This window comes from Ranitomeya imitator, chromosome 2 (assembly GCF_032444005.1).
Source record: "Ranitomeya imitator isolate aRanImi1 chromosome 2, aRanImi1.pri, whole genome shotgun sequence".
Classification (NCBI taxonomy): Eukaryota; Metazoa; Chordata; class Amphibia; order Anura; family Dendrobatidae; genus Ranitomeya; species Ranitomeya imitator.
In genome coordinates, this window is record NC_091283.1 from 76380828 (window position 1) to 76669185 (window position 288358).

The window sequence follows — 288358 nt, forward strand, 5'->3', positions numbered from 1 at the left end:
GCCGATATAGACAGTATGAGCCGCCAAGATCGGTGATTGGCTGCAGTGTTGATGTGAGCCAGCAACGGGTTATTTATACAAGTATTTTGGGTCCACTTTTCTTAAGTGGAAAATACCCCTATTGAAGGGTAAAACCTTTAGGGTACACCCATCCTCATTTTCTGCTGCTTATACACAGTCCCAGAGTTGGGAATTAATATTTACGAGGTTTCATCCATGGGCTGTGGGGAAAATTGGCAACGTTTCTCCGTAGGATACAAAATAACAATTAAAGATACATAAATGGATACAAAGTCTGGTATTTGGTGATGCAACACGGCCAAGAAAAATATTATTTGTACTAAGATATTTGTTGTTTAGTGTCAAGAATGTGTTATTCTACTTGTTAAATTGTTACAATGCCTGTGTCACAATCTGGAGCGCTCGGGTAATTCCAGGCCTTGTCCCCAATATGGGGGCCAGTATGGATCTGATCCATAGCGGAGAATGTACATACACTAACTAGCCACTAAAATGAAAGCCGTCAGTTGGTAATGAATGTCTGTGCTGAAAAAACTAAGAACACTTGTACTTCACAGGATAATCTCGATTCAGTTAAGTTGTTGGGATCTCAGTCTGTCCAGTTAGGAAGCAGAAGTGATTGTGAATCAATGTCACCTACTTTGGGGTAAATGAAAGCGACAACAGATGCACTGGAGAGGAACAGCAAGATGACGCCAAGAGGGAATGGTTTTGTAGGTGGTGGCAGGCGCCCATTAGCCTGGTCTCATCTTTTCTGACGGATTCTTCTCCAGTTTTTCTAGGGTCCTTACAGACAGCATGGGGTGCTACCTATTCAGGTTGTCCAGCTGCTCCAAGATGGCACATCCAAGCGTACCGTTACATGAAAGTTTACCTTGTCTCCCAGCACACTCTCGAGAGCATGGAGCTGATACTAGGACACGGGCTGCTACCCAACGAGATCCAAACCGTGCCAAAGAATGGCATCATCCCATTAGCAGGACTAGTATCTGCACCATTTTGCAAGGAAGAACATTAGGAGCATTCCAGAGCCCTACAAAATAACCTCCAATGAACTTCAAATGTGCAAGTTTTTGACCAAACTGTCAGAACCCTGTTCCATGAGACTGGCATGAGGTCCCGACCTCCAGTAGTGGGACCTGTGGTCACAGACCAGCAACATTCAGTTTAATCGGCATTGCCAAAGAACATCAGAATTGGCAGGTCCTCAGTTGGTGTCTTCATATATGAGAGCAAGTTCACGCGGAGCACATGATAAATGTGAATACGTCTTGATATACTGTGGTGAACACGGCAGCATCATCCAACATGATCAGTTTGGTGCTGGGTCCATGATGGCCTTCGGAAATATATTATCAGAGTTTTGCACAAACCTCCTCGCAATACCCAACTACAACCCCTGGCAAAAATTATGTAATCACCGGCCTTGGAGGATGTTCATTCAGTTGTGTTTTTTTTAATTCAAAAAAAGCAGATCAGAGTCATGGCACAAAACTACAGTCCTTTCAAATGGCAACTTTCTGGCTTTAATAAACACTAAAAGAAATCAAGAACAACAAATGTGGTAGTCGGTAATGGTTACTTTTTTAGAACAAGCAGAGGGAATAAATTATGGAATCACTCAATTGTGTGGGGAAAAATTCTGGAATCATGGAAAACAAAAAAACACTCCAACACATCACTAGTATAATGTTGCACCACCTCTGGCTTTTATAACAGCTTGCAGTCTCTGAGGCTTGGACTTAAAGGGAACCTGTCACCTGAATTTGGCGGGCTCTGTTAACGTTCCGATGGGCGGTGTAAGCAAGTTTTTCTCCAAGGTGTGATCACTCCTTTTTAGATGCAGACTAACGAGCAGATCTAATTTGCAGGTGTTAGTTTTGGGAATTATAAACTGTGCAGGAGGTGTGGGTTAAATCCGCGCTGCCTTAATGATGAAGTTCCAAGGATAATAAATTTAAAAGGTGGTTTATTCAACGCGTTTCAAGGTCAGTGCGACCTCTTCTTCAGGAAATTCCACATACAGATGTTGTATGTGGAATTTCCTGAAGAAGAGGTCGCACTGACCTTGAAACTCGTTGAATAAACCACTGTTTAAATTTATTATCCTTGGAACTTCATCATTAAGGCAGCGCGGATTTAACCCACACCTTCTGCACAGTTTATATTGTCATACGGCCGTTGATCGGCTTGTGGATCTGCAGCAGCCGAAATCGCTACATGCTCTTCATTCAACAAAATCAGGTGAGCAATTCTAACAAAGCTCTCTTGGTTATCTAGAGGATAAGACCCTATTTTGCGCTTTGTGTCTCCATTTTTTTTCCTATAGCAGTTTTGGGAATTGAAATTTAGGCCGGTTTCACACGTCCAGATAATTCCGGTACCGGAAAAAATCGGTACCGGAATTATCCGTGCCCTTGTGCCCCTACGTTTCTGTGGCACATCAGTGTGGCACACGTGTGCCACCCGTGTGCCCACTGGGTACCACACGCACCGTGCTGGGTACCACACGTACCAGCATCTGGTGCTGAAGCCGCGATTCATATCTTCCCTGCAGCAGCGTTTGCTGTAGAGAAGATATGAATAATAGTGTTTAAAATAAAGATCTAACCCCTCCCACCCCCTGTGCGCCTCCCCCCCGCTGTTCTGAAAATACTCACCCGCCTCCCTCGTTGGCTGTCGCTGCTTCCTGTTCTGGCCGCATCTTCTCCTGTATGCAGTCACGTGGGGCCGCCGATTACAGTAATGAATATGCGGCTCCACCGCTATGGGAGGTGGAGCCGCATATTCATTACTGTAAATGAGCACATAGATCTTTATTTTAAACACACTTATTCATATCTTCTCTGCTGCTGCAGGGAAGATATGAATCGCGGCTTCAGCACCAGTGGGGGGGGGGGAAGCGCTTAATGTAGCGCTGTCTCCTGCACGGCACACGGACTGCACACGGACAATGTCCGTGTGCGGTACGTGTTTTACACGGACCCATTGACTTTAATGGGTCCGTGTAATACGTGCGCTCCCACGAACACTGACATGTCTCCGTGTTTGGCACACGGAGATACGGTCCGCAAAAAATCAATGACATCTGCACAGATGCATTGATTTTTATGTGTCTACGTGTGTCAGTGGCTCCGGTACATGAGGAAACTGTCACCTCACGTACCGGAGCCACTGACGTGTGAAACCGGCCTTAGAGGGTGATGCCATATTTTTTTCCCACATAATTGAGTGAGTCCATAATTTTTCCTCTATGCTTGTTCTAAAAAAGTTACAAATCCTGACTACAACATTTTTTGTTCTTGATTTCTTTTAGTGTTTCTTAAAGCCAGAAAGTTGCCATTTGAAATGACTGTAGTTTTGTGCCATGTTTGTGATCTGCTTTTTTAAATAAAAAATAAACAACTGAATGAACATCCTCCAAGGATGGTGATTACATAATTTTTGCCAGGGGTTGTATCCACTAACTTTATTAGGTAAAGGGATGAAATCCTCAGAGCCATTGTTACACCTTGCGGCTGGTGCACTTGGACATGGGTTCCTACTGGAACATGACAATACCAGTTCTCTTGTGACTGAGCAGTTCATAGATGACGACATTGATGGCTTTGTCTGGCCCTCACCTTACCAATGGTGGGTAAAAACTGAGAACCTCTGGGACATTATACATCAGCACATCTGAAGCCACAAGTCACAGGAGTGCACTGATGCCAGGTCTGGGAGAGGATCTACCAGGACGCAATACGGCATCTTATCAGGAGCGTGACAGATGTTGTCGGGAATGCATACAGGCCATTCATATGGCTGAGTCACATCATGGACGGCCATAATAAAATTCAAGCAAATTTGATTTTTTCAATTTCAGTCCAGCCCTTTGTGTGTTGATGAATTTGGTTTTCATTGACCATTAATACATCATTTTGTTCTTAACGAATTGCGCAATGTATATCCGTAAAGATTTTCATCTTGAACGATTCATTCATCCAGATCTGATGTGTGATTTAAACCTTGCCTTACAGAGCAGATCATATAGGACACGGTTAGAGGAATAGAGGTGGAACCACCCAGTGATCTCGGGATTCTGCCAACTGGTGCCAGTAGATGTAAGACTGTAGAGTTCTTCTTAGCGTTCTACTAATTTTGACAATTAACTGTTAAAATTAGCCCTTGAGATATAATTATAACAGGAGGTATGCGTCATCTTGAGTCACGCAGCAGAACTAGATCTTATATGAAAAGATAAATCCATGCAATTTTCAGTCTTTGGGTTGAGGCAAAGTAAAACACAACTGTACATCATACAGCTTGTAATCCCATACAAGGCTTCCTTTGTGATACAGCAATGAGCATTTTATGATTCCAGGTAATGATTCAGAGCGCTCATGAGTCCACGTATTCAGTCTCCACTCATTCAGCCTGACAGCTTGTACTGAGCAGTGCAAGATCGCAGCAGGGAGGAGGGACCCTGAGGAGCTGTCGGGCGAGGTGGGTGCAGATTGAGTTTACAATTTCAAAAAGGATTGTATTTGTTTTCACAGTAAGTACAGTGGCCTCCTCAGGTGTAAGAGATCTATATAATAATACAGTCTGAAATAGCTTAATTTTTCTATTGTTTGTGTACACGTGTGCGGTCAACATATTGTTTGCAATTGGAGTCCTGTAGAAAAGTGTAAGATCTGCCACATACCTGAGAAAACTAATACTGTCCCAGCTGAACTTTTCGTCTCTGCCTCCTCCACTTTTTACAATACCTCAGGAGCAGACTTTTTTTTTTCCATTTTATCACATTGAAATGTTGGATCCCAGTTCTGGACTGTTACTTCTCTCCTGGCAAGACCACAGATGCATTTTTTTGGCCAGAGCTGTCTGTAAAATATTTTGTCCATTTTTATTCAAATGAGGTAACGGGAAACCAGTGGGAATGCAAATAAGAACGGTCTGCGAGTAATGGTATTATGTCTATTGTGCTGTTAGGTACTCGTAGTTAAAGTTTTTGGATCCTACGCCCACTCCATATACCTCAGCATATCACTCTGTAGTATTTGAGTAGCAAAAAATATAGAAAAAAGCCATATGTGTGTATATATATACAGTGGGGCAAAAAAGTATTTAGTCAGTCAGCAATAGTGCAAGTTCCACCACTTAAAAAGATGAGAGGCGTCTGTAATTTACATCATAGGTAGACCTCAACTATGTGAGACAAACTGAGAAAAAAAAATCCAGAAAATCACATTGTCTGTTTTTTTAACATTTTATTTGCATATTATGGTGGAAAATAAGTATTTGGTCAGAAACAAACAATCAAGATTTCTGGCTCTCACAGACCTGTAACTTCTTCTTTAAGAGTCTCCTCTTTCCTCCACTCATTACCTGTAGTAATGGCACCTGTTTAAACTTGTTATCAGTATAAAAAGACACCTGTGCACACCCTCAAACAGTCTGACTCCAAACTCCACTATGGTGAAGACCAAAGAGCTGTCAAAGGACACCAGAAACAAAATTGTAGCCCTGCACCAGGCTGGGAAGAATGAATCTGCATTAGCCAACCAGCTTGGAGTGAAGAAATCAACAGTGGGAACAATAATTAGAAAATGGAAGACATACAAGACCACTGATAATCTCCCTCGATCTGGAGCTCCACGCAAAATCCCACCCCGTGGGGTCAGAATGATCACAAGAACGGTGAGCAAAAATCCCAGAACCACGCGGGGGGACCTAGTGAATGAACTGCAGAGAGCTGGGACCAATGTAACAAGGCCTACCATAAGTAACACACTACGCCACCATGGACTCAGATCCTGCAGTGCCAGACGTGTCCCACTGCTTAAGCCAGTACATGTCCGGGCCCGTCTGAAGTTTGCTAGAGAGCATTTGGATGATCCAGAGGAGTTTTGGGAGAATGTCCTATGGTCTGATGAAACCAAACGAACTGTTTGGTAGAAACACAACTTGTCGTGTTTGGAGGAAAAAGAATACTGAGTTGCATCCATCAAACACCATACCTACTGTAAAGCATGGTGGTGGAAACCTCATGCTTTGGGGCTGTTTCTCTGCAAAGGGGCCAGGACGACTGATCCGGGTACATGAAAGAATGAATGGGGCCATGTATCGTGAGATTTTGAGTGCAAACCTCCTTCCATCAGAAAGGGCATTGAAGATGAAACGTGGCTGGGTCTTTCAACATGACAATGATCCAAAGCACACCGCCAGGGCAATGAAGGAGTGGCTTCGTAAGAAGCATTTCAAGGTCCTGGAGTGGCCTAGCCAGTCTCCAGATCTCAACCCTATAGAAAACCTTTGGAGGAAGTTGAAAGTCCGTGTTGCCAAGCGAAAAGCCAAAAACATCACTGCTCTAGAGGAGATCTGCATGGAGGAATGGGCCAACATACCAACAACAGTGTGTGGCAACCTTGTGAAGACTTACAAAAATCGTTTGACCTCTGTCATTGCCAACAAAGGATATATTACAAAGTATTGAGATGAAATTTTGTTTCTGACCAAATACTTATTTTCCACCATAATATGCAAATAAATTGTTAAAAAAACAGACAATGTGATTTTCTGGATTTTTTTTCTCAGTTTGTCTCCCATAGTTGAGGTCTAAGTATGATGTAAATTACAGACGCCTCTCATCTTTTTAAGTGGTGGAACTTGCACTATAGCTGACTGACTAAATACTTTTTTGCCCCACTGTATATATATAATCATGATCGGTATACAGAGTAATGGTCGGAGGATGCAGCAAGCCCCAGTGATAAACTGGTGAGGCAGCGTAGGTGCAGAATGCTGAAGAACAAGCACTCGCACATGATGACCAGACAAAATGCCCACAGGAAAATTGCCCACACGGAAAATTGCCAATTGCAGCATCACAAAGTTTCAGATCCAAGATATTTGAGGTGCAAGGTGAAGAATGCCCACAGAAAATTGCCCGTAGGCTGAATTATAGGTTAAATGCTCTGTAGGACAGGGGGATAGTATATGCATGTATACATGAGATGCTCTGCAGGGCAGAAGAATAATAAATAATGATAGGTGAGATATTCTGCAGGACAGAGAATAGCAAAGAGATATAGGTTAAATGCTCTGCAGGATGTGGATAGTATGCAGGTATACGTGAGATGCTCTGCAGGGTAGAAGAATAATATAGAATTATAGGAGAGATGCTCTGCAGAATAGCAAAGAGATATAGGTTAAATGCTCTGCAGGACGGGGATAGTATGCAGGTATATGTGAGATGCTCTGCAGAACAGAGAATAGTATAGAATATAGGTGAGAAGCTCTGCAGCACGGAAGAATGTCTGCAAAAATTGCCCACATAAAAAACTACCGACAAGTTTATTAAGAACAGTTTATTAAGGAGGTCTAACAACAATAACAAGTTTATTAAACAATCATTGCACACCTGCAAATAATTAGCTGCCGGGTGATTGTCCTTGACTTCCATGGGCTCCATTGAAATACAATCCAGCACAACACAGGCAGCAAAGAAAATGCAGAATGGATTTCTACAAAGGTCTCTGGGCCCAGTTTACTTCTCCAGGTTCTACAGGTTCGGTTCACTCATCCCTAGTCCCAGAGTACGGATTCTGTTCTTGTCATTCCAGGGATTCAAGCTTGAGGAGGATAATTTGCATATTCCAGGTGTCTTCTGGGAAAAGCGAAAAGTCTCCCTCAGCAAGAAGATCGTTGGGTACAGCCGGGACCAGCTGCTTGGAAAGCATCACCAAACCAGGGATTCAAGCTTGAGGAGGATAATTTGCATATTCCAGGTGCCTTCTGGGAAAAGCAAAAAGTCTCCCTCAGCAAGAAGATCGTTGGGTACAGCCGGGACCAGCTGCTTGGAAAGCATCACCAAACCAGGGATTCAAGCTTGAGGAGGATAATTTGCATATTCCAGGTGCCTTCTGGGAAAAGCGAAAAGTCTCCCTCAGCAAGAAGATCGTTGGGTACAGCTGGGACCAGCTGCTTGGAAAGCATCACCAAACCAGGGATTCAAGCTTGAGGAGGATAATTTGCATATTCCAGGTGCCTTCTGGGAAAAGCGAAAAGTCTCCCTCAGCAAGAAGATCGTTGGGTACAGCCGGGACCAGATGCTTGGAAAGCATCACCAAACCAGGGATTCAAGCTTGAGGAGGATAATTTGCATATTCCAGGTGCCTTCTGGGAAAAGCAAAAAGTCTCCCTCAGCAAGAAGATCGTTGGGTACAGCCGGGACCAGCTGCTTGGAAAGCATCACCAAACCAGGGATTCAAGCTTGAGGAGGATAATTTGCATATTCCAGGTGCCTTCTGGGAAAAGCGAAAAGTCTCCCTCAGCAAGAAGATCGTTGGGTACAGCCGGGACCAGCTGCTTGGAAAGCATCACCAAACCAGGGATTCAAGCTTGAATTTTTGCCTGTAGGACATTATTGCAAGAAAGCTTGGCTAAGTAGATTACACAAGAAGGAAAACACACAGCAAGTCAGCAGGATCTAGGAGCAACATGGCAGATGTGACAACCTACATGGTCAGCTGCAGCATGTGCTACATGTTCGCGGATCGACCAGAAGAAGAATCCAATTTCACCTGTCAGAAGTGTAGACTAGTGGCCCTTTTAGAAGAAAAGGTGCGGGGTCTGGAAGAAAGAATAGCAACTTTGAAACTCATCAAAGAGAATGAAGACTTCCTAGACAGAACAGAAGCTTCTCTACTGGTCACAGAAGGTGAAAAAAGTGTCAGAGAACCTCCAAAAGCAGATGAGTGGAAGCATGTGACCAAAAGAAGCAAGAAGACGATGGAGAAATCACTAACCACACAACTGAAGAACCGATATCAAATCTTTGTAGAAGATGAAGATGGCACACCTAAGGATGAAGCAATACCAGCAAGCAAAAAAGAAAAGAGCACACAGCAACAAGTGACAGCAAAAAGTACAGCCAAGAAGCAACGAAGAGTGGTGATGGTGGGAGACTCACTACTGAGAGGCACAGAAGCAGCCATCTGCAGACCGGACATAACTGCAAGAGAAGTATGCTGCCTTCCAGGTGCGATGATCAAGAATGTGACCGATAGGATACCAAAGCTCTTCAGCTTCAAGGACGTCCACCCATTTCTTCTGATACATGTTGGCACCAATGACACGGCAAGGAAGGACCTACCGACAATCTGCAAGGACTTTGAAGAGTTGGGGAAGAAAGTAAAGGAACTGGATGCACAGGTAGTTTTTTCTTCTATCCTTCCAGTAGACGGGTATGGCACCAGGAGATGGAACAGGATCCTTGATGCGAACAACTGGCTAAGACAATGGTGCAGACAACAAGGATTCGGATTCCTGGACCACGGTGTGAATTACTTGTACGATGGACTCCTCGCCAGAGACGGACTACACCTCAACAAACCTGGGAAACACACATTCGCCAGAAGTCTCGCTACACTCATCAGGAGGGCGTTAAACTAGAAGAAGAGGGGACGGGAAGAAAAACGTTAGACTCGAACAAAGAAGAACCAGGAAAACATACTCAGAAGGGAGGTAAGAACATTTCTAAAACAATCCACAGCAAGGAGATTGGAACAAAACAAAATCCTCTAAACTGCATGCTCGCAAACGCCAGAAGCCTGACAAACAAGATGGAAGAACTAGAAGCAGAAATATCTACAGGTAACTTTGACATAGTGGGAATAACCGAGACATGGTTAGATGAAAGCTATGACTGGGCAGTTAACTTACAGGGTTACAGTCTGTTTAGAAAGGATCGTAAAAATCGGAGAGGAGGAGGGGTTTGTCTCTATGTAAAGTCTTGTCTAAAGTCCACTTTAAGGGAGGATATTAGCGAAGGGAATGAGGATGTCGAGTCCATATGGGTCGAAATTCATGGAGGGAAAAATGGTAACAAAATTCTCATTGGGGTCTGTTACAAACCCCCAAATATAACAGAAATCATGGAAAGTCTACTTCTAAAGCAGATAGATGAAGCTGCAACCCATAATGAGGTCCTGGTTATGGGGGACTTTAACTACCCGGATATTAACTGGGAAACAGAAACCTGTGAAACCCATAAAGGCAACAGGTTTCTGCTAATAACCAGGAAAAATTGTCTTTCACAATTGGTGCAGAATCCAACCAGAGGAGCAGCACTTTTAGACCTAATACTATCTAATAGACCTGACAGAATAACAAATCTGCAGGTGGTCGGGCATCTAGGAAATAGCGACCACAATATTGTACAGTTTCACCTGTCTTTCACTAGGGGGACTTGTCAGGGAGTCACAAAAACACAACTTTAGGAAGGCAAAGTTTGACCAGCTTAGAGATGCCCTTAATGTGGTAGACTGGGACAATATCCTCAGAAATAAGAATACAGATAATAAATGGAAAATGTTTAAGAACATCCTAAATAGGCACTGTAAGCGGTTTATACCTTGTGGGAATAAAAGGACTAGAAATAGGAAAAACCCAATGTGGCTAAACAAAGAAGTAAGACAGGCAATTAACAGTAAAAAGAAAGCATTTGCTCTACTAAAGCAGGATGGCACCATTGAAGCTCTAAAAAACTATAGGGAGAAAAATACTTTATCTAAAAAACTAATTAAAGCTGCCAAAAAGGAAACAGAGAAGCACATTGCTAAGGAGAGTAAAACTAATCCCAAACTGTTCTTCAACTATATCAATAGTAAAAGAATAAAAACTGAAAATATAGGCCCCTTAAAAAATAGTGAGGAAAGAATGGTTGTAGATGACGAGGAAAAAGCTAACATATTAAACACCTTCTCCACGGTATTCACGGTGGAAAATGAAATGCTAGGTGAAATCCCAAGAAACAATGAAAACCCTATATTAAGGGTCACCAATCTAACCCAAGAAGAGGTGCGAAACCGGCTAAATAAGATTAAAATAGATAAATCTCCGGGTCCGGATGGCATACACCCACGAGTACTAAGAGAACTAAGTAATGTAATAGATAAACCATTATTTCTTATTTTTAGGGACTCTATAGCGACGGGGTCTGTTCCGCAGGACTGGCGCATAGCAAATGTGGTGCCAATATTCAAAAAGGGCTCTAAAAGTGAACCTGGAAATTATAGGCCAGTAAGTCTAACCTCTATTGTTGGTAAAATATTTGAAGGGTTTCTGAGGGATGTTATTCTGGATTATCTCAATGAGAATAACTGTTTAACTCCATATCAGCATGGGTTTATGAGAAATCGCTCCTGTCAAACCAATCTAATCAGTTTTTATGAAGAGGTGAGCTATAGGCTGGACCACGGTGAGTCATTGGACGTGGTATATCTCGATTTTTCCAAAGCGATTGATACCGTGCCGCACAAGAGGTTGGTACACAAAATGAGAATGCTTGGTCTGGGGGTAAATGTGTGTAAATGGGTTAATAACTGGCTTAGTTATAGAAAGCAGAGGGTGGTTATGAATGGTATAGTCTCTAACTGGTACGCTGTGACCAGTGGGGTACCGCAGGGGTCGGTATTGGGACCTGTTCTCTTGAACATATTCATTAATGATCTGGTAGAAGGTTTACACAGTAAAATATCGATATTTGCAGATGATATAAAACTATGTAAAGCAGTTAATACAAGAGAAGATAGTATTCTGCTACAGATGGATCTGGATAAGTTGGAAACTTGGGCTGAAAGGTGGCAGATGAGGTTTAACAATGATAAATGTAAGGTTATACACATGGGAAGAAGGAATCAATATCACCATTACACACTGAACGGGAAACCACTGGGTAAATCTGATAGGGAGAAGGACTTGGGGATCCTAGTTAATGATAAACTTACCTGGAGCAGCCAGTGCCAGGCAGCAGCTGCCATGGCAAACAGGATCATGGGGTGCATTAAGAGAGGTCTGGATAAACATGATGAGAGCATTATACTGCCTCTGTACAAATCCCTAGTTAGACCGCACATGGAGTACTGTGTCCAGTTTTGGGCACCGGTGCTCAGGAAGGATATAATGGAACTAGAGAGAGTACAAAGGAGGGCAACAAAATTAATAAAGGGGATGGGAGAACTACAATACCCAGATAGATTAGCGAAATTAGGATTATTTAGTCTAGAAAAAAGACGACTGAGGGGCGATCTAATAACCATGTATAAGTATATAAGGGGACAATACAAATATCTCGCTGAGGATCTGTTTATACCAAGGAAGGTGACGGGCACAAGAGGGCATTCTTTGCGTCTGGAGGAGAGAAGGTTTTTCCACCAACATAGAAGAGGATTCTTTACTGTTAGGGCGGTAAGAATCTGGAATTGCTTGCCTGAGGAGGTGGTGATGGCGAACTCAGTCGAGGGGTTCAAGAGAGGCCTGGATGTCTTCCTGGAGCAGAATAATATTGTATCATACAGTTATTAGGTTCTGTAGAAGTACGTAGATCTGGGGATTTATTATGATGGAATATAGGCTGAACTGGATAGACAAATGTCTTTTTTCGGCCTTACTAACTATGTTACTATTCCACTGTGCTAACAATAATTCCACTCTCATAGTGATGTGTCTGGGCCTAGAGACACTTATTCCACTCTCAGTGCGGTGTGTCTGGGCCTAGAGACCCTTATTCCACTCTCAGTGCGGTGTGTCTGGGCCTAGGGACCCTTATTCCACTCTCATTGTGGTGTGTGTGGGCCTAGAGACCCTTATTGCACTCTGTGTGGTGTGTCTGGGCCTAGCGACCCTTATTCCACTCTCATTGTGGTGTGTCTGGGCCTAGAGACCCTTATTCAAATCCACTCTGCATTTCCTTCCATCCTATGCCTGCCTGCACCTGCAGTATATGTGTATGATACATAACTAGCTAGGGTCTGTTCACTCTTGGTAGTCATAAGTGGACAGGGAAGGAAGTGCAGGCCCCAGATTCACTGCCACTGAAGTCAATGGGAGAGCGGAGCTGCTATGACACTTCCGCTCCTATGACAGATTCTGACAGAATCTCACCTTTCTGCGGTGCCTTCTGGGCTTCCAGGACCATCTATCTCAGCCAGCAGCACCCTGCTTTTTGTGGGCACCCACTGAGATGATAATGTATTAGATATGACCTGCAGTCCCATGTAACTCCACAGATAATACAGCGATTCTTTTGTTGTGAGTACTGATAGCAGTGATGGCTCCTCTGGATCGCCCTACTGCTGTTTCTGCATTGTGCTGCTGTTCTGGGCTGGTGGGAGGAGTAAAGGTACCTTCACACTCAGCGATGCTGCAGCGATACCGACAACGATGCTGATCGCTGCAGCGTCGCTGGAGAGCTGTCACACAGACAGCTCTCCAGCAACCAACGATCCCGAGGTCCCCGGTAACCAGGGTAAACATCGGGTTGCTAAGCGCAGGCCCACGCTTAGTAACCCGATGTTTACCATGGTTACCAGCGTAAACGTTAAAAAAACAAACACTACATACTTACCTTCCTCTGTCTGTCCTCCGGCGCTCTGCTTTCCTCTGCACTGTCAGCGCTGGTCAGCCGGAAAGCAGAGCGGTGACGTCACCGCTGTGCTTTCCAGCTGGCCGGCGCTGACACAGGATGCAGGAGGAATGCAGAGAAGCACAGCGCCGGGGACAGACAGCGGAAGGTAAGTATGTAGTGTTTGTTTTTTTAACGTTTACGCTGGTAACCATGGTAAACATCGGGTTACTAAGCGCGGCCCTGCGCTTAGTAACCCGATGTTTACCCTGGTTACCAGTGAAGACATCGCTGGATCGGCGTCACACACGCCGATCCAGCGATGTCAGCAGGTGATCCAGCGACGAAATAAAGTTCTGGACTTTCCTCAGCGACCAACGATCTCCCAGCAGGGGCCTGATCGTTGGTCGCTGTCACACATAACGATTTCCTTAACGATATCGTTGCTACGTCACAAAAAGCAACGATATCGTTAACGATATCGTTATGTGTGATGGTACCTTTAGGCAAAATCAGTGAGAGATGAGAGCAGACTAGATCTATCTATTGCTGAGAATGACAGACTGCTACAAACCACAGATCTTCAGCATGTTTGCAGTTTTGCACTAGGTCAGCTGTAAATCACAAGTTGATCACACATCATGTGAACATCCTCACCTTTCACCTCAAATATCATAGATCTGAAACTTTGTGATGCTGCAATTGGCAATTTTCCATGTGGGCAATTTTCCGTGTGGTCAAATTTCCGTGTGGGCAATTTTCCGTGTGGGCAATTTTCCGTGTGAGCAGTTTTCCGTGTGGGCAATTTTCCGTGTGGGCATTTTTCCTGTGGGCATTTTTCCTGTGGGCAATTTTCAGGGAACCCTCACACATGTATCATCCATGGAGGGGGTGGTTGCCTGGTGTGATAAATGCATCGGGCTCATATAGGGTGCCAGTCACACCAGTGTGTGTAATGTACTGGCTTACAGCCCATTAGTGATGCCCATACTATTATCTTTGTAGGGTGTACTTACATTGTGCTGGTTTTTTTTCAGTGATTTTCTTTTTTGGGGAGGATTTCTGTTCTTTTTTCAGTGATTTGCGTCTAGCAATCTAACGTTTATTTGGACTTTTAGCCTCCTCAAGACCACCCATTGATCAACTAAAACTAAGTCTGGTTTCACACATCTGCAAAACATGGACTGAACTTGGATCATGAGCTCCTAACTGGAGCTCTATAGACATCTATATGAGGCGTGTAGCTCTGGTCAGTATACCTGCCATCAGGCTGGGATTTCTAATTATATCACGGTGCATTTTTGACAGATTTATGAAATGTGTCCAATGCTGGAAATGTCTGCCTATTCCCCTGCTGGGTGGTTCTGTCAGAGCAGGATCTCCTCTTAATTAGGGGTACACTTAGGATGAGTGTTGCTGTATACATGTGTGTCCACTGCTGACAGAAGAGGAAGGTGGTGGACACTGATTCTGGGGGCAATAGAAATGATAAGGGGGCACTGACACTGATGCCAATGAGGGGTATCTTTGCACATAGTATAATCAGAAAAAGACCTATTGTTAAAATCAGGTTTTTTTTGTAACATGTATTTTTTAAAAACATTTTGACAATGGGTTCTTGTTTAATACAACCCCTGGCAAAAATTATGGCCTTGGAGGATGCTCATTCAGTTGTTTAATTTTTGTAGAGAAAAAGCAGATCACAGACATGGCACAAAACTAAAGTAATTTCAAATGGCAACTTTATGGCTTTAAAATACACTAAAAGAAATCACAAACAAAAAATGTGGTAGTTAGTAATGGTTACTTTTTTTAACCAAGCATAGGGGAAAAAATATGGAGTCACTCAATTGTGGGAAAAAAATATGGCATCACCCTCTAAATTTCAATTTCCAAAAATAACACCTGCATCAAATTAGTTCTGCTTGCTAGTCTGCATCTAAAAAGGAGTGATCACACCTTGGAGAGCTGTTGCACCAAGTGGACTGACATGAATCATGGCTCCAACACGAGAGATGTCAACTGAAACAAAGGAGAGGATTATCAAACTCTTAAAAGAGGGTAAATCATCACGCAATGTTGCAAAAGATGTTGGTTGTTCACAGTCAGCTGTGTCTAAAATCTGGACCAAATACAAACAACATGGGAAGGTTGTTAAAGGCAAACATACTGGTAGACCAAGGAAGACATCAAAGCGTCAAGACCGGAAACTTAAAGCAATATGTCTCCAAAACAGGAAATGCACAACAAAACAAATGAGGAACGAATGGGTGGAAACGAGTCAACGTCTGTGACCGAACTGTAAGAAACCGCCTAAAGGAAATGGGATTTACATACATAAAAGCTAAACGAAAGCCATCATTACACCTCAGCAGAAAAAAACAAGGTTACAATGTGCTAAGGAAAAGCAATCGTGGACTATGGATGACTGGATGAAAGTCATATTCAGTGATGAATCGCGAATCTGCATTGGGAACTTTTGTTTGGTGCCGTTCCAATGAGATTTATAAAGATGACTGCCTGAAGAGAACATGCAAATTTCCACCGTCATTGATGATATGGGGCTGCATGTCAGGTAAAGGCACTGGGGAGATGGCTGTCAATACATCTTCAATAAATGCATAAGTTGATATTTTGGACACTTTTCTTATCCCATCAATTGAAAGGATGTTTGGGGATAATGAAATAATTTTTCAAGATGATAATGCATCCTGCCATAGAGCAAAAACTGCAAACATTCCTTGAAAAAAAGACACATATGGTCAATGTCATGTCCTGCAAATAGTCCGGATCTCAATCCAATTGAAAATCTTCGGTGGAAGTTGACGAAAATGGTCCATGACAAGGCTCCAACCTGCAAAGCTGATCTGGCAACAGCAATCAGAGAAAGTTGGAGGCAGATTGATGAAGAGTACTGATGGACGCTCATTAAAGGTACCTTCACACTAAACGACGCTGCAGCGATCCAGACAACGATCCGGATCGCTGCAGCGTCGCTGTTTGGTCGCTGGAGAGCTGTCACACAGACAGCTCTCCAGCGACCAACGATGCCGGTAACCAGGGTAAACATCGGGTTACTAAGCGCAGGGCCGCGCTTAGTAACCCGATGTTTACCCTGGATACCATCCTAAAAGTAAAAAAAACAAACGCTTCATACTTACCTTCCGCTGTCTGTCCCCGGCGCTGTGCTTCTCTGTACTGGCTGTGAGCACAGCGGCCGGAAAGCAGAGCGGTGACGTCACCGCTCTGCTTTCCGGCTGCTGTGCTCACAGTGAGTGCAGGAAACCCGATGTTTACCCTGGTTACCAGCGAAGACATCGCTGAATCTGTGTCACACACGCCGATCCAGCGATGTCAGCGGGAGAGCCAGCGACCAAAGAAAGTGCTGGCCTTCTAGCCCCGACCAACGACATCACAGCAGGATCCTGATCGCTGCTGTGTGTCACACTGAACGATATCGCTAGCCAGGACGCTGCAACGTCACGGATCGCTAGCGATATCGTTTAGTGTGAAGGTACCTTAAGTCCATGCCTCAGAGACTGCAAGCTGTAATGGTGGCGCCAGAGGTGGCGCAACAAATTACTAGTGGTGTTAGTGTTTTTTTGTTTCTCATGATTCCATAATTTTTTTTCCTCAGAATTGAGTGATTCCATAATTTTTCCCCTATGCTTGTTCTAAAAAAGTAACCATTACTGACGACCACATTTTTTATTCCTAATTTCTTTGTGTTTCTTAAAGCCAGAAAGTTGTCATTTGAAATGACTTTAGTTTTGTACCATGTCTGTGATCTGCTTTTTTTTTTTCTACAAAATTAAACCACTGAATGAACATCCTCCTAGGCCGGTGATTCCATAATTTTTGCCAGGGGTTATATTAGTGATGAGTGAGTGTGCTGGCATAAGGTGCTATCTGAGCATGCTCGAGTGCTAAGAGTGTCTTTGGAGTGCTCAAATACCATTTTCGAGTCCTCGTGGTTGCATGTCTCGTGGATGTTCGACAGCCGCAACACATGCAGGGACTGTCTGACAAACAGCTAATCTCTGAATGTGTTACAGTTGTCGAACATCCATGAGACATGCAACCACGGGGACTCGAACATGGTATTTGAGCATGCTGATGACACTCTTAGCACTCGAGCATGCTCGCTCATCACTATTTAATATCACAATCTTTATTTTAAAAAAAGCTAAATTAGTAATCTTGCAATTCTCACACTGACCACTGGGGCTAGATTAGACTTTTTCTTCCTGCCCTTTCAGGAATAGTTTTCAGCAGGCTCCTTATCAGCAGAGGCAGGATTACAGTGACAGGTAACACCTCTGTACACAGCCGATAACACAGGATCCATCAATCACAACAATCATAGCTGACCATGCTACTGCCCTTCACAATTACCTTTGCAGACGCTCATTAGATGCTCTAATAAGGGTATGTGCACACGTTGCGGATTTGGCTGCGGATCCGCAGCGTATTTGGCCCTGCAATCTGCAGCAGTTTTCCATGCGGTGCACAGTACCATGTAAACCTATGGAAAACCAAATCCACTTTGCACGTGCTGCAGAAAATTCCGCACAGAATCGCGATTATTTTCTGCAGCATGTCAATTCTTTGTGCGGAATCTGCAGCGTTTTACACCTATTCATTCTAGAAATCCGCAGGTGTAAAAACGCAGGTGAAATCCGCACAAAATCCGCAGGTAAAACGTAGGTCATTTTATGTGCGGATTCTACAGAATCCGAGCGAAAAAATCCGCAATGGAATCCGCACCGTGTGCACATACCCTCACACTTGTGAAACACCCAGAAGTTAAAGGGAATCTGTCAGCTGATACATCCTGCCAAACCAGGGTCACCATGTATCAGGCACTTTCTTTTATTTACAAACATATATAACATGAAACCTGATTTATATAATTGGTCATTTTCTGGTAATAGGGTCCATGTGAATCGTCATACTTAGTGTACCCCATGTATAGGTGGTAGTCCAGATGCTCGGGGTAGGGATAACAATTGTGAGTATACGTCTATAACATGAATGTTTTTATGGGTTAACCCCTTTAATTATGGCAGAGACATTATCCCCGTCCAGTTGTGTTGCAATCTATTAACAGCAGAAGTTTCAGATCATCTGCTCAGACTCTGAAATATGTTAATCCCATCTGTCCTCGGAGAACGGCTCACAAACTCTATCCACAAGTGTTTAGAGAATCTGACCTCATGGATTTACGTTTTCGTTCCACTGGATCCTCCCAAATTCTGCATATTTTGCATTGAAGATGATTCATGTGAGGACACGTTCCTATAGGGAGACACTGCTGGGACCAGCTTACAGGGGCTCGGCCAGGTGGCATCTGTGCAGGACCCCACCTTTGTCTGACACGTGCTGGTGAATCGGCCGTGGAGGCTGTTTTGCGGGGCTTTATTACTGCTTTAGTACAATTTTATACAATTTGGCCGGAAAACAATAAAATGAATAAATAATTACCATGTTGGAAGGCCAGAAGCAGTTTGGTTGTACGCCACGGCAGCTCTTATTTCTGTGCTCTGATTGTAGTCAGAACGCTGTCAGTCTAATCCAAATTTACTGCTGGATTGTTTAGCGCAGACAGGAAATCGCAATGTCAGACAGGTCAGAATGCCGAAGACATGGTTAGCCACATTCCACCAAGTGAGATCCTCCCAGCTATGACTCTGATGGTTAACCGGTGAGATACCTCCCAGCTATGGCTCTGATGGTTGACCGGTGAGATGCCTCCCAGCTATGGCTCTGATGGTTGACCGGTTAGATGCCTCCAAGCCATGGCTCTGATGGTTGACCGGTAAGATGTCTCCCAGCTATGGCTCTGATGGTTGACCGTGAGATGCCTCCCAGCTATGGCTCTGATGGTTGACCGGTGAGATTCCTCCCAGCTGTGGTTCTGATGGATGACCGGTGAGATGCCTCCCAGCTATGGCTCTGATGGATGACCGGTAAGATGCCTCCCAGTTATGGCTCTGATAGTTGACCGTGAGATGCCTCCCAGCTATGGCTCTGATGGTTGACCCATGAGATTCCTCCCAGCTGTGGCTCTGATGGTTGACCGGTGAGATGCCTCCCAGCTATGGCTCTTATGGATGACCGGTGAGATGCCTCCCAGCTGTGGCTCTGATGCATGACCGGTGAGATTCCTCCCAGCTGTGGCTCTGATGGTTGACCGGTGAGATGCTTCCCAGCTGTGGCTCTGATGGTTGACCCATGAGATTCCTCCCAGCTATGGCTCTGATGGTTGACCCGTGAGATTCCTCCCAGCTATGGCTCTGATGGTTGGCCCGTGAGATTCCTCCCAACTATGGCTCTGATTGTTGACCCGTGAGTTTCCTCCCAGCTGTGGCTCTGATGGTTGACCGTGAGATGCCTCCCAGCTATGGCTCTGATGGATGACCGGTGAGATGCCTCCCAGCTGTGGCTCTGATGGATGACCGGTGAGATTCCTCCCAGCTATGGCTCTGATGGATGACCGGTGAGATGCCTCCCAGCTGTGGCTCTGATGGATGACCGGTGAGATGCCTCCCAGCTATGGCTCTTATGGATGACCGGTGAGATGCCTCCCAGCTGTGGCTCTGATGCATGACCGGTGAGATTCCTCCCAGCTGTGGCTCTGATGGTTGACCGGTGAGATGCTTCCCAGCTGTGGCTCTGATGGTTGACCAGTGAGAAGCTTCCCAGCTGTGGCTCTTATGGATGACCGGTGAGATGCCTCCCAGCTATGGCTCTTATGGATGACCGGTGAGATTCCTCCCAGCTATGGCTCTGATTGTTGGCCCGTGAGATTCCTCCGAGCTATGGCTCTGGTGGTTGACTGGCGAGATTCCTCCCAGCTATGGCTCTGATGGTTGGCCCGTGAGATTCCTCTGGGCTATGGCTCTGGTGGTTGGCCGGTGAGATTCCTCCCAGCTATGGCTCTGATGGTTGGCTGGTGAGATTCCTCCCAGCTATGGCTATGATGGTTGACCGGTGAGATGCCTCCCAGCTATAGCTCTGATGGTTGACCGTAAGATGCCTCCCAGCTATGGCTCTGATGGTTGGCCCATGAGATTCCTCCGAGCTATGGCTCTGATGGTTGAATGGTGAGATTCCTCCCAGCTATTGCTCTGATGGTTGGCCCGTGAGATTCCTCTGAGCTATGGCTCTGGTGGTTGACCGGTGAGATGCCTCCCAGCTATGGCTCTTATGGATGACCGGTGAGATGCCTCCCAGCTGTGGCTCTGATGCATGACCGGTGAGATTCCTCCCAGCTGTGGCTCTGATGGTTGACCGGTGAGATGCTTCCCAGCTGTGGCTCTGATGGTTGACCCATGAGATTCCTCCCAGCTATGGCTCTGATGGTTGACCCGTGAGATGCCTCCCAGCTATGGCTCTGATGGATGACCGGTGAGATGCCTCCCAGCTATGACTCTGATGGTTGACCGGTGAGATGCCTCCCAGCTGTGGCTCTGATGGTTGACCGTGAGATGCCTCCCAGCTATGGCTCTGATGGTTGACCGGTGAGATTCCTCCCAGCTGTGGCTCTGATGGTTGACCGGTGAGATGCCTCCCAGCTATGGCTCTAATGGTTGACCCGTGAGATTCCTCCCAGCTGTGGCTCTGATGGTTGACCGGTGAGATGCCTCCCAGCTATGGCTCTGATGGATGATCGTGAGATGCCTCCCAGCTATGGCTCTGATGGATGACGGTGAGATGCCTCCCAGCTATGGCTCTGATGGTTGACCGGTGAGATTCCTCCCAGCTGTGGCTCTGATGGTTGAATGGTGAGATTCCTCCCAGCTGTGGCTCTGATGGATGACCGGTGAGATTCCTCCCAGCTATGGCTCTGATGGATGACCGGTGAGATGCCTCCCAGCTGTGGCTCTGATGGTTGAATGGTGAGATTCCTCCCAGCTGTGGCTTTGATGGTTGACTGGTGAGATGCCTCCCAGCTATGGCTCTGATGGATGACCATGAGATGCCTCCCAGCTATGGCTTTGATGCTTTACCGGTGAGATTCCGCCCAGCTATGGCTTTGATGCTTGACCGGTGAGATGCCTCCTAGCTACGGCTCTGATGGTTGGCTGATTTAACGTTTGTTCTATGGGCTGCAAGTCTGGTAGTGATGGTGCTGCCATTATCTGCTGCTGTGACATTGATGCCAGTTGTAAAATTCAGTGTAAACTTTGCAGAACATTTTGTTATTGTAAAGTGTAAACTGAAAATAATTTTTTCTGTAATGTTGACCCCACTGGAGACCCCCCGACTGATCACAAACTCGGTGGCAGAAGCATACACAAAGTATTGTATGGGCTTAAAAGGAAATCTACCCTGCAGGCTTAAAGGAGCTCTGTCAACACAGAATGATGGTTCAAACCAAGTACAGGCGCTTGGTGCACCATGGCACAACCAAAAATGTAAATACCCCTTCACCACCGTCTTGTTTTCCATGTATCTCCACCCTTCTCTGGTTCTATGAAGCCAGAGCTCTCAATTACAGATGAGAGGGAAAGGAAGATAGAAGGAAAACAAGTATGTGGGAAGGTGTATATAAATGATATGCTACGTCATGATGCACCGAGTTGTTGCAATATATATATATATATATATATATATATATATATATATATATATATATATATATATATATATATATATATATATATATATATATATATAAAATGAGCATTATTCCAACATTTCCTTCCCCCAGAAAATGCAAAAAGGAAATATTGCAGGAACATGGGAACATGGCTTAAGACGGAAACAAACAATGTGAGATAATGTGTGCAAAACTGTAAAGCGCTGCGGAATATGTTAGCGCTATATAAAAATAAAGATGATTATTATTATACAGTCCGATTTTCTGCAGCAAATTATTAGAATTCTATTCTTAGTAATCTCTGACTGTAGCACCACGCAGTAGAATCTGCAGACGCTTTTTCTCTTCTCTCTATGGCATGTGGATCCAAAGATGGGGGAGTGGGAGGAAAGAACGAGGTACAGTATATATTTACATTGCGAATGAATATTTCTATACAGCTGTCTGCACACAGTCCTACATCTAACACTTGGGGCATAAAGCATTTCACTTCCTTTTGTCCTGTGCATCCCTAGACTTTCCAGCTATGGTGAAACTACAACTCCCAGCATGCCCTGACAGCCGCAGGTTGCCCATCAGTGGTCTACGCTGTCCATGTATTATCTCTTCTGGCTTCACCCATATGGCTGAGCATGCCCAGGCTCCAACCATGGAGAGAGGAGCAAGCCGCTGCCCCCACCCCATATTCCTGGTTATTCCAATCTCGGCAACACCCCAGAGAAGCAAATGGAGGGACTTTGTCTCTGTTTCCGAGTTGCTCCATACCACAAAATGACAGAGAAAATAAAACGTCAAAATCTTGGCTACGAGAACCCATAAACATTTCTGTGACAGTAGAGCACATCTGTTTTGTGTTTGCTGCAGTCGTTTTCCAATGTGTAGAGCAGATGCATGCTCACAGTATGGCGGTGTATTATCTCTGCATGAAAATCAGACCAGGATCATGTCTTTCCTTAAGAGCATGGAGTCTCTTCTTGCGGCCTTGCAGTCGTCTGATCCTGTTAACGCCACTCAGCTGGCCGCTCTCCAGCAGGAGCTCGGTCAACAGCGGGATACTCAATCCCATATTCTGAATTTCATGGCATCTGTGGATGATCGGCTTCGCTCTCTCCAAAATGTCGCCTCTGCCCCTGTCCAGGCCTCCGCTCCCCAACCATCGCCTCGTTTAGCCAGGCCTCCGCGGTATGGTGGGGAACCTAAACTTTGCCGCGGATTTCTTAATCAGTGTCAACTGCACTTCGAATTGTCTCCGCTACTCTACCCCACAGACCAGGCTAAAATTGCTTTTATAGTTTCTCATTTGGAGGGTGAGGCGCTGGCATGGGTTAACCCCCTTTGGGAACGAGTAGATCCGTTAGTCACCCAACTCGCACCATTCCTTGACACCTTTCGTAAAGTTTTTGACGAACCTGGTCGCCTGGTCTCTACTACTGACTCTCTTTTCAACCTTCTTCAGGGGACCCTTTCTGTAGCCCAGTACACCATCCGTTTTCGTACGCTGTCCTCTGATTTAGGTTGGAACAACGAGGCATTGGTAGGTGCTTTCTGGCGTGGTTTGTCCTCTCGGATTAAGGATAAGTTGGCAGGACGAGATACTCCCACCTCTCTGGATGATTTAATCTCTTTGGCTATACGCATAGATAGACATACGCATAGATTCAGGAGCGCTCTCGTGAGCTTGTCAGAGAGAGGAAACCTCTCCGTCAGTCAACACCCTCTTGTGGATCTTCTTTTCCTCTAGTTAGCTCTGCTGTGTCCACTACCTCTCCTGAACCCATGCAAGTAGATCGCCTCAAGCCTGCTGAGCAACGCCGCAAGGAGAGACTCGCTCAGGGTCTTTGTTTTTATTGTGGCAGTGCCTCTCACCTCCTACGTTTCTGTCCTCTGAAGCCGGGAAATGCCTCCGCCTAGGGCAGGTAAGGGAGGTCTCCCTAGGTAGCTTTGATTCCTCTCCCCCTCTGATTTTGTCCGTTATTTTACACTTGGGTTCTCGTCGTTTTTCTCTAGACGCCTATGTTGATTCCGCTGCTGCGGGTAACTTTGTTCAACTTGAGGTAGTAAATAAACTTGGGATACCCGTAAGACCTCTGGAGACTCCTAGACATATAGCTTCTGTTGATGGTCAGCTTTTGCGGGAGACCGTCAATTTGGTCACGGACGAGGTTGAACTTCAGATTGGAGCCCTCCATCGTGAGAAATTGTTTTTTTTGGGTTTTACCGTCTTTGTCTCATTCTTTTCTTTTAGGCCTCCCCTGGTTAAGAGATCATGAGCCCACTCTGGATTGGCGTTCGGGGGATATTTTACGTTGGGGACAGTCTTGTCAGAACAGATGCCTACTCTCCGTCTCGCCACCCGGCTCCCCTCGAGCCTCTCCAGAACCTGTGAATATTCCTTCTGCCTATCACTCTTTTTCGGATGTGTTTAACAAGAAAGAGGCGGAGATCCTACCACCGCATCGCCCTTATGACTGTCCAATTGATCTGGTTCCTAGTTCTACTCCTCCTAGAGGCCGCATCTATCCTCTATCGCTTGCTGAGACCCAAGCCATGTCAGATTACGTCCAAGAAAATCTGGCCAGAGGCTTCATTCGGAAGTCTTCTTCCCCTGCTGGAGCAGTGCTCTCCCAAAGGTCTTCTTCTGGTCATCTTCTGCCCTGTGGTTTCTTTTCCAAGACCTTCTCCTCTTCTGAAAAGAATTACTCCATCGGAGATAAAGAACTATTGGCCATCAGATTGGCACTGGATGAATGGCGGTATCTGCTAGAGGGAGCCTTACATCGCTTTGTGATCTACACGGATCACAAAAATCTAGCTTACATTCGTTCTGCACATAGACTGAATCCGCGACAGGCCAGATGGGCTTTGTTCTTCCTTAGGTTCGATTTTGAGCTTCGTTTCCTGCCTGGAAGTAAAAACTCCAAAGCCGATGCTCTGTCTAGGTCTTTTCAGTCGGTGGATATGGAGGAGGGGCCTGCACACATCATTGATCCTGCCAGAATCATCACGGTTGCTCCGGTCTCTTTCTCATCTTTGCCTCCGGGTAAAACCTTCGTTGCAGTGGAGAACAGAAGACGTGTCTTACTGTGGGGCCATGCCTCCAAACTGGCTGGACATGACGGTTTCAAGAAGACCCTCCGTTTGATCTCCCGCTACTACTGGTGGTCTACTTTGCCTAAAGATGTCCGAAGTTTTGTTGCCTCCTGTCCTTCCTGTGCCAGGAATAAAATCCCCAGACGATTACCTTATGGTCTTCTCCATCCTCTACCGGTACCTTCTTCTCCGTGGCAACATTTGTCTATGGATTTCATTACAGATTTGCCTCATTCCTCTGGCTGCTCTGTTATTTTTGTGGTAATGGATCGTTTTTCTAAAATGGCTCATTTTATCGCCCTTCCTGGATTACCTTCTGCACCTGAGTTGGCGAAAATTTTCGTTCATCATGTCTTTTGTGTTCATGGACTTCCCCATCTCTCTGTAGATCTATGAACATCTCGCTTGATTTCTCTTCAGCTTACCACCCTCAAACCAACGGCCAAGTGGAACGCACTAATCAGACGTTAGTAACTTATCTTCGTCATTTCATTAATGCCCATCAAAACAACTGGTTTGATTTGCTACCATGGGCCGAATTTTCCTTCAACAACCATCTCAGCGAAGCGTCCAGCAAGTCTCCATTTTTCATCGTTTATGGTCAACATCCTGGTCTTCCCCTACCGGTTCCTCCTGTCTCATCTGTACCAGCGGTAGATATTCTGTCTAGAGAGTTCTCCAAGGTCTGGCAGGAGACCAAGTCTTCCCTCGAGTCGGCCCAACTTAGGATGAGGAGACATGCCAATAAAAGGCGTCTTGATTCCCCTGTTTTTCATCCCGGGTATAAGGTCTGGGTATCCTCTAAGGGTACCGTCACACAGTGGCACTTTTGTCGCTACGACGGTACGATTCGTGACGTTCCAGCGATATCCATACGATATCGCTGTGTCTGACACGCAGCAGCGATCAGGGATCCTGCTGAGAATCGTACGTCGTAGCAGATCGTTTGGAACTTTCTTTCGTCGCTGGATCTCCCGCTGTCATCGCTAGATCGGTGTGTGTGACACCGATCTAGCGATGCGTTCGCTTGTAACAAGGGTAAACATCGGGTTACTAAGCGCAGGACCGCGCTTAGTAACCCGATGTTTACCCTGTTACCAGCGTAAATGTAAAAAAAAAAAAAAAACAGTACATACTTACATTCCGGTGTCCGTCAGGTCCCTTGCCGTCTGCTTCCCGCACTCACTGACTGCCGGCCGTAAAGTGAAAGCAGAGCACAGCGGTGACGTCACCGCTGTGCTGTGCTTTCACTTTACGGCCGGCAGTCAGTGAGTGCGGGAAGCAGACGGCAAGGGACAGACACCGGAATGTAAATATGTACTGTTTGTTTGTTTTTACGCTGGTAACCAGGGTAAACATCGGGTTACTAAGCGCGGTCCTGCGCTTAGTAACCCGATGTTTACCCTGATTACCCGGGGACCTCGGCATTGTTGGTCGCTGGAGAGCGGTCTGTGTGACAGCTCTCCAGCGACCACACTACGACTTACCAACGATCACGGCCAGGTCATATCGCTGGTCGTGATCGTAGGTAAATCGTATAGTGTGACGGTACCCTAAGTTTATTCGTCTTAAAGTTCCCTCTCATAAGCTGGGGCCTCGTTATATCGGTCCGTTTGAAGTTTTGACTCGCATTAATGATGTTGCTTATAAGCTTAAATTACCCGCCTCTCTTTCCTATTTCTAATTCTTTTCATGTTTCTCTCCTTAAGCCAGTAGTGTTTAATCACTTTCATGCCTCTTCCCTTTGTCCTCCTTCACCTGTTTCGGCTGATGATGTCTTTGAGGTCAGGGATATCCTTGCCATGAAAAAATTTAAGGGAAAAACTCTATTCTTGGTTAACTGGAAAGGTTTTGGACCTGAGGAAAGATCCTGGGAACCACGAGAGAACATTCTGGCTCCTCAAATTTTGTCTAGGTTTCTTTCTAATCTTAGAAAGAGGGGGTGTAAAGACGGGGGTACTGTTACGCCACCGCCGTCACCCGCTTCTCCCTGCTATACTTACCTGTCCTCGGCGTCCCGGCGCGGCTCTGCTGCTGCAGCGTCCTTCCTCCAGCGCTCGCTCCCGGCGTCAGCTGATCGTCGGGTGCGCACGCACACCAGCTTCCGTTCTGCGCATGCGCACCTCTAGTCTTCTCTATTCTGCCTGCCCGGTCCTCTCCGTGATCCTGGAGGACCCTCGCCACCCGGAAGTAAGCTTTTGCTCTGCTATTTCTTCCTGTCTCCTTCCTGCCTCTGTGCCTGCTGATCACTTGTGCTTTGCAAGTGCTCCTGGTCACACATTATCTCTGTGCATCTTTTGTGCTCTGATCTTGTGTATTGTTGTCTTTCCGCAGTCCAGCGTCTGAGGCTTTCGTTCCTGCACTTCCAGTCCCGTCTCCATTCCTGCGTTTCCAGCCCTCCCTCTGTTTCCAGTGTTCCTGCGTCAGTCCTTGGTTTCCTGTAGTTCCTGTCTCGTCGCTGTTCCTGCGTTTCCAGCTCTCCTTCTGTTTCTTGCGGTATTTTGTTCCTTCTTGTCCTTGTCTCCCTGCGGTTCTCTTGGTCTTCCCCTCCTCTTTGGTCCTCCAGCTTCCGTGGCGATAGTCCCTTGTGTTCCTGCCCCTAACACTCCCTGTATAGGGGGTGGTCCACCTGGTCAGCTCGTCTGTAAGGGGTTCGTCGTCACGGTCTCAGTAGGTCCACCTCTCTCCCCGAGATTCCTCACACGCACGTGACTGATTTCGGACTGCCGACACCATTGTTCTCCCAGCGATAAGTCACAACCCCATATCGTAGGTTTTTCTAATCTCGACAAGGATCAATGCCCCATAAAATCAAATGGAGAGTCGTGTATTGTGAATTCTGTTGTTGAGCTCCCTCCTGTGGTCAGGAATGGTACTTCGGCTGGTTCTGTCCATGGACTTTCTCTGGTGGCTGTGGGTGTTTGAGTTTCCTTCCACAGGTGACGAGCTTAATTCGTTAGCTGGCTACTCTATTTAACTCCTCTTGGATCATTGCTAGATGCCAGCTGTCAATGTTGTACTATGGCTCTAGTTAGCTTCTGCTGGAGTAAAAGGTAACCAGTACGATCCAGGAGCAAAGTTCCTCTTTGCTATTTTGCTTGTTTGCTATTTTTTCTGTCCAGCTTGCTATTGTTAAATATTGCCTTGCTTGCTGGAAGCTCTGGGACGCAGAGGGGCGCCCCCCGCACCGTGAGTCGGTGCGGAAGGTTTTTTTTTTCCCTGCACTCTCTGCGTGGCTTTTGTAGGTTTTTGTGCTGACCGCAAAGTGTCCTTTCCTATCCTCTGTCTGTTCAGTAAGTCGGGCCTCTCTTTGCTAAATCTATTTCATCTCTGTGTTTGTGATTTCATCTTGCTCACAGTCAATATATGTGGGGGCTGCCTTTTCCTTTGGGGAATTTCTCTGAGGCAAGGTAGGCTTATTTTTCCTCTTAAGGGCTAGCTAGTTTCTGAGGCTGTGTCGAGTTGCATAGGGAGCGTTAGGAGCAATCCACGGCTATTTTTAGTGTGTGTGATAGGCTTAGGGATTGCGGTCAGCAGAGATCCCACTTCCCAGAGCTTGTTCTGTGTTTTGTGGCTATCAGGTCTTTCCGGGTGCTCTTAACCATCAGGTCCATTGTTGTCCTTACCACCAGGTCATAGCAGTCGTGCATGTCTTCATTCCTAGCAGTGCGACGAGCCCCGTTTTGAGATGGGTGCGAGTCCCAGAGGTGGGGTCATACCTATCACACATTTATAGCATCCTGTCTACATACATACCTGTCCAAGATAGTCACACAATAATCGCTTTCTTTACCATATTTTGTGTCATATTACAATTAAAACTTAGAAGATTTAAAGAAATCTTCTCTATACGACCCAGCCATTTCCACCTTCTCCCTGTCTTGTACCCAAGGGATGGTCATATTATCTCTCCTGACTCCTCCCATATGGCTGAGTATGCACAAGTTCCAACCAGGGAGAGAGGAGTAGGCCGCTGCCCCAGGCACTACATCTGGCAGGAGCAGGACCGTCCCTCCGAGGTGTAGTATGTAAAAGGACAAAAAAAGTACAAAAAAATCCCCACCTCTTTTGGTTAAGCCATATCCTCCCAGTCAGCCACCAACTGACGATGGAACTGATCAGCAGAACCGCTGAGCTCAGTGATTGGCTGCAGTGGTGATGTAAGCAGTGACTGGGAAACTGCAGCCAAAGCACAGAGACTGGAGCAGAGGTGGCATGCCAGTGCCGGACCAAATGATAACGAGATATATATATATGAGGCATTGTGATTACTCGCTAATCCTGCCCCCTGCATAGTAGCTCCGCCCCCCACCACCACACATAATCTCGCCCCCACCCCATTACCACACAATCCCACCCCCCCACCACATTACCACACACAATCCCGCCCCCACCACATTTCCACACATAATCCCGCCCCCACCACATTACCACATGAGGCTCCGTCCCCACACATTACCACACGAGGCTCCGTTCCCCACTGTAATAGTTATAAGGGTACTACGGAATCTGATAGCATGGGATAAAGCCAGTCTGAGAGCAAAGTTGCAACAAAAGATGTATTTACTCAAAAACAGAAATGTAAACAGAACTAACAGATATTTCTGCAATAGTAACGAGATCCTCAGCTCTATATAGAAAATCACAGCAAACTGAGTAGTGGGGCGCAACCGCTAATGTGAACCAGTCCAGCAAGGAAATAATGTGGAAGCAAACAAGACACTTAAGCCCCCGTCACACACAGCGAGATCGCTAGCGAGATCGCTGCTGAGTCACAAGTTTTGTGACGCAACAGCGATCTCAGTAGCGATCTCGCTATGTGTGACACGTAGCAGCGACCAGGCCCCTGCTGTGAGATCGCTGGTCGTGTCGGAATGGCCTGGGCCATTTTTTGATCGTTGAGGTCCCGCTGGGTAGCACACATCGCTGTGTTTGACACCTTACCAACGACCTCGCTGACAGGACGTCCCATTGAATCATCATGAAATAGCATCGTTCTACAGGTCGCTACAGTTCGCCGCATCGCTGCTGCTGCACTGTGTGACATCTCACCAGCGACCACATAGCGACGCTTGAGCGATCCCTGACAGGTTGTATCGTTGTCGGAATCGCTCAAGCGTCGCTATGTGTGACGGGGCCTTTAAACGAGGAAGTCCAGTAAGGTTATAGTGCAAATGCACACAGTACTTAAATGATGAAGTCCAGCAAAACTTGCTCACACGTGTGCACAGTACTTTTTAGTAGGAGTCCAATTGTTCACAGATGATGCGTCATGTGAATGACATCCTGGAAAAGGGAGGACGAGGGGAGAAAGAGGGAGAGCGCTATCTAAGCGTAGTAGATGAGTACATCTTTCTTGGAGAGAAAAGCACAGCTTAAATCTTGCTCACCTGGTGTGGTTGTGCAAAGAGGCATAACACTGGGAAAAGTTTGGTACACAAAGGAAATCCTTCCACTGGTGTACTGCACGTCGCAGCAGTTCCAGAGGCGAGAGGTAGATGAATGGGGTGAAGCAGACCACTGAGTAGTAAGCAGCAGAAGCAGGGAGTTAGCCAGCAAGCAGGCAGATGCTCAGGAGCCAGCAGCACAAAATACTCAAGCACAGGTGAACACAAGACCCGGACTTAAATAGTCAGGACAGACAGGAAGTTCCATGACAGGGCGAGATTCAAGACTCCATCTTGGATCAGGGCGAACAGACACCAGGAAAGTCCAGAATCCTTACATTACTCCCACCTCAGAAGCGGCCTCAGGACGATCCAGGACCAGGCTTGTCAGGATATTTCTGATGGAACAGAGTAATTTTTTGAGGAGCACAGATATTGCCCACCGGCTCCCAAGAGTTCTCAGACTGATATCCTTGCCATTTGATGAGGTACTGCATTTGATTCCTGCGGATCCTGGAGTCCACAATCTTTTCTACCACAAACTGTTCTTGTCCGTCCACTAACACAGGCTGAGGAGGAGGTGTAATCCGACCCTGAAATGTATTTGGAGACACCGGTTTTAGTAGGGAGACATGAAACACAGGGTGTACCTTCAAGGTTCTTGGCAACTCCAGGCGACAGGCAACGGAACTCACAATCCCAGAGATCTTGAACGGGCCGATGAACTTTTGTCTGAGTTTCTGTGATGGAATGTTCAATCTCAAATTTTTAGTAGATAACGATACAGAGTCCCCTACCTTGAACATAGGTGCAGGCTTCCGAAACCTGTCAGCATTTCTCTTATATCTCTCTTGTGCAGTAGACAGTGATTCCTTCAGGGTTTCCAGATTCTGTCTCATTGCCGCCAACCTTTCATGAACTGCAGGCACCGGTGCGTTGATTGGAGATCTGGGAAGAATACTGGGATGATACCCTAGGTTGGCAAAGAAAGGTGTTACCTTTGTAGAAGAACTCTGAGAGTTGTTATAACAGAATTCTGCGAGCGGGAGCAACTCCAACCAGTCATCCTGAGAATGGTTGATATAACATCGAAGATACTGTTCCAGAGTCTGATTCGTCCGTTCTGTTTGCCCATTAGTCTGAGGATGGTATGCAGAGGACAGACAAACATTAACACCAAGCGAATCACAGAATCCTTTCCAGAACTTGGACGTAAACTGCACTCCCCGATCTGAGATGACTTCGTCTGGAACTCCATGCAGCCGAAACACATTCTGGATGACCAGATCTGCCGTCTCCGTGGCTGATGGAAGATCATTGCAGGGAATGAAGTGGGCAGCCTTAGTAAGGCGATCTACAACCACCAGAATAGAATTTTTTCCCCCAGAGGTGGGCAATTCAACTATAAAGTCCATTGAAATAGACCCCCAAGGACGAGAGGGGACAGGTAGTGGTTGAAGCAGTCCAGTAGGTGATACACGAGGAGTCTTGAAACGTGCACATACCTCACAAGAGAGAACATAACTTTTCACGTCCTTCAGACAGGTAGGCCACCAAAAAAAAGGCTCAGAAACTCCTGTGTCTTCTGTACCCCCCGATGACCCGCCAACTTGGAATCATGGACAAACTTGAGGACCTGCAGCTTTACGGCCTCTGGAATGTATAAACGTTGATCCCAAACCCACATACCGTTTCTGATAACCAAGTTCACATCAGCAGTCGGGTTGGCGAGAAATGAGTCTGCGTCGTAGGCTTCCTTAATGGTCTTCCATAAGTCCTTATTCTGAATGACTCCGATAAAGTTGGCATCAGACAGGACGGTCTTAGACGGGGTCCCAGGTACGGAATCCGTGGCATGGATTCGAGACAAAGCATCCGCTTTCCCATTACGTGAACCTGGGCGGTACGAAATGACAAAATTAAATTGATTCAAAAATAGACTCCAACCAGCCTGCCGTGGAGAAAGACATCTTGCAGATCTAAGGAACTCCAGGTTGCGATGATCCGTGAGCACAATAACTTGTTGTGATGCCACCTGCAGATGATGTCTCCATTCCTTAAATGCAGCGATAATGACAAGAAGCTCCTTATCTCCCACATCGTAGTTCCTTTCTGCAGCGGAGAGTCTGCGAGAAAAGAAAGCACACGGATGTAACAAGCTTTTCTCTCCCGTTCTCTGTGAGAGGATGGCCCCCAGAGCACAATCCGAAGCATCCACTTCTACGATAAAAGGAAGTGCTGGGTCTGGGTGAATTAGTACAGGTGCAGATGTAAACCGGGATTTAAGACAATCAAAAGCTTCCTGAGCCTGTGCGGACCACAAGAAAGTCTTTTCCTTCTTAGTTAGCTGTGTAATGGGTCGCACAATTTCAGAGAAATTACGAATAAATTGTCTATAAAAGTTTGCGAATCCGATGAAACGCTGTACCTCCTTGACATTTTTAGGTGCGGGCCAATCAAGAATAGCCTGGATCTTACTTGCCTCCATGTTAAGCCCCTGTGGCGAGATGACATATCCCAGGAACTGAATCTCTGTGCGATGGAATTCACATTTCTCAGGCTTAATGTAGAGGTGATTCTCCTTTAGACGCCTCAGGACAGTCTTCACATGCTCCTGATGTTCCTGCAAAGAGTCAGAAAAAATTAAGATGTCATCCAGGGAGATCACGACAAAATGGTCCAATAGATCTCTGAAAATATCATTAGGCAGATGTTGGAAGGTTGCTGGAGCATTGCAGAGACCAAAAGGCATCACCAGATATTCGAAATGCCCATAACAACATCTAAATGCAGTCTTCCATTCATCTCCAGAGCGGATCCTAATTAAATTATATGCTCCCCGAAGATCTAACTTGGAGAAGATCTTGGCCTGTCACACTCTTTCCAGCAGTTCAGGGATCAACGGCAAAGGGTAGCGATTCCGAATGGTCACCTTATTGAGCTCCCGGTAGTCCATAAATCGTCTAAGAGTGCCATCCTTCTTCTTAACAAAAAAGATGGGTGCTCCTGCCGGTGATGAGGAGGGGCGAATAAAACCCTTAGCCAAATTCTCATTGATGTATTCCTTTAAAGCCTTCAGCTCCTGAGCTGCAAGTGGGTAGACATTCTTAAAAGGAATAGCGGCCCCCGGAAGCAGCTCAATGGGACAATCATATGGACTGCGAGGAGGAAGCTGGTCTGCCATCTTCTTCTCACAAATGTCCGAAAATTCACTATACACAGATGGTAAAGTAGATACCTCAGTGGCACATTTCGTATCTCGAAGACTCACTAGGCCTGTTACCGGTGTCTCCTTTGATGGGAAAGTGATTTCCTTGGTCTCCCAGTTGATAATAGGATTTTGAGACTGCCGCCATGGAATCCCTAAAATTAAAGGGAAATGTGGTGAAGAGATCAACATAAATGACAGCATTTCCTGATGATCAGGGTCTATGAAGATTTCCAGAAGTACAGTCTCTTGATCTTCTGGTCCAGAGACCAGAGTGGAGCCATCCACCATTTCCATAGTTACCGGGGTGGCTCTCTGCTGGATCCCTATGCCATGTTCCCGGGCAAATGTTAAGTCCATAAAATTTCCTCCTGCCCCTGAATCCACCATAGCTACACAGGGAATCCATTGACCCGATGACCGGATCTTAATAGGAAGGGAGCAATGGGTGTCCTTACGCTCCAGCGTCTTGGGAGAGGCAGTCATAGACAGAGTGAAAAATGGCATTCACAGAAAAACTAGACTCAGATGTAATGGACTCAGCATCCTGATTATCAAATTCCCCAACCGTGGCCAGTATCTTGCGGGGCCGCTTGGGACAATTGATGAGAAAGTGATCTGACTGACCGCAGTAAAAGCACAGACTTTCCCGGAAACGATGCTCCTTGCGCTCGTTACTCTCGCGCCGCTGTAGTGCATCCACCTGCATGGGAACTGGTACAGCCTCCCATGAGGATTTGCCTGACGGTTCTTTAGAAGGAAGAGAAGAGTTAGTGACACGATTAGAGGCTGCAAATCTTTCCTGTCTACGCTCAGTAACATGTATATCTATGCGTACACAATGCTGTATAAAAGCGTCCAACTCTTCCGGCGCATCTGCATGAGCTAGTTCATCCTTTAACACATTAGACAATCCCCTCTTAAAAATGGGTAATTGAGCATAACTGTCCCAAATCGTATCCACCGCCAGCCGTCTAAACTAAGTAGCGTATTCAATGACAGGACGCTTACCCTGACGTAGTGATAACAAGGCGGTTTCAGCTGTAGTGCGACGATTAGGGTCATCAAACACCATAGGCATTGCAGCAAGAAAATCATCTAGGTTATTCAGTCGAGGGTCACGAGTCTCCATAAGCGGATTTGCCCATGCAAGAGCTCGGGAAGTGAGCAACATAATTATACATAAAACCTTAGATCGATCAGTAAGAAAATGGGCGGCATGCACATCAAAATACAAAAGGCATTGGTTTACAAACCCACGAAACTTGTAACGGTCCCCACTAAACCTAAATGGTGGTAACTGTGGAGGAGTAATTGGCTGTGGCTGTACTGGGGGTGGAGGTGCTAGTGTAGTCATCTGCCCAGCCACCTGATTACCTAAGTCCTGAAGAGCCTGTCCAAAATGAGCCTCCCAGTTAGCAACCTTGTTTTGCAGTGCCTCAATATCCCCCTGTAAAGAGTGGATCATAGAGAACAACTGATCCATCTTTGTCTCAGTAGACATTATCCCAGCAGATTCCTTTAAAGGGAACCTGTCACCCCGAAATTCGCGGGTGAGGTAAGCCCACCGGCATCAGGGGCTTATCTACAGCATTCTGTAATGCTGTAGATAAGCCCCCGATGTTACCTGAAAGAGGAGAAAAAGACGTTATATTATACTCACCCAGGGGCGGTCCCGCTGCTGGTCAGGTCAAACGGGCGTCTCCGGTCCGCTGCGGCGCCTCCCATCTTCATTACAAGACGTCCTCTTCTGATCTTCAGCCACGGCTCCGGCGCAGGCGTACTTTGCTCTGCCCTGTTGAGGGCAGACAAAGTACTGCAGTGCGCAGACGCCGGGCCTCTGACCTTTCCGGCGCCTGCGCACTGCAGTACTATCCTCTGCCCTCAACAGGGCAGATGGGAGGCGCCGCAGCAGACCAGAGACACCCATCCGACCGGACCAGCAGCGGGACCGCCCCTGGGTGAGTATAATCTAACGTCTTTTTCTCCTCTTTCAGGTAACATCGGGGGCTTACCTCACCCGCGAATTTCGGGGTGACAGGTTCCCTTTAATGGCTTGAATATCCTGTAATAATTATAAGGGTACTACGGAATCTGATAGCATGGGATAAAGCCAGTCTGAGAGCAAAGTTGCAACAAAAGATGTATTTACTCAAAAACAGAAATGTAAACAGAACTAACAGATATTTCTGCAATTGTAATGAGGTCCTCAGCTCTATATAGAAAGTCACAGCAAACAGAATAGTGAACAAAACATGGTACAGATATTCCTGCAATAGTAGCGAGGTCCTCAGCTCAAAATAGAAAATCACAGCAAACTGAGTAGCTGGGCGCGACCGCTAATGTGAACCAGTCCAGCAAGGAAATAATGTGGAAGCAAACAAGACACTTAAACGAGGAAGTCCAATAAGGTTATAGTGCAAATGCACACAGTACTTAAATGATGAAGTCCAGCAAAACTTGCTCACACGTGTGCACAGTACTTTTTAGTAGGAGTCCAATTGTTCACAGATGATGCGTTATGTGAATGACATCCTGGAAAAGGGAGGACGAGGGGAGAAAGAGGGAGAGCGCTATCTAAGCGTAGTAGATGAGTACATCTTTCTTGGAGAGAAAAGCACAGTTTAAATCTTGCTCACCTGGTGTGGTTGTGCAAAGAGGCATAACACTGGGAAAAGTTTGGTACACAAAGGAAATCCTTCCACTGGTGTACTGCACGTCGCAGCAGTTCCAGAGGCGAGAGGTAGCTGAATGGGGCGAGGCAGACCACTGAGTAGTAAGCAGCAGAAGCAGGGAGTTAGCCAGCAAGCAGGCAGATGCTCAGGAGCCAGCAGCACAAAATACTCAAGCACAGGTGAACACAAGACCCGGACTTAAATAGTCAGGACAGACAGGAAGTTCCATGACAGGGCGAGATTCAAGACTCCATCTTGGATCAGGGCGAACAGACACCAGGAAAGTCCAGAATCCTTACACCCACATTACCACACGAGGCTCCGTTCCTCCACATTACCACACGAGGCTCCGTCCTCACACATTACCACACGAGGCTCCGTCCCCCCACATTACCACACGAGGCTCCGTCCTCACACATTACCACATGAGGCTCCGTCCTCACACATTACCACATGAGGCTCCGTCCTCACACATTACCACACGAGGCTCCGTCCCCACACATTACCATACGAGGCTCCGTCCCCGTGCATTACCACACAAGGCTCCGTCCTCACACATTACCACATGAGGCTCTGTCCTCACACATTACCATACGAGGCTCCGTCCACACACATTACCACACAAGGCTCCGTCCTCACACATTACCACATGAGGCTCTGTCCTCACACATTACCACACGAGGCTTCGTCCCCACACATTACCACACGAGGCTCTGTCCCCACACATTACCACACGAGGCTCCGTCCACACACATTACCACACGAGGCTCCATCCACACACATTACCACACAAGGCTCCGTCCCCACACATTACCACACGAGGCTCCATCCACACACATTACTACACAAGGCTCCGTCCCCACACATTACCACACGAGGCTCCATCCACACACATTACCACACGAGGCTCCGTCCCCACACATTACCACACGTTAATTTACCACCTGTGTATGCACTATTGAATGTTGTCATTATTTACTTTAGTTTAATCACCAGCAGCGTTAATTAGATAGCAATGAGCGTGCCAAGCGTTAGCTGGCTGGAAACACCTAGTTCTATATAGAGGTGTTTGGGGTCCACTTTTCTTAAAGCAGAAAATCCCTTTAAACGCTTTGTTCTCTGCAGGATTTCAACATCACTGACTGTTTGAAGATCATGCAGGAAATGCTGCAGATTAATGAATCCTCATTAATCATTTCTAGGCTAAGTGTTCCTTTAATGGGAATCTATTCATTCGTGCTGGTCAAACCATGGGCAGCAGAAATCGCAGCCTTCTGGACCACTGCAGCCAGATACGATTTGATCTAAAACACTCAGGGGAAAATGTATTTTAAAGATCTGGCTGGGACCCTGACTAGTCCAGCTTCGCCCATGGCCAGCTTTGATCAGTTCTGCTCTAGATGATTGGTAGGTCCATGGCTATGGAAGAGACCTGTCAATCACTCGTAGCATCGCTGCCAGGGGCGGCACCACACTAGTCTAGTTTCTCCCTATAGTCCATGGCCTGATCTCCTAACTATGCTTTCTCGGAAATGCTAGAGCGTTTCAGATCATAATATAACTGGCTGCGACCATTCATCCAGGCTGCCATTCATCCAGGCTGTGACCATTCATCCAGGCTGCCAATCATCCAGGCTGCCAATCATCCTGCCTACAGTGTGGGCAGCAGGAAGCATATGACCATTTCCACTTAAGGATCAAGTTGTGTTTTTTCTCCCTTTTTTTCTATATACATTGCCATACATGTTTCTATAAAACAGGAGGATCTCTTTATTTATCTGCACTCTTTCCTATAAGTAATAAATTTGCAGTTACGTTTCCGGTGTATATTAGTATTATTTATACACCGCAGTAATTCATAGGCACAGTTTCTCCTCCCGAGGAATTTTTCGAAAGCGACAATCTCTGCAGTTCTGGAAATATTTTCTGTGAAATATTTCTATCATCCTCGATTTCTAACGAAAGGCAGCTAGAAATAATGAATCCTTTGATGGCGACACATATGCCGCATCACTCCGAGTGCCTATAAAAAGTGCCGTAAGTTCCGATGATCTCAGGAGGGATCCATGAGGAGACATGTTCTTACTAGGTAAAAACTGTTTCCTCAATGCTTTTACACTGATGTAATGTGAAATACAGGATGCGATTTGCGGAAGTTGTGAGGTGGTGCGTGTAAGTAACCATCATGCAGAGGGTTTTATAAAAATACAGGAAGGTAACATTGTTTCTGCCTACAGTATCCAATAAACATTCAGTTGTCATTTTCCTTGTGAGATAGCGAAAAGGGGTTTACTGGGATTAGGAAAATTACTTTTGAAAAAAAAAAAACAGCGCCACCTCTGTCCGCAGGTTGTGCCTGGTATTTGCAGCTCGGCTCAGACTGATCGATGCCAAAGGATTGAGGAGCTATGGAAATATTGGAGATGTGAAGGCTGCTCGTGTGTAGAGACGGGTGTTGTTGGGTATAATGGGGGGGAATTTATTAAAATTGACATACAGCCGGCTTAAGTAAAGCTTGCCTAATTTAGGATCACACCTCTTAATGCGTTAGGTGCATGTCTTGCTATGTGTGCGCCGGATCTGGAGCAAATTCTAGTCAATTTAACAAATTGTGGCCCGGCCCTTCAGCCGCCTTTTAGAAAAGTGGAGCAAAAAAAGCTACAAAATTCTGGTTTAAATAATAAGTGCTCCAGAAGTTACAACTTTTTCACCCCCAGAAAATTGGAAAGTGTTTTTGCAATGTCTGTCCTGAGTGATGAAGATATGAAGAATTGTTTGTGTTCATGTGTCAAGAGATGGTTTGTCGATGGATGTGTGAGTTTTCGAGACGGTCCTAGAGTGCTATTAAAGGGGTTGTCCACTGCACCAATGTTATCGACCTATCCTTAGTATATGTCATTAATTCCAAATTGGTGGGGGCCGATACCTGACACCCCCACAATCACCTGCTACCACTTCCGGTAAGGGGTTTTAAGATGACTTGTCACCTATCCAATGGATAGGTTATAATTTATAGATAGGTGGGGGTACAACCATTCACCAATCAGCACTTTCATCCCAGTTAGAATGAGGTGCAGTGCACATTGTCGACCGCTGCTCCATTCATTCTCTACAAGGTTGATGAAAAAACGAGTGCAGCGCTCGCTACCTCAATAAGAAATGGATGGAATGGCGGCCGAGCGCGCCCACTGCTCCTCCATTCTAACAAAGATATGTGTCCTGTTCTGTGATGCTGTTTAGAAGGTAAAGGAGGAAGAGGTTTACAAGTAGCCGGCAGTGACATCACTCCTGCCGTTAATGTGCCCACATGGGTGTGATAACATAATTAGTTGGAAGATTAGTCTGAGGATAACAATGCCAGCACGACTAGGCATCGACTAATTATCATACCGCCATGCAGTTATAAATTTATTTTTTTTTGCCATATGCAGAAGTCAACTAGAGATTAAAATTAGCTTCTTAGAGTAAAAGAGGTATTAATAGAGCAATAAATACATGGTGGGTGTTTTGGGTAAACTGGGCAAGTTATCATGTTCCCTTTAAAAACAGATCTTTTGTCTGTCCGTAGCTTACAATTATTATTTATGCTAATATTTATGCATAAGTGAAATGATCACTGTCGTTTCCACTAACATTGCGCAAATCTATAGTATAAGCAACTATAAGAAACTTTGTAACACATTTCATTAGGTACAATTGCTTCTTTCTCCACTTATGAGCCACTTCTCCCCCTCAATCCTTCCTCCTGAACTCACTATCCATTCTGAAAAATAGCATAAACTTGTCTTGGTTGTCAAAGCAACGCCAGCTCACTGCAGTATCAGGTTGTAGCTCCTATTAAAGTTTATGGAGATGGAAGGGGACAGGAGGAGTTTGGCGCACACAGCTCAGTGAGAGACCAGGCAGATGCTTCTGCAACTTCTGGCAATTGTATTTCACTTCAATGCAGGATTCACAGCCACACAGCTTAGTACTGCTGTATCATGTCTTCCATTCTGATGCTGCTTCTGACTGTGTACTATAGTAGAAGAATAGGAATCCCCTTTGTGCGCTGTCTTTGGGAGACATCAGAGAATGTTAATCTTCACCCACCAGCTCAGAGACAACTGAAAATTACAGATGGAGCTTGCAAAGGGGAAAACTGGGGAAAAATGCAGAAAACCAGTCAAAGAATTAATAAATTATGTTATTTCTCATCTAGATACACAACTTATGCCTGAAATGACAGGTACACTTTAAGGTATATCTGATGGGTGTTGTTGGCCAAGGAAACTTGTGCAAATTTTGAAAATGGTGCAACATTTTTATTTTCTCAAAAAATGTGCTACTTTTTTTTTTTTTTTACTAAAGAAAACTGTCATACAACAAATGATAAATTTCCTCCTGCTGGGTAAGAACAGACTCTGCCTGATCTCAATAATCAATCATTACAATTTATGGCTGGAAAAAAAGTAATGATCAGACGCTTTAAATCTCTAAGAGTGGTCTGTGCATGATTCAAGATGATTTCTGGTATCCAGCACCGCACACGGATGGCATCTGCGTTCTGTCCGATTGTTTTCTCGGAGCCATAGACTTGCATTGGCGAGATTAATCCGTGACTCGGATCAAAATGGGACATGTTCCAAAATACACGGACGTGTGAACAGCTCCAGAGACTGTAATAGGTACCAGTCCAGTCCAGTCAGTGAAAAACACGTATAGAACTCGCACGTGAAAAACTGATGTCTGAATGAGCCCTAAATGGAAAAAGGCTGGCGCTATTGACAATTAATGAAAGAGTGCTACATTTAGGAGTTGTACCTATACAAAGACGCTTTTAGTAAAGTTAACACTGCTACAATTCTAAAGATTACAAGATGTAATAATGCACTTTATTATTCTTCATATCCATCATAACACAAGTCTATTTTCAGGTGGTGACACACTGTCTGTGTTTGGTAACGATGCAGAACTATGGACACAGAAGGCGGCAGCAGATCAGTAGATTCCTTATCTCTACTCCCTGATGATTTTGTTGCCAGGTTCAGACATCACTGCTCCCTATAAATATCTTTACAAGCGTTAGTTACTGTATTCATTCACACGGCATCAGACGGAGGTTTCTAGAAGCCGCCTCCCTCCTCTCCGGGAGAACGTATCAACTTGTCATCGTGACTTCACGTATGGAACAAATGATCAATGAGATCTAAACCAGGATCCTACAGCATTCTGTAATGCTGTAGATAAGCCCCCCGATGAATCCTGAAAGATAAGAAAAACAGGTTACATTATACTCACCCAGGGGCGGTCCTGGTGTGGTCCGATGGGCGTCACAATCCGGGTCCGGCGCCTCCCATCTTCATACGCTGACGTCCCCTTTGCTTCCTGCTGCGGCTCCGGCGCAGGTGTACTTTGCCCTGTTGAGGGCAGAGCAAATTACTGCAGTGCGCCTGCTCTGGGCCTCTCTGACCTTTCCCGGTGCTTGCGCACAGCAGTACTTTGCTCTGCCCTCAACAAGGCAGGTAAAGTACGCCTGGCTGGGCCGGAGCTGCAGCAGGAAGACAAGTAGAGGACGTCATCGTATGAAGGTGGGAGGCGCTGGACCGGACCGCAACGCCCATCGGACTGGACCACAGCGGGACCGCCCCTGGGTGAGTATAATCTAACCTCTTTTTCTCATCTTTCAGGATACATCGGGGGCTTATCTACAGCATTACGGAATGCTGTAGATAAGCCCCTGATGGCGGTGGCCTTAGTTTATAGGCCAATTTTGGGGTCACAGATTCCCTTTAACTATTGCCTTGTAGGAAGCCTTCTCGCCCGGCAATATATATTTTAACTAGAGGTGTGTCCTTGGACACGCGTTCAGTTACTGAACCTGCAGAATCCTGCCACTGGGACCTGGTGAGGAGTAAGGGCAGTAATGCCCTGATGGCGGCCCTACCGTAAAGTACAATTCCCATTGTTCTCACTCAATACGGCCTCATCAGTGCTACAACAAGTACGATGTCCCTCAGTACCCCCACATAGTACAATGCCCCCAGAGTTCCCACACACACAGTATGCCTCATTAGTGCTCCTACACCCTATGAAGCTTCCTCTGTGTCTTCTATACAGTATAATGACCCCTTAGTGCTCTCCACACAGTTTCACACCCTGTTATAATGCCACCTTTGTGACCCATAAAGGCACAGATGATTGGCCTCGGGGAGACCAAAACATCCAACACCGCGGAGACACCATCACGTGTTTCTCAACGCAGTGATTCCAGAACACTGCCCCCATCCCTTATGGGAAATATGCAGATGCATGTAAAGAAGCTGCGGAGACACCATCACGTGTTTCTCGACGCAAGCAGTGAATAGCCAGGCCTTTCCCCGGGAAGGAACAACCACGGGAAGGGCAGCATCCTATGAAGGAAAGCCACCTATGCCAAGCATGGTATCCATCCACAGACAGCTGTTTCGGGGTGTTTGCCCCTCATCAGTGTGGAGTAGGAATCTGGCTATTAGGAGCAGTGCCTAGTAAAAAGGCTATAAAGGCACAGATGATTGGCCTCGGGGAGACCAAAACATCCAACACCGCGGAGACACCATCACGTGTTTCTCAACGCAGTGATTCCAGAACACTGCCCCCATCCCTTATGGGAAATATGCAGATGCATGTAAAGAAGCTGCGGAGACACCATCACGTGTTTCTCGACGCAAGCAGTGAATAGCCAGGCCTTTCCCCGGGAAGGAACAACCACGGGAAGGGCAGCATCCTATGAGGGAAAGCCACCTATGCCAAGCATGGTATCCATCCACAGACAGCTGTTTCGGGGTGTTTGCCCCTCATCAGTGTGGAGTAGGAATCTGGCTATTAGGAGCAGTGCCTAGTAAAAAGGCTATAAAGGCACAGATGATTGGCCTCGGGGAGACCAAAACATCCAACACCGCGGAGACACCATCACGTGTTTCTCAACGCAGTGATTCCAGAACACTGCCCCCATCCCTTATGGGAAATATGCAGATGCATGTAAAGAAGCTGCGGAGACACCATCACGTGTTTCTCGACGCAAGCAGTGAATAGCCAGGCCTTTCCCCGGGAAGGAACAACCACGGGAAGGGCAGCATCCTATGAAGGAAAGCCACCTATGCCAAGCATGGTATCCATCCACAGACAGCTGTTTCGGGGTGTTTGCCCCTCATCAGTGTGGAGTAGGAATCTGGCTATTAGGAGCAGTGCCTAGTAAAAAGGCTATAAAGGCACAGATGATTGGCCTCGGGGAGACCAAAACATCCAACACCGCGGAGACACCATCACGTGTTTCTCAACGCAGTGATTCCAGAACACTTATTTCCCATAAGGGATGGGGGCAGTGTTCTGGAATCACTGCGTTGAGAAACACGTGATGGTGTCTCCGCGGTGTTGGATGTTTTGGTCTCCCCGAGGCCAATCATCTGTGCCTTTATAGCCTTTTTACTAGGCACTGCTCCTAATAGCCAGATTCCTACTCCACACTGATGAGGGGCAAACACCCCGAAACAGCTGTCTGTGGATGGATACCATGCTTGGCATAGGTGGCTTTCCTTCATAGGATGCTGCCCTTCCCGTGGTTGTTCCTTCCCGGGGAAAGGCCTGGCTATTCACTGCTTGCGTCGAGAAACACGTGATGGTGTCTCCGCAGCTTCTTTACATGCATCTGCATATTTCCCATAAGGGATGGGGGCAGTGTTCTGGAATCACTGCGTTGAGAAACACGTGATGGTGTCTCCGCGGTGTTGGATGTTTTGGTCTCCCCGAGGCAAATCATCTGTGCCTTTATAGCCTTTTTACTAGGCACTGCTCCTAATAGCCAGATTCCTACTCCACACTGATGAGGGGCAAACACCCCGAAACAGCTGTCTGTGGATGGATACCATGCTTGGCATAGGTGGCTTTCCTTCATAGGATGCTGCCCTTCCCGTGGTTGTTCCTTCCCGGGGAAAGGCCTGGCTATTCACTGCTTGCGTCGAGAAACACGTGATGGTGTCTCCGCAGCTTCTTTACATGCATCTGCATATTTCCCATAAGGGATGGGGGCAGTGTTCTGGAATCACTGCGTTGAGAAACACGTGATGGTGTCTCCGCGGTGTTGGATGTTTTGGTCTCCCCGAGGCCAATCATCTGTGCCTTTATAGCCTTTTTACTAGGCACTGCTCCTAATAGCCAGATTCCTACTCCACACTGATGAGGGGCAAACACCCCGAAACAGCTGTCTGTGGATGGATACCATGCTTGGCATAGGTGGCTTTCCTTCATAGGATGCTGCCCTTCCCGTGGTTGTTCCTTCCCGGGGAAAGGCCTGGCTATTCACTGCTTGCGTCGAGAAACACGTGATGGTGTCTCCGCAGCTTCTTTACATGCATCTGCATATTTCCCATAAGGGATGGGGGCAGTGTTCTGGAATCACTGCGTTGAGAAACACGTGATGGTGTCTCCGCGGTGTTGGATGTTTTGGTCTCCCCGAGGCCAATCATCTGTGCCTTTATAGCCTTTTTACTAGGCACTGCTCCTAATAGCCAGATTCCTACTCCACACTGATGAGGGGCAAACACCCCGAAACAGCTGTCTGTGGATGGATACCATGCTTGGCATAGGTGGCTTTCCTTCATAGGATGCTGCCCTTCCCGTGGTTGTTCCTTCCCGGGGAAAGGCCTGGCTATTCACTGCTTGCGTCGAGAAACACGTGATGGTGTCTCCGCAGCTTCTTTACATGCATCTGCATATTTCCCATAAGGGATGGGGGCAGTGTTCTGGAATCACTGCGTTGAGAAACACGTGATGGTGTCTCCGCGGTGTTGGATGTTTTGGTCTCCCCGAGGCCAATCATCTGTGCCTTTATAGCCTTTTTACTAGGCACTGCTCCTAATAGCCAGATTCCTACTCCACACTGATGAGGGGCAAACACCCCGAAACAGCTGTCTGTGGATGGATACCATGCTTGGCATAGGTGGCTTTCCTTCATAGGATGCTGCCCTTCCCGTGGTTGTTCCTTCCCGGGGAAAGGCCTGGCTATTCACTGCTTGCGTCGAGAAACACGTGATGGTGTCTCCGCAGCTTCTTTACATGCATCTGCATATTTCCCATAAGGGATGGGGGCAGTGTTCTGGAATCACTGCGTTGAGAAACACGTGATGGTGTCTCCGCGGTGTTGGATGTTTTGGTCTCCCCGAGGCCAATCATCTGTGCCTTTATAGCCTTTTTACTAGGCACTGCTCCTAATAGCCAGATTCCTACTCCACACTGATGAGGGGCAAACACCCCGAAACAGCTGTCTGTGGATGGATACCATGCTTGGCATAGGTGGCTTTCCTTCATAGGATGCTGCCCTTCCCGTGGTTGTTCCTTCCCGGGGAAAGGCCTGGCTATTCACTGCTTGCGTCGAGAAACACGTGATGGTGTCTCCGCAGCTTCTTTACATGCACCTTTGTGACCCACACATAGCATATTGCCCTTTTATGGCCCTGCACAATATAATGCGCACCTAGTGTCCCCACATAGTATAATGCCCCCTTACTGTCACTACACAGTGTAATGCTCCTCATAGTATTCCACACAGTATAATGCCCCCATAGTGTCCCCACATAGTATAATGACCCCATTACACTTCCAAGCAGTTTAATGCCTCATAAGTGCCCCACATAGAAATTGCGCTCTTCAAAATATCTAACCGGTACTGGAGAGACACATAAGCGGTCACAGAGTGAATGGTGACGTAGGGAGCTGACGGCTCCCTGCTCCTCCATTGTATTAATTGCTTCTAGAAGGTGTGGGCTCCTTATTGAAAACATTATTTAGCACTATGCACTATTAATGTTATTTATGGTCTTTGGATATAGAGATAGCAGTCGAAGCTATGTGCACACATAGGAAATGTGGTGCAGAATTTTCTGCACTAAATCTGCATCTGCAGATTTGATGCAGTTTCTGTGCAGATTCTATGCAGTTTCTGTGCAGTTTCTGTGCAGTTTCTGTGCAGTTTCTATGCAGTTTCTGTGCAGTTTCTGTGCAGTACAATGTAAATCAATGTGAAAAAAAAAAGCTGCACATGGTGCAGAAAAATCTGCGCAGAAACGCTGCAGAACTGCACAAAAGAAGCTACGTGCACTTCTTTGAAATCTGCAGCGTTTCTGCGCAGATTTTTCTGCACCATGTGCACAGCTCTTTTTTTTTTCACATTGACTTACATTGTACTGTAAGGCTATGTGCACACGTTGCAGATTATTTGCGGTTTTTAAGCGTTTTTGCGCTATAAAAACGCTATAAAACCGCAAATAATCTGCATACATTAAGCATCCCATCATTTATAATGGAATCCGCAATTTCTGTGCACATGATGTGCGTTTTTCCGCATGAAAAACGCATTGCGGAAAAATAATGAACCTGTTCATTAATTTTGCGGTTTTTTTGCGGATTTCCCACTGTCTAATGCATTGGGAAATGTCCGGGAAAAACTGCGCAAATAACGTGCAAAAAAACGCATGCGGATTTCATGCAGAAATCTGGCAGAAATGTCCGGATTTTCACAGGAATTTTCTGCATGAATTCCTGAACGTGCGCACATAGCCTTAATCACAGTGCAGTTCTGCACCAATTCTGCACTAAATCTGCATCGTATATGTAGACCATTTTGCTGTGAGGAGCCACAAAGGTTTTTACATAGAGCCATAAGCTTTATGGGCATCTAAATACAGCTGTATGGGAACCTCTTTTCCTTCTTTATGTGTCTATGCTTTATGAATGTTGTATTGAATACCAAATTTGGCTGACACATGAGTCCAAAAGCACTGACTGCAAAGTGAAATATATTGAATTATATAACCTTGATTAACATTCAAGATAGCTTTGTTCCATATATAAGGTAGCCCTTTCTGAGGAACCCTAGAAAAAAAATTTTTTTTTTTGCTCTGGATATTTATCCATTTGTTGAATATGTTTATGGCTTGGGTATAGTAATTCCTGTGTTCTCGGGTCTATATGTGTGTATTCATCCACTGAATCTTTTTAAATAGTTGTGCGTCAATATTTGTTAAATAACATTTTTTTTTTAATTTTTACTTGACATACGCTTCAGTTTATTTGTAGGTCGTGCGTTATTTTGGAAGCGCCATTTGTGATTAGGTCATTTCTTTTTGGTTACACGTATAAAACAGCTGACGTTATATACAGTACATGGCGCGATTGGGGTCTTCAGGGGTATGAACATGACAGCAATATTCATGCTGCGAATGTCGATGGGTATGTCACCCTTAGCAAGGCAGTGGGATGAATGGACACATTTATGGCTGCAGGTTTGGCCGCATTATCCCCTTTCATTCAGATGATGGCAACGTGCGAGCACTTAGTGACTGGAATGTAAATTTCACTAAGGAATTTAGTAGCACTTGTATCTTAGGTGTAGCCACAGCCAAGTGCTTCAGACTCCGTTTCCACTGGGCCGCGGGTCACCTCCTGTGTGTACGCAGTCTTATTCTTCTGGTGGAATGTGCTTTTGTCAGACAGGGGCTCATTTATCAAATATTGTTCAATACGTGATGCAGTTCGCTTCCTCTTTGTATAAACAAGAGCAGGAAATCAATGGAAATTCTAGTTTTGTTGGGTATGTTAATCCGAAACAGCAGCCACAGAATCTCATTAAATCCAGAGGAGCCGGACGTTATTCTGCAAGTTCTCGTAGAAAGGAGACCGAGTGCAGAGCTGGTGCTAACGTTGTGTCCTCCAAGCAGCCCGTGCCTCTATACACTTATACGCTGGGCACGTTAGTAGATAAACGACGAGGAGCTGATCGCTGCTTCTGTATGTAGTGCACCTAGCTAGGGTAATGTGCCAAGCATTGCACTGACGAGGGGCAACATCCCGAAACACGTGTCTGCAAATTAAGATTCTGGTCTGACTTTTACCCTAAGGGTATGTGCACACGTTGCGGATTCTCTGCGGATCCGCAGCATTTTTTGCAGTGCAGAAACGCTGCAGATCCGCAATTGATTTACAGTACAATGTAAATCAATGAAAAAAAAAAATGCTGTGCACACCTTGTGGAAAATCCGCTGCGGAACCGCACAAAAAACGTGACAATTCCGCAGGTGCGTTTTCTGCCAGGAGAGGCAGAATCAGCACCAGAAATTCCTAAGGCTAATCCGCAACGTGTGCACATAGCCTAAGTCGTGTCGCCAGGTTCCTGAAAGGGTCGTTATCTCCTAGGATCGCTGCTTCCTGTAGGGGGCGCTAGAGTTCTAGTCCTCTTCCTCTCTGAAGAGACAATTTGCAAAAGCCCTGCTCCTGCACAGGGGCCCACCTGGGATTTCACCTGCTCCCCATGGGTCAGTCCCAGGCTGATAGTGGTCCCGACACTTTAACAATAGGAACAGTGAATGTTTTTGGAATAGGACCCTTCAATCCATGAAAAATACAGGGGCCAGCTCTATATTATATAATAAAGAGAACTTCTATTTGAGGCATACATATGACACTATCGGTACATTTACTAGATACATGCCCCTTTTCTCCAGATATAACAGGTCTTATCCACTCCGCAATGTCTCTCCATATTAACTACTACTGCTCCTTCCCATTGGGGCAGGGGAAGAATGCAGATGTTGTAGTACCCAACGTTCCCCAGCAGGGGGCGGCGGTGTAGTTCCCTCTGTCACACAGGCAGCTCGCCTGTCACTCACTCTCTCTCTGTGGAGCGGACAGCACACAGTAAGTTTGTCTCCTTACCCCATTAGACATTTTGCAAATAGTTTTAACCCTTTAAGTGCTCAGTGATTGCCCTGCACTCCGGCACAACCTCTGCATCATTATCTTTGTTGCTGTCTTTTTAGGAATTTTTCTTTTCTTGAAGTTTCATACTAATTCTAAGCTGTAAACTTTGTGTGCAGTTATAGGAAACATCAGACTGTTGTGATAATCTTCAGTAGGTGCAATGACTGCTGATGGGTGAAATGTTTGGTGAATTGATGAATTTTGGCGTAAGATGTATTCACCTCTAAGGCCACGTGCACACGACGTCTTTACGATTCCGGCCGTCATTTTCCTGAAGTGTCTTCTTTTTAGTTGTTTTTTGTGGCAGCTCCGCCGCCGCCGTCATCTTTGCTTTATACTTTCAGGTTTATAGAGTCGGCAACATCCAAATGAAGCCGCCCGAAGAATGCAGATGTGACATTACTGCGCATGTTTTGTGGCGGAATCCACCAGAATAATAAGACGTTGTGTGACATAACCTAATATTCTGTCTTGGTGTGGCTTTGTTTGGATGCCGCCTGCTTTATATACTTTATTATACAGACACTGGTGGTGGAGCCGCTGAAAATACGACTGAAAAGTGCTGGCGAAAACACTTCAGAAAAATGACCACCTCCGGTTTCCTGAAGCATTTTCACATTGGCGTCTTAAAGATGCCGTGTACATTCCCTTAGGGACTCGGGCAAACAACCGTATTTTCGGTCCAAGTGCGATCCGACCAATGATGCTCTATGGGGCTGTGCACATGTCTGATTTTTTTTTTCCTTTGGACGGGGCCGGTCTGGGGAAAAAAGGTCAGCATGCACGAATTGCACTCGGCTATGCGAGTCATGGAGTCTGTGGAAACGTCAGACTGCACTCGGATGACATCTGAGAATGGACAAGATGAAGAATTTTTTTCTCCAAACATGAGAAAATCAGATTAAAGTATGATGAAACTCTGATCAGCCCAATTGCTCTCAGGTGAGAGAAAACATTTCTTTGTGGCCCTGGTGTAACCAGCCAGAAACCTCGGTCCTGACACAGGTGGTGCTGCCAAAGATCAAACTGTGCAGCTGCGACATTACTGCCTAATGCAGGTGAGCGGGGTCAGCTTGTGGTCCCCCGAGGCTGCGACATTACTGCCTAATGCAGGTGAGTGGGGTCAGCTTGTGGTCCCCGGGGGCTGCGACATTACTGCCTAATAAAGGTGAGCGGGTCAGCTTGTGGTCCACGGGGGCTGCGACATTACTGCCTAATGCTGGTGAGCGGGGTCAGCTTGTGGTCCCCGGGGGCTGCGACATTACTGCCTAATGCAGGTGAGTGGGGTCAGCTTGTGGTCCACGGGGGCTGCGACATTACTGCCTAATGCAGGTGAGTGGGGTCAGCTTGTGGTCCCCCGAGGCTGCGACATTACTGCCTAATGCAGGTGAGCGGGTCAGCTTGTGGTCCCCGGGGGCTGCTACATTACTGCCTAATGCAGGTGAGTGGGGTCAGCTTGTGGTCCCCGGGGGCTGCGACATTACTGCCTAATGCAGGTCAGCGGGGTCAGCTTGTGGTCCCCAGGGCTGCAACATTACTGCCTAATGCAGGTGAGCGGGGTCAGCTTGTGGTCACCGGGGGCTGCGATATTACTGCCTAATGCAGGTGAGTGGGGTCAGCTTGTGGTCCCCGGAGGCTGCGACATTACTGCCTAATGCAGGTGAGCGGGGTCAGCTTGTGGTCCCCGGGGGCTGCGACATTACTGCCTAATGCAGGTCAGCGGGGTCAGCTTGTGGTCCCCAGGGCTGCAACATTACTGCCTAATGCAGGTGAGCGGGGTCAGCTTGTGGTCACCGGGGGCTGCGATATTACTGCCTAATGCAGGTGAGTGGGGTCAGCTTGTGGTCCCCGGAGGCTGCGACATTACTGCCTAATGCAGGTGAGCGGGGTCAGCTTGTGGTCCCCGGGGGCTGTGACATTACTGCCTAATGCAGGTGAGCGGGGTCAGCTTGTGGTCCCCGGGGGCTGTGACATTACTGCCTAATGCAGGTGAGCGGGGTCAGCTTGTGGTCCCCGGGGGCTGCGACATTACTGCTTAATGCAGGTGAGCGGGGTCAGCTTGTGGTCTCCGGGGGCTGCGACATTACTGCTTAATGCAGGTGAGCGGGGTCAGCTTGTGGTCTCCGGGGGCTGCGACATTACTGCTTAATGCAGGTGAGCGGGGTCAGCTTGTGGTCTCCGGGGGCTGCAACATTACTGCCTAATGCAGGTGAGCGGGGTCAGCTTGTGGTTCCCGGGGGCTGCGACATTACTGGCTAATGCAGGTGAGCGGGGTCAGCTTGTGGTCCCCGGGGGCTGCGACATTACTGCCTAATGCAGGTGAGTGGGGTCAGCTTATGGTCCCCGGGGGCTGCTACAAACTAGTAACAAAACTTTGGAAGCAGTTGGACTTTTTGCGACTTTCCTGATTGTCGTGGCGCCCCAGGGGGTCGTATTCTGATCTCATGCACCTGTATCATGCTGCAATTAAGCCGCTGCACAAAGCAATCAGTGATTGGGCATCCTGACGCCATCTAACCCCAGCCTTAGGCCGGGGTCACACTAGAGAGTTTTACAGACATATGAGAGGTGCAAAAACTACACATTTCACATGGACCAATGATTCTCTATGGGGCAGCTCCTATCTGCCATATATTTCGCAGCTGTATTTTACAGGCATAAAAAATTGCAGCATTTGTCAGCGTATTGCGCAAAAAATCTGCCAATGAAAGTCTATGGGGGCGAGAAAAATATGGATTACACACGGACCATGCATGTGACTTGCGAGAAATACGCAGCGGTGTTCTAGAGAAAAGCCGGCAATTCAGTGCGGTGTACAGTAAAATCACACTGACAGAATAGAATAGATCAAATAAATGTCTACACATAGTATAGGTAGAAATATATTTATATTTCATACAGAGCTAGATAGCAGAAAAGCCAGTAATTCAATTGCCGGCTTTTGCTATCTTCTTCTCAAACCTGACAGGATATGAAACATGGTTTACATACAGTAAATCATTTCACATCCCTTATTTTTTTACATATTCCACACTAATAATGTTAGAAGTGCATGTGTGTAAAATTTGGGAGCTCTAGGTGTTAAAATAAAGGGTTAAATCACGGAAAAAACTGGCGTGAGCTCCAGCGCGATTTGCTTCGCCAGAGTAGTAAAGCCAGTGACTGAGGGCAGATATTAGTAGCCTACAGAGGGACCACGGTTATTGCAACCCCCCCCCCCCCCAGCTAAAAACATCTGCCCCAGCCACCCCAGAAAAGGCACATCTGTAAGATGCGCCTATTCTGGCACTTAGCCTCTCTCTTCCCACTCCCGAGTAGCGGTGTGATATGGGGTAATAAAGGGTTAATGTCACCTTGCTAATGTAAGGTGACATTAAGCCTGGTTAATAATGGAGAGATGTCAATAAGACACCTATCCATTATTAATCCAATAGTAGTAAACGGTTAATAATACACACAAACATTATGAATAAAGTATTTAAATGAAATAAATACACATGGGGTTGTAAAATCTTTATTGTACGCTTAATGCACTGAAGACCATCGTTCTGTAAAAAATGTAAAAAATAAAAAAGCAACAATATCCCATACCTCTCTGGCGTTAGTCATGTTCCACGCTGTAAATCCATCTGAAGGGGTTAAATAAATTTACAACCAGAAGCTCTGCTAATGCAGCTGTTGCTCCTGGTTGTAAAAACTGAGGAATGAATGGAATGCAGGAGAACATAGCTTCGTGGACTTACGGTGCTGCGCCCCCTGCTGGCATAAACTCAAATGAACTCTAGCATGAGAAAATTTTCAGAGAAATTCCCACGCTAGAGTTCCCCTGCATTCCATTCATTCCTCAGTGTTTTTTTTTTTATTTGTTTTTTTTTACAGAACGAGGGTCTTCAGGTGTATTGAGCGCACAATAAAGATTTTAAAACCCCATGTGTATTTATTTCATTAAAATACTTTTCCTAATGTGTGTGGTTTTTTTTAACCCTTTATTAATATTGGATTAATAATGATAGGTGTCTTATTGACACCTCTCCATTATTAACGAGGCTTAATGTCAACTTATATTAGCAAGGTGACATTGACCCCTTATTACCCCATATCCCACCACTACTCGGGAGTGGGAAGAGAGAGGCTAAGTGCCCGAATAGACGCATCTTACACATGTGCCTTTTCTGGGGTGGCTGGGGGCAGATGTTTTTAGCCAGGGGGGCCAATAACCATGGTCTCTCTAGGTTATTAATATCTGCCCTCAGTCACTGGCTTTCCCACTCTGGCAGAGAAAATTGCGCGGGAGCCCACGCCAGTTTTTTCCGTGATTTAACTCTTTATTTTAAAAGCTAGAGCCGCTAAATTTTGCACATACACACTACTAACATTATTAGTAGTAGTATGTAAAAAAAATAAGGGATATGAAATGGTTTACTGTATGAAAACCATGTCTCATATCCTGTCGGGTTTGATAAGGAGATAGTAAAAGCCGGCAATTGAATTACCGGCTTTTAAGCTATCTAGCGCTGTATGAAAAAAAAATATATATATATATATACTATATAATTGTCTAAGGGTTACTTGCGTCTTTCTGTCTGTCTTTCTTTCTGTCACGGATATTCATTGGTGGCGGCCTCTGTCTGTCATGGAATCCAAGTCACTGATTGGTCATGGCAAAACGGCCAGGACCATTGCCACGACCAATCAGCGACGGGCGCAGTCCGGCGGCAACATGGCCGCTCCTTCCTCCCCACAGTCAGTGCCTGCTCTGTACTCCCCTCCAGTCAGCGCTCACACAGGGTTAATGGCAGCGCTAATGGACCGCGTTATGCCACGGTGTAGCGTGCTCCATTAACGCTGCTATTAACCCTGTGTGACCAACTTTTTTAGTAATAGTGAAAAGATCTAATGTTAAAAATAATAAAAAAAAAATAAAATCATCATATACTCACATTCCGGCGCCTTTCCCGCTCCTCGCGACGCTCCGGTAACCGCTCCATGCAAGCGGCAGGTTCCGGTGGCAAGGATGGTATGCGACAAGGACCTGCCATGACGCATCGAGTATTCTAGAATATGCATGTCCACGTAGTATATTGCCCAGCGCCACGTAGTATACAGCCCAGCGCCACGTAGTATACAGCCCAGCGCCACGTAGTATACAGCCCAGCGCCTCGTAGTATACAGCCCAGCGCCACGTAGTATACAGCCCAGCGCCACGTAGTATACAGCCCAGCGCCACGTAGTATACAGCCCAGCGCCACGTAGTATACAGCCCAGCGCCACGTAGTATACAGCCCAGCGCCACGTAGTATGCCCAGTCATAGTATACAGCACGTAGTATATTGCCCAGTCACGTAGTATATAACACTACCCACGCAGTATATAACAGTGGCCACGTAATATGTAGCACAGCCCACGGAGTATATCACACAGCCCACATAGTATATAACACTGCCTATGTAGTATACAGCACAGAGCCACGCGGTATGTAACGCAGCCCACGTAGTATACAGCAGTGTGGGCACCATATCCCTGTTAAAAAAAAATATAAGTAAAATAAACAAAAGTTATAAACCCACCTCGTGGGGTCCAGCGGAGCTCCGGCGATAGGCGCACAGCTGCCGCCATCTTCCGCTCCCAGGATGCATTGCGAAATTACCCAGATGACTTAGCGGTCTCGCGAGGCCGCTAAGTCTTCTGGGTAATTTTGCAATGCATCGTAAGGAACGGAAGATGGCGGCAGGCTCTGCGGACAAAGGAGGGTGAGTATAGCAGGTTTTTTTTTTTTTTTTCTTTATTATTTTTAACATTACATTTTTTACTATTGATGCCGCATAGGCAGCATCAATAGTAAAAAGTTGGGGACACACAGGGTTAATAACGGCAGTAACGGAGTGCGTTACCCGCGGCATAACGTGGTCCGTTACCGCCGGCATTAACCCTGTGTGAGCGGTGACTGGAGGGGAGTATGCGGGCGCCGGGCACTGACTGCGGGGAGTAAGGAGCAGCCATTTTCTTCCGGACTGTGCCCGTCACTGATGGGTCATGGCTGTTTTGCGGCGACCAATCAGCGACTTGGATTTCCATGATAGACAGAGGCCGTGACCAATGAATATCCGGGACAGACAGAAGGACAGACGGAAGTGACCCTTAGACAATTATATACAGTTAGGGCCAGAAATATTTGGACAGTGACACAAGTTTTGTTATTTTAGCTGTTTACAAAAACATGTTCAGAAATACAATTATATATATAATATGGGCTCAAAGTGCACACTCCCAGCTGCAATATGATAGTTTCCACATCCAAATCGGAGAAAGGGTTTAGGAATCATAGCTCTGTAATGCATAGCGTCCTCTTTTTCAAGGGACCAAAAGTAATTGGACAATGGACTCTAAGGGCTGCAATTAACTCTGAAGGCGTCTCCCTCGTTAACCTGTAATCAATGAAGTAGTTAAAAGGTCAGGGGTGGATTCCAGGTGTGTGGTTTTGCATTTGGAAGCTGTTGCTGTGAGCAGACAACATGCGGTCAAAGGAACTCTCAATTGAGGTGAAGCAGCACATCCTGAGGCTGAAAAAAAAGAAAAAATCCATCAGAGAGATAGCAGACATGCTTGGAGTAGCAAAATCAACAGTTGGGTACATTCTGAGAAAAAAGGAATTGACTGGTGAGCTTGGGAACTCAAAAAGGCCTGGGCGTCCACGGATGACAACAGTGGTGGATGATCGCCGCATACTTAATTTGGTGAAGAAGAACCCGTTCACAACATCAACTGAAGTCCAGAACACTCTCAGTGAAGTAGGTGTATCTGTCTCTAAGTCAACAGTAAAGAGAAGACTCCATGACAGTAAATACAAAGGGTTCACATCTAGATGCAAACCATTCATCAATACCAAAAATAGACAGGCCAGAGTTAAATTTGCAGAAAAACACCTCAAGAAGCCAGCTCAGTTCTGGAAAAGTATTCTATGGACAGATGAGACAAAGATCAACCTGTACCAGAATGATGGGAAGAAAAAAGTTTGGAGAAGAAAGGGAACGGCACATGATCCAAGGCACACCACATCCTCTGTAAAACATGGTGGAGGCAACGTGATGGCATGGGCATGCATGGCTTTCAATGGCACTGGGTCACTTGTGTTTATTGATGACATAAGAGCAGACAAGAGTAGCCGGATGAATTCTGAAGTGTACCGGGATATACTTTCAGCCCAGATTCAGCCAAATGCTGCAAAGTTGATTGGACGGCGCTTCATAGTACAGATGGACAATGACCCCAAGCATACAGCCAAAGCTACCCAGGAGTTCATGAGTGCCAAAAAGTGGAACATTCTGCTATGGCCAAGTCAATCTCCAGATCTAAACCCAATTGAGCATGCATTTCACTTGCTCAAATCCAGACTTAAGACGGAAAGACCCACAAACAAGCAAGACCTGAAGGCTGCGGCTGTAATGGCCTGGCAAAGCATTAAGAAGGAGGAAACCCAGTGTTTGGTGATGTCCATGGGTTCCAGACTTAAGGCAGTGATTGCCTCCAAAGGATTTGCAACAAAATATTGAAAATAAAAATATTTTGTTTGGGTTATGTTTATTTGTCCAATTACTTTTGACCTCCTAAAATGTGGAGTGTTTGTAAAGAAATGTGTACAATTCCTACATTTTCTATCAGATATTTTTGTTCAACCCTTCAAATTAAACGTTACAATCTGCACTTGAATTCTGTTGTAGAGGTTTCATTTCAAATCCAATGTGGTGGCATGCAGAGCCCAACTCGCGAAAATTGTGTCACTGTCCAAATATTTCTGGCCCTAACTGTATATAGATTCTATTCTAACCTGTCAGGCTATGTGCACACGTTGGGGATTTTGCTGCCGATCCGCAGCGGTTTTGACACTGCGGATTTGCAGCTGTTTTCCCTGAGTTTACAGTACCATGTAAACTAATGGAAAACAAAATCCGCAGTGCACATGCTGCGGAAAAAAACGTGCGGAAACATAGTGTTTATTCCGCAGCATGTCAATTCTTTGTGCGCACAAAAATCGCATAAAATCCTCGATAAATCCGTAGGTAAAGCGCAGTGCTTTTTACCTGCGGATTTCTCAAAACAGGTGCGGAAAAATCAATCAAGCTGGCTTGTAATCAAGCTGGCTACAGATGTAAATCATTCAGCTCCTGCAAGAAAAACTAAATCTCCCAGCACTAAAAAAATACTCGGAGGACACCCAAGAAATCTCGAGTGACGAGTATATTCGTTCGTCACTATTAATAAACAATTTACCACATGTCTACTTTACATCAGCATAATTTTAGAAACATCATTTTTCTGGAGCGTTAGGAAGTTACAAGAGTTAGGCCAGGATCACACAGGCGAGAAATACGTCCGAGTCTCGCATGGTAATACCCGGCATTGCCGCCGTCACTCAGGAGTGGAGCGTGAGGCTGCATAGCAATACATGCAGCCTCACGCTCCGCTCCAGAGAGACGGCGGCAGTGCCGGGTATTACCATGCGAGACTCGGACGTATTTCTCGCATGCGTGATCCCGGCCTTAAAAGTTGATCAGCAATTTCTCATTTTTCCAACAAAATTTACAAACCCATTTTTTATGGACCACCTCACATTTGAAGTGACTATGGGAGGCCAAATTAACATCATTCTAAAAACTGCACCCTTCAAAGTCCTCAAAACCACATTCAAGAAGTTTATTAACCAGTTGACCCCTGGAGCTATTTTCGGTTTTCACGTTTTCATTTTTTGCTCCCATTCTTCCCAGAGCCATAAATTTTATTTTTCCGTCAATATGGCCATATGAGGGCTTGTTTTTTTGCGGGACGAGTTGAACTTTTGAACGACACCATTGGTTTTACCATGTCGTGTACTAGAAAACAGGAAAAAAATTCCAAGTGCGGTGAAATTGCAAAAAAAGAGTGCAATCCCACACTTGTTTTTTGTTTGCCTTTTATACTAGGTTCACTAAATGCTAAAACTGATCTGCCATTATGATTGTCCAGATGATTACGAGTTCATGGACACCAACAATGTATAGGTTAGTTTTTTATCTAAGTGGTAAAAAAAAATTCCAAACTTTATTAAAAAAAAAAAATTGCGCCATTTTTCAATACCCGTAGCATCTCCATTTTTTGTGATCTCAGGTCGGATGAGGGCACCATTTTGGTGCAGATATGATCTTTTGATCGCCCGTTATTGCATTTTTACTTTTTTTTCTCGCTACGCCGTTTAGCGATCAGGTTAATCCTTTTTTTAATTGATAGATCAGGCGATTCTGAAAGCGGCGAAACCAAATATGTGTGTGTTTGATTTTGTTTTATTTTGAATAGGGCGTAAGGAGGGGTGATTTGAACCTTTATATTTTTTTATTTTTTATTTTTTTTTGGATTTTTAAACACTTTTTTTTTTTTTAAATTTTGGCATGGTTCATTAGTCTCCATAGGAGACTAGAAGCTGCCACAACCCGATTAGCTCTGCTACATACAGGCAATGATCAGATCGCCTCTGTTTAGCCGGGTGCGGTGGCATGCACCTGTAATCCCAGCAACTAGGGAGGCTTAGTCTGGTGGATCGCTTGAGTCCAGGATTTCGAGGCTGGCTTCACTGGGCTATGTCAATTGGGTGTCTGCACTAAGTTAAGCTCTATTTAGCAGAATTGCTCACTTGCTATGAGCGCTGGCCACTGGGTGGCGCTCACAGCAAGCCAGCACTGACAACCATAGAGGTCTCCAGGAGACCTCAGGTTGTCATGCCAACACATCGGTGACCCATGATCACGTGACAGGGGTCACCGCTGTACGTATTTCCGGCTTGATGGCCAGAAGCGCGATTTAAATGCCGCTGTCAGAATTTGACTGGTTAATAGCCGCAGTTGGATCACGCTTCCACACGCGGCTATTGCGGGCACATTTCAGCTGTACAAAACAGCTGACATGTCCCCAAAAAGATGTGGGCTCACCGCCGGAGCCTACATCAAAGTGGCGGACCCCGACATCGGCATAATATTACACCCGATGTCGGTAAGGGGTTAATGCTTCACAGGAACTAAAGCAATGTGGAACGAAAAAATGATCACTTTACTTATTTTTCACTAAATATTCCTATATTTTTTATTTTCACAATAATGGGAGAAAATTGACCCAAAAATTTGTGTTACAATTTCTCCTGAGCACGCCAAAACCTCATATGTGGGGGAAATCTACTGTTTGGGCACACGGCAGGGCTCGGAAGGGAAGCAGCATCGTTTGACTTTTTGAACACAAATATGATTGGAATCAAGAGCGGACGTATTTGGAGAGTCCCTGATGTGCCTAAACAGTAGAAACCCCAACAAGTGACTCATTTTGGAAACTAGACCCCTCAAGGAATGTTTCTAGATGTGTGGTTAGCACCTTGAATCCCAAGGTGTTTCACTGAAGTTTATCACATAGAACCGTGAAAATAAAAAAAAAAATCAAATTTTTCCCACAAAAATGCACTTTTAGCCCCAATTTTTTATTTTCACAAGCATAACAGGATAAAATGGACCTCAAAATTTTTTGTACAATTTCTCCTAAATATGCCAATGCCCTATATGTGGATGAAAACTACTGTTTGGGCGCACGGCATTGCTTGGAAAGGAAGGAGTGATGTTGATGGAATGGTCTGTGGGCGTCAGGCTGTGATTGGAGCAATCCTGATGTGCCTAAACAGAGAAAATCCCCACAAATTACCCTATTTTAGAAACTGCACCCCCCCAAGAATTTTATCCAGGGATATAGAGAGCATTTTAAACCTACAGGTACTACACAGATTTTATTATTATTAAGTCGTCGTATTGAAAATTTTCATTTTTTTTCACAAAAATGTTTTTACCCCCAAATTTGTAATTTTCATAATGGATAATAATAGAAAATGGACCCCATAATTTGTTACACAATTTCTCCCGAACGCAATGATTCCTCATATGTGGTAAAAAAAAATGTATGATTGGGCACATGGCAGGGCTAGGAAAGGAAAGGGCGCTATTTGTCTGGAATACAGTCCCGCTCATCTTTATTGGCACCCATGAAGTGTAAGTACATAATGTGGAATATCTCCGGAAAAAATGAATCAAAATAAACCGTTTTTGTATAGAGCACTCATGTTAAATGCAAAAGAGCAAATGATAAACAATAATGTAATAAAAAAATGGGAGGGAAAAATAAAAAACCTACAGCTTGCTGTGTCACTGATATTGGCACCCTTTGATTCGCCTGTCGTAAATCACAAATGAGAATCACCTGTGATTGTCGGTGTCCATGTGACATGAATTAGCCAATGAATGATGACTTCAGTATTTTAAAAAGCCAAATGGTAGGCCCCGTTCCTTTGTCACAATGGTGAAGAGAAAGGAGCTGTCTGAAGACATCAGAACTGCTATTATTCGCAAACACAAGACTTCCAAAGGGTCCCAGTTTCAACAGTTCAAAGTGTTAAGAAGTTTGCCAAGCATGGAATCATCAAGAACCTCCCTGGGTGTGGGGGAAAGAGGAAAATTGATGTCTTCGAAGGGTGGTGGAAAAACCACCACGTCAAACATCCAAAGACCTGAAGGCCAACCTGGAACAGTCTGGGGTCATGGTTTCAGTTCCTGGGAGCTAAAATGCGTAGGTCTGTCACATTGAAACCACCATGCACTTTTAGTTTACTTTTCTATAATAAACGTGTTTTTTATCATACTCACTGGATCTTCAGTTTTATAGAGCAGGTCGTTCCGGACGCGTTAATACCAATTATATGTACTTTTTTGTTTTAGCACAAAGCCTGTGCTTTGTGTGGCGAAACAACTTATAGTGGTTTTTTTTTTGTTTGTTTTTTTAACTTAGTTCCACTGTGGGACATGTATAATTTTATTTTTGGTCTCATGCACTGCAGTACTTGTGTACTGCAGTGCATGAGACCTGGACCTGGATGTCACAGGCCACCGCACCCTGGGGTCATCACGTCACCTCAGGGTACCATAGTAACCATCGGACCTCAGTTCTCATTGCGAGGGTCTGATGGTTACAAAGGGGGTCTTGTAACCCCCTTGTATCCAGTTAAATACAGCTGTTGCGATTGACAGCAGTATTTATGGGGTTAATCAGCCCCAATTGGCTTCAAAATCGTCTGTGGCCGATACCACAGGGTGTCAGCTGTCATGTAGAGCGAAGACTCACGAGAATTTCAGCCGTGTGGCGGCACTATACAATTATTCCTCAGCGCTGTTAAAAAGTGGAGCTGAGGAATAAGTCCCCTTAACGACCACTGTTAAAAGGCATATTGTCGGTCGTTAAGGGGTTAATCCTCCATACAGTTCCAAAGATATAGATAATTTTATTTTGTGTTCATGTCTGTGTTCTCTAACCCACCCTTGGTAATGACTATAAAGATTAGCACTAAATAAGAAGGTACATCTCTGGAACTGTATGGAGCATTAAAGAAAAAACTTGTATACTCAGGTCAATAAAATAAGGGCAAAATCTGGCCACTTTTAACCTGCTGACAGGTCCTCTTTAAGTCTACGTCTGTCTGGACTAAAGCATTCAGCTAGTGTTTCATCTTATCTTTCTGTGCTCATCCGTCCGCCTTTCTCCATAGACTATCATAAGCAGCAACTATCATCTCATTCCTCAGAAATATGAAAATGTGCTCATTCCATGAATACAGATTTTTACCCATGTACTGATGAGCGATCAGTCCAGGAGGAGAGATAAGCTGCTTTCTGTGAACACATACTGTATATTCCAGAATTCACATGTTCACTTGAACTATTGATTCATGAAAAAAAAGTGAAAACGAGGGATACTTTATAGCAAATTCTGCTAAATTGTGGTATCACATCGTAAAACCATTTCTACTGAACAGTAAAAATAACAGGTAGAGGTAATGGCTTTTTTTATGACGGGGCATTACGTTACGTTTGACTGTGGAGGTATTGTATTTTCGCCAACTTTTCTAATGGCCGTGGGGAATAGCGCTTAAAAGTCCTATAAATAAAGCCACTTTTGCACAATTTTCTCTGGCCGTTATGTGCTGGGGAGCAGAAATTCCTCCTAAGTATCAGCATAGCAATATAGGCTTAATATGTCAGCAATAATTGGGCATTTACGGTATGTGTGTAAAACTTGTGAAGACACATCCGTAGACATATTGACCTCAATGAATAACCTGCTTTTCTGTGCCAGGTTTCGTTGTTTTTTTTGTTTTTTTTTTACACCTACCTGTCTCATCCTTTCCTACCTATAATAAACTGTGATAGACGCACACATGCCGCGTGTATTATAAGGGGTGATAAATTAAGTGACTGCTGCAGAAGCACATGAACAGTGGGAGGCGCAAATCTCTGCCGTTCACCTCTGAAAGGGTTATTCCCCCAAAAATAAGCTATCCCCTCTATAGAGTATGGGATAACTTGCTGATCTGGAACATCAAGAATGGGGCTCTGCTCTGCAGCCTTGCCTGGAGTGGACATGCACATCCTCGGCACCTGCTCCATTTATTGAATATGGGACTGCTGGAGAAAGCCGAGCACGTGCAACTCTGCTTTATTTGATTCAGGAAAACTTGGTGTTTTTTTTTTTAATCACCCCTTAAAGATATGTTATAGTAGTTGAGGCAGTGTACTACTTTATATGCATGTTAGTTTTTTGGGTGGGAACAGTTGCTTCACTTGTAAAATTTAAGAATTGTTAATTGGAAATCCTAGAGACACGAGATTATTGTCCATGACACAAACACCATGTCTGGTTGTACCCTTAAAGGGGTCCTGTCCCTTGGTTACACAAATTAAATACCGTAGAAGGCCCAAGTTCCTCTGATTTGGCCACTTTTTTCTGTTTTCTACTGCGTCATTCCAGTGTAGAAATATTCACATTGTTCCTTTTTCAAGTGCGGTATGTGAAATCTCTGCTTGCAGTCCATTTGGCAGTTTCCTCAGTCTTCTCTGGGAGTTTACAATTTCGGCCCACCCTTAAACCCAGATGCTTCCAATCACAGCTCGGTAGCTCATCTTGTAGTCTCAGATGTGGCTGAACTGTGATTGGCAGCATCTGGAAAGAGAGATGAAAAGATAGATGGTTTCAAGCAGAGATGTCACATGCTGTGCTCCAAAAGCAACAAATGTGAATATCTCTACACTGGAGTGATGCATGCCAAAACGGAAAAGAACTGCATAATTCGGGGAACCCAGGGATTTTTTTCAAGGTATGTAGCTCAGGAGTAGTCGCTCTGTTTTTTGTTTTGTTTTGTTTTTTAAACAAGGGTAGGATATATGTATCATGACTATATTTCATGACTATGAAAATTGTACATTCACACTGAAGGCATCAAAACCATGAATTAACACATGTGGAATTATATACTTAACAAAAAAGTGTGAAACAACTGGAATTATATCTTATATTCTAGGTTCTTCAAAGTAGCCATCTTTTGCTTTGATGACTGCTTTGCACACTCTTGGCATTCTCTTGATGAGCTTCAAGAGGTAGTCACCGGGAATGGTTTTCACTTCACAGGTGTGCCCTGTCAGGTTTAATTAGTGTGATTTCTTGCCTTATAAATAGGGTTGGGACCATCAGTTGTGTTGAGCAGAAGTCTGGTGGATACACAGCTGATCGTCATACTGAATAGACTGTTATAATTTGTATTATGGCAAGAAAAAAGTAGCTAAGTAAAGAAAAACGAGTGGTCATCATTACTTTAAGAAATGAAGGTCAGTCAGTCCGAAAAATTGGGAAAACTTTGAAAGTGTCCCCAAGTGCAGTTGCAAAAACCATCAAGCGCTACAAAGAAACTGGCTTACATGAGGACCGCCCCAGGAAAGAAAGACCAAGAGTCACTTCTGCTTCTGAGGATAAGTTTATTTGAGTCACCACCCTCAGAAATCGCAGGTTATCAGTAGCACAGATTAGAGACCAGGTCAATGCCACACAGAGTTCTAGCAGCAGACACATCTCTACATCAACTGTTAAGAGGAGACTTTGTGCAGCAGGCCTTCATGGTAAAATAGCTGCTAGGAAATCACTGCTAAGGACAGGCAACAAGCAGAAGAGACTTGTTTGGGCTAACGAACACAAGGAATGGACATTAGACCAGTGGAAATCTGTGCTTTGGTCTAATGAGTCCAAATTTGAGATCTTTGGTTCCAACCACCGTGTCTTTGTGCGACGCAGAAAAGGTGAACGGATGGACTCTACATGCCTGGTTCCCACCGTGAAGCATGGAGGAGGAGGTGTGATGGTGGGGGGGTGCATTGCTGGTGATTTATTCACTGTTGGGGATTTATTCAAAATTGAAGGCATACTGAACCAGCATGGCTACTACAGCATCTTGCATCGGCATGCTATTCCATCCGGTTTGTGCTTAGTTGGACCATCATTTATTTTTCAACAGAACAATGACCCCAAACACACCTCCAGGCAGGCTGTGTAAGGGCTATTTGACCAAGAAGGAGAGTGATGGGGTGCTAGCCAGATGACCTGGCCTCCACAGTCACCAGACTTGAACCCAATCGAGATGGTTTGGGGGGAGCTGGACCGCAGAGTGAAGGCAAAAGGGCCAACAAGTGCTAAGCATCTCTGGGAACTCATTCAAGATTGTTGGAAGACCATTCCCGGGAACTACCTCTTGAAGCTCATCAAGAGAATGCCAAGAGTGTGCAAAGCAGTCATCAAAGCAAAAGGTGGCTACTTTGAAGAACCTAGAATATAAGACATAATGTCAGCTGTTTCACACTTTCTTGTTAAGTATATAATTCCAGATGTGTTAATTCATAGTTTTGATGTCTTCAGCGTGAATGTACAATTTTCATAGTCCTGAAAATACAGAAAAATCTTTAAATGAGAAGGTGTGTCCAAACTTTTGGACTGTACTGTATGTACGTATGTATATATATATATATATATATATATATATATATATATATATATATTATACAGGTACTGTCCTAGGAATCCTGTGCTGACAAGATAGGAACATTAGACTTGAGAAGTGTTGTGTCATGTTGTTGCCTTACAGGAATTAGGAGACCACAATACATGACTACGGAGTCCTCTCTCTAGTTCTTAGACTGTTTATTACACAGGAACTGATATGGTCACATTACTAAGATTGTTGCTGGAACAATGATACCAGTGCCTTTCCTGGGAATAGATGAGGGTGGAATAAAGAAGTTCCTTTAGTTTATTTAGCACTTCTATATCAGCAACATCTCCTTACCTACCGAGGATCTCACATCACATCTGCATTGTATGTAAATGAAGAATAAAACTCGCTTGTTAGTAGAGGACACTTTCCAAAAGTTTTTGCTATAGAGCTATGGGGGTGTTCACAGCTGCACAATGAGCTAAAAGTTTAATGTAGGCGGACACCTTTTATAGAAATCCCATTATTTGGAATCCGTTTGGGAAATGGTTAATAAATATTCCACTGGAGGTGGGGATTATGGGCTGCAGTAATGACTAAACTGTCTGGCATTGGTAAATGTAACCCCTTTTTAGATATTTCTAGTAAAGTACCTGCTGTCCATAGTTTCATCGGATTGTTATACAGTTACTTTTTGCAAAGATTTAAGTACTAAGGGTGGATTGATCATCTCCTATAAGCAATATTCTGGCGTCAAAAAGTCACAAAATTTGTCACCAAGTGGTATTTGCCAAGTTTTTGTGATTTTTTTTTTTTTTTTGTCCTTGCATCGGTTCTGGCACTTTTCTTAAAACTAGACAGGGTTCAGCAAAGGGAAAGTGACGTATCGCTGAGTTACAAATTTGCTATACATGTACACCAGATTGCTAAAGATAAAATAAATTTGTTAGACATGCACCTCTTAATAAATTTGCTGCTTCTGCTTTAGCTGACTGTAGCTTCAACACAGACAAATGGAACGCCAGTCTTCCTACTGTCCATTTCTGTACCTATTAAGTAAAATGGGTTACTTGCATTTTTTTGGAAAATACACAGAGTTAAAAACACACTAAAAACTCATAATGGGAACGTAGCCTTAGTGTCCATTCAAATAACTGGAACACCACTTATTTCAGTGGGCTCCCTGTAATGCCTTGCTTTCTCACTGGTGATTAACAATTAGATTTTATTACTGTTTTTCACATTTTGATGTCTCAAAACTCAATAGGTCACAGTCTGAATAGTGTAAGGAAGCTGTACGACATCTCGTGGATGGGAGATAAACCTGGAGTAATGCTTTAGTACATATAGGACTGGAAGGGGTTATTTGGCCATGACAGGTTGATTGTGAGCAGCTGAAGAGTTGGTAGAGATGGCTGCTCACTATATCTCCACCCCTGGGTGTGGTTCTCTTTGTAAAATGAGACCTGTTCATCTCACCCTTGTCTGTGTTTATGGGGATGTATAGATCTCCTGGATTGAGTGCCTTTTTGCTTAAGGATTAAGAATGTGGACTCTAAGCCAGGCGGGCTAACCAGCACCACTGTATGGACTTTGTTTCACTTTGTGCCAGACAAAGGCTGTATTTAAGTTTTCCTGTCCTGTAGTTTATGAGGACTGAAAAGCACGTAGCCAAAATGTCCTTGGTGGCACATTCAGTATTCACGGGGGAAAGAGGTCCACTGTCCGCCCCTGGATGATGGTGCTTCCATAGTAAGGGCTTAACTATTGTTACAAGTTTGTGGTCTTTTTATCTGAATATATTTCAGTCAGATCTCAACCTTGGAAACCATGAAATCCCTTTTTATCTTGCAAATGGTGAGATGTGCATGGCAGCTGAGGAGCTGGGAAGGAGACGACTTATGGCCTAGAGTTGGCACCTGGACAAGACCTTCAACGGCTCCCTTCACCCCATAAAAAGCTCATACTTCAGGTTGAACTATAACCAAATATGGATTCTAAGATTTTCAACTAATTCAGGCGAAAAAATTCCTTGCGATTTGTGAAAACATCCAGGCTGTTCTGACTCCTGTAGCTCCAGAGCCGGCATTCCTGAGTGACATCATCTGTGTATTTGTGTATTTAGCGGAATGATCAGACAAGCTACACAGAAGAACATTTATCCTGGGCTTGTGCATCATTAACTGGTTCACAGCTTTAAGACTAAAATTCATCAGGATTCCTAGTAGCACATGATAACGGTGAACAAGTTCTGCTTTAAATAAATGCTAGAATATTATAGTGAAGTCCTGAAAAACTTATTTTTTTTTTACTGTAATGGAATGGTCACAGCAGGTCTGAAATGACCATAAGTTACACAAAACATCTGGTGTCCTGTAGTATCTGGCAAGGAGACATTCAATCAATCAATATAGCCGGTAAATTGGGAGCTGGACCCTCCTTAGATCAGATTTCTTTTCCATTCATTCTTGATCAGATTGAGATCAGGAGAATAAAAACACCAAGTCAATACCTTAGATGCTTTGTCCTGTTAGGTCAAACCATTTCGGACCAGTTGCACACTCTGCTGCTGAAAGAGGCCACTGCCATTAGGCAAGAACGTGTCCATGACGAGGTGTACTTGGTCCTCATCTAACAATATTTCGGTAGGTGGTTAAGTGTCACATTCCCATGTACGCCAGAACCCAAACAGAACATTGCTCAGAGAATCCCACTGCCTCCTCCAGCCTGCCTACCCCTAGTGCATCCGGAGCCATATCTTCCCCAGGTAAATGTTGCACATCACCAGAGGTCCACATGATGTGAAGGAAGACATTCATCAGCCTGAGCCACCACCTTCCATTGTTCCATTCTCTAGTTCTGATGCTCACATGCCTGTAGTATTCTCTTTCATTAGTGGGCATGGGGCACTCTACATGGTCTTTCTTAATGCTTTTCAGCCCCATACACACTGATCTGTAATGCCAGGTGGGTTCAGACATTTTTATATCCTAGCCATCATTAAAAACCCTGCTGTTCTGTTCGGTCTGGGGAGACCTATTTTGAACTTTGGTATTTTTTGGGGTGTTCAAGATGCGGTTCTGAAACTTGTGGTTGATTGACTTAAATGAGGATGGGTCGGTCGGCCACGGGTTTCAGAGCCGCATCTTGAATATTTTAAAGAATATTGAAGTTCAAAGTCGGTCATTTTTGACCAACAGAACAGCAGGGTTAATTAAAGGAGTTTTCCATTTTTAGAAAACCTCTGTCCTCCGACTGCCGTTTGTTTTAAAAAGACAAACTGCGTTTTACTCACCCTTCCTGGATTTAGCGTGGAGTCTATGCCACTGATCCAGGTGTATCTGCAGTGCTAACATCAAGTCATCAGCACTGCAGCCAATCAGTGAACTCAGCAACTCTGAGTGGCTTCTGCTGTCAACGCGAACTGATTGGCTGCAGCGGTATCTTTGTGACATTAGCACTGCAGGCAATAAAAGACACCTGTAGCAGCAGCGGAGACTCGGCACTGGAGGGTGAGCATGAGTGTCATGATAGAGGGGTCCACACTTGCCAATGGTCCTGCTTTTGGCAAGACGATTCCCTAAACTGAAACAAAATGGTTAGGGTTTAGGTAAACTCTGCCTATAATTGGAGGGCCCTTCTGTTTTGGAGGCATCCTGGATGTGGAGTTTAAACGCCTCGATTTTGCTTGTTAAAAAGTTGGGGTGCCTCTTACAACCTTGAGCTAATTTGCTTGATTGACAGTCCATGCACGAAATAGATGGCCAATCTTTTGTATTGCCATGTAATAATACATACAAAGACAAGTTTTTTTGTTTTTTTTCCTCCGGTGATAACAGCTGATTGCCTCAATGAGAAAAGCCAGACCAGTGGTGAGGGACCGCCATGGGTCCTGTTATCTCCCTGCTGGAGGATTTAATAATCGTTTCAGATAAATACAATAGAAGGAGACCAGGAAAAATCTGTTTGTTCCTTGCAACATTTTTTTTTTACCAAATTAGGTAAATTTGCTTGTGTGATGTTTGCTTGTGTGACATTTAGTCAAGGTTTAACTACTTGTAAAAATTCTGACTTGGTGAAGGAGAGCAAAAACTGCTGAAAGCTGACAATTTTTTTGGCACGGACTCTGTGGCAGGAAAAGGCACCTCGTGTTCCATTTAGATTACATTCACTCGGGAAGGAATTTTAACCAGATGGCTGCACGAGCGTTCCTGAGGTTTCTCTGCTGTTCAGACAAAATGCGTGTTTTCATTTACATGCCCCGATAGATCTGCATGATATCAGCTGCTGGACATGAGCCACTTGTGATGTAATGTGTTTTCCAAAAACTCTCCATGGTGCAGTAATATACGGTGCATATAAGCGTCTCTCCATGCCTAACCTGACGTTGGGCATAGAGCAAAGCATCTGCACGCTGTTTGGGCTTTCTTTGTAATAAATCTGCATGCTTTACATTGATATGTGGTGGACATTTGCAGAAAGAATTAACAGATCAACCTGTCAATTTACATATGGATATTTTTTTAGCAGCTTATCAATAAAATGTGTTAAATTCTCATCCATGTCCACAAGGAGAGACATTACCACTTACTCCCCTGTGATGGAAATATATAAAATATATAGATTCACTTGCCTATCTAATATATAATTGCCTAGAATACTACTTCCTGCAATTTGTGCCAACTTCCTGTCCATAGCTAATGTCCGGAGCTAATGTCCGGAGATAAGTGACGTCAACAGTGTCCAGTGTCTGATTGGTTGCCGCCTGCTGCGAGCGACCAATCAGAAACGTGCCGTACTGTGACACACTCCGCCCGCCATTTTGGTGTGATTTTTGAATTTTTACCTCACAGCAAGTTTCTACTGCGTGGAGGCGGGCCCAGTGACGTTGCTCTTCAAGCTCCTGCCGAATTTCGTCAAAAAAATGATAATACCATTTACCAAAACTATATATATTTAGTTGTGAAGTGGTTCAGTGACATTTTCACACCAATTTTGAACTTTTGTTTGGTGTTTTCTCCATATACTGCCTATTATTTTTGTTCTTTCATACTATTATTTATTAATTGTATTATTCTTACATTTGAATAAATAAAGTATATATGGATTCTAGACTCCCGATTCTTTAGAATCGGGCTGCCATCTAGTACATTACAATCAATTGCTTAAAATGGCCTCCGCAGACAACACCTTGGGACTTTCCAGAGATGAAGAGGAACTCAAGATATCTCAACTTTGGCCTGATTACAGAAAAAGTGACAGTTATACATTAATTGCTTAATCAGCCTGTTGCTATGCCTTAATCACGATATTTCATATATCTAGATAACCAATAACAGAGAAGCTTGACCATATGATCATTAACTAACCTCCCCTTCTCTATGCAACTATAAAGCAGAAGTATTGAGAGAATGTTACTCTGTCACTTTGTTGTGCAGTGTCATTCTTGCGAGCTCGTATACTTAGCCTCATTGGGAACGGACGCAGCACACACGGGAACAGATTTATCCAAACAAATTTCCTTTACACCCACAGTCAGAGGCCTTTCACCTAGTAAAATTAGATCTCTTGTTTTGCACTGATGAAAGGCAAACAGCCTAAAACACGTGTCTGCAAATGGAGATTCTAGTTTGTCTTTTATCCTAAAGGTACCGTTACACTTAACGATTTACCAACGATCACGAACAGCGATACGACCTGACCGTGATGGTTGGTAAGTCGTTGTGTGGTTGCTGGAGAGCTGTCACACAGACATCTCTCCAGCGACCAACGATGCCGAAGTCCCCGCGTAACAAGGGTAAACATCGGGTTACTAAGTGCAGGGCCGCGCTTAGTAACCCGATGTTTACCCTGGTTACCATTGTAAAAGTAAAAAAAAAACACTACATACTTACATTCCTGTCGCGTCCCCCAGCGTCAGCTTCCCTGCACTGTGTCAGTGCCGGCCGGAAAGCAGAGCGGTGACGTCACCGATGTGTTCTGCTTTACGGCCGGCCGGCGCTGACACACACAGTGAAGCTGACGCTGAGGGACGTGACAGGAATGTAAGTATGTACTGTTTTTTTTTTGTTTGTTTGTTTTTTTTTACTTTTACAATGGTAACCAGGGTAAACATCGGGTTACTAAGCGCGGCCCTGCGATGTTTACCCTGGTTACCAGTGAAGACATCGCTGAATCGTCACACACGCCGATTCAGCGATGTCAGCGGGTGATCCAGCGACGAAATAAAGTCCTGATCATTCCCCAGCGACCAACGATCTCCCAGCAGGGGCCTGATCATTGGTCGCTGTCACGCATGACGATTTTGTTAACGATATCGTTGATACGTCACAAAAAGAGCAACGATATCGTTAACGATATCGTTATGTGTGACGGTACCTTAAGTCATATGGCAAGACTTTATAAAGAGTTAATATTGACTTTTAGGATTGCTACTTCCAATAGGTGGCGCTAGAGGCAATTTACATGATTGAAGTTAATGAGTTGGTACATTAATAATCACTGGTCAACTCAATTTTTCTGGCAAAAGGTTTTAAAACATATAAGACAATTTTGGCTGCTGATTACAAATATGAACTCTGTTTTTGGCTATTACATCAGGATTTTGTGATAGGAGTAATTTTCATAAAAAATTGAAAATATCTAATGTTTTATAATAAAAATTTTCGGTACTACATTTTGTATATTTTTAATCAAGGAATAATAAAGATTAGAAAGTCTATGTACAGCAAATCAAATATACTTACAGAATTAAACTACAAAATATAAAAACCCATATACCGTATATACTCGAGTATAAGCCGACCCCCCTAATTTTGCCACAAAAAACTGGGAAAACTTATTGACTCGAGTATAAGCCTAGGGCGGAAAATGCAGCAGCTACTGGTGAATTTCAAAAATAAAAATAGATGTTCCATACCGTTCATTATTGCCCCATAGCTGTGCCATATAGTGCTCTGCACCGTTCATTATTGCCCCATAGCTGTGCCATATAGTGCTCTGCACAGTTCATTCTTGCCCCATAGCTGTGCCATATAGTGCTCTGCACAGTTCATTATTGCCCCATAGCTGTGCCATATAGTGCTCTGCACCGTTCATTCTTGCCCCATAACTGTGCCATATAGTGCTCTGCACCATTCATTCTTGCCCCATAGCTGTGCCATATAGTGCTCTGCACCGTTCATTATTGCCCCATAGCTGTGCCATATAGTGCTCTGCACCGTTCATTATTGCCCCATAGCTGTGCCATATAGTGCTCTGCACAGTTCATTATTGCCCCATAGATGTGCCATATAGTGCTCTGCACCGTTCATTCTTGCCCCATAGCTGTACCATATAGTGCTCTGCACCGTTCATTCTTGCCCCATAGCTGTGCCATATAGTGCTCTGCACCGTTCATTATTGCCCCATAGCTGTGCCATATAGTGCTCTGCACCGTTCATTATTGCCCCATAGCTGTGCCATATAGTGCTCTGCACCGTTCATTATTGCCCCATAGCTGTGCCATATAGTGCTCTGCACAGTTCATTATTGCCCCATAGCTGTGCCATATAGTGCTCTGCACCGTTCATTTTTGCCCCATAGCTGTGCCATATAGTGCTCTGCACCGTTCATTATTGCCCCATAGCTGTGCCATATAGTGCTCTGCACCGTTCATTATTGCCCCATAGCTGTGCCATATAGTGCTCTGCACAGTTCATTATTGCCCCATAGCTGTGCCATATAGTGCTCTGCACCGTTCATTTTTGCCCCATAGATGTGCCATATAGTGCTCTGCACCGTTCATTCTTGCCCCATAGCTGTGCCATATAGTGCTCTGCACCGTTCATTTTTGCCCCATAGATGCTCCATATAAAGCTGTGCCATTGCTGCTGCTGCAATAATAAAAAAAAAACAACAACAAAAACGCCATACTCACCTCTCTTGCTTGAACAGTCAGTGCAAGAGGATGCGAAGACAGAGCGGCGCCCGGCGGGTGGAACGCGGACAGGTGAATATAAAATACTCACCTAGTCCCGCTCCTGACGCTCCCCCTGCCTGTCACACTGTCTTCGGGTGTCGCAGCTCTTCCTGTCAGCGGTCACTGGCACCGCTCAGAGGAATGAATATGCGGCTCCACCCCTATGGGAGTGGAGTCCATATTCATTTCTCTAGCGGTCCCACGTGACCGCTGAACAGGGGAAGAGCTGCGGCACCTGGAGACAGTGTGATGGGCAGGGGGAGCGTCAGGAGCACCGGGACTAGGTGAGTATGCCTCAGAGCCCTCTCCTCCTCACCCGCCGACCCTGCCGCCCACCGTGACTCGAGTATAAGCCGAGAGGGGCACTTTCAGCCCAAAAATTTGGGCTGAAAATCTCGGCTTATACTCGAGTATATACGGTATATGGCACACAGATGAATGACAAATGGCAGTTATTTGAAGTTTCTTTTCTTGGCTGATCTGTGATGTACAGCTTCTGGGTTGTCTCTCATCAAGCTCCAGCAATAGTCAGCCATCATATGTGAGTCCCACCGGTCTTGATACCGTTCTTCCATTGTTATGTCCTGATGAAAACGCTCCCTTTGTTTTTCGCTCACATCCCCAAGGTTTTCTGGAAAAAAAGTCCAAATGGCTGTGTAAATAGTGAATCTTGATACTCATTCTACATCCAAGATTTTGCAGACTCATTAGTAGCTCTTCCACAATCTCTTCATAGTTGTCTGCTTTCTTATTCCCTAGAAACTTCTGCACCACATTACAAAATGCATTCCAAGCTCTTTCTTCTGTCTCATTCATTGATGTGATAAAATTTGGGTCTCTCATAAGTGTTCTTATTTGAGGTCCATCAAATATTCCAGCCTTTTTCTTCTCTCCACTAAGACCAGGAAAAGTTGAACATATATAGTTAAAGCATTCTCCACTGTGATTGAGAGCTTTGACGAACTGCTTCATCAATCCAAGTTTTATGTATAAGGGAGGAAAGAAAATGTCCTTCCTATTCACTAGAGGATCAAGGATGACACTCTTATCGCCAGATGCCAAACTCTGTCGCTGAGGCCATTCAGTTTTCACCCAATGCTCTGCTGTAGCTCTACTGTCCCAGTAGCACAGAAAACAAGGGTGTTTTGTGTACCCTCCTTGCAGACCCAAAAGAAAATTAACCATTTTCAAATCAACACAAATTAACCACCCATGAACATTATATTGTAACCTCTCTAGAACATTCTTGATGTTTTTATATTCTTCTTTAAGCTTTACAGAATTACCTATTGGTACAGAGCCATACTTATTTCCATTGTGTAACAGAACACATTTTAAACTTCTTTTGGAACTATCAATAAAAAGCCTCCAATCCCTTGAATCATAGGCCGGAAGGCCCATAAAGAGAAGTAGCCCATCAACATCAGTACAATAGACAAGCTGGCCATCTGAATGGAAGTACTTACGAAGTTCTGCTTCCCTGTTACGCTAAAATGAGACACTTGTACAGGGTTTCAACATTCGATTCTCTTGTAGTCTTGAAGCCAATAGTTCAGCAGACTCTTTTGGTAGATAAAGATCTCTAACCAGATCATTCAAAGACTGAGTAAACAGAATTGGTTTGTCACAATCTTCATCACATGGCTGAAAAATATCCGGACTGTCTTCTTCATCAGTATAACAATGTGAGGAGAGTTCTGTGTCAGCGTTTTCTGGAAGCGCAGTACATTTTGGAACAGGTATGTCTTCACTATGGGCAACTAGCTGATGGGATACTCGGGTATTGCAAATATTGCTTGTTTATCTTATTGAAACCTTTTACATTGACAAGGCAGAAATAGCAGTCTTCTAAATGATTGCTTGGTTCTCTCCAAACCATAGGAACTCCAAGCTGAAGTTCAGCATTCTTTCCTTGAGACCACGATCTCAAGCTCTCAATACAGGTTTTGCACACTTTGTGAGGAGCCCAATGCTTGTCTTAGTCTCCAACTTTTACTTTGAAGTACACAAAATAAACCCTCTTAAGAATGCCAGTAATGTTGCGCCTCTGAGTCTTCACAGTAAAGTTTCCACAGATGTAACAAAAAATATTTGGATCATTTGAGCACTGTCTTCTGCGAGATGTAGAGGCCATTGTTAGATCAGCGAAACATCATGCAGAGAAATACAAGATAAAAGTTGTTAGCTACCTGAGTTGTTCATTGAATTTCTGTCCCCCCCACACCTTAAATATTGATTCACAAACAAAAAACAGAAAAACAGGATAAAAACAATAAATATCAAAATTCATTGAAAATTTCAATAAATAAAACCGTACCTGCACACGACTGTTGTGTACGTTGAAAACTGTTTGTTTACTTTCTTATCATAACAAATGGGAATTATGCCTGTTCAAAGAAAACAAAGATATTCTCACATTTATTGGGAGACTAAATGAAAACTAAATTTACCTTAATGAACTGTATAAACCGGCACTTGTCATACACTACTTATATTTATAATGGAATTCATGAAAATGGGTTATATACCTATAGTGCAAAAACGTGATGTGATAGAGAAATTATAAGATCAGATTTGAATTCAGCACCCTCAAATTAGTCTAAAACTGTTCTTAAAGTCCATGCCAGAAATTCTGCTGAATTCACCGATCGAGTCCAGACCATGACTTTAGAACCTTATGATGAATCTCCTGACCTATATTCCTATAAGCTGAGAATTAGTGTCCTTCATGAGCGACCACATTGGTATCATGCATACCTCTCTCATAGAGGGTAACAGAAGTTGAATCCAGGTGATCTCACAATGTGATAGTCATGTTGTTACATCTTCATCACTATGACCCCAGCCATTGTATATCCTCGGGTATCACAGTATGTCTTGTCGCTTGTAAAACCAACACTAATTTTCATATCACTTGCAAATTTCCCTTTATATCCAGCAGGGGGCGATGGTGAATAGTGTTTCGGCAGCTGCGTTATCGCCTCTATAGGAGAACCTGTTCTCACTTTTACTCCTGCCACCTCTGTGTCCCGCCATTCTCATTGCAGACCGTATAAAGGGTTTTCTGCAAAATTTTAGAAAATTGTCTATGGTGATATTATTAGTCTTGATTTTGACAAACATTCAAGGCTTCTGCAAATACAGTGGCTTGCTAATGTATTCACCCCCTTGACTTTTCACCTATTTTATTACATTACAACCTGTGTAAATAGTTTTGTAATCTGATTTGTGTTTGATGCATCAGTACTAAATAGTGAAGTGAGAAAAATATAGGCTTAAATTAAATGTATGGGATCAAATAACTAAAAATTGTCATGTGCATATGTATTCACCTCTTTTGCAATGAAACCCCTAAAAATTTCTGTAGCTAGCAATTCCCTTCATAAGTCCTATGCTTAGAGGAAGTCCACCTGTGTGTAATCTAAGTGTCACATGGTCTGTCAGTATATACACTTTACATTTTCTGAAAGGTCACAGAGGCTGCAACACCATCAACAAGAGGCATCACTAACCAAACACCAAGGAGATCTCCAAACAAGTCAGGGACAAAGTTGTTGAGAAGAACAAGTCGGGGTTGGGTTATAAAAATATCCCTGATGATCCCCCAGAGCACCATCAAATCCATCATCATCAAATGGAAAGAACATGGTACCACAACAAACCCGCCCACCAAAACTTTCAGCCCGGGCAAGGAGGGCATTAATCATAGAGGTAGCACAGAGACCAAAGGTAACCATAAAGGAGATGCAGCGTTCCCAAGCAGAGCCTAGAGTATCTATCCATATGAGCACAATAAGCTGTACAAGCCATAGAGGTGGCCCTCATGGAAAAGTGGCCAGAAAAAGCCTTTACTTAAACACAAACACAAGGTGTTCTGATTTGCCTCTCTAGCAATCCTACAAGCACCTCTTACTGAAATTTTGCTTGGTCTTCCAGATCTTATCTTGACCTCCAATGTAATTACCGTATATACTCGTGTATAAGCCGAGATTTTCAGTACATTTTTTGGTGCTGAAAATGCCCCCCTTGGCTTATATATGAGTCATGGTCCAGAAAGCTGGAGGGGGAGCGGGGAACCGGCGGCTATAGCACAGTGACCGCTGCAGCCGCCGGCTTCCAGAAGACATCAATACTCACCCTCCGTCGCTGCATCTTCGTCACTACATCTCTGACCTGGCGCCGGCAGCTCTTTCCTGTTCCTGTGCTCAGCGGTCAGGTGGTACCGCTCATTAAGGTCATGAATATGGACGCGACTCCACTCCCATTGGCGTGGAGCACATATTCATGATCTTATTGAGCGGTACCACGTGACTCCTCAGCACAGGAAGAAATGCCGCACCGGGACAATGGAGATGCACGGACATTCAGCAATGGAGCGAGGAGGGTGAGTATGACGGGGGAGAATGAGGGAGCCACGCATACAAGGATGGGACCGGGGGAGCCGAGCATACAGGATGGGACCAGGGGAGCCAAGCCATGCATACAAGGATGTGACCGGGAGAGCCAAGCATACAACGATGGGACCGGGGGAGCTGAGCCATGCATACAAGGATGGGACCGGGGGAGCCAAGCCATGCTTACAAGGATGGGACCAGGGGAGCCAAGCCATGCTTACAAGGATGGGACCAGGGGAGCCAAGCCATGCTTACAAGGATGGGACCGGGGGAGCCAAGCCATGCTTACAAGGATGGGACCGGGGGAGCTGAGCCATGCATACAAGGATGGGCCCGGGGGAGCTGAGCCATGCTAACAAGGATGGTACCGGGGGAGCCGAGCCATGCTTACAAGGATGGGACAGGCAGCCATGCATACAACAGGGGGAGCCACACAGAGCAGGACAGGACGGGGGGGAACCATGCATACCGAGATAGGGATGAGGGGACAATACATACCCGGCTTATACTCGAGTCAATAAGCTTACCCAGTTTTCCGTGGCAAAATTAAGTGCTTCGGCATATACTCGAATCGGCTTATACTCTAGTATATACGGTACTTTTCAAACTGAGGAAAGGACAGCTTGATAACGCTTTGCAATCTTCTTATAGCTTCTACCGCTTTCTGGGCCTCCACCATTTTCAGAGTGCTAGGCAGCTGCTTAGAAGAACCCATGACTGCTGTTTTTCTGGCACAAGGTTAGAAGAGGGAAATTTGCATCACCTGGCCTTTCCTAATGATGATAGTGAACAAGTCATAATTCTAACAGGCTCATTAAGATCTGAAACCTTGGTCAATGTTATCTGAGCACACAAGGTTTAAGTGAGAAAAAAATCGTCCCACTTTTCTGGATGAAACTGAATGATTTTTTTATACGTTCATGTATAAAATGTGCCTTGGAGAGTGAGGCCGAGAAATAATAGATGCCTGTGATGTGGGTCAGTATATTGCTGGGATCGCTCCAACAATAAAGGTTTCTGCTCTCTTCTGACCCGCTCTTCATTACTGCTTGGCCCTACCAACAGCTTTTGCCACTCTCACTATAAATAATTGCAGTATTACTATTATTTCTTGCTGATGACTCTTTATCGGGTCGGTGGTGGAAGCCCTTTATGATTGCTAACAGTTGTAAAGGATATTGAGGATATTGAGATTTATGTGCCCCTGCTCCTAATTCCATGCTTCATTTTATTTATTGTCTATGTGTATTTATGCAGATTTTACCAAAGGTGGACACTCAATTTTTTTTTAATCTATAAGATACATATTTGGCCACTGTGTTTTTTAGTGTTTTGCACACATTCAGCCTCATTTAGTTCCATCATTATATTTATTTTAGCAATTCTTTTATTATTTCCTTCCTTTGAGTATTTTATTTCATTGTGTCGCCCATAGTTTTGTTTAGTAACTTTATTATATTTACACAATGTGATTTTTTTTTTTTTTTTTTTAATGCAATTTTTAAAAAACTTTTTTGGACTTTTTAGTCCAACCACGAAACAGGACAGTGCCCTATAAAAGGAGTGTTGCTTGCTTCCTTTCTGGCTACAGTAATCCATTATAACACGCTGTTCACTTGCCACAAAGAACAGACTGTTCTTCTAGATTGGAGCTAATGGAGCTTTGGACTGTAGAATGACCGCAGATCTGTCTTCCGATGGTTAGTCGGTGTTATTTGCAGTAAAGACACATAATAATACTTGTACATAAGGGACGTGACTGGACTTTTTACGTTGGTAGTGAGGGAGAAAAAGGAAAAATATCCTAAAAATATCTGATGCATTCCACACTTCTGGATATCAGACCCGCCGCCTCCCCCTCGTCTGGCAGCCCTTATACATGTCACATTTTCAGCTTTTGCTTTATCATTGAGCTTAAAGGGATTGTCCAGGACTTTAACATTGATGGCCTGTCTTTAGAATAGATCATCGATGTCGGATCAGTGGGTGTGCGACACCTGGCACCGCACCGATCAGATCAGATGTTTCCAGGGCCAGAGATGGCCGCTCCTGCCCAGTTGCGGAGTTGAATAGCACATCTTTGTCAACTGTACCCTGACCGCCACCGGATACTGCACATCCGACCCCTATTGATTCAGCCATCAATGTTAAAGTCCCGGACAACCCCTTTAAATCAACCCTAGAAGGAAAAAACAAAACACCCAGAATGTCTCCAGTGTATTATTGTGGGCATGCATAGATGAATAATAATAATGTTATTTCTATATCACCAACAATATTCCGAAGCACTTCACATTACAGAGGGGAGATATACAGGCAATAAAGATATAATAGAGTAACACATCATTCAGATACCAATAGGGGTGAGGGTACTGATCACAAGCTACAATATATGAGGAAATAGGGGGGACACGAAAGGTAAATGGTAAAAACTGCTTGTTAATGATAAACTTACCTGGAGCAGCCAGTGCCAGGCAGCAGCTGCCAAGGCAAACAGGATCATGGGGTGCATTAAAAGAGGTCTGGATACACATGATGAGAGCATTATACTGCCTCTGTACAAATCCCTAGTTAGACCGCACATGGAGTACTGTGTCCAGTTTTGGGCACCGGTGCTCATGAAGGATATAATGGAACTAGAGAGAGTACAAAGGAGGGCAACAAAATTAATAAAGGGGATGGGAGAACTACAATACCCAGATAGATTAGCGAAATTAGGATTATTTAGTCTAGAAAAAAGACGACTGAGGGGCGATCTAATAACCATGTATAAGTATATAAGGGGACAATACAAATATCTCGCTGAGGATCTGTTTATACCAAGGAAGGTGACGGGCACAAGGGGCATTCTTTGCGTCTGGAGGAGAGAAGGTTTTTCCACCAACATAGAAGAGGATTCTTTACTGTTAGGGCAGTGAGAATCTGGAATTGCTTGCCTGAGGAGGTGGTGATGGCGAACTCAGTCGAGGGGTTCAAGAGAGGCCTGGATGTCTTCCTGGAGCAGAACAATATTGTATCATACAATTATTAGGTTCTGTAGAAGGACGTAGATCTGGGGATTTATTATGATGGAATATAGGCTGAACTGGATGGACAAATGTCTTTTTTCGGCCTTACTAACTATGTTACTATGTTACTATGTTACTATGTTACTATGTTAATGTACGGTCAGCCATAATATACTAAATAGGGTATTCATATAACGCTGCATGACCCGGTCACCAACCTGTATCTGCACAGTATAGAGGGCTATTAAGTGCACGAAGGGTGTGTAAACCGATGCTACGAGGGTCATGATTTTGAGGAAAATGTTGTTAGGGCAAAGCTGGGATAGTTAGATAAGTGAGGTGGGGTGATAGGCCAGTATGAACAGGGGTGTTTTCCACACTTAAAACGGTGAGTATTGGAAATTAACCGAATTGTTCTGGGTAGTGCATTCCAAAGAATTGGCGCAGCACGAAAGAAGTCTTGGAGACGGGAATAGGAAATTTGGATTTTTGAGGATTTTAGTATTAAGTCATTAGTAGAACAGAGGCACAAGTAAGGTGCCAGTCCCTGAAACACATCACCTCAGGTCTTCCACAATAGCTACTTTCATCAGCACCTGCCACACTTTTTGTGTCATTAAAGGGGATATCCGGAACTTTATTTAAAAAAAAAAAAAAAAAGTGCCTCAGCACTAACAGGCTGTTGGTTACCACCTACCTGCCTGTTGTGCCCGGGACCGATCTCCACTGGCAAAGAGTGTTCACTGACCGCTCCTGTCAGCGATTCAGCAGCTTCTGCTGATGTCAAGTCTACAGAGCGTCTGTTTCTTTTCCGCTTTGCTCTGTTGACTGAGCTGAATCGCCGGCAGGAGCGATCTGTGACCACACTGTGACAGGAAAGAATAGTGCCGGGCACAACAAGCAGGTAGGTCACATGTACCTGCCTGTTAAGGCTTAGGTAATTTTTTTTTAACAAAGTTCTGGATATGCCTTCTAAATGTTGCCAACGGTATGTAGGAAATGGTCCTAATTGGCCTCTTTGGGTCAAGTCTCTGTAGACCAGCGGTAGGCGAAATCCAGTGGATGTTTACAGACAGTTGAGCCACTTTAGAAATATTTTTGCAAACTTTTTTATGACTGGGAAAATATTTCAGGCCGTAGCAAGAAATGTAACGGTGACTCCTGCAGCTCGTTCTTAGCTCATCCAGGCTTATTGCTGTACATCGTGCAGCCGTGCCTAGTGCTGCATGGACTTGAATGGCTGCACGGCAGCACCAACGTCAGCTACACCCATATTGGTGGGGGATCATCAACCACTCCTTAAGGCTAATGTTCCACAGGATCATCCAAAAGTCACTGTAAAATCACAACATTAACACAACCTGTGCACATCTCAGTGTTTTCCTAAGAGGAAACGTGGCCAATAGTTGTGAGAATTGTGAAATGGTTGAAACGACTATTGCAAGTCACCAATTACGTCTCGCCTTATAGGAAAACAGTGAGGTCGGCTACAGATCACAGTGAGCATGAAGCTGTTGTGTCACTGTGATTTGTGAGGATTCCTTATCGCTGAGGAGCCTTCGCCTGAAACAACAATACTCAATAAAAGTATCACACAGTATGGATGATCGGGTATTAAAGGGAATCTGTAAGCAGGTTTTTGTTATTTATTCTGAGAGTAGGATGATGTAGGTGCAGAGAGTCTGATTCTAGTGATGTCACTTACTGGGGTACTCAATGCTCAATCTAGTTTTAAAAAAATCAGAGTTTTATCAGCAGGAGATAATCACTAGAGGACTAGTCGTTAGGGTTGAGCGAAACGGGTCGAACATTTTCAAAAGTCGCCGACTTTTGGCTAAGTCGGGGTTTCATGAAACCCGATCCGACCCCTGTGCGCGGTCGGCCATGCGGTACGCGACTTTCGCGCCAAAGTCGCGTTTCAATGACGCGAAAAGCGCCATTTCTCAGCCAATGAAGGTAAACGCAGAGTGTGGGCAGCGTGATGACATAGGTCCTGGTCCCCACCATCTTAGAGAAGGGCATTGCAGTGATTGGCTTGCTGTCTGCGACGTCACAGGGGCTATAAAGAGGCGTTCCCGCCGACCGCCATCTTACTGCTGCTGATCTGAGCTTAGGGAGAGGTTGCTGCCGCTTTGTCAGAAGCAGGGATAGCGTTAGGCAGGGTCCATTAACCACAAAACCGCTTGTGCTGCAGCGATTTGCACTGTCCAACACCACCCTCGGTGTGCAGGGACAGTGGAAGTTTTTTTTTTTTTTTTTTTCCCCTCAGCGCTGTAGCTCATTGGGCTGCCCTAGAAGGCTCCCTGATAGCTGCATTGCTGTGTGTACGCCGCTGTGCAAACCAACTGCTTTTTTCAAAGCACAAATCCTCTTGTTCCTTCCTTTCTGCACAGCTATCTTTTTTGTTTGTCCACACTTTTTATTTCATTTGTGCATCAGTCCACTCCTTATTGCTGCCTGCCATACCTGGCTGAGATTACTGCAGGCAGGGAGATAGTAGCTGCCTGCCATACCTGGCTGAGATTACTGCAGGCAGGGAGATAGTAATTGTAGGACATTCCCTGTTTTTTTTTTTTTTTTTTTTTTGGTGGGAGATTAAGATTGGCAATTTGGCATTTCTGCTAGAGTGCCATCCCTGTGTGTGCCATCTCTCTCACATAGTGGGCCATAGAAAGCCTTTTCATTTTTCTGTATTTTTTTTTGTGGGGTGTATAAATTCTCCCTGATAAAAATACAGTGGGAGATTAATATTGGCCTTTGGGCTTGTGTGCCAGTCCTGAGTGTGCCATCTCTCTCACAAATAGTGGGCCATAGAAAGCCTATTTTTTTTTTTTTGGGGTTTTATAAATTCTCCCTGAAAAAAAGGGAGATTAATATTGGCCTCTGGGCTTGTGTGCCAGTCCTGAGCGTGCCATCTGTGCCAGCCCTGAGCGTGCCATCTCTCTCACAAATAGTGGGCCATAGAAAGCCTATTTATTTTTTTTTTTGGTTTTATAAATTCTCCCTGAAAAAAAGGGAGATTAATATTGGCCTCTGGGCTTGTGTGCCAGTCCTGAGCGTGCCATCTGTGCCAGCCCTGAGCGTGCCATCTCTCTCACAAATAGTGGGCCATAGAAAGCCTATTTAATTTTTTTTTTTGTTTTATAAATTTTCCCTGAAAAAAGGGAGATTAATATTGGCCTCTGGGCTTGTGTGCCAGTTGTGAGCGTGCCATCTGTGCCAGTCCTGAGCGTGCCATCTCTCTCACAAATAGTGGGCCATAGAAAGCCTATTTAAATTTTTTTTTGGTTTTATAAATTCTCCCAGAAAAAAAGGGAGATTAATATTGGCCTCTGGGCTTCTGTGCCAGTCCTGAGCGTGCCATCTGTGCCAGTCCTGAGCGTCCCATCTCTCTCACAAATAGTGGGCCATAGAAAGCCTATTTTATTTTTTTGGGGGGTTTTATAATTTCTCCCTGAAAAAAAGGGAGATTAATATTGGCCTCTGGGCTTGTGTGCCAGTCCTGAGCGTGCCATCTGTGCCAGCCCTGAGCGTGCCATCTCTCTCACAAATAGTGGGCCATAGAAAGCCTATTTATTTTTTTTTTTTGTTTTATAAATTTTCCCTGAAAAAAGGGAGATTAATATTGGCCTCTGGGCTTGTGTGCCAGTTGTGAGCGTGCCATCTGTGCCAGTCCTGAGCGTGCCATCTCTCTCACAAATAGTGGGCCATAGAAAGCCTATTTAAATATTTTTTTGGTTTTATAAATTCTCCCAGAAAAAAAGGGAGATTAATATTGGCCTCTGGGCTTCTGTGCCAGTCCTGAGCGTGCCATCTGTGCCAGTCCTGAGCGTCCCATCTCTCTCACAAATAGTGGGCCATAGAAAGCCTATTTTATTTTTTTTTGGGGTTTTAGAAATTCTCCCTGGAAAAAAAAAGGGAGATTAATATTGCCCTTTGGGCTTGTGTGCCAGTACTAAGCGTTCCATCTCTCTCTCTCTCTCTCTCTCTCAGTCAGTGGGCCATAGAACGCCTATTTTTGGTTTTATTTGTTTTATAAATTCTCCCTGAAAAAATCATTTTATTTTATTTGGTTTCTAAATTCTTCCTGATAAAATCTTTTTTTTTTTATTATTTTTTTTTCTAAAGTCTCCCTGAAAAAAAAAAAAAAAAACAGTGGGAGATTAATATTGGCCTTTCTGCTTGTGTGCCAGTCTTGACTCCTGGGTGTGCCATGTCTCTCTCTCTCTCTCTCTCTCTCTCTCTCTCTCCAATTGTGGTCCATAGAAAGCCTATATTTTTTTTCCTTGATTTGGGTTCTAAAATCTACCAGAGAAAATAACTACATCAATCATTGGTAGAAAAATATTGGCCTCTGGGTTTGTGTGCCACTCCTGACTCCTGTGTGCGTCATCTCTCAGTCAGTGGGCCATAGAACGCCTATTTTTGTTTTTATTTGTTTTATAAATTCTCCCTGAAAAAATCATTTTATTTTATTTGGTTTCTAAATTCTTCCTGATAAAATCATATTTTTTTTATTATTTTTTTTTCTAAAGTCTCCCTGAAAAAAAAAAAAAAAAACAGTGGGAGATTAATATTGGCCTTTCTGCTTGTGTGCCAGTCTTGACTCCTGGGTGCGTCATCTCTCAGTCAGTGGGCCATAGAACGCCTATTTTTGGTTTTATTTGTTTTCTAAATTCTCCCTGAAAAAATCATTTTATTTTATTTGGTTTCTAAATTCTTCCTGATAAAATCACATTTTTTTTATTATTTTTTTTTCTAAAGTCTCCCTGAAAAAAAAAAAAAAAAACAGTGGGAGATTAATATTGGCCTTTCTGCTTGTGTGCCAGTCTTGACTCCTGGGTGCGTCATCTCTCAGTCAGTGGGCCATAGAACGCCTATTTTTGGTTTTATTTGTTTTATAAATTCTCCCTGAAAAAATCATTTTATTTTATTTGGTTTCTAAATTCTTCCTGATAAAATCATATTTTTTTTATTATTTTTTTTTCTAAAGTCTCCCTGAAAAAAAAAAAAAAAAAACAACCAAAAAAAACAGTGGGAGATTAATATTGGCCTTTCTGCTTGTGTGCCAGTCTTGATTCCTGGGTGTGCCATCTCTCTCTCTCTCTCTCTCTCTCTCTCTCCAATTGTGGTCCATAGAAAGCCTATATTTTTTTTCCTTGATTTGGGTTCTAAAATCTACCAGAGAAAATAACTACATCAATCATTGGTAGAAAAATATTGGCCTCTGGGTTTGTGTGCCACTCCTGACTCCTGTGTGCGTCATCTCTCAGTCAGTGGGCCATAGAACGCCTATTTTTGTTTTTATTTGTTTTATAAATTCTCCCTGAAAAAATCATTTTATTTTATTTGGTTTCTAAATTCTTCCTGATAAAATCACATTTTTTTTATTATTTTTTTTTCTAAAGTCTCCCTGAAAAAAAAAAAAAAAAACAGTGGGAGATTAATATTGGCCTTTCTGCTTGTGTGCCAGTCTTGACTCCTGGGTGCGTCATCTCTCAGTCAGTGGGCCATAGAACGCCTATTTTTGGTTTTATTTGTTTTATAAATTCTCCCTGAAAAAATCATTTTATTTTATTTGGTTTCTAAATTCTTCCTGATAAAATCATATTTTTTTTATTATTTTTTTTTCTAAAGTCTCCCTGAAAAAAAAAAAAAAAAAACAACCAAAAAAAACAGTGGGAGATTAATATTGGCCTTTCTGCTTGTGTGCCAGTCTTGACTCCTGGGTGTGCCATCTCTCTCTCTCTCTCTCTCTCTCTCTCTCTCTCTCTCTCCAATTGTGGTCCATAGAAAGCCTATATTTTTTTTCCTTGATTTGGGTTCTAAAATCTACCAGAGAAAATAACTACATCAATCATTGGTAGAAAAATATTGGCCTCTGGGTTTGTGTGCCACTCCTGACTCCTGTGTGCGTCATCTCTCAGTCAGTGGGCCATAGAACGCCTATTTTTGTTTTTATTTGTTTTATAAATTCTCCCTGAAAAAATCATTTTATTTTATTTGGTTTCTAAATTCTTCCTGATAAAATCATATTTTTTTTATTATTTTTTTTTCTAAAGTCTCCCTGAAAAAAAAAAAAAAAAAAAACAGTGGGAGATTAATATTGGCCTTTCTGCTTGTGTGCCAGTCTTGACTCCTGGGTGTGCCATCTCTCTCTCTCTCTCTCTCTCTCTCCAATTGTGGTCCATAGAAAGCCTACATTTTTTTTCCTTGATTTGGGTTCCAAAATCTACCAGAGAAAATAACTCCATCAATCATTGGTAGAAAAATATTGGCCTCTGGGCTTGTGTGCCACTCCTGATTCCTGTGTGCGTCATCTCTCACTCAGTGGCCCATAGAAAGCATATAGTTTGTTACATTTGTTTTCTAAATTCTCCCTGCAAAAATCTTTTTTTTTTTTTTGGGGGGGTTTCTAAAGTGTTCCTGAAAAAAATAAAAATAAAAAAAAAATAATAGTGTGACATTAATATTAACATTTGTGCTTCAGTGACAGTCCTGCGTGTGGGGCATCTCTCTAATTTGCAGCCACCAAAAAAAGAGTGTGTAACATTGGGCCTGATTTTCGCTGTGGTCTCACCAACCTGTAAAGGGGTAGCTAAATCATACTGAAGTTATAGCTCACCGTGTAAGTTGTGTGACTACAACAAATAACGTTAGTTTGGTTACGTTTTTAAAACAATGAGGAAGTCTAGTGGAAGAGGTCGTGGCCGGGGGCGTTCATTGTCAGCTGGTAATGAGGGTAGTGGTAGTGGTGGAGCATCAGGTGGTCGTGGGGGAAAAAATATTGCACCTAAGTCTGGAGCTGTGGAGCCAGGTTCGTCGTCCGGCTACACAAGGCCTCGAACGCTCCCTTTTCTGGGATTAGGAAAACCGCTTTTAAAGCCGGAGCAGCAAGAGCAAGTTTTGGCTTATCTTGCTGACTCAGCCTCTAGCTCTTTTGCCTCATCTCGTGAAACTGGTAAAAGTAAAAGCAGCGCGTCGTTAGTGGATGTTCACGGTCAGGGACAAGTCACTTCCTTGTCCTCTTCAGCAAAAACAACAACAGAGAAGAATGCAGCAGGCGACACAACGGGTTACTCCATGGAGCTCTTTACACATACCGTCCCTGGCTTAGAAAGTGAAGCAGTTAACAGTCCATGCCCATTACAAATTGAATCTGACATGGAGTGCACTGACGCACAGCCACAGCCAGACTACTATGCTGGTCCTTTGACTCAGACCACAACATTGCCCTCGCAGGGTGCTGATCAAGAATCAGACCCTGATGAGACTATGTTGCCCCATCACGAACGCTATACCACCGAACGACACGGTGACACAGACGAAGTTGCGCAGGAGGTACAAGAAGAGTTATTAGATGACCCAGTTCTTGACCCCGATTGGCAGCCATTGGGGGAACAGGGTGCAGGCGGCAGCAGTTCTGAAGCAGAGGAGGAGGAGGGGCCGCAGCAGGCATCAACATCGCCACAGGTTCCATCTGCCGGGCCCGTATCTTGCCCAAAACGCGTGGCAAAGCCAAAACCTGGTGGAGGACAGCGTGGCCATCCGGTTAAAGCTCAGTCTGCAATGCCTGAAAAGGTATCCGATGCTAGAAAGAGTGCAGTCTGGCATTTTTTTAAACAACATCCAATTGATCAGCGCAAAGTCATCTGTCAAAAATGTTCTACTTCCTTAAGCAGAGGTCAGAATCTGAAAAGTCTCAATACTAGTTGCATGCATAGACATTTAACCACCATGCATTTGAAAGCTTGGACTAACTACCAAACGTCCCTTAAGGTTGTTGCACCCTCGGCCAATGAAGCTAGTCATCAACGCAACATCCCTTCCGGCAGTGTAGGACCACCATTTAGCGCACCACCTGCTGTATCTGTGCAGGTATCTTTGCCAGGCCAAAGCAGTCAGGGTCAGGGAATCACCAGTTTCGTAGTAGGAAACACTGCATCTAGGGCACCGGCGGCAACAATACCATCTCCCACCGTCTCTCAGTCTGCCATGTCCACCGGCACCCCCGCTAGTTCCACGATCTCCAGCTCTCCAGTCCAGCTCACCCTACATGAGACTATGGTTAGAAAAAGGAAATACTTAGCCTCGCATCCGCGTACACAGGGTTTGAACGCCCACATAGCTAGACTAATCTCGTTAGAGATGATGCCCTACCGGTTAGTTGAAAGCGAAGCTTTCAAAGACCTGATGGACTACGCTGTACCACGCTACGAGCTACCCAGTCGACACTTTTTTTCCAGAAAAGCCATCCCAGCCCTCCACCAGCATGTTAAAGAGCGCATCGTCCATGCACTCAGGCAATCTGTGAGCACAAAGGTGCACCTGACAACAGATGCATGGACCAGTAGGCATGGCCAGGGACGTTACGTGTCCATCACGGCACACTGGGTAAATGTGGTGGATTCAGGGTCCACAGGGGACAGCAAGTTTGGGACAGTTCTGCCTAGCCCACGGTCTAGTAAACAGTTGTCTGTAGCCGTTCGCACCCCCTCCTCCTCCTCCTCCTCCTCGTCCTCCTGCAGAAGCAAGAGCTCGTCCACAGACCGCAGTCGCACAAACACTCCATCCGCACCTGCCACTGTTGCACACCAGGTCTCCCATTATGGGGCAGCTACTGGCATACGTCAGCAGGCTGTATTGGCTATGAAGTGTTTGGGCGACAATAGACACACCGCGGAAGTTCTGTCCGAGTTCTTGCAGCAAGAAACGCAGTCGTGGCTGGGCACTGTAGATCTTGAGGCAGGCAAGGTAGTGAGTGATAACGGAAGGAATTTCATGGCTGCCATCTCCCTTTCCCAACTGAAACACATTCCTTGCCTGGCTCACACCTTAAACCTGGTGGTGCAGTGCTTCCTGAAAAGTTATCCGGGGTTATCCGACCTGCTCCTCAAAGTGCGTGGACTTTGCGCACATATCCGCCGTTCGCCTGTACACTCCAGCCGTATGCAGACCTATCAGCGTTCTTTGAACCTTCCCCAGCATCGCCTAATCATAGACGTTGCAACAAGGTGGAACTCAACACTGCACATGCTTCAGAGACTGTGCGAACAGAGGCGGGCTGTTATGTTTTTGTGGGAGGATACACATACACGGGCAGGCAGTAGGATGGCAGACATGGAGTTGTCAGGTGTGCAGTGGTCGAAGATTCAAGACATGTGTCAAGTCCTTCAGTGTTTTGAGGAATGCACACGGCTGGTTAGTGCAGACAACGCCATAATAAGCATGAGCATCCCCCTAATGCGTCTGCTGATGCAAAGTTTGACGCACATAAAGGATCAGGCGTCTGCACCAGAGGAAGAGGAAAGCCTTGATGACAGTCAGCGATTGTCTGGTCAGGGCAGTGTACATGACGAGGTACCGGGCGAAGAGGAGGTGGAGGATGAGGAGGATGATGGGGATGAGTATATTTTTAATGAGGAAGCTTTCCCGGGGGCACGGGAAATTGGTGGCGTGGCAAGGCCGGGTTCTGGTTTTTTGAGGGACACAAGTGACGTAGATTTGCCTGCAACTGCCCCTCAACTAAGCACAACCGCAGATTTGACAACGGGAACTTTGGCCCACATGGCGGATTATGCCTTGCGTATCCTCAAAAGGGACACACGCATTACAAAAATGATGAACGATGACGATTACTGGTTGGCCTGCCTCCTTGATCCTCGCTATAAAGGCAAATTGCAAAATATTATGCCACATGAGAACTTGGAACTAATATTAGCAACAAAACAATCAACTCTTGTTGACCGTTTGCTTCTGGCATTCCCTGCACACAGCGCCCGTGATCGTTCTCACACGAGCTCCAGGGGCCAGCAGACCAGAGGTGTTAGAGGGGCAGAAATCAGAAGTGGCGTTGGCCAGAGGGGTTTTCTGACCAGGTTGTGGAGTGATTTTTCTATGACCGCAGACAGGACAGGTACTGCAGCATCAATTCAAAGTGACAGGAGACAACATTTGTCCAGTATGGTTACAAACTATTTTTCATCCCTTATCGACGTTCTCCCTCAACCGTCATTCCCATTTGATTACTGGGCATCCAAATTAGACACCTGGCCAGAATTGGCAGAATATGCATTGCAGGAGCTTGCTTGCCCGGCAGCTAGTGTCCTATCAGAAAGAGTATTCAGTGCTGCAGGTTCAATACTAACAGAAAAAAGGACTCGTCTGGCTACCCAAAATGTAGATGATCTAACCTTCATTAAAATGAACCACAACTGGATTTCAAAATCTTTTGCCCCACCCTGCCCGGCTGACACCTAGCTTTCCTATGAAAAGGTCTTGCCTGTGGACTATTCTGAATGACTTTTCCAATCTCGTAATTTTCTTCACCTGATTGTCCAGCATACGACATGTTTCCACCTCACGAAATGGCCAAACTCCCCACACGGGCCCGTGCTATCGCCACTTTGCGCTTGGACCCTTGAGAGTGCTGTTTGTCTGAAGAGGTGGGTGTGGCCGCTTTTGGTCGACGGCACTGCCACTGGGTCCCTCATAGTACAATAAAGTGTCTCTGGCGGTGGTGGTGCGCACCCAACGTCAGACACACCGTTGTAATATGAGGGGCCCTGTGCCTGTAACGCCTGCCACAAGACAGTTCCCCCCCCCAGCTCAAACAGTGCTCTACCACTAGCAAAATTATCTCTCACAGCTTCACCAATGTGTAGTCTAGGCGCTGACATCCTTCAATGCCTGGCACTGACAATACCATTGTTTTGACATTTTTGTTATGTTAGGCCTTCGAAGCCTGTCTGCGGTCCCTTCTTTCTACAACTACTACACTGACCAGGCCACTGCTGGCCGTGTTACCCTGGAACCAATTTAAAAGTGCCTACAGTCAGCCCAATTTTGTTATGTTAGGCCTTCGAAGACTGTCTGCCGTCACTCCTTCCACTAGACTTCCACTGACCATACACTGCTGCCCATGTACCCCTGGAACCAATTTAAAGTGCCTACAGCCAGCCCAATTTTGTTATGTTAGGCCTTCGAAGCCTGTCTGCGGTCACTCCTTCCACTAGACTTCCACTGACCAGACCACTGCTGCCCGTGTACCCCTGGAACCAATTTAAAAGTGCCTACAGCCAGCCCAAGTTTGTTATGTTAGGCCTTGGAAGCCTGTCTGCGGTCACTCCTTCCACTAGACTTCCACTGACCAGACCACTGCTGCCCGTGTACCCCTGGAACCAATTTAAAAGTGCCTACAGCCAGCCCAAGTTTGTTATGTTAGGCCTTGGAAGCCTGTCTGCGGTCACTCCTTCCACTAGACTTCCACTGACCAGACCACTGCTGCCCGTGTACCCCTGGAACCAATTTAAAAGTGCCTACAGCCAGCCCAAGTTTGTTATGTTAGGCCTTCGAAGCCTGTCTGCGGTCCATTCTTTCAACTACTACTACACTGACCAGGTCACTGCTGCCCGTGTACCCCTGGAACCAATTTAAAAGTGCCTACAGCCAGCCCAAGTTTGTTATGTTAGGCCTTGGAAGCCTGTCTGCGGTCACTCCTTCCACTAGACTTCCACTGACCAGACCACTGCTGCCCGTGTACCCCTGGAACCAATTTAAAAGTGCCTACAGCCAGCCCAAGTTTGTTATGTTAGGCCTTGGAAGCCTGTCTGCGGTCACTCCTTCCACTAGGCCTCCACTGACCACACCACTGCTGTCCGTGTACCCCTGGAACCAATTTAAAATTGCCTACAGCCATGTGTTATTATTTTAGGCCTTGGAAGCCTGTCTGCGGTCACTCCTTCCACTAGACTTCCACTGACCAGACCACTGCTGCCCGTGTACCCCTGGAACCAATTTAAAATTGCCTACAGCCAGCCCAATTTTTTTATTTTAGGCCTTCGATGCCTGTCTGCGGTCCATTCTTTCAACTACTACTACACTGACCAGGTCACTGCTGCCCGTGTACCCCTGGAACCAATTTAAAATTGCCTACAGCCAGCCCAATTTTTTTATTTTAGGCCTTCGATGCCTGTCTGCGGTCCATTCTTTCAACTACTACTACACTGACCAGGTCACTGCTGCCCGTCTACCCCTGGAACCAATTTAAAATTGCCTACAGCCATGTGTTATTATTTTAGGCCTTCGATGCCTGTCTGCGGTCACTCCTTCCACTAGGCCTCCACTGACCACACCACTGCTGTCCGTGTACCCCTGGAACCAATTTAAAATTGCCTACAGCCATGTGTTATTATTTTAGGCCTTCGATGCCTGTCTGCGGTCACTCCTTCCACTAGGCCTCCACTGACCACACCACTGCTGTCCGTGTACCCCTGGAACCAATTTAAAATTGCCTACAGCCAGCCCAATTTTTTTATTTTAGGCCTTCGATGCCTGTCTGCGGTCCATTCTTTCAACTACTACTACACTGACCAGGTCACTGCTGCCCGTGTACCCCTGGAACCAATTTAAAATTGCCTACAGCCATGTGTTATTATTTTAGGCCTTCGATGCCTGTCTGCGGTCACTCCTTCCACTAGGCCTCCACTGACCACACCACTGCTGTCCGTGTACCCCTGGAACCAATTTAAAATTGCCTACAGCCAGCCCAATTTTTTTATTTTAGGCCTTCGATGCCTGTCTGCGGTCCATTCTTTCAACTACTACTACACTGACCAGGTCACTGCTGCCCGTGTACCCCTGGAACCAATTTAAAATTGCCTACAGCCATGTGTTATTATTTTAGGCCTTCGATGCCTGTCTGCGGTCACTCCTTCCACTAGGCCTCCACTGACCACACCACTGCTGTCCGTGTACCCCTGGAACCAATTTAAAAGTGCCTACAGCCAGCCCAAGTTTGTTATGTTAGGCCTTGGAAGCCTGTCTGCGGTCACTCCTTCCACTAGACTTCCACTGACCAGGTCACTGCTGCCCGTGTACCCCTGGAACCAATTTAAAATTGCCTACAGCCATGTGTTATTATTTTAGGCCTTCGATGCCTGTCTGCGGTCACTCCTTCCACTAGGCCTCCACTGACCACACCACTGCTGCCCGTGTACCCCTGGAACCAATTTAAAATTGCCTACAGCCAGCCCAATTTTTTTATTTTAGGCCTTCGATGCCTGTCTGCGGTCCATTCTTTCAACTACTACTACACTGACCAGGTCACTGCTGCCCGTGTACCCCTGGAACCAATTTAAAATTGCCTACAGCCAGCCCAATTTTTTTATTTTAGGCCTTCGATGCCTGTCTGCGGTCCATTCTTTCAACTACTACTACACTGACCAGGTCACTGCTGCCCGTCTACCCCTGGAACCAATTTAAAATTGCCTACAGCCATGTGTTATTATTTTAGGCCTTCGATGCCTGTCTGCGGTCACTCCTTCCACTAGGCCTCCACTGACCACACCACTGCTGTCCGTGTACCCCTGGAACCAATTTAAAATTGCCTACAGCCATGTGTTATTATTTTAGGCCTTCGATGCCTGTCTGCGGTCACTCCTTCCACTAGGCCTCCACTGACCACACCACTGCTGTCCGTGTACCCCTGGAACCAATTTAAAATTGCCTACAGCCAGCCCAATTTTTTTATTTTAGGCCTTCGATGCCTGTCTGCGGTCCATTCTTTCAACTACTACTACACTGACCAGGTCACTGCTGCCCGTGTACCCCTGGAACCAATTTAAAATTGCCTACAGCCATGTGTTATTATTTTAGGCCTTCGATGCCTGTCTGCGGTCACTCCTTCCACTAGGCCTCCACTGACCACACCACTGCTGTCCGTGTACCCCTGGAACCAATTTAAAATTGCCTACAGCCATGTGTTTTTATTTTAGGCCTTCGATGCCTGTCTGCGGTCCATTCTTTCAACTACTACTACACTGACCAGGGCACTGCTGGCCGTGTACCCCTGGAACCAACATCAGAAAATATAAAAATAAGTATTTTGCTTATAAAAAAGAAAATACTGGTGAGATATCAAATGCAGACATTTTAACATTAAAAACAAACACACAACTAAAATCTGGTACAGTACTAAAAATGGCCACCAGCTACAATTACTTTCTCCTGCAAGTAGTTAACTGAAAGTTTTTTTAAATTGAAAACACACATATGGCATCCACCGAGTGTTGTCCTGTCGCGTCTTCTTTATATTATTGCCGAGAAGATGCAAAATAATGAAAATAATAAAATCATTAATTACCAAAATAATAGAGAAAGTCAACACCACATTGCAAATAAACATTCATTCCAAATAAAGAAGCAGGGCGCGTCCGAGGGTGAGTATATACCTAATAAGAATCTAATCACCCTCGGACGCGCAATGCTTATTTCCAACAGCCTTCCTTCCTAAGAATCATCCCTTCCGTGGTGTAGAGAGACGTTGTGTTACACTCCAAGGTGTTCCCCAGGTTGCCTTTCCTGAGCTTCGATCTACCGGCTCTCGTTTAGTAGTTGTTGGAAACTACGCTGCATTAGGCCTTCAAATTGGGTATGGGGTGTAGAGAGATGGTGTGTTCCACTCCAAGGTGTTCCCCAGGTTGCCTTTCCTGAGCTTCGATCTTCCGGCTCTCGTTTAGTAGTTCTTGGAAACTACACTGCATTAGGCCTTCAAATTGGGTATGGGGTGTAGAGAGAGGGTGTGTTACACTCCAAGGTGTTCCCCAGGTTGCCTTTCCTGAGCTTCGATATTCCGGCTCTCGTTTAGTAGTTGTCGGAAACTACGCTGCATTAGGCCTACAAATTGGGTATGGGGTGTAGAGAGAGGGTGTGTTACACTCCAAGGTGTTCCCCAGGTTGCCTTTCCTGAGCTTCGATCTTCATGCTCTCGTTTAGTAGTTGTCGGAAACTACGCTGCATTAGGCCTACAAATTGGGTATGGGGTGTAGAGAGAGGGTTTGTTACACTCCAAGGTGTTCCCCAGGTTGCCTTTCCTGAGCTTCGATCTTCCGGCTCTCGTTTAGTAGTTGTTGGAAACTACGCTGCATTAGGCCTTCAAATTGGGTATGGGGTGTAGCGAGAGGGTGTGTTACACTCCAAGGTGTTCCCCAGGTTGCCTTTCCTGAGCTTCGATCTTCCGGCTCTCGTTTAGTAGTTCTTGGAAACTACACTGCATTAGACCTTCAAATTGGGTATGGGGTGTAGAGAGAGGGTGTGTTACACTCTAAGGTGTTCCCCAGGTTTCCTTGCCATTGCTTCGGTCTTCCGACTCTCGTTTAGTAGTTGTAGAAAAGTACACTGCATTAGGCCATACAAAATGGGTATGGGGTGGAGAGAGATGGTGTGTTACACTCCAAGGTGTTCCCCAGGTTGCCTTTCCTGAGCTTCTATCTTCAGGTGTTATGACCCCAATGGCGAGGGTCTCAGAGGAACGTGGAAGTCTGCAAGATACAAAAATCCAGCTCATAGGGCAGTGGTAACTGTGTTGACCATATATCTACTCCTAACGCCAACACTAGAAGTAGCCGGGGGTCATACCTACGTTGATCCTAGATGACTCGCGCCAGCCGGAGAATCTAAATACCCCTAGTAGAGGAAAACAAAGACCTCTCTTGCCTCCAGAGAAAGGGACCCCAAAGCAGGATAGAAGCCCCCCACAAATAATAACGGTGAGGTAAGAGGAAATGACAAACACAGAAATGAACCAGGTTTAGCACAGAGAGGCCCGCTAACTAATAGCAGAATATAGAAGGTAACTTATATGGTCAACAAAAAACCCTATCAAAAATCCACACTGGAAATTCAAGAACCCCCGAACCGTCTAACGGTCCGGGGGGAGAACACCAGCGCCCTAGAGCTTCCAGCAAAAGTCAGGATACAGATTAGGAACAAGCTGGACAAAAATACAAAACCAAAAACAAATAGCAAAAAGCAAAGTAAATGACTTAGCTGAATAACCGGACCAGGATCAGTAGACAAGAGCACAGCAGATTAGCTCTGATAACTACGTTGCCAGGCATAGAACTGAGTGTCCAGGGAGCTTATAAAGCAACGCCCCTAACTAACGACCCAGGTGCGGATAAAAGGAAAGACAGAAAAACCAGAGTCAAAAAACTAGTAACCACTAGAGGGAGCCAAAAAGCAAATTCACAACAGTACCCCCCCCTTAGTGAGGGGTCACCGAACCCTCACCACGACCACCAGGGCGATCAGGATGAGCGGCATGAAAGGCACGAACTAAATCGGCCGCATGAACATCAGAGGCGACCACCCAGGAATTATCCTCCTGACCATAGCCCTTCCACTTGACCAGGTACTGAAGTCTTCGCCTGGAGAGGCGAGAATCCAAGATCTTCTCCACCACGTACTCCAACTCGCCCTCAACCAACACCGGAGCAGGAGGCTCAGCAGAAGGAACTACAGGCACAACGTACCGCCGCAACAAGGACCTATGAAATACATTGTGAATAGCAAACGACACAGGAAGATCCAGACGAAAAGATACAGGATTAAGGATTTCCAATATCTTGTAAGGACCAATAAAACGAGGTTTAAATTTGGGAGAGGAGACCTTCATAGGAACAAAGCGGGAAGAAAGCCATACCAAATCCCCAACGCGTAGTCGGGGACCCACACCGCGGCGGCGGTTGGCAAAGCGCTGAGCCCTCTCCTGTGACAACTTCAAGTTGTCCACCACATGATTCCAGATCCGCTGCAACCTATCCACCACAGAATCCACCCCAGGACAGTCAGAAGACTCCACATGACCTGAAGAAAAGCGAGGATGGAAACCAGTGTTGCAGAAAAAAGGCGAAACCAAGGTGGCGGAACTAGCCCGATTATTAAGGGCAAACTCAGCCAACGGCAAGAATGTCACCCAATCGTCCTGATCAGCAGAGACAAAACACCTCAAATAAGCCTCCAAAGTCTGATTGGTTCGCTCCGTCTGTCCATTAGTCTGAGGATGGAAAGCAGAGGAAAACGACAAATCAATGCCCATCCTACTACAAAAGGATCGCCAGAACCTGGAAACGAACTGGGATCCTCTATCTGACACAATATTCTCAGGGATGCCGTGCAAACGAACCACGTTCTGGAAAAACACAGGAACCAGATCGGAAGAGGAAGGCAGCTTAGGCAAAGGAACCAAATGGACCATCTTGGAGAAGCGATCACATATCACCCAGATAACAGACATGCCCTGAGATAGCGGAAGATCAGAAATGAAATCCATGGAGATATGTGTCCAAGGTCTCTTCGGGACAGGCAAGGGCAAGAGCAACCCGCTGGCACGAGAACAGCAAGGCTTAGCTCTAGCACAAGTCCCACAGGACTGCACAAATGACCGCACATCCCTTGACAAAGAAGGCCACCAAAAGGACCTGGCCACCAGATCTCTGGTGCCAAAAATTCCCGGGTGACCTGCCAACACCGAGGAATGAACCTCGGAAATGACTCTGCTGGTCCACTTATCCGGAACAAACAGTCTGTCAGGTGGACAAGACTCAGGCCTATCAGCTTGAAATCTCTGCAACACACGTCGCAGATCCGGAGAAATAGCTGATAAGATAACTCCATCCTTAAGAATACCAACAGGATCAGCGACTCCAGGAGCATCAGGCACAAAGCTCCTAGAAAGAGCATCGGCCTTCACATTCTTTGAACCTGGTAAATACGAGACAACAAAATCAAAGCGGGAGAAAAACAATGACCAGCGGGCCTGTCTCGGATTAAGGCGTTTAGCAGACTCGAGATACATCAGATTTTTGTGATCAGTCAAGACCACCACACGATGCTTAGCACCCTCGAGCCAATGACGCCACTCCTCAAATGCCCACTTCATGGCCAACAACTCCCGATTGCCCACATCATAATTTCGCTCGGCAGGCGAAAACTTCCTAGAGAAAAAGGCACAAGGTTTCATAACAGAGCAACCAGGGCCTCTCTGCGACAAAACGGCCCCTGCTCCAATCTCCGAAGCATCCACCTCAACCTGAAAGGGAAGTGAGACATCGGGCTGGCACAAAACAGGCGCCGAAGTAAACCGGCGTTTCAACTCCTGGAAAGCCTCCACGGCAGCAGGAGCCCAGTTAGCTACATCGGAGCCCTTCTTGGTCATATCCGTCAAAGGTTTCACAACGCTAGAAAAATTAGCGATAAAACGACGGTAGAAGTTAGCGAAACCCAAGAACTTCTGAAGACTCTTAACTGACGAGGGCTGAGTCCAATCAAGAATAGCTCGGACCTTGACCGGGTCCATCTCCACAGCAGAAGGGGAAAAAATAAACCCCAAAAAGGGAACCTTCTGTACACCAAAGAGACACTTTGAGCCTTTGACAAACAAAGAATTTTCACGCAAAATTTTAAAGACCAACCTGACCTGCTCCACATGCGAGTCCCAATCATCAGAAAAAACCAAAATATCATCCAGATAAACGATCAAAAATTTATCCAGATACTTCCGGAAAATGTCATGCATAAAGGACTGAAAAACTGAAGGCGCATTGGAGAGCCCAAAAGGCATCACCAAGTACTCAAAATGACCTTCGGGCGTATTGAATGCGGTTTTCCATTCATCACCTTGCTTAATGCGCACAAGGTTGTACGCACCACGAAGGTCTATCTTGGTGAACCACTTGGCACCTTTAATTCGGGCAAACAAGTCAGACAACAGCGGCAGAGGATACTGAAATTTGACAGTGATCTTATTTAAAAGCCGATAATCAATACAAGGCCTCAAAGATCCGTCCTTTTTAGCCACAAAAAAGAATCCTGCACCAAGAGGGGAAGAAGACGGACGAATATGTCCTTTCTCCAAAGACTCCTTGATATACGAACGCATAGCGGTATGTTCAGGTACCGACAGATTAAAGAGTCTTCCCTTAGGAAATTTACTGCCTGGAATCAAATCTATAGCACAGTCACAGTCCCTATGAGGAGGCAATGCACTGGACCTGGACTCGCTAAAGACATCCTGATAATCAGACAAATACTCCGGAACTTCCGAAGGCGTAGAAGAAGCAATAGACACAGGCAGGATATCCCCATGAATACCACGACAGCCCCAACTAGAAACTGACATAGCCTTCCAGTCCAGGACGGGATTATGGGTCTGTAACCATGGCAGCCCTAAAACAACCAAATCATGCATTTTATGTAAAACAAGAAAACGTATCACCTCGCGGTGTTCAGGAGTCATGCACATGGTAACCTGTGTCCAATACTGCGGTTTATTTGCTGCCAATGGCGTAGCATCAATACCCCTAAGAGGAATAGGATTTTCTAATGGTTCAAGAGTAAAACCACAGCGCTTAGCAAATGACAGATCCATAAGACTCAGGGCAGCACCTGAATCTACAAACGCCATGACAGGATAAGACGACAGTGAGCAAATCAAAGTTACAGACAGAATAAATTTAGGTTGCAAATTTCCAGCGGTGACCGGACCAACAACCTTAGCTATACGTTTAGAGCATGCTGAGATAACATGTGTAGAATCACCACAGTAGTAGCACAAGCCATTCCGGCGTCTATGAATTTTCCGCTCATTTCTGGTCAGGATTCTATCACATTGCATTAAATCAGGTGTCTGTTCAGACAACACCATGAGGGAATTTGCGGTTTTTCTATCACATTGCACCGAATTAGGTGTCTGTTCAGACAACACCATGAGGGAATTTGCGGTCTTGCGCTCCCGCAATCGCCGGTCAATTTGAATAGCCAGTGCCATAGCATCATTCAGACCTGTGGGAATGGGAAAACCCACCATAACATCTTTAATGGCATCAGAAAGACCATTTCTAAAATTAGCGGCCAGTGCACAGTCGTTCCAATGTGTCAGCACGGACCATTTCCGAAATTTTTGGCAATACACTTCAGCCTCGTCCTGCCCCTGAGACATAGCCAGCAGGGCCTTTTCTGCCTGAATCTCAAGATTGGGTTCCTCATAAAGTAAACCGAGCGCCAGAAAAAACGCATCAATATCAGCCAATGCCGGATCTCCTGGCGCCAGCGAAAAAGCCCAATCTTGAGGGTCACCCCGTAAGAACGAAATAACAATTTTTACTTGCTGAGCGGAGTCTCCAGATGAACAGGGTCTCAGGGACAAAAACAATTTACAATTATTCTTGAAATTCCTAAACTTAAACCTGTCTCCGGAAAACAGTTCAGGAATCGGTATCTTAGGTTCTGACCCAGGACTTCTGATAACATAATCTTGTATGCCCTGCACACGAGTAGCCAGCTGGTCCACACTTGTAATCAAGGTCTGGACATTCATGTCTGCAGCAAGCATAAGCCACTCTGAGGTAAAGGGGATGAAGAAAAAAAAAAAAAAAAATTAGAGAGGAGAAAAAAAAAACTCAGAATCTTCTTTCTTATAATCCCTCTTTTGCAATGCATTAAACATTTAATATGGGCCTGGCAAACTGTTATGACCCCAATGGCGAGGGTCTCAGAGGAACGTGGAAGTCTGCAAGATACAAAAATCCAGCTCATAGGGCAGTGGTAACTGTGTTGACCATATATCTACTCCTAACGCCAACACTAGAAGTAGCCGGGGGTCATACCTACGTTGATCCTAGATGACTCGCGCCAGCCGGAGAATCTAAATACCCCTAGTAGAGGAAAACAAAGACCTCTCTTGCCTCCAGAGAAAGGGACCCCAAAGCAGGATAGAAGCCCCCCACAAATAATAACGGTGAGGTAAGAGGAAATGACAAACACAGAAATGAACCAGGTTTAGCACAGAGAGGCCCGCTAACTAATAGCAGAATATAGAAGGTAACTTATATGGTCAACAAAAAACCCTATCAAAAATCCACACTGGAAATTCAAGAACCCCCGAACCGTCTAACGGTCCGGGGGGAGAACACCAGCGCCCTAGAGCTTCCAGCAAAAGTCAGGATACAGATTAGGAACAAGCTGGACAAAAATACAAAACCAAAAACAAATAGCAAAAAGCAAAGTAAATGACTTAGCTGAATAACCGGACCAGGATCAGTAGACAAGAGCACAGCAGATTAGCTCTGATAACTACGTTGCCAGGCATAGAACTGAGTGTCCAGGGAGCTTATAAAGCAACGCCCCTAACTAACGACCCAGGTGCGGATAAAAGGAAAGACAGAAAAACCAGAGTCAAAAAACTAGTAACCACTAGAGGGAGCCAAAAAGCAAATTCACAACATCAGGCTCTCATTAAATTGTGGTTAAATGGAACAACTGCATTTGGCGTACTAGTTGGTTTGGGGCCTACTATCGGTGTCTGCCACTCCTTGCTGTTCTCCTCCACTGAACAAAGCTGTGCCGCCTGTTTACTACGGTTGCCAATTTTGAACTGCATTTCGACTACTTACTGATTTGGCCCTACTCTCTGTGTCAGCCTCTCATTCCAGTTGTCCTCCACTGCAATGCCCCCTGGTTATTCCTGTGTTACCAATTTTGAACTGCATTTAGCCCACTTTCTTCTTTGGGCCTATATCTGTGTTTCCACTTCATCGTGCCCATTGCCCAGCCAGTGATAGATGAGTCTGCTGGTACATTGACCCATAACGCAACATTCCCCGTGCACGCTACACAACAACATTGTGACCCTGCTGAAAGTCAGGTTGCTCTTCCCGCATACCATACCACCTTACACGGGGACAAAGAGGAAGGTGCAGATGAAAGTGCAGGTTCCTTCATCAGGTGGGGGGAGGAATACTAGTTGGCGACGTCACTGGCACAGGGCCTCTCATAGTACGCAAAAGTGTTGCTGCCGGTGGGAGGCGCCCCCGCCGTGCAAACACACCGCTGTACTTTGAGGGGCCCTGTGCCAGTGCCAATGCCAACGAGTGGGCCCCCCCTGCTTGCTCAGGTTCACAGCACTTGCAAAGTTGAAATACTTACCTCTCCCTGCTCCACTGCCGTGACGTGGTCCAGATTTCCTGGGCCCACTAATTACTTGAACCAGCCCTACCCCCCACAACTTTAGCCAAATGACCCCCAATTTCAAATGCCTTCCAATTATTATAAGGTAAATTACGCTTGACAAGCTTCATTAAGAAGAATGGATGGTTTTGACATTAAAATGGGCACTCTAGGTGTTTTCCTGGCCCCCACTCACTGCCGACTATGCTGCCCCATTGACTTGCATTGGGTTTCGTGTTTCGGTCGATCCCGACTTTACGTCATAATCGGCCGATTTCACTCGACCCGACTTTGGACATAGTCGGGTTTCGCAAAACCCGGCTCGACTCTAAAAAGGTCAAGGTCGCTCAACTCTACTAGTCGTACCATATAGTCCTGCTTCTTTGTATAACCCCGCACCCACCACTGATTGGCACATGAGACACAGCTCCGCATTCAGAGACCTGGTAGATCTTCAGCAGATAAAACAGGGAGTTTATCAAAACTACAGAAAGCAGCCCAGTAAGTGATACATCACTGGAATCGGGGTCTCCACCCCTACATCACACTGTGTGCAGAATTATTAGGCAAGTTGTAATTTGATCACATGATACTTTTTATACATGTAGTCCTACTCCAAGCTGTTCAGGCTTGAGAGCCAACTACCAATTAAGTAAATCAGGTGATGTGCATCTCTGTAATGAGGAGGGGTGTTGTCTAATGACATTAAAACCCTATATAAGGTGTGCAGAATTATTAGGCAACTTCCTTTCCTTTGGCAAAATGGGTCAGAAGAGAGATTTGACGGGCTCTGAAAAGTTGAAAATTGTGAGATGTCTTGCAGAGGGATGCAGCAGGGTTGAAACTGCCAAACTTTTGAAGCGTGATCACCAAACAATCAAGCGTTTCATGGCAAATACCAACAGGGTCGCAAGAAGCGTGTTGGGCAAAAAAGACGCAAAATAACTGCCCACGAATTGAGGAAAATCAAGCGTGAAGCTGCCAAGATGCCATGTGCCACCAGTTTTGCCATATTTCAGAGCTGGAACGTTACTGGAGGAACAAAAAGCACAAGGTGTGCGATACTCAGGGACATGGCCAAGGTAAGGAAGGCTGAAAAACGACCACCTTTGTACAAGAAACATAAGATAAAATGTCAAGACTGGGCCATGAAATATCTTAAGACTGACTTTTCAAAGGTTTTACGGACTGATGAAATGAGAGTGACTCTTGATGGGCCAGATGGATGGGCCAGAGGCTGGAACAGTAAAGGGCAGAGAGCTCCACTCCGACTCAGATGCCAGCAAGGTGGAGGTGGGGTACTGGTATGGGTTGGTATCATCAAAGATGAACTTGTGGGACCTTTTCAGGTTGAGGATGGAGTGAAGCTCAACTCCCAGACCTACTGCCAGTTTCTGGAAGACAACTTCTTCAAGCAGTGGTACAGGAATAAGTCGGTATCGCTCAAGAAAAACATGATTTTCATGCAGGACAATGCTCCATCACATGCCTCCAACTGCTCCACAGCATGGCTGGCCAGTAAAGGTCTCAAAGAAGAAAAAACAATAATGACATGGCCCCCTTGGAGGCTGTGGTGGCTGCTGCACGCAATGTTCATCTTAAACAGATCAAGCACCTGACAGAATCTATGGATGGAGGCTGCTGAGTGTCATCATAAAGAAAGGTGGCTATATTGGTCACTAATTTTGGGGGGGTTGTTTTTGCATGTCAGAAATGTTTATTTGTAAATTTTGTGCAGTTATATTGGTTTACCTGGTGAAAATAAACAAGTGAGATGGGAATATATTTGGTTTTTATTAAGTTGCCTAATAATTCTGCACAGTAATGGTTACCTGCACAAACAGATATCCTCCTAAGATAGCCAAATCTAAAAAAACCCACTCCAACTTCCAAAAATATTAAGCCTTGATATTTAGGAGTCTTTTGGGTTGATTTAGAACATAGCTGTTGATCAATAATAAAAATAATCCTCTAAAATACAACGTGCCTAATAATTCTGCACACGGTGTATTCTGCTCGCAGATAACATATCAAAAACCTTCTGACAGATTTCTTTTAATGAGCAAATTGGGAATGTGAATTCTATATTGACCCCGTACATTGCGTATTGCTCCATACAGTCCTCGTACACTTAGAGCAGGACTGAGGCACAGACGCAAAGAAGTTTAAAGTAATTTTAACACCTTTCTGCCATTAGACGTACTATTCCGTCCATGTGGGGTGGGCTTTACTTCCCAAGGACGGAATAGTACAGCATAGGCGATCGGCCGCGCTCACCGGGGGAGCGCGGCCGGGTGTCAGCTGCTTATCACAGCTGACATCCGGCACTATGTGCCAGGAGCGGTCACGGACCGCCCCCGGCACATTAACCCCCGGCACACCGCGATCAAACATGATCGTGATGTGCCGGCGGTGCAGGGAAGCATCGCGCAGGGAGGGGGCTCCCTGCGGGCTTCCCTGAGACCCCCGCAGCAACGCGATGTGATCGCGTTGGTCCAGGGGTCTCCTACCTTCCCCCCTGCAGCAAGTCCCGGATCCAAGATGGCCGTGGATCCGGGTCCTGCAGGGAGGGAGGTGGCTTACCAAGTGCCTGCTCAGAGCAGGCACTTGATAACGCTGCAGCACTCTGAGACAGATCAGTGATCTGTCAGAGTGCTGTGCAAACTGGCAGATCACCAATCTGTATTGTCCCCCCCTGGGACAAAGTAAAAAAGTTCAAAAATTTTTTTACAAGTGTGTAAAAAAAAAAAAAATCCTAAATAATGAAAAAAAATATATATATTATTCCCATAAATACATTTCTTAATCTAAATTTAAAAAAAAACAATAAAAGTACACATATTTAGTATCGCCACGTCCGTAACGACCCGACCTATAAAACTGTCCCACTAGTTAACCCCTTCAGTAAACACCGTAAGAAAAAAAAAAAAACGAGACAAAAAACAAGGCTTTATTATCATACCATGAACACCACGCACCAACCCATTTCCTCAGGTAGTGAATGGGCCACACTCCACAATTAATATAAACATAATGACCATAGAGTAATTAAACTACATTCAGTCATGAAGTGTTTAAATACTAATCCAACCTTTATTAACACATAAACAGTACAAAACATTAAAACAGTGCCTCAAAGTCAGATAAAACTTTAAATTTCAAGATAAGCGAACAGAGCAGCAGGTATATCCCACCTAAATAATTAAAATTCATCCTTTATGGAATGCACATTGCACATATCCATATACTGCTTCAGTGGAGCCTGGGACGAGAAATCCCGCCTAACAACCAATGTCACCCAGGCACATGCTACAAAATATTCTGTCACATTACAAAAAGGCATTGCACAAGGATAAATAAGCGATCTGTTCAATACATATTACCTTGGTTGAAACCGCTGCTCTCCTGCCTCGTGGCACGCTATATCTTGACTGCCCGGGGCTTATTTATCCTTGTGCAATGCCTTTTTGTAATGTGACAGGGAAGTTATCCTACGGTGGACAGAATATTTTGTAGCATGTGCCTGGGTGACATTGGTTGTTAGGCGGGATTTCTCGTCCCAGGCTCCACTGAAGCAGTATATGGATATGTGCAATGTGCATTCCATAAAGGATGAATTTTAATTATTTAGGTGGGATATACCTGCTGCTCTGTTCGCTTATCTTGAAATTTAAAGTTTTATCTGACTTTGAGGCACTGTTTTAATGTTTTGTACTGTTTATGTGTTAATAAAGGTTGGATTAGTATTTAAACACTTCATGACTGAATGTAGTTTAATTACTCTATGGTCATTATGTTTTTATTATCATACCGCCATACAAAAAGTGGAATAACACGCGATCAAAAAGACAGATATAAATAACCATGGTACCGCTGAAAGCGTCATCTTGTCCCGCAAAAAACGAGCCACCATACAGCAACATCAGCAAAAAAATAAAAAAGTTATAGTCCTCAGAATAAAGCGATGCAAAAATAATTATTTTTTCTATAAAATAGTTTTTATCGTATAAAAGCGCCAAAACATAAAAAAATGATATAAATGAGGTGTCGCTGTAATCGTACTGACCCGAAGAATAAAACTGGTTTATACATTTTACCAAACACGGAACGGTATAAACGCCTCCCCCAAAAGAAATTAATGAATAGCTGGTTTTTGGTCATTCTGCCTCACAAAAATCGGAGTAAAAAGCGATCAAAAAATGTCACGTGCCCGAAAATGTTACCAATAAAAACGTCAACTCGTCCCGCAAAAAAACAAGACCTCACATGACTCTGTGGACTCAAATGTGGTAACGCAAAAAATATTTTTTGCAATAAAAAGCGTCTTTCAGTGTGTGACGGCTGCCAATCATAAAAATCCGCTAAAAAAAGCTATAAATAGTAAATAAAACCCCCCTTCATCACCCCCTTAGTTAGGGAAAAATCAAAAAATTAAAAAAATGTATTTATTTCCATTTTCCCGTTAGGGTTAGGGCTAGGGCTAGGGTTGGGGCTAGGGTTAGGGTTAGGGCTAGGGTTGGGGCTAGGGTTAGGGCTAGGGTTAGGGCTAGGGTTAGGGTTAGGGCTAGGGTTAAGGCTACAGTTAGGGTTAAGGCTACAGTTAGGGTTGGGGCTACAGTTAGGGTTAGGGTTTGGATTACATTTGCGGTTGGGAATAGGGTTGGGATTAGGGTTAGGGGTGTGTCTGGGTTAGAGGTGTGGTTAGGGTTACCGTTGGAATTAGGGTTAGGGGTGTGTTTGGATTAGCGTTTCAGTTATAATTGGGGGGTTTCCACTGTTTAGGCACATCAGGGGCTCTCCAAATGCGACATGGCATCCGATCTCAATTCCAGCCAATTCTGCGTTGAAAAAGTAAAACAGTGCTCCTTCCCTTCCGAGCTCTCCCGTGTGCCCAAACAGGAGTTTACCCCAACATATGGGCGTACTCGGGACAAATTGGACAACAACTTTTGGGGTCCAATTTCTCCTGTTACCCTTGGGAAAATACAAAACTGGGGGCTAAAAAAAATTTTGGTGGGAAAAAAAAAGATTTTTTATTTTCACGGCTCTGCGTTATAAACTGTAGTGGAACACTTGGGGGCTCAAAGTTCTCACCACACATCTAGATGAGTTCCCTTGGGGGTCTAGTTTCCAATATGGGGTCACTTGTGGGGGGTTTCTACTGTTTAGGTACATTAGGGGCTCTGCAAACGCAATGTGACGCCTGCAGACCATTCCATCTAAGTCTGTATTCCAAATGGCGCTCCTTCCCTTCCGAGCCCTCCCATGCACCCAAACGGTGGTTCCCCCCCCCCACATATGGGGTATCAGCGCACTCAAGACAAATTGCACAACAACTTTTGGGGTCCAATTTCTCCTGTTACCGTCGGGAAAATACAAAACTGGGGGTTAAAAAATAATTTTTGTGGGAAAAAATGTTTGTTTTATTTTTACGGCTCTGCATTATAAACTCCTGTGAAGCTCTTGGTGGGTCAAAGTGCTCACCACACATCTAGATAAGTTCCTTAGGGGGTGTACTTTCCAAAATGGTGTCACCAGGGGTGGATTAAGGGTAGCCAGGGCCCCAGGCTGTTCAGACACTGTGGCCCCCCCCCCCGGTCATGTGACGGGGGTCATGTGATGGGGGTCATGTGACGGGGGTCATGATATACCCGAACCAGATTATTCCAGAAAAATGGCCGGGCCCTACTCTACTGTAACCTATTAAATATTTGGTAGAATCTGCAATACAATTTAGGTATATTTTGACCAATAATATCACATACAAGGAACAAATACCACCGCAACATGACCAGACCACAAATTACAACCACAGTGATCGAATAATATCACATACAAGGGACAAATACCACACCATTTCCAGACCACATATTACCACCACATAGTGACTGAATACTACAATACTGTAAAAAACAACAACACAATACTATCACCATAAGTGCCAGTATTCACAGGAGATCTGTACTTAGTATGCAGTGTCTGTGTAGAGGTAATACAGAGATCACTGGTGACATTATACACAGGACCTCTATATAGTATACAGTGTATAGTGTCAGTGTATAGGTAACACTGACTCACCAGTGACGTCTCTACGTGAAGTCCTTCATCTTTCATCCAGCACAGACCGCCATCATTTCTTCGAGCCAGGACTCGTTTCTGCAGGAAATAACACAGTTATCTCGAGCTCCGCTTGTAGAACACATTACTTAATTTTTCACAACTTCTACATTACACCACATGAAGAAAAAAAGGCGATAGTGTCACTCTGCACAGTAACAGGACCGACCCCCATTTAAAACAGTATACTCAAAAAATAAAATAAATACATCACTGCAGTAATAATTGTCATGATCCAGTTCTCAGATTATGTTCAGCTCTCTTGTCTCTGGACTGGTCATGTGGGAGTTAATCCTCTCTGCCTCACCCTGGAGCTGGCTGTGCTATTTAAGTCCTCTGCAGCCTGGGGGCCAGTGTCAGCTATAAGTTCATCCTGCACTGTTTGAGCTCCTGACCTGGATCCCTGTTCTAAGTGTTCCTCTTTGCCTCTGACTGACTGCACCCGTTTGTTACTTGTTCTGACCTTTGGCCTGTACCCCGACTCTGTCTTACGCCTCACGTTTTGGTTACCACGTTCCCGGTAGGTTCTGACATCTTGCTTGCCCCCGACGATTCTCTGCTCGCCCCTTCTGTACCGCGCTGCTATCTCCGTGTATGACCTTGGCTTGTTTCATGTCCCTTTCATTACCTGTGACACCTGTGTTGTTGCTCAGTTTTGCTGCGCTGTGTGTGCAGCCTCCTTTCCTTAGCCAGCACCCCCTGGTGGAGGTTGCTCTATATTGCACTGCAGCAGCACATTACAATAATATCCCTTAATTAGCCCCTATGGTAATAATATTCCACATCCTGGCCCCGTGTGTCTCATTCCTGGCTCCAGCCATATGTTCTCGCATCCTGCCCTCATGAGTATCCATTCTACCCCATATGATCTCCACATCCTGCTCCATATGTCTCCATCGTATCCATCCTGCCCCATGATCCAATCCTGCCCCATGTCTTTCATTCTGCCCCGTGTCTCCAGCTATCTGCCCCAGTGTCTCCAGCAATCTGCCCCAGTGTCCTCCAGCCATCTGCCCCAGTGTCCTCCAGCCATCTGCCCCAGTGTCCTCCAGCCATCTGCCCCAGTGTCCTCCAGCCTTGCCCCAGTGTCCTCCAGCCATCTGCCCCAGTGTCCTCCAGCCATCTGCCCCAGTGTCCTCCAGCCATCTGCCCCAGTGTCCTCCAGCCATCTGCCCCAGTGTCCTCCAGCCATTTGCCCCAGTGTCCTCCAGCATTGCCCCAGTGTCCTCCAGCATTGCCCCAGTGTCCTCCAGCATTGCCCTCAGTGTGTCCACCGATATAAAAAAAAAAAAAAAAAAACAAGCAGTCTCCTCACCTGTCCGCGCTCCAGGCGGCGAGCTCCCTGCAGCAGAGCACACTCGCCGGCGACTGACAATGACGCCCCTGGGTGTCACTTGTGGGGGGTTTCAATGTTTAGGCACATCAGTGGCTTTCCAAACGCAACATGGCGTCCCATCTCAATTCCAGTCAATTTTGCATTAAAAAGTCAAATGGCGCTCTTTCGCTTCCAAGCTCTGTCATGTGCCCAAACAGTGGTTTCCCTCCACTTATGGGGTATTGGCGTACTCAGGACAAATTGTACAACAAGGTTTGGGGTCCATTTTCTCCTGTTACCATTGGTAAAATAAAACAAATTGGAGCTGAAGTAAATTTTTTGTGAAAAAAAGTTAAATGTTAATTTTTATTTAAACATTCCAAAAATTCCTGTGAAACACCTGAAGGGTTAATAAACTTCTTGAATGTGGTTTTGAGCACCTTGAGGGGTGCAGTTTTTAGAATGGTGTCACACTTGGGTATTTTCTATCATATAGACCTCTCAAAATGACTTCAAATGAGATGTGGTCCCTAAAATAAAATGGTGTTGTAAAAATGAGAAATTGCTGGTCAACTTTTAACCCTTATAACTCCCTAACAAAATAAAATTTTGGTTCTAAAATTGTGCTGATGTAAAGTAGACATGTGGGAAATGTTACTTATTAAGTATTTTGTGTGACATATCTCTCTGATTTAATTGCATAAAAATTCAAAGTTGGAAAATTGCGAAATTTTCAAAATTTTCGCCATATTTCTGTTTTTTTCACAAATAAACGCAGGTAATATCAAAGAAATTTTACCACTATCGTGAAGTACAATATGTCACGAGAAAACAATGTCAGAATCACCGGGATCCGTTGAAGCGTTCCAGAGTTATAACCTCATAAAGGGACAGTGGTCAGAATTGTAAAAATTGGCCCGGTCACTAACATGCAAACCACCCTTGGGGGTAAAGGGGTTAAGTAGAGAGATTTGACCTTGTACTTTCCTAAAAAGGCTTCAAAAGATGTATGTGTGGTGTCCGCGTCGCCTGCTGCTCCACGGTGAATCCTCAATATCAGCACTCAGGACTTATTTCCAGAGTGTGCTGTGGAAGGAGAGTTTAGATAATGATTCAGGGCATGTGTGGATGGAGATCACTCACTGGTATTAATGCAGCAGTAGAAATAAGCAATGATCTCACTTGTTCAACAATGTCGTGTTCTCCAGCTAATCCTCCCAGATAATGAAAAGGTCACTGTGACATCCACCATCCCGCACCGCCGTGTACACTCAGGAGACATGCTGGTCAGACTGATCGAGCGCTAAACCAGTCAGATCGACTTTCTATGCTCATTTTTGGCAGAATATGCCCCATATAAGAGGAGCCTATAGCTCTCCATAAACATGCAGACTGTCCTTGATGCCATGTTACTGGGGATCACTCATGGAGTGTACGGCTTCTGCATGCATATAATATAGATTTGCCTTTGCTTCTGTAGTTGGGAATGTGCCATGACGGACTAGGCCGGAGGTCCCAGCGAGCCTCTGTGAGTGGACTAGTACGTGGGATAGTAATAGGATGAGCGAGTCCCAAGCAAGTGACCCCTTATGTATATACCTTGGTGGGTCAAGAATGGAGCCTCCTTTGGCCACCACGCATTGTGACTTGCTGCTCAGCAGTCTCTGTTCACCTGTGGCAGCCTGATAGCTGCATGAGTGTGAAGCAGAATTGTGCAGTATTCTTAGGTTTGGCAGCTATCCCCCTATCCATAGATAAAGGGTAACTTCTAGTGATGAGCGAATGTGCTGGGATAAGGTGTTATATGAGCATGCTCGGGTGCTAACCGAGGGTCTTCAGCGTGCTGGGAAAATATGTTTGAGTGGTAATGCCTGTATGTGTTGTTGCTGTCGGGCGCGAGACATGCAGTTGCGGGGACTCAAACATATTAGTCGAGCACGCCGAAGACGCTCAGTTAGCACCCGAGCATGCACAGATAGTGCAGCGCCCCAGAGACCTGGTCGTTGCAGTATGGCACTCTGCCACTAAGGGGAGTGGCGGTACGTCTGATGGCACTAAGGAGTTCTCCTGACCAGGTATCACCAGAACACATTACACTTCACACTCCGGCCACTAGGGGGAGAAAAAGGCTTTATTTATTGGGCCACTCCTCACACTGGTAAAACTAGGGGCTGGGGAGGAAGTTAGTCAGAAGCTGACTGGGTTGGATTCAGGCAACATCCCGTGGCAGGGGGTGTTGCAGGGAGAAGGCACAGGGGAGCCCCTGTCGGGCGTGGGAACCTGGCAGGTGCCTAGCGAACAGAACAGAACATTACGGAACCGCGCCTGCACACCCTGCGGCGGTATCCTAAGAAAGAGACACGAAGGGAAGGATATTGTGGAACCGTGTAAACGAGATCAAGCACAAAGGAGAGCCAGTAAGAGTCGTGCCGAGAGAGAAAGAGGCAACATCCTACTGAGGCACGTAGTCGGTGGCCGGAACACCGTAGGAGTAACTGACTTCAGGCCTTACTTCAAACTCCGCCGGACAGTTAATCATAGGTTGGCTGTCTACCTTCTACACCTACGAAGACATAGGGGGCAACATTGGGAGAGGGGCGTCTCTAGGTTCCCGGAAGACCTCCAAGCCTTCCCGTCATACGGGTGGCATCCTAGCCATAACATACCTGGGGGACGTTAGAAACTAGTAACATCTGGAACCAACGAACGAGAGAGAGCTGTAGAGAACAAATGAACGAGAACAGCAGTTGTGAGGACTATTCCGAATGCTCAGCGGGATAGGACTACAACACACAGGCGCTATTGGTAGGCAACGATTTCCATCTGTGAAGGAAACTCTGGATGTGCCCATCGGACCGGCCGGTCTCTGAGAGCTCTGTTAAACGTACTCTGGATAGAGGATCCTGAAGCCTTCAGTAAAGAGGTAAAGAGACTGCAACCTTGTGTCCTCGTTATTACCTGCACCTCACACCATCACCATCCACCTTGCTGGGAAGCCCTGGGGACATACTTCACCTGTGGGAAGGTACACCATCCAGCTGCCATTCCATCACCCCAGTGGACCCCATAGCAGCGTCGGTCACCCTGACCGAACACCACAGGTGGCGTCACGAACCCCTGACAGACTGCTTTACTACTTTCATTGGATGCCCCTTGGCACGGTCGCGGACCGGGTCTAGCCACCGTGACAGCCTCAGAACCGAACCAGAGAGGCCCGGTATCGAAACGCGTGGCCCTGTGTCTGGGGGCGATCCAACAACACCTTATCCCAGCACATTCGCTCATCACTAATGACTTCATGATTGATGGGAATTCGACTGCTAGGACCCCCACCAATCCTATGAAGTGCGGGTATGAAGAGCCCCATGTGAATGAACAGTGGTCGATCATGTGCACTGCCGCTCTATTCATTCTTAATGGGACTGCCGGAGATTGCCAAACACCGCATTCAGCACTCCCGTAAGAATGAACGGAGTGGCAGTAGCATGATTGACAACCGCTTCATTTGCACGGGGGACTTGGGATTGGTGGGGTCCCAGCAGTCAGCCCCTCGGCAATGGGGAATGCAGTTGCTTATATTACAATACATTCAGTTGTCGGTCACTGATTCGGACGGTCACTGAACTCATAATCCAGGAATAAGCAGGGTCCAAAGCACAAGTTATACTGATTCTGTTTCTCAAAGCTCTATATTATTCTCCTGCTCCCCTCGGGTCTCTTTATGTCCTTTACTCCTTTTGTGCAAAGAATGTTTCAGCTTTGTGAACTATTGTCATCTGCAGATTAATTCCCTGTAAATCTGAAATAATTACTAATACACAGATTGATTGATTGGAATTCGCACAAAAAAGTAAGCGCATCTGACAGATTGTGGAAATATTTTGTGAGATTGAGTTGCAGCGCACTGTGGGCGACATGTTACTTGGAAATAAACAAATATGGCTGAATGGCTCTCTACGTCCGCTGGGCTCTGTGGGATTAGACCTTCTAATGGTAAAAGTGATATAAATTAGATTTGAAGACCCGCTCAATGTATCGAGATATTGAATTTGGTTCTGTACATCCTCTAGATTTTAGCTCTTTAGTGAGGAGCGCTAAGGCTGGTCACACAAAAGAGACAGACAGCCAGGGACAGACATGTTATTGGTGCAGTCAGGGGCCCAAGAGGTAATGGGGCCACAATCCCCTCCAAAGCAGGTGGAATTGTGCATTATGTTGATCTATTGGGCTGGAAAGAGCCCATATATTGTTCTTGCACAGGGGCATCCTCTGTCGGTCTCTACCAGTACCTCACACAAGCTCAGCTAAGAGTGCTTGTGTAAAGTGACCGGGGCGGGAGCCATGGCTGAGCTGCTCACTTGGCACTTTACAGGAAGAGATGGGTCCTGGCTGGATGTTGATGTTGGTAATGTGAGGGCCTTTAGCCGATGGTGTTGGCTGGCCAGGATCACAAATTCCACAGATTAATAAAGACTTCTGTTCAAACATGGGGACTTGATAAAGATTATGTACAAGGGAGAGCGGGTACACAGTCTAAAGCGCGTCTCCTTCACAATTAACAGCATTTTCACACACAGTTTCCTTCCACTGCAGTCTACTCCAGGGCCGGCGAAGCACGGTTTCACCCTTCTTCGCCATAACCCAGCTTCTAGGCCACGGTCCTGATCAGTGAGTTTATCTGCACTCGCTCAGTGGTTCCGCATCCTATTACAATGGATGTCCTGGATCTACCGCTCAGGACCCTCCCTAGTCCCTCGCTTTCAGTGCTCTTTTTGTCCGTTACCTTCAGCCCGAGCAAGCTCTCAGGTTTCTCATAGCACACCATGCTATCCAAGGATCCCTTTAAGGTGGAAGGGCACTTTGTCTCATCAGTAATTCACTTTAAGATGTCACTATCTTTGTCGTATGTCTCTTGCTTCTCTTTTGCCTGTGGATCACCAATTGGCAGCACTGCTATGACCTGGTGGTTAAGAGGCCACACTGAAATGACCTGGTGGCTAAAACGCAACATGGAACGAGCTCTGAGAAGGTGGTATCTCTACTGACCGCAGTCCCTAATCCTAACAACACAACTAGAAATAGCCGTGGGATGTTCCTGACACTCCCTAGACACCTCGTCACAGCCTCAGATATAACTACCCCTAAAGAAGGAAATAGAAAGCTATCTTGCCTCAGAGAAACCCCTAAAAGGAAAGACAGCCCCCCACAAATATTGACTGTGAAAGGAGAGGGAAATGACGAACACAGAAATGAAATTAGATTTCAGCAAAGGGGAGGCCAAAACTAAACTAGATAGACAGAGAGCAAAGGATACTGTGCGGTCAGTATTAAAAACTACAAAATCCACGCAGAGTTTACAAAAATGAACTCCACACCGACTCACGGTGTGGAGGGGCAAATCTGCTTTCCCAGAGCTTCCAGCTAGCCTGAATAAGACATAGTGACAAGCTGGACAAAAGAGACAAAATGCAAGCAATAGAGTCCAAGCAAATGGACAAACAAAACTAGCAAAACTTATCTTTTGCAGACAAGGACTGGCCATATGAGAAATCAAAGGGAAGAATCAAATCCAACCAAGAACATTGACAGCAGGCATGGACTAGAGCCCAGAGCAGGTTTAAATAACAAACCCAGGCAAGGCGATTAGTGAAGGCAGCTGCCACAGCTACCCAACGGAGCAGCAGTTCCGCTTGAAACCACCAGAGGGAGCCCAAGGGCAGAACTCGCAAAAATACCATTAGCAACCACAGGAGAGAGCTCCAGAACGGAACTCACAACACAGCACTGCATTGTTACTTCATCAGACTCTAACTCCTATCTGATGTAGTCTGCTTTCCCTAGCACTAGCCCCTCCCACTGTGGGCTAGTCCCAACTCTTAATTCTCACTTGATCTGCTGTCTGTTGCTGGGCAGACTTCCCAATCAAAACACTTTACAAACAGTACCTGTATTATACCTTACTCTAGCACATCCTAAATGACTATACACTATGCATATTACACTTTTAATGCTTATAACATTTTATACATTACCATATGACAATATATATAAAAGACGCATAGCATTGTTCACACTCCATTATAACACGATTATTGGCTTCAGGGGTAGAAAAGTGACCTACAGTCCACCATTCTTACACTTGTTTATTTCAATAGGAAGCCAAGCTGCTACCAAGGGGAACAAATGATTGAGTATGTTGATATTCTGATGTCAGGGACTGATGGGCATCCTACCGTCATTTTACCTAAATACAGTTAGGTTCATATATATTTGGACAGAGGCAACATTTTTCTAATTTTTGTTATAGACATTACCACAATGAATTTTAAGCAAAACAATTCAGATGCAGTTGAAGTTCAGACTTTGAGCTTTCATTTGAGGGTATCCACATTAAAATTGGATGAAGGGTTTAGGAGTTTCAGCTCCTTAACATGTGCCACCCTGTTTTTAAAGAGACCAAAAGAAATTGGACAGATTAAATAATTTTAAATAAAATGTTCATTTCTAGTACTTGGTTGAAAACCCTTTGCTGGCAATGACTGCCTGAAGTCTTGATCTCATGGACATCACCAGACACAGTGTTTCCTCCTTTTTGATGCTCTGCCAGGCCTCCACTGCAGTGGTTTTCAGTTGCTGTTTGTTTGTGGGCCTTTCTGTCTGAAGTGCAGTCTTTAACAAGTGAAATGCTGCTCAATTGGGTTGAGATCAGGTGACTGATTTGGCCATTCAAGAATATTCCACTTCTTTGCTTTAATAAACTCCTGGGTTGCTTTTGGCTTTATGTTTTGGGTCATTGTCCATCTGTAGTATGAAACGACGACCAATCAGTTTTGCTGCATTTGGCTGGATCTGAGCACAGTATGGCTCTGAATACCTCAGAATTCATTTGGCTGCTTCTGTCCTGTGTCACATCATCAATAAACACTAGTGACCCAGTGCCACTGGCAGCCATGCATGCCCAAGCCATCACACTGCCTCCGCCGTGTTTTACAGATGATGTGGTATGCTTTGGATCATGAGCCGTACCACGCCTTCTCCATACTTTTCTCTTTCCATCATTCTGGTAGAGGTTAATCTTGGTTTTATTTGTCCAAAGAATGTTCTTCCAGAACTGTGCTGGCTTTTTTAGATGTTTTTTAGCAAAGTCCAGTTTAGCCTTCTTATTCTTGATGCTTATGAGTGGCTTGCACCGTGCAGTGAACCCTCTGTATTTACTTTCATGCAGTCTTCTCTTTATGGCAGATCTGGATATTGATACGCCGACCTCCTGGAGAGTGTTGGTCACTTGGTTGGCTGTTGTGAAGGGGTTTCTCTTCACCATGGAGATTATTCTGCGATCATCCACCACTGTTGTCTCCCGTGGGCGCCCAGGTCTTTTTGCATTGATGAGTTCACCAGTGCTTTCTTTCTTTCTCAGGATGTACCAAACTGTAGATTTTGCCACTTCTAATATTGTAGCAATTTCTCGGATGGGTTTTTTCTGTTTTCGCAGCTTAAGGATGGCTTGTTTCACCTGCATGGAGAGCTCCTTTAACCGCATGTTTACTTCACAGCAAAACCTTCCAAATGCAAGCACCACACCTCAAATCAACTCCAGGCCATTTATCTGCTTAATTGAGAATGACATAACGAAGGGATTGCCCACACCTGTCCATGAAATAGCCCTGGAGTTAATTGTCCAATTACTTTTGGTCCCTCTAAAAACAGGGTGGCACATGTTAAGGAGCTGAAACTCCTAAACCCTTCATCCAATTTTAATGTGGATACCCGCAAATGAAAGCTGAAAGTCTGAACTTCAACTGCATCTGAATTGTTTTGTTTAAAATTCATTGTGGTAATGTCTGTAACCAAAATTAGAAAAATGTTGCCTCTGTCCAAATATATATGGACCTAACTGTATATAAAGCCAGATTAAGTGTTTTGTCATACACTGCTCCAGTTCCTTTCTGAGAATGTAATGCGAGCAGGCAGACAGAAGATTTTGACTTTCCCAAATGACCTTTCAGGACTGTATCTTCTTCACTGTGACTAGTCATTGACCTCTACTACTGTGGTCCTGCCCTTGTCTGTCAGTCATTGCATATTTCCATAACTGTATAGAGCCTTCTTACAGTCTAATCTAAAATGGGTCCTGAGCATATCCATAGCTCTGCTCTTGGCGTAACTCCCAAATTGGGGAACTGTATCGATCACTTTAGCTATGCTGCATCCATAACATAACTCCCATTCATTTCTTGGGGTGCTACACAAACACTGTAGTGCAGCTGCCCTCGGCTGTTATAGCACCATTTCAGATGGCCGCGACCTGGAAACAGTTATTCCCCATCTCATCCGTCAAAAACCAAAATGGGAATAACATCAATTACTCGAGAATTGTCTAGACTGGATATAAAGCCATATCTGTCATGTATCAGAACAGTACATATATACGAATACTGCTCACTTTCACTGACGGTAAAATCTGATCATGTCACGGATCCTGCTATGTCATATACAAAAAAAGCCAGTTGATTATTAAAATATTATTTAAAAGGGTTTTCCAAGGTTCAAAAATTACTATTTTTACAGGGGCAGCTTATAATAAAAGTAGTAATAGTTCCCTCACTGATTTGACAGAGCCCCAGTTCTAACTCTTATCTTGTCCTTGCTGGTCCAATCGCAATACACCAGAAATGGCTGGCAATGCCCCATTCACTAGCCACAATTGGGACCCGCCCAATCACTAGCCACAATTGGGACTCGCCCAGTGTTGGATTAAAGGTAGCCAGGGCCCCGGGCTGTTCAGACACTGTGGGCCCCCCTGTCATGTGACGGGGTCATGTGATGGCGTCATCATTTACCTGAACCAGATTATTCCAGAAAAATAGTTCCTGTGTGAAACTATAACCTGTCAAACATCCATTGATCTAGTCAATTTACCCTTCAGATAGGTAGAAAAAAAAATACTTTCACCATAAGTGCCAGTATTCACAGGAGATCTGTACTTAGTATGCAGTGTCTGTGTATAGGTAATACAGTGATCACCGGTGACATTGTACACAGGACCTCTTTATATAGTATACAGTGTATAGTGTCAGTGTATAGGTAACACTGACTCACCAGTGACGTCTCTAGGTGAAGTCCTTCATCTTTCATCCAGCACAGACCGCCATCACTTCATCCAGCCAGGACTCGTCTCTGCAGGAAATAACACAGTTATCTCGAGCTCCGCTTGCAGAACACATTACTTAATTTTTCCCAACTTCTACATTACACCATATGAAGAAAAAGAGGCGACATAGTGTCACTCTACACAGTAACAGGACCGCCCCCCATTTAAAACAGTGTCCTCAAAAAATAAATACATCACGGCAGTAATAATATCCCTTAATTAGCCCCTATGGTAATAATAATATCCCCCATCCTGGCCCAGTGAATCTCATTCCTGGCTCCAGTCATATGTTCTCGCATCCTGCTTTCATGAGCATCCATTCTGCCCCATATGATCTCCCCGTCCTGCCCCATCAGTCTCCATACTATCCATACTGCCCATGATCCTGCATGATCTTGTCTCTAATCCTGCCCCATGTCTTTCATTCTGACCTGTGTCTCCAATCCTGCCCCATCTGTCTCCAATCATGCCCCCAGTGTGTCCAGCATCTCAGCCCCCAGTGTCCAGCATCTCTGCCCCCAATGTCCAGCATCTCTGCCCCCAGTGTCCAGCATCTCTGCCCCCAGTGTCCAGCATCTCTGCCCCCAGTGTCCAGCATCTCTGCCCCCAGTGTCCAGCATCTCTGCCCCCCAGTGTCCAGCATCTCTGCCCCCCAGTGTCCAGCATCTCTGCCCCCAGTGTCCAGCATCTCTGCCCCCAGTGTCCAGCATCTCTGCCCCCAGTGTCCAGCATCTCTGCCCCCAGTGTCCAGCATCTCTGCCCCCAGTGTCCAGCATCTCTGCCCCCAGTGTCCAGCATCTCTGCCCCCAGTGTCCAGCATCTCTGCCCCCAGTGTCCAGCATCTCTGCCCCCAGTGTCCAGCATCTCTGCCCCCAGTGTCCAGCATCTCTGCCCCCAGTGTCTAGCATCTCTGCCCCCAGTGTGTCCAGCATCTCTGCCCCAGTGTCCAGCATCTCTGCCCCCAGTGTGTCCAGCATCTCTGCCCCCAATGTCCAGCATCTCTGCCCCCAGTGTGTCCAGCATATTGCCCCCAGTGTGTCCAGCATATTGCCCCCAGTGTGTCCAGCAATCTGCCCAAGTGTGTCCAGCATCCTGCCCCCCAGTGTCCAGCATATTGCCCCCAGTGTGTCCAGCATCTCTGCCCCCAGTGTCCAGCATACTGGCCCAGGCCCCCCGGATTGCCGCCTGTTCGAAATAAAAAAAGAGTTCTCCTCACCTGTTCGCGCTCCAGCGGCGAAGCTCTCTCCTCACAGCTGAGGCGCGCACTCGCCGACAACTGGCAATGACGTCAGATGCCGGTGACGTGCGCGCTGCAGCTGATGATGGTGTGCGCCCGCACATCAATAGCATTTAAATGCCGCAGCGCCGGTAGGGGCCTGGTGAGCAGAAGAGACGGGGCCCGATGCGGGCCCCCTCTGCCCACCGGGACCATACTATGCCAGTCAGGGCATTACTGCCCTGATGGCGGCGGGCAATCTGAGTGGTAGCCCAGGGCCCCCCCACACCACTGGGCCCTGGGCTACCACCCAGATTGACCCTATTATAATCCGCCCCTGGACTCACCCAATCACTAGCCACAATTGGGACTCGCCCAATCACTAGCCACAATTGGGACTCGCCCAATCACTAGCCACAATTGGGACTCTCCCAATCACTAGCCACAATTGGCAATCGCCCAATCACTAGCCACAATTGGGACTCGCCCAATCACTAGCCACAATTGGCAATCGCCCAATCACTAGCCACATTTGGGATTCGCCCAATCACTAGCCACAATTGGGACTCGCCCAACCACTAGCCACAATTGGGACTCGCCCAATCACTAGCCACAATTGAGATTCGCCTTAATTGGTGATTGGCTGTGCAAGCATTTCCAGTATGTTCAGATGAGACCAGCGGAGAATGGGTAAAACAGGAGCTGCAAATGATTAGAGCGTGTGAGTATGACTTCTTCAATTTTTTTATCCAGTTGGAGCCTTCTTAAAAATAAATTTATATTCATCCATCTGGAAAATCCCTTTAAAGGAAACCTGTCCGTTGATTCATGCTGCCCAAACCCAAAGGCAGCATGAATCAGAGCCACTGTGCATGACCTGGAGACTATAGCCAGGTACAAGACTAGTCGGGCAGCGCCATGAGTCGGCTTCTCCCCAGTTGGCTGCTGCAGGTGATTGACTGGTATCTTGCTATGTATACACATGGTAGAGACATATCAATCACTTGCAGCAGGGCTATGAAGAGCCAGCCAAGAGCAGTGCCGGGTTAGTCTGGTCTCTGGCTATGGTCCCCGGCCAGATCTTCAAACTATATTTTCTCTGGAACATCGGGGCGTTTCAGAAACAAATATACCATATACCTGGCTGCAATTTTGTGTCCGATCTCTCATTCATTGACTGACAGGTTCCCTTGAAGGCAGATGACCGTTCCTTCTGTAAATATCTGCAGTGAAAGGCTCTAGAAGCAGGAGACACTTTTCTTGGGAAACTTGGCAACAGAAGGACAAATTTAAAGGAAGCAAATAAAAGTAAACAAAGTTGATTCCTTGTTGGACGGTGGTGCCGGCAATCTGTACAAACTCCCATATTTGGTTATAAATAGTGAGCTTTTAATGTGTCTTACAAGTGAAGTAAGAGAAAACTTTCCTAAATTGATCATAAATTCTTTTATTGGGGCACCAAATAAACCCGACCGACCGGACTAATGTAATGTCACATTGCTCCAGATTGCTATGACAGATGCATTGCCGATACAATGTTTCCACGTGCAGAATCTCTGGGCTTTTTTTCTGCATGTTTTCCACATCAAAATGTCAATCTGATGTTTATTGCGTTTTGTTGCTTTTTTATGTTTTTCTTTTTTATGGCTTTTTGGTGCAGACCATGGTAGCACATTTAGGACATTATTGCAAGAGAGCTTGGCTGAGTAGATTACACAAGAAGGAAAACACACAGCAAGTCAGCAGGATCTAGGAGCAACATGGCAGATGTGACAACCTACATGGTGAGCTGCAGCATGTGCTACATGTTCACAGATCGACCAGAAGAAGAATCCAATTTCACCTGTCTGAAGTGTAGACTAGTGGCCCTTTTAGAAGAAAAGGTGCGGGGTCTGGAAGAAAGAATAGCAACTTTGAAACTCATCAAAGAGAATGAAGACTTTCTAGACAGAACAGAAGCATCTCTACTGGTCACAGAAGGTGCAAAAAGTGTCAGAGAACCTCCAAAAGCAGATGAGTGGAAGCATGTGACCAAAAGAAGCAAGAAGACCATGGAGAAATCACCAACCACACAACTGAAGAACCGATATCAAATCTTTGTAGAGGATGAAGATGGCACACCTAAGAATGAAGCAATACCAGCAAGCAAAAAAGAAAAGGGCACACAGCAACAAGTGACAGCAAAAAGTACAGCCAAGAAGCAACGAAGAGTGGTGGTGGTGGGAGACTCACTACTGAGAGGCACCGAAGCAGCCATCTGCAGACCAGACATAACTGCAAGAGAAGTATGCTGCCTTCCAGGTGCGATGATCAAGGATGTGACCGATAGGATACCAAAGCTCTTCAGCTCCAAGGACGTCCACCCATTTCTTCTGATACATGTTGGCACCAATGACACGGCAAGGAAGGACCTACCGACAATCTGCAAGGACTTTGAAGAGTTGGGGAAGAAAGTAAAGGAACTGGATGCACAGGTAGTTTTTTCTTCTATCCTTCCAGTAGACGGGCATGGCACCAGGAGATGGAACAGGATCCTTGATGCAAACAACTGGCTAAGACGATGGTGCAGACAACAAGGATTTGGATTCCTGGACCACGGTGTGAATTACTGGTATGATGGACTCCTCGCCAGAGACGGACTACACCTCAACAAACCTGGGAAACACACATTCGCCAGAAGACTCGCTACACTCATCAGGAGGGCGTTAAACTAGAAGAAGAGGGGACGGGAAGAAAAACATTAGACTCGAACAAAGACGACCCAGGAAAACATACTCAGAAGGGAGGTAAGAACATTTCTAAAACAATCCACAGTGAGGAGATTGGAACAAAACAAAATCCTCTAAACTGCATGCTCGCAAACGCCAGAAGCCTGACAAACAAGATGGAAGAACTAGAAGCAGAAATATCTACAGGTAACTTTGACATAGTGGGAATAACCGAGACATGGTTAGATGAAAGCTATGACTGGGCAGTTAACTTACAGGGTTACAGTCTGTTTAGAAAGGATCGTAAAAATCGGAGAGGAGGAGGGGTTTGTCTCTATGTAAAGTCTTGTCTAAAGTCCACTTTAAGGGAGGATATTAGCGAAGGAAATGAGGATGTCGAGTCCATATGGGTCGAAATTCATGGAGGGAAAAATGGTAACAAAATTCTCATTGGGGTCTGTTACAAACCCCCAAATATAACAGAAACCATGGAAAGTCTACTTCTAAAGCAGATAGATGAAGCTGCAACCCATAATGAGGTCCTGGTTATGGGGGACTTTAACTACCCGGATATTAACTGGGAAACAGAAACCTGTGAAACCCATAAAGGCAACAGGTTTCTGCTAATAACCAAGAAAAATTATCTTTCACAATTGGTGCAGAATCCAACCAGAGGAGCAGCACTTTTAGACCTAATACTATCTAATAGACCTGACAGAATAACAAATCTGCAGGTTGTCGGGCATCTAGGAAACAGCGACCACAATATTGTACAGTTTCACCTGTCTTTCACTAGGGGGACTTGTCAGGGAGTCACAAAAACATTGAACTTTAGGAAGGCAAAGTTTGAACAGCTTAGAGATGCCCTTAATCTGGTAGACTGGGACAATATCCTCAGAAATGAGAATACAGATAATAAATGGGAAATGTTTAACCCCTTCCCGACCCATGACGCCACGTAGGCGTCATGAAAGTCGGTGCCATTCCGACCCATGACGCCTATGCGGCGTCATGGAAAGATCGCGTCCCTGCAGACCGGGTGAAAGGGTTAACTCCCATTTCACCCGATCTGCAGGGACAGGGGGAGTGGTAGTTTAGCCCAGGGGGGGTGGCTTCACCCCCTCGTGGCTACGATCGCTCTGATTGGCTGTTGAAAGTGAAACTGCCAATCAGAGCGATTTGTAATATTTCACCCATTATAACGGGTGAAATATTACAATCCAGCCATGGCCGATGCTGCAATATCATCGGCCATGGCTGGAAATACTAGTGTGCCCCCACCCCACCCCTCCGATCGCCCCCCCACCCCCCCGATCTGGCCGGTACACTGCTCCGGCTCCCCTCCGTCCAGTGCTCCGCTCCCCCCCGTGCTCGTGCCCGCTCCCCCCGTGCTCCAATCACCCCCCCGTGCTCCAATCACCCCCCCTGCACTCCGATCCACCCCCCCCCCGTGCTCCGTTCCACCCCCCCGTGCTCCATTCCAGCCCCCCCGTGCTCCGTTCCACGCCCCCCGCGCTCCGTTCCACCCCTCCCGCGCTCCGATTCCCCCCCCCCGTGCTCCGATCCCCCCCCCCGTGGTCCTCCCCCACCCTATCATACTTACCGATCCAGCCGTGGTCCCGTCCGTCTTCTCCCGGGCGCCGCCATCTTCCAAAATGGCGGGCGCATGCGCAGTGCGCCCGCCGAATCTGCCGGCCGGCAGATTCGTTCCAAAGTGCATTTTGATCACTGAGATATAATCTATCTCAGTGATCAAAATAAAAAAAATAATAAATGACCCCCCCCCCCCCTTTGTCACCCCCATAGGTAGGGACAATAAAAAAATAAAGAATTTTTTTTTTTCCACTGTTAGAATAGGGTTAGGGTTAGGGGTAGGGTTAGGGTTAGGGGTAGGGTTAGGGTTAGGGGTAGGGTTAGGGGTAGGGTTAGGGGTAGGGGTAGGGTTAGGGGTAGGGTTAGGGGTAGGGCTAGGGGTAGGGTTAGGGTTAGGGCTAGGGTTAGGGCTAGGGTTAGGGTTAGGAATGTGCACACGTATTCTGGTCCTCTGCGGATTTTTCCGCTGCGGATTTGATAAATCCGCAGTGCTAAACCGCTGCGGATTTATGGCGGATTTACCGCGTTTTTTTCTGCGCATTTCACTGCGGTTTTACAATTGCGATTTTCTATTGGAGCAGTTGTAAAACCGCTGCGGAATCCGCACAAAGAAGTGACATGCTGCGGAATGTAAACCGCTGCGTTTCCGTGCAGTTTTTCCGCAGCATGTGTACAGCGATTTTTGTTTCCCATAGGTTTACATTGAACTGTACACTCATGGGAAACTGCTGCGGATCCGCAGCGTTTTCCGCAGCGTGTGCACATACCTTTAGAATTAGGCTATGTGCACACGGTGCGGATTTGGCTGCGGATTCGCAGCAGTGTTCCATCAGGTTTACAGTACCATGTAAACATATGAAAAACCAAATCCGCTGTGCCCATGGTGCAGAAAATACCACGCGGAAACGCTGCGTTGTATTTTCCGCAGCATGTCAATTCTTTGTGCGGATTCCGCAGCGTTTTACACCTGTTCCTCAATAGGAATCCGCAGGTGAAATCCGCACAAAAAACACTGGAAATCCGCGGAAAATCCGCAGGTAAAAAACAGTGCCTTTTACCCGCAGATTTTTCAAAAATGGTGCGGAAATATCTCACACGAATCCGCAACGTGGGCACATAGCCTTAGGGTTAGGGTTGGAATTAGGGTTGTGGTTAGGGTTAGGGGTGTGTTGGGGTTAGTGTTGTGGTTAGGGGTGTGTTGGGGTTAGGGTTGTGATTAGGATTATGGCTACAGTTGGGATTAGGGTTAGGGGTGTGTTGGGGTTAGTGTTGGAGGTAGAATTGAGGGGTTACCACTGTTTAGGCACATCAGGGGTCTCCAAACGCAACATGGCGCCACCATTGATTCCAGCCAATCTCGTATTCAAAAAGTCAAATGGTGCTCCCTCACTTCCGAGCCCTGACGTGTGCCCAAACAGTGGTTTACCCCCACATATGGGGTACCAGCATACTCAGGACAAACTGCGCAACAATTACTGGGGTCCAATTTCTCCTGTTACCCTTGTGAATCTAAAAAAATGCTTGCTAAAACATAATTTTTGAGGAAAGAAAAATGATTTTTTATTTTCACGGCTCTGCGTTGTAAACGTCTGTGAAGCACTTGGGGGTTCAAAGTGCTCACCACATATCTAGATAAGTTCCTTGGGGGGTCTAGTTTCTAAAATGGGGTCACTTGTGGGGGGTTTCTACTGTTTAGGCACACCAGGGGCTCTGCAAACGCAACGTGACACCCGCAGACCATTCCATCAAAGTCTGCATTTCAAAAGTCACTACTTCCCTTCTGAGCCCCGACGTGTGCCCAAACAGTGGTTTACCCCCACATATGGGGTATCAGCGTACTCAGGAGAAACTGGACAACAACTTTTGGGGTCCAATTTCTCCTGTAACCCTTGGGAAAATAAAAAATTCTGGGCTAAATAATTATTTTTGAGGAAAGAAAACGTATTTATTATTTTCACGGCTCTGCATTATAAACTTCTATGAAGCACTTGGGGGTTCAAAGTGCTCACCACACATCTAGATAAGTTCCTTTCAGGGTCTAGTTTCCAAAATGGGGTCACTTGTGGGGGGTTTCTACTGTTTAGGCACATCAGGGGCTCTGCAAACGCAACGTGACGCCCGCAGAGCATTCCATCAAAGTCTGCATTTCAAAACGTCACTACTTCAATTCCAAGCCCCGGCATGTGCCCAAACAGTAGTTTACCCCCACATATGGGGTATCACCGTACTCAGGAGAAACTGGACAACAAATATTGGGGTCAAATTTCTCCTGTTACCCTTGGGAAAATTAAAAAATTCTGGGCTAAATAATTATTTTTGAGGAAAGAAAACGTATTTATTATTTTCACGGCTCTGCATTATAAACTTCTATGAAGCACTTGGGGGTTCAAAGTGCTCACCACACATCTAGATAAGTTCCTTTGGGGGTCTAGTTTCCAAAATGGGGTCACTTGTGGGGGGTTTCTACTGTTAAGCCACATCAGGGGCTCTGCAAACGCAACGTGACGCCCACAGAGCATTCCATCAAAGTCTGCATTTCAAAACGTCACTACTTCACTTCCGAGCCCCGGCATGTGCCCAAACAGTGATTTACCCCCACATATGGGGTATCAGCGTACTCAGGAGAAACTGGACAACAACTTTTGGGGTCAAATTTCTCCTGTTACCCTTGGGAAAATAAAAAATTGCAGGCTAAAAGATCATTTTTGAGAAAATAATTTTTTTTTTTTTTTTTTCATGGCTCTGCGTTATAAACTTCTGTGAAGCACTTGGGGGTTCAAAGTCCTCACCACACATCTAGATTAGTTCCTTTGGGGGTCTAGTTTCTAAAATGGTGTCATTTCTGGGGGATCTCCAATGTTTAGGCACACAGGGGCTCTCCAAACGTGACATGGTGTCCGCTAATGATTGGAGCTAATTTTCCATTTAAAAAGCCAAATGGCGTGCCATCCCTTCCGAGCCCTGCCGTGCGCCCAAACAGTGGTTTACCCCCACATATGGGGTATCAGCGTACTCAGGACAAACTGGACAACAATATTTGGGGTCCAATTTCTCCTATTATCCTTGGCAAAATAGGAAATTCCAGGCTAAAAAATCATTTTTGAGGAAAGAAAAATTATTTTTTATTTTCATGGCTCTGCGTTATAAACTTCTGTGAAGCACCTGGGGGTTTAAAGTGCTCAATATGCATCTAGATAAGTTCCTTGGGGGGTCTAGTTTCCAAAATGGGGTCACTTGTGGGGGAGCTCCAATGTTTAGGCACACAGGGGCTCTCCAAACGCGACATGGTGTCCGCTAACAATTGGAGCTAATTTTCCATTCAAAAAGTCAAATGGCACGCCTTCTCTTCCGAGCCCTGCCGAGTGCCCAAACAGTGGTTTACCCCCACATATGAGGTATCGGCGTACTCGGGAGAAATTGCCCAACAAATTTTATGATCCATTTTATCCTACTGCCCATGTGAAAATGAGAAAATTGAGGCGAAAAGAATTTTTTTGTGAAAAAAAATTACTTTTTCATTTTTACAGATCAATTTGTGAAGCACCTGAGGGTTTAAAGTGCTCACTAGGCATCTAAATTAGTTCCTTGGGGGGTCTAGTTTCCAAAATGGGGTCACTTGTGGGGGAGCGCCAATGTTTAGGCACACAGGAGCTATCCAAACGCGACATGGTGTCCGCTAACGATGGAAATAATTTTTCATTCAAAAAGTCAAATGGCGCTCCTTCCCTTCCGAGCCTTACCATGTGCCCAAACAGTGGTTTACCTCCACATGTGAGGTATTGGTGTACTCAGGAGAAATTGCCCAACACATTTTAGGATCCATTTTATCCTATTGCCCATGTGAAAATTAAAAAATTGAGGCTAAAAGAATTTATTTGTGAAAAAAAAGTACTTTTTCATTTTTACGGATCAATTTGTGAAGCACCTGGGGGTTCAAAGTGCTCACTATGCATCTAGATAAGTTCCTTGGGGCGTCTAGTTTCCAAAATGGGGTCACTTGTGGGGGAGCTCCAATTTTTAGGCACACGGGGGCTCTCCAAACGTGACATGGTGTCCGCTAAAGAGTGGAGCCAATTTTTGATTCAAAAAGTCAAATGGCGCTCCTTCCCTTCCAAGCCCTGCCGTGCGCCAAAACAGTGGTTTACCCCCACATATGAGGTATCAGCGTACTCAGGACAAATTGGACAACAACGTTCGTGGTTCAGTTTCTCCTTTTACCATTGGGAAAATAAAAAAATTGTTGCTAAAAGATAATTTTTGTGACTAAAAAGTTAAATGTTCATTTTTTCCTTCCATGTTGCTTCTGCTGCTGTGAAGCACCTGAAGGGTTAATAAACTTCTTGAATGTGGTTTTGAGTACCTTGAGGGGTGCAGTTTTTAGAATGGTGTCACTTTTGGGTATTTTCAGCCATATAGACCCCTCAAACTGACTTCAAATGTGAGGTGGTCCCTAAAAAAAATGGTTTTGTAAATTTCGTTGTAAAAATGACAAATCGCTGGTCGAATTTTAACCCTTATAACTTCCTAACAAAAAAAAATTTTGTTTCCAAAATTGTGCTGATGTAAAGTAAACATGTGGGAAATGTTATTTATTAACTATTTTGTGTCACATATCTCTCTGGTTTAACAGAATAAAAATTCAAAATGTGAAAATTGCGAAATTTTCAAAATTTTCGCCAAATTTCCGTGTTTATCACAAATAAATGCAGAATTTATTGACCTAAATTTACCACTAACATGAAGCCCAATATGTCACGAAAAAACAATCTCAGAACCGCTAGGATCCGTTGAAGCGTTCCTGAGTTATTACCTCATAAAGGGACACTGGTCAGAATTGCAAAAAACGGCAAGGTCTTTAAGGTCAAAATAGGCTGGGTCTTGAAGGGGTTAAGAACATCCTAAATAGGCAGTGTAAGCGGTTTATACCTTGTGGGAATAAAAGGACTAGAAATAGGAAAAACCCAATGTGGCTAAACAAAGAAGTAAGACAGGCAATTAACAGTAAAAAGAAAGCATTTGCACTACTAAAGCAGGATGGCACCATTGAAGCTCTAAAAAACTATAGGGAGAAAAATACTTTATCTAAAAAACTAATTAAAGCTGCCAAAAAGGAAACAGAGAAGCACATTGCTAAGGAGAGTAAAACTAATCCCAAACTGTTCTTCAACTATATCAATAGTAAAAGAATAAAAACAGAAAATGTAGGCCCCTTAAAAAATAGTGAGGAAAGAATGGTTGTAGATGACGAGGAAAAAGCTAACATATTAAACACCTTCTTCTCCACGGTATTCACGGTGGAAAATGAAATGCTAGGTGAAATCCCAAGAAACAATGAAAACCCTATATTAAGGGTCACCAATCTAACCCAAGAAGAGGTGCGAAACCGGCTAAATAAGATTAAAATAGATAAATCTCCGGGTCCGGATGGCATACACCCACGAGTACTAAGAGAACTAAGTAATGTAATAGATAAACCATTATTTCTTATTTTTAGTGACTCTATAGCGACAGGGTCTGTTCCGCAGGACTGGCGCATAGCAAATGTGGTGCCAATATTCAAAAAGGGCTCTAAAAGTGAACCTGGAAATTATAGGCCAGTAAGTCTAACCTCTATTGTTGGTAAAATATTTGAAGGGTTTCTGAGGGATGTTATTCTGGATTATCTCAATGAGAATAACTGTTTAACTCCATATCAGCATGGGTTTATGAGAAATCGCTCCTGTCAAACCAATCTAATCAGTTTTTATGAAGAGGTAAGCTATAGACTGGACCACGGTGAGTCATTGGACGTGGTATATCTCGATTTTTCCAAAGCGTTTGATACCGTGCCGCACAAGAGGTTGGTACACAAAATGAGAATGCTTGGTCTGGGGGAAAATGTGTGTAAATGGGTTAGTAACTGGCTTAGTGATAGAAAGCAGAGGGTGGTTATAAATGGTATAGTCTCTAACTGGGTCGCTGTGACCAGTGGGGTACCGCAGGGGTCAGTATTGGGACCGGTTCTCTTCAACATATTCATTAATGATCTGGTAGAAGGTTTACACAGTAAAATATCGATATTTGCAGATGATACAAAACTATGTAAAGCAGTTAATACAAGAGAAGATAGTATTCTGCTACAGATGGATCTCGATAAGTTGGAAACTTGGGCTGAAAGGTGGCAGATGAGGTTTAACAATGATAAATGTAAGGTTATACACATGGGAAGAGGGAATCAATATCACCATTACACACTGAACGGGAAACCACTGGGTAAATCTGACAGGGAGAAGGACTTGGGGATCCTAGTTAATGATAAACTTACCTGGAGCAGCCAGTGCCAGGCAGCAGCTGCCAAGGCAAACAGGATCATGGGGTGCATTAAAAGAGGTCTGGATACACATGATGAGAGCATTATACTGCCTCTGTACAAATCCCTAGTTAGACCGCACATGGAGTACTGTGTCCAGTTTTGGGCACCGGTGCTCAGGAAGGATATAATGGAACTAGAGAGAGTACAAAGGAGGGCAACAAAATTAATAAAGGGGATGGGAGAACTACAATACCCAGATAGATTAGCGAAATTAGGATTATTTAGTCTAGAAAAAAGACGACTGAGGGGCGATCTAATAACCATGTATAAGTATATAAGGGGACAATACAAATATCTCGCTGAGGATCTGTTTATACCAAGGAAGGTGACGGGCACAAGGGGGCATTCTTTGCGTCTGGAGGAGAGAAGGTTTTTCCACCAACATAGAAGAGGATTCTTTACTGTTAGGGCAGTGAGAATCTGGAATTGCTTGCCTGAGGAGGTGGTGATGGCGAACTCAGTCGAGGGGTTCAAGAGAGGCCTGGATGTCTTCCTGGAGCAGAACAATATTGTATCATACAATTATTAGGTTCTGTAGAAGGACGTAGATCTGGGTATTTATTATGATGGAATATAGGCTGAACTGGATGGACAAATGTCTTTTTTCGGCCTTACTAACTATGTTACTATGTTACTATGTTAGGCCCTTCAGACTGCTCACAGTAGTACGAGCAACATGCAGCCGCTTGGTGACGTGTAGGAAACTGCTACCAGGTAAGTAAGACTTTCCAACCAGCCGCTACTAAGGACTTCTTAATAGATAATGTCGATGTTTTTAGGGCCATTTGAATTTTGTTGCAGAAAGTTCTCCAACTGTTTGAATCCTTTGAAACAACACCATAAAGATGAATGAAATGGCTGAAATTTCTGCCCAAGAAATCTGCAGTGTGGGAATTCAGCCACCAAATTTACCTTCATGGGGATGACAGATTGTCATGTCTTTTAGATTGTGAGCCCCATTGGGGACAGTGATATTAATGTATGTAAACCGCTGCCGAATATGTTAACGCTATATAAAAATAAAGATTATTATTATAATGTCTTGTAATTTGATGAGCAGCATTCAGAATCAGTAATGAAGATGCAAAGATGTGCCGTAACATGACTTCTAACCATTCTTTCCAATCGGATGCGTCACAATATAATTTGACCCTGTCGGTACTGATTGCGCAGAGTATATATAGCAACACTTAGATGACAATTTAGTTGTCAGTTTCCAGGCGGAATAGCAGAAAAATAGATGCTTTAATAAAATATACCTCAAATAGTTCATATTTACTAGAATGTATGCACAATTAGCAGTTATTTAGAAAATTTGCATTTTATCCTAATTGCACAACCTGGATGGAATCTTTAGGAATTTTTCATTGGAAGGATTTGTTCACTTTTATTGTAATTTTTCAATCTTCAGACTCCACATTGAATATTTTCTCGGGGAGATGTTCTTGCTAGACAACAGCTGTGTAATTGAAGGTGGCTGTCACTTACATAAAGAATTAGTGCTGCTGAATTACGCATAGTTGCTCCCTATGTTATTCACAGGGTGATAAAGCTGCTGATTATTGGACCCAAAGTGTTCATTAATTATTGGTAGTATTATTTTTTTTATGCTATAGTTTTGCAAAACGGTGATTTGGAGCTTGGAAAATAGGACTATTAGTCCATTTTAAATTGCAAAAATTCCCTGATCCTTAATGTTCTACTCCCCCGTAGATGTGGGTTTAGTTACCATCAACTTTCCAAAGCTGCTGCTTACTTGACCCCTTATTCCCCTAAGTTATGGGGTCCACGTCTACAAAACAAACATTGTTCTTTGTGCATTGGCTGTTTGACAGTTCACGTCAGATCCCTGCCAAATGTAGCCTGTCATGTCACAATCCCCTCTAATATGTTTATGTTGTAAGCAGACCTTACAGGATCCAAATATTATTTATGGATTTGGGGTTTTTGAAATGAGCGCTGAGTGGTAGTAATGCCGACGTATTTCTGAACTGGTAAATTGAATCATTCTAATAATTTTCAGTAAAATGCTGCCAACGTGTGGATATAGTTACAGCAGCTGGTCTCAGGTTCCTCTGATGGGGCGCCAGCTTCTGAATAAAGAGTAGAAGAGTTAGCGGACTGCTCCAGAAAGGGGAGCAAAGATTCTATACTGAATTTACTTGTAAAATTCAGCGCAAAAGACATTTGAAATTGCTCCCAGCCGGAAGATTTATACTGAAGATCATCACTGACCTTACTTTACTGTAAAAGAAAACCTCATTCGTTAGCCGATTGAACGTCTATACATCTATTCCCATATATTTTCTCTGGCGAGTGACATCGGTCACTGTGCTAATGTCTCGTTTCCAGTGTCGGCACAGACGACATCTATTCACACATTCATAGCATCATGGCTACTACTAAAACTGTGCTTGTGACTGTATGTTTCAAGCATGGTCCTACAGGAGATGGAAGCCAGGGGAAATACAGCTATTTAGACCTAACATCCTCACCTCTCAACTTAGAAAGACAGAAAAGTGGGACACGTATATCACACTTATGGCCCCCATAGTATGATGCCCCCACAATGTCCTCCATACAGTATGATGTCCCTCACAATGTCCTCCACACAGTATGATGTCCCTCACAATGTCCTCCATACAGTATGATGTCCCTCACAATGTCCTCCACACAGTATGATGTCCCTCACAATGTCCTCCATACAGTATGATGTCCCTCACAATGTCCTTCACACAGTATGATGTCCCTAAAAGTGCCTTCTTACACATTAAAATGCTGCCCCATACATATAGTATAATACCCCCCCATTGTCCACATCCTCCCAGCATGGTGCCCCTCCACTGTACCCCAGTAATTAAAAAAAAAAACCATATCCCATGATGAGAAGATGTCTGCTCCGCCCTGTGTGTGGCTGGGTGCATCAGGGGTAATGTAATGACATTATCGCACTTCATTCGGTGAACGGTGGAGTGGGGAGCTGACGGCTCTCTACTCCACCATTATATTTAACTGTATCTGTGTCTTAAAGATGCAGCTACAGTTGTGTGGCGCCCCAGGGTCCTGGTTGTCACAGTGGCATTGCTTTCCTCCCGGGGAGAGTGATGCTACATTCAGAGGCAAGAAAGGATAACTGTAACCAGGTACCACAAACATGCAACACATTCACACTCCAGACCACCATGGGGAGCTTTTGATCCTATTTACTAGGTGACTCCCTATATATATACAGTGGGGCAAAAAAGTATTTAGTCAGTCAGCAGTAGTGCAAGTTCCACCACTTAAAAAGATGAGAGGCGTCTGTAATTTACATCATAGGTAGACCTCAACTATGGGAGACAAACTGAGAAAAAAAAATCCAGAAAATCACATTGTCTGTTTTTTTTATCATTTTTTTTGCATATTATGGTGGAAAATAAGTATTTGGTCAGAAACAAACAATCAAGATTTCTGGCTCTCACAGACCTGTAACTTCTTCTTTAAGAGTCTCCTCTTTCCTCCACTCATTACCTGTAGTAATGGCACCTGTTTAAACTTGTTATCAGTATAAAAAGACACCTGTGCACACCCTCAAACAGTCTGACTCCAAACTCCACTATGGTGAAGACCAAAGAGCTGTCAAAGGACACCAGAAACAAAATTGTAGCCCTGCACCAGGCTGGGAAGACTGAATCTGCAATAGCCAACCAGCTTGGAGTGAAGAAATCAACAGTGGGAGCAATAATTAGAAAATGGAAGACATACAAGACCACTGATAATCTCCCTCGATCTGGGGCTCCACGCAAAATCCCACCCCGTGGGGTCAGAATGATCACAAGAACGGTGAGCAAAAATCCCAGAACCACGCGGGGGGACCTAGTGAATGAACTGCAGAGAGCTGGGACCAATGTAACAAGGCCTACCATAAGTAACACACTACGCCACCATGGACTCAGATCCTGCAGTGCCAGACGTGTCCCACTGCTTAAGCCAGTGCATGTCCAGGCCCGTCTGAAGTTTGCTAGAGAGCATTTGGACGATCCAGAGGAGTTTTGGGAGAATGTCCTATGGTCTGATGAAACCAAACTGGAACTGTTTGGTAGAAACACAACTTGTCGTGTTTGGAGGAAAAAGAATACTGAGTTGCATCCATCAAACACCATACCTACTGTAAAGCATGGTGGTGGAAACATCATGCTTTGGGGCTGTTTCTCTGCAAAGGGGCCAGGACGACTGATCCGGGCACATGAAAGAATGAATGGGGCCATGTATCGTGAGATTTTGAGTGCAAACCTCCTTCCATCAGCAAGGGCATTGAAGATGAAACGTGGCTGGGTCTTTCAACATGACAATGATCCAAAGCACACCGCCAGGGCAACGAAGGAGTGGCTTCGTAAGAAGCATTTCAAGGTCCTGGAGTGGCCTAGCCAGTCTCCAGATCTCAACCCTATAGAAAACCTTTGGAGGGAGTTGAAAGTCTGTGTTGCCAAGAGAAAAGCCAAACACATCACTGCTCTAGAGGAGATCTGCATGGAGGAATGGGCCAACATACCAACAACAGTGTGTGGCAACCTTGTGAAGACTTACAGAAAACGTTTGACCTCTGTCATTGCCAACAAAGGATATATTACAAAGTATTGAGATGAAATTTTGTTTCTGACCAAATACTTATTTTCCACCATAATATGCAAATAAAATGTTAAAAAAACAGACAATGTGATTTTCTGGATTTTTTTCTCTCAGTTTGTCTCCCATAGTTGAGGTCTACCTATGATGTAAATTACAGACGCCTCTCATCTTTTTAAGTGGTGGAACTTGCACTATTGCTGACTGACTAAATACTTTTTTGCCCCACTGTATATATATATATATATAGGGTATTTATTATGATGGAATATAGGCTGAACTGGATGGACAAATGTCTTTTTTCGGCCTTACTATGTTACTATGTTATATATATAACTGGTAGTCTGTAGGGACAGTTAGTTAGTTTCAGACATCAGTCTGAGGAAGACAGAGGGTCAACGGAGCTGTGCATGCCCCCAGAGCTGCAGCTCCCAGAAAGAGACATTTTGAAAGCAGAATTGATTGCAGTGAGCGTGCAGGAGAGAAAGCACAGGAGAGGATACCAGAAGGGGACCAGCCCCAAGCAGGCTGCCTCCTTCTGAGGCGCAGAAACACCGGTAGCTGGAACACAAAGGTTGTGAGGACCTCCACGCCTTTCATCAGAGACCGGCAGGACAGCTAATTGCACGTTACCTGTCCGCACCCACACCCAGGAGGTACGGTGACACCCCACAGAGCCAGGTCATCTAAGAGTTCCTATAAACAGGCTCAAGTCACTACAAGTCAGTCATACGGGTTTTGTCCTATCCGGGGGGACAGAGAGAGAGATAACATCTGTGAGGACCTTATGTGAAGCTTAGCAGTAAGGGACTACACCACTACAGCGCAAAGGAAGGCTTCTATTCTTCACCTGGATAAGGGGACTCTGGACTTGCCTCCGAACAGACCGGACTCTGCCTGCCCTGTGGTCTGGTGCCCTGGACTGTGGCTGCTGAAACCAACAATAAACAAGGTAAAGAGACTGCAATCCTGTGCCTTCGTTCTTTTCTGCACCTCTCACCATACCATCATCTACTCACCTGGATCCTTGGGGATATACTTCACCTGTGGGAAGATATACCATCTAGCTGCCATAACATCACCCCAGCGGACCACTTAAAGCAGCGTCGGTCACCCCGACCGAATACCACAGGTAGTGTCACGAACATAAACTTTATCCTTTCAAAGACCTTTCCCTTTTACATGGGCGCCCAGATCCACGGACCAGGTTGCAGCCACTGTGACATCCCCCTGTGAACAGCAGGACCTGGTACAGAGTACCCTTTAGCCCATGGGGCGACTCAGTTGAAGGTAGAACAGTTCTCAAATCCCTGGATTGGCTCCCTGGACTGGCTCAGGAGTGTTGGGAAACATTCTGATATTTTAGCACAAGGGACTTTCTAACCAGTGAATAGGTATTAACTATTATATTGTTCATCGGCTCCTCGTTCCAGCGCTAACGCTGAAGATGCAGTCAGATACTGTCCGCCCACTAGAAGCCAAAGATTTCCAGGTGATCTTAAAAAATGGAGATGTCCTCCTGACCTTTGTACTGTGTATGTAGGAGCTGTGTTATTACAGCCAGGTATATTTTACTCTGCGACGCCGAGGTATTTCATAAAGCATATAGTTTGAAAATCCGGCCAGTGACTATCTCAGATGACTAGTCTGGGGCAGGCCTCAGGTGTCTTCTTTCTGCCCTGCTCTCCTAGACTGACGGGTCTCATTTTACACACATAGGGAGAGACCTGTCAGTCTAGGGGAGCAGGGTGGGGAGAAGCCACCAGGGACCTGCCTCAGACCAGTCACCGGAGATACATTAGTCTGTCAGCTGCCCCTACCGATATCAATGGGTTCTGCACTAATGGGTATTGGGGAGCCAGTTAACTGATCGGGAGAGATGTTGGTCTGACATGTCTGATTTTGGACTGCCAATCACTTTGTTCTGCTGCAGATAGGCCGATGGCAGAGATGTCTATCTGAGTCTTTCTCATAGTGAACACAGGAGCACTCCTGTCTATGGGAGAGGAAGCCAAGATGGACGTCAACCGAATTATCATGTGAATCATTGTTCGGCTGACGGCCATTTAATGTGGATGCGCAGCCTCGACTTCTGGTGTCTTTGGAGCAATATGTTTTAATGTCAGATGCTGACTCACTTCTCTGCAGTAGGACTGACATTTGTTCCTGACAGACCCGACCTGAATGTCTGTCTTTCCACACGTTGCATGCATATCATACTGTACGTCGGCTGTGGATTACACAGCGCTATTTATACTGCTGTGCATCCTGCCAAGCGAGGACCAGACCCAGGTGGTCAGAAACAAATGGGTTATAACAATTAGTTACATGTAACAAGCACCATCTGAAGTCCAGAGTATAAAGATGGTGATATATTGTGGCTTATGTATCTTCCATCTCCATCTCTACTTGTGCTAGCCTCTAGGCATTAGACTAGCCTCCAGTCCAAACCTGAGAGCCCGTGTTGGCAGACACCAGGATGTCCGACGTGTACCCCACAGACTCTCCTGCATCCATGTTTTAATGTGAAACAATAAAGAAGTTTTTATGGGACGTGAGTGCCACCATTTTCTTCTTTTTCATAGACCCCAAGATGAGCTTTGCACTTTGCTTTGCTTTGAGATCTACATTATAGGTCCTGGGATTCTTATTCGGAAAAATATTTAACAATCCAGGATCTTTCACTGTATGGAAATATGCCAGTGAGAGCTAATCCTGATATTACAGGACAAGGTTTCTTTTGTAGTTTACCCAGGGCTTGACCTAATCTTATTCTCCATATCTTGACTCATTAAATTAAATAATACTTCCACCCTAAAAAAAAAAAATTATGACCCTAGACAAATTTAAATTGAATGTGACAAAATGATTTTTCTGGCCGTTGAAGGGTTATCTGGGACCAGAGGACATATCTACCTTACGATAGCTTGTCAATATCAGATTGATGATTGTTGTGGTGTTGGGGGGTGACAACTACCCTGTTTCCCCGAAAGTAGGACCCCCCCCGAAAGTAAGACAGGGTGGGGGTTTCGGGGGGGTCCTCCAATGTAAGGCCTCCCCCGAATGTAAGGCAGGGTTGGGGGGGCCGCTGTGAAATGTAAGGCCCTTACCTTTGGGCTACCGCTGTCCCCCATTGGGTCCCCAGGCTCCAGAGGTGTCCTCAGGTGCAGCTGGGCGGGTCCAGCGCTCATGGGGTTAACTCGCCGTGTTAACCCCGCAATCTGTCCAGCTCAACAGCTCATTGGCCGCCCCTGCTCCCCACGTCACCGCCGGCCCCCGGCTCGAGTGCTGATTGGCCCAGCAGCTCGGGCTGTAATTGGCCGCCCCAGCCCCACGTCACCGCTGTTTCCCTGCTGATTGGCACAGCGTTCCCTGCAGCACAGGCCTTCCGCACCCACAGCCGCACCGCAGAGGAAAACGTCCAGCATTTAAAAACCAAGTAGGGAAACATGTACTGTATTGGGTATGGGGCTGTGTGCAGTGGGATACGGCACTGTTATGGGGTATGGGGCTGTGTGCAGTGGGATACGGCACTGTTATGGTATGCAGGCAGAGGGTATACGGCAATTACCGTACAGTACCGTACCATAGTGTGTTACTGTTACCGTACTTTGATTTGTTGTCTGCTTTCCAGTTGAACGGTGTAACGTTAAGTACTGTACTGAATTTGAAAATTGTCTTTTTTTTCCGGCTAATGTAAGACCTCCCCCGAAAGTAAGACAGGGTGGGACTTTTTGGGGTAAAATTAATGTAAGACAAGGTCTTACTTTCGGGGAAACACGGTAGCACCTCACCCATCACTTTCCTTTTTTACCAGGCACAGCGCCATATTATTAGTAGTGGTTGTGCCTTGTATTACACCTCACTCGCAATCACTTAAAGAAGCACACCTCCTCCTCCTCCCATCAAAGTTTTATCCTAATATATCGCAGTCATCTTTCTATATAGCACTGTGTGCTTACAATTGCTCATTTTGCCTTTCTACACAGATGATTCTTCTCTTTTCCATTAGTTCTATGAAATCACGTGATTAATAACTGACTAACTGAATCCTTACATATATGCTAGCCACCTTAGGGAGAGACCCAAGTTGGGCTAAATGTAGCGGGACGAAAGAATTATGCTGCTTGCAAGTACTTTCCGTTTCAGGAAAGCATCCACTATATAACTGAATCCTTCTAAGCTCTATGTAGAAACAGAAGTCTCATATCCCCGTATGCCTCATGAGTCACTGCAAAAGTCCCTGGCAGGGGGAAGGAGGAGCAGCTGGATCAGGAGTTGAAGAGGAGAATTATAAATGCAGGGACCAGAGACTTCCTGTTTCTACATAGAGCAGATAAAATAATTAACTGGGTAGAAAGGCAAAATCAGCAATTGATCAGCAAAAGGGAACACTAAAATCCCACATCCTAGATATCACTGAATGAAATATTCCAGTTGTAAATCTTTATTCATTGCATAGTGGAATGTGTTGAGAACAATAAAACCTAAAAATTGTCAACGTAAATCACAACTAATATCCCACGAAGGTCTGGAGTTGGAATGATGCTCAAAATCAAAGTGTAAAATTAAGTTACAGGCTGGTCCAACTTCAGTGGAAATGCCTCAAGACAAGGAAATGATGCTCAGTAGTGTGTGTGGCCTCCACGTGCCTGTATGATCTCCCTACAATGCCTGGGCATGCTCCTGATGAGGCGGCAGAGGGTCTCCTGAGGGATCTCTCCCAGACCTGGACTAAAGCATCCGCCAACTCCTGGATAGTCTGTGGTGCAACGTAACGTTGGTGGATGGTGCGAGACATGATGTCCCAGATGTGTTCAATCGGATTCAGGTCTGGGGAACGGGCGGGCCAGTCCATAGCTTCAATGCCTTTTTCTTGCAGGAACTGCTGACACACTGCAGCCACATGAGGTCTGGCATTGTCCTGCATTAGGAGGAACCCAGGGCCAACCGCACCAGCATATGGTCTCACAAGGGGTCTGAGGATCTCATCTCGGTACCTAATGGCAGTCAGGCTACCTCTGGTGAGCACATGGAAGGCTGTGCGGCCCTCTAAAGAAATGCCACCCCACAATATTACTGACCCACTGCCAAATCAGTCATGCTGAAGGATGTTGCAGGTAGCAGATCGTTCTCCACGGCGTCTCCAGACTCTGCCACGTCTGTCACATGTGCTCAGTGTGAACCTGCTTTCATCTGTGAAGAGCACAGGGCGCCAGTGGCGAATTTGCCAATCCTGGTGTTCTTTGGAAAATGCCAAGCGGTTTGCATGGTGTTGGGCTGTAAGCCCAACCCCCATCTGTGGATGTCGGGCACTCAGACAATCCTCATGGAGTCGGTTTCTAAGGCTAGGTTCAGATTGCGTTAGTGCAATCCGTTTAGCGCCTAGCGCTAGCGGATTGCGCTAACGCAATGTGTTGTAAAGGGGTTGCGTTAAACGTCCCTGCTCTCGCAGATCTCCGATCTGCGAGAGCGGGGAACGGACCGCGGGCGCGCCTCGGACGCTGCAAGCAGCGTCCGCGGCGCGCCACAAAACAACGGCACATCGCTAGCGCGTGCCGAAAATGGCATGCGCTAGTGATGCGCGTCCCCATTGCTGTTAATGGGCGCGCTAGCGGACGCGTTGAACGGCGTTAATTTCGCCGTGCAACGCTGTCCGTTAGCGCGGTCCCATTAACGCAATGGGAACCTAGCCTAACCGTTTGTGCAGACACATGTACATTTGTGGCCTGCTGGAGGTCATTTTGCAGGACTCTGGCAGTGCTCCTCCTGTTCCTCCTTGCACAAAGGCTGAGGTAGCGGTCCTCCTGCTGGGTTGTTGCCCTCCTATGGCCTCCTCCACGTCTCTTGGTTGTCCAATCTTAGAAAAAAGTACCTCTTGTGTCAACAGGTGGCACACTCAGCCTTAGGGCAGAGATAGACTGCCGTATAACTCATGTGATGATCCCAACGCACTACATGGTCTGGCCCGGCACCTCTGCTGACCTGAACATGACAGCGTAATGTATTGCTAGGCAGCTGTGAAGTTCAGGTCAGGAGAGCATCATCACACGAGTTATACGGCAGTCTGTCTCTGCCCTTATTCATATAAGCGGCAATACCAGATCAAGCTTATGGGCAAAAGTGTCACTATTTTTTTTTTTTTTTTTAGAAAAAAAGGCAAACATTTTTATAATTTCCGATATCAAACATGCATGTTTCACAGACAGCTGATATACTTTCATCCTTCTCCATAAAGGTTAATATCTGCATGCTCATTTAAAGGGAACCGTATAAACTAAAACCACCATCTTTAATCGCCCTATTACCACAGTCCATCAACCTGTATGTAAGCCACTAATTCTCTCTCTATATCCTAAAAAGTACCTTTTATAAGTGAAATAAACACAATCATCGCTGGTCAGTGCCTTCTTGGCAGAATCGCCATTCGCCTGCTTTGATTAATGTGGATCCACAAATCACCGAGAAGAACACTGCCCTTCATCGATCTGTGGATGACGTAGAAGGTGTCATCATCATTAATCATGGCAGGAAGGTGGCGAATCTGCTGATAGAGGAGGCGCAGACCAGTGATGTTCCCAAGACCAGACCGTGCTGGTTAGCAGGCAGTGGGAGAGACTTATAAAAGCTCATTTTGGGATTCACAGGGGGGAGGGGGGGTTGTGGACTGTACAGGTGGTTGCTTTTTCATATTGATAAAAAGTGGTGGTAGGTCCTTTTGAAGTATAATGAATAATGTCTGCTTGCCGGAAGCTTCATGGCTTTCCATGGCCGAGTAGCTGCATGCTAGCCTTACATCACCAAGCACAATGCCACGTGTGGGATGGAGAGGTGTAAAGCTGCCGTCTCTGGACTCTGGAGCAGCGGGAACGCGCTCTGCGGAGTGACGGATCACACTGGCAGCCTGCTGGACTTGGGTGTCCCAGGTCTTTAGTCCATATAGTGTATACGTCTTACCCACAGCACAAACCTCATATAAACGAATGTCAGTCATACTTAATGGTGTAGGGAAATTCATTATTAATATATGGTGGCTCGTGGTGTGGGCTTTATGGTGGCATAAGGGGGAAGTAATAATACATAGTAGCACTTGGGGGCTGTATATGGTGGCATATAGTGTTTGGGGACGGGTGGGACATTGTGAAAAATAGCTGTCAGTGGAATAAAAGGTGTAGGGCACTTTAAGATCTCCTAGTGCGAGTGACCTGTGTACAGCGCTATGGAATATGTTGGTGCTATTTAAGAAATAAGTAAATCCCATTTTCACGGTGCTGGCATATGATAACTATAGGGGAGGGAGGCTCTAGGAGTCGTCTGACTTATACTTTCCATTGATGACCCATGCGGCACATCTTTTCTTTGATCCCTGAGTGGGATATTGGGTTTCATTAAGGGGAGGGTTTGTATGCAACTGCATAGTCTTGTATGCTAATTTAGAAATTGGAGTAGTTGTGTGGGCATCTTATATGTACACTTTTTTTTTTTTGGACCCTATTCTTCTCCCAAAAGATAACCAAAAATGGTCTTGCTTTTCAGGCAGGATTAAACACGAAATCCCTTGAGGGGGGTGTGAACATTTGCCTCCGGCTCCTTATTAATAGCTGCTGTAAATGTATGTTATCAAACAGTAGGGCTGTATCTGCTCAGGACGGACAGACGTCTGTCGCCACTTGTTACAATGGCTTTTGAAAGACACTCAGGTAAATGAATGGTAATTGGGGCCATAGAAGAATAAGCGAAAGATGATTTTGATTATTGTGGGGTTTTAAGCTTAGTTTTACATGACTTTTGTCTGGCTTATATCAGGTGTCGTGTTATTTTATGGTTTGCTTTAGTGGAATACATCCTATAACCATCATATATGGCCGATGCAAATCTTAACGTTAACTTCCATCAGATAGTTTGGAGCTGATGAAAGTTCAGACATTGATCTGTCCTGCTGTCCTATAGATATTTCTATACTGAGTTTAGATTCTTTTTTTTTTTATTTTGCTTTTTACAACTATTTCCTCCACTTGTTTATTGTACATGTCTTCGATAATTGATCCGAGTAGTGAATCTAGTGAAGTGTGATGAGAACGGTCTGTGGATACATTACAGCATGTTTTCATAAGGAGGATACATTGGAGGAAACAAGAATAGTTTGTAAGGAATGATGAGGAGATGACGATGTTTGTATTGAATGTATAACAAATATAGTGTCTTATCTGGAAGTTACGGACCTGACTTATCCTGTCTACAATCCCTTGTCTGCGAGTGACTTGTAGTTCTATAAAACATCATGGAAAGTTCTACAACTTTGATAATCATATCAGAAAACTTCCTAAAAGAATAACTGTCCTCGCTTCTCACCGCGCGGCTTCCATTGTTATAAACGGCTCTCGCAAAATTAAACTTTCACTGTGATTGTCGGCTGCGGGGAATGAAGATCAATTTTTCTTTAAATGAACATTGATTCATAATTTTGCCATCACAGAATGAGAACACTTTATTCTCGGCTGGGTAGAGAATAGAGAACGGCTGTAGGCAGAATATACTATACATTTACACCATATAGGTGATTCCTTATCTCACTCCTCACAAAAGGTGGGGTCACCATATGTCAGATATTCTGGCTATTCCTGCAGATATCCAATAAGGTTCACAGAGTTCGGCGTCGGCACACTGTAAGTGAACGGTGTCACGTAGCGAACAGCAACATACTGCAGCCATGACAACTTAGAAAAAATCCAACCTGTTCTTTTAGCAACTTGCTTGTTGCAGGTGGCAGTGCAACCGCATTCATTTACATTGTGCTCTGATGTAGCAGCGGCATACAGCATTGGTATTGTTCGGCTGATAGCCATGTCATGTCTATGGCTGCCTTAAAGGAGTATTCCCATCTCCAAGATCCTATCCCAATATGTATTAGGTGTAATAATTATAATATTGGCAAATATCTCCAATTAGAAATGTAGTATAGTTCTTCTGATTAGCGATCTCACTTACCCAATGTGCATGGCATTGCAGTAGCTTAAGTATCCATGGTTAAGACCACTCATATAGTGACAGTTTTTAGTGGTCGTAACAATAGATACCTAATTTACTGCAAAGTCCTGTACATGGGGCAAGCAAAATAGCTAATCAGAAGAACTATACTACATTTCTAAATGGAGGTATTTGCTAATTTTACTTTTATTACATCTACTACATACTGGGATTGGATATTGGAGATGGGAATACCCCTTTAAGTTTTTACTATTGAGAGCATGTCTACATCTGAATCTGAGCACAAATGAAACACTCTTGAATGTCACATCCATTCCCTGTCTGATAATGTACAGCGTCAGCCAACTGTTCCAGAAGATAAATGAGTGTATAAACTTCACGACCGTGACTATACTGTGTAAGAATGTTAGATGACTGGCAATTGTTGTCAGGGCTGTAAACAGCTGAAAGCTACAACCATAGTGATAGAAATTCTGCTGTGGAACTCATCACCCAGGGCAGTCACTTCCCAGTGTTTGGATATTAATTGACCTCTGTCAGCCCAATCTGACTATATACACTGAGCACATAGCCTTGTAGAGGATATAGCCCCTATAAAAATTGCACCTTTAGTGTTCTGATCGCTGTCTCCTTTCTGCTTAAATTTAAATGTAATCAAATATGCCAATTAGGATCTGGGTGTACCCTTGGTGTGGCCACCCACAAGAATTGCATACTCCACCTCCTTCGCTAGTGAGGAACAACAATGGCTTACTTGTTTGGAGAAAAAGCTCAGGAATGCCTGTGCTGTCAATCTCCAGGGATGGAGGAGAGGACAGGGGGGTGAATGGTGCACTGAGCTAAATAGCCACACTGAGGGTGCACTGAGTTATTTAGCTACACTAAGGGTGGACAGAGCTGTTTGGCCACATTGATGGCGGTGCACTGAGCTGTTTGGCCACACTGAGGGTGCACTGAGCTGTTTGGCCACATTGATGGTGGTGCGCTGAGCTATTTAGCCACACTGAGGGTGCGCTGAGCTGTTTGGCCACACTGAGGGTACACTGAGCTGTTGGGCCACACTGAGGGTGCGCTGAGCTGTTTGGCCACACTAAGGGTGCACTGAGCTGTTGGGCCACACTGAAAGTGCGCTGAGCTGTTTGGCCACACTGCGGGTACACAGAGCTGTTTAGCCATACTGAGGGTGCATGGAGCTGTTTGGCCACACTGAGGGTGCACTGAGCTGTTTGGCCATACTGAGGGTGCACCTCAATCATCATGCTTATTAGAAGAAGTGTCGGGGATACTGACAGTATGAAGTTAGCAGCGCTGTTGTCCAGCTGCCATGCAGTACTAACATGGCCATTGGACCTGGGTCCTGGGAATCCTTTTACTCAACTCTAGTGCCGACCACTGAGCCACTGGGGAAAAATGTGAAGTTTAAGTAACATTGCAGAATCCTCATTTTCACAATCATCACATTATAATTGGGATATCTAGTAAGCTTAGCGTGTATAATATGAACACCAGACCACAGGGAGTTCATCAGGATTACAGTATAATCTCAGCTGATAATTAGTTCATTATGCTGTTCACAGCTCATTAACGCAGCCATTATTAAGTAGTCAACATTTTAATTGCGGTCATCATGGAATTATCCAATTATCACTGAGCACTTCTCCTGGTGCTGGGATCTCACCCCATGTGGATCGTAGATCTCTAAGGTGAGCGGTCAGGGAAACGTCCTATACAGCTCCACTTACATAGGTAAGATGACTGGCAATTTCTGACATGGAGATTGTTCTTGTACAGAACTTTGATTTTAGATCACTTTTCTGTACAGACTTTGACTTCTTAAAATAAAACACTTCCAATTACTATATTTATAATTGATGTACATTAGAAACAAGTGTTTGATTTGAAGACTTTTTTGAGCTGAACTTGTTCTTACTTTAAAGTTATGGATGCGAGGTTGGAGCATAGTACCAAGGTCCGGACTTTTTTCCATATGATCAGGACTGGTGAGCTGGTTAATCTAGCCTTGGTCCAGCTCCTGGCACCTCCATTGATCACTTGATTGACTTTAGTAACAGATATGTCTGGCACTGCAGTTTAGTCCCAATCACTTGAATGACTTTGCCAAAATCATCAGGAAATATCCAGTGCTGTGCTTCAAGGAAATCTACTTCTTTCTCCACTCATAAGACATTTCTTCCACTCCCACTCCTGTCAACTTCTTTCTGAAAAACTGCTAAAATACAAAACAAGTCTATAGAGAGGGGTTGGGATTGGGAGAGGAGGAGTAGAGTGAGAGGGCATAGACAGACATATTGTACTGTGGTTCTCTAGTGAGTGCTGGATTCACAGTTACACTGCTTAGTACTGTTGTATAATTTCATGCTGCTGCCTCTGAACATGACCTACATAGCCACAGTAGAGCAGGAATCCTTCATGTCTGTGTGTGCAGTGCATGGGAGACGTTCAGCTGCTGGTTTCCTGCCACTACCAGGACCCAACTAAAAACTAAAACCTGCAGAAGAGAAAGCTGGTAAAAAAAGCAGGATACAGGTCATAGTGGCCAGAAAATAGTGTCATTGCTCTAGTAGTGCATGCACTTGGAAACTTTTTCTGAAAAGTTGCCTGAAATGACAGGTACACTTTAGGTATTGAAGAACTGAAAAACAAAGGTCCACATTTATTATACATTGTTACCCATTTGTGGCATAATCTCCTCCAAATTAATCTGTAATCTGCTCTGCAATACATGTATCAGCCATGTGGGCCCTGCACGTAGATATAAAAAAACAGGCACGAAGATTGTCGAGTTTGTTTTCCTAAGTTTCACTCCAATAGAAACAAGTTTATCAACCCATTTTGATCACTTAGCAAAACTTTCTTGAAAACTGTCACACTTGATCCATTCCCCTCCCAGAATACTAATAACTTACATTCTCTGCTGTTTTATTTTTGAATATGGAACTCCATTTTTTTCTGAGATACCAACGTTCCTTTCTAGTAAAAGTAGCAACAAACCTCTACTAATAGTTTGCTACAATGTATCATCCAAAAATCCAGGCTGCTGATCTGATGGCCTGGATCTCCTCCAAATATTGTAATCCTGTAAGAAGTAGAAGTTTTGCATCTGCTGTCAGTCTGTAGGTGTGAGGAAGAAGGCTGACAGTCACTGACAGCAGGCCGAGACGGTGACTATGGGAAGGAATTAAAAGTTGTGGAAGGGCTAACAGTGGATTTACAAGAATGACCATATTATCGGGCAATGGGTTCTCCCCCGTGTGGTCCTCAGTGACTGATCCAATAATAACCAGGGTCCTATGCACCCCAAAAATCACAATATACACCCGTCTGGTTTGTTGTATTGCCCAAATCCGCACAGAGAGCCGGACACAGAGCCAGTGACATCTGCAATATGTGGATTAGTGATGAGCGAATATACTTGTTACTCGAGATTTCTCGAGCACGCTCGGGTGTCCCCAGAGTATTTTTTAGTGCTCGGAGATTTAGTTTTTCCTGCCGCAGCTGAATGATTTACATCTGTTAGCCAGCATAAGTACATTTGGGGGTTGCCTGGTTGTTAGGGAACCCCCACATGTACTTATGCTGGCTAACAGATGTAAATCATTCAGCTGCGGCAAGAAAAACTAAATCTCCGAGCACTAAAAATACTCTGGGGACACCCGAGCATGCTCGAGAAATCTCGAGTAACGAGTATATTCGCTCATCACTAATGTGGATGTGTTTCTCCTACAGCTGTCACAGCCCACCACTAGGTAATGTAAGAACTTCACATTCCTGGAGACTAAATCCTAATATCGCAGCATTGGGGGCGCCAGCTAATATCGCAGCACTGGGGGCGCCAGCTAATATCGCAGCATTGGGAGCGCCAGCTAATATCGCAGCATTGGGGGCGCCGGCTAATATCGCAGCATTGGGGGCGTCAGCTAATATTGCAGCATTGGGAGCGCCAGCTAATATCGCAGCACTGGGGGCGCCAGCTAATATCGCAGCATTGGGGGCGCTAGCTAATATCGCAGCATTGGGAGCGCCAGCTAATATCGCAGCACTGGGGGCGCCAGCTATTATCGCAGCATTGGGGGCGCCAGCTAATATCGCAGCATTGGGGGCGCCAGCTAATATCGCAGCATTGGGAGCGCCAGCTAATATCGCAGCATTGGGGGCGCCAGCTAATATCGCAGCATTGGGGGCGCCAGCTATTATCGCAGCATTGGGGGCGCCAGCTAATATCGCAGCATTGGGGGCGCCAGCTAATATCGCAGCATTGGGGGCGCCAGCTAATATCGCAGCATTGGGAGCGCCAGCTAATATCGCAGCATTGGGGGCGCCAGCTAATATCGCAGCATTGGGAGCGCCAGCTAATATCGCAGCATTGGGGGCGCCAGCTAATATCGCAGCATTGGGGGCGCCAGCTAATATCGCAGCATTGGGGGCGCCAGCTAATATCGCAGCATTGGGGGCGCCAGCTAATATCGCAGCATTGGGGGCGCCAGCTAATATCGCAGCATTGGGAGCGCCAGCTAATATCGCAGCATTGGGGGCGCCGGCTAATATCGCAGCATTGGGGGCGTCAGCTAATATTGCAGCATTGGGAGCGCCAGCTAATATCGCAGCACTGGGGGCGCCAGCTAATATCGCAGCATTGGGGGCGCTAGCTAATATCGCAGCATTGGGAGCGCCAGCTAATATCGCAGCACTGGGGGCGCCAGCTATTATCGCAGCATTGGGGGCGCCAGCTAATATCGCAGCATTGGGGGCGCCAGCTAATATCGCAGCATTGGGAGCGCCAGCTAATATCGCAGCATTGGGGGCGCCAGCTAATATCGCAGCATTGGGGGCGCCAGCTATTATCGCAGCATTGGGGGCGCCAGCTAATATCGCAGCATTGGGGGCGCCAGCTAATATCGCAGCATTGGGGGCGCCAGCTAATATCGCAGCATTGGGAGCGCCAGCTAATATCGCAGCATTGGGGGCGCCAGCTAATATCGCAGCATTGGGAGCGCCAGCTAATATCGCAGCATTGGGGGCGCCAGCTAATATCGCAGCATTGGGGGCGCCAGCTAATATCGCAGCATTGGGAGCGCCAGCTAATATCGCAGCATTGGGGGCGCCAGCTATTATCGCAGCATTGGGGGCGCCAGCTAATATCGCAGCATTGGGAGCGCCAGCTAATATCGCAGCATTGGGGGCGCCAGCTATTATCGCAGCATTGGGGGCGCCAGCTAATATCGCAGCATTGGGGGTGCCAGCTAATATCGCAGCATTGGGAGCGCCAGCTAATATCGCAGCATTGGGGGCGCCAGCTAATATCGCAGCATTGGGGGCGCCAGCTAATATCGCAGCATTGGGGGCGCCAGCTAATATCGCAGCATTGGGAGCGCCAGCTAATATCGCAGCATTGGGGGCGCCAGCTAATATCGCAGCATTGGGAGCGCCAGCTAATATCACAGCATTGGGAGCGCCAGCTAATATCGCAGCATTGGGGGCGCCAGCTAATATCGCAGCATTGGGGGCGCCAGCTAATATCGCAGCATTGGGTGCGCCAGCTCAGACACATCCTGTTCCCAGGAAAAGCCTATTTGCTGTATAAATGGAAGATGACTATGGAAGATGACTATGGCTGCGCCTGGCATGCCTCAGGTTACATCTGAAATGAGAAGGTTGCTAGGACTCCTCTCTAGTTTGTAGGCTGCTGACATTAGGAAAGGTCACAGATCCACGCTGCTTCCAGCCTTTCATCTTTTAACCCCATTTCATGGATGTTGCCAGATTTGTAGCCACTTTATTTAGCCTCCGATGACAGCAGTTATTTTGACAGCTACAAGAATAGGGCGGTTTGTCACCACACTATGGTTTCTGGTTACATTGTCTTATTTGTTATCCCCCCTTTAATAAGAGCCGTCCTTCATTGCCAGTGGATATTGGCCAGGATTTGTCCCCAGCTGAGCTATGACATATGTTGCACTAATCTTGTTACCTAACATTCTGTAATATTGGGGTTTGAGTTCACCTTTATTTTCCAGAGTCTTATATTAGCTGACAATGGATGGAGACATTATAAAGTCTGACAACTCCTCCTGCTGGAGTCCTGCTCACACAGCTTATGGGTGTATTAAAATGTGTCAGAATAGACAATCTCCTCCGCAGGCCGCAGTTACATGCGTCTTAAAGTCTATAGCGAGTCGCATTGGATTTGTGACCAGTGTGTTTGGGGCCTTTACTTATCTCCCTTCTTCCATTCTAACAACTGCTGATGTGTGGACAGTATGAACCCAACTCCAAACCTGGCCAATGCTTTACCTGTGACGTGGAAGGGTTTTCCACTGCTTTTATGGTCTTCTGGGATATCTTGTGACTTCATGGATGGGTGGTCATGGACCCTTGACTATAGCACCCCGATAAAGCCGTCGGTGATTGTTTATATGCATTTACTGTTTATACTTCTATATTACTGAAGCAATTTGTACACTGGTGCGTGAGGTTCTTTGTTTCCCCCTATTGTCTAATACAAGTGTACCATGAGTAATCATGGAGATATGCTGATGGCATGTGTCTTCCGAATTTAGTAATAATGTCCCATAGTAATCTGAGTTCAGTAAAAGTATATTGGGGGTCCAGGTGTTGTGATTGTAATATAGACACTAAAATGTAGCCTTACTATAAGACCATGGGAAACAGAGAAGTTTTGTTTAATAATAAACATTCGATCAGTTATTTCTTTAATAGGTAAACTCTCTTGTTTTTCCTCCTCCAGACTGGCATGGTAACATAGTTATTAAGGTTGCAGGAAGACTATAAGTCCATCTAGTTCAACCCATAGCCTAACCTAACATGCCCTAACATGTTGATCCAGAGGAAGGCAAAAAAAACCCATGTGGCAAATAGTAAGCTCCAGTTTGGGGAAAAAATTCCTTCCCGACTCCACATACGGCAATCAGACTAGTTCCCTGGATCAACGCCCTATCAAGGAATCTAGTGTATATATCCTGTAACATTATACTTTTCCAGAAATGTATCCAGTCCCCTCTTAAATTTAAGTAATGAATCACTCATTACAACATAATACTGCAGAGAGTTCCATAGTCTCACTGCTCTTACAGTAAAGAATCTGCATCTGTTATTATACCTAAACCTTCTTTCCTCCAGACGTAGAGGATGCCCCCTTGTCCCTGTCTCAGGTCTATGATTAAAAAGATCATCAGAAAGGTCTTTGTACTGTCCCCTCATATATTTATACATTAAAATAAGATCACCCCTTAGCCTTCGTTTTTCCAAACTAAATAGCCCCAAGTGTAATAACCTGTCTTGGTATTGCAGACCCCCCAGTCCTCTAATAACCTTGGTCGCTCTTCTCTGCACCCGCTCCAGTTCAGCTATGTCTTTCTTATACACCGGAGACCAGAACTGTACACAGTATTCTAAGTGTGGTCGAACTAGTGACTTGTATAGAGGTAAAATTATGTTCTCCTCATGAGCATCTATGCCTCTTTTAATGCATCCCATTATTTTATTTGCCTTTGTAGCAGCTGCCTGACACTGGCCCCTGAATATGAGTTTGTCATCCACCCATACTCCCAGGTCTTTTTCATTGACGGTTTTGCCCAGAGTTTTAGAATTAAGCACATAGTTATACATCTTATTACTTCTGCCCAAGTGTTATTCCCATTAAAGCTCATTTGCCATTTTTCAGCCCAAGCTTCTAGTTTACATAAATCATCCTGTAATATTAAATTGTCCTCCTCTGTATTGATTACCTGCAGAGTTTAGTGTCATCTGCAAATATTGAAATTCTACTCTGAATGCCCCCTACAAGGTCATTAATAAATATGTTAAAAAGAAGAGGGCCCAATACTGACTCCTGTGGTACCCCACTGCTAACCGCTACCCAGTCCGAGTGTGCTCCATTAATAACCACCCTTTGTTTCCTATCCCTGAGCCAGCTCTTAAGCCACTTGCACATATTTTCCCCTATCCCCATGGTGGTGTAGAGCGTACGTGTAATTTCAGGTGACTTTTCAGAATAAGAATGTGAGTGTACATGATGAATAACACTATTTCTGGTCATTATATTGACTTGTGACTTTTTAGCCGTTATTCCTCTGAATGAGTAGCCTCAGCAGTTTCTCCAGCTTCGTCCTCCCTTCTCCGCAGAACTTTATAGGGGAGGTGATGTAATTTGATCCCATACTGAACACAAAGATGTAGACAAATTCTGAGCAGTTTTTTTTTAGAGCAAAAAATCAATGCGGGAGAAAAAAAAAATGACTGGAACTTGGGGGAAAGATGGGAATGTATTTTTTTTTTTCTAATAAGGTATACTACCAAGCTTCTTCTCTTCACTTGTACTGTTGACTACTGATGAGTGAACATGCTCGGGTGTTATTACAGTAATCTTGGATGTACTTAATATTTTTGAGACCCTGCGGCTGCATGTTTTGCGGTGAAACAGTCACAACATGTGCAGGGGTTGCTTGTTTGTTAGGCAATCCCCGCATGTGTTGCAACTGTCTACTGCTGTAAAACATGCAGCCGCAGGGACAAGAAAAAATTATTCGAGCACATCCAAGATACTCTGATAACACGTTATGCCAGCACGTTTAGTCATCACTACTGTTGACTTATCAAAACTAATTAAAGTGTAGTTAAGATTTAAGTTTAGTTCCGAAATGTTAAGCGTCTGGCTGCTTTGCCCCGTATGTGGATGCAGTTTGTGCATGAAACCTCCCAGTAAGGCTCCAATCAGTTCTGCAGAATTCTGCTGTATGCAGATAGAGCACAAGTCAGACCTGGCACAAAGCTGCTGTCTGTTTTATTGCCGTCTGTAGATATCTATTATGAATCGGGCAACATTAATCAAATAAAAGCTGCTTACACCTACGCCAGTTCTATATACCACCATGATGCATTCCAGTGACCGCCTCATAATCACTAAAAGGTCTTTTAAGGTGTTGTATGAGGCATGGGTCTGTTTTCCCTATAGAAGTGATATACACTTTAAGAAACTGTCCTAAATCCGCCTAAGGCTATGTGCACACGTTGCGGAGTCGCAGCCGTTTTCCATGCGTTGTACAGTACCATGTAAACGTATGAAAAAAGAAAATCCGCAGTGCTCATGCTGCGGAAAAAACTCACGGAAACGCAGCGGTGTTTTTCCGCAGCATGTCAATTCTTTGTGCGGATTCTGCAGCGGTTTACACCTGCTCCATAATAGGAATCCGCGGTAAATCTTTGGGTAATCTGCAGTGCGGTTTACCTGCGGATTTTGCAAAAGGTGTGGAAAAATCCGCACACCAATCCGCAACGTGTGCACATAGCCTCAGTGATTATCAAGGTTGGCCTTCTCTATTGGAATATTTTCATACAAATATTAGATTAGTTTGGGGACGTGGGGGAATGTTTCCGATACACAGTAGGTGGTCATTGCCGGTCAGCAATTAGTCATGGTCAGTAAGAAGATTGTGCGCATTACATAGAATGTGAGAGCACCGGCTAGAACCTGAAATCGGGAGACTTGGAGGAGGAGAATGTTCTGGTAATTCCAGCGCTTGCTGTGGATGATTCGCTGTTGATAAACAAATCATAACAGACCAAGCGATACAAATATTAATGCGACTCACGGACCCTGTATACATTCCCCGGGCCGAGCTGCTTAGTTATAGTGACGGATGAAGTCCATTGCGGTAACTCATTCAGATGCTTGGCCTTGCTTGCCTGCAGGGACACCGATGAATTCCCTGCTGGGCCCCTGACCAGACCAGGAATGGGCCCTCACATAATGCACATCTCATCATTCAGTTACTTGGGATATCTGAGACTTAACTAATCAGCAGGTAGTCACTACCTTCTTTGCAGCGGAGATTCTCCCACTTCCTTTGGCTTCATGTCAACAGAGCAGCTCTTCCTCTTCCACTCTGCTCCATCGGTGTGGCATGATGATGTCATGATGATTGACAGTTGTCCGTTAGTATGACATAGGCAGTGATGCCCTGTCAGCAGAGTGGAAGAAAAGAAGGGATCAGTCAATGTGACGTCATCAGAAGCGGGAGAATCACCAGTAGTAGAGGCCCATGACCGCTCTGGGCCAGAACAGATCATGGCAGGGCAGAAGATTCATGGAGTTAACAACTACTTGTGGGTAAGTTCTTAGCCCCATAACAATCCATCTCACCCCCAAAGTCTGAGATTACAGAGCCGCACACAGAGGTTACCGTGATTGTGGTAGTCATTTATAGGGTGTCAGAGTGTATTAGTGCATTTTCCTTCTATACTTTACAGCAGATCTGTCATCAGGTTTTACAACATGAACTGTATACCTTATTAAATAGATCTTGTAGACTTGATGAGGCTGGTATGTTTACTTTGAAAATTCGTATCCCAATGGCTGGATAATTCTGATATGAGTCCAGCTAAGGCTACTTTCACATTTCCGTCAGGCACTCCTCATCACAGTGCGTCGTTTTGGTAAAAAAACGCATGCTGCAAATTTGCCCGCAGGATGCGTTTTTTTCTCCATAGACTTGCATTGCCGACGGATCGCGACGTATGGCCACACGTTGCGTCCATCGTGCACTGGTTGCATCGGGTATTGGTGTTCCGTCGTCTGGGAAAAACGTTCAAGGGAAAGTTTTTCTGTGCGTTGTATCCAGTTTTTCCGTCTGCACATGCCCGGCAGGAAATGTCTCTCTCTGTCTCTTTCCTGGCCGGGACTGCAGACGGAAATGTGAAAGGACACACTTCCGTCAGTACGTGTCGCCGACGCTTTGTGACGGGCGACTACTGACGGAAATGTGAAAGTAGCCTAAAGTGTGAGAAAGCTCATGGGACCATGTTTATCCATTCACCCAGCCTGACTGGCAGCTGCAGCTTGTACTGAGCGGTGTCAGATCTCAGCCTCAGCAGAGGAGGGACATTGACGAGCTGTCAATCAGGCTGTTTGGGGAGGTGGGAGATTAAGTTAAAACTTTCAAAAAGAATTTTACATCTCAGCCTAATTAGGTCTAAAAGATCTACTTATTAATTTAATGTGTATTGTGAAATCTAGCTACAGATCGGCATTAAAGGGCTGTAGAAAATGTCATTTATAAAAGTATCAAATACGCTAATGTAAATCATACAGTTTATAAGTACAGTCTAGAGCCTGTGGCAAATCACGCTCCTGAACTGCAGATTTTGTATTTTACCTTTAAACTTGTTAAGGCAGGAGCAATGCTACTAAATGGGACTGTATAGACCTAGAAGCTGGCTAAGGCTATGTGCCACGGCGTCTTTGTTAGGTGGCTTCTGAGCGGAATCAGTCTGGAAAACCTCCGCAAAAGAGCCCAATAAAAAGAACACAAAACGGCAATGTCAAAATAGTTCAGAAAACCCTGGAGCAGTTAAAGAGAATGACATGTTGTGCTTGACAGTAGCGTAAAAGGCGCCGGCAGTGGAGTCGCTCCAAGAACGACGGCAAAGTCTAACACCGGGTCCTGTATACCTACTAATCAGATACTTATTAGTTTGTGAACTCGTGTGATGAGTGGATGTACATAGTCGTTTTTTGAGTCATCTGGCCAGATATGCATATAATGTGTACATGTGCATGTGGGGTAGATGTTCGAGGTTTATAGATCATGTCATAGATCCACATAAGTTATACTGTAATCTATAATCCGTTCTTACAACTTCTCTATATTTATTCCCTCAATTTGCATTTTCATAGGTCCGCGCCAATATACTGTGGGCACAATGTCTGAACGCTTTGATTGCCACTACTGCAGAGCTCCCCTCCAAGGAAAGAAGTATGTGGAGAAGGATGGACACAAATGTTGTGTAAAGTGCTTCGAGAAAATCTGCGCCAACACTTGTGCCGAGTGCAGGAAACCCATTGGAGTGGATTCCAAGGTTAGCGGGGAAGGGAAGAACTAGAGTCATGTCAGTGTGAAGCCAACGGTGTGCATACACATTACTGTCAATCTAAAGCTGCAATTTTGGGCAACCATCTAATATGTATGGGGATGTACCGATCCTCTCCTGAAAACAGATGTTTGGGGGTGGAGGGAAAAGAAGGGTGGGCATGTCAGATTTCAACATACAGTGGCTTTCAATAGTTTGGGCACCTCTGGTCAAAATTACTGTTATTGTGAACAGTTAAGCAAGTTGAAATGATCTCTAAAAGGCCTAAAGTTAACAATGACACATTTCCTTTGTATGTTAGGCAAACAATATACATATTGTAGTTGTTTACATTTTAAAAATTACAAAAAGGAAAATGGGCCGATGCACAAGTTTGGGCACCGTTGGAGATTTGTGTGCTCAAATAACTTTGACCAAGGTTTCAGACCTCAATTAGCCTGTTAGGAATATGGCTTGTTCACCATCATCTTTAGGAAAGGCCAGGTGATGCAGATTTCCCAGCTTTATAAAATCCTAGCCTCCTCTAACCTTGTGCCAAAAAACAGCAGTCATGCTGTTCTACGCGGCTGCCTAGCACTCTGAAAATGGTGGAGGCCCACAAAGCAGGAGAAAGTAATAAAAAGATATCAAATCATTTTCAAGTTGCCCTTTCTTCAGTTCAAAATGTAATTAAGTAATGGCGGATAACAGGAACAGTGGAGGCCAAGATAAAGTTGGGAAGACCAAGCAAAATATCAGTGAGAGCTGCTTGTAGGATTGCCAGAGAGGCAAATCAGAACCCTCGCTTGACTGCAAAAGAACTTCAGAAAGATTTAGCAGACTCTGGAGTTGTAGTACATTGTTCTACTGTTCAGTGACACCTGTACAAATCTGGCCTTCATGGAAGAGTCATCAGAAAAAAAATCTCTCCTGCATCCTCACCATAAAATTCAGAGTCAGAAGTATGCAAAAGAACAGCTAAACAAGCCTGATGCATTTTAGACCGATGTGGACTGATGAGGTTAAAATAGAACTCTTTGGCCACAATGATCAAAGGTATGTATGGAGAGAAAAGGGCAAAAAACATCAGGAAAAGAACATCTTGCCAATCATTAAGCATGAGGGTGGATCAATCATGCTTTGGGGTTGTGTTGCAAATCAAAATCCACAATAGACTACCTTAAAAAGTGCAAGCTGAAGGTTTTACAATGGCCCTCACAGTCCCCTGATCAGAACATCATTGAAAATTTTCCAAGGAAGAATGGATGAAAATCCCTCAAACAATAAGTCTTTACAAACTGTGCAGGGTGCCCAAACTTTTGCATCAACCCATTTTCTTTTTTGTAATTTTTAAAATGTAAAAGAATGAAAATATATTAGTTTTTGCCTAAAATACAGAGGAAATGTCATCTTTAATTCTAGGCCCTTTAGAGATAATTTCACCTTCAACTTGCTTAACTGTTCACAATAAGTCACTTTGACCAGGGGGGCCCAAACATTTACATACCACTATATAAAATCCTTTCGTTCTCAAAGCTGAGATGTCTGGTAGTGGCAAATACATACGTGCTCGGATGAGCTGAGCATGCATGTGTCCTGGTAAGTCTGAGTAAAAGCTGTTGGCAGAATGAGTGTCTGTCCGATAGCTTGCTAAGGTGGATGCTACTGGTTTGGTCTTTTTATATGTAATATCTTTTTATATAGTAATTATGTAATAATATGTATAGTGATGCCTCTATATCAAATCCATAGGTGTAGAAACTTTGGGTCATATTCTCACCTGAGACATCCTGCATTTTTCTTTTACATTTCTACTCTGTTTACCCTGAGTGACCGGGCAGCTTTTGTGCATTTGTTTTGTTCACCATAGTGAGGAGTAAGTCATAAAAAGAGAAAAAGCATAAAAGGAACGCCTCCTGTTTTTTAAAAAATCTAATCTCTGCTGTGATTATAAAATAAATAAATGCTGCAGCCTGTGAAGAAGGCCGAGGATTGATTATTGTTTTTAGGTCTCTTCATCAGGCATAGAATAATACAAAACCCGAAGAATCACATTTATGCACAACACAGCACAGAAATAATGCAATAGATAAGACAAGTGACGTGAAGCAGAACTATCATTATGGGAGAGTGATAAACAGTTGTGGCTGTAAATATTGGAACAGTTCATAGATAAGGAGTGTTAAAGTTTTATTGTCCTCTGATTGGGGTCTTCTCCATGGTTGTGATGCCCCCACAAGGTCTGAGAAGCAAATTCCTCATTTGATGAAGAAAGGCCATACAGTCTTTGAAAACCAACAAAGAAATCATCATTAAACCTGCTGACAAGGGAGGTGCAATAGTCCTGATGAACACATCAGACTCCATGAAGGAAGCAAACAGACAACTTATGGACACACGCTACTACAAAAAATTGGAGTCGGACCCTACACAGGATTATTACAAGGAACTAAACAAGTTGGTATCTTATCTTCCTGAGAAATCCACAAGTGCCGATGGCCTGATACCAGAAAGTCCAAGAACAGGGACATTCTACATGCTTCCCAAAATCCAACAATATGGCAATCCAGGAAGACCAATTATCTCATGTGTGGGCACCCTTACTGGGCAGGTATCTAGATGGGTAAAGGGTATTTTTAAACCCCTGGTAAAGGATACACCCAGCTTCATTCAGGACACAACTGACCTATTGAATAAACTATCAGCAATAGGTCCTCTACCAGAAGGAACCATCCTGGCCACCATGGATGTGGAATCTTTGTACTCCAATATTCCACACCAGGATGGACTAAATGCCTGCAAATTCTTCCTGGAAAACACAGGGACTGATGCTGATTCTGTGCTGAAACTTATAAAATTGATCCTCACCCACAATTACTTTGAATTTGACAACAAGATGTATCTACAGGAGACTGGAACAGCAATGGGAAGTAAAATGGCCCCACAGTATGCAAATCTTTTCATGGCTAAGCTTGAAAGCGACTTTTTGTCCTCATGTCCCATCAGGCCTCTGGGCTACTACCGCTACATTGATGATATTTTAAATTATCTGGATGGAGTCTGAACCAGAGCTAAAGATGTTCCATGAATAGTTTAATCAATTTCATCCTACCATCAACTTAACACTCAACTACTCCAGCACTTAAATTAACTTTTTGGACACCATCATTAAGCTGCAGAACAATAAAATAGAGACATCCCTGTATCAGAAGCCAATCGACCGTCCAACATACCTTAAGTGGGACAGTTTCCATCCTAAACACAAACTATTGTCTACAGCCAAGCCATCAGATACAATGGATAGGGATGAACAACTTGGTCACCTCAGAACGACCTTTTTGAATCAGGGCTACCATCCAAGAACAATTCAAAACCAGTTTGCTACAGCCACCAGAATATCAAGGAATCACCTGCTACATTACAAAGCTAAAGAAGAAAGCAACCAAATGCCTCTAGTGGTCACCTACAATCCAAATCTGGAGGTGCTAAGGGAAACTACAACCTTTACAGCAAAAGGATGCCCGCTTACAATCCATTTTTCCAGACCCCCCACATCAGGACTACAATATACCAGGTACTTTCAGCTGCGTCACTTCTAATGTGGTGTACCTAATTATATGTACCAAATGCCTAGCTGGGGGTCTGGATGTAGGGGAGAAGGGACAAAAAAATTAAAGCAAGGATGAATTCTCATCGCCTAACAATAAGAGAAAAAATAATAGATTTACCTGTGGCCAAACATTTTTGTATCCCTGATAACAGCATTATGGACATGAAATTACTGGTATTAAAAGGTAACTTCAAATCTCAGAGAGACAGAAGGGTCTGGGAGTAAAAACTTATGACAACTATAGACACACAGTGCAGGAATGAATGTGTTGCATGGATTTGTCTTTCTACATCAACTAAGGAATTTGCTCCTCAGACCATGTGGGGTCATCACAAAACAGAACCAGACCCCAATCACAGGACAATAAAACTTTCACACTCCTTATCTATGAACTGTTCAAACATTTACGGCCACAACTGTTTATCACTCTCCCATAATTGTAATTTTCTGCTTCACGTCACATATCTATTTTGTTATTTCTGCGCCCTGTTGTGTATAAATATGATTCTTCAGCTCTTGTGTTATTCTATGCCTGATGAAGAGACCTGTGTAGTCTCGAAAGCTTGCACTTTGTTACCATATTTTCAGTTAGTCATTAAAAGGTATTAACTACTGAGGACTCTCAATTCTAAATATTTTTCTATCTACTGGCTAATACGGTACAAAGATATATATCTTTTCTGCATTACCATAGAGAAAGCAAACTAGTAATAAAAAAAAATGCCAACCCCCAGCCCTAAACCCTGATTTGCAACATAAGACAATTTACACATAAACCAGCCAAAACCTAAGATAAAAACATAATCAGCAAATGCCCTACAGTAAATAAATAGCAATAGTGCATGAAAATAATAAAGGGTACTTGGTTCTCCATGCATGTGTTGTGACGGTCACACAGCCGCCACACATGCAGCTGCGGTGCCAAACAACTGATTATTGGATCTTAATCCAAAGCTATTCGATCAAGTTCAGTAAATATTATATATACCATATTTTTCCGGTTATAAGATGCAATTTTTTCCCCCAAAATTTGGAGGGAAAATGGGGGTGCGTCTTATAATGCGGATATACCATACCGACCGCGGTGGAGCAGGGTCCCAGGGTCGCTGCTGGAGGAGGCAAGAGTGATGCGTTGCTGAAGGCCGCAGGCTGGGATGAAGGGGCGTTTGGATGTGTGGTGCACCGCTGCAGGTGCTCGGTGCGGCTGGGGCTCTGCTGACATTTTGTGAAAGCCCAGAGCCCCTGCAGTTCCATGGTTTCCTATGCGGTAGACTCTGGGGGCGGCGCGTGTGCAGATGGAGATCTCAGCACCAAGATCTCGGGAGATGAGATCTCAGGGCTGAGATCTCATCTCCCGAGATCTCAGTCTGCAAATGCGCATACCCAACGAGGCGAGATGTTGCATGGAGCACCAGACCAAGGAAGATTGATAGTCATCTTGTGTTTCTTGCATCTTCTAATAATTGCACCAACAATTCTTGCCTTCTCACTTGCTTGCTTATTGTCCTGTAGCCCATCCCAGCCTTGTGCAGATCTACAATTTTGTCCCTGGTGTCCTTAGACATCTCTTTGGTCTTGGCCATGGTGGAGAGGTTGGAGTGTGAGTGATTGACTGTGTGGACAGGTGTCTTATACAGGTAATGAATTCAAACAGGTGCAATTAATACAGGTAACGAGTGCAGAGTAGGAGGCTTCTTAAAGGAAAACTAAGAGGTCTGTGAGAGACCGAATTCTTGCTGGTTGGTAGGTGAACAGATACTTACGGTACTTCATTTTTTTAAAAAAATCATACAATGTAATTTTCAGGTTTTTATTTGTAGCTTCTGTCTCACAGGTGAAGTGTACCTACAATAAAAATTACAGACCTCTCCATTCTTTGTAGGTGGGAAAACTTGCAAAATCAGCAGTGTATCAAATAGTTATTTTCCCCATTGTATATACATTATATAAAAAGATATATACATACATATACAATCATGGCCAAAAGTGTTGGCACCCTTGAAATTGTTTCAGAAAATGAAGTATTTCTCTCATAAAATTATTGCAATTACACATTATGTTCTACACAGGTTTATTTCTTGTGTGTATTGGAACAACACAAAAACATAGCAAATAAGGCAAACTGGACATCATTTCACACAAAATCCCCAAAATGGTCTGGACAAAATTGTTGGCACCCTTAACTTAATATTTGGCTGCACGCCATTTGGAATAAATAACTGCAATCTATCACTTCCTATAGCCATCAACAAGCTCCTTACACCTCTCATCTGGAATTATGGACCTCTCTTCTTTTGCAAACTGCTCCAGGTATTTCATATGTGAAGGTTCCTTCTCCCAACAGCAATTTTAGGATCCCTCCTCAAAAGTTCAGTTGGATTTAGATCCGGACCCATTGCTGCCACTTCACAACTCTTCAGCACTTTGTTTCCATCCATTTCTGGGTGTTTCTTGAAGTATCTTTGGGGTCATTGTCCTGCTGGATGACTTAGGACGCAAACTAAGCTTTCTGACACTGGGCACTATATTGTGACCCCAAATCCTTTGGTGATCTTCAGATTTCATGATTCCTTACACACACAGTCAAGGCACCCAGTGTCAGAGGCAGCAAAACAACGCCAAAATATCTTTGAGCCTCAACCATGCTTGACTGTAGGTACGGTGTTCTTTTCTTTGTAGGCCTCATTCAGTTTCCGGTAAACAGTTGAATGATGTGCTTTACTAAAAAACTCTGTCTTGGTCTCCTCTGTCCACAAGACATTTTCACACAAGGATTTTGGCAAACTGCAGTCTAGTTTTTTATGTCTCTGTGTCAGCATTGGTGTCCTCCTGGGTCTCCTGTCATAGCATTTAATTTAATTCAAATGTTTACAGCTTACGCTGACACTACTGCACCCTGAGCCTGCAGGACAGCTTTTATTTCTTTGGAACTTGGTTGAGGCTGCTTATCTACCATCGGGGCCATCATGCTTTCCAACCTTTCAGCAATTTTTCTCTGTTGTCCACATCCAGGGAGATTGGCTACAGTTGCATGGTTTGTAAAGTTCTTGATTATGTTTCCCATGATGGAGAAAGGAACGTTAAGATTTCTTGAGATGAACTTGTAACCTTCAGATACTTTTCAACAATTTTGGCTCTCAAGACCTCTGACAGTTCTCTCTCTTTCTGTTCTCCATGCTTAGAGTGGCACACACAGACACACTATGCAAAGATTGTCAACTTCTCCCCTTTGTATCTGATTTCAGGTGTGATTTTCTTATTGCTATTACTTGCCATAGGTGAATTTGACCGATCATCACATGCTTGAAACAAAGTTGTTTACCCACAATTTTGGAAAGGTGCCAACAATTTTGTCCTGTCCATTTTTGGAGTTTTGTGTGAAATAATATCCAATTTTTTTTGTATTATTTCAACACACACAAAGGAAATAAAGTTGTTTAATTGCAATAATTTTCTGGGAGAAATGTTTTATTTTCTGGAACACTAGAACAAAATTGAAAGGTCGATCAATACTTTAAAAAAAAAAAATTAATTTAATCCTGAGGTTTTTTTAAAAAATTGGAAGACAACCTCTAATTTCTTTATAACAGAGATCACTTTACACAACGATCACTCAGATAACAGGGGGAGCTTATGCGCTTATTGCACGGTGTTTAATGTGTGAACAGTATGCAGTCAGCGCCCTCTAGTGGGATCCAGAGCATTACTACTTCAAAGGGCTTGTTCCATTATGAAATATCACAATTCTGTTATATTAATTAAACTTTTCTATTGGACGAATTTAATAGTTTGCCATTTACACAGAAGACCCCTGGTTCTGTTCATCCCTCTTAGTTTGTATCCATTCATTGGGTCGTCACACTGTGTCAGCAGTGCGGTCAGCCTGGGTCTGATGTATTTATGAGTGCGAACATTAACCCCTTCCCGACCTTTGACGCATACGCTGCGTCATGAAAGTCGGTGCCATTCCGACCCATGACGCAGCATATGCGTCATGGAAAGATCGCGTCCCTGCAGGCCGGGTGAAAGGGTTAACTCCCATTTCACCCGATCTGCAGGGACAGGGGGAGTGGTAGTTTAGCCCAGGGGGGGTGGCTTCACCCCCTCGTGGCTACGATCGCTCTGATTGGCTGTTGAAAGTGAAACTGCCAATCAGAGCGATTTGTAATATTTCACCTAAAAAACTGGTGAAATATTACAATCCAGCCATGGCCGATGCTGCAATATCATCGGCCATGGCTGGAAACACTTATGTGCACCCACCCCACCCCTCCGATCGCCCCCCCAGCCCCCCGATCTGTGGTCCGCTCCCCTCGGTCCTGTGCTCCGCTCCCCCGTCCTCCTGTCCGCTTCCCCCGTGCACCAATCACACCCCCCGCGCTCCAATCAAACCCCCCCGCACTCCGGTCCCCCCCCCGCACACAGCGACCCCCCCCCGTGCTCCGATCCACCCCGCCGCACAGCGATCCCTCACCCCGTGCTCCAATCCTCCCCCGTGCTCCAATCCTCCCTCCCGTGTTCTGATCCGCCCCCCCCATGCTCCGATCCACCCCCCCGTGCTCCGACGCCCCCCCCGTGCCCTGATCTCCCCCCCCCCTTATACTTACCTGGCCGCCCGAGGTCCGTCCGTCTTCTTTCCTGGGCGCCGCCATCTTCCAAAATGGCGGGCGCATGTGCAGTGCGCCCGCCGAATCTGCCGGCCGGCAGATTCGTTCCAGAGTGAATTTTGATCACTGAGATAGGTTATATCTCAGTGATCAAAATAAAAAAAATAGTAAATGACCCCCCCCCTTTGTCACTTCCATAGATAGGGACAATAAAAAAATAAAGAATTTTTTTTTTTTCACTAAGGTTGGGGTAAGAACTAGGGTTAGGGTTAGGGGTAGGGTTAGGGTTAGGGGTAGGGTTAGGGGTAGGGTTAGGGTTAGGGGTAGGGTTAGGGCTAGGGTTAGGGCTAGGGTTACGGTTTCGGTATGTGCACACATATTCTGGTCCTATGCGGATTTTTCCGCAGCGGATTTGAAAAATCCACAGTGCTAAACCGCTGCGGATTTATGGTGGATTTACCGCGGTTTTTCTGCGCATTTCACTGCGGTTTTACAACTGCGATTTTCTATTGGAGCAGTTGTAAAACCGCTGCGGAATCCGCAGAAAGAAGTGACATGCTGCGGAATGTAAACCGCTGCGTTTCCGTGCAGTTTTTCCGCAGCATGTGTACAGCGATTTTTGGTTCCCATAGGTTCACATTGAACTGTAAACTCATGGGAAACTGCTGCGGATCCGCAGCATTTTCTGCAGCGTGTGCACATACCTTTAGAATTAGGCTATGTGCACACGGTGCGGATTTGGCTGCGGATTCGCAGCAGTGTTCCATCAGGTTTACAGTACCATGTAAACATATGGAAAACCAAATCCGCTGTGCCCATGGTGCGGAAAATACCGCGCGGGAACGCTGCGTTGTATTTTCCGCAGCATGCCAATTCTTTGTGCGGATTCCGCGGCGTTTTACACCTGTTCCTCAATAGGAATCCGCAGGTGAAATCCGCACAAAAAACACTGGAAATCCGCGGAAAATCCGCAGGTAAAACGTAGTGCCTTTTACCCGCGGATTTTTCAAAAATGGTGCTGAAAAATCTCATACGAATCCGCAACGTTGGCACATAGCCTTAGGGTTGGGTTGGAATTAGGGTTGTGGTTAGGGTTAGGGGTGTGTTGGGGTTAGGGTTGTGGTTAGGGGTGTGTTGGGGTTAGGGTTGTGATTAGGGTTATGGCTACAGTTGGGATTGGGGTTAGGGGTGTGTTGGGGTTAGTGTTGGAGGTAGAATTGAGGGGTTTCCACTGTTTAGGCACTTCAGGGGGTCTCCAAACGCAACATGGCGCCACCATTGATTCCAGCCAATCTTGTATTCAAAAATTCAAATGGTGCTCCCTCACTTCCGAACCCCGACGTGTGCCCAAACAGTGGTTTACCCCACATATGGGGTACCAGCATACTCAGGACAAACTGCGCAACAATTACTGGGGTCCAATTTCTCCTGTTACCCTTGAGAAAATAAAAAATTGCTTGCTAAAACATCATTTTTGAGGAAAGAAAAATGATTTTTTATTTTCACGGCTCTGCGTTGTAAACGTCTGTGAAGCACTTGGGGGTTCAAAGTGCTCACCACATATCTAGATAAGTTCCTTGGGGGGTCTAGTTTCCAAAATGGGGTCACTTGTGGGGGGTTTCTACTGTTTAGGCACACCAGGGGCTCTGCAAACGCAACGTGACACCCGCAGACCATTCCATCAAAGTCTGCATTTCAAAAGTCACTACTTCCCTTCTGAGCCCCCACGTGTGCCCAAACAGTGGTTTACCCCCACACATGGGGTATCAGCCTACTCAGGAGAAACTGGACAACAACTTTTGTGGTCCAATTTCTCCTGTAACCCTTGGGAAAATAAAAAATTCTGGGCTAAAAAATTATTTTTGAGGAAAGAAAACGTATTTATTATTTTCACGGCTCTGCGTTATAAACTTCTGTAAAGCACTTGGGGGTTGAAAGTGCTCACCACACATCTAGATAAGTTCCTTTGGGGGTCTAGTTTCCAAAATGGGGTCACTTGTGGGGGGTTTCTACTGTTTAGGCACACCAGGGGCTCTGCAAACGCAACGTGACGCCCGCAGACCATTCCATCAAAGTCTGCATTTCAAAAGTCACTACTTCCCTTCTGAGCCCCCACGTGTGCCCAAACAGTGGTTTACCCCCACACATGGGGTATCAGCGTACTCAGGAGAAACTGGACAACAACTTTTGTGGTCCAATTTCTCCTGTAACCCTTGGGAAAATAAAAAATTCTGGGCTAAAAAATTATTTTTGAGGAAAGAAAACGTATTTATTATTTTCACGGCTCTGCGTTATAAACTTCTGTAAAGCACTTGGGGGTTGAAAGTGCTCACCACACATCTAGATAAGTTCCTTTGGGGGTCTAGTTTCCAAAATGGGGTCACTTGTGGGGGGTTTCTACTGTTTAGGCACACCAGGGGCTCTGCAAACGCAACGTGACGCCTGCAGACCATTCCATCAAAGTCTGCATTTCAAAAGTCACTACTTCCCTTCTGAGCACCCACGTGTGCCCAAACAGTGGTTTACCCCCACACATGGGGTATCAGCGTACTCAGGTGAAACTGGACAACAACTTTTGTGGTCAAATTTCTCCTGTTACCCTTGGGAAAATAAAAAATTGCGGGCTAAAATTCATTTTTGAGAAAATAATTTTTTTATTTTATTTTCATGGCTCTGCGTTATAAACTTCTGTGAAGCACTTGAGGGTTCAAAGTGCTCACTACACATCTAGATTAGTTCCTTTGGGGGTCTAGTTTCCAAAATGGGGTAATTTGTGGGGGATCTCCAATGTTTAGGCACACAGGGGCTCTCCAAACGCGACATGGTGTCCGCTAATGATTGGAGATAATTTTCCATTTAAAAAGCCAAATGGCGTGCCTTCCCTTCTGAGCCCTGCCGTGCGCCCAAACAGTGGTTTACCCCCACATATGGGGTATCTGCATACTCAGGACAAACTGGACAACAACATTTGTGGTCCAATTTCTCCTATTACCATTGGCAAAATAGGAAATTCCAGGCTAAAAAATCATTTTTGAGAAAAGAAAAATTATTTTCTATTTTCATGGCTCTGCATTATAAACTTCTGTGAAGCACCTGGGGGTTTAAAGTGCTCAGTATGCATCTAGGTAAGTTCCTTGGGGGGTCTAGTTTCCAAAATGGGGTCACTTGTGGGGGAGCTCCATTGCATAGGCACACAGGGGCTCTCCAAATGCGACATGGTGTCCGCTAACAATTGGAGCTAATTTTCCATTCAAAAAGTTAAAAGGCGCGCCTTCCCTTCCGAGCCCTGCCGTGTGCCCAAACAGTGGTTTACCCCCACATATGAGGTATCGGCGTACTCGGGAGAAATTGCTCAACAAATTTTAGGATCCATTTTATCCTGTTGCCCATGTGAAAATGAAAAAATTGAGGCGAAAATAAATTTTTTGTTAAAAAAAAAGTACTTTTTCATTTTTACGGATCAATTTGTGAAGCACCTGAGGGTTTAAAGTGCTCACTAGGCATCTAGATAAGTTCCTTGGGGGGTCCAGTTTCCAAAATGGGGTCACTTGTGGGGGAGCTCCAATGTTTAAGCACATAGGGTCTCTCCAAGCGCGACATGGTGTCCGCTAACGATGGAGATAATTTTTCATTCAAAAAGTCAAATGGCGCTCCTTCCCTTCCGAGCCTTACCATGTGCCCAAACAGTGGTTTACCCCCACATGTGAAGTATCGGTGTACTCAGGAGAAATTGCCAAACAAATTTTAGGATCCATTTTATCCTGTTGTCCATGTGAAAATGAAAAAATTGAGGCTAAAAAACTTTTTTTGTGAAAAAAAAGTACTTTTTCATTTTTACGGATCAATTTGTGAAGAATCTGGGGGTTTAAAGGGCTCACTATGCATCTAGATAAGTTCCTTGGGGCGTCTAGTTTCCAAAATGGGGTCACTTGTGGGGGAGCTCCAATTTTTAGGCACACGGGGGCTCTCCAAATGTGACATGGTGTCCGCTAAAGAGTGCAGCCAATTTTTCATTCAAAAAGTCAAATGGCGCTCCTTCCCTTCCAAGCCCTGCCGTGCGCCCAAACAGTGGTTTACCCCCACATATGAGGTATCAGCGTACTCAGGACAAATTGGACAACAACTTACGTGGTTCAGTTTCTCCTTTTACCATTGGGAAAATAAAAAAATTGTTGCTGAAAAATCATTTTTGTGACTAAAAAGTTAAATGTTCATTTTTTCCTTCCATGTTGCTTCTGCTGCTGTGAAGCACCTGAAGGGTTAATAAACTTCTTGAATGTGGTTTTGTGCACCTTGAGGGGTGCAGTTTTTAGAATGGTGTCACTTTTGGGTATTTTCAGCCATATAGACCCCTCAAACTGACTTCAAATGTGAGGTGGTCCCTAAAAAAAATGGTTTTGTAAATTTCGTTGTAAAAATGAGAAATCGCTGGTCAAATTTTAACCCTTATAACTTCCTAGCAAAAAAAAATTTTGTTTCCAAAATTGTGCTGATGTAAAGTAGACGTGTGGGAAATGTTATTTATTAACTATTTTGTGTCACATAACTCTCTGGTTTAACAGAATAAAAATTCAAAATGTGAAAATTGCGAAATTTTCAAAATTTTCGCCAAATTTCCGTTTTTATTACAAATAAACACAGAATTTATTGACCTAAATTTACCACTAACATGAAGCCCAATATGTCACGAAAAAACAATCTCAGAACCGCTAGGATCCATTGAAGCGTTCCTGAGTTATTACCTCATAAAGGGACACTGGTCAGAATTGCAAAAAACGGCAAGGTCTTTAAGGTCAAAATAGGCTGGGTCATGAAGGGGTTAAAGGTAGAGGGATAATGTTTGTATGTATCTGCTTATTTACAGGAGCTGCATTATAAGAGCCGTTACTGGCATGATGCCTGCTTCCGCTGTGCCAAGTGCTACCATCCTTTGGCCAACGAACAGTTTATTTTCAAAGACAATAAAATTATGTGTTCTAAATGTGCCACCCGGGAGGACGCCGTGCGCTGCACCGGATGCCACAAGCTGATCGAGTCCGGTAAATGCACAACACACAGTGCGGTCTATTAGAGTTGAAAATCCTATGCAGCGTAATCTAGATTAGCTTTCAATATTTATACGCAAAGTACATTATACACTGTTCCTCAAGGAACCTTGGATTTGTAACAAATTTATGAACTGCATGTGGTCCCCACAGGAATACCATCCCCACAGGGAAACATGGTGGTGTCGGCATCATGCTGTGGGGATGTTTTTCTGCAGCAGTGACAGGGAAATTGGCCCGAGTTGAAGGGAAGATGGGGGGTGTGAAATACAGGGGTATTATGGAGCAAAACCTGTTTGTCTGTTAGAGTGAAATTCCAAGTTGTTCAAAATGAAGGGAGCTGAATTCTTTCGCAAGCCATTGTATTTCACTTAACTTTCTACTTCAGCTTTAGCACAGTTCATCTAGATCCTCCAGATTCATAAAAATAATGCCAGAACAGTAGATCTACTGGTAGATTGTCACCTTTAGAAAGTCCTGCTGAAATCCTTGCTGTCTCTAATGATTTATAAGACCAGGCATAATGCCAAGTGTGCATCACACAAACAACCATGCCCTACAAATCGGAAAAGGTGCCTTTGATTCAGATAGGAGCCAGCTTGCAGGGTTCCTGTCCACCGAATATTATTTATTTATATAGCACCATGGATTCCATGGTGCTGTACATGAGAATGGGTTACATACAAATTACAGATATCACTTACAGTAAACAAACTAACAATGACAGACTGATACAGAGGGGCAAGGACCCTGCCCTTGCGGGTTTACAATCTACGGGATTATGGGGAAGGAGACAGTTGGTGGGGGTTGCATTAGCTCTGATGGTGTTGAGGTGGCAGCGTGGTCATTACAGGTTGTAGGCTTTTTTTTTTGAAGAGATGGGTTTTCAGGTTCCGTCTGAAGGATCCAAATGTGGTGGATAACCAGACCTGTTGGGGCACAGAATTCCAGAGGATGGGGGATATTCGGGAGAAATCTTGGAGGCGGTTGGGTGAGGAGCGAATAAGTGTGGAGGAGAGAAGGAGGTCTTGGGAGGGCCAGAGATTACGTGAGGGAAGATATTGGGAGATTAGTTCAGAAATAAAAGGAGCAGAAAGGTTATGGATGGCTTTGTAGGCAAATATTAGTAGTTTAAACGGGATACGCTGGGAAACTGGGAGCCAGTGAAGGGATTTGCAAAGAGGGGAAGCAGGAGTGTAGCGAGGAGAGAGATTAATTAGTTGGGCAGCAGAGTTAAGGATGGACTGGAGGGGGTGTGAGAGTGTTAGAAGGTAGGCCACAGAGGAGGATGTTGCAGTAGTCGTGGCAGGAGATGATTAGGGCATGCACAAGTATTTTGGTAGAGTGAGGGATAAGGAAAGGACGAATCCTGGAAATATTTTGAGCTGGAGGTGGCGAGAGCTGGGATGTGCGGTTTGAAGGACAGAGCAGAGTCAAGGGTTACTCAAAGGTAGCGGATTTTCCGGGACAGGGGAAAGTGTGATTCCATTTATTGTAATAGATCAGATACAGAAAATATGCAAGATGGAGGAAAGATAATTAGTTCAGATTTGTCCACATTGAGCTTGAGGAAGCGAGAGGAGGAGGATATGGCTGATAGACACTCCAGGATTCTGGACAGCAGAGAGGTGACATCTGGGCCAGAGAGGTAGATCTGAGTGTCATCAGCATATAGATGGTACTGGAAGCAAATAAGACTTTGAATTGCCCCAGGCCAAGGGTATAGATTGAGAAGAGAAGGGGTCCTAGGACAGAGCCTTGAGGGACACCAACAGAGAGGGGGCGAGATGAGGAGGTAGTGTGGGAGTAGGAAACGCTAAATGTGCGGTTGGAAAGGTATGAGGAGATCCAGGATCGGCAAGGTCTTTGACACCAAAGGAAGAGAGGATCTGTAGTATGAGGCAGTGGTCAACTGTGTCAAAGGCAGAGGATAGGTCTAGAAGGAGGATTATAGAGAATTGTCTGTTAGCTTTGGCTGTAAGTAAGTCATTCGTAAGTTTAGTCAGGGCAGTCTTAGTGGAATAGTGGGGATGGAAGCCAGATTGTAGGTTGTCGAAGAGCGAGTTAGATGCAAAGTGAGAGGAAAGTTCAGTGTGGACGTGCTGCTCAAGAAGTCTGGAAGCAAAGATATCGGACGATAGCTGGACATAGCGACCCGGTCAAGGGATGGCTTTTTGAGGATAGGTGTGATTGTGGCATGTTTGAAAGCAGAGCGGAAAGTACCAACAGTTAGTAATAGGTTGAAGAGATGGGTTAGGGATGGGATAAGTGTGATAGTGAGGTTGGTGAGGAGGTGGGATGGGGTCAAGTGCACAAGTGATGAGGTGTGATTTGGAGAGAAGATGAGCAAGCTGTCCTTCAGTGATTTTGGAGAGGGAAGTTATGGGGTTAGGGCATTGGTCTGGTCTACACAGGGGTTGTGGTGGTCAGACAATCAAGACTTGTCTTGTGTGTTCTATCTTATTTTTGAAGTGTGTGGCAAAGTCCTCTGCAAAAATTAGGGAAGTCGGAGGGGGCAGTGGTGTGCAGAGGAGGGTGTTAAGTGTTGAACTTGGGGTTGTGGGATAAGGAGGATACGAAGTATGTAAAGTAGGCCTGTTTAGCATAGGTGAGAGCTGATTTGAATGCGGTGAAGTCATCATGTGAAGAGTGATGAGGGAATATATTCGTTACTCAGGTGGTCTCCGAGTATTTGTGAGTGCTTGGAGATTTAGGTTTTTGTCTCTGTAGCTGCATGATTTGCGGCTGCTAGCCAGGCTGAGTACATGTGGGGGTTGCCTGGTTGTTATGGAATTCCCACATGTATTTAAGCTGTCTAGCAGCCGCAAATCATGCAGCTACAGAGATGGACACAATCTCCGAGCACTCACAAATATTTGGAGACCATCCAAGCATGCTCGGGAAAAACCCGAGCAATGAGTATACTCGCTCATCACTACTTGTTAATGGGTTTTCTTACAACGTCGCTCTGCAATTCTGGATACTTGCCGAAACTTTTTAGTGTTATTGTGCCAGGGTTGGCTATTGATTTGTCATGCTCTGCTATGCATGACAGGGGTGACAAGAGTCGATGGCAGATGCAAGAGTGGCATTGTAGAAACTAGTGGCAGTGTCGTGAAGATATGGAGGACAGTGGTAGAATAGTCAGTGTGAGTGTTGAGGTGTGCGAGGTTTCTGCATGTTGGTGGACATGGGTGACAGGTGAGGAGGACAATGATGAGAACGTGAGTAGATGGTGGTCATAGGGAGAGGGGCGGTTGTGAAGTTAGATAGGGAGCAGAGATGGGTGAAGACTAATGTGTGTGTGTGTGTGTGTGTGTGTGTGTGTGTGTGTGTGTGTGGGTGGCTGAGGAAGACCACCGAGTAAGTCCAAAAGATGAAGCGAGTGACTGGCAGGAGTTTGGAGGCTGCTGACTGGTGGGTGTCAATGAGGATGTTGAATTCACCCATGATGATGGTGGGAGTGTAAGCAGAAAGTGAAGGAGCCAGGTGGAGAACTGGTCAATAAAGGCAGTGGTCGGGCCCGGAGGTCGGTATTAGACAGGCACTAGGAGGTTGCAAGGAAAGTAGGTGTGGATAGAGTGGACTTCAAAAGAGAGGATAAGGGAGGGTAGAGGTAGGATTGGATTAAATGTATGTTGGAAGAAAGGAGAAAGGCCACTCCTCCACCATGTCTGTTGCCAGGGCGAGGAGAGAAGTGGAGGCTGCCGTAACATAGCACAGCAAGGGAGACTGTCGGAGGGTTTCAGCCATGTTTCTCCCATCTTCAACCTATCACTAACTTCTGGCACCTTCCCCTCTGCATTCAAACATGCCACAATCACGCCTATCCTTAAAAAGCCAACCCTCGATCCAGCTGCTATGTCCAGCTATCGCCCAATATCGCTGCTCCCATTTGCTTCCAAACTCCTGGAGCAGCACGTCCATGCTGAACTCTCCTCTCACCTAACTTGTTGTACGACAATCTACAATCTGGTTTCCGCCCCCATCACTCAACTGAGACTGCCCTGACCAAAATCACTAACGACCTACTTACCGCCAAAGCTACTGGACAATACTCTGTACTCCTCCTTCTAGACCTGTCCTCTGCTTTCGACACAGTTGACCACTGCCTCCTACTGCAGATGCTTTCCTCCTTTGGCATCAAAGACCTCGCCCTATCCTGGATCGCCTCGTACCTTTCCAACCGCACATTCAGCGTCTCCCACTCCCATACTACCTCCTCATCCCACCCTCTCTCTGTTGGAGTCCCCCAAGGCTCTGTTCTTGGACCCCTACTCTTCTCAATCTATACACTTGGCTTGGGACAACTCAAAGTCCCATGGATTCCAGTAACACCTCTATGCTGACAACACTCAGATCTACCTCTCTGGCCCAGACGTCACCGCTCTGCTGTCCAGAATCCCAGAGTGCCTATCAGCCATATCCTCCTTCTTCTCCTCTCGCTTCCTCAAACTCAATGTGGACAAATCTGAACTCATCATCTTTCCTCCATCCCACAAATCTTCCTTACTTGACCTATCTATCGCAGTCAATGACATCATGCTTTCCCCTGTACCCGAAGTCCGCTGCCTCGGAGTAACCTTCGACTCTGCCCTGTCCTTCAAACCACACATCCAAGATCTTTCCACCTCCTATCGCCTCCAGCTCAAAAACATCTCCAGGATCCGTCCTTTCCTCAACCCCCAATCTACTAAAATGCTTGTGCACGCCCTCATCATTTCCCGCCTTGACTACTGCAACATCCTTTTCTGTGGCCTCCCTGCTAACACCCTTGCACCTCTCCAGTCCATCCTTAACTCTGCTGCCCAACTAATCCATCTCTCTCCTCCGCTTCCCCCCTCTGCAAATCTCTTCACTGGCTCCCATTCCCTCAGCGTATCCAGTTCAAATTGCTAATACTGACCTACAAAGCCATCCACAACCTGTCACCTCCATATATCTCTGAACTAATCTCTCGATATCTTCCCTCACGTGACCTCCGGTCCTCCCAAGACCTCCTTCTCTCCTCCACACTTATTCGCCCCTCATCCAATCGCCTCCAAGACTTCTCCCGAATATCCCCCATCCTCTGGAACTCTCTGCCCCAACACGTCCGACTATCAACCACAGTCGGATCCTTCAGACGGAACCTGAAAACTCATCTCTTCAGGAAAGCCTACAGCCTGCACTGACACCGCTGCTGCCTCATCACTATCGAAGCTACCGCCTCACCAACACCGGAGCTACCGCCTCACCAACACTGGAGCTCCTGCAACCCTCAACCTACTGTCTCCTTCCCCATAATCCTGTAGAATGTAAGCCCGCAAGGGCAGGGTCCTCGCCCCTCTGTATCAGTCCGTCATTGTTAGTTTGTTTACTGTATGTGATATTTGTAACTTGTATGTAACCCCTTCTCATGTACAGCACCATGGAATCAATGGTGCTATATAAATAAATAATAATAATAATAATAATGTTTCGGTGAGGGCCAGGAATAAAAAATTATGAGAGGTAAAGAGGTTGTGAATTACATGGAGTTTATTGCAGATGGAGTGGGCATTCCAGAGAGAGGGGGCAGGGTGGTGGGTGTCAAGGGCAGGGATTTGAAGTGGGTGTGATTTTGGGTGTTTATATTGAGTTTGGAGCAATAGGAGGGGTAAATACTGGGATGTATGAGCTGTGGTGAGGAGAAGCAGAGAGAGGGAGAGCAGGTGGGAGAAGTAGAGTGGGTGGCCTGCTTTATGTTTTAGTAGGAGAGATGTGATGCTGCGGAGGAGGTCAGGTGGGTAGGCAAGAGGGAAGGAGACATTATTTGTTTTCATGGCGCTGAGGTATGTGGATAGCGAAGCAGAGTGAGGGGTAATGGTGCCAAAACTGTTAGGGCGTATGTCGGCATGTTGAGAGTAATTGTGGATGAAGAGAAAGTAATTTAGTACATTTAGTTAAAGTGGTTAGTCTTACCTTCTGTTCTCTTGTGCTTCTATTTCTGGTAATATTTCTGCTGCAGACTTATGGAGACAGACTTATGGAGACAGACTTAAGGCCCCTTCACATTAAGCGACGCTGCAGCGATACCGACAACGATCCGGATCGCTGCAGCGTCGCTGTTTGGTCGCTGGAGAGCTGTCACACAGACAGCTCTCCAGCGACCAACGATGCCGGTAACCAGGGTAAACATCGGGTAACTAAGCGCAGGGCCGCGCTTAGTAACCCGATGTTTACCCTGGTTACCATCCTAAAAGTAAAAAAACAAACACTACATACTTACCTACCGCTGTCTGTCCCCGGCGCTCTGCTTCTCTGCACTGACTGTGAGCACAGCGGCCGGAAAGCAGAGCGGTGACGTCACCGCTCTGCTTTACGGCTGACCGACGCTCACAGCCAGTGCAGGAGGAGAGCAGAGCGCAGCGCCGGAGACAGACAGCGGTAGGTAAGTATGTAGTGTTTGTTTTTTTACTTTTAGGATGGTAACCAAGGTAAACATCGGGTTACTAAGCGCGGCCCTGCGCTTAGTTACCCGATGTTTACCCTGGTTACCAGTGAAGACATCGCTGGATCGGTGTCACACACGCCGATCCAGCGATGTCAGCGGGAGATCCAGCGACGAAATAAAGTTCTGGACTTTGTTCAGCGACCAACGATCTCCCAGCAGGGGCCTGGTCGTTGGTCGCTGTCACACATAACGATTTCATTAACGATATCGTTGCTATGTCACAAAATGCAACGATATCGTTAACAATATCGTTATGTGTGAAGGTACCTTTAGGATGCTACATTTATAAAAAAAAAAAAAAATAAGTCCACAGGAAATAGGGGGAGGGGCAGCAGGAAGGCTAATCAGACACAGGAGGGGAGAATTAGAAGTCAGAAGGTAAAATGCAAACAGGAGATAGTCAGACCCAAATGGACACAAAGCCAAATGTGTGTTAACTTCAAGGAATTAGGGTGAGAAACATGCAGGAATAAGAAAAAATAACAAAACATAAATGACAGACAACTACAGAGGGAAAGGGGGGTCAGCAAACATGGATGATGCAGACGTAGCCGCTGGACCAGGGTCCTGTGAATCGATTCCTTTGTAATGTTAAGTGTTAATCAGCAAGTCATTAACAAAAGTTGATAGAAATCATCATATAAATTGGGATATTGGTCTCCTTTTGTTACAGGTGGACAGAATGTGGAGTATAAGGGAAGTGCCTGGCATGAGGAATGCTTTACATGCAGCAACTGTAAGCAGTCCATAGGGGCAGGAAGCTTCTTCCCCAAAGGAGCCGATATTTTTTGTGTCAACTGTCATGAGCAAAAGTTTGCCAAACACTGTGTGAAGTGCAAAAATGTGAGTATTCATGTGTCAGTACAACTTGAAACCACGGCACACGTCCATGGGTTGTCTGGTACTGCAGCTAAGCCCCCTCACCAAACACAAAGGAGCCGATTCGCTAAAGCTTTTATGTCAGAGTTCTAAAACTTTTCTTTTTTTTGGGGGGGAGGGGAGGGGGGGTGGTAAAATTCACAAAACTTTTGTGCAATGTGAAATTGTATAAAAAAGTTGCAATTTTTAGCATTTTTACGTTACTTTTGTACCGCTCTGCCAGTATAGGCAGAAAGCTCGTCTAATTCATGATGCGCGGTGTCATTCCTTACTGTAAGAGTTATGGCAAGGTGCACAGAGGCCACATCACTCACCAGACACTCCGGGTTCACTAAGCCTCTCTAGGCTGTGTTCACATGTCCAGTAGTGATCAGCTAGAAAGGATCCAGCAGCAATCCATTAGCAACAAAAGTTGTACACACACAACTTTAAAAAGATTTTTAAATAAATGACCTCTGCTGCATAGGTTTTTTTTTTAAACTTTGAAGTCTACGGAAAATGGATCCGTTAATTAGTCTTCTGTTTTTCTTTCATTTGTAACTATTCTTTTTTCCTGCATACTGGATCTTGTCAGCACAAATAGGATCAGTTACAAATGAAATAAACACAGATGGCTAATTCAGTGATCCATTTACCATAGACTTCAGTGCCCACGGCCCAGTCACTCGGGGAGTCTGGGTCCCACCTCGGTGATGCCGGGTCAGCTTCCAGTTCTGGAGGTTGACGTGACCTCACCGGACATCAGAGGCGGCTGCAGCCGGGGGTCACATGATGGGGATGAGCGGAGAGCGATAGCGCCACTCACAGGCACATTTGGAAACCACAAGGTGTTTGAAGGAAGCCCATCAAAGGATCTCCAAGGATTCTATCGATCTGCCCACTACACATTGTAGTAGACAACCTCTAATATTGCTAAAATAGCTTCCTGCAATGAAATTTGTTAGCAGTAAGTGCAGATTCATCCATTCCTCGGCGTATTAACAGTGTGGGCATTGTTTTCCAGCTGATCACATCTGGAGGGATAACCTATCAAGATCAGCCCTGGCACGGTGATTGTTTTGTGTGTGAAACTTGCAACAAAAAGCTAGCCGGCCAGCGCTTCACTGCTGTTGAGGATCACTACTATTGTGTGGATTGCTACAAGACTTTTGTGGCCAAGAAGTGTTCTGGCTGCAACAACCCAATAACAGGTACAGACTATTAATCTACCATGGGTTTAGCTTTTGGCTTAAAAGTATTATTACCACTGATCCTGAAGATGATGGGTGCTGTGTAGTGATGAGCGAATGTGCTCGGATAACGTCTTATCTGAGCATGCTCGTATATTATGTTCGAGTCCCTGCGGCTGCATGATTTGCAGCTGTTAGACAGCCTGAACACGTGGGGATAGCCTGTTTGTTACACAAGACCCACATGTGGGTATCTTTGGCGTGCTCGATAACCAATGTTCGAGCTGCCACACATGCATGGATTGCCGGTTTGTTAGCCAATCTCTACATGTCTCGTGGCTATTCGACAGCCGCAAAACATGCAGCTGCGGGGACTCGAACATACAGTATCTTTGGCGTACCCGAACACTATTAGCACACGAGCAAGCTCGGATAACACCTTATCAAAGCACGCTTCATCATCATCATCACTAGTGACGAGCGAGTGTACTCGTTGCTCCGGTTTTCCCGAGCACGCTCCATTGGTCTCTGAGTATTTGTGACTGCTCGGAGATTTAGTTTTCGTTGCCCAGCTGCATGCTTTGTGGCTGCTAGACAGCTTGATTACATGTGGGGATTCCCTAGCAACCAGGCAACCCCCACATGTACTCAGGCTGGCTAGCAGCTGTAAATCATGTGACTCTGTCAACAAAAACAATCTCCGAGCAGTTACAAATATTCAGAGATCACCCGAGCAACGAGTACACTCGCTCATCACTAGTCATCACTAATAAAAGTCAAACCAGAATCCGTTTGCAAACATGCTGTTCCTGCGAGTTGCCCCAGAAATAGAGGAGCAGAAACTGCCGCTTTCTACTACCCTCCCAAAAAAGCTGTGTCAGACATTAAATGATGTCAAATTCTAGATAATAGCACTGACAACCTACCATGACAGCGACATGTTAATAGAACCTTCTTCTCTTGCAGGATTTGGAAAAGGATCCAATGTGGTGAATTATGAAGGGCATTGTTGGCACGAGTATTGCTTCAATTGTAAGAAGTGCTCTCTGTCCTTGGCTAACAAGCGTTTTGTACGTCAGGATGAGCAGATCTACTGTCCTGACTGTGCCAAGAAGCTTTAAGAGGGTGACCAGACACAGATTCGCATTGATAAAATTCACAATTAGGAAATTAAATTACTATTATGAATATGCATGACAGCTGACGTTGTTAAATGAGCTCATTATGAAATAAGTGAACAGACAATGTATATCCTAATCATTCTATATATGCATGCTCAAATCTCTTAGTTACAGTTAAAAAAAAAAGTTATGCATGTTTAAAAGAAAAAAAAAACAAGCTTTGTGCTAGCTGTGTGTAACTTGTGGCTTTCCATCTATTGAGAAACTAGAAATTCCAACACGGCCGGACACTTGGAGATTAAAAAAAATTTCTTTTTGGGGGCAAAACAATACCTCTTTTGTTCTAGGCCATGTCTAGTATTGCATCTCATCCTCATTCAAGTGAATGGGACTGGGCTGCAATACCAGACACTGCCATTGAAGCGGAGTGGTGCTATTTCAGAGGGGAAAGCAGACAGCTTTATAATCCTGAACAAGAGCTGGCGAGACCCAGGCGGCACATACTGTTCTGTTCAGCAATGTATGCACATGTTATACTGATGGCAATGTAACTCATTACAGTAGAGGTGTAGGATTGATGACAAACCTGTAGAATACATATGTAATTGGATATATATGATGGTCGCAGCTCTGGCCACACATCGTACTAGCACGCCTGCTATTGATACATGTATGAATAAACACATTAAAGCCTTGACTTCTGTGTTGCCTGCACCATCTCTTATTATAGGATGACATGGACACCACGTAACCTGCACTAGGGAAATGCTTTAAAGCAGCGTTCCCCAACTCCAGGCCTGAAGGCCCACTAACAGGTCATGTTTTCAGAATTTCCTTTGTATTGCAGCGGGGATGCAATTATCACCTGGGCAATACTAAGGAAATCCTGAAAACATGACCTGTTGGTGGGCCTTGAGGACTGGAGTTGGGGAACACTGGTTTAAAGGGAACTGGTCACAAGCAGCTAATTATAAATCTTATTATAATCCCCCTGCTTCCAAATTTTCCATTTTTTTGCATTATTGAAATCTGCCATATGGTACCAGAGATATAGGTCCTTTTTATTTAGTTCTGATTTTTTTAGGACATTGCTCATAGGGTAATAATGGGCAGCACTGTGGCTCAGTGGTGGGATCCAGAGTTAAAATCCCACCAAAGACAACCTCCTGTGGGAAGAGACCATACAAATTGGCACTAAATGAAAAAGACCCAAAATATTTAACTGTATGGTGTCTTTTTAAAAAAAAAAAAAAAGCAGTGGAAAAATAGCAAATTTGTTACTTTTGACCTTGAAATGGAGTCTGTCAGCAGATGACTGTCCAAAACCAAGCACAGCGGTGGAGAAGTTCAGTGCACCATCCCATGTATCAGCAGTTGGGGATGTGACGCCGTACAGTCAGAGGGGGCCAGACACACTGTGTGGGGACACCCCATCCTGAAGAGGGAAAATATAACCCCTAGTTTTATACTCGGTCATAAACAGAGAAAAGTCACAGCCCAGACAGCTTCTGTGACGAGACCAAACACACCTTTTAATGCTACAATTCGTGTAAAAGAAATTTTGCAACTTTACAAATAGTCTTAAAAAGAAGCTAGTTGGTACTCCCTGTAAAATCCCTTCCTTGTAACCTTGTTTTCTAAACCTAAGAAGAAAAACGAAATGGCGCTTTCCACTAGAAATGCAAACTGAGGAGTGGTGAAGGAGCTTGCACGTTCTAGACTTGTACTACACATAGAAAGGTTCTCGCAGATTTATGATAATAAAGCAGCGAATGGGTTAAATAGACTTTAGCCACCTCTCCAATCCCGCAGTCTTCTGACAGTGATCATGCATGTACATGTTCATTCACAGGTCTGCAGTGAGTGGATATAGATAGGCATAAACCTGAATCTTGCAGGTCTGTGAACCATGAGTGTAAGTCTGTGCTTGTGTAGTAGAGATCGGAGCCTCCCAGACTTGAAGATGTGCCCGAATCATTAACAAGCGTGCGTAATTATTATTATAGAATCTGGCATGTCCGACTCCAGCAAGCCCCCTGATCAAGACCAGAGGGAACATCACTGGTCCTGATGATTTGGGGCCTAGGTCCTTAGGCCCATGCTTGTGCAGATCAGTGTATATGTGCAATGACAAATATGTATATATATTAAAGCATAGGAACCCCCCCCCCCAATGATGCTCTGTTACCATCTCCCCATGACGGAGCAGCGCTTGTACTTTGTGCAGTCGCATCCCTGAACTTGTTGTGAATAGTGTTGTGTATAGGAACATTTCAGTGATAGAAGACAAACAGGCTGTATCCTTTGTAAAGTTTATTGAACAGTGCACATATATGTACAGAAGGAGCCGGAACTAGGAAATTAACAAGTAACATACACGAAAAATAAGCATTTTACGGGTTAGATTGTCTCTGCTAGAATTAAACAGTGTTTATACAAAAATACATATATATAGTTTATCTAAGGCACTGCTCTGTCACAACTGCTACCAAGCGGAGGCCAATGACACCTTAAGACTAAAGGAGATTTTAGCAAATTAAACCAATCTCCTCTCGCGAGCAAATGTTTCATCCAAAACCAACTTATAACTATGACGAGTCTTAGTGATGAGAAACTTGCACATTTTCCTTAAATAAAGCTTTTCCTGGCTCCTGTCCATTCTCCCGCTTACATACATAGTGCAGGCGGTGTGGGGGATATTGCAGAAATCATGTGGAGTATTGGCTATGGGGCAACTTTTATATAACCACCCGTTACATGGAAGATTATTTCATTAATAATTTCCTAGGCCACCCCCCGCCATTAATACCAGCCTGCGCCTGTGGTGCTGTCAGCAGAATGCAGGCTGCCACACTCTCAGGGCAGCGGCGGGGACTTTACATTTCTCCCACTTTCTCTGCTTGGAATATTCCCACATGTAAAGGGATCGCTTTAGAACTTGATCTATAACGTGTCCGCCTGCGTTCTGAGTAAGGGGGTCCTGAGCCAGTCGCACAATCTCCTTTGCTACAAACAGGTAATGGTTGTGAGAAAGTGTCACCCTGAGAGCTGCTACATTCATATGGAAACCCAGTGCACACTTCATGGGCTGCTAAAAGCTTCCCGCCATTTTCACATGTTCATTCAATGCTGCATTTTTTTCTGCAGGCGTCCACACCAAAATCTGCAATAGCAACAACCACTAGATCTGTAAGTGTTCTTGTTCATGCATTTTTTAGTACAGAAACACTAGGATTCGGCATTTAAAGGGAACCTGTCATGTCCTTTGTAGCAAATAAACTGTCCCCAGTGCGCTGGTAGTGATGCAATGTGCATGACTAACAAGTTTTTTTTTCATTAAAAGTGTCGGTCTAACCATGTGCAAACAGCCCTTTATATAGTTAGATTGTGCCTGCTCATTTAGTCATAGGGGTGTGCTTCATTTCATTCTGTCTCGGTTGTTGCCGCCCTCGCAGTCTGAATGATGTCCCCGGGGTTATGCCATTGTCACTCAAAACCGCCTTGAAAAATCTTGCGCAGTGTGTATCATGGAGCCGCGCATGCGCAGTTATAATCTGGAGCCTCACATGCGCCGTGATGAGCAGCTCCCCGCACACGCGCTGTGATGAGCAGCTCCCCGCAGATGCGCTGTGACGAGCAGCTCCCCGCAGATGCGCACTGACGTTGTGTGTAGCACCCAGCTTCACTGTGCGGCCGGCGACTCATCATGGCGCAAAGGCGGGAATATTCAAAGCGGATTTGAGTGAATGGCACAACCCCGGGAACATCATTCAGGCTGCGAGGGCGGCGACAACCGTGACTGAATGAAATGAAGCACACCCCTATGACTAAATAAGCAGGTACAATCTATATAAAGGGCTGTTTGCACATGGTTAGACAACCGTTTTTAATGAAAAAATGTGTTAGAGATGCACCTTGCATCACTACCAGCGCACTGGGGACAGTTTACATGCTACAAAGGGCATAGGGGAAAAAAACAAAAAAATTGCACAAGTCAAGAGAAAGCTTTAAATGCACAGTAACGTGAGTTTTCATGAAATCACAATCCTCCTTGCTTGAATTGTTAAAGGCAGCGGATTTTCTGCACAAAAAAAAGCATTTGGGGTATGTGGGAACATGGTCTTAGGGTTATCCAGGAATATAAGAATTGTAAACAAGGCACGGCAATGCAGAGTCTTTTATACTTTCAGCTCCGCTGTCTGCGTGCCGCAGTAGTTCTTCGCCTATCAGTTTGGGGGTGTAGCGGAGCTCCGGTAGTGAGCTGTGAACTACAATTCCTACAAACACTAGCACCTACCCTCCATGGATATATAGGAATCACTCACGAGACCCTAGATTTCGGCAAAGCTTGTATACTACACCTCCTAGCAGACGCTAAGGACGCGTGAGCATGTGTTGTCTATATTTTCGGGTTGACATGTTGTAGGAGAGCCCAGTGACAAAACACACATCGGGGGTGGTAAACCACCAGGATAGATCACAAGTCTAGATGTATGCCATCTACGAGGCGATTAGTGGAAATGCTGCAGCAACACAGGCACAACTGGAAACAAGAAAACGAATGGCTCTGCCAATGTAAAACAAGATCCTGGACACCCTTTATCGGCACCTCACCAGGGGTGCAATCCTTCCACTCCGGTAGTAAACACTATGCGGCTCGGGAGCACCTTTGTCTAGTAAGCAGCTGAAGTTCTTTGAGGACTGATACATTTTAACCATTGCACAACTGAAAGGTAAATGATGAAACCTGACCAGTCCTTACACACATCCATATAGTGCTGCCGGACCACTTTTCTCTGCGGACACTGGGGACCTTGTACTCAGCACAGTGGGGGCTACTAAGGAACCTAAGCCCCAATCCGGGAACATGTCACTGACATAAAGGCGTCAATCAGTGGAGCGGTCATATCTAATCCTAATAACCATATGTGTAACGCTCAGCCCGTAGAAGTTAATCCGGTAGCCTGAAATGTTTCGGCGGGCTGCGTGTGAAGCCCCATCATCACAACGGGCTTTGCAGTGCTCCGAATGAAATCACTGTAAAATACCAACAGAAACCTCCAAGTAATCAAGTAGTTGTCTAATACTGCTGTTTATGTACACAATAAAATAATACTTACACATGTAACATCAATGTATAAACATAGAAAAAAAAAATGAAATGTTTTTTAAAAAAATCACGACAAGAGCAAAGCTGTGAGAAGTTAGGAGGGGTCCCGTCACTTTTACACAATGGCAAACATTTAAGGAACCAAACTATTATTGTAGAAAGGAGCCTACGTACAGATCTGGAGGCAGCGGTATCACTTCAACATGTGTGATACCGAGAGAGTAAGGGGGTTGTCCAGCAGATACTGATGACCTGCCCTTTGGGGGTCCGCGCCTACACATAGCTGTACCAGGCCCTGCAGCCACGGGAAGACCACACTATACAGAGCAGGGACATCATGGCCCCCTACACAGTGTACTGACGTCTCTAGGGTGTCAAAGTCCAAGAAGGGCTATGGAACGAGTACGGAGCTGTGTGTCCTGGCCGTGCACCTCCGGCCAAGGCAGATCTGCAAACAGCTGATCGATAGATGTGCCCGGCGTCCGATCTGATATTTATGATCCACCGTAAGGATAATAGACAACATCTTAAAATTCAGCGTCATTTAGCAACAAAAAAGGCTGTTTTATCCCCACCAAAAACCAGTGGCATGCTCATGGGCTAGCTGAAATAGCTCTTGTAAAACACTGGCATTGTTCATGTATAAAAGCAGATCCTTACTTCTAACCCTGGACAAAACCATTACCCACAAACATGGCTCTGCCACTGTGCAGAAGAGTCTTGCCAACCCTACCCACCAAGTCCATCAGCCTCATCAGTGATCTATGGATGGGAGCCGTGAGAACTGCCTCTTATCTGACAGCATCACTGGACCTACTTTTGATTAGCCGGCCTGAAGCGACACCATTGTTGCAGCGTGACAACACGTGATCCTGGGTCAGACACCGCTAAGCCAAACAAGAGCCGCAGATGCAGTCAGGTTAGAGACTGATGGACAGATCAGGCAAATTAACGCCAACTCTAGTCTGACCCAATTAGCAAATGTTATTAACCAAGAATGCAAGTAATGACGAACTTACCAAGTATCATCTTAACTAATGAGAGACATCCCAATACGATGCTGAAAGTGTAAAAGATTTCAGCTCTTGAGGGGTTAATTTTCACATGCTCACGTTAAAGGCATTATTTCCAACATTAAATCAAGTTTTTCATTGCAAGTGCTAGAACAGAAAACCTAATGACATAATGGTCATGTTGAGATTTCGACAGGTATGAGGAAACAATAACTTACTACAAAAAGTAAAGTTCTGTCAAAGTTAGAAATAAAATAGGGACAACGATATATCTGAGACCCTGTGTAACTGCCCAACATCACAAGTGATACCACCAAAGTGGTTTCCCTGAACAAGTGTCATGGAGCAACCTTTGTTTCTTCTCTTGCTGGATGATATTTGCATCTTCATGTAATATGTTGAAGTAGCAGCTTTTAACGACAAGGCTTCATTAAATACTGGAGAGCGAAGTGCAATAACAGGACGAGCGCTGCTCAGATCTCACATCTCTGGGGGCAGAAGAAAAAAATATTTAAATTAATTGTCTAAAACATAAAGCCTATTATAACCTAATAATCCAAGACAACAATGAAAAGCTGCTCTTAAATGGATACCAGTGAAGATATTAATGGGGTACTCCGGGGAGATACATTTATTTTACTGTCCCTGTCCTTAAACTATAAAGATGAGATGCCCAGCGCAGTTCTATTACCTTTAGAACACTAGTAATTCCGTGTGACAATCCGCTCCTACCCCTTCCCATCTGGGACATTACGTCCCACACCAGTGGGCAGCTCCCCGCTGTAACAGCCAGGGGGCACGGCCTCATCCCCTATCTCTGCAGAGAAACAACTATTATCAGGAAACTGGATGATAGTAACAGTGGGGAGCTGCACACTACTGCAATGGCCCAGATGGTGGGGCGAGCAGTGAAGAGCAGCTCCTGTCACAACAGCCCCCGTGTCTGTCTGCAGTCCAAGGTGAGGGGACATGGCCTGCACATAGCTGAAGTAGCAGGCTGATGTTTCTTTCGTTCACTGCAGCACAGGATGAGGGAGCGTGGCTTGCTTTCGCAGCTTCTAGTACTAGCCAGTCCCCTAATAATGTCTTTTTCACTGCAGGTAGCCAGTCCCCTGATTATGTCTTCTCCACTGCATGTAGCCCAGTCCCCTGATTATGTCTTCTCCACTGCAGGTAGCCAGTCCCCTGATTATGTCTTCTCCACTGCAGGTAGCCAGTCCCCTGATTATGTCTTCTTCACTGCAGGTAGTCAGTCACCTGATTATGTCTTCTTCACTGCATGTAGCCCAGTCCCCTGATTATGTCTTCTCCACTGCAGGTAGCCAGTCCCCTGATTATGTCTTCTCCACTGCAGGTAGCCAGTCACCTGATTATGTCTTCTTCACTGCATGTAGCCCAGTCCCCTGATTATGTCTTCTTCACTGCAGATAGTCAGTCCCCTGATTATGTCTTCTCCACTGCAGGTAGCCAGTCCCCTGATTATGTCTTCTGCACTGCAGGTAGTCAGTCCCGATTATGTCTTCTTCACTGCAGGTAGCCAGTCCCCTGATTATGTCTTCTCCACTGCAGGTAGCCAGTCCCGATTATGTCTTCTTCACTGCAGGTAGCCAGTCCCCTGATAATGTGTTCTTCACTGCAGGTAGCCAGTCCCCTAATAATGTCTTTTTCACTGCAGGTAGCCAGTCCCCTGATTATGTCTTCTCCACTGCATGTAGCCCAGTCCCCTGATTATGTCTTCTCCACTGCAGGTAGCCAGTCCCCTGATTATGTCTTCTCCACTGCAGGTAGCCAGTCACCTGATTATGTCTTCTTCACTGCATGTAGCCCAGTCCCCTGATTATGTCTTCTTCACTGCAGATAGTCAGTCCCCTGATTATGTCTTCTCCACTGCAGGTAGCCAGTCCCCTGATTATGTCTTCTGCACTGCAGGTAGTCAGTCCCGATTATGTCTTCTTCACTGCAGGTAGCCAGTCCCCTGATTATGTCTTCTCCACTGCAGGTAGCCAGTCCCGATTATGTCTTCTTCACTGCAGGTAGCCAGTCCCCTGATAATGTGTTCTTCACTGCAGGTAGCCAGTCCCCTAATAATGTCTTTTTCACTGCAGGTAGCCAGTCCCCTGATTATGTCTTCTCCACTGCATGTAGCCCAGTCCCCTGATTATGTCTTCTTCACTGCAGGTAGTCAGTCCCCTGATTATGTCTTCTGCACTGCAGGTAGCCAGTCCTGATTATGTCTTCTTCACTGCATGTAGCCCAGTCCCCTGATTATGTCTTCTTCACTGCAGGTAGTCAGTCCCCTGATTATGTCTTCTGCACTGCAGGTAGCCAGTCCCGATTATGTCTTCTTCACTGCAGGTAGCCAGTCCCCTGATAATGTGTTCTTCACTGCAGGTAGCCAGTCCCCTGATAATGTCTTCTCCACTGCAGGTAGCCAGTCCCGATTATGTCTTCTTCACTGCAGGTAGCCAGTCCCCTGATAATGTGTTCTTCACTGCAGGTAGCCAGTCCCCTGATAATGTGTTCTTCACTGCAGGTAGCAGAGAGCAGTACTCACCTCAGGAAAGGAGACATTATCAGGGTGCTGGTGTGACAGGAGCTGCTCTTCACTGCTCACCCTTCCCATCTAGGACATTACAGCAGTGTGCAGCTCCACGCTGTTATCAGTCAGTCTCCTGATATTAGATGTTTCTCTGCATACAACAGAGGGTGAGGCCATGCCCCCTCTGGTCAGGCTGGCTGTTATTCACAGGGGGTAGCTGCACACTGGTGCTTGACGTATTGTCCCAAACGGAAGGAGGGCAGCATGGAAGAGCAGTTGCCATCATACAGAATAACAAGTGTTGCAAAGGTAATAGAACTGCACTGGGCATCTCATCTTTATAGTTTCTGAGGGCAGGGGCAGTGCACTTTTTTTATTGTTGCCCCAGGTACCCCTTTAACTTTAATGGGAGATGACTGAGGCTCTGGTACACGGATGATGACAACACTGCTGCAAATGGTGCCATACCTGCTAGGAAAAGACTAAAAAGTCCTAAGGAAACCAGGACTGCAGTGAGAACATAGCCTTAATCAGCCCAAAACTGGGATCGCATTTAGAAACAATGAGCCAGATTCATCAAGTTTTTACACCACGATTCTGCTGTAACATCTTTGAAAAATCGCAAAATATAGGCGCAACTCAGACATATGCCTACATTTTGCAACTTCTGGTGTTTTCACGGCAGTTTCTCCCCAGTTCCACCGAAATGGGCAGAGCTAGGGTGAAATGGGAATTCTTGACAAGCGGTGGTACTCATGACACCACAAATCTTAGCAGGGTCTGGGGTAGGATTTGTGGGGAGGCGCACACTAAAGTGTAAGCTGCTCATCAATAACTACTGATTCAAGCAGACACTGACACAAATCAGGAGCGTCTGACGCCAGCATGCCCCTCAGTGCCAGTCTTAATAGCAGGTTGTATTGATTTACAGTGGAAATGACGCTGTTTAACAGCAGATTTCACCCTTTCCCTTTAAATAGTGGTCTCCACGGAATATAGAGACTGGCTGCACGCGTCAAATCTGGAGCCCCAATCAATTTCTGCTGTGAATTTTCAATGCAGAGTGTGGATGAGATTTCATAAAGTCTCATCTGCAATGGTGGGAGTGTTGGCAGCTGCGGATTTTGTGGACGGGCCAGATAAAGAGTGCAAACCTCATACTTATTACCTCTATGTGAGCTGACCTCTCTTTACCTTCCTGTGGGTTTGCTACAATGTGTCAGAATAAAGAGACTGCATCAGTCTGGAGAGAAGTCTGTTCAGATGAGAGGATTGTCTGAATTAGATACTATTGTAGCAAACCCTCAGCTGAGAAAAATATAGGTCAAGATGAAATGATTGTGTTCATGTCAAAAACCTGTGATTTAAGGACATTTCAGGGAGATCCAAACAATTTTTTTTTTAGCTTCTTATTAGTAACCATTGTCCATTAATTACTAAAAGTGCATTTCCTGTGTATGCATCACTAACAATGTACCTGAAGCTGTCTGAATGGTTGCCGACAAAGAATTCATTTGTCCATCTTCAAAAGCTAACTTTGGGGGAATCGTAGCAGCGTCGATGAGGTCCTGATTACAGCCGTCCATAGCTATGGAATCAACAGACAGGTTGGTCGTCTTGGAATGGATGCCCAAGTCAATGATTTCCTCAAACGTCCATGTAGCAGATTTGCCATTGAGCTTTGGTACACTGTCACCCGTGTTATCCTCTTCATTACGATGCAGATCATCGTGGCTCAGTATAGCCGTGTCATCCGATACATGACTGCAATGAGACAAAATGAGTATATTAGACATGGAAACATCTAGAACACTTATTTACAATCCTCTTCTTTTAGACCAGAGACTGATAGAGGGAACAGCACTCTGGATCAGCCATCTAGATCCTGTAAATATCTTGCCTCAAAGAGGTAGAGGAGAGAGTGAGCACTGCAGAAGACCATATAGTGCAGCTGCAAAAAGCAGAGAAAAAGTTCACTCAAGCAATAGCTGAATTGGCGGCAAAAAATGAGGACCTTGAGAACAGGTCCAGAAGAAATAATATCCGCATAGTGGGCATCCCTGAAAAAGCTGAAGGGAGGAATCCAACGGAGTACATTGAAAACTGGCTGTTAGAGACATTTGGAGATATGGCGCTAACAAAAGTGTTCGCGGTAGAAAGAGCGCATAGGGTCCCGCCGAAACCACCTGTCCCTGGAGCGAATCCCCGTACCATGCTCGCCAAAATTCTAAATTATAGAGACAGAGACATTATCCTGAGGAAGGCCAGAGACATGACGGATCTGACAGTTGAAGGCCAAAAGATTGCTATATACCCAGACTATTCTACTTTGGTGCAGAAACAACGGATGATGTTCACGGGTATCAAGAGACGGCTGAGAGAGCTGGGAGTGCAGTATTCCATGATGTTTCCAGCAAGACTGAGGGTGGTGGCGTTTGATAAAATTCATTTTTTTCAGAAGCCGGAGGAAGCTACCCAGTGGATCGATATTAACCCCTTTACCCCCAAGGGTGGTTTGCATGTTATGGACCGGGCCAATTTTTACAATTCTGACCACTGTCCCTTTATGAGGTTATAACTCTGGAACGCTTCAACGGATCCCGGTGATTCTGACATTGTTTTCTCGTGACATATTGTACTTCACGATAGTGGTAAAATTTCTTTGATATTACCTGTGTTTATTTGTGAAAAAAACGGAAATATGGCGAAAATTTTGAAAATTTCGCAATTTTCCAACTTTGAATTTTTATGCAATTAAATCACAGAGATATGTCACACAAAATACTTAATAAGTAACATTTCCCACATGTCTACTTTACATCAGCACAATTTTGGAACCAAATTTTTTTTTTGTTAGGGAGTTATAAGGGTTAAAAGTTGACCAGCAATTTCTCATTTTTACAACACCATTTTATTTTAGGGACCACATCTCATTTGAAGTCATTTTGAGGGGTCTATATGATAGAAAATACCCAAGTGTGACACCATTCTAAAAACTACACCCCTCAAGGTTCTCAAAACCATATTCAGGAAGTTTATTAACCCTTCAGGTGTTTCACAGGAATTTTTGGAATGTTTAAATAAAAATTAACATTTATCTTTTTTTCACAAAAAATTTACTTCAGCTCCAATTTGTTTTATTTTACCAAGGGTTACAGGAGAAAATGGACCCCAAACCTTGTTGTACAATTTGTCCTGAGTACGCCAATACCCCATAAGTGGAGGTAAACCACTGTTTGGGCGCATGACAGATCTTGGAAGCGAAGGAGCGCCATTTGACTTTTTAATGCAAAATTGACTAGAATTGAGATGGGACGCCATGTTGTGTTTGGAGAGCCCCTGATGTGCCTAAACATTGAAACCCCCCACAAGTGACACCATTTTGGAAAGTAGACCCCCTAAGGAACTTATCTAGAGGTGTGGTGAGCACTTTGACCCACCAAGTGCTTCACAGAAGTTTATAATGCAGAACCGTAAAAATAAAAAATCATTCTTTTTCACAAAAATTATCTTTTCGCCCCCAATTTTTTATTTTCCCAATGGTAAGAGAAGAAATTGTGTCAAGGTAAAAATAAATGTTTTTATACTCTTTTGTACTTTTATATATTCTTATGCTGTGAAACAATAAGTTTTTCCCCTTTGCTTGCTAAATGCAAATTTAACTGTATTTAAGATGGCTGCCAGTATTCACTTTTGCCTTAGTTTTTGTACTTGCCAAGAATCTACTTTCGTTTCTGAAGCTAAAGTATCGTTTCTGGAGAAATGGAAACTTAACAAGATGTGGACAAAGGAAGATTCATCAGATGATGTCATAGCCAATCAGAGGGACTGAATACTAGATACATTGCTTAAACCCCGCCTAACCCTGCCCTCTGCACACCTTCCCCCAATGGACTATATAATGTTATGTATATGAAATAAACGGTTCAGTTGCTGAGACGTTACTACACTTTGTAGACATACGGGCAGTTGCTGAGTTTGAACCAGATTTTGTCTGACTCATTCTTCGCTCTGGTACCACTGCCTTTATCTTGATTTGGAATGACTGGTGAAGGAAGGGTATTGTCGTGACGACCCCGACAATTGGAACCAAAAAGTTGTTGCACAATTTGTCCTGAGTACGCTGATACCCCATATGTGGGGGTAAACCACTGTTTGGGCGCATGGGAGAGCTCGGAAGGGAAGGAGCGCCGTTTGACCTTTCAATGCAAAATTGACAGGAATTGAGATAAGACGCCATGTTGCGTTTGGAGAGCCACTGATGTGCCTAAACATTGAAACCCTCCACAAGTGACACCATTTTGGAAAGTAGACCCCCTAAGGAACTTATCTAGATGTGTGGTGAGCACTTTGACCCACCAAGAGCTTCACAGAAGTTTATAATGCAGAGCCGTAAAAATAAAACAAAAATTTTTTCCCACAAAAATTATTTTTTAGGGGGGCGTGGCTATGTAACTGAGGAGGAAAGACGTGCCTCGTGAGAGCTCCGGCCATCCTGATTGTATCCTGCCATTAAGACCCCTTATTTGCCAGCGGTATCGGCTGGCACTGGCGCCTGGGACCCCCGGGAGTCAGGTGACCTCCCCAAAAGGCTGCAGTAAGGACCCGGGACTTGGAATCCGTGAGTGGTCTGGGCGGACGGAGGGTACCTGTGCAGCGGCGGCCATCTTGGAGAACGCGCTCCGGCGGGACAAGACGCGGCACTGGCCTCTTCTGACACCCGGCTTCTCCTCTGGTGGACTCGGTGGGGCTGCGCTCTTCGGCGGTGAACGCTGTGTGGCATAGGAGTGCAGGGGCTGAGAGCTCCGGGACGGGCGGCAGTGGCTGCAGGGGACGGCGGCCATTACCAGTGCGCACGCCCTAACAGTGAGGGAAGAGGCGCTCTTCATTACTTTAACGGTGCTGCTCAAGAGGTGAACAGATAACCCGGGATATACAGGGGCGGCGTGGTGTGTGTGCCCTGAAAGATTGGGCCCTGCGCCCCCCCCTGCCAGATAGACATCTCTTTCACTGGCGCCATAACTTTGGAGGGATTAACCCCCTCCCTGCTCGTCCTCCTGTGGTGGCTGTGGGCCTGTCCTGATATATAACACCTCAGGCTACATTTAATACTTTTTACAACTCTCCTTACGCCAGCTGCTTGTTTTGTGGCCCTTTTTTCTCTAAAAAAACAGCCCTATGTCCTGTGCCCGCTGACTTGTGTGGCTCCTTCTGCTGCCCACCATGTATTACTCCAAGGGGGCAGGGGCTGCTGAGAAATTGAGGAAATACTCCAGGGAGGATCCCCCTGATAATGTACGTACTCTCAGGAATAATTCTACGCCGGCCCAGCGTAAAAATCGCCCCTCCGATGATATTGAGGAGGGAGAGCAAGAAGAGGAACTGACCCTTAAGCAAGCATCTGAGCAATTAATGCAGGCTATATCCCTCACTAGATCGTCCCTTACTGAAAAGATAGAGGACGTGCACACTGAAGTGGGTCGTCTGCGGCATGATATGCAGGCCATGAGAGGACGCATTTCAGAGGTTGAAACACGAGTGTCCCATGTGGAGGATACTATCACCCCTATGGAGACTACTCTGAAAAAAGTCGCCGGTTCCATAAACGCCTGGAAACAAAAGGCAGATGACCTGGAGAATAGGCTGCGCCGCAATAACATTCGAATTATTGGCCTGCCAGAGCGCTCGGAGGGTCAGCAACCTGAACAATTTTTGGAAGACTGGCTTAAAACCTCTCTGGGAAATGGATTCTCCTCAACATTCTCGGTGGAGAGGGCCCATAGGGTCCCAGCGAGACCTCTCCCCCCTGGAACTCCGCCTAGACCTTTTTTGGCGCGCCTCCTCAACTGCAGGGATAGGGATGCTATTCTCCGCTTGGCGCGACAGAAGGGTCCTATTAAATTCAACAATGCTACCATATCAATTTTCCCGGATTTCTCAATGGAGCTTCAGAAGCAGCGGGCGCGGTTTATGGAAATTAAGAAACAACTACGGGATAAAAATATTATCTACGCCATGCTTTATCCTGCTCGACTACGTATTGTCCATGATGGTTCCTCCTTATTCTTTACGGACCCGGCGGAGGTCACTGAATGGTTGCGGTCCTACAAGGTGTCCACTGTAAATGACTCCTAATCGGTTTCTTCTGTCCAATGGCAATATGGGGGAAAAAGGAGCTCTTCGTGTGGGTGCTGAGCTTATTAATAATACCGGACGCTGGAGTCAGTGAGGGTATCCCCTTTTCTATTTGATCACAGGAGTGCAGGATTGTACTTCTCTACTGTTAAAGTTACATTATGTTGGGTTGTTTTTTGTATTAGTTTTGATTGTTCAATGTGTATGGTTGCCGCTAACACTATTTTTAAGCCTTGTTTGGTGCCTCTGAACCGGACCCGAGTACTACTTCACATCTTCCTTTCTTTTAAGTATCAATATGGGATCTGAGATCATATTTATGACCTGGAATATACGAGGTATCAAAACCCCCCGGAAGAAAATTAAAGTATTCTCGCAGATTAGACGGTATCGCCCACACATTGTGGCACTGGTGGAGACACATCTGACTAGAGACACAGCTCGATATACAAAAAAACCGTGGGTGCAGTGGTCTCTTCACGCATTCCACACCAGCTACTCGAGAGGGGTTTCTCTGTTAATACATAGAGATGTTAGATGGGAGGCCAGGGAGGCACGGCGGGATCCGGAGGGTCGCTTTGTCTTTGTGCATGCATTTATCAACTCGCGAGAATATGTGATATTATGTATCTATAATCCCCCTGCCCCCGCTGGTACTTCGATCCTTCGTATGGCATTGGGTTTCTCCTTAAATTATCCTGATGCTAGTGTTATTTGTATGGGAGATTTTAACCTAGTCATGGATGGGTCCCTGGACAGATTGAGATTAGATGACGCGACAATTGGGAATCCCCGGTCTTGGCCCCCCTCCCAACTGGCGTTGTTTATGGGTGGTAGTGGATGGCTGGATTTGTGGAGAGTGCGTCACCCAGAGACTAAAGGATATACCTGCCACTCATCCACTAGGCAATCTTTATCTCGCATAGATTACATATTCGGTTCTAGTAATTTGGCACTGTGGGTGGATGGTGTTGAGCATGGCAGTAGAGGGATTTCGGACCACAGTCCGGTTATCCTCAAACTTAAATATGGCCAATCATATAATAATATGCCCTGGAAGTTGAACCCCTTTTGGTTAAAATTAATGGACTCTAATGATAGAACGGTTGACCAGCTGAATTGTTTTAATTCAACTCACCCGGAACCCCAAAATCTTGGCTTGTTTTGGGATACTCTAAAAGCCTATTTAAGGGGGTGTTTGTCCTCCACAATTTCCTACATTAAAAGGGTGACGGCGAGGGAAGATGATGAGATAGAGCAGCGGCTGAAAGACTCGGAGGCTGCCTATATATCTAGTCAAACTAGTGGTAACAGGGCTGAGTGGCTTGCTTCTCAGAGGTTATATGTTCAACATGCAGACACCAAGTCAAAACGCAAATTATTCTTTACCCGTCAATCCTACTTCGAGCTAGGGAACCAGGCTAGCACACTCGTTGCCTTCTTAGTACGCCAACATAATACCTCCAATACTATACTACAAATCCGCACACTTGATGGCACATTGGTGTCCTCCACGGATAAGATACTTCAGTGTTTTCATGATTACTATGAGACGCTGTATAAATCTGGTAGTGGTCTTGATGTCTTTGAGTGTCTGGATTATCTATCAGATATAGTGTTTCCTTTGTTGAGTCCAACCCAGCGGGCCTATATGGACGCTGAATTTACCATGGAGGAAGTAGAACATGCTATGGCGGATATGGCCACTGGGAAGGCCCCTGGGCCGGATGGGTTTCCTATTGAGTTTTACAAGAAATACTGTGATCAACTGGCACCACTCTTATTGAAGGTACTTCGGGAAATATGGGAGGGAGGACCTGTGCCCGAAACATTTTATGATGCAAATATTGTTATGCTCAGGAAAGAGGGGAAGGATCCTCTGGAATGTGGGTCATATCGTCCTATATCGTTGGTAAATGTGGATTATAAAATCTTTACTAAAATTCTGGCTACTAGACTGAACGCAATCATATCAGACCTTATACACCCTGACCAGACTGGCTTCATGCCTGGAAAAAGCAACTCCATCAATATTAGACGGGTTCAATCAGTGATTCAGTATAGCTCCCTAGAAACAGATAATAACTGGGCACTAGCATCGTTAGATACAGCCAAGGCTTTCGACTCTCTCGAATGGCCCTTTCTATCTGCGTGTCTGAGGAAATACGGTTTTGGGGACAAATTTCTAAGAGGGATAGATATACTATATAGGAAGCCCAGGGCACGTATAGTTGTGAATAATACCATTTCTGAGCCCTTTTCCCTTTATAGGGGAACTCGCCAGGGATGTCCTCTATCCCCGGCCCTCTTCGCCTTGGCAATAGAGGCCTTGGCAATACGCATAAGAACCTCTGATGGTATTAAGGGAATAAATATTGCGGATCGAGTGGATACCATCGGTCTCTATGCTGACGATATGGTGATATTTATGGACAAAGTAGAGGAAACGTTACCACAGGTGATTGCGACTATAGATAAGTTCAGTAAATTTTCAGGGCTATATATAAACTGGGATAAATCTGCCTTGTTCCCTCTCTCACATACCCAGGCACCCTGCCTCGAAACTCTCTCGCCGCTCCCCATTGTATCCAGTTTCAAATATTTAGGTATTCACATGTCCAAATACAGCCAATTAGATCTGCAACTTAATATCTACCCACTATTAGATTTGGTTAGAATTAAATTTACAACCTGGAACAAACTCCCGCTCTCGGTTGCCGGCCGAATTAATCTAATTAAAATGATACTGCTCCCTAAGCTTAACTATTGCCTTCAGCACAGTGCCGTGCCCATACCCAAACACTTCTTCGCAAGGTTAAACTCCCTGGTTACATCCTTTATATGGGGGAAAACTAGGCCCAAACTTAAATTGTCGACATTACAGAGGCCGAAGCAGGGGGGTGGGGCGGCTTTGCCAGATTTCTACTTATATTATCTCGCCGGCCAGGCCAAGGCGATAAATAAATGGATGCCTAATAATTCCCTGCCTAACTCGGAGAGCCATTTGCTCCATGGTGCCCGGGCTGATTGTCCACTGGGGTTTCTAGAACTAGAGAAAGTTAATGCCCCCCGTTTGCTGCAGTTGCACCGGCTGGCACGATCAATATGGAGACAAATTAAAAAAGTTACTGGATTTCTAGATGTAGTGGCTGAAATGCCTCTATGGAATAATAGTTACTTTCCGGGACTGTTGAACCATCCATCCACTAATTTTTGGATCTCGCATGGTGTTCTCTCGGTGAGAGATGTATATAACCAGGGGGTCTTTGCATCCTTTGTACAATTACAGAATACCCACAGTGTTCCGAGGTCTCAGTTCTTCCGTTATTTACAGCTAAGATCAGCCTTTCAATCACATATGCGGAGTATGGGTGGGGATCGAGCTATTTCATCCTTACCTTTGATAGGTATTCTCAACTCACAGGGCCCTCAAGGACTTATTTCCTCCTTATATACTTATTTGTTGTCCATGGGAGATGGGTCTACTATAAATTCCGTCAAAGGGAAGTGGGAGGGACTTCTTCCTGATGTATCGGGAGAAGAATGGGAGGATATTTTGGAGTCCCCAACTAAAGTCTCTCCCTCAATTAATAATAAAATGACTCAATTATATATTCTGCATCAGTCTTATTTGACCCCGGTACGGCTTTTTAAAATGGGCCGCTTCCACTCGTCGGATTGCTTGAGGTGCCATTCGGGTGATGCGGATTTCATCCACATGATTTGGAAATGCCCTGTTATTCGTCAGTATTGGAGTGAGGTGACGTCTTTTTTAACATCCTTATTACTGATCCCTGTCCCACTTGAACCACTGATCTGCTTATTTGGGGTGTGGGATGCGGAAGCTTGGGATCATTGCACTGGAATATTTCTACGAGAGTCACTTTTTATGGCACGAAAGGTGTTAGCATTACGATGGATGGGTGGTTCTTGCCCGTCTCTCAGAGCCTGGGTTGATCTGGTGAATTCGATTATCCCGTATGAGCGTACACTATATCAAAACAGAGGATGCCCAGGCAAATTTGAAAAGATTTGGGGTAGATGGAACTCCTCTTATAATACTTTATAATCCTCATTAGCTTGGCTACTATGTGGAGGTTGGGCTCGTGGTTTGGGGGGCATCACTTACGGGGTGAAATCTGTATTAATTTTCCTTTGGCGGCGCATTATTGCTATTGTTAAGTTAATGTAGTTAAATGTTGTATACTAGGTGATTTATAAGACGTCAGTGATTTAACATACACAGTTTGTCACTTTTGTAATACTTTTAGATATAATAATGCATGACCCCTATCTGTATTTCATACTGTTACTAATAATGACAAATGCAAACGTGTGTATTGTGCAGTTTATTCTGGAATTAATAAACGAATTTAAAAAAAAATAATTATTTTTTAGTCCCCAGTTTTGTATTTTCCCAAGGGTAACAGGAGAAATTGGACCCCAAAAGTTGTTGTGCAATTTGTCCTGACTGCGCTGATACCCCATATGTGGGGGGAACCACCGTTTGGGCGCATGGGAGGGCTCGGAAGGGAAGGAGCGCCATTTGGAATACAGACTTAGATGGAATGGTCTGCAGGCGTCACATTGCGTTTGCAGAGCCCCTAATGTACCTAAACAGTAGAAACCCCCCACAAGTGACCCCATATTGGAAACTAGACCCCCCAAGGAACTTATCTAGATATGTTGTGAGAACTTTGAGCCCCCAAGTGTTTCACTACAGTTTCTAACGCAGAGCCGTGAAAAAAAAAAAAAAAATTCCCCCCAAAATTATTTTTTAGCCTCCAGTTTTGTATTTTCTCGAGGGTAACAGGAGAAATTGGACCCCAAAAGTTGTTGTCCAATTTGTCCTGAGTACGCTGATACCCCATATGTTGGGGTAAACTCCTGTTTGGACACACGGGAGAGCTCGGAAGGGAAGGAGCACTGTTTTACTTTTTCAACGCAGAATTGGCTGGAATTGAGATCGGACGCCATGTCGCGTTTGGAGAGCCCCTGATGTGTCTAAACAGTGGAAACCCCCAAATTATAACTGAAACCCTAATCCAAACACACCCCTAACTCTAATTCCAACGGTAACCGTAACCACACCTCTAACCCAGACACACCCCTAACCCTAATCCCAACCGCAAATGTAATCCAAACCCTAACTTTAGCCCCAGCCCTAACTGTAGCCTTAACCCTAGCCCTAGCCTTAACCCTAGCCCTAACCCTAGCCCTAACCCTAACCCTAACCCTAGCCCTAGCCCTAACCCTAGCCCTAACCCTAGCCCTAACCCTAACCCTAGCCCTAACCCTAATGGGAAAATGGAAATAAATACATTTTTTTAATTTTTTTTTATTTTTCCCTAACTAAGGGGGTGATGAAGGGGGGTTTGATTTACTTTTATAGCGGGTTTTTTAGCGGATTTTTATGATTGGCAGCCGTCACACACTGAAAGACGCTTTTTATTGCAAAAAATATTTTTTGTGTTACCACATTTTGAGAGCTATAATTTTTCCATATTTTGGTCCACAGAATCATGTGAGGTCTTGTTTTTTGCGGGACGAGTTGACGTTTTTATTGGTAACATTTTCGGGCACGTGACATTTTTTGATTGCTTTTTATTCCGATTTTTGTATGGCAGAATTACCAAAAAACAGCTATTCATGAATTTCTTTTGGGGGAGGCGTTTATACCGTTCCGTGTTTGGTAAAATTGATAAAGCAGTTTTATTCTTCGGGTCAGTACGATTACAGCGACACCTCATTTATATCATTTTTTTAATGTTTTGGCGCTTCTATACAATAAAAACTATTTTATAGAAAAAATAATTATTTTTGCATCGCTTTATTCTGAGGACTATAACTTTTTTATTTTTTTGCTGATGTTGCTGTATGGCGGCTCGTTTTTTGCGGGACAAGATGACGCTTTCAGCGGTACCATGATTATTTATATCTGTCTTTTTGATCGCGTGTTACTCCACTTTTTGTTCGGCGGTATGATAATAAAGCATTGTTTTTTGTCTCGTTTTTTTTTTTTTTTCTTACGGTGTTTACTGAAGGGGTTAACTAGTGGGACAGCTTTATAGGTCGGGTCGTTACGGACGCGGCGATACTAAATATGTGTACTTTTATTGTTTTGTTTTTTTTATTTAGATAAAGAAATGTATTTATGGGAATAATATATATATTTTTTTTCATTATTTAGGATTTTTTTTTTTACACACTTGTAAAAAATTTTTTTAACTTTTTTACTTTGTCCCAGGGGGGAACAATACAGATCGGTCATCTGCCAGTTTGCACAGCACTCTGACAGATCACCGATCTGTCAAACAGCTCTGCAGCGTTACCAAGTGCCTGCTCTGAGCAGGCACTTGGTAAGCCACCTCCCTCCCTGCAGGACCCGGATCCGCGGCCATCTTGGATCCGGGACTTTCTGCAGGGAGGGAGGTAGGAGACCCCCAGAGCAACGCGATCACATCGCGTTGCTGCGGGGGTCTCAGGGAAGCCCGCAGGGAGCCCCCTCCCTGCGCGATGCTTCCCTGCACCGCCGGCACATCGCGATCATGTTTGATCGCGGTGTGCCGGGGGTTAATGTGCCGGGGGCGGTCCGTGACCGCTCCTGGCACATAGTGCCGGATGTCAGCTGCGATAAGCAGCTGAAAACCGGCCGCGCTCCCCACGTGAGCGCGGCCGATCGCCCATGACGTACTATTCCATCCGTGGGAAGTAAAGCCCACTCCACATGGACGGAATAGTACGTCTAATGGCAGAAAGGGGTTAATGCTAAAAAGCTGAAAGGAAAAGGAGACAAACTGTGGGAAGAGTCTGATTTTGGTCACTTATTTGTCAAGGGGCATAGAGTCATGTGATTGACAAACCAGGGGGTATGGGTGGTGAAGAAGGGAGCTGGATTATATTCAGTTAAAGTTAAAGGGATGGTGTAATGGATGCTGGGAAGGAGGGAGGAAGGGTAAGCGGCATATTATAAGTGTATGCAGGTTTCTTGCGTGTGTAAATAATTCTGTGTTTGAAATATTTTGAGACATGTTATTTTTCAAAATGTCTGAAATCCTGTTATGTACAGTGGTGGGAGGAAGGTTGGGAAGGTAATGCCAAACGGAGTGTTCGCTATGGGCGATGATGCCCCACTCTTGAAAAGAGGTGGAAAGGTTAGATGTGAGGGGGGGATGGGTGGGAGGGGGAGTTGGGAGGGGGGGGGGGGAGGGTAGTTGGACAGCTTGTGCTCAAAAATGATGATACTTTTAGTAAAGATGAGTCAAGTGATGGGGACCCGTTTTAAAATTTTGAGCTGGAATGTGAGAGGCCTAGGGGAGAAATCCAGACGTGCAGCGTGTTTGCAATATGCAAGAGATCAACGGGCCTCGATGATATGCTTGCTGGAGACGCATTTGGTAAGGGAAAAGGTGGATGTTCTGAATAGACGGTGGATTCAGAAGGGTTACCATTCTACCTTCTCCACGTACGCAAGAGGAGTCTCAATCTTGGTTCCAGCGGGAGTTCAGTATGAGGAGGTGAAGGTATGTGTGGATGTGGATGGGCAGTACGTACTAATACGGTGTATACTGTATGGAGTGATGTTGTGTGTTGCCAAGATGTATATTCCGCCTCCCTACTCTAGCAGGAAAATCAGAGAAGTAATGGAGCGAGTGGAAAGATGGGGACCGACACCGTTAATAATTATCGGAGATCTAAACAACATCTGTGATGATTATTGGGACAAAAATAAGAATACTCAGAATAGGTCGGAGGGACATATAACAACATTTGGCACCTATATACAGGAGATAGGTATGATTGATCTTTGGAGGGTTAGACATATTGGGGAGAGAGGGTACTCATGTTATTCGCCAGCGCATGCCACGCTCTCTAGGATATGGCTCTGGGTAACAGGATTTTGGACACACTGGTTGGGGAGGTGAGATATCTGCCAAGGGCCTTGTCGGACTATAGTCCAATTGAAGTAGAAGTTAGATTGGAGGGGGCTCGCTTGCTAAGTGGGAGAGAATGGAAGATTCATCCTAATTGGTTACAGAGCATTGAGTTGGAAAGTATAGGACGGGAGGTGAAGGAATTTTTTCTTTTAAATGATGGAAGTACCGACGTTCTTACAATTTGGGATGCAATGAAGGCGTACCTGAGGGGACTACTGTTTAGGGGCATTAGTAGGTGTAAGCGGAGGACGAGAGAGGCAGAAAAAGCGGCAGTTGAGGAGTTGAAGGAAGCAGAAGATGGGATGGCCACACTGGGAACCCCTGAGGCAGAGAGAAGGATGAAAAACGCACAAAATCATTTGGAAAAAATTCTGCTAGGCAAAGCTGAGAGGAAGCGGGATTTCCAAAGGGTGTTGTTTTACCAGGAGGGAGAAACAGTGGGTCATATGCTGTCGGTAGTGGCTGCTGCTCAGAGAGGTTCTTCATATATACACTCTTTGGAATCTGCAAGTGGAGGTAGAATAACGGAAACGCCTGAAATCTTGAGAGCTTTCGCGGACTTCTATGCAGATTTGTATTCCTCTCGGGCTGGTGAATCGGTCGAGGACACACTGACTTTCTTGAAAGGTCTGGATTTGCCGAGACTGAATGAGGCAGATAGGGAGAGCCTTGAGGCCCCTATCACTGAGGAGGAATTGAGTCGTGCATTGATGTCTATGGCTAATGGGAAGGCGCCTGGGGTCGATGGGCTACCCGCTGAGATCTATAAAGGGTTGGCAGAAGTGTTGATTCCTAGATTAAAAATGGTACTGGAGGAAGCTAGGTACTGTGGGCGCTTGCCAGCCTCTATGAGAGAGGCCATAATAGTGGTTATTCCAAAGAAGGATAAGGACTTGGGGAAACCGGAGTCGTACCGCCCAATTTCTTTACTAATTATTGATGTCAAGCTTCTGGCCAAGGTGTTGGCTCTCCGACTCTCTAGTGTTATTACGAGTCTGGTGCATTCGGACCAATCTGGCTTTATGCCTGACAGATCCACGGCGATTAATTTGCGGAGATTATTTATAAATATGCAGGTAGAGTCTGATAACGGTGGTCGAAGAGTGATTGTATCGCTAGATGCGCATAAGGCGTTTGACAGTGTTGAGTGGGGATATCTCTGGCAGGTGTTGGAATGTATGGGGTTTGGTCCGCAGTTTGTGGCCTGGATACAGCTGCTGTATTCATCACCGTCGGCTAGAATTAGAGTGAACGGGGAGCTGTCTCGACCTATAGGGCTGGCTAGGGGTACTAGGCAGGGATGCCCGCTCTCACCCCTCCTGTTCGCGCTGGCTGTAGAACCTCTTGCTGCTAAGATTCGGCAGTCTGATAGGGTCCCTGGGTTTAGGTATGGGAAAATAGAGGAAAAAATAGCGTTATACGCGGATGATGTTTTGCTGTTCCTGGCAGATCCAGACGATTCACTAAGAGGGGCCATTGAAATTGTTGAGAGATTTGGTACTGTGTCGGGATTGACAATTAATTGGGATAAGTCGGTTCTTTTTAGGGTGGATGACGTAGGTGAGAATGTGAGTGAGGATGTTGGTGATGAAAGGTTACAGGTGGTTTCTAAATTTAAATACCTTGGAATATATGTTTCGGTGCCAATTGCGGAGTACCTACAGAGGAATTTGGCTCCTGTTATGGGAGTACTCAAGGCGAAGGTAGATGCCTGGAATAAACTACATCTATCGGTCGTCGGTAGGGTGAACCTTATTAAAATGGTCCTGATGCCTAAAATTCTATATGTTCTACATAACGCACCAATTTGGATCCCTCGGGGGAAGTTCAGGCAGATTAATGCTCTCTTTAGAAGTTTGATATGGGGAAGACAATATCCACGTATTAGCCTGGAGACGCTTCAGCGACCTAAGGAGGATGGTGGTTTGGCTTTGCCCAACCCGGAAATATACTTCCTTGCGGCACAGAGCCAGCATTTGAAGGGCTGGGCGCGAGGGGCGTCATCCAGTGCAGTACAACATCTAATGGAAGAGGTGACGGACCGACGACCGATGGCTAGGTGTTTGGAAGATGGCTCTTTGGGCGCTTTGGGGAAAGTATACCCAACCCTGTTCCTGATTCGTAAACTATGGAATAGACTAAGGCAGATTCGTGGGGTTACAGGGTTGACTAAATTCACACCGATATGGTCTAATAGCAATTTAAAGGAATTTGAGGCTTTGGGGGGATTGATGGAATGGCAGAATAAGGGAATTTGTTTTGTTCACCAGATAATTCAGCAGCAAGCATTGAAGTCCTTTTCTCAATTGCAGGTAGAATTTGGGCTGCGATCCACAGGGATATATCAGTACGCGCAGATGAGACATGCCTTTAGAGCTCAGAAGAAGAAGGTTGATATCAGAGTTCAAGAGGATATTGTGTTGGAGTATGTGTGTGGTGAGGGTACTACAAGGGGAGTTATTTCTACTCTGTACAAGGACCTTATGCATCCGTTTTTGCTAGATTTCCCTATAAAGGCGAGAGCTAAGTGGGAGAGGGAAGTAGGGCCGATGGAGAATGAAACCTGGGAATCGGTGATGGAGTGGGTTCCGCGACTATCCTTGAGTGAACCATATAGACTCTCGCAGTTATATATTCTGCATAGAGTATATAAATCTCCGGAAGTGCTATACAAAGCGGGATTGCGTGCCAACTCTGAGTGCCCGAGGTGTGCGAGTGAGAATGCAGGAATATATCATATGATGTGGACGTGTCCTAGGCTAGCTGCTTTTTGGGTGGTGGTTTTGAGCCGGGTTGAAGTAGCGTATAAGTGCAGAGTTCTTAGAGACCCGATGGTATGCGTGCTGGGATATGTGGAAGAAATTGGAGTTGACAATACTTGGAAGATTGCAATCGCTAGGCTACTCTACATGGCCAGGAAAGTAATAGCACGAAATTGGATAAATGCGGAACCACCTGTGAGAAGGGAATTTCTCCAATATGTTCAACATGGTTTAAAATTGGAAAAGGGGGTGTACAAAAAAAGGGGGAGAATAGAAATGTATAATAAGATGTGGTCTCCTTGGCTTGAATTGGATTGAGGAGTATAGACGTCGAGTTTCTTAAGACCTGGATAAGGATAAACTACACGAGGCAGGAAAGGCCTCAATGGGGTGTAGATTGGGTATGAGCTGTCTTAGGGGGGAGGGGGGTAGTTGGGGTAATGTTGGGGTGTATTGAAATAAGAAAATAAGAAAATGTGTATGTGACATAATGCAATGTTAATGGCATCTGGATGTTCTTCTTTATATTGTTAATAAAAATCTATTTAAATAAAAAAAAAAAATATCTTGCCTCAAACAACCAAATCAATAAGTGTCAGACCCACTCCGAAAATCAGAAAATAGAGATAGTACAATCCTGCGGCTTTATGCTTTAGATGGACAGGAAAATGTTAGTGTAAGCTACGCAGATGTGCTCCGCAGACTCCAGCAGGCTAGCGTTTACTTCAAGATTAAAGATGTCTTCATGCCTTTCTTGTAGTTTACGCATGGCCTTAAATAGCAAGAAGTGCATACTCGCCTATCCACCACTCCTATGTGCCACTTGTCTCCTACTTCCAGCATTGTGGGCGCAGTGGTAGCCATATACAAATGACAAGAAAGTAGCTAAACACCCCTTAACCCCTTCCCGACCTTTGACGCCACGTAGGCGTCATGAAAGTCGGTGCCAATCCGACCCATGACGCCTATGTGGCGTCATGGAAAGATCGCGTCCCTGCAGGCCGGGTGAAAGGGTTAACTCTAGTGTTGAGCGATACCGTCCGATACTTGAAAGTATCGGTATCGGCCGATACCCGAAAAATATCGGATATCGCTGATACCGATATCCGATACCAATACAAGTAAATGGGACATCAAGTATCGGAAGGTATTCTCATGGTTCCCAGGGTCTGAAGGAGAGGAAACTCTCCTTCAGGCCCTGGGATCCATAGGGATGTGTAAAATAAAGAATTAAAATAAAAAATATTGATATGCTCACCTCTCCGGCGGCCCCTGGACATCATGCTGCTAACCGGGAGGCTTCTTTGTTTAAAATGCGCGCCTTTAGGACCTGGGAATTACGTCCCGGGTTCTGATTAGTCGCGTGCCGCCCATGTGACCGGCACGCGACCAATCAGAAGCCGTGACATCATTCGCAGGTCCTCAATTCCTAGAATTAGGAGTTTTTGTGAATGAGACTGACGTCGCGGCTTCTGATTGGTTGCGTGCCGCCCATGTGACCGGCACGCGACCAATCAGAAGCCGCGACGTCATTCTCATTCACAAAAACTCCTAATTCTAGGAATTGAGGACCTGCGAATGACGTCACAGCTTCTGATTGGTCGCGTGCCGGTCACATGGGTGGCACGCGACCAATCAGAACCCGGGACGTCATTCCCAGGTCCTAAAGGCGCGCATTTTAAACAAAGAAGCCTCCCGGTTAGCAGCATGATGTCCAGGGGCCGCCGGAGAGGTGAGCATATCAATATTTTTTCATTTTAATTCTTTATTTTACACATCCCTATTGATCCGATACCGATACCCGATATCACAAAAGTATCGGATCTCGGTATCGGAATTCCGATACCGCAAGTATCGGCCGATACCCGATACTTGCGGTATCGGAATGCTCAACACTAGTTAACTCCCATTTCACCCGATCTGCAGGGACAGGGGGAGTGGTAGTTTAGCCCAGGGGGGGGTGGCTTCACCCCCTCGTGGCTACGATCGCTCTGATTGGCTGTTGAAAGTGAAACTGCCAATCAGAGCGATTTGTAATATTTCACCTATTATAACGGGTGAAATATTACAATCCAGCCATGGCCGATGCTGAAATATCATCGGCCATGGCTGGAAATACTAATGTGCCCCCACCCCACCGATCGCCCCCCCATCTGTCCGGTACACTGCTCCGGCTCCCCTCTGTCCTGTGCTCCGCTCCCCCCCGTGCTCTTGTCTGCTCCCCCCCGTGCTTCAATCACCCCCCCGTGCTCCGAACACCCCCCCTGCACTCCGATCCACCCCCCTCCGTGCTCCGTTCCACCCCCCCGTGCTCCGTTCCAGCCCCCCCGTGCTCCGTTCTACCCCCCACGTGCTCCGTTCCACCTCTCCCGCGCTCCGATTCACCCCCCCATGCTCCGATCCCCCCCCCCCCTATCATACTTACCGATCCTGCCGGTGTCCGTCCGTCTTCTCCCCGGGCGCCGCCATCTTCCAAAATGGCGGGCGCATGCGCAGTGCGCCCGCCGAATCTGCCGGCCGGCAGATTCGTTCCAAAGTGCATTTTGATCACTGAGATATAATCTATCTCAGTGATCAAAATAAAAAAAATAATAAAAGACCCCCCCCCCCCCCCCCCCCCCCCCCCCGTTTGTCACCCCCATAGGTAGGGACAATAAAAAAATAAAGAAATTTTTTTCTTCCACTAATGTTAGAATAGGGTTAGGGGTAGGGTTAGGGTTAGGGCTAGGGGTAGGGGTAGGGTTAGGGTATGTGCACACGTATTCTGGTCCTCTGCGGATTTTTCCACTGCGGATTTGATAAATCCGCAGTGCTAAACCGCTGCGGATTTACCGCGTTTTTTCTGCGCATTTCACTGCGGTTTTACAACTGCGATTTTCTATTGGAGCAGTTGTAAAACCGCTGCGGAATCTGCACAAAGAAGTGACATGCTGCGGAATGTAAACCGCTGCGTTTCCGTGCAGTTTTTCCGCAGCGTGTGTACAGCGATTTTTGTTTCCCATAGGTTTACATTGAACTGTAAACTCATGGGAAACTGCTGCGGATCCGCAGCGTTTTCCGCAGCATGTGCACAAACCTTCAGAATTAGGCTATGTGCACACGGTGCGGATTTGGCTGCGGATCCGCAGTGGATTGGCCGCTGCGGATTCGCAGCAGTGTTCCATCAGGTGTACAGTACCATGTAAACATATGGAAACCAAATCCGCTGTGCCCATGGTGCGGAAAATACCGCGCGGAAACGCTGCGTTGTATTTTCCGCAGCATGTCAATTCTTTGTGCGGATTCCGCAGCGTTTTACACCTGTTCCTCAGTAGGAATCCGCAGGTGAAATCCGCACAAAAAACACTGGAAATAAAACGGAGTGCCTTTTACCCGCGGATTTTTCAAAAATGATGCTGAAAAATCTCACACAAATCCGCAACGTGGGCACATAACCTTAGGGTTAGGGTTGGAATTAGGGTTGTGGTTAGGGGTGTGTTGTGGTTAGGGTTGTGATTAGGGTTATGGCTACAGTTGGGATTAGGGTTAGGGGTGTGTTGGGGTTAGGGTTAGGGCTGTGATTAGGGTTATGGCTACAGTTGGGATTAGGGTTAGGGATGTGTTGGGGTTAGGGTTAGGACTGTGATTAGGGTTATGGTTACAGTTGGAATTAGGGTTGTGGTTAGGGTTAGGGGTGTGTTGCGGTTAGGGTTGTGGTTAGGGGTGTGTTGGGGTTAGGGTTGTGATTGGGGTTATGGCTACAGTTGGGATTAGGGTTAGGGGTGTGTTGGGGTTAGTGTTGGAGGTAGAATTGAGGGGTTACCACTGTTTAGGCACATCAGGGGTCTCCAAACACAACATGGCGCCACCATTGATTCCAGCCAATCTCGTATTCAAAAAGTCAAATGGTGCTCCCTCACTTCCGAGCCCCGACGTGTGCCCAAACATTGGTTTACCCCCACATATGGGGTACCAGCATACTCAGGATAAACTGCGCAACAATTACTGGGGTCCAATTTCTCCTGTTACCCTTGTGAAAATAAAAAAATGCTTGCTAAAACATCATTTTTGAGGAAAGAAAAATGATTTATTATTTTCACGGCTCTACGTTGTAAACGTCTGTGAAGCACTTGGGGGTTCAAAGTGCTCACCACATATCTAGATAAGTTCCTTAGGGGGGTCTAGTTTCTAAAATGGGGTCACTTGTGGGGGGTTTCTACTGTTTAGGCACACCAGGGGCTCTGCAAACGCAACGTGACGCCCGCAGACCATTCCATCAAAGTCTGCATTTCAAAAGTCACTACTTCCCTTCTGAGCCCCGACGTGTGCCCAAACAGTGGTACCCCACACATGGGGTATCAGCGTACTCAGGAGAAACTGAACAACAACTTTTGGGGTCCAATTTCTCCTGTAACCCTTGGGAAAATAAAAAATTCTGGGCTAAATAATTATTTTTGAGGAAAGAAAACGTATTTATTATTTTCACGGCTCTGCATTATATACTTCTATGAAGCACTTGGGGGTTCAAAGTGCTCACCACACATCTAGATAAGTTCCTTTCGGGGTCTAGTTTCCAAAATGGGGTCACTTGTGGGGGGTTTCTACTGTTTAGCCACATCAGGGGCTCTGCAAACGCAATGTGACGCCTGCAGAGCATTCCATCAAAGTCTGCATTTCAAAACGTCACTACTTCACTTCCGAGCCCCGGCATGTGCCCAAACAGTGGTTTACCCCCACATATGGGGTATCAGCGTACTCAGGAGAAACTGGACAACAACTTTTGGGGTCAAATTTCTCCTGATACCCTTGGGAAAATAAAAAATTGCAGGCTAAAAGATCATTTTTGAGAAAATAATTTTTTATTTTATTTTCATGGCTCTGCGTTATAAACTTCTGTGGAGCACTTGGGGGTTCAAAGTCCTCACCACACATCTAGATTAGTTCCTTTGGTGGACTAGTTTCCAAAATGGGGTCATTTCTGGGGGATCTCCAATGTTTAGGCACACAGGGGCTCTCCAAACGTGACATGGTGTCCGCTAATGATTGGAGCTAATTTTCCATTTAAAAAGCCAAATGGCGTGCCTTCCCTTCCGAGCCCTGCCGTGCGCCCAAACAGTGGTTTACCCCCACATATGGGGTATCAGCGTACTCAGGACAAACTGGACAACAACATTTGGGGTCCAATTTCTCCTATTACCCTTGGCAAAATAGGAAATTCCAGGCTAAAAAATCATTTTTGAGGAAAGAAAAATTATTTTTTATTTTCATGGCTCTGCGTTATAAACTTCTGTGAAGCACCTGGGGGTTTAAAGTGCTCAATATGCATCTAGATAAGTTCCTTGGGGGGTCTAGTTTCCAAAATGGGGTCACTTGTGGGGGAGCTCCAATGTTTAGGCACACAGGGGCTCTCCAAACGCGACATGGTGTCCGCTAACAATTGGAGCTAATTTTCCATTCAAAAAGTCAAATGGCGCGCCTTCCCTTCCGAGCCCTGCCGAGTGCCCAAACAGTGGTTTACCCCCACATATGAGGTATCGGTGTACTCGGGAGAAATTGCCCAACAAATTTTATGATCCATTTTATCCTATTGCCCATGTGATAATGAAAAAATTGAGGCGAAAAGAATTTTTTTGTGAAAAAAAAGTACTTTTTCATTTTTACAGATCAATTTGTGAAGCACCTGAGGGTTTAAAGTGCTCACTAGGCATCTAAATAAGCTCCTTGGGGGGTCTAGTTTCCAAAAGGGGGTCACTTGCGGGGGAGCTCCAATGTGTAGGCACACAGGAGCTTTCCAAACGCGACATGGTGTCCGCTAACGATGGAGATAATTTTTCATTCAAAAAGTCAAATGGCGCTCCTTCCCTTCCGAGCCTTACCATGTGCCCAAACAGTGGTTTACCCCCACATATGAGGTATCAGTGTACTCAGGAGAAATTGCCCAACAAATTTTAGGATCCATTTTATCCTGTTGCCCATGTGAAAATGAAAAAATTGAGGCTAAAAGAATTTTTTTTGTGAAAAAAAAAGTACTTTTTCATTTTTACGGATCAATTTGTGAAGCACCTGGGGGTTCAAAGTGCTCACTATGCATCTAGATAAGTTCCCTGGGGCGTCTAGTTTCCAAAATGGGGTCACTTGTGGGGGAGCTCCAATTTTTAGGCACACGGGGGCTCTCCAAACGTGACATGGTGTCCACTAAAGAGTGCAGGCAATTTTTGATTCAAAAAGTCAAATGGCGCTCCTTCCCTTCCAAGCCCTGCCGTGCGCCCAAACAGTGGTTAACCCCCACATATGAGGTATCAGCGTACTCAGGACAAATTGGACAACCACTTACGTGGTTCAGTTTCTCCTTTTACCATTGGGAAAATAAAAAAATTGTTGCTAAAAGATAATTTTTGTGACTAAAAAGTTAAATGTTCATTTTTTCCTTCCATGTTGCTTCTGCTGCTGTGAAGCACCTGAAGGGTTAATAAACTTCTGGAATGTGGTTTTGAGTACCTTGAGGGGTGCAGTTTTTAGAATGGTGTCACTTTTGGGTATTTTCAGCCATATAAACCCCTCAAACTGACTTCAAATGTGAGGTGGTCCCTAAAAAAATGGTTTTGTAAATTACGTTGTAAAAATGAGAAATCGCTGGTCAAATTTTAACCCTTATAACTTCCTAGCAAAAAAAAATTTTGTTTCCAAAATTGTGCTGATGTAAAGTAAACATGTGGGAAATGTTATTTATTAACTATTTTGTGTCACATAACTCTCTGGTTTAACAGAATAAAAATTCAAAATGTGAAAATTGCGAAATTTTCGCCAAATTTCCGTTTTTATCACAAATAAACGCATAATTTATTGACCTAAATTTACCACTAACATGAAGCCCAATATGTCACGAAAAAACAATCTCAGAACCGCTAGGATCCGTTGAAGCGTTCCTGAGTTATTACCTCATAAAGGGACACTGGTCAGAATTGCAAAAAACGGCAAGGTCTTTAAGGTCAAAATAGGCTGGGTCATGAAGGGGTTAAAGTGCAAGACAGGTTTGACGCATTTTCATCATGCCTTTTGGCAAAAATATAGTCATTCAGGTCACCAAACACTAAGGGTTAAATTTATTAAGACTGGCATTGTGCGCACCAGTCTCCATAAACAGGGCTGCTGGGGTATGATGTGCCCAATTCATTAACAGGCGCATGTTACTTAACAAATTAGGTGCATCTGTTAAAAGGTGTGCGGCGCTGCCCATAATGTACTCCAGTCAGCAACTGGAGTACAGTTATGAAGATTATCCACTAGAGTGTATTGACTTTTCATGAATTTGGCGGGCAGGTGTAGCCAAGACAACTTCCGAGCTGCACTGAAATATTGCAACTTAAGGTGTTTAACAGAATTGGCCCCTTAGGGTCTCTATCAAACAGGTTTTGCAAAACATTTGAATAATGGTAGTGTATGGTCACCCTGATGGAGACATTGTGCTCACTTACACACCATACGATGAACAGGCCAGGGGCGGTGTGAACAGCGCCACTCAATGCATATAGTTTATTCGGTTATAAACGTGTTGCCTGGAGAGGTTAAAAGGGTTAATCCCATAACAGAAATGTATAGCTCAGGTGTGGGTCCTAAATGTTTCCATAACTTCCATAGACTTGGATGAAATGAGCAGCGCCCGTGTGCAGACCCCGCATTACCCATTCCTGGGGATAAGTGGAGATCACAGATGTCAGACCGGCACCTATCAGACACTTATCATTTCCTGTGTATATGCATTAATGGCTGTAATAGGAATAACCCCTTAACCCCGAGCAGTGTTGAGGTTGTTTTTAATGTTCATCATCGATATGTACAGCAGTCAATACAAGGTGCCACATCTCCACTGACCTGGACTCTAGGGCGGGTACACTTTCTGACAAGTGCCCGTTAAGTTTTTCCTCGATGTCTGGACTGTTCCCATTAATAAATAATTCACTGCTTTCCACGACTGCAGCTTTCGGAGACAATGAATTCTGTGAAGCTGTTTCTTCTTCCAGTTCGCTGGGTATATCTGCATTCTCATAAATGTCATCCTCATTGTCTCCTGAAAGAAAGCAACACTTAGGACAGGATAACACCCAACATGAGGAGTTGTACAACCACTGATCAGTCTGATTGTTAATCATTTAATATCCTGCTTAGACAGGCCGACCACGCTTCCAATCCGCACAGAACAATTGTTAGGTTTCACAAACTTTCGGTTTTGTTTGCAAGAACAAAAAAAAAAAGATCATATAAAAAGAGCCTTCAATATAGATGTAACCGAAGCCATAATGTATCATTCACCCTATGATGCTCCCGTTAGGATCTGATGTCACCATGTAGTCCAAATATGACCCAAATCCTTCTAAAGCTCACGTGTTTGATACTAACCTGACCAACCTTGCAGATTTTCCTCGACATCACCAGTGTCCTCATCATCCTCTTCAGATTTGTCTTCGCTCTTCAAAACAGGGAAGAAAATGTATTTATCTTCAATATTAAAGAAGCACTTCCACAAAATGTGTTATGCCCAAAGCCTGTCTAAATGTGCTTGTAATGTAGTGTATATACACGGATGTCCCCAGTTTCCAGCGTCACGCCAGTCCTCTACTTGCTCACGTGACGGAGTTTGCGTGTGAGCCAGAAATCACTTTTGGGCTTACATAGTAAAAGCGATTTGTGGCTCACACATAAACCCCAGTACGATCCGCCATGTTGGAATTTCAGCCACACGACTGAGAAAACGACTGGAGCGGTGCTGGAAACTGGGACAGCGATCAGTAAGTATATTAAATACACTTACTCTATATTACACGTGCATTTAGGCAGGTTTAGGAAATAAGAAAAATTAGTGGGAGTGCTTTTTAATAAAATTATACTTTTTTTTAATGACTAGCTAATAAAATAATACAGGATTTGTGATATCAAGAAATCTGGTTTCTCCTAATCTCATTTTGTTGGAAGGGTCCCTTAATGATCACGCTGAGGACATGCTGTCCAAAGTTGTGCTGAAATCCCTGTTGTGCAATGATTACATAGCACCCACTGAATGACTGTATAATTCCCTGTAATTGGAAGCACCATTGCACAAAGACTAAGCCCATCCCTTCCAAGCTGATGTTATATTAATTATTGCATTATTTGTTCAGTAGAATAATAAGAAAATGACTACGGCTACAAACCCAGTGTCGGAAAAACAGATAGCTGTACCTACCTTGATATCACTTTGATCATTCTTCCTAGTTCTCTTCATTATTTCTTCAATTCTCTATAAAAAGATATAGCATACCTATTATGTTATAGAAAACATACCGTACATACACTGGCTGCATATGGCCGGACACATTATCCTTCCCCCAATACAACCAGTGTAACAATGGACTTTGGAAGATGGGAAACTCCCTTATAACAAAAAGTTTACCACCATACCTAATAAAAACCTGATCTCACACTGTGAGATATTTTCCTGTTGCTTCACAAGTTTAGGAAATAGAAAAAAAAAGGACAGTAATAGAGGAAAATGTAAAGATAACCGAATACCTTTTTCCTTTGTAATCTTTCCTGCATATTTTGGTGCATGATTTTTTCCCGTTCCTGTCTTTGTTTCTCAGCTTCTTCTAGAGCTTTGGCTTCTGCTTCTTCCCTCTTAAATGAATGATAACAATTTACAATGTATATAGCCAGTTACACCATTAGGCTAAGTGCACACGTTCAGGAATTCATGCAGAAAATTCCTGTGAAAAACCGGACATTTTCTGCATGAAATCCGGAAGAAATCCGCATGCGTTTTTTGCCGCGTTTTTGACGCGGTTTTTTCCGGACACTTCCCAATGCATTTTGCAGTGGGAAATCCGCATAAAAACCGCAAAAAGAATGAGCATGTCCGGATTTTGTGCCTGATGCGTTTTTTATGCGGAAAAAAACGCATCATGTGCACAAAACATGCGGAATTCATTCTAAATGATGGGATGCTTCTTGTATGCGGTTTTTTAGCGTTTTTATCGGGAAAAACCGCGAAAAAAACGCGAAAAACGCAGCCTGACAATACTGTTCTTGCATATTACTAGGGTATAGCAGCATTATATATTATATAGGTCCATCTGCAGTTCAGGAGGCTGAAACATATCTAATTTGTGTAGGGAAATAAACCCTAAATGATTAAGTGTTGGTATATCCAAGCAATAAGTCTGTGTAAGATAGATGAGCAGGCAGGGGATGCGGCAAAGTCCCACCCAATAGACTAATTATAACCTATGCCTCAAAGGTGCTGTAAATTAAGGCAGAAGGGTACTCTAGTCCATCACTGCAGAACAAAAGCAAACTGCAGCTGAAAAAGAGAGGATTTTTAGCGTTCACAGTAACATCTGATTTTTGCAGCCTTCATTGGAAAACCATGGGTGAAGTATTCAGCCACGAGGGTCAGGAGGCAACACTACATACCCCCCAATAGACTACACCTGGCTTACCAGAACCAAAGTGCTCAGTGAGAAAGCAATAAAAGAAGTAAAAGAATGAAATAATCATCCTGAGAAGAAAACGTAAAATACACCCCCAAAAGAGCAAACAAGGAATGGTGCTGTCCCCCCAACGAGGGCTAAGAGAAAGATTTTATGGCGAGTACCAAAAATCTTCTATTCTCAGGCACTTCATTTGGAGACATAGGAAACCAATGGATGACCGAAAGCAGTCCATTGGGTAGGAAAGATAACGATGTTACAAAAGGAATAATAGCAACCTGTCGGGTAATTTAGATAGGAAATGTACAACCAAAAAGTCTGTATTCAAAAGCAAAAGACTTGGCAGAAAAGTGCTACAAACAGCAGTCACTTGGGTGGTACCCGACATGTTGTATTCAATAGCAAAGAGGTAAAAAAATGACCGATGACCATGTAGAAGCCTTAAAGAGGTGTAGAACAGATGCCTGGTGGTGTATGGCCCGGGAGAGTCACACCACCGAGGTGCAGTGAACCATGATCGCTCTAACTTTAGCCTGATATGCTTCCATAATTGCAGATCGGATCCAGAGAGCAATGGTAGCCGTTGAGGCAGCCAGACATTTGCAATGGCCATCCAGGCTGGTATGCAAGGGATCCACACATCAGATAGGGGCCATGAAAGACAGTCACACAGTTTTGACCATGTCTAGCTTGTGTAGTGCCCACTCAGAGGTACGAGAGGGTGAAAGGCCAAAGGAAGGAACAACCATATCCTTATTAAGGTGAAAGGCAGAGATCACCTTCTGGAGAAAACAGGGTACAGGGAGTAAAGACCACCTCTCCAAGTAAAGGGCAAGGAACAGAGAGCAACAAGAAAGTGCTGCCAGTTTGGAAACTCGTCTGATAGAAGTGATCGCCATAAGCAACAATACCTTACTGGAAAGCAGGATTGGAGAAAAGTCACTAATCGGCTCAAAAATAGGAGACTGAAGGGTATCCAAAACCAGATGGAGGTCCCACAGATCGAGGGGGGGCGCAATACGGTGGCATGAAAGGCATGTTGCACTGGAAAAAGAAAGCCAAGGTCCTGGCCCTTGAGAGAACTGAGAGCCAATCCAGACTCAAGACTCGACTGCAAAAAGAAAAGAACTGGAAGGGATAATACATATCAGCGATGTCATTGGATTCACACAAACAGAAAAAAAGGCCAACTGCAATGGAAGAATACGCAATGTGGAAGGCCTTCACAGAAAGTATTCAACCCCTGAAAAACAAGATGCAGAGCCAGGATCAGTGAGGACTTCAGTCCATTTATGATTCACCTAAAGCAAGATACGGTGTCCAAGGTGACTGCAGGCTAAGTTCTTTGAGTAAGAAGGTGCCTCGATGAGAATGTCGTCCAGGTAGGGAATAACCAGGACCCCTGGTATGAAGAAACCTTCATGAACACCCTGGGGGCCGTAGCCAGGCAGAAGGAGAAAGCCACAAACTGAAAGTGAAACAGATGGACCACCAAGCAGAGAAAAAATTCTGATGAGCAGGACTTGTGGGGATGTGAAAATAGGCACCATGGATATCCAGAGGACAGCAATTCCAGGGAGATTATTATAGAGTGACGAGACTGAACTGATATAGTTGGACCCTCTTGCTTAGATATCTTGGGGCTGGATTTTTACTTCCTCTTACTCTGCATCAAGACTTAGGTAGAAAATGACAGTCTTGATGAATCGACCACAAAGTATATTAGAAAGTTACAAAACTATTCATGGGAGAATGATTTAATTTCAATGACATAATGCATGAAATCCCTTTAAATCCATTATATTTAATGGAATCCTGATTAATGTAATAAGCAAATGATCCCTACAAGCAGATAAACATAGATTCAGCAAATAGTGAAATCCAAACTGCTAGTAAATATTATATCGTTCTGGATTAAAACTCAATTCTTTATTTCAATTACCAATATTTATTGGTAATTGAAATAAAGAATTGAGTTTTAATCCAGAACGATATAATATTTACGAGCAGATAAACATGTTAGATACCTGCTGCTGAAGCTCCGTCAGGCGCTCCTGTTCTTCTTGGTCTCTGCGGATCTTTTCCTCTTGAGCTACTCTTTCTTCCTCCTCTCTTTCCAGCTTTCTCTTCTCCTCCAATAGTTTTGTCTCTTCTTCTAACCTTAGCCTGTCTTCTTCTGCTTTACGAGCCATTTCTTCCCGCTTTATCCTGTCGAAAGTTGAAACAGTTAAATGAAAAAAAAAAAAAAATGAATGTGTCCAAGATAAAACCCCATCACACCAACTCACTGGCAGTTGCAGGACCATCTAACACCCATATGTGCACATGTCCTGGCTGCAGGAGCAACAGATCATTGATTCTACAGATGGAATTACTAAAGGTGACAGTGAACCGTGCATGCACAGCGAAAGCCTCTCTGTGACGTCACATCGATGTGGGAACATTTAGGCTGCGTGCACACGATGCAGATTTAGTGCGGATCCGCAGCGGATTTTTCAGCGCAGAAACGCTGCAGATCCACACTGTGATTTACAGTACAATGTAAATCAATGTGAAAAAATAAAAGCTGTGCAGATGGTGCGGAAAAATCCATGCGGAAAAGCTGCGGATTTAAAAGAAGTGCATGTCACTTCTTTTGTGCGGATCTGCAGCGTTTTTTGTACCCTTCCATAATAGAAATCTGAAATGGTAAAAAACGCAGAAAATCCGCATCAATTCCGCATAAAAACTGCACAAAATCCGCGGCAAATCTGCACCTGCGGATTCTGCCAGGAGGTGCGGATTTTGTGCAGAAAATTCTGCACCACATTCCGTAACGTGTGCACATAGCCTTATTCACGACTTTATTACCATTTTATAATATTCCACTTAAAATGAATGAATTACCTTTCTTCTTCCTGTCTTTGAATTCGCTCTTGCTCCTTGATCTCTCTTTGCTCCCGTGCAAGACGGCGCTTTTCTGCTAACATTTTAGCTGCTTCTTCGGCCGTGGCGCTCCCGGATGCAGCCTTGTTACTGGGTTCTAGGGATAAAATCATTTCCTCTAAGGTTTGCAATACTTCAACAAAATGTCACTATTTATAATTCTTAGTAAGTTTAATTGTTATCACCTAAGTATTTTTTTAATTCTTTAAAATTAACTAGTGATGAGCCAATTTGTCCAGAAAACGATCGCCAAACAAATTCGGCACGAGTATGGCACATTCGGAAGAGTGATCGGAAACAGGAGCAAAATTTTATAAAAACGGGAAAAAAAAATAAAAAAAATAAATCGGTAACATTCGGTAAAAAGTGCAGGAAAATATTTGCGTTGCCATAAAAGTATTTTCAGCACTTTAGCAACAATAATGGTGGTGTATCATGAGCATGGGGCACGTATTTGATGAGGGTGGAGAGTTTGCAGAGTTCAGAGGCTGTTCTGGTAAACAGTCATTTTTTTCTCCTAACTTTATGTGTGCACATTGCGCCTAGCCAATCAGGGAGCAGGAAACACCCACAATGTCCTGACACAACGGCTTTTCTCATTGGCTGCTGAAGTCACATGCCCCTCTCCATATAAATAGCTGACATCTTGTTTTAGTGCCATTTTGACACGGATACAGCGCAGAGAGGCTGCTCCTGATGCTGCCACAGTTACCAGCTAGATTTCAGCTAGTTAGATAGGCGGTTGTATATCAGATACTGTAGCTAGCCTGTGTCCAGTGAGGCTGTTAAATTTACCTTCCAGCATTTTTTGGGGGCCATTACGGAGATCCACAGACAAAGCCAGCAGGGCACATGTCCTATAAGTGTGCTGTGCACTGCTCCTAATGTGCTCCACGCATGGGTATAAAATTCTAATTAATATTTTTCACTAGTTAAATGTGAACCAGCCTGCTGTATCCCACCTTGTCATTTTGTGCTGTGGTGATATGAAACTGTCTGCAGACCCAAGGCACACTAAAAAAAATATATATAATTTTTCCTGTTGCTAAATGAGAGACAGCCTGCTGTATCCCACATTGTCATTTTGTGGCGGTGAGATGAACCTGGCTGCAGACCCAAGTCAGATTAAAAATTGTTTTATATTTTCAGTTGCAAAAAGTTGGACAACCCGCCATATCACACTATCATTTTGTTGGGTTGAAATTAAGCTGTAGAGGCCTGATACAGAGGCGACCATAAATCCTTCTGTTCCTAGTGTCATACAGTAGGGGATAGCTTACATTCAAATAGTGTGTAGCATCTAGTGTGTTATAGAGGCCTGATCCAGAGGCCACCAAATAATTGTTCTGATCCTACTGTCATACAGTAGGAGGCCTGACTTTCAAATAGTTTGTATTAAAACTTCCTCCCCTGCTTCTGCCTCCTCCTCTAGGGCCTCCACCTACACTCTCAACCTCTGTCTTAATGAGACACGCGTTCCAACAGTGCAGAGCGAATCCCCACCACCTTCGTACTGCGCAGCCAGGGCTCACCGCAATCAGTGAGGCAGTATTAAAATTGATATGCCTCGGAGATCCCAGTCATACATCTTAAGAGTTGTGCACAGTACTCCCGGCTGAGTTTGATCAATGGCTGACTCCGCTGGACCTGTATCCAGCGAAGGTAGTGTCCGATAATAGTGCAAACCTGGTGGCGGCCCTACGGCGAGGCAAGCTCACTCACGTGCCTTGCATGGCTCACGTCCTCAACATGGTGGTACAGCGTTTTCTCAGCAACTATCCTGGCCTGGGTGACCTGCTCCAGAAAGCACCAAAGCTGTGTGCTCATTTCCACCGTTCGCACCCATCTGGTCATCGAATTGCATCGATACAGAGGTCTTTGTCCATGCCAGTTAAGAGGTTGGTATGCGATGTGCCGACACGGTGGAATTCCACTCTGCACATGTTGCAGCGACTGTGGCAGCAGCAACGAGCCCCGACGCAGTATGTCTGCACCCCTCTGCACAGTTGCAAAATGGCTACTAAGATGGTTAGCGCCGCCGTCATCAGCATCACTATTCTGGTCATCTATATGCTGGAGCAGACTTTGAATAGCCTGCAGGAGGAGATGGTGGTTCCAGAAGAGGAGGATGTGGAAGTCATAACATCGTCTTTAAGTTCAAGACTGTCGTCACACAGATGGGTGCCAAGGGAGGGTGGATTACTGTGATCGAGGGGGGCTGGTGATAACAGACAAACCTATCGAAGGTGCAAGATCCAAGGAACAAATGGAGGAGGAAGAAGTAATGGGCGAGCAACTGTCAGATGAAGAGGATAATCCTCCCTTCTATGTTGTTCGTGGTTGGCGGGAAGGGATGGAGGAAATGAGCCTCTGTTACCCATCCACCAACACAGCATGGGCTTGGACCATGGTAAAGCCTGAAATATGAGTGCCTTCTTGCTGCAACATGATCCCCGTATAGTTATGATTAGCAATACTGCTGACTACTGGGTCACCACTCTGTTAGATCCACGTTATACAACTAAATTTTGACAGATGCTTCCCACCCTGGAAAGGGACCTGTGAATGCTGGAGTATCGAATCACGATCTAATAACCATGTATAAGTATATAAGGGGACAATACAAATATCTCGCTGAGGATCTGTTTATACCAAGGAAGGTGACGGGCACAAGGGGGCATTCTTTGCGTCTGGAGGAGAGAAGGTTTTTCCACCAACATAGAAGAGGATTCTTTACTGTTAGGGCAGTGAGAATCTGGAATTGCTTGCCTGAGGAGGTGGTGATGGCGAACTCAGTCGAGGGGTTCAAGAGAGGCCTGGATGTCTTCCTGGAGCAGAACAATATTGTATCATACAATTATTAGGTTCTGTAGAAGGACGTAGATCTGGGGATTTATTATGATGGAATATAGGCTGAACTGGATGGACAAATGTCTTTTTTCGGCCTTACTAACTATGTTACTATGCTTTTACACAACCCTAAGAGATTTTTCCCCAAGACACTAGTGAAGCACACCGTTTGCATCGCAGCTCTAGACTTTCAACCTCCGGCACATCAATTCGTCAACGCCAAAACATTAGCAGCAGTAGAAGTGGAAGAAGCAATTTCTCTGAGTCCTTCGACACTTTTTTTTTTTTTTTAAGACAAACTCGAGCACCAGCACCAAGTTTTACACATGGCGTGCAGAATCCAAGTCTTACACATGTTGAATGAATGGAGAGGTGGTACAGGAGTATCTAGAACTGAATAACAATATCATCAGGGAGGGTTTGGACCCTTTCACATCTTGGTCTTCCAAAATTGATGAGTGGCCTGAGCTCGCCTCACAAGCCTTGGAGGTTTTATCGTGCCCGGCAGCCAGTGTTCTCTCAGAACGTGTCTTCAGCGCTGCTGGTGGTGTCCTGATGGATAAGCGCAGCTAGCTGTTCCCTGAAAGTGTAGACCGCCTAACTTTCATCAAGGTGAACAACTCATGGATCTCCAAGGACGATTGCATCCCAATCGCAGACTGTACAGACTAGGTGATATTGCATTTTTTTTAGTGTGATGCATTAATGTCACGTAAATGCACTCTGTGATATCTTTAGAGTGGCTTCTGTGCCTGCTGCGGCTGATGATGATGTTAACACAAATTTGTGGAAATGTGAACAGTCATGGTTGGTCTACATCTGCTGGGTTAGCTGTAGTGGAAGACGTCTCGGTCCCAATTATATGATTTCTATTCTCGTGAGTTATTCCACTTCTGCGGTGTAAGGCACTCATTTTTAAAAGGTTATACTATCTATACTGTGGTGAAATTGATGGCACTTTTGTGGTGTCTGCCAGTAATTTTTGTAACTGTGAACACTCCTGGTTGGGTCTCCTTCATGCGTGTTGCCTGTAGCAGTAGGCCTCCGAGACAGTCAGGCCTCCACTTCCTTGGACTTAACTACCCGTGTTACTATCCTTACATTTTTCAGACAATAGTAGTCTACAAAACTGATATTTGCATGTTGTATCAGTGCTCCCAGCACAGCAGGCGTACATCGATCCCTCACCCACCTCATCTTACTGTAATGTTCAATTGAAAACTGAAAATGCTGTTCCAGACTCGGATACCTCATGCCTGAATGATTGCTGCGGTGCCATGCTACAATTTGTACTGTGGGTTAATTGAGGCCACTCTCCTGGTGTCTGTCCCTCATTTGATGTGTTTTGGCAGCATTTGGGGCCATTATAAGGTGTTGTGCATGCATTTGTTTTTGCCTCCCAGTGACCTGAATTGCGTTTGGTAACGTTCGGCAAATATTTGACAAATTAGTCGGCGAATATTGCAAATATTCGGCGATCGTAATCCGAACCGAACATTGAAATATTCGCTTATCTTTATTGGTAACTAAGTAGTGTAAATTACATCAACCAAGTTATGCTCCCAACTATTTTACGTGCTCTGTAAAACTGGCTACAAAAATTTAAAAAATAGCACTCCCAACAAAAGAGTTATCCCCTAAACCTTTCTAAATATGTCTGTAATGCAGTGTAGATGATTGCCGACTTCCCCGGTCCTCTTCTGGGCTACATGAGTTCATATTAGACTAGCCGCATCACATGGGGGTGTGTGTGTGAACTAAAAGTTACTTTATCAATGTAAAAGTATGGATCCTCTGTAGGATTACACTGATGGAAGTACAACCGCCCCAAACAACAGTCCCTGTGCGAGTCAAGTGACTCAGGAAAGGATCAGAGCGAGCCAGAAACTGGTAATTATTATAAGCCAACTACACTACAGGCATAATTATAGAAAGGTTTAGGGAATTATTTTATTTATTTTTAAGAGTGGTTCTTTAAATGCACTAAAGCTAATATAAAATGACCTTCAGTAGACCACAACCATCGGGTGCATCTAGCCGTAGAGACAAGCGTTTTGCCGCAGTCTCTTTTCTGCCTATTCCTGTTTAATCTTCCTCCATCGTATTGCAGTTCTTTGGTTTCCACTTATAGTATGAAATTAAAATGCCTCAATAACCAGTATCACTTTGGATTGATGTGCATGGAATAAGAGATAGTGTACAGAGTGCTGCACATCCAAGTAAGTCGACTTGGCAGGATCAAATGAGACCAGGACGCCGTCTGCGGCTCACCTATGTGTAAGCTGCTAATGAGGTTACCTGAGATTTAACAATAGGCTTATCCTTCATTTGCATAAACTGTGCAATGCACCTTCTGTAACGATGCAGTTTCATGATCACAGAAACTGCGACACTGATGGTTCTATGGAAAGAGTTTACCTGCAATCACGTCATAAACTGGCAGTTCTCCAGCCTCTTGCATGGAAAACCTGTCTAACAATGCATAGAGACACCATAACCATCAATGCATAACATTCTTCAAAGAGTCTGGCGATCCCCATGATGCTCTGTGGAAATCCTTTTTAGGGTATGTTCACACGTTCCTGATTTCCCTCCTTTTTTTTTTCAGGACTGAAACCGCAGCTCTTTGCAGAAAACGCAGGTCCTTTTTTTGGTGCGTTTTTTGATGCTTTTTTTATGCAGTTTTCTATGCAGAGTCTGTGTGTTTTCTAGGAAGTTTCTTAGGGTTAAAATGGCTGAAAATACCCTAACCCTATTCTAACCTTAGTGAAAAAAAAAAAAAAAAAAATTCTTAATTTTTTTATTGTCCCTACCTATGGGGGTGACAAAGGGGGGGGGGGGGGGTGTCATTTACTATTTTTTTTATTTTGATCACCGAGATATAACCTTTCTCAGTGATCAAAATGCACTTTGGAACGAATCTGCTGGCAGATTCGGCGGGCGCACTGCGCATGCGCCCGCCATTTTGCAAGATGGCGGCGCCCAGGGAGAAGACGGCCGGACGGACACCAGGAGGCCGGGTAAGTATAAGGGGGGGAGATTAGGGCACGGGGGGGGGGCATCGGAGCACGGAGGGGGGTTGATCGGAGGAGGGGGGGGCATCGGAGCATGGGGTGATGGGATCGGGGCAGCCACACTCCGCCCACGCACACTCCCGCCCGCTTCCCCGCACTTCCTGCTGCAGCGGTTCGGCACCACAAACCGCAATAAAACCCGCAGATATATTTTTGATCTGCGGGTTTTACTGCGGGTTTGACCTCACAATGGAGGTCTATGGGTGCAGAACCGCTGCGGCTCCGAAAAAAGAAGTGACATGGTACTTCTTTTTTACCGCGGCTATTCAGCGCAGCTTTTTTTCCCGATTCCTGCATCATGTGCACAGTGGTTCCTGTTTTCCATAGGGTACATTGTACTGTACCCTGCATGAAAAACAGCTGCGGAACCGCAGCGGCAAAAACGCTGCGGTTCCGCAGAAAAAAACGCACTGTGTGAACATGGCCTTAATGTATCAAGGGAGAAAGGTTCAATTACTACAACACAAGCGCAAAAATTACCATCTTTGGTCTTTGAACTTGTCGCCTCGGTTTTGGGCTCTGAGCTGGTCACATCTGTGGCTTTCTCCTTTGGCTTAGTTTCTGGCTCGGCAGTCTTTTTGGTAGTGCTTAAGACAGACGGTGTAAGTGAGGGACGCTGGATTGGAGCTGGTTTTTGTGTTGTAGTCGGTGAAGGTGGTCTCTGCTTCGCTAAGTTCGGAGATGGTGGACGGTTTCTTTGAGTCAACGAGCTACCGTTCCTTCTAAAATGTCAGAGAAAGAAGTAGCGAGGTACAATACTAACTATATACTCAACACAAGTTACAATTTGTAGGCTTCAGTTCTGGCATACAGGAATATTGACATTTTAATCCTCTGCGGCAAATTACAAATTCCCGATCACAGAAAACGTAACTGCAGATGTAGAGTGTCAGAAGAGTCTGGAGACTTACTTCTCAAGTGTTGGCGAAGGCGCGCGCTTTGTTACACCAGCTGGTGACGGAGATCGTCTTCTAGATGTCACAGTGGGAGATGGCGGCCGTTTCCCCGCAGATGGTGCTGAAGGCTTCTCAATACCCGACTTCTGAATAGCATATTAATGTATTACACGCATTGTATAAAAACACAGGAGTGAAAATTCTAAAACTATTCTGAATATAGGCCACAAACACCCTTAAAGGGGACCAGATAGAGGTGTTACCTCTCGAAAGCATTAGGAGCCATTTGCCGGCATTCTAACAACTATTTAAAAGATCCTGAATCGCTCCAGTAAGTTTACAACCGATGTTTAATGCTGAAGAGCGTGTGCTCGGACTAGTCCAGGACGCTGTCCGCCATTCCAGCAGTGCCCTCAATCAGTGTGATTGACATCCCACACTGATGTGGGCGCAATATCAGGGCACTGCTGGAATGGCGGACAGCGGTCCAAGCACACACGTCAGCATTAATGATCATACAGGAGTTACCAAGAGCCTGATGAAGCCTAAACCCTGCTGTGTGAGGCCCTCAAAACGCTCAATGAAATATGCTTAAAATTCCATGGAAACACCAGCAAATCTATGAAACCGTCTATGCAATTTACATTGTAAGAGCAGGAACTACATGTGGGCATACACACAAGAGGAATGTCCGCTGTGCCAAACAGATCATCAGGAGGGTATGGAGGTACTCCAACTTTCCCCAATGACAAGGGTTGGGGAAGAGGAAGATTAGGCAGATTAATTTCAACATGCCCAATCATCTTAAACCGCCTCCAGAGATGGCTGGCAGCAGCTTCCTCTACTTCCATACCACTGCCATTCTGAGAGCTTACAATCACAAAACAAGCATATATGTGTATGGAGAGGTCAGGAGGGATAACTATTGGCCTAAAGGACATTTGGATGACCGCTAGTTACTGTGCAAGACCAGATTAGGGAGCAAACCTTCATGATAAAATCCTACAGCTAGTATTGTCCCATTTTAAAAAAGTACATTTTTGTTTCTTTTACTTTAGATTATATCCAGAGTGGAAAGTAAAGAGTAGTACTGGACATTAACATTGCTGGCCCTGTAGAACAGGCCATCAGTTTCTGTTCCGCGAGGGTGGGATACCCGGCAGCCCCGCCGATAAGCTGTTCCAGTTGCTGGCTGGATCTGCTCAGTTGCGGAGCTTCACAGCGCAGTCACCTGTACAGTGGCCTCAGCGGGTGCTGCATATCCGCCTCCTCTTCCAATCAATGAGGGGCAGATGTGCTTTGCAGCTCCACAACTGCGCAGTATCAGCAACATCCAGCACTGGGAACAGCCGATCAGCGGCTGCCATGCTCACGTCCTCTTGATGTCTGATGGCACGGAGAGCGAAGCCATCGCTAATTGTGGGCGCAGGGCTTGCGTGACATAATGTGCTGGGATCCCCGGGAGAGGGAGTGCAGACACCGCTGGAACGGCAGCGAGTACTAGTGTTATTATACTGGGTGGGAAAACATGCGGATTGAGAAGGGGGAGCCCGAGCAGTAGTAGGACAACTCCTTTAATTTAAAACGTTCAATGCAGCATATAATTGAAAGATATGAAAGTTTAGCTTCTCCTTAACTCTTTAGGGGTTGCCCACATAAAACAAGTATTCCTTTTATTTTTTGCGCTTCGGTAGCTTACCAGCAATCATGTTGGGTACATCAGAAACATTTCTTATGTGTCAACCCCCTTTATGAAGATTACTAAAGCCGCACAGGGGGTGATTGCTGATCTTAATCTAACAATAGAGCTAATATTGGAGATGGAGCACTTCCAATATCAGCAGCAGTAACCTTCATATCTATTACCTATACATCATAACATTGCCAGCTTTATCTGAAGAGCACAGGAGGTATCATTAAAAGCAAAAAAGGCCTACCTGGCTAGCTTCTGAGGACGTGGACGCTGCCGTGCTAGGGGTCTTCCCTCTGTCGATGCTGCGGCTGCGCATGGGACCTTTAGAGACGGAGGGTGGGGTACTGGTGGTAGTGGCTGAAGCTGAACGAGGACAGAGGTGAGATTCTATAAAGTTAAGAATTGGACAGGACAAAACAGAGAGCCAAGTGCAGAGCAGAACAGAGGAGAAGGGGAAAGAGAGAGAGAGATTGTGTGTTAGACCCAGCAGGGAAGCCACCGGTGGTAGTGCGCAGTGCAGCAGATCACTCAGACTCCACCACCCCATACATAGTGAACAGAAGCCATAGCACCAGGAAGAAAGCCCCCTACAGATTACATGGGCGGACAATACGTCATTGGAGTGACTCCTCTTAAGGGCAATTATCCATCGCCAGTGTTTTTAGAACGACATTGTCAGAAATGACTCCTATTCTAAATGAGAACAATGGTAATGAGGCACATAAGAGGTAGGTGGCACAACGCCATCACTATAAGGCACACATCTATCATGTCATGTTACACATCAGTCTTTGTTACTAGAGCGGCTACTGGGAAAATAAAGGCATCGGATGATCTGTTATATTGCCAATATACCTTATATATAAATGCTAGTGGTGTAACGGGCGTTGTCTTAGATTAGAAAAAAGGTGTTTTCTCCCCAAACCAGCACCACTCTTGTCCTTGTGTGGTGCCTGTGACTACAGCTTAGGCCCATTCTCTTGAACCGCTTAAAGACGTGGCCTTATTGACCAAACATCTATTTCCTTCATTATTATTTTTTTTATCATCACATCCCAGGAAACATAATATTTTTAGTTTTTCTTGCAGACAAAGCTGTATGAGGGCTTGTGTTTTGCAGGACAAGTTGTATTCGTCAGTGGCACCATTTTAAGGTGCATATCATTTCTTATCTAATTTTTATTAAAGAGGTTGTCGGTGCTGCACTGTGTAACTGATGAATCATGGCAGTGTGTGATGTGCACACTGTCAGGATCCCCTATATTCCCAGTGTGGGTGGGCAGCGACGTGACCGCATGTATGCGATTTGCGTAGCCGCGGTCTCATGCTGACTAGTCTTATCCGGCTTCTCTCACTACTCTTTTATAATTCTTGCACACTGTCACGACTCTGCAGTATTTTCATTTCAGCCTGGACAACCGCATTGGTTTTTTTTGTTCACCATGATAAAGTTTTAAAAGGTCATTACAGATGCCTCCATACCAAAATGTGTCTTTAAATGTTTGTCTTCTTCCTGCTTAAACCATTTTTAACTGGGAAAGCCATTTATTTTTTTAATTTAAAAAGAATGAAAATAAATTGCTTTTTTTTTTATCAGACCCATAAAGGCACAAGAACATGTGATTCTATGATCTGATAGGTAACCTAATAAGCGCATTGCCTCATTCGGTCAGCTCCCAGAAAGCCGATTACATTCTGGTTCTGCCAGAAGGGTGGACGATGGGCTGACAGATGGAGCGTTCTGCCTCTGTCAAACTCTTCATGCGGCGCCGTCACTACCAACTACTGCAAATAAGGAATTGAACTACTGAGATAGGTGTGAACACTGAACCTAAGGGTATGTGCACACGTCGAGTATCAGCTTGCAGAAATTTCTGCAAGGTTTCTGCATCTCTTGGAAAATCAGCAGCCTTTTTGGTGTGTTTTTTCTCTCCTGTGCATTCAATGGGACAAAAACGCACAAAGAATTGACATGATGCAGATTTAAACGCAGCAGTATACACCCTCCGACAGGCACCAGGCAACTCAGTTGGTGCAAAAGCAGTAGTAGGAAAAAGTATAAACAAACTCAACCTATGTACCAACCCAAAACAACGGCACGTTGGCCAACACGGTACAACATAAAGGGAAGGTGCTGTTACCCCCAAGAAAGATTTTATGGTAAGAACCAAAAATCCCTCTTTCTTTTTCGCTTCATTGGGGGACACAGGTAACCATGGAACGTCCAAAAGCAGTCCCAAGGGTGGGGATAATATGCAGAGAGAAGGAGACTCAGGTCGGCCGGTGAGCAACCGCTGCCTGCAGAATCTTCCTACCCAGCCCTGCGTCCGCAGAAGCCTGAGTGTGCACCTTGTAGAACTTTACGAAAGTGTGAATGGACGACCACGTTGCGGCCTTGCAAACCTGCGAGGCCGAAGCTTGGTGGCGAACTGCCCAGGAAGCTCCCACAGCCCAGGTAGAGTGAGCCCTCATCCCCGGGGGAGGATGTTTGTCATGGACACGATATGCCTCCAGAACTGCCGAACGGATCCAACGAGCAATTGTGGATTTAGAGGCAGGGAGCCCCTTCCGAGACGACAAATAGAGGATCAGACTGGCGAAAAGAAGCAGTTCTGGAAAGATAGACTCGGATAGCCCTGACCAAATCAAGCTTGTGGAAAGATTTCTCCAAGGGATGAACCGGGGAAGGGCACAAGGAAGGAAGGACGATGTCCTCATTGATGTGAAAAGCCGAAACTACCTTTGGTAGAAAGGAAGGAACCGGCCCCGCAGGACCACTTTATCCTGGTGTAGAATCAGGAAGGGAGAACGGCAGGACAACGCCGCCAGCTCGGAAACTCTCCTAACTGAGGTGATAGCGACCAAGAAGGCCACTTTCCAGTAAAGAAGAGAAAGGGAAATGTCCTGAATAGGTTCAAAAGGCGCACTCTGGAGGGTGCCGAGTACAAGGTTGAGATCCCAAGGCTCAACCGGAGGATGGTAAGGAGGCACTATATGAGCGACACCTTGAAGGAAGGTCCTCGCCTGAGGAAGGGAGGCCAGGTCTCTTTGAAAGAGGATGACCCTTCAAGGTATTTTAGGGAAAGGCCGGAATCGAGACCCGCTTGGCGGAAACCAAGCACTGAAGGAAGGGGAAAGACCATAGGGAACAAACTGTTACATTCGCACCAGCGGAAAAGGCCTTCCAACATCTAAGGTAGATACGCGAAGATGCCGGTTTCCTAGCCTTTATCATGGTTTGTATGACGCAGTGGGAAAAGCCTGCGTCCCTCAGGACCGCGGCCTCAACGGCCATAGCATTAAATTAAGAGACCGAAAATTCGGGTGGAAGAGGTGTCCTTGCGATAGAGGATCCAGACGGTCTGGGAGTCTCCAGGGAACGTTCGATAGCATGTTCACTAGCTCCGCATACCCTCCGAGGCCAATCTGGAGCTACTAAGAGAACAGGGACCCCCTCTGACTATCTTTTTTACGACCCTTGGAATCAAGGGAAGAGGCGGAAACAGATAAGGAATCTGAAATTGGGCCCACGAAATCGCAGCCGACGGCTATTGGATCCCGAGACCTTGAGACGTAATGGGGAACCTTGTGGCTTGTTCAGGAGGCCATTATGTCGACATCCGGAACGCCCCACCTTTGACAAATTTGGTCGAAAACGGCAGGGAGAAGAGCCCACTCGCCCGACACGAGCCCCTAACGGCTGAAGAAGTTGGCTTCCCAATTGTCCACCCCTGGGATGTGGACGGCCGATATGGAGGGAACGTGGTTTTCCACCCACCGTAGAATCTTTGACACCTCCCTCATGACCTGCTGGCTGCGAGTCCCTCCCTGGTGGTTTATGTAAAGCCACGGCTGTGGCGTTGTCTGACTGAATGCGGACCGGTTTTCCCATGAGGAGGGACTGCCAGCGGAGAAGGGCCAGGAAGATTGCCCTGATCTCCAAGAGATTGATCGGGAGAAGTGTCTCGAACATTGCAGTGGCTGTGAGATGGAGAAAGACCGCACCCCACCCCTGTAGACTAGTGTCGGTGTTGATGACCTGCCAGTGGAAGGGGAGAAATGACCTCCCTCGAAGAATGGAGGTAGACAGCGTCCACCAAGTGAGAGATTGTCTCACATTGAGAGGGAGACGAACTGGGCGATTTAAGGAAAGTGGGCTCCAGTCCCAAGCAGACAGAAGGGCCAGCTGGAGAGGGCGAGAGTGAAATTGAGCATAAGGTTCTGCTTTCATAGAAGCTACCATCTTCCCTAGAACCCTCATGCCGAGCCGTAGAGGGGCAGAGCGCTTCAGAGCTTTGATGCCCTGCCGAAGAGACATGAACTTCTCCTTTTGGAGGAAGACCTGGGCTTGAATGGTGTCGAATTCCATGCCCAGAAATTCTAGGCGTTGTGTTGGAATCAAGGTGTAATTCTGCTTGTTGATTATCCAACCTAGATGGACTAGCGTGTCTGGAGACTCTGGGCGCAGTCCGGGCGAGACGGACCCTTTACCAGGAGATCGTCGAGATAGGGGATTCTTATAATCCCCTTCGATCGAAGGATGTCCATGACCGCCGCCATTACCTTCGTGAAGACCCTTTGGGCGGACGCCAGGCCGAATGGGAGAGTTGTGAATTGATAATGTTGCTCTTGGATCGCGAAACGAAGGAACCTCTGATGCTGGCTGTACAAAAACAGGAATGTGTAGGTACGCATCCTGGATGTCCACAGAGCATAGAAATTCTCCCGGAAGCGATCACCGAGCGCAGAGACTCCATCTTGAAGTGCCGAATCCAGAGGTGACGGTTCAACTGCTTGAGGTCCAAGATCGGGTGGAGAGAGCAGTCTTTCTTTGGAACTACGAACAGATTCCAGTAAAAATCCGAAAACCGCTCGCGGTAAGGAACTGGGACAATTACCCCTGAGGCGAGGAGTGAAGCGAAGGACGGGAGAAGCCCTGGGACATGGGAGGGCCGTTTGGGTGGACGAGAGAGGAAGAAACGTCTTCCTGGGGCAAAGAAAATTCTATTTTGTAGCCCGAAGTGACGATCTCCCTGACCCAGGCATCGTCGACCACCGATAACCAAGCCTCTGATCAGAACAAGCCTGCCTCCCACCCTGGAAAGATTTCCAGGTGGGGGTGACCCGTCATTTTGAAAAAAATCTATGGCCGTGAGATCCAGAGGGTTTAGAGGAGTGGCTTTTAGCTCTCCAGTGAGGGGTAGTCCTGAAGGAAGGTTTCTTACGTTCCCCTTGGGTGGCAGACTGGTCCTGTTGAGATGCACCACCAGAGGAGGTGAAGGACCGAAAGGGGTGAAAGGACTGGGGTCCCTTCCTATTGAAGGGACGCCTAGGCTTAGATTGAGGTAGAGAAGTACTCTTACCACCAGTGGCGTCAGAGATCAATTGGTCCAGCTGTGTGCCAAAGAGCCTGGAGCCCTGGAAAGGCAGAAAAGTGAGAGATTTTTTAGAAGCGGGGTCTGCGTTCCAAACCTTCAGCCAAAGAATTCGATAATGGCAATGATGTTGCTGTTAGCCCTTGCGGAGCAAGCAGCCGAATCTAGGGAGGCATTTAAGAGATTTTCCTGCGTGGGCAATCTGATCCGCTAAATCCGCTAGCTCCTCTGCAGGAGCCGAAGCTACAATGCCTCTACGCAGGATCTTTGCCCAGGCTGATACGGCTTTCGCCACCCAAGAGGAGGCTTAATTGGGGCAGAGAGAGGCACCAGAAGCTTCAAATGCTGAATTGGGTAAAGTCTCAATTTGCCTGTCCGTGGGGTCCTTTAGAGATGCCGCGTCAGGGATGGACAACACAGTCTGCGAGGATAATCTAGACACAGGCGGATCTACTTTAGGTAAATTGGACCATTTGCTGACAAGGTCTGAATCAAAAAGATATTAAATGTCCAGTCGTTTCCTTCCCGGAAAGCGCTTTCCGGGATGTTCCCAGTGTCTAGATGTAGTGTTGTCAAACTCTTTGTGATTGGGAAAAACGCTAGAGGGACCGTTTATCCGTTTGAACGAAACGGAGATGTCCTGAGACCTGAGAAGTAGTCTCTTCCTCCTTAAGCTCAAATGTTTGAATAATAGCCGAAATAAGGTTATCAACCATATCCTGCGTTCCGGAGGTCTGATCTGCCTCTCAGTCAGACTCCAACTGAGACGCTACATCTGACCCGACGTCCGCCTGCGAGGAGGGGGAACGGGTAGAGAGGGGTATTCCGGCTGACTCTGTGGGATCCGGTGAACTGGATGAGGATCTAGACAGCGACCTCTTCCTGGATCTTTTCTCAAGTCTGCCCCATGAGAGTCTTGGTCAGTTGCGAGCAAATCGCCGTGTGAGGCGTTCGTGGCACTGGTGGCGGTAGTTAGAAGCGGAATACGTTCCAGGACTTGAACCAGGGACTGGGACACTTTAGTCAAGCCAGAGACTGACAGACATGGCAATAGCCCACTCCGGGGGAGTGCACTCATCCCGAGCATTAGGGGCTTCCTAAGGGACAGACATGATAGAAGGACTGCAGGACAGACAGAAAGGAGACGGATGGCCTGAAGCCCACTTTTCTTACAGCGGGCACAAGTGTAGTGAGTCACCGTGGGGATACAGCCGGGGGCCCCTGCAGGGTTGGGCATAGGTAGAGAGTGAATGATACCTGAAGCAGGTTGCCAGCAGGTGATGCTGCTTAGGGAAGTACAGGCCGGGGGAGGAGAATAGCAAAGCCTACCAGACACCAGGCGCAGCGGCAGTGCAGGAACCCGTGTCCCTGCTTAGAAGAGGTCCTCTTGGCCACGAGACGGAGATATGCCACCTGAAAAGCGTGGGCTGCTGTAAACAGGCGCGTGTATAGAGCACGCAGGAAAAAAGGGGGCGTGGCCGCCCGTAAGCAAAACAGACGGCCTGATAGGTTGTGCTGAAAGGGGGCGTGGCCCGCCCGAACGCGTCCAATGCCAGCGCTGGGCTCCGGAGGAGGTGTGCCCAGCGCTGAAGAGAGCAGGACTGGGAAAGCCGAGAAGGGGGCGTGGCTTATTGGAACGACGTTTGTCAAGGAGAGAGGCAGAGAAAAAGCGCGCGCTGCGGTAAACAGGCACAAAATTTAAATAAATGACGGTCTGAGGGTAAAAGGTACTGGCGGCGCAGTGCTGCAGACGGGGGGATGCTGCGGCTGGCGGGCAGGCTTGCAGAGGGGAGGAAATTCTTCTACCTGATTGGAGGGCCGTCCCTGTAGCTGAGGATCACGTCAGGAGCCCTTGGAGGGTAGGCAGGATCCTGGAAGAGGGGGATCCTCCTTCCCACGCCATTCCACGGCGCAGAAGACGACGTCAACCCTTTAAAAAAGGGGGAAGGTCACCACCGTCTTCCTCTCAGCCCACTCCGAGGAAAGGGATGAGTAGGGGAAACGAGCAAGGACTGCACCAAAACGTTCACCCTGAACACCCATAGGGGTGACAGGGGTGAAGTCCTGCCCAGCGGGTCCGAGAGGGTGCGATGCAGGAGATACCACATTGCTCTCTCGGCCACATAATTTAGGGAAAACAGGGTGAAAAAACTGCACCCTGTTACCCAAAGAGATCTGAAAAAGAAAAAGATTAATAAATGCACAAAACCCTGTAAAGGAAAGAAAGTGGATCTGGTATTAGATCCAGGTCCACCTCCTACAGACACTAAGCAAAAACTGAGCTGCCTGGTTCCTGTCGGAGGGTGTATACTGCCGGGGAGGAGCTAGATTCCTATTTTTTGCATAGTGTCAGCCTCCTAGCGACAGCAGCATACACCCATGGTTACCCTTGTCCCCCAATGAAGCGAAAAAGAAATAGTGATTCCGTGCAGAAAAAAAAACACGCCGTGTGCACACAGCCTTACAGTCAGAGCATGAGTCTAGCTGTGTACATCAGTGTGGTCCCGGCAGCTCATCTCACGGTTACAGAAGCAGCACACTGTGGGACCACCATGACGTATATATACGGGACACTAAGTGATTGTGGCGGACATAACGCCAAACACCGTTAGGCCTTACTAGGCCTGTGTTGCAATTCCAGGCACAACCTGTGAGTAGGCCTGGTGGAGCAGGACTTTTCTTCTAAATCTTAGACAACCCCTTTAAAGACACGGATAGCATCTACATTAGACTGTGCTATATAGCTTCATGTAAAAGGATACTTTACAAATCTTTCTAGGGTCTGGGGTCAATTCTCCATGATGCTATACATTGTATCACAAAAGCTTTCCAAACTGACGCAGTAATTGCATAATGTCGAGCACTCCACCGTACGGATTCACGTGCGACCTGTAGCACTCAGGGTTACCTGGCAATTCTTTTCCATCGGCTGACAATGTGGCAGCACTCTTACTCCTAGCTAGGGAAGACTGAGTGGGGGCGAGGAGACGACTGATTAAACTACTGTCCAGGGGACTGCTCGGGGGGCGATGAGCTAAATGGATAAATGAAATGTGTGTTGTTATGACTAGATACAGTGCAATAAAGAAAAACCAAGTGCAGAAGCCGAATCATAAGCAAAAAGCACCAACAAGAATTGGATAAGATGTGAGTAGAGAACAGCATGGCACATCGCCCACACAGGCAGGATTCAAGCAGAATGTTAATGTAAGGCAAAGACAGGTCAAGGCAAGACTTTTCAATGATCACTGCATTACATGACGTTATTTAGTAGCATGGTCAGTAGTAATACCTGTAAGGGGGACATTATACATGCATTTAGGAAAAAGAAAATATTAAGACGGACGGACATCAGACAGCAATCCGGTCAGGATATGGCTAAAAGAGAAATTTTATAAAGTGGACTGTTAGATAAGGAGGACGAGAAGAGGCTCACGACACGACTGCACATTAGGAACAATAACGGGTTAGCATCCTGGCCAGGAAACAAAGACAAAGGATTAGTTCCAGGCATAACAAGGCGCAGCAGCAGGAGGGCTGGGACCTGATCATTACTCTATATATGCAGCACAGACATTGGCGTTTATAGCGTTGCCAAAATCTGGCCCGGTTTGTTTAGTTGGGTTACAGCCCGTGTACACACAATTTCATGTTACTAACTACAATGCTTTATGTTATTGTCATACAGTGTTAATTAAAGATATAGGAAAATATCTCCTTTACAGACATTGATATGATAGATAACATGGTATCTTCCTGCGGTCACCACTAGAGGGAGCTGGAGGTATATTGTATGCAAGACACTCCTTGGCTCCCTCTAGTGGTGGCTGCCAGTAGTCAGCATGTCATCATTTAAAGAATAAATGTCCTTTTAATTCCCCTCCCCCCATAAATCAATAGTAAAGGTGAGAATAATAAACTTTGCAGTATATCTTATTAGGAAGATCTGTTTCCTTATCCTCCCGGATTAATCTTTCATTCACAGGTAAAATGAGTCTAGAGTAAACACCGATATTCTGATTATTGAGATAGGAGAGGACAGCTCATACATTTCTATGGAGAACTGTAACTTCAGGAGAACTTGCACCAGAATGTCTGTCTCTTCCAAATTATAAAACCTCTTATCTCAGTAATGGGAAAGTCTGTCTTCCCGGAATACAGAATTTACTGTGAAGTGAGAGTGAAAGGTCAGTCCAGAAGAAGGAAACTGATTTCTCTGAGAAAATATATTACAAAGTTGCTTAGTATCCTATGTATTATTGATTTATGAAATAATTAAAACAACGCCCAGGCTTTAAATCTGTCAGTGAAGCGCTCTGTATCTCGATGTAAAAAAAAAAAAAAAAAAAAAAAAAAAAAAGACTAATACTTCGTACTATGGAATAATTGGGAACAGTACTAATTATTGAAACCTGTGCATGATACATGCATGGTGGCAGCAGAACCTGCCTCAGCACCTGTGCCCCCAAAGCTGTGCCTCTCCTAGCCGGATTGGGCAGGAGGGTTGGCCTAAACAACCCTATGTGGCTTTGATCATGTACAATGAAGCAGAAAAAATGTACTGCAGAAGCTGTAGCACCTATCAAATAGAAGTACCGTATGTAGCTGGGTTCACATTTGCATTTTTTTTGCTCTGTAACCTACATAGTACAGATCTGTCACCAGATTTCCCAATATAAACTCTATAAACTTGTCACATAACTCGCTTACACTTGAGGAGGCTGGTGTATTTACTGATATTGTCAGAATGGCTGTTCAACCCTTTTTAAAAGTGAGCTCAGTTGCCTGAATGACAGCTCCTCAGTATCTCTCCTCCCTGCTGAGGTCTCACATTGCTCAGTACATGCTGCAGCTGATAGTCAAGCAGGGTGATTGGAGACTGAACACACTTGAACTCAGGAGCGCGCTCACTCTAAATTTGGATTTTTAAAATGCAATTTTTTATATGAGGTTTATACAAGCTTTGTAACATGGATTTTCAAGTTAAGTGCTCAACTACTAATTGTGTAATGAAATCTGTTGACAGATCGTCTGTAAATTGCCTGAAGAAGCTGAGATCAGTTTTCATCGGTCATCCATTGACTTTAGTGTAAAAATATAATAATGTTTAACTAAAAAATAGAATTATTCTTACCGTTAATTCGGTTTCTAGTAACCCACCACGACAGCTCACCTGGAGGATGTTACCCCTTTCCTAATAGGGACAGGAAATGACAAGAGGTTAAATAACCCCTCCCTCATCCTCCCCTTCAGTGTTATTATAAAGGACCACAGGAGAATGAATGCTTCAAATGATATTTATTCTTTTCAGAACGTATATTAAGCAAAATGGAGGGATTACTCCTGCTGTAGTGGTGGGTTACTAGAAACCGAATTAACGGTAAGAATAATTCTATTTTCTCTAGTAACCCCCCACGACAGCACACCTGGAGCAGTACCCAAGAGTAATTTTTAGGGAGGGACTACAGCACTAAGGACTTTTTCTCCGAAGGCCAAGTCTTCTTTTGACATCAGGTCAAGCCTGTAATGTTTGGAGAACGTATGGACCGAGGACCACGTAGCCGCTCTGCATATTTGCTCGATGGAAGCACTGGCTTTCTCGGCCCAGGAGACAGCTGTTGCTCTAGTAGAATGGGCTGTGAGCTTTTCTGGTGGTGGAAGGCCTTGAATTTGATAAGCCTCCAGGATTGCTCTTTTGATCCAATTTGCAATTGTGGATCTGGAAGTCTTCTTTCCCTTATTCTGGCCGAGAAGATGAATAAACAGATTCTGATCTTTTCTAATCTTCTCTGATGCATGAAGATAATAGAGTACCATTCTTCGAACATCCAAAGTATGGAAATGTTCCTCTTCCTCATTCTTTGGTTCTTGATAGAACGACGGAAGAATTATCTCCTGCGATTTGTGGAAATCAGAGACGACCTTTGGGAGAAAGGATGGGTCTAATCGCAGGATAAGCCTGTCCTGAAGAATCTTCATGTAGGGCTCATTGATTGACAGGGCTTGTAGTTCACCAACTCTTCTGGCTGTTGTTATAGCCACCAGGAAGGTGGTCTTCCAGGCAAGTCTATCCATACTTATGGATGACAAGGGCTCAAACGGTGGCAGTGTAAGTCCTTTCAGGACTATATTCAAGTCTCAGGATGGAACTATATTTATGGGTCTTGGAGATATGCGGGATGCTGCCGTCATGAATCTTCTCACCCATCTATGGTCAGCTAAAGACTGGTCAAAATAAGAGCTTAAGGCTGCCACTTGTACCTTGAGGGTGCTGGGTCTGAGACCCTTTTCCAGCCCATCTTGTAGGAAATCCAGGATCCTGGCTAGGTTCGGTCTGTCTGGGTTAGGTTGTTCAGGAGCACACCATGTGATAAAAGTCTTCCAGATTTTTTGGTAGATAGAATTAGTGACTGTTTTACGGCTTTTTTGTAGTGTTTTAATTAGTCTCTTTGACAGCCCTCTGGTTCTCAGAATTGAGAATTCAGAAGCCAGGCATTTAGGTGTAACCTCTCGGGATCTGGATGGAGTATTGGCCCCTGGTAGAGAAGGTCTTTGACTGGTGGAAGTGCTATTGGTCCATCTATTTTTAGGCTGATGAGGGCCCCGAACCAACCTCTTTTGGGCCAAAGTGGAGCCACTAAGATCACCTTGAGTTTTTCTGCCCTTATCTTCTTCAGGACTCTTGGTAGGATTGGCAATGGCGGGAAAGCATATGCTAGTGAGAATGTCCATGGCTGGACCAACGCGTCCACAGCTAACCCCGGGTTCATCGGATCTAGCGAGAAGAACTGGTCTACCTTTGCGTTCTGACTGTTCGCGAACAAGTCCACTTCTGGTTGTCCCCATCTTTTGACCAGTATCTGAAAGACTTCTGGGTTTAGGCTCCATTCTCCAGGATGGACCTCTGTTCTGCTCAGGAAGTTGGCTTGTACGTTTATCTCTCCTTTTATATGTAGGGCGGATATGGAGAGAACATGTTCTTCGGCCCACGAAAATATTCTCGCTGATATTCTTTTTAGATCTTCGTGTCTTGTACTTCCCTGATGGCGAAGGTGGGCAACTGTTGTCTGAGTATATTTTTATGTGGGAATTTTGTACAAGAGTTACTGCCGCTTTGAGAACTTCTTCTACTGCTTTTAGCTCTTTGAAATTTGAGGATTGCTGTGCTATTTCGGTTGACTAGAATCCCTGGAATATGTGTTGGTCTACCGAAGCTCCCCAACCTTTTCCGCTGGCATCTACTGTTATGGTCACTGCTGGGACCTGCAACCAGGGAACTCCTCTTATTAAGTTCTCTTTTTGTAGCCACCATGTCAATGAAGACTTTACATGTGGTGGTATCCGGATCTTTTTGTCTAGAGAACCTGGGGATCCGTCCCAGCTTGATAGAATATGGGTCTGAAGTATCCTGGTGTGGGCTTGTGCCCATGCCACCATCTGGATGCAAGATGTCATGGTTCCTAGAACCGACATGGCCCATCTTAGAGATACTCTCTTCTTGTCCGGCAACAGTCTTATCTTTGATGTAAGCAGGGAACGCTTTTGTTCGGGCAAGAAAGATGTTTGGTTGTGGGAATCTAATAAGACCCCTAAAAAGATCTTCGTTGTGGACGGAACCATATCCGATTTTTTGGGGTTTACCACCCATCCCAGGGATGACAGGATCTGGACTGTTGTTTGAAGATGTTCCTGTAGAACTGGAACCGTGGGAGCCACTACCAAGAGGTCGTCGAGGTATGGGATTATGCATATCTGCCGACTTCTGATGTAGGCCATGACCTTTGTGAAGATCCTTGGAGCTGACGAAAGTCCGAATGGGAGGACATTGAACTGGAAGTGGTCTATAGCCTCTCCTCTGGTGACCGCAAACCTTAGAAATTTTCGATAGGTCGGATGGACTGGGACGTGATAATATGCGTCCTGTAAGTCGATGGTTGCCATGACGAAGTCTTGCCCTATTAAGGGTACTGTCGATCTCACGGACTCCATTCTGAATCTTCTGTAGGTTACATATTGATTCAGAGGTTTTAAATGGATTATCATCCGATGGGTTCCGTTTGGTTTTCTTATCAGAAATAGGCTGGAATAATGACCTTTGTTTCTTTCGTCTTCTGGGACTATGGAGATCACATTGCTGAATAAGAGATCTTCTATCCCAGTTATCAGAGTGGACTGCAGCTTCGGTGTTGATAACGTTGTCGTTTTCATTCTTTTTTGGGGATATGATGTAAACTCTATTTTCATCCCCTCTTTGACCAATCTTAAGGTCCACTGATCCACACCAATCTCTTGCCAGACTAGGAGGAAGTTCGAAATTCGACCCCCCACTATGACGGCGTCATTGCTTTCTCTGGTTTTGGGGTTGGGAAAGAAAAAGATTCCTGTCTTTCCCTCCTTTTGGATAACTCCAGCGACCTGTCTTACCCTTTCCTCTGTATTGAGGAGTATGCTCTTGCTGAGCGCGGAAGGGTCTTTTCCTAGGGTTTCTAGGTTCTGGTAAGGTCTTTTTCTTGTCTGAAGCCTTCTCCAAAAGATCATCCAAGGCTGGTCCAAACATATACTTTCCTTTGAAAGGAATAGAACACAGCCTCATCTTGGAAGTCATATCACCAGACCAGGATCTTAGCCAAAGTGCACGCCTTACTGAGTTTGACAGTGCAGATGATCTCGCCGTCACTCTCACGGATTCTGCGGAAGCATCTGCTAAAAAGCCTGTTGCTTTCTGGAAGATAGGCAAGGAGGCCAGAATATCTTCTCTCAGAGTACCTGAGGACAAGTGCTCCTCTAGCTGTCCCAGCCAGCGATGCATCGATCTAGCCACGCAAGTGGATACTGAATTGATGTTCAGTAAGGACGCTGATGTTTCCCACGACTTTCTTAGTAGTCCATCCATTTTACGTTCCAGAGGGTCTCTCAGTTGGGAGGCATCCTCGAATGGTAGCGTGGTCTTTTTGGCCACTCGGCAATCTGGACGTCCACTTTTGGAACTTCTGACCAGCATGACACTGTCTCGGCATCTACAGGAAATCGGTCTTTGATTTCCGCTGGAGTAGTCAGCTTCTTTTCTGGGGATTCCCACTCCTCCAGAACTAAATCCCGGATATTCTAGTGAATAGGAAACACCTGACGCTTCCTAGAACGAAGTCCCCCAAACATCTCTTCTTGTACTGACTGGGCCGCCTTCTCTTCCTCAATCTCCATAGTTTTCCTTACAGCCGTGAGGAGTTCTTCTATATCAGATGAAGAGAAGTAGTATCTCTCTTGCTGGACGGTCTCAGAGTCCAGGGACAATTCACCCTCCTCTGGGGGTTCGTCTGACGTCTCTCCCTGAGAGTCCTCCTGCTCTTCCTCCTGTGGATTAAGTTTCCTTTTCTTAAGGTACCGTCACATTTTAGCGACGCTGCAGCGATACCGACAACGATCCGGGTCGCTGTTTGGTCGCTGGAGAGCTGTCACACAGACAGCTCTCCAGCGACCAACGATCAGGGGAAAGACTTCGGCATCGTTGAAACTGTCTTCAACGATGCCGAAGTCCCCGGGTAACCAGGGTAAACATCGGGTTACTAAGCGCAGGGCCGCGCTTAGTAACCCGATGTGTACCCTGGTTACCATCGTTAAAGTAAAAAAAAAACAAACGCTACATACTTACCTACCGCTGTCTGTCCCCGGCGCTGGGCTTCTCTGCTCTGGCTGTGAGCACAGCGGCCGGAAAGCAGAGCACAGCGGTGACGTCACCGCTCTGCTTTCCGGCCGCTGTGCTCACAGCCAGAGCAGAGAAGCCCAGCGCCGGGGACAGACAGCGGTAGGTAAGTATGTAGCGTTTGTTTTTTTTACTTTAACGATGGTAACCAGGGTAAACATCGGGTTACTAAGCGCGGTCCTGCGCTTAGTAACCCGATGTTTACCCTGGTTACCAGCTAAGACATCGCTGAATCGGCATCACACACGCCGATTCAGCGATGTCAGCGGGACCTCAACGATCAAAAAATGGCCCAGGCCATTCCGACACGACCAGCGATCTCACAGCAGGGGCCTGATCGCTGCTACGTGTCACACATAGCGAGATCGCTACTGAGATCGCTGTTGCGTCACAAAACTTGTGACTCAGCAGTGATCTCGCTATGTGTGACGGGGCCTTTAGCCTCAGGAGGGGCACTAGGAGATGGTGTAGGCTGGTAAAGAGTGGCCAGAGATGTTTTAATCTCCTGCTGGATTAAGGTTTTAATCTCCTCTATCAGGGACGGCTGTTCCTCCCTGATAATTTTGTCTGTGCATTCTTTACACAATGATTTCTTATATGAAGAGGACAGCTTCTTCATACAAACTGCGCATTTGCGGGTAGTTTTTGTTTTGCTTCCTGATGTGGGTTCCTTGTCCCCCTAAAAAGGAAGGGGAGAAGGAATCATAAGACTACAACCCACATCAGGGACTGGACACCCGGGGCCAGACTACTCACTGGGGCCGGGATGGTGCTGTGTTCTGCAGGTGCAGAGCGCGAGGAAGCAGACATCTCCATAGTCTTCACCACACAGTGGTCCTACCTGCGATGTCTTCCTGTCCAGGGCCTGAATATATAGGCGACCGGACCGCAGCACCTGTCCTCCTGGATGAGGACCTCCTCCTCCGGTGTCCGGAAGTACGTGGGGGGGGAGAACGCCGACGTATTCCATGCTGTCTGCCTAGCGTTCCGACTGGAACACACAAGGAACTTCCTGTTCAGAGAAGCCGGCCGGCGTCTGACGTCATATCCGGCCGCCGGCTTCAGACCGGAAGTACTCACGCGCGCGCGGAGGAGGAGAAGGGCTGGAGAGCTCAGAGAGGCCTCCAGCCGAAGAACGCCCCAGACCTTACCCGCAGGTGCGGAATGGTGGCGAAAGAAGTCCCGAGTCGGAGGAGACGGGAGCAGCGACGGGGAATGGACGTAAGTCTGATCCCAGCTGCCCGGCTAGATTATTCTATTCCCCCCGGTGACCACTGCCGGCACAGTGCACCTGGAATGACCTCTTCATCCCTAGTAGGGACAGGAAAGAACACTGAAGGGGAGGATGAGGGAGGGGTTATTTAACCTCTTGTCATTTCCTGTCCCTATTAGGAAAGGGGTAACATCCTCCAGGTGTGCTGTCGTGGGGGGTTACTAGAGAAAACACATTTACAGCAAAAAAAAATCAAGTGTGAATGCGCACTGAAATGAGCCATTGCTCTATGGTCAGACGTATCCGATACATTGTGTATCGCGGCTTGGAGCTATGGCATCATACACTACAGCATATAAAAGCAGAGGGAACAGACACCTGTGTTTTCGTCCTTTTTCATGCCCTCTAGATGTGCGGGTGACGTTTTACTAGTCAGTCTACTGAGGGAAGAGCTTCTCTTGTAGCCCAGGACGCCTAAAGGTCAAACCAACAAAACGTAGCTGATCATAATGAAGCATCAAAACACAAGAATGAGCAATTCATACGTAATTCTAAGCGGCGTCCCACTGTGTCGCTGCCTCCTGATGACATTTTCATAAAAGAACATTTACAAAAGTAAAAAAAGATCACAGGAAGCAAATAACAGTTATAAATTCTAATACTGAGGGTATGTCCTATGTCAGTAAGAGGCCATGAGCAGTAATACCGCAGTGTCTACAGACTGGTATACTCAGCACTGTGCAGCAATGAGAGGCCATGACCAGTAATACCACAGTGCCTACAGACTGGTATACACAGCACTGTGCAGCAATTAGAGGCTATGACCAGTAATACCGCAGTGTCTACAGACTGGTATACACAGCACTGTGCAGCAATTAGAGGCCATGACCAGTAATACCGCAGTGTCTACAGACTGGTATACACAGCACTGTGCAGCAATTAGAGGCCATGACCAGTAATACCGCAGTGTCTACAGACTGGTATACTCAGCACTGTGCAGCAATTAGAGGCCATGACCAGTAATACCGCAGTGCCTACAGACTGGTATACACAGCACTGTGCAGCAATTAGAGGCCATGACCAGTAATACCGCAGTGTCTACAGACTGGTATACTCAGCACTGTGCAGCAATTAGAGGCCATGACCAGTAATACCGCAGTGTCTACAGACTGGTATACTCAGCACTGTGCAGCAATTAGAGGCCATGAGCAGTAATACCGCAGTGTCTACAGACTAGTATACACAGCACTGTGCAGCAATTAGAGGCCATGACCAGTAATACCGCAGTGCCTACAGACTGGTATACACAGCACTGTGCAGCAATTAGAGGCCATGACCAGTAATACCGCAGTGTCTACAGACTGGTATACACAGCACTGCAGCAATTAGAGGCCATGACCAGTAATACCGCAGTGTCTACAGACTGGTATACTCAGCACTGTGCAGCAATTAGAGGCCATGACCAGTAATACCGCAGTGCCTACAGACTGGTATACACAGCACTGCAGCAATTAGAGGCCATGAGCAGTAATACCGCAGTGTCTACAGACTGGTATACTCAGCACTGTGCAGCAATTAGAGGCCATGACCAGTAATACCGCAGTGTCTACAGACTGGTATACTCAGCACTGTGCAGCAATTAGAGGCCATGACCAGTAATACCGCAGTGTCTACAGACTGGTATACACAGCACTGTGCAGCAATTAGAGGCCATGACCAGTAATACCGCAGTGTCTACAGACTGGTATACACAGCACTGTGCAGCAATTAGAGGCCATGACCAGTAATACCGCAGTGTCTACAGACTGGTATACACAGCACTGTGCAGCAATTAAAGGCCATGAGCAGTAATACCGCAGTGCCTACAGACTGGTATACACAGCACTGCAGCAATTAGAGGCCATGACCAGTAATACCGCAGTGCCTACAGACTGGTATACACAGCACTGCAGCAATTAGAGGCTATGACCAGTAATACCGCAGTGCCTACAGACTGGTATACTCAGCACTGTGCAGCAATTAGAGGCCATGACCAGTAATACCACAGTGTCTACAGACTGGTATACACAGCACTGCAGCAATTAGAGGCCATGAGCAGTAATACCGCAGTGTCTACAGACTGGTATACTCAGCACTGTGCAGCAATTAGAGGCCATGACCAGTAATACCGCAGTGTCTACAGACTGGTATACTCAGCACTGTGCAGCAATTAGAGGCCATGACCAGTAATACCGCAGTGTCTACAGACTGGTATACACAGCACTGTGCAGCAATTAGAGGCCATGACCAGTAATACCGCAGTGTCTACAGACTGGTATACACAGCACTGTGCAGCAATTAAAGGCCATGAGCAGTAATACCGCAGTGCCTACAGACTGGTATACACAGCACTGCAGCAATTAGAGGCCATGACCAGTAATACCGCAGTGCCTACAGACTGGTATACACAGCACTGCAGCAATTAGAGGCCATGACCAGTAATACCGCAGTGCCTACAGACTGGTATACACACCACTGCAGCAATTAGAGGCCATGACCAGTAATACCGCAGTGTCTACAGACTGGTATACACAGCACTGTGCAGCAATTAGAGGCCATGACCAGTAATACCGCAGTGCCTACAGACTGGTATACTCAGCACTGTGCAGCAATTAGAGGCCATGACCAGTAATACCGCAGTGCCTACAGACTGGTATACTCAGCACTGTGCAGCAATTAGAGGCCATGACCAGTAATACCGCAGTGCCTACAGACTGGTATACACAGCACTGCAGCAATTAGAGGCTATGACCAGTAATACCGCAGTGCCTACAGACTGGTATACACACCACTGCAGCAATTAGAGGCCATGACCAGTAATACCGCAGTGTCTACAGACTGGTATACACAGCACTGCAGCAATTAGAGGCCATGAGCAGTAATACCGCAGTGTCTACAGACTGGTATACTCAGCACTGTGCAGCAATTAGAGGCCATGACCAGTAATACCGCAGTGTCTACAGACTGGTATACTCAGCACTGTGCAGCAATTAGAGGCCATGACCAGTAATACCGCAGTGTCTACAGACTGGTATACACAGCACTGTGCAGCAATTAGAGGCCATGACCAGTAATACCGCAGTGTCTACAGACTGGTATACTCAGCACTGTGCAGCAATTAGAGGCCATGACCAGTAATACCGCAGTGTCTACAGACTGGTATACACAGCACTGTGCAGCAATTAGAGGCCATGACCAGTAATACCGCAGTGCCTACAGACTGGTATACTCAGCACTGTGCAGCAATTAGAGGCCATGACCAGTAATACCGCAGTGCCTACAGACTGGTATACACACCACTGCAGCAATTAGAGGCCATGAGCAGTAATACCGCAGTGTCTACAGACTGGTATACACAGCACTGTGCAGCAATTAGAGGCTATGACCAGTAATACCGCAGTGTCTACAGACTGGTATACACAGCACTGTGCAGCAATTAGAGGCCATGACCAGTAATACCGCAGTGTCTACAGACTGGTATACTCAGCACTGTGCAGCAATTAGAGGCTATGACCAGTAATACCGCAGTGTCTACAGACTGGTATACACAGCACTGCAGCAATTAGAGGCCATGACCAGTAATACCGCAGTGTCTACAGACTGGTATACACAGCACTGTGCAGCAATTAGAGGCCATGACCAGTAATACCGCAGTGTCTACAGACTGGTATACACAGCACTGCAGCAATTAGAGGCCATGACCAGTAATACCGCAGTGTCTACAGACTAGTATACACAGCACTGTGCAGCAATTAGAGGCCATGACCAGTAATACCGCAGTGTCTACAGACTGGTATACTCAGCACTGTGCAGCAATTAGAGGCCATGACCAGTAATACCGCAGTGTCTACAGACTGGTATACTCAGCACTGTGCAGCAATTAGAGGCCATGACCAGTAATACCGCAGTGTCTACAGACTGGTATACTCAGCACTGTGCAGCAATTAGAGGCCATGACCAGTAATACCGCAGTGTCTACAGACTGGTATACACAGCACTGTGCAGCAATTAGAGGCCATGACCAGTAATACCGCAGTGTCTACAGACTGGTATACACAGCACTGTGCAGCAATTAAAGGCCATGAGCAGTAATACCGCAGTGCCTACAGACTGGTATACACAGCACTGCAGCAATTAGAGGCCATGACCAGTAATACCGCAGTGCCTACAGACTGGTATACACAGCACTGCAGCAATTAGAGGCTATGACCAGTAATACCGCAGTGCCTACAGACTGGTATACACACCACTGCAGCAATTAGAGGCCATGACCAGTAATACCGCAGTGTCTACAGACTGGTATACACAGCACTGTGCAGCAATTAGAGGCCATGACCAGTAATACCGCAGTGCCTACAGACTGGTATACTCAGCACTGTGCAGCAATTAGAGGCCATGACCAGTAATACCGCAGTGCCTACAGACTGGTATACACAGCACTGCAGCAATTAGAGGCCATGAGCAGTAATACCGCAGTGTCTACAGACTGGTATACACAGCACTGTGCAGCAATTAGAGGCTATGACCAGTAATACCGCAGTGTCTACAGACTGGTATACACAGCACTGTGCAGCAATTAGAGGCCATGACCAGTAATACCGCAGTGTCTACAGACTGGTATACACAGCACTGTGCAGCAATTAGAGGCCATGACCAGTAATACCGCAGTGTCTACAGACTGGTATACACAGCACTGTGCAGCAATTAGAGGCCATGACCAGTAATACCGCAGTGTCTACAGACTAGTATACACAGCACTGTGCAGCAATTAGAGGCCATGACCAGTAATACCGCAGTGTCTACAGACTGGTATACACAGCACTGCAGCAATTAGAGGCCATGAGCAGTAATACCGCAGTGTCTACAGACTGGTATACACAGCACTGCAGCAATTAGAGGCCATGACCAGTAATACCGCAGTGTCTACAGACTGGTATACTCAGCACTGTGCAGCAATTAGAGGCCATGACCAGTAATACCGCAGTGCCTACAGACTGGTATACACAGCACTGCAGCAATTAGAGGCCATGAGCAGTAATACCGCAGTGTCTACAGACTGGTATACTCAGCACTGTGCAGCAATTAGAGGCCATGACCAGTAATACCGCAGTGTCTACAGACTGGTATACTCAGCACTGTGCAGCAATTAGAGGCCATGACCAGTAATACCGCAGTGTCTACAGACTGGTATACACAGCACTGTGCAGCAATTAAAGGCCATGAGCAGTAATACCGCAGTGTCTACAGACTGGTATACACAGCACTGCAGCAATTAGAGGCCATGAGCAGTAATACCGCAGTGTCTACAGACTGGTATACACAGCACTGCAGCAATTAGAGGCCATGACCAGTAATACCGCAGTGTCTACAGACTGGTATACACAGCACTGTGCAGCAATTAGAGGCCATGACCAGTAATACCGCAGTGCCTACAGACTGGTATACACAGCACTGCAGCAATTAGAGGCCATGACCAGTAATACCGCAGTGCCTACAGACTGGTATACACAGCACTGCAGCAATTAGAGGCTATGACCAGTAATACCGCAGTGCCTACAGACTGGTATACACACCACTGCAGCAATTAGAGGCCATGACCAGTAATACCGCAGTGCCTACAGACTGGTATACACAGCACTGTGCAGCAATTAGAGGCTATGACCAGTAATACCGCAGTGTCTACAGACTGGTATACACAGCACTGTGCAGCAATTAGAGGCCATGACCAGTAATACCGCAGTGTCTACAGACTGGTATACTCAGCACTGTGCAGCAGTTAGAGGCCATGACCAGTAATACCGCAGTGCCTACAGACTGGTATACTCAGCACTGTGCAGCAATTAGAGGCCATGACCAGTAATACCGCAGTGCCTACAGACTGGTATACTCAGCACTGTGCAGCAATTAGAGGCCATGACCAGTAATACCGCAGTGCCTACAGACTGGTATACACAGCACTGTGCAGCAATTAGAGGCCATGACCAGTAATACCGCAGTGCCTACAGACTGGTATACACAGCACTGTGCAGCAATTAGAGGCCATGAGCAGTAATACCGCAGTGTCTACAGACTGGTATACACAGCACTGTGCAGCAATTAGAGGCTATGACCAGTAATACCGCAGTGCCTACAGACTGGTATACACAGCACTGTGCAGCAATTAGAGGCCATGACCAGTAATACCGCAGTGCCTACAGACTGGTATACACAGCACTGTGCAGCAATTAGAGGCCATGACCAGTAATACCGCAGTGTCTACAGACTGGTATACACACCACTGCAGCAATTAGAGGCCATGACCAGTAATACCGCAGTGCCTACAGACTGGTATACACAGCACTGTGCAGCAATTAGAGGCCATGACCAGTAATACCGCAGTGCCTACAGACTGGTATACACAGCACTGTGCAGCAATTAGAAGCCATGAGCAGTAATACCGCAGTGCCTACAGACTGGTATACACAGCACTGCAGCAATTAGAGGCCATGACCAGTAATACCGCAGTGTCTACAGACTGGTATACTCAGCACTGTGCAGCAATTAGAGGCCATGACCAGTAATACCGCAGTGCCTACAGACTGGTATACACAGCACTGTGCAGCAATTAGAAGCCATGAGCAGTAATACCGCAGTGCCTACAGACTGGTATACACAGCACTGTGCAGCAATTAGAGGCCATGACCAGTAATACCGCAGTGTCTACAGACTGGTATACACAGCACTGTGCAGCAATTAGAGGCCATGACCAGTAATACCACAGTGCCTACAGACTGGTATACTCAGCACTGTGCAGCAATTAGAGGCCATGACCAGTAATACCGCAGTGCCTACAGACTGGTATACACAGCACTGTGCAGCAATTAGAGGCCATGACCAGTAATACCGCAGTGCCTACAGACTGGTATACACAGCACTGCAGCAATTAGAGGCCATGACCAGTAATACCGCAGTGTCTACAGACTGGTATACACAGCACTGTGCAGCAATTAGAGGCCATGACCAGTAATACCGCAGTGCCTACAGACTGGTATACACAGCACTGTGCAACAATTAGAAGCCATGACCAGTAATACTGCAGTGCATACAGACTGGTATACTCAGCACTGTGCAGCAATTAGAGGCCATGACCAGTAATACCGCAGTTATTACAGACAGCACTGTGCATAAGAGAATATAGCAGAATACTACTTTCTTTAAGGCCGGGTTCACACTTGCGAGGGCAATGCGAGAAACTCGCGCATCAATACCTGGCACTGCCGCAGACACTTGGGACTGGATAGAAATACATGCAGCTGAAAGCTCCGGTCCTGAGTGCCAGCGGCAGTGCCAGGTATTGATGTGTGAGTTTCACGCATCGCCCTCGCAAGTGTGACCCCAGTCTTACAATGTAAGAAACAACTTAAAAATTCTGTTGACGCATATGGGCTCAACATGTATCAAAGGGACACTTTTTTGGCATATACTGGGTGCAATAGGGCCTATCGATGAGTAGGGTGTATTTGTCAGGAGTTTGTTGGCAGTCCAAAACCCTATCAAGTCCACAAGCTCAAGTGTTATCTGAGTATCTTGTTCGCGCTCGAATAATATGTATATAGTCCCTGCGGCTGTTCGACAGCCACCACACATTGAGGATTGCCTGTTGGTTAGGCAGCTGTCTAACAGCCATGAGCCATGCAGCTGCGGAGACTGGAACATACTGCTCGAACATGCCTGTGATACTCGGCTAATACCAGAGCATGCTCAGATAACACGATACCCGAGCACGGTCGCTCATCACTAGTTATCACTAGTGATGAGCGAGTATACCACTCGTGTGGTCTCCGAGTATTCATGACTGCTCGGAGATTTAGTTTTTGTCTAAGCAGCTGCATGATTTATGGCTGCTAGCCTGCTTAAATACATGTGGGGAATCCCTAGCAACCAGGCAACCCCCACATGTACTCAGCCTGGCTAGCAGCTGTAAATCATGCGGCCGCTTAGACAAAAACTAAATCTCCGAGCACTCACAAATACTTGGAGACCACACGCATGTGCTCGGGAAAACCCAAGCAACGAGTATACTCGCTCATCACTAGTTATCACCTATCTGCAAGACAGGTACATACTGATCAGCGAGTCTGACTGCTGGGACCACCACCGACTGGCAGACCAAGGAATTGTTATCCCTGATTGTTATCCTGATCCTGATCATTAGTGGCAGGTTGGATCTCCAACTACTGCTGCAGTCATTTCATTTGTGGCTGAGCGCACTGCTTGGCAGCCCCATAGGGAACAGATGGAGAGTTGGTTGAGCATGTCCACTGCTGCTCCATTGTAATGGGGATAAACAGTCCCTGTTCTGCCGATCCATGCAGGTCCCAATAGTCAAATACTAACCTATCTACAAGTTATCACCCTAAGGATGTGTGTTAACTTGTTTCCATCAGACAAATCCTATAAGTATTTATTTCTTTTTATTGTTCTATCAAAACAGTAGAGGAAAAAGAAAAGTGATTCACAAGCTGCACCTTTCTGCTCCTGGTTTGTGACCTTAGGCGAGGAGGGCCGTGGACTTAGAGGAGTTTTGTTACTCAGCCTGCTTAATGATGAACTCCTCTGCTTGGTACCTGTAAGATGTGCAATGTCAGCACCAACAAATAGAAGATCCAAACAATCTCCAAATACAGTCACATTATTAGGGAGAAAAAAAGAGAGAAAAAACAAGTCAAAACTGCCAATGGTACTGTAATTATAAAGACATAATAATAACGAGTTGGATCAGTGACGATTATCAGGACATTGTCACAGTAACAAATATACAAAGGCTTCCAGTTAGTAACCCCAGGACCGACATTTGTAACACATAATAATTACATACTAATCACTGGTAATACAATATGTTCTAGTTTACTGCCAGAAAGTACAACTCTGGTGTTTCAGTGCTAGAACCAAACTACTGAACATCTTCTACCACATATTTATACACAGCAGGTGAAATAAGTATTAAACACGTCAACCTGTTTTCTAAGTAAATATATTTCTGAAGGTGCTATTGACATGAAATTCTCACCAGATGTCAGTAACAACCCATCCAATCCACACAGGAAAAGAAATCAAACCATAGATGTCCATAAATGAAGTTATGTGTAATAATGAGAAATGGAGAAATGACACAGGGAACACTACTGAATACATGAAGATGTGAAAAAAGCCATGGAAAGTCATGACACTAGCTGACATTATCAGCAATTAGAAAGCAATCCTGCCACTTAGCGAAAAATATCAGCTGATTCAACTGAATGCCTATAAAAAGGTGTCGCATTACCAATGTGCAACACAGAAAACATCTCATGATGAGTAAAACCAAAGAGCTGTCTCAAGACCTTCTCAACCTTATTGTTGCAAAACATACCAATGGAATTGGTTACAGAAGAATTTCTAAACTACTGAAGGATCCAGTGAGCACGGAAGCAGAAAGAACTCTCTGACCTTTCCCGGCGCCTACGCACTGCAGTACTTTGCTCTGCCCTCAACAGGGCAGACAAAGTATGCCTGCGCCGCAGCCGCGGCATGAAGACAAGACAAGGATGTCATCGTAAGAAGATCGGAGACACCGGACCCGGACTGCGACGCCCATCGGACCCGGACTGCAGCGGGACTGCCCTTGGGTGAGTATAATATAACCTTTATTTCTCATCTTTCAGGTTACATCGGGGGCTTATCCACAGCACTACAGAATGCTGTAGATAAGCCCCTGATGCCGGTGGCCGCAGCTCATATATGATTTTGGGGGGTAACAGGTTCCCTCTAACTATAAACTGGCACAACAAGGTACTCCCTGCAAGACTTCAGACAGAGAAATGAAAATTATCAGAAGAGTTGTCCAAGAGCCAAGGACCACCTGTGGAGAGCTATGGAAAACCAAGAATTAGCAGGTACAATTATTTAAGAGAAAACAATAAATAACCTCCATGGCCTGTATGCACGCTCACCACGCAAGACTCCATTGCTGAACATAAAGCAAGTTCAGTAGCGTTTACAGTTTGCTCAACAACATTTAGACAAGCCTGTGAAATACTGGGAGAATATTGTCTGGTGAGATGAGACCAACATTGAACTCTTTGGAAGCCATAATACACACCACGTTTGGAGGTCAAACGACCCTGTATATCACCCCCAAAACACCATACCAACAGAGAAGTTTGGAGGTGGGAACATCATGGTGTGGGGCTGTTTTCCAGCATGCGGCACTGGCAAACTTCATATAACTGAAGGAAGGATAAATGGACGAATGTACAGAGACATTCTTGATAAAAATCTGTTGACATCTACCAGGATGATGAAGCTGAAACAAGAGTGGACATTTCAGCAAGACAATAATTCAAAACACACAGCCAAGGAAACTCTCAATTGGTTTCTTGAAAAAAATAAGGCTGCTAGAAAGGCCAAGCTGATCACTGGACCTGAATCCAATAAAAAATGTATGGAAGGAACTCAGAGTTCACAGAAAGAGCTCACAGGAACTTCAGGATTTGAAAAGTGTTTGTGTGGAAGAATAATAATAATAATAATAATTTTTATTTATATAGCGCCAACATATTCCGCAGCGCTTTACAAATTATAGAGGGGACTTGTACAGACAATAGACATTACAGCATAACAGAAATACAGTTCAAAACAGATACCAGGAGGAGTGAGGGCCCTGCTCGCAAGCTTACAAACTATGAGGAAAAGGCGAGACACAAGAGGTGGATGGTAACAATTGCTTTAGTTATTCGGACCAGCTATAGTGTAAGGCTCAGGTGTTCATGTAAAGCTGCATGAACCAGTATGTAGCAGTACAGACACAGAGGGCTAATACTGCATAAAGTGTATGGGCCAAGATCACACCTGAGCAATGCATGCGACTAGTTTCTCCATACAGGAGGTGTCTTGAAGCTGTCATTACCGACAAAGGCTTTTGCATAAAGCATTAAATAATTTTTAGTAAGCGTGTTCAATACTTTTTCCCTGAGTCATTTCTCAGTGCACAAAACTTAATTTATGGATATATATGGTTTGATTTCTTTGCCTGAGTGGATTGGATGGGTTGTTATGGACATCTGGTGAGAATTTCATGTCAATAGCAGCTTTAGAAATAGGAAACAAAACAGAAACTGAAACCAAATGTGAAACTACAAAAGACTAGGAAAAAATAAAAAACCTACAAGAGAAAAAATGAGCAAAAATCCTGCTGTAACTAAGTAAAAAGCAAAAAGTGCATTTAAATTACAGAGTTTTTAGTAATACTGTTTTTGATCAAAAATAGCATAACAGCCATCCCACCACGTCAATCTAACTCTGATTGGGAAAGTCCTACACTGTCGAATATTAAAAAAATTGTGTTTTATGGCAGATGTGAAAATGCATTTATGTGCTGCATGTGTACCAACTTAAGTCAAGCTCAATTTTTGTGCTTTTTCTTTGTATTATTGCATTCTGTGCAAGCCGGGGTGTGGCCTCCCTTCTCTGAGCTGGAGATTAATAGAAAATACTTGGTGAGCAGCATGTCAGTCAACAACATATTAATGATCTAAGTACCAATCGTATACGACTGACTAGGACCATCACGGACAAACTGCATATTCATGAAGAACACAAATCTCAGAAAAAAACGCAGTCATAAGTCCCAATATATAGAAATGTACAAACTTTATTCAATTATAACAGGTGCACAGTAAAAAGTGGGAAAACCGGTTTTTACGTACCAGTAATAGGATTTTACGGAGCCACGACAGCACCCCTACGAGAGAGGGGATCCGCCCACCTTCCGGACAGGAACCTACAGGATTTAAAGGGGCGGTCCCCCTCACCACTCCAGTTTGTGTTTCAGAGTATAAGGGACACCGCCATTGAGTTAGTACATACACATATATACTTAAACATTACTAAATACCATCACCTTCTAAAGAGTGATTTTTTAACAAGCACACTTTCCCCAAAGGGTGCAGAAACCAGTGAATAACTACGGGGGGGAATGTGCGGGTGCTGTCGTGGCTCCGTAAAATCCTATTACCGGTACATAAAAACCGGTTTTCCTATCACCACGACAGCACCCCTACGAGAGATTTTCAAAGATCAATCACCTGGGAGGGACTACAGCACTAAGTACTGTAAGGCCAAAAACTAAATTGGCCTCTGAAGATAAATCAAGACGATAATGTCTATAAAAGGTGGAAGGAGATGACCAAGTTGCCGCCTTACATATTACGTCTATGGAGACATCCCCTCTTTCCGCCCAGGATGAGGCCATGGCTCGAGTGGAGTGGGCCCTGATGCCATCTGGTGGTGTCTGGCCTTTAGCAGTATAAGCAAGATATATGGCATCTCTTATCCATCTGGCGATAGACGCTTTAGTTACACTCGCCCCTTTCCTTGGATTCTGAAAGGAAACAAACAGAGCCCTACTCTGCCTCCATGGTTCTGTTTTGTGTAGGTACTCAAATAGAGTTCTTCTGACATCTAACATGTGATATTTCTGCTCGTCAGCTGAATTCGGAATGTCACAGAAAGATGGTAAAATTATTTCCTGACTTCTATGAAATTTGGAAGCTACTTTTGGTAGGTATGCTGGATCAGGTTTTAACACTACCCTGTCCTGAAAGACCATTAAATAAGGAGGATCTATCGACAAAGCTTGTAAGTCAATCACTCTCCTAGCAGAGGTCAGGGATACTAGGAAGGCTGTTTTTAAGGTTAAATTTTTTATGGAGACAGAATCTAATGGCTCAAAGGGGGGTTCTGTTAAGGCGTCTAAAACCAAATTTAAATCCCATGGTGGTAATCTAGGAATATACACTGGGTTACTACGTTCAGTAGCCCTGATAAATTGGGAAACCCATCTATTTCCCGCCACATCACTGTTATATAACGCTCCCAAAGCTGATACTTGGACTCTAAGGGTATTTACCACCAAGCCCAATTCTCGGCCTTTCTGTAAAAACTCCAGAATAGCCGGAATTGGGACCTTGCCAGAAAAGGGATTTTGGTAGAAGGCAAGGAACTTTTTCCAAGTTTTAGCATAAATTTTAGTGGTAACTTCTTTCCGGCTATTTAAAAGGGTAGATATGAGAGCCTCTGAAAACCCTCTTCTCCTCAATAACTCCCTCTCAAATTCCACGCCGTCAGATGCAGGGATTCCACATTGGGGTAACTGAATGGACCCTGAGAAAGAAGCTCCGGGCTGGTCGGCAGTACCCAGGGGTCGGACACAGACATTGCCCTGAGTAACGAGAACCATGCCCTCCTGGGCCAAAAGGGGGCAATCAGGATCACTCTCGCCCTCTTCTCCCTGATCTTCCTGAGGACTATCGGGATCAGACACATTGGGGGGAACGCGTAAGCCAGAGGGAAATCCCAGTGTATTTGAAGGGAGTCTATTATACAGGGCTTGTCCGCCACCCGAAGAGAAGCGAACTTCCTGGTCTGCCTGTTCTCTCTCGTTGCGAATAGATCGATAACGGGCAATCCCCACAGGTCTACTATCTGTCTGAACACCCGTCGATCTAGAACCCTTTCTCCCTGACGTAGAGAATGACGGCTGAGGTAATCTGCCTCTGTGTTGAGCTCTCCCCGAATGTGAACAGCTGATAGAGAGCGAAAGTGGGCTTCGGCTATTTCGAGTATGTCTGTGGCGGTGTTCATTAGGGATCTTGACCTTGTACCCCCTTGATGGTTGAGATACGCCACTACTGTTGTGTTGTCTGTCTGGACTCTTACATGTGAATCCTGCAGAGATGGAAGCAACCTGAGTAAAGCCTTCTTTACTGCCGTGAGCTCTTTCCAGTTTGAGGACTCTTGAGCCTCTAAGAGAGACCATTGCCCTTGAGTCCAGACATCTATGTGAGCTCCCCAACCTATTGGACTGGCATCGGTTGTGACCGTGTTGTCTGGTACTACACTCCAGCGTACTCCTTTCCCTAAATGTCTTCTGTTTAACCACCATCTCAGACTGTGTAGAGTGGCGGTGGACAGCCTGAGTCTTCCGCCTAATTGCCCTTGAAGACTCCTCTCTGTATCCAAGACTTGGGCCTGCAACACTCGAATGTGGAAATGAGCCCACTGGACGGCTGGTATGCAGGACGTTAGGGATCCCAGAAGGGACATAGCGTCTCTTAAAGTCAGATCTGGCTTCCTTGTTACCGTACTGACTTTGTGCACAATCCTCTGCTTTTTCTCCTCCGGAAGGAAACATTGTTGCTCTTCCGAATCCAGCAGAATACCTAGTAAAGTCTGAGTTGTTGATGGTTCGAGTCTTGACTTCTCCATATTGACTATCCAACCCAAGTCCTGTAAGGAAGATATTACATGATTTAGGCGAGTACTACACTGGCAAAAGGAATTCCCCACTACCAGGAAGTCATCCAAGTAGGGTATAATTTATGTATCCTGTTCCCTGACACAGGCCATTACTTCTGCCATGACTTTAGTAAACACCCTCGGTGCCATAGATAGACCAAAGGGCATTGCAGCAAACTGAAAGTGTCTGACCTGGTCGTTTAAGCGCACCGCCATTCTGAGGAATTGTTGATGATCCTGGTGAATGGGCAGATGGTAATACGCATCTTTTAAATCCAGGACTGTCATATAACATCTGGGAAAGAGAAGTTTAGTTGCCGTTTTAATAGATTCCATCTTAAAGGCATGATACTCTAGATGTTTGTTCAATCTCCGTAAGTTTATGATGGTTCGAAAGGATCCATCTGGCTTGGAGATTAAAAATAAAGGGGAATAGAACCCTTTCCCCTGTTGATGTTTTGGAACCTCCACTATGACTTTCTTCCGTCTTAACATTTGAACCTCTTTTTCAAGGGCCTTTTGTTGGTCTAAGGAATCAGGGGCAGTCAAGATATAAAATTCAGAAGGTCTTTCCCGGAACTCTAATTTTAACCCTGAATTAATTATACCTAGAACCCAATTGCTCGAAGTTATTTTGGCCCACTGAGCATAGAAGAATTTTAACCTGCCCCCTACTGGAAGATCTTTATTAACGATAATTTCTTCTTCTTCTTGAGGAAGATGATGAAGCATTAAAGTCCGAACCTTTCTTTTTTGGGTCTGATAGTTCCCAGTCTCGGTTGTGGTAAGGTCTTCGGTATTGGAAGCGTCTCCTGAAGGTATTCCTAAAGGTAGGATTGAAAGCTTTAGGAAAACCTTTCTTCCTATCCTCAGCCTTAGCTAGGATATCATCCAATACCGGGCCAAACAGGTACTCACCCCTACATGGTATTGTACATAGTTTAGCTTTCGCCTGGGCATCCCCTTTCCAGGTCTTAAGCCATAGGGCTCGGTGAGCAGCGTTTGAGAGACCTGCTGATCTTGCCGCCAATTTTAAAGAATCCACTGATGCGTCCGCTAAATACGCCACCCCTTCACGTATTTGCGAAAGGGAGTTCAGCATCTTGTCTCTGGGCACCTTGGACTTCAGCTGTTCTTCCAGTTGGGATATCCACACCATGACGGATCTAGCCGTACACGTGCTAGAGATAGCAGGTTTGAACGCCCCCGCAGTTGATTCCCATACTTTTCTCAAAAACATGTCCGCCTTCCTATCTGACGGATCTTTCAGAAGGCCCACGTCCTCCAGCGGCAAAGTACCGGCTTTAGACGTAGAAGCCACCGCTGCATCCACTTTCGGGACTTTCATCCACTCTGCCAGCTCATTATCTTCAAAGGGATACCTTCTTTTGGCTGATGACGAAAGGAAACCTTTATCCTGTTTATCCCATTCTCTCTTTATAAGAGTCTTAACCGTATCCACCACCGGAAACGCCTTACGACTCCTCTGGCACAAGCCCGCAAACATTATGTCCTGTGCGGACCTTGGTTCCTTGCTCTCTGCAACACCCATGGTAGCTCGGACTCCTTTAACTAACATGTCCATGTTGTCCACCGAGAAACAAGGCCTTCCCTCTTCATCTGAGGAGGATGGAGATGAAGATCGGGAACATTCCCCTTCTTGCAGGGACCGACTAGATCCTGGCGATATGTCCCTGCCCGACCTTTCCTGGCGGCTGCCTCTAAGGGAATAGCTAATTTCCTCCCTGATGACCGCTCTAAGGTCTGATGACCGAAGAGGAGCTTCCTCTTCTAAGGTCTGAGATATGCAAGCCTGACACAGCCTTTTGGTATAACTGTCAGGCATTGGAGTCATGCATAGAGCACATTGCTTGTGCTTAGATTCAGTGGTCTTTTTCCCCTAAAACAAAGCACAAATAACAGACCATATCAGCACCAGGTGTCTGATTTAACACTCACCATAAGGCTGATTCTGTGAATACCGGTTCTGGAGGAGTAGGATCCAAATGTGACGCTGGGGCACTCGCACGCTGCTGCCCCCGTACCACGCTGCTTCTCCTTGAGCGGCCGCTACCGCTCTTACTGCGCTGTTCCGTTCCCTCTTCATGAGGGTGCTCGGCGTCCCCTACTGAGGACATGGCTGCACGCATCATTCCATAGGCGCCGCTCTTTTACAGCACTCCTCCCCCGGCTTACCCCGGATGCGTACCAACTACTTCCGGGTTCACCAGCGCCGGTGTGGACACTGCACACCGCGCTCAACCGCGGACCAGGACGGCACTGCCCGACTCCTGGGACGCGCTCCTCCTGGCCAGACGAGGGGGGGGTCTGCACGCAGGACACCCCCGACGCTGCTTCCGAGCTCCCGATTCCGCCGTTCCTAGAAGATACCGCTCGGAGGCATGGAGGCCCGGGTAAGACCTGCAGGCTCCCGCCATCCGGACAGGAACCCAAACTGGAGTGATGAGGGGGACCGCCCCTTTAAATCCTGTAGGTTCCTGTCCGGAAGGTGGGCGGATCCCCTCTCTCGTAGGGGTGCTGTCGTGGCGATAGGAAAACCACCCGTGCCATCAACAGCACGCACAAATGGACAGGAGATAATGCACACTAACCCATGTAATGGATATCATAACCACATCAATACACAGCATGTATACAAATCAAAATAGACACATAACAGCGATCAAGTAGCAGTATCAGAGTATATACATACCGGTAGTACAAGGCGAGTACACGTGCGCATCAAGGACCCGTCCCCCCCATTGTATATATAGCTCCCCCAAGCTGGTGTTCTACTGGTTGGACCCAGTCCTGTTGTCTGCCCTTATTCACACCGACATACACTTAGGTAGGAAAAAAAGGATCATCCCCGCGCTGCCGCAAGAAGAATTGTAGAGGTTTCAACATGGTTTATTCTACGCGTTTAAGAGTTCAGATGACCCCTTCATCAGGACTTATATTGTCAATATTTGTGGTAAGTCCTGAGGAAGGGGTCACCTGAACCCTTAAACACGTAGAATAATCCACATTGAAACCTCTACAATTTTTGGAATTATTCTTGCGGCAGCGCGGTGATGATCCTTTTTTCCTACCCAAGTGTATGTTTCAATCAGGTCTTGCACTGACCTGTGGATCTGCAGCAGCCACCATTATTACATGTCCTACCTTCACTCTCACCAGGTGAGTAGTTCTCTTGGTGGGCAACTCTGTGTAACGATTGATAAGACCCTATTTGTGCTTTTGTGTCTCCCTCTTTTCTCTTATTCACACTGAGGTCAACAATGACACATGGTAAGGTTTTTATATTAGACAGTGTAGGACTGTCCCCATCAGAGTTACCTTGTTGTGGTGGGATGGCTTTTGTGCTATTTTTGATCACAAACAATAATACTAAGAACCCTGTGTTATTTAGATGCACTTTTTGCTTTTTACTTAGCTACAACAGGGTTTTTGCTCATTTTTTTCTCTTGTAGATTTTATATGTTTTATGGCACATGTGAACATGCGCTGTTGTCCTGCATGTGTACCAACTTAAGTCAAGCTCAATTTTTGTGTTTTTACATAAGACCAGTAGTATAAGGCTGAGCTTAAAGAACCTCTCACAACACCAGTAAATATATATATTTAGCAATATATCGAAAACATTTCTGGTTTGAGGTAGTATGTTAGACCCATAAACCAGATGAGTTAGGGCAGATAAAACAAAGAAATTATCTGACACTATGCGTTTCATTCTTGCAAGGTCTTAATATTTTATTCAGTTGCAAATTGGAAATTTCAGACCCCCCAACGATGCAGATATATACACTATTCGGGAATTATACTCCATGATCCGTCACCTAAATAAAAGTAACTGAACAAAATAGTAGAATACATCAACAATAGGAGAAATTAATTTTAGGAATCGAAAAGTCATACATTTTTATAACAATTTGTGACTAAACTCCTCAAGAGTATCAAGATGTGTTCTTGTTGTCATTAAAATAGGAACTTTTATTCTGAACTAATGTAAAATAATTATACCCATTGGACAACCCCCTAGGAATCGCCAACGCTTTATTGCCATCCAAACCAATGTACCTTTTTCAAGAGTGGCAGATGAAGAGGACAGACGCTTGTGGATGCTGCCGTCTGCCTGCTTAAGGTTCGATGTTGATGTGGAACGCATGTTTGCACCTATAAAAAAAAATAAATATATAAATAAATATATATATATATATATATATATATATATATATATATATATATATATATATATATATATATATATATATTTACGTATCTCAAATCTTTGATATCAAAGCAGCTTTTGTTAATCATGCCGGTGTTAGCCTTTTGTACAGTTAATGAGGATTCCCACCGATGGCCATATACTAGCAAATCAGAGGTTAGGGAAGCAAAGTTTGGTGCACATCCCATTAAGTTATATTTGACAATATGTTCGCCATAGAAAAAAAAACAACTATCAATAACAGGGTTCAGGCAGGCGTATTTCACAATCCGTATACAGACCGCAATGACCAGACTGACCGCTGCATGTGTGTCTATGAGGCTATAAGGTCGGGAGACCCACGGTCAGTCTGGGCATCGGGGGTCCGTACACGGATTGTGACATATACCTGTTTGAACCAGGCCTAAAAACAAAACATATCAGTAAATCTGTGGCTATAGCCCCTACTTCTGAGTTGGTTACAGATGGCCATTTTGTGTGAAAATCCTCTTTAATCCAAGGAGCAGACATTCATGGAATACGCAACGGTAAAAGCAGAAGCGTTCACTGGAGGATTTCTGACCCTTTGACCATCATTTTGCAAACCAATAAATCATTTCCTAAAGTGCAGCTGATGAATCTATTCTGCAGCCCCGAAAAGGTCAGATTTCTGTGCCGCACTGAATTCTGTCAGCAAAAATAGTTCTGCAGATGGTGAAATATGGAAGCAGCAAACCAAGCCCTGAGCATTGTCGTGTATGAGTGGGCAGTAGAGTGAATGAACACGCACACTTGGCATTAATTCCTCTGCTGACTCTGTCCCAGTCTACACAGCACAGCAAACAAGTGACCAACAGGAAATGGGAAGTGGACTCTTACTATTTCTTATCTAGTGGCCACTGAGATAATCATGCAAATGACAAGAAAATACAAATTAAAAAAAATATAAACTTTTTATAATCCACCTCCAAATTTACATAATAAGCCATTTTCTAATGATACATTCCAACTTAGGGAAAGTGACCGGCACAATGCTGTATTCTGACCAAGAAAGACTATTTTCTAAGAACTACTTTGTTTTTCTCAGCTCAGATTCAAAGAGGCTTTAAAGGGTTGGAAAACCTTGGCTTTTCTTCTAAAAATGGCCGCACACCTATCCACAGACTGTATGCGGTACAGCAGCTCATTTGCTTTTAATGCAGCGGAGATGTAATATCAGATGAAACATACAAAAAAGTCAGCCACTGTTTCCGAATAAACCACAGCCATTGACAAACTGAACTGGACAGCTTTGTCAAAACATTTTGGTACCAAGTGCCATTTTTGGTCACTATCTGAAGCCCAGGTATTGAAGAAAAAAATAGATCTGAAAAGACTTGGGCCATGTTTCCATTTGAGGGTCTTCATCGGGAAGGGGGGTTCTCACATTTCCACCGTAATCTTATTTGTGAGGTTCAGAAATTCATAAAATAGCAACGAGAGTCTTTCAGCACATTCTTCCAACTGTTCTTTTCTTGCAAAATGTTGTTTCCAAAGTAGTTTATATAGTGAAAATCTTTGTGACGTGGTCTACAGAAACACATGAGCAATTGCAAACAAAAACAAAGCTGTGTTCTAAGGGTATGTGCACACGATGCAGATTTAGTGCAGAAAAATCTGCTGCAGTTCTGCACTAAATCTGCATCTCCTGGCAGAATCTGCAGGTGCATTTTTGATGCGTTTTTTATGCGTTTTTTGAGCACAAATCTGCACGAAAAACGCATGAAAAACGCATGAAAAACGCATGAAAAACGCATGAAAAACGCATGAAAAACGCATGAAAAACGCATGAAAAACGCACCTGCAGATTTCTATTATGGAGGGGTGCAGAAACGCTGCAGAACTGCACAAAAGAAGTGACAGGCACTTCTTTGAAAACTGCAGCGTTTCTGCGCAGATTTTTCTGCACCATGTGCACAGGCTTTTTTTTTCACATTGATTTACATTGTACTGTGATCACAGTGCAGTTCTGCAGCGTTTCTGCTGCAGAAAAATCTGCTGCAGTTCTGCACTAAATCTGCATCGTGTGCACATACCCTAAGGCACATAAAATGCAATTGGATGTGCACATGAAACAAGCCCTTGGAGCAGGCAATAAACAGGATTATAACACCATGCAGAAAAGCATTTTTACATGTCATGCATTTGAATTCATTTGGGATTATATTGCAAAAATAAAGAATATAAATGTCAGTATATTGCACTGGTTGGTATAAGCATGCTGCTCCCCTGTGTATAAGGCCTGGGCATGTCATCTTACGATCAAGTGTGACACTGTGTGATGCATGTTTATAGGGTTACAGAGAATTGTATGAATATACTGGGATGCTACAAACACTTCCTCCGTCAGTTCATGGTGAAATCACCATGTCCAGTTCTGTAACACAGCAATGCAATTTCTTGTTACTCTTTGTAGAAGGGTTAATCAACTCGTCTTAAAACAGATGCAAAAATCACATGAATCTTACATAAATTCCGTGTAAAATCCATTGTGATTTCTTGCAATGTCACAAACGGCCGTGGAGCCGTATCGTACTACTTTTGGACAATTCCTCAAACTGACCGGTGTTACCGAGCGGCAGCGGGACATGTAGTGTAACCAACGTCGGTCTGTAGTGTAGGGTATTCGGTCCACTCACTGATAAGGGGCTTCTGAAGCCACGAGTCCGGATTAAGGAATTCCCAGGGAAGTCGTCGGCAAACCATACATCACACAGGTATACGGCTTTCTGTGTCTAAGGATGGGTCCACTAGAGTAAAAGCGGATCTTTGCAAGAGGCTCTCCGCTCTCTTGTCCTGACATCCAAATTCCCTGTCTTTATGTGATAACCTCTGTTTAAGATGAACCTGCGATCTGATTCATGCTGCCCGAATCACAGGCAGCATACACCACAATCTGGCTCCACTAGGCTGGCCAGGCATGTTGTACGACTAGTCCGAGGACGCTCCCCGGCGGATTTTCCCTGCCCCGATCCCTTTGACTGGCACATCTACGCCTAGGTACACACAGGGACAGACATGTCAGTGTAGGTGAGCAGTGCAGAGAGAATCTGCCGGGGATTTGGCTCGTACTTATCATTCAACACAGATTTTAAAAAATATTGGTTCCAATTCATCAAAACCGGCATTTTTCACAGGGCGGGGAGGATTGCACACCTCTTAAAGAACCAGGTGAAGCGATGTGCACCTCACCACAAATCTTACTTCAAGTAGAAAATGCAGAGAGATCTGTTGTGTTAGGAACGCCAACGCTTGTCATCAATTTGATAAGTGGGGGTCTACTCTTCCCGTCCAAACTCTGCCCACTTTGTCGGAGTTGTGCAAAAAATGGTGTGAAAACCCCAAAACTGCCAAATTTTTGCACAACTTTGCTGAATCGGGGCCTTCGATTCCTCTGAAACGTTGCAGCTCTTTAGAGTAAAACATACAAGGCTACAATAACGCAGCCAGTGTCAGATCTACTCTGCCCGTGGTTCGTGCCGCATGAACCAGATGACATGTGCACACTATAAACAGAACTGAAATGTACTTTATTAATAAAAATGGGGTTTCAAGTAAAGAATCAAACATAATTAAATATTGGATTATGTAACAAATTATAAAACCCGCCTGTCTTCTCTGCTGTAATGAATGGTAGAAACAGAACCTCTACACAAATGTGAATGAGAATGTGTCCAAAAGTAGATCACCTATATGAGTGAATGCTTATAATGCAGCCAAACAAGTCTTAGGTTAGTATACAAGGGACAGCGAGAGCGCGGGTGGAATAAATACCGCCAGATCCACTTTCATCTCCGGGCTGTGGCTCTGTGGTGGAAGCACTTTTGCCTATTAAATCTACGTGGCTGGGAGAACTACTTCCCGAAGGACCTATGCAAAAACAAAACAATCAGGGCTTTGAAAGGGTCGGGATACACTGTGCGGAGGAAAAAAAAACCCATCGTAAACAACTTTCACACCACTTCTAACAACGTAATCAGTCATACCATGTGAAAAGGAACAAAGGAAAAAAATAATAAATGTACAGAATGATCCAACCCTCTGTATCTATATGAGGCGCTCACAAGGTATCCTTATAGGTCGGCCTTGGCTCAGTCGCAGGACATCACGCAGGTGTGTAAAACAATCACATCCCAGAGGAGAGAAAAACAAATTGGATCTCGTATCAACAAGAGCCCTTCTCCTAATTGCAATTAGTGTTCATTTTCATTTCCTAAACTGCTGTGGAAATATTAAACAGTCTGACCGAGTGCTGCGAGCTGGAAGAAAACTTAAGACTATGAGACAAAGCAATTCTAGGCACATATTAGATCACAGGGAGGGGAGACTCCTTTCCTGTTACTCAAAGCCTCTAAAATAAAGGGGCTCACACTTCTGCAAACTTGGATGACAACATTTTATGTGGCCCCTCACTCACCTGAAATTGTAGGTGAAATGTGCGGTCGGGTGCAACGAATATCATTGTAAATGTACATTTCCCCAATTCTCTAAACTGAGGGCACTCAGCATTACACACAGAATCATATGACATATTACTAATATCTAAGAATGACCAACGCGCTTTCACAATTGCTGCAAATTGACCCCTATTGACCAGGCCTGACATGACCTCCAGCATTTCAGCGTCCATAACTCTTCATTAATTATTCTGCTTTATGAGACAAGGAATCTGGCTTACCATGCGATCACCATGTACAAGAGAAGTGGCATTGCCACTGCTTCTGTTCACTACATTATGCTCAGTGAATGCTAACATGCCTGGAAAAGAAGACAGAAGTGGTTATAAACTGCTTCTGTCTTCTCCTTAGAGTCCCTGGTTGTGTCTCTTGCTAGATTGCAGGAATATTAATGCTGTAAGGTCAAAACAAGCTGCTGCAGACTTAGGACCTGCATTTAATTGTGTCAAAAAACACATAATAATGCTTTTTTCATCCATATTAAAGAAATTAAGGTCATCAATTTCAGGAATGCTTTTTTACATTAGATTCTTGAAATAACCTTTTTTTTTTTCTTTGATGCCGTCCACAAGGTAGAAGTGGAGTTTAGGCCTCAGGTATTCTTTTTTTCACTTCTTTGCATACATGTATAACTAACCAGATTCCATTAACACTGGATCAGATATGCATCGGCGTCTGTTTTTACCATTAGTCTTTCTCGTATGTACAAATATAAATAGCCTGATTGAGGTTTCTCAAGCTTCTCCTAGCAAATGATCAGTGAAAAACAAGTCAGCACTGGAATGCCAGCCAAGGGCTGACCGAATTTTTCATGGAATTGAATGGGTGAGGAAAATCGTCTTCTTAAGTATGCTTCTCAGGTTTTTTCCAACCTCTTTGTGATCCCAAAAAAAGGATAGCTCACTCCGTCCATTCCGGGATCTCAAGCTACTAAACCGGCGGGTGCGCCTCCCTCATTTCAGGCTGGAATCCCTTCGCTAGGTGATTGGCTTCATGGAACCCGAGGAGGTCCTCTGCTCGGTGGACATCCGGATGCCTATCTCCACATTCCGATTTGCGTGGCACATCAGAGGTTTCTCCGCTTTGTGGTCAAGTGGGGCAACTACGAGTTCACAGCTCTCCCTTTAAAACTGGCCTCTGCCCCCAGAGTGTTTACAAAGGCATTGACAGCCATCATGTCCATCCTTCACACCAAGGGGATAGTAATCAATCGCCCCCTACCTCGATGACCTGAATAAGGGTCTTTCTTTCGGAGACTGTTGCAAAAGTCTTCAGATAACCCTGGACTCTTATCCACCTAGGCTGGGTAGTCAAACACAGCGAAGTGGTCTCTGCTCCCGGCCTAGCTCCTAGTTTTCCTATGCATGCTATTCGATACAGCCCAGAGGAGAAGATTTCGCCACTCCACCTGGGTTCTCTAAGACTCCCATCCACCTTCTCTCTTCGACTCTGCATGAGAGTACTAGGGAAGAGTATTACGGTGATGGAAGCCGTCTCTTACGCACAGTTCCATACCAGTCCCCTACAACTGTCCCTCCTGTCAGCTTGGGACAAAAAGATCTCTTCCATGGATAGCCCCATACTATCAAAAGTGAGGCAGTCATTGGCATGGTGAAGACTCTCCCCCCCCCCTCCATTCAGCAAGGGAGAGATCATTCCTCCCTCACCACTGGCAAGACGGACGCCAGTCTCCTTGCATGGGGACGAACTTCCTTCGACACACAGTCCAGGGTTGTTTGAACTCTTGGGAAATCTCTCTTCCCATAAACCTTATGTAAATCAAAGCCATCAACCACTCTTCTCCACAGGCTGACCAGCTCTCATGCAAGTCAACAATGCCACGGCCGTGGCATACATAAACAACCAGGGCAGGACACGCAGCAAGTCTGTCATGTTCGAGGTCTCACGGATTCTAGTTTGAGCCGAGCAGCACCTGCCAGCAATATCAGCGGTGCATATTCCAGGTGGACAACTAGGCCGCCGATTTCCGAAGTCGTTCCTATTCCGATTTCCTAAGTCATTGGGGCCTCTCCTCGGATGAGTGGACCCTCAATCCGTGCTCAAACAGATGTCAGAGGTGGGGCACTGCTGAGGTCGATTTGATGGTGTATCGGATGAATCACAAGGTCCCTCATTTCATAGCCATGTCTCATATCCCCCTGGAGGTCGGTTATAACGCCCTGGTCATTCCATGGTCTCCGTTCCAACTTCCGTACCTTTTTCCACCTCTTCCTCTGATCCCCAGACTGTTAAGAAGATCAAGGTGGAAGGAGTTCCAGTTATGCTGGTGGCTCCAGACTAGCCCAGAAGAGCCTGGTACACAGAGTTAGTCAACCTACTCGCATATGTATCCTGGAAACTCCCAGACCGACCAGACCTATTTTCTCAGGGTTCCCTCTTTCATCAGAATTCTCTATCTGTAAATTTAATGGCATGTCCGCTGAAGCTGCAGTACTGAGGGAGGCAGATTTCTTGCCCCAGGTCATACAGACCATGATCAAGGCAAGGAAACCCTTGTCGTCACGCGTTTATCACCGGACCAGGAAGGCCTTCTTTCGCTGGTGTGAAGATAGCTCCCATGTCTTTTCCCCTTCCATCCATCCTGGTGTTCTTACAATCATGGCCAGAGTCCAGTTTGTCCCTTAGTAGCCTCAAGGATCAGGTCTCCGCACTCTCAATTATCTTTCAATGGAACTTGGCCTCTTGTCCCTAGGATAAGACCTTCCTTCAGGGAGTTGCTCGCCTAGCGCCACCGTATCGTCCCCCAGCAGACCTGGGGGACCTTAACCTAGTTTTGAGTGTTCTTCAGGAATCTCCCATTGAACCCATTCAGGACATCGCATTCTCTCTTCTCTCCAAGAAGGTTTGCCTTCATGTTTGTGATAATTTCCATCAGACGGGTCTCAGAATTAGCAGCTCTTTCTTGCTGCTCTCCTTTCTATGCCCTCCACCAGCACAAAGTGTTCCTATGACCAGTTACTTCATTCCTTCTCAAGGTCAGTTACTTCATTCCTTCTCAAGGTAGTATCCCCGTTCCATATCAATGAGGATATTGTCTTCTTCCTTCTGCCCACCCCCTGGAAAGGGCTTTCCACAAGATGGACCTAGTTAGATCCTTACGTCTCTACCTCTCAAGGACACCATCCTTCAGATGTTCGGTTGCCTTGCTTGACATTTCTCAGGGTCGTCGTAAAGGACACCCTGCCTTCAAGTCTACTATTGCCCGCTCGATCCGCTCGGCTATACTGGAGGCTTACCGAGTCAAGGATAGACCACCCCCTCTGGAAGTGAGGGCTCACTGCACCCTTGCAGTGGGGGCTTCCTGGGCCATTCACCACCAGGTCCCTGCAACCCAGATTTGCAAGGCCACTACCTGGTCATCCCTTCATACATTCGCAAGATTCTACATGGTACATGGTCTCGGCTGAAGCTGGCCTAGGTAGAAAGGTGCTACAAGCAATGGTTGTCTGTCGCTCAACCAGTTTTGAGCACGCTATTTTGTTCCCTCCCTTGGGACTGCTTTAGGATGTCCCATGGTTACCGGTGTCTCCCAATGAAGTGATAAAGAAATAAGGATTTTCAGTACTCATTGTTAAATCTCTTTCTTGGAGCCTTCATTTGGGGACACAGCACCTCCCTTGTTTGTGTCTATGTTGGGCCTGTTTAGTTATTTTGTTGTTGCATCTCCTACTGCTTTTTCACTAACTGACAAGCTTTGTGCCAATCGGTGGATGTACTCTACTGGGGAGGATCTAACCTTGTTTACCTAGTGTCAGCCTCCTAGTTACAGCAGCATACACCTATAGTCTCCTAATAAAGGCTCCAAGAAAAAGAGGAGTATGGTGAGTACCAAAAATCCTTCTTTGAGATACTTTATCATCTGCAATCTCAACAAAAGCCAAAAAGTCAGGCACCTGTCAAAGTTGTAATAGCTATATGGGGAATAAGGATCTGTAAAAAAAAAAAAAAACTTTCAGTGTGAAGAGCCAAGTACTAACATATCATGCGTCATCAAAAAAAAAAAAAAAAACAAATCCAAAAGAAAAAGCAATGTTATTCAATCACCTTAATTAGAGAAAAAAAAAAAGAAGTACCCTGTTTGTCTCCATCTCCTGATCCCCCCCAAGACCATCGTTTCTGTCTCTGGTCCAGCTGACTGCTGCGCTCGAGAGTTCGCCTAACATTTGCTTCACGGCGTTCCTAAAAAAAACAAAAACAGACAAACACTGATTCAGTTGACACACAGTGTGCACCGCTGTATCAAAAAATTGCTTGTAAAACAAAGAGGTCTGCTCAGAGACTGATGGGGGCAGAGAACAAACTCTTGTCAGCTTGCATGTGCTAACATTCTGCCATTTATACAATGTGAATACAATTTCAGAGCAGCTTTTCAATTCATGGGGCCGATACATAAAGACTGGTGTCTTGCACGCCACTTTTAAGAGTATGATGCGCCACTTAATGATTTAGATGCAACTCAACTGGCATGGGCCGCTGTCAGAAACCTACTCTAGTCAAGGACAGGAGAACAATTCCGGAGTAAGTTGTATCACTAAAGTGATCTATCGTTTCATGAATTCGACATCCTGTCTCACCCATGCTCCGTCCATATTGGCATAGCTGGCTGGGACTAGTGTGAAAAACTCAAAAGTTCCAGTATTTTTACAGAACGCCCGAGTTGCACAAAAACATAGCTATTTGTGGTATATTATGCACAAATATGGATGGATCCCATGTGCCTCACTGAAAGGTTGTGGTGTCTATAGGCTGAGTGTAACAGTAGACGGCATTAGAGTCATGTTACAAAGAGCGTGTATTTAGCCATAAACACAGCACAGATTATCTAGAAAGGTGATTAAAACTCTCTCATTAGCCTCTTCCCAACAAAGAGCTGCTGTATCTGGGGGTATATTCTCGCTGGGTGGCAGCGGCAGTGTTGCCAAGCAAACAAAAACCTATTTATCAAAACTGCACGCATCTGACCACAAATTACTGCCATTTTTCAATACCTATTTAGTCTGCATAGTAATTGCAAGTGAAACATGTATTTAATGTGTGTCACATGCATCACGTTAACGAAAAGGGGCCTGTGTATGAGAACAGAGTGCGTATTGCTAGTTTGCAATGTTTAATCAGTCCTAGTCCCTGCAGACTGTCACACTTTTGTGATGCGGCTCTTGGTTACAAGGTTTTCAAGATTAAAATATTTATCTTACCTGTTTAACCTCGAATAAAAAAAAAAAAAAAGAAAACGAAAAAAGAACAGAACATTTTGGAATTTGACCATGGCCATTGCAGCTGTTTTTTTGGCCATTACCTGAGTTTTTCAAAAATGCAGCAAAAAGCTAAATGTGAACATATCCTTAAGGCTAACAAATCAGTACCTTGTAGTTCGCTGCTAATAAGCAGCTTAGAGGATTTTGATCACCTGGCTGAGGATCTCCTAAGATAGCAGGTCGGGTTATGCATTTGTTTTGTGCACACATGTTCCTGCCAGAAATATCACCTTGTCTTCCAGTAATCGCTGTTTTCTTTTTTCCTCCGCCGCTATTCTCTTCTGCTCATCTTTCAGTTTCTGCTCCTCCAATTTCTTCTGCTTTTCCTCCATTTGCTTCTCATATTGAAGCTTTGACTTTTTTTCTTTTTCAAGTAATTCTTTTTCTTTGGCAGCTGCAATGTAAAATATTCGATAAAACTGCTTATCTAGGAAGTTGCTGTAAATCATGCCAGCAGGTTTTTTTGCCAATATAATTCTGACCCAGCATCAATATTTTAATTGTTTAATGAATTTCATAGGACCTCGGTTACATCTATACAGTTCCTTATTTTTATTATAGGAAGTTGGGTCATGTGATCTCCAGTCTGACATCCAGTCCAGTCCATGCATATGCAGACAGGTTGTCAGGCTCCACGATCGGAGCAATTGGCATCATGAGAAATGTAGTCTGCAATAAGGGAACAATATCAGAGGGGGAAGGAGGAATCGTGATGGCAGATAACTGAGACCTGTAATATCAACATTATTCATTAACCCCTTTTATGATGCACGACATAAAAGCTTGTCCTACATCCGGTCTCCATGCATGCAGAAGGCTCAGGAGTGGAGCTCGAACGGTATATGTCAGCTGTGTTATACTGCTGGCATCTGACTATTGTAGCAGTGACCCGAGCTTCCGCCAATCACTGCTGTATAATGATCTAAACGCCGCTTTCAATCCCTGACAGCAACATGCCCTTGTGTGGCGCCGACAGGTCATGACAGCTGAGGGCCTAAAGGACCGCCATTACATCATCATAGTCATCATGTGGCTGGGCTTTATAGGACAATGTCATTTTCTCCATATATATTGCAATACAATAGCATTGCAGTATATAGAACAAACGATCACAAGTTCAAGTTCCCTAAGGGACTTGAAAGTAAAAAGACAAAATACAAAAAAAAGATAATAAAAATGATTGGTTTTTTTAATATACGATAAAAATTGAAATCAACCACATATTTTCCCTGTAAAAAAAAAAATAAAGAAATAAAATATAAGCATATTTGGTATCGGCACTTCCACTCAGGTGTACATTGGGTGAGATTACAAGCAGGTATGTTTCACTCTAAAACGCTGCGGCTTTTCATAAAAAGACGGCCGGGGCAGGATCAGCCTAGTCAGCTCTTTCTCTATGAGCCTGGCCGGCTTTTCAAAGAATGTTTTCTCTGAAACGCTGCAAAGTTTCAGATGAAGACATGTGACTAATTGTGCAGCGAGACACTGATTCATTGCAAAAAAATAAAAATATTACTAATTGGGCTACTTTCACACTGGCGTTTTTTGCAATACGTCGCAAAGCGTCGTTTAGGGGAAAAAAACGCATCCTGCAAAGTTGTTTGCAGGATGCGTTTTTGCCCCATAGATTAACATTAGCGACACATTGACACACGTTGCAACCGTCGTGCGACGGTTGCGCCGTGTTGTGGCGGACCGCCGGGAGCAAAAAACGTTACATGTAATGTTTTTTGCTGCCGACGGACCGCTTTTTCCGACCGCGCATGCGCGGCCGGAACTCCGCCCCCACCTTTCCGCACCTTACACTGGGGCAGCGGATGCGCAGGAAAAATGCATCCGCTGCCTCCGTTTCACTGCTAGCGTCGGAACCTCGGCCCGACGCACTGCGACGGGCCAAGTCCGACGCTAGTGTGAAAGTAGCCCAAGTTCAGCTAAAACTGATTCATGCAACCAAAAATTCTTCAAAGTTTATTGTAAAAAGAGTGTTCCTAGGAACAAACTGCTCATGCTCAAGCGGCCAACAAATCTCTTGTTCGTTGGGCGAAATTATCTTTTGGTTGGCACAAAAGTTCATTGCTCTCGGCAGCGCGGTTGCAAACAGGACCTGTGCTGCCGAGACCAAAGGCAGCTTACGCGCACTGAAAGATCTATTTCAGATAGCGCAATGCACATCTAAAGCGGGGTCGGCCCATGTAAACCGGGTAATCGACAGGCAATCATTTAATGCCGCAAATTTGCTAAATGTAAATGTGCCCTTAGGATGTACGGAGCATTGTGGTACCAACTTAATACATTTGGAGATGACAAAGACTCTGAGCTTACCATTTAGCCTCTCTCTCTCTTCTCTGCGCTCCCGAGCTAATCTTTGTCTCTCATCTGTTCTTAAAGCTGAGCCATCAATTACTATAAAAAGATAGACGTGAGCCATCACTTCACTGCAGAACGGCAGGGTCTCACAAACCTGTTACCGGAAATAAAGATTACCTGGCTTAGTAGTCTTTACACTGACTGAGGACGGAGCAGGGACGGGGCTGGGTCCAGTCTGGCTTCTGCGCTCATCAGCTATGGCTTGTGCTGCGGCCACTACACAAAAACAAGAGAAGAACACAAAGCTGACATTAGGGAATACACCAACTACATGTGTGATAATGAAAGGTATCACTGATAGCAACCAGAAAACAGTCTATATGATTGGGAATTTATGTTAATGTTCTACATTAAAAAAAAACGACATTCAAATGAACGTTTGTCTGAATCCTGCTTTTAGGGAGATTGAAGCAGCACCCAAGTAAGCACTGCAGAAACCAAGTGTAAACAGGGTCTTGCAGAAGTATGCTGGTCAAAAATAGGGATAAATTTGCAAAAAGGGTGTAAGTGATGTGGTCAGGCCTCCGTAAAGTGATGGCATAGCTCAGTGATTTTTCACCACTTTAAAGAGAACGTACACTTTTTTAGCAACATGCAATAACTCCAAGTCTGCTGCATCGCTTTAAAGGGTATTTCACTTTCAGAAAAGTGGACCCCAAATGCTGTAACATGCCTAAAATAATAAACAGGGGAGTTACACATCGTGCCCTGCCCAGAGCGGACCCCCAGCTGCTGCTCGGTGTTCTTGCTGCAGTGGTGACATCATGTCAACAGTGCAAATAACCGCTGCAGCCAATCTCTGAGCTCAGTAGACAAGACCATCATTTTTTAATAGGCGGTAAGTTCCCTTTAAGGTTAGCTGGCATCCGCAGTGAGTCTTTTCATAGCCAGATAAAGTAAAATGAATCTGAATATAAATGTTACTGGGCACACAGGACACAGCGCAGTATACTGCCATCCAGATACTAATGATTGAGCGCCTTCATCACAGCATCTGTCCCATCAGAATGACACCACAATCGGTAAATGTCTTCTTATACTACTGGGATATCTTTACAAGCAAGGCAAACAAAAAGACCATTTATGAGTCTCATGAGGATCTATGAGAGCAAATGACAAAAGTCTGCCCAGGCAGCAGAATAGCCACAAAGAGCCCGTTATATATAGAAATTCCCATCTGCAGAGCCAAGAACAAGGCCGCTATATAAAGCCTCACACATTACACGGAAACACTGGATGTATAGCGAAACGTTACAGAAATGCAATGTATGGTTGGAAAGTACAGCAGGACCGATCTATTACTAACATGATAGGAGGAAGTGACGAGCTGGGGATACACATGATGGAGTGGTGGGCTGAGCCATAGTATGGCAGACAGCTTTCTCATGGCTCGCACTTAGACGAGCGTTCCTGTGTTCTCTAGGAGAGCGCGGCTTCCAGAGTCATCCGCCCGAGCCTTACACCCACCACCATAATGTGACAAGGGACAATCGGGAGGAGCCATGCACAGTAGATGGCTGATGAAATTAGCAGGTGCCACAGACTTGTACACATCGGGGGCCTTTATATCGAAGTTTAGAGCATATTAAGAAAATAATCATAAAGTGGACAATTCTAAAGCTGCCAAGTTGTTAAGACCTACCCTGTAGTCTCACATAAAACCATTGCTTTCTCAATTACTCTTAATAAGATCTAGCTGCCCTCATCAGACACAAGTTAAAGACGTTGTCCACTACTTGGCCAACTCCTTCTCATTCCTCACATTTGGCCCTGATAAAATACAAGAGCCTATACCCGCTCCCGTGTCGGGGCCGTTCCTTCAGTGTCCTGGTGGTTCCTGTGCAGATGTTGTGACACATGACGCCGGCGACCAATCAGCGCTGGCATCACTGGCCCCGCCTTCTGTCAAACTGAACATGAAGAGTAATTCTGAGAGCGGCCGCAGCCCCGACATCCCTCCATGTTCAATTCATAAGAAGGCAGAGACCGTGATGCCTGCGCTGACAGAGCACCAGGGTCACAACAACCACATGGGAGCCCCGCGAGTGTCGACACTGCTGGCAAGGCGCGGGCACGGGAGAGTATTGGCTTTTATTATTTTATGGGAAGAAGCAGTTGTCCTAGCGGGGGACAACCCCTTTAAGGGCTTATTCATAAGCCAGTGAACTGTGCATTCCCTTTAAATTAAGTCAATCAAAAGTCTGTGCACACGTTGCAGATTTGCTTATGTCGCGTTTTTTTCTGAGCAGATTTGTCACAAAAAGTGAATGGGTATCCTGAAGTCTGGTGCACACACTGCCAATCTGTTACCTGCAGGTTTGGTGCAGATGGAAATCTGCAGAATGTCAATTCCTTCAGTTCTTGGTGCAGATTTCACCCTTATAGTAATGAGTGGGGGAAAAACACATGTAAAAAAAAAAAAGGCAACAATAACGCACCTATTTTATGCTGCGTTCTTCCTTCCAAGAGATGCAGAAATGGTCCAGAAATTTGTGCACCAAATACTTGACTTGTTGCACGTAGAAAAAAAACTGCAGTCGGCTCCAAACAGTGTGTGTGACCCCAGTGTAAATTAGAGCATTCCCATAAGTCCATACTACTCCGCAGCCACCCAGCCCTAGAAATGTAGTTTCCTAGGTAATAACGGCAATGTAGCCATTAAAATCCGATGCCATATGATGTTCTAACGGGAAACAATTTCTTTTTTGCCGGCCAATAGACTTCAGTGGGCAAGTGTCATCCAACACTCAGAGAATAGTGCATGCGGAGCTTTTTTTTTTTTCTTTTACACACGGACATTTGATCTGTGACAAACCGGTCATCTGAACAGCGCCATGGAGTTCCAGATTCTTACTTGGACAGTGTACAACCACACGCCTTTTACATGATAATGTGACTTTAAGATGTAATGATAAACATTTCTCGATCAAAGGCGCTGTGGCAACCAAATCTCTCAAGGCATCCTCAATAGTCTATTTCTACAAGTTACTACGCAATCAAATAGAAGGAAGGAAAGGACATTTCACCATGGTAACGGCCACTGTCAGGATAATAAGCTTCCCCAAGGTAAGAGCTGAAGGCACAAACTATGAGTGTAGTAATAATTACCTGGTGTCTGCAGCTCGGCCTGACATGTTCATTTTAGTAAATATGCAAACGCCGCATTAAATGATTTCTGCAGTATTTATATAACTGCATTGTGCCATTCATCTGTTATTCCTTCTAGGTATTTATGACTTTAAACAAACAAACAAAAAAAAACCACTTTCTTAACTCACCCTCTCCAGGTCTAATGCCTATTATCAGCCACTGTCCACAATGCAGCCAATAACTGAGCTTAGCGGCTCTGCTCGAGATGACAGGACGAGCCACTCGATGAGACGTCAGACTGTACACAATAACAGACATCAACGCTGGAACCGAGGAGGGCGAGAAAGGCACAGATTGCTAAAAAAAACCTGTGCATACAAACTGCACGTAATGGGTACTGCTCTACCCGGCCGCCGGCAATATACTGACAGGATGTATTCGCTCCCGCAGTGTATCACTGAGCTGCCGTGAGAGTTCACCGGAGGTCATCAACTGATCAGCTCTGTTGCTTTCATTTGCAGTACTGCTGCGTGAGAAATTTCCCACGCAGCAGTGGTGCCGTAAGGGAGACCACTGGAGCTGATTAGCTGATGAACTCTGGTCACCTCTCTGACTGCAGCTCTGCACTGCGGGAGCGATTACCTCCTGTCAGTGTATCGCCGGCTGTCTTTGAGAGCAGTCGCATCACTAATGTGACTGCTCTCAAAGTGATCAGGATCGTCGTGGGACATTATAGATTATCTTCTCGACAGACATGTGAGGAATATTCTGTGTTTTTTTTTTTTTTTTGCAGGAGAAATTGGCTTTGGTGGATTAGGCATTCGGTAAGAATGGTTTAATTAAGATTCATTAAAGGAGTCTGTGTCATTATTTCAAATAAAGGACGTTATTCTGGGTGTCTGTGTTTTTATGCAATATCACAATGTGGTTACTAATGGATAGGTGTCGCCTCTGCATTACTAACCTCTGGGCTTGATGTCACCTGACAATACAAAGGTAACATCAACCCCACAAATATGAACCTCACTTGCCACCGCTACAGAGCAAGTGGGAAGAGCAAGGCTAAGCGCCATATTTGGCGCAATCTTATAGATGCGCCTTTTCTGGGGCAGCTGAGAGCTGATGTTTTTAGTCTGGGAGGGACCAATATCCATGGCCCCTTCCTAAGCTATTAATATCAGCCCGCAGCTTTATGCATAGCCTTTGCTGGTTATTAATTATAGGGGGACCCTACATCTTTCTTTTTTTTTTTTTTTTGGGGGGGGTCACCCATTTTAATATCCAGTAAAGGCTAAGTATACAGCTGTGAGCTGATATTAATAGCCTGGGAAGCTCCATGGGTATTACCTCCTTCCCAGACTTTAAACATATGCCCACAGCCGTCGACTTTCCCTCTGCTGGTTATTAAAATTACATGGGAACCCATGCTTTTTTTTCCATTTTTTTTTCTTTAAAATTAACAGTTGCTGTTTGGCTACAGCCTATGTAAGTTCCTTCTATTAGGCTAGGTTCACATTGCGTTAGTGGGTGTCCGCTGACGGAATCCGTTTCATAGCGGCACTAACGCTATGTAACGGATCCGTTAGCGCACCCATTGACCTCAATAATGTAGCGCATCGCTAATGCATGCCATTATTGGCATGCCTTAGTGATGTGCCGTTATTTTGTGATGGACCCTCGAACGCTGTCTGCAGCATTTTTGGGTCCGTTCCCGCTAGCGCAGATAGAGCATCTGCGCTAGCGTGATCGCATAACGCAATCCCTTTTCGGCAATTGCGTTAACGCAGTCCGTTAGCGTATGAGCTAAACGGACTGCACTAACGCAATGTGAACCTAGCCTTAAGGGTATGTGCACACGTCAGGATTTCTTGCAGAAATTTCCTGAAGAAAACTGGAAATTTTCTGCAAGAAATCCGCATTTTTTTTTTTTTTTGCGTTTTTTTCCCGCGTTTTTTTTTTTTTTTTAGCATTTTGCAAGCGAAATTAGCTTGCAGAATGCTAAAGTTTTCCAAGCGATCTGTAGCATCGCTTGGAAAACTGACTGACGGGTTGGTCACACTTGTCAAACATAGTGTTTGACAAGTGTGACCAACTTTTTACTATAGATGCAGCCTATGCCGCATCTATAGTAAAAGATAGAATGTTTAAAAAAAATAAAAAAAAAATTAAAAAAAATGGTTATACTCACCTGCAGACAGCCGATCTTAAAATAAAAAACAGTGATATACTCACCCTCTGATGGCCCCGGAGTCCTCCCACCTCTCAGCGGTGCATGCTCTCTCTTCCATTCCTATAGATGCTCTGTGTGAAGGACCTGCGATGACGTCGCCGTCTTGTGATTGGTCGCGTGACCGCTCATGACTGACTGAGCGCCGACCGTAAAGTACAGCGGTGACGTCACTGCTGTGCTCTGCTTTACGGCCGGCGCTCACCAGTCAGTGCGGGAAGCTGACAGCGGGGGACATGACCAGACACCGGGAATGTAAGTATGTAGTGTTTTTTTTTTTTTACATTTACAACGGTAACCAGGGTAAACATCGGGTTACTAAGCGCAGCCCTGCGCTTAGTAACCCAATATTTACCCTGGTTACCAGTGAAGACATCGCTGGATCGGCGTCACACACGCCGATTCAGCGATGTCAGCGGGAGATCCAGCGATGAAATAAAGTGCTGGACTTTCCCCAGCGACCAATGATCTCCCAGCAGGGGCCTGATCGTTGGTCGCTGTCACACATAACGATTTCGTTAACAATATCGTTGCTACGTCACAAAAAGCAACGATATCGTTAACGATATCGTTCAGTGTGACAGTACCTTAAAGGTTAGGCTGGTGACAATGTGGGTGCAGGTTTGTGTGTGTTTGTGTTGACTTATCTGCTTAGTAGTGAGGGTGTCGGGCTGACACCTTTTCATTACTAAAGGCCCCTTCACATTAAGCGACGCTGCAGCGATACCGACAACGATCCGGATCGCTGCAGCGTCGCTGTTTGGTCGCTGGAGAGCTGTCACACAGACAGCTCTCCAGCGACCAACGATGCCGGTAACCAGGGTAAACATCGGGTTACTAGGGCCGCGCTTAGTAACCCGATGTTTACCCTGGTTACCAGCGTAAAGTTAAAAAAAACAACCACTACATACTTACCTACCGCTGTGTGTCCCCGGCGCTCTGCTTCTCTGCACTCCTCCTGCACTGACTGTGAGCACAGCGGCCGAAAAGCAGAGCGGTGACGTCACCGCTCTGCTTTCCGGCTGACCGACGCTCACAGCCAGTACAGGAGGAGAGCAGAGAAGCACAGCGCCGGGGACAGACAGCGGTAGGTAAGTATGTAGTGTTTGTTTTTTTTTACTTTTACGCTGGTAACCAGGGTAAACATCGGGTTACTAAGCGCGGCCCTGCGCTTAGTTACCCGATGTTTACCCTGGTTACCAGTGAAGACATCGCTGGATCGGTGTCACACACGCCGATCCAGCGATGTCCAGCGACGAAATAAAGTTCTGGACTTTGTTCAGCGACCAACGATCTCCCAGCAGGGGCCTGATCGTTGGTCGCTGTCACACAGAACGATTTCCTTAACGATATCGTTGCTACGTCACAAAAAGCAACGATATCGTTAACAATATCGTTATGTGTGAAGGTACCTTAAGCCTAGAGCTAAATGTCAATGACAGCTGCTGCCCTAATCCCATTACCCTGATGCCACACTGCATCAGCATGAAAAAGGTGGTGTTGAGCCAAGAAATCTCATACTTTTTCGTTTTTTAATCTTTATTTAGCTAAAAAAAAAGCCTTCACTGCTGTACAAAAACACATACAAAAATGCACCAAATCATGCATTTTTCCTGCCGAGAGTTACAGAAATTTCTGCAAGCAAATACTCAACGTGCGCACATAACCTTACCCTGAGAGCTTGTGACCGTTACCTCTGACTTCCAGTCAGTCAGAAGTTGTGGCTGCAAGATGGCGGGTGGCAAGAATTGTACTACACTAGGTGCAGGGACCTTATCTCTTATCACTAGCACTGAAATAAATAAATAAAAAAAAGCTGGAGTGATGCTTTAGAAGAGTTACTCCCAAATTCACAAGTTAAACTTACTAATCACATAAGTGATACCCAGAGAAATCTGGAGATCAGAGCTCTGGAACCCCAAGAACGTGCTCTGCTGCCCCATCTTTGATGGAGCAGAGATGGAGGTACACATGCTTGACCTCCACTCCAGCGACTATCAATGTGACTGCCAGTAATATCTGAGTATAGTACTCGGTAGTCCAATGAACAATAAATGGAGTGAAAAACTTCCATTCCGCTCACGATGGGGCTGCAAAGCAGAGTTCTACAGCCCTGATCACAGGACTGCTGGAGGTCCCAGCAATAGGTCCTACCAGTGATCATCACATATAACCCTAAAATTTGCAGCTTATGCAGAACAGGAAGTCAGTCAATGATCACTGAATGGGCCTGATTTAACTACTTTCACTGTGAAGAAGCACTGCCTGGTCACAGCCCCCCAATGCCCCCTCTAGAGTATTGAAAATGCATTACTGCCACTCCCAATAGCCACAGGTCATTTTAAGTAGTTAGCTGGTCCACTCATGACCCATAGATTGTAGGCTTTTTTTGCCCAGGAGAGGTGACAAAACAGGACAGGGATCCAATTCTGAAGAACGTCTTGACGTGGCAATTGGGCTCACATATACTGGCCAATTTATGCACGAAGCACCTTCCTTTTTTCGCAGGAATTTTTGAAGATAAATATTTCATGCGTACATTATATAGCGCTTTTTTCCTATTTTCTATGGCAGTAACGCATTTTCAATATTCTAGAGTAATCATTCTATGCGTGATGTCACAAATCCCTCTGTAGGAACATTCTATGTGCGAAGTCACAAATCCCCCCGTGGGAACATTCTATGCGTGATGTCACAACCCCTCTTCCCCCCCATGGGAACATTATATGCATGATGTCACAAATCCCCCCGTGGGAATATTTTATGCATGATGTCACAAATCCCCCCGTGGGAATATTTTATGCATGATGTCAAAAATCCTCTCCGTGGGAACATTCTATGCGTGATGTCACAAATGCACCCATGGGAACATTCTATGCATGATGTCACAAATCCCCACATTGGGAACATTCTATGCGTGATGTCATAACTCCCCCCCCCCCATGGGAACATTCTGTGCGTAATGTCGCAAATCCCCCCGCCCCGTGGGAACATTCTATGCGTGATATCACAAATCCCCTCGTTGGAACATTCTATGCATGATGTCACAAATCCCCCCCCCCCCGTGGGAACATTCTATGCGTGATGTCACAAATCCCAACAGTGGGAACATTCTATGCGTGATATCACAAATCCACTCGGAACATTCTATGCGTGATGTCACAAATCCCACCCGTGGGAACATTCTGTGCGTGATGTCACAAATCCCCCAGGGACATTCACACTATTTAAAGCTGTCCCTGTGCACTGTATTGTATGCTTGAAAAAGACCTACTCGGTCAAAACGTTGCTCTTTTATGGCAGAATAAACTTGTCTTTTTGAATTACTACACCTGGATGGAGCGCTGTTGCTTTACTATTTAAGTTACCTGACTGTCTTGGAAGGTTCCCTGAACTTGGAACGGGCGCCCCAACAAGTGAGTGCTGTCAGCCTTCCCTTTTTCTTCCTTGATTAACTGAATCTGGCTTGACGTGCACCCAGCCGTAATGACGGAAGCAGTGATGAATCCAGAGGTGGGTGATCTGGATAATGCCATAACTTTTTCGTATACTGCCGATGATGCGGCTCGGATTTTATCTGGCACCGGTATGGATACTACTTTTCTGAGCAAGCCAACTACTGAGATGCTTAGGAGAAAGTTGGAAAATGAAAGAAGGAGATTAATCTCCTTTGAATTACATGTCATGACCCTGACAGAATATTCCAGGGCCCGGAGGATCCCACGGGGGTTGCGGCCTCATATGAGACCAAACTTATTACCAGACAATGTACAATTTTGCATGAAATTTGAGTCCATTTTTAAGAAATATGCATTTGATGTTATGGTATTGAATATTGAATTTTTGAAGGAACAAATGGTAATCTTAAGGAAGAATATTACAGAGCTGAAGGACCAGTTGAAGGTCCAGCTGACAGCACAGGACTGGGGCCCCCTGAAAACCAAGATGGAGGAGAATCTGATGAAATTTAGGAGTGACATTGAGATTACTAAAAGGACTAAATGGTTCCGGGATGCAGAGGACTATAAGGTGGGCCGTGTTTTTTCCTGGCAGATGGGGTCCAATCAATATCCCAGTAATGGGAAGAAGAAATTTATTACAGCTAAGAGACGGAGAAGACCACAAGACAGGAAACAGTCGAACTTCGGCTTCACCACTGCTGATTAAGAATCTATGGACGATTCCAACATGGGAGGAACCAAGAGGAATCATCATTTTTTAGGGAAGGAAAAGGTGGACAAAACTGAATGACCTTGTAGGGGGCATTCAGAGTAGAATTTCAATATTTGCAGATGACACTAAACTCTGCAGGGTAATCAATACAGAGGAGGACAATTTTATATTACAGGATGATTTATGTAAACTAGAAGCTTGGGCTGATAAATGGCAAATGAGCTTTAATGGGGATAAATGTAAGGTCATGCACTTGGGTAGAAGTAATAAGATGTATAATTATGTGCTTAATTCTAAAACTCTGGGCAAAACCGTCAATGAAAAAGACCTGGGTGTATGGGTGGATGACAAACTTAAATTCAGAGGCCAGTGTCAGGCAGCTGCTACAAAGGCAAATAAAATAATGGGATGCATTAAAAGAGGCATAGATGCTCATGAGGAGAATATAATTTTACCTCTATACAAGTCACTAGTTCGACCACACTTAGAATACTGTGCACAGTTCTGGTCTCCGGTGTATAAGAAAGACATAGCTGAACTAGAGCGGGTGCAGAGAAGAGCGACCAAGGTTATTAGAGGACTGGGGGGTCTGCAATACCAAGATAGGTTATTACACTTGGGGCTATTTAGTTTGGAAAAACGAAGACTAAGGGGTGATCTCATTTTAATGTATAAATATATGAGGGGACAGTACAAAGACCTTTCTGATGATCTTTTTAATCATAGACCTGAAACAGGGACAAGGGGGCATCCTCTGCGGTTGGAGGAAAAAAGGTTTAAGCATAATAACAGACACGGATTCTTTACTGTAAGAGCAGTGAGACTATGGAACTCTCTGCCGTGTGATGTTGTAATGAGTGATTCATTACTTAAATTTAAGAGGGGACTGGATACCTTTCTGGAAAAGTATAATGTTACAGGGTATATACACAAGATTCCTTGATAGGGCGTTGATCCAGGGAACTAGTCTGATTGCCGTATGTGGAGTCGGGAAGGAATTTTTTTCCCCAATGTGGAGCTTACTCTTTGCACATGGGGTTTTTTTGCCTTCCTCTGGATCAACATGTTAGGGCATGTTAGGTTAGGCTATGGGTTGAACTAGATGGACATATAGTCTTCCTTCAACCTTAATAACTATGTAACTATGTAACTACCCCAGGAGGCGTGGACAGCGAGGGGGGTCGCAAACATAGGAAATGGAAGAACATCCCGGGAACAACGAGCAAGACGGAGCACCACAATTAAGACGAGAAATATGAAGGACAACTGATAAACAGCAAGAAGTTGGTGGTAAATGTTTCATTTGTTGTTCTATCTGATATTGAAATTAAGGTTTTATCTAAAGGACTGTCGTTTTGCCCATCAAATAACCCAGACTGGTTTGGTATGGAGGGTGATTTACAAGCGTTTTTTAGGAGACTGAGGTTATCATCCTATTTTTCTGATAAGCCTGATAATTTAAATACTGATGTGGGTATTATGACGAAGGGCTTCACTCTGAGGGAGGTTGGGTTATATAATAAGAGCAATTTCCAACCACCAAATAGAAATCATTTTGTGGAGTCCTATATTGAACTTGTACAGAGAGACATTGAGAAAATGAAGAATATCTTTAGACCTGTCACAGTTCAAAATTTGACATCCGTTGAAAGGAAGACTCTGAATGCCTTGGCTGAGAATACCTTAATAACGATCAAACCAGCCGATAAGGGTGGGGCGGTGGTGGTAATGGACAGTTCTAAATACAGGGCTGAAATATTGCGTCAATTGGATGATGGATCGGTGTATGAAAACTTGTCATGTAACCCAACCCTTCGCTTTCAGAGGGAATTAAAGCTTGTGGTCAGTGACTCCCTGGCCATGGGACTTATTGACCACAAGCTGTCTGAATACTTGATTGTTGAAGATCCTGTGACACCTGTACTGTATGTACTACCTAAAATACACATGAATTTGACTAATCCCCCGAGGCGACCGATCGTCTCGGGGAGTGGCTCCCTCTATAATAAAACTGCCATCTTTTTGGATCGAGTGCTGCGACCATATCCAATCTCAGCACGATTTTATATTAGGGACACGAATTACTTCCTTGAGAAAATTGATGATTTGACAATATCTGAGACAACCATCTTGGCATCTTTTGACATTGTGTCTTTGTACACGTCAATTGAGCATGACAAGGGCCTAGAGGCTGTTTCTTGTGTGCTATCGGGCTCTGACGTGGCCCCAGAGTGTGCATGGCTTGTCCTCACATTGCTTGAATTCATCCTCAGACGGAATTTTTTTCTTTTTGGGGATGATTTTTTCTTGCAATTGAGGGGTACCGCCATAGGGTCAAATGTGGCCCCTACTTATGCCAACATCTATATGGCGGTACTGGAGGACAGGTTCATGTACAATTCCTTCCTCTGGCGCCACGTCAGAGCCTGGTGGCGATATATAGATGACATTTTTTTGGTAAGGGAAGGTATTCCTGAGGAATTGGATAATTTCCATATGGATCTGAATCGGATATATCCGGAATTACAATTTACCCTAACACATTCAACAACACAGATACAATTCCTTGATACTTTGGTTTATAAAGATGGGAATAAGTTGAGTACTGATATTTTTGAGAAGGAAACCGATAGGAATGGTCTATTGTTGTTTGACAGTAATCATCCGAGGAGAATGGTGAGTTCTCTGCCATGGAGTCAGCTATTAAGGGTTAGGAGGATGGTGTCTGACGAAGAGAGGGTTGACCAATGGCTAGATGAGATGTGCTTTAAGTTCATAGCAAGAGGGTACCCCGGTAGGGATGTGGTTAGATACAAAGAGAAGGTTATAAAAAGTTCCCGTGAGAGCATTCATAATAAAACCCGGGGTAGACAGCCATGTGATTGCATTCCATTTGTATCGACATACAATTCAGCAAATAATCAGATTGGTAATATCCTCAGGAGACATTGGGCCCTGCTACAACGTGGTTAACCGTCCGTCCCTGTTTTAGGATGTACCCTATGATGTCCTTTAGACGGGGACGCAATCTGAGAGACAAGTTGGTGAAATCTGACATTGGGGCCTCAAGGACCTTGGTTCAGAGGACTTTAAGCACAGCCAGACATGGGAATTATCAGTGTTTGGGCTGTGCTTGCTGTAACAATATGTTAAACGGGAAATTTTTTTATCATCCCCATACGGGAAAAAAGATTTATTTGAAGGAGAGATACACTTGTGCCTCAAGCTTTGTGGTGTATATAATTGTGTGCCCATATGAGCTTACCTATGTAGGTGAGACGACTATGGAGGTTAAGGCCCGCATTAATAAGCATAAGAGCACTGTGAGGACGGGCTTACGAAGTTACCGGTGCCAAACATTTTGTTGAGAATAGACACTCAGTAAATCAACTAAGATTCAGGGTCATTGATAGTGTCCCATTACTTAGGAGGGGTGGTGATAGACTACAAATATTAAAAAAGAAGGAATTACGGTTGATCTACACGTTGGGGTCCCTACAACCTAAGGGTCTCAATATTGATTTCAATCTACATACCTGTGCTTTTTAATTATGACTTAGTAATCTCTGGGGCGTGTCTGTCAGTATTTGTTTTTAATTTTATATTCTCTCCGCTGTTTTAGGTATATATATATATATATATATATATATATATATATATATATATATATATATATATATATATATATATATATTCATTCATTCATTTATTTTTTCTTTCCTTTTTTTTCTTGTTTCTTTAGGTGATTACTGCTACAGTCGGTTGTCAGAAGGAATGGGACACCCTGGAATAATATTTATAATGAGTATGAATATACTAATAAAGGTTTAAAATGATCCGGTTCCCCTCCTTGTGCCCCCCGACTGTTGCTTAATTTATTTATTTTTTTATTTTTATTTCTATATTTTTGTAATAAAGATTATACTTGTTAGAGGTGCAATAGGTATTGGTTTTCTTCCAAATCCCCCCTTTTTTTCTTTAAATTCATGAATGCTGTCCCTGTAGTGGAATTAGCCACAATTGCGGCTTTCCAGGTGTATCCCGGTCACCTAGGTGATCGGTCCCGGCCTGTGTCACGTGGTGCGGCTGACGTGTGGTGGGCGGGCAGCATCACTGGTTGGTTCACGCTGCGCCCATGTGACGTGGAATCTTCCGGCTTGCGGTGCTCTGGTCGTCGCCTTAATGTGACTAGTGGTCTGGGGATGGACCCCTGGGGATGACGTCGGGTTATGACGCAAGCATATGGGGATTATACAGGGGATGGTACGATGTACCTTAATGGCGGGAACGGAGGCACTCCATTGTTTTGAGATCGTGGATAGGTACTTTGATGTATTTTGGCGCCTCTTCTGGAATGAAACCTATTGGCTCAGATATGTTTGAATAATCTACATGAATCTGCACGGATTGGTGGATGTTTCTATGACAACTCTGATGCATGGAGCTGATTGATCGACATTTCTGCACACAAGATGTTAACTATTAATGGTTGATGATTTTTATTTTACATGTGTCTGATGTCTGTTTTCTTGTATTGATATGTAATAATTGTTTTGTGGGAAGTGGCCTGATGGTGATTAGTGCCCAGTGTGGCATTCACACTATTTAAAGCTGACCCTATGAACTGCATTGTATGCTTGAAAAAGACCTACTCGGTCGAAACGTTGCTCTATTATGGCAGAATAGACTTGTCTTTTTAAATTACTACACCTGGATGGAGCGCTGTTGCTTTACTATTTAAATCCCCCAGTGGGAACATTCTATGCGTGATGTCATAAACACCCCCCCCCCACCCATAGGAACATTCTATTCGTGATGTGGGAACATTCTGTGCTTGATGTCACAAATCCCCTGCCCCATGGGAACATTCTATGCGTGATGTCACAAACCCCCTTCCCCCCGTGGGAACATTTTATGTGTGATGTCACAAATCCCACCCGTGGGAACATTCTATACGTAATGTCACAAATCCCCCTGTGGGAACATTCTATGCGTGATGTCACAAATCCCACCCGTGGGAACATTCTATGCGTGATGTCACAAATCCCACCCGTGGGAACATTTTTTATGTGTGATGTCACAAATCCCACCCGTGGGAACATTCTATGCGTGATGTCACAAATCCCACCCGTGTGAACATTCTATGCGTGATGTCACAAATCCCACCCGTGGGAACATTCTATGCGTGATGTCACAAATCCCACCCGTGGGAACATTCTATGCGTGATGTCACAAATCCCACCCGTGGGAACATTCTATGCGTGATGTCACAAATCCCACCCGTGGGAACATTCTATGCGTGATGTCACAAATCCCACCCGTGGGAACATTCTATGCGTGATGTCACAAATCCCACCCGTGGGAACATTCTATGCGTGATGTCACAAATCCCACCCGTGGGAACATTCTATGCGTGATGTCACAAATCCCACCCGTGGGAACATTCTATGCGTGATGTCACAAATCCCACCCGTGGGAACATTCTATACGTGATGTCACAAATCCC

The 288358-nt window shown here is 45.2% G+C and overlaps 2 protein-coding genes across 14 annotated transcripts in view; one reads left to right on the forward strand and one right to left on the reverse strand.

Annotated features, from left to right (window-relative positions):
• The first annotated feature begins 48962 nt into the window (after nt 1–48962).
• FHL1 (four and a half LIM domains 1) lies at nt 48963–179691 on the forward strand. Of its 3 annotated transcripts, none has more exons than XM_069746984.1 (6): nt 48963–49084; nt 155916–156097; nt 169170–169344; nt 176499–176668; nt 177708–177894; nt 178840–179691. In XM_069746984.1, the coding sequence occupies exons 2-6, from the start codon at nt 155942–155944 to the stop codon at nt 178992–178994; spliced, it is 843 nt and encodes a 280-aa protein (XP_069603085.1). In that variant the 5' UTR covers nt 48963–49084; nt 155916–155941; the 3' UTR covers nt 178995–179691. The 3 variants fall into 3 exon arrangements, with proteins under 3 accessions (XP_069603085.1, XP_069603086.1, XP_069603084.1); XM_069746985.1 differs by lacking the exon at nt 48963–49084 and adding an exon at nt 131259–131323; XM_069746983.1 differs by lacking the exon at nt 48963–49084 and adding an exon at nt 142830–142914.
• Nucleotides 179692–181292: 1601 nt separating this feature from the next.
• Nucleotides 181293–288358, reverse strand: part of MAP7D3 (MAP7 domain containing 3) — a 120947-nt gene continuing 13881 nt past the window's right edge. The window contains exons 2-21 of one of the 11 annotated variants that reach the window (XM_069746997.1): nt 273480–273578; nt 273318–273398; nt 271226–271389; nt 269814–269919; nt 265037–265132; nt 261094–261189; nt 251205–251303; nt 243037–243132; nt 234654–234779; nt 226615–226757; nt 224693–224823; nt 224262–224503; nt 217819–217954; nt 216960–217140; nt 214016–214120; nt 213690–213743; nt 212867–212936; nt 212342–212537; nt 189134–189420; nt 181293–185605 (exon numbers count right to left, since the gene is read on the reverse strand). In XM_069746997.1, the coding sequence (XP_069603098.1) occupies nt 185598–185605; nt 189134–189420; nt 212342–212537; nt 212867–212936; nt 213690–213743; nt 214016–214120; nt 216960–217140; nt 217819–217954; nt 224262–224503; nt 224693–224823; nt 226615–226757; nt 234654–234779; nt 243037–243132; nt 251205–251303; nt 261094–261189; nt 265037–265132; nt 269814–269919; nt 271226–271389; nt 273318–273398; nt 273480–273578 (2516 nt within the window). In that variant the 3' untranslated portion in view covers nt 181293–185597. The remainder of the gene's footprint in view (nt 185606–189133; nt 189421–212341; nt 212538–212866; nt 212937–213689; nt 213744–214015; nt 214121–216959; nt 217141–217818; nt 217955–224261; nt 224504–224692; nt 224824–226614; nt 226758–234653; nt 234780–243036; nt 243133–251204; nt 251304–261093; nt 261190–265036; nt 265133–269813; nt 269920–271225; nt 271390–273317; nt 273399–273479; nt 273579–288358) is intronic. The other 10 variants (XM_069746987.1, XM_069746986.1, XM_069746989.1 and 7 more) reach the window with 10 other exon arrangements.

Bases quoted from the DNA above. Each gene is read 5' to 3' on its own strand.
- FHL1 (XM_069746983.1), top strand. From the start codon at position 142,893: ATGGCTTTTGAAAGACACTCAG. The intron at 156,098-169,169 runs GTTAGCGGGGAA...GCTTATTTACAG, and splicing joins CCATTGGAGTGGATTCCAAG to GAGCTGCATTATAAGAGCCG. The intron at 177,895-178,839 runs GTACAGACTATT...CTTCTCTTGCAG, and splicing joins CTGCAACAACCCAATAACAG to GATTTGGAAAAGGATCCAAT.